This window comes from Argopecten irradians, chromosome 6 (assembly GCF_041381155.1).
Source record: "Argopecten irradians isolate NY chromosome 6, Ai_NY, whole genome shotgun sequence".
In the NCBI taxonomy this organism is placed as follows: domain Eukaryota; kingdom Metazoa; phylum Mollusca; class Bivalvia; order Pectinida; family Pectinidae; genus Argopecten; species Argopecten irradians.
In genome coordinates this window covers 41,232,310-41,511,070 of record NC_091139.1, presented here as the reverse complement: position 1 = coordinate 41,511,070, position 278,761 = coordinate 41,232,310, and the positions used below count along the sequence as shown (strand labels likewise).

At 35.2% G+C, this 278,761-nt stretch overlaps 11 protein-coding genes across 13 annotated transcripts; 5 read left to right on the top strand and 6 right to left on the bottom strand.

The window, feature by feature from the left end:
• Positions 1-3,744: 3,744 nt before the first annotated feature.
• Positions 3,745-26,680, bottom strand: LOC138325914 (zinc-regulated GTPase metalloprotein activator 1-like). Its single transcript, XM_069271924.1, has 15 exons — positions 26,603-26,680; positions 25,863-25,949; positions 25,229-25,315; positions 23,258-23,354; positions 22,642-22,733; positions 21,773-21,832; positions 9,621-9,658; positions 9,245-9,291; positions 8,677-8,763; positions 8,262-8,306; positions 7,825-7,881; positions 6,460-6,520; positions 5,260-5,394; positions 4,862-4,988; positions 3,745-4,322 (listed from the first exon to the last, which is right to left on the bottom strand). The coding sequence occupies exons 2-15, from the start codon at positions 25,945-25,947 to the stop codon at positions 4,258-4,260; spliced, it is 1,083 nt and encodes a 360-aa protein (XP_069128025.1). The 5' UTR covers positions 25,948-25,949; positions 26,603-26,680; the 3' UTR covers positions 3,745-4,257.
• On the top strand, positions 15,150-16,400 carry LOC138326122 (acetylcholine receptor subunit alpha-like). Its single transcript, XM_069272254.1, has one exon. It carries the CDS (start codon positions 15,150-15,152, stop codon positions 16,389-16,391), a length of 1,242 nt encoding a protein of 413 aa, XP_069128355.1. The 3' UTR covers positions 16,392-16,400.
• Positions 18,958-20,262, top strand: LOC138326121 (neuronal acetylcholine receptor subunit alpha-9-II-like). Its single transcript, XM_069272253.1, has one exon. It carries the CDS (start codon positions 18,958-18,960, stop codon positions 20,260-20,262), a length of 1,305 nt encoding a protein of 434 aa, XP_069128354.1.
• A 17,093-nt stretch (positions 26,681-43,773) lies between the features above and the next one.
• On the top strand, positions 43,774-62,444 carry LOC138325912 (thimet oligopeptidase-like). The gene is made up of 17 exons (XM_069271923.1): positions 43,774-44,087; positions 45,389-45,528; positions 45,704-45,819; positions 46,726-46,857; positions 47,279-47,316; positions 47,652-47,764; positions 48,253-48,307; positions 48,645-48,809; positions 50,000-50,161; positions 50,268-50,333; positions 51,131-51,235; positions 57,483-57,590; positions 58,097-58,170; positions 58,510-58,741; positions 59,358-59,489; positions 60,323-60,439; positions 60,716-62,444. The coding sequence occupies exons 1-17, from the start codon at positions 43,809-43,811 to the stop codon at positions 60,809-60,811; spliced, it is 2,130 nt and encodes a 709-aa protein (XP_069128024.1). The 5' UTR covers positions 43,774-43,808; the 3' UTR covers positions 60,812-62,444.
• An 8,581-nt stretch (positions 62,445-71,025) lies between these two features.
• On the bottom strand, positions 71,026-71,385 carry LOC138326520 (major centromere autoantigen B-like). The gene has a single exon (XM_069272619.1). The coding sequence runs from the start codon at positions 71,383-71,385 to the stop codon at positions 71,026-71,028; it is 360 nt and encodes a 119-aa protein (XP_069128720.1).
• A 5,421-nt stretch (positions 71,386-76,806) lies between these two features.
• Positions 76,807-146,913, bottom strand: LOC138325911 (protein patched homolog 1-like). Its single transcript, XM_069271922.1, has 29 exons — positions 146,672-146,913; positions 127,573-127,683; positions 126,796-126,988; positions 108,434-108,623; positions 108,136-108,205; positions 107,886-107,986; positions 105,255-105,366; positions 104,990-105,082; positions 102,226-102,347; positions 101,485-101,632; positions 100,269-100,400; positions 99,905-100,063; positions 97,287-97,385; positions 97,007-97,132; positions 94,067-94,185; positions 93,576-93,808; positions 92,616-92,776; positions 92,198-92,371; positions 91,878-92,016; positions 91,305-91,450; positions 90,960-91,128; positions 90,669-90,757; positions 89,680-89,871; positions 88,360-88,497; positions 87,880-88,022; positions 80,978-81,344; positions 80,583-80,688; positions 80,354-80,460; positions 76,807-80,048 (listed from the first exon to the last, which is right to left on the bottom strand). The coding sequence occupies exons 1-28, from the start codon at positions 146,720-146,722 to the stop codon at positions 80,357-80,359; spliced, it is 3,987 nt and encodes a 1,328-aa protein (XP_069128023.1). The 5' UTR covers positions 146,723-146,913; the 3' UTR covers positions 76,807-80,048; positions 80,354-80,356.
• Positions 146,914-158,449: 11,536 nt separating this feature from the next.
• LOC138325910 (transitional endoplasmic reticulum ATPase) lies at positions 158,450-176,084 on the bottom strand. 3 transcript variants are annotated; one of them, XM_069271920.1, is made up of 18 exons: positions 175,954-176,084; positions 174,900-175,002; positions 171,294-171,466; positions 170,424-170,504; positions 166,593-166,785; positions 166,149-166,280; positions 165,756-165,858; positions 165,363-165,496; positions 164,908-165,043; positions 163,753-164,030; positions 163,318-163,440; positions 162,857-163,069; positions 162,414-162,498; positions 162,040-162,133; positions 161,561-161,690; positions 160,906-161,064; positions 159,728-159,885; positions 158,450-159,365 (listed from the first exon to the last, which is right to left on the bottom strand). In XM_069271920.1, the coding sequence occupies exons 1-18, from the start codon at positions 175,968-175,970 to the stop codon at positions 159,269-159,271; spliced, it is 2,409 nt and encodes an 802-aa protein (XP_069128021.1). In that variant the 5' UTR covers positions 175,971-176,084; the 3' UTR covers positions 158,450-159,268. The 3 variants fall into 3 exon arrangements, with proteins under 3 accessions (XP_069128021.1, XP_069128020.1, XP_069128022.1); XM_069271919.1 differs by lacking the exon at positions 175,954-176,084 and adding an exon at positions 175,240-175,375; XM_069271921.1 differs by lacking the exons at positions 174,900-175,002; positions 175,954-176,084 and having other exon boundaries at positions 170,424-170,568; positions 171,294-171,434.
• Positions 176,085-178,032: 1,948 nt separating this feature from the next.
• On the top strand, positions 178,033-185,903 carry LOC138325909 (leptin receptor overlapping transcript-like 1). The gene is made up of 4 exons (XM_069271918.1): positions 178,033-178,109; positions 179,754-179,828; positions 180,115-180,301; positions 181,137-185,903. The coding sequence occupies exons 1-4, from the start codon at positions 178,048-178,050 to the stop codon at positions 181,248-181,250; spliced, it is 438 nt and encodes a 145-aa protein (XP_069128019.1). The 5' UTR covers positions 178,033-178,047; the 3' UTR covers positions 181,251-185,903.
• A 1,598-nt stretch (positions 185,904-187,501) lies between these two features.
• Positions 187,502-198,173, bottom strand: LOC138325908 (BRISC and BRCA1-A complex member 1-like). The gene is made up of 7 exons (XM_069271917.1): positions 197,803-198,173; positions 195,089-195,147; positions 191,384-191,504; positions 189,905-190,011; positions 189,286-189,409; positions 188,703-188,789; positions 187,502-188,254 (listed from the first exon to the last, which is right to left on the bottom strand). Exons 1-7 carry the CDS (start codon positions 198,073-198,075, stop codon positions 188,072-188,074), a joined length of 954 nt encoding a protein of 317 aa, XP_069128018.1. The 5' UTR covers positions 198,076-198,173; the 3' UTR covers positions 187,502-188,071.
• A 159-nt stretch (positions 198,174-198,332) lies between these two features.
• LOC138325907 (membralin-like) lies at positions 198,333-221,592 on the top strand. Its single transcript, XM_069271916.1, has 12 exons — positions 198,333-198,417; positions 204,881-205,113; positions 205,547-206,102; positions 206,391-206,501; positions 208,074-208,196; positions 208,495-208,595; positions 209,040-209,097; positions 209,703-209,786; positions 210,137-210,269; positions 210,843-210,942; positions 217,929-218,856; positions 218,916-221,592. The coding sequence occupies exons 2-11, from the start codon at positions 204,922-204,924 to the stop codon at positions 218,574-218,576; spliced, it is 2,106 nt and encodes a 701-aa protein (XP_069128017.1). The 5' UTR covers positions 198,333-198,417; positions 204,881-204,921; the 3' UTR covers positions 218,577-218,856; positions 218,916-221,592.
• Positions 221,593-224,341: 2,749 nt separating this feature from the next.
• LOC138325906 (hillarin-like) lies at positions 224,342-271,003 on the bottom strand. The gene is made up of 8 exons (XM_069271914.1): positions 269,955-271,003; positions 240,025-240,255; positions 234,278-234,505; positions 232,798-232,965; positions 232,205-232,287; positions 230,364-230,507; positions 229,613-229,768; positions 224,342-229,018 (listed from the first exon to the last, which is right to left on the bottom strand). Exons 1-8 carry the CDS (start codon positions 270,549-270,551, stop codon positions 227,458-227,460), a joined length of 3,168 nt encoding a protein of 1,055 aa, XP_069128015.1. The 5' UTR covers positions 270,552-271,003; the 3' UTR covers positions 224,342-227,457.
• Between the last annotated feature and the right edge of the window lie 7,758 nt (positions 271,004-278,761).

The window sequence follows — 278,761 nt, the reverse complement described above, 5'->3', positions numbered from 1 at the left end:
GACCAACCATCACAAATACACTTCTGAATAAAAAGCCCAGGATATAATGATCTGTGATCTCTGTTGAAAGTTCGAATGGGACATTGTCATACGACTTGTACTAGTTCATTTTAAATGTCTTCTGTTTTAATCAATGTTAGAAAAAACTAAGCAATAATACACAATTTGAAGAAGCGAATGTTCTTTTTAGCACTACATTATTCCAAATGTAAATAGGGTAACAGGTAGAGTAGTAAACATTAGGGTTATTGTTGATCTCCAAGGTTGGGAACGGTATATTTGATGTTTTGAAAAAATATGAACTTCTAAAAAGGCAAAAAAACAGGGTCGTATTTGCATGAAAAATAAATTATCATTTGAGAAGTGTTTAAGCAATTTCCACTGGTGTATTGTAATGTCAATGTATTAATGGCCTATCAAAAGGTTAATAGAAATATGAATATGTGGTTCTATCGCATAACTAAAGGATAAAAGACAAAAATGAATGAAGCTCAAAAATATTGAAGACTATTTCTGTGTTTTGTTGCATTGTTTTAGTTATCTTTTTCTACTATATAGATACTCTAGCTGGCGATGCCATTGCAACAAGGTAAGTTTATCATTATATCCATATTCTTTCAACGTATGTTCAATCATTTGTGTGAATACGTTATATGTTCACTATATTGGCCATGAGAGGGGTAAACTGACAGTGACAGAGTTCAATATTATCCTTTAATGCAGACTTTTTTACTCACTCCGATAGACAGTGTGTATAACAATAAGTCAAAGTGACAAGAAAATAAAGGATAAGACATTTTACTTGTATTACAGACTTTATCGTATTTAAAACATACAACCAAATTGATCAGGGGGGAAGCACAGGGGGCCAACTCAATGAAAATGGATGTTGTCATACATTTTTTTTTGTATTTGGAGGATGGACTGATGAGTATATATGACAGTCATGTGATTTTTTTCAAAAAATACGAGATTTGAAAAATTATTAAAAAAATCGGGATATTTAAGTAAATATTTTTCAAATCTCGTATTTTTTTGAAACAGTCATGTGATTTTTTTCAAAAAATACGAGATTTGAAAAATTATTAAAAAAAATCGGGATATTTAAGTAAATATTTTTCAAATCTCGTATTTTTTTGAAAAAAAATCACATGACTGTCATATATACTCATCAGTCCATCCTCCAAATACCAAAAAATGTATGACAACATCCATTTTCATTGAGTTGGCCCCCTGTGGGGAGAAGGAGAAATGTTCGGACTTCAAATACAACTAAGTAAAGTGTAACCTCATCACATAGCTTATAATCGCATACACAATGCAATGTAATGCTATTATTATTGTGTGTGTTCTTTTTCGGTAAATGGTTCATGGTTTATGCCTATTATTAAAACAATCCTTCATTTACATTTAACCGTGAGTTTAAACTCCAGGTAATAACCAAGTTTGAAATTATTTTAGCTCTTATCCTTAATTAAGCCTTCCTGACGTCAACACAGGCATATGTTAGATTTTACGCGTGCAAAAAGTACAAAGGTATCAACAAATGCAAAATTAATAATTATATACTGTAACATTGTGTTTTATCAATGACAAAATTCGTTAAATGCCGTGTTCAACTTTCTGGTATATAACCCCCCTTACGTTTCATCTTATTACGCCAGTAATTTAATATTGTACATTTATGCAATAATATATATATTCTTAAATTATAAAATAAAATAATGAAAATATCTTTACAAATTGATTTTGCTTTGCCTTTCTGAAATGCTATTTAATATATCATTAATGTCGGTTTAGTTTACGACACTAAGTTACCCGTGTATTTACATACACGTAGACTAATAACGCTGATACACAACACACCTGTCAGTCACGTGGTTAACCTTGTTCCGGTTAGCCTTAAGTACAATAATTCGATCGGAGTGCTGGTAAGCTGGCTCAGTCATGTGGTTCCTTCGATACACTGTACACGACCTTTTGGTTATATCTATCCTGGTGTCGAGGGTTCGACCCTCAGCACTGACCCACAGACGCTATCCAGCATTTGTTTTTATTCTTAATTTATCAAAATAGGGTCGAATCATTACGAATTATTGCAAACAAAACTCTTTATGATTAATTATATATGATATATGCGTGATTAGTAAATAAATAATGTATATGGATGCACTGATCACTCATCATAGATATTGCAGTTACTTCGTTTTCGTATTTCATATTTTCTGCTTAAATAACTACGATATTTTGTAATTATACTTTTACATCGTATCCGTAATGACGATGCAGGCCACGTTTTATAGATTCTATTATCTCTTGTAATAGGTGTATTTATATGATAAAGCCTCATAAAAATACATGACGTTATACAGAATATTAGCGTTATCAGCAATTTTTCATATAAACGTACCACCGTTAAAATGATCCCGATCAAACTGAATTGTTTCGTAAAAGTATAATAACATATCTCATCAACTCGCTTTATAAATCTGTTATCAATAATTCATTCATTCATGAAATTCATTCATGAAACCTCCTTTATTGAATCGCATTAAATTTCCGAGCGAAGAATTATATCACCTTTATAGGATCCTTCTTTTATTGAATTTCTGGATTCGATGGAAGACCCACTATATAACACTCTAGTTTAATGTTTCAGCTACCGAGTGGCATTTTTCTTAATTGTCCAATTTTTAAGATTTTATATAACATATTTTTGCCAATTTATCTCATTACTCAGTTGTGGATTTTCACACTTCATTGAATACAAATGGGGCGTTATACTCGCTTTTAAGGTTTTAGACCCTGTTTTAACTAGTGATATGTGGTATGCCTATATATCACTTTTTAGGTGTATTGAACATAACTTAAATGATAAAAGGTCTGTATGCATCAGGCCTAACCTTAGGTATGACAGTTGAGTCGTATAATTTTGGGCAGAATATGCAAACAATTGTATATTTTAGTTTAGTATGTCCACAGGGTTCGGTCATATTCCTGTCACCAAAATAGCCATGCCACTATGTTTACTAGGGCCTATAGTAAACAACTATGTGCAAGGATCAGCTGTTTTACCTTATTCGATCCATTATACTCGCTTTTAAGTCAAAGACAACTGCATGACTAGCCCCACAAATATAGTATATAATTTCAAAGAACATTATTGTCTTAACAACTTCGTATTGACTAAAAGTGTCATGATAATCGTGATTAATTTCAGATAAATAATGAAACAAGAAAAAAAACCAAGATAAAAATCATATTCTATATCAATAAGGTTTTTGATAGAATGAGAAAGACAAAGGAACAGTCCAAAACAGTCTCTCAAACACCTATATCTTGACATAATAGTTTTACTTTTTAGAGATTTTTATTTGCTATTCCTTAATGGATACGCTGAACACTCATCATAGATATTGTAGTTACATAATTCATTTCCGTATTTCAGATTTTCTACTGAAATAACTGTACGATATTTTGTCATTGTATTTTTACATCGTATCCGAAATGACGATGTAGCCCACGTTTTATAGGTTCTAATATCCATTGTGATAGGTGTTAAAGTTTCATATTTTGTCCATGCCACTATGTTTACTACAGCAGTATACTCGCTTTTAAGTCAAAGACGACTGCATAATTTCGAAGAACATTTTTGTCTTAACTTCATATTGACTAAAAGTTCCATGATAATCGTGATTAAATCCAGATAAATAATGATACAATAGAAAAATAAGATAAAAAACATTTTCTATATCAAGAAGTTTATTGATACAAGGAGAAAGACACAGGAGCAGTACAAAACAGTCTCTCAAACACCTATACCATTACCTCATGGTTATAATCACTTTAATATATGCTTACCGTATAATAACAGTAATTCTAGTTGTTAATAGTGTATGGTTGCAACTACTTTGTATTGATAATCATTATTTCTATTATTTTCATCCACATGGTGGAATATTAACTATAAATTTAAATGTCATCCTTTTATGGGGTGGTGATCTAATTTCATTTAGTTGAGTTGTTCTTGATATGTGTGGAGGAGCATTAAGTTAGCTTTGCTTTGCATTGTACTATATAATGCATTGCTGGCCAATGGATTTTCAGAAAATTAAAATTATTTTATTCTTTAGACTCACTTATGTTACAGGTGAATTTTTAGTGTCAGTGTTTATTGCATATTTCCAGTAAATCGGCAAGTTGTTTGATACAGGGTACAGATTAAAAAATAAATATATACATATAACCCGGATAACGTCATCTGTTTTCTAGTCGACATGTGGAAAATAAATCTTCTAATACCTGTCTATCCAAATGTTTACCTGAAAAATAAAACAGTCATACTTTAAGAATACTGTTTTGGTATATTTCGATGACATAATGTTTCGTCTATCTGTGATAATGGTTTCAAAATACAGTACGCTCTTTGTGAAATATCGTAATGGACACAGGGAAAATTCTTTTTGAGAGATCGATGTTTTTTAACACCGGACAATTATCACAAATGTCTTTAATTTTGCTACAAATAAATGACACTTACTACAAATACAGTCTGATAACAAAATACATAAATTGAATGATACCTGTTTCAATTAAAACCCTTTTGCGACAAAGGGGCATAACTCTGAAAGTAAATACTTCGATATATATTACCACATCTACAATGTATCAATGTTGCCATAACCTTTTTATTAAATTGATCAAATCTATAATGATGAGTAGTCAGTCGATCGTTGTGTATACATACGAATAGACAGACACACAGAGGGACAGGAAGACCGCCGCACAACCTGAATCAGGTATATCCTCTAACTGCGTTGTGGAGGTGTATGTACAACGAATCAGACTAACGTTGACTTACCTATAAAAACTATGCGGTTTAGTCTGGTCTCGTCTTGTCGCCATGGTGACGCCCGGAAGGTGTCATACAGTTCTCTCACAGCCTGGACCACAAGTTTGTTAGGATCCCCCTCTATTGACATAAGTCCCTAAAACACAATAGACAGGTATGAAAAGAATCACTTGTCATTTCATAGATGCATTTTCTTTCATTCAGCATTCACCGGTTTTTGCTGTTAACGTGTTTTTTTGTGGGTTTTTTTTATTTCTTGTAAACTAAACATTTCTTGTAAACTAAACATATATTCATTTCTTTATTATAATAATAATCAGTAATGTTTATTCCTTAACATTTTAACACCGTGTACTGTTAAATCCCCATTAATGACCATACAGAGTTAACGAATAAATCGTCTCTACCTTCAGACGAAGGATTTCGATGACGTCACCATCGGAATCTTTTACGATTTTCTCCCAAAGCAGATCCTGCAAGGCCTTTTCCAGAAGTTTGAGGTCGACTTCACCTTTAAACTCGTAGGTTATTGTTGTTACAGTCTAGTATAGAACAGGAAAGTAACATTTATATGAGAGATCATGAACAATATTACACCAGGTCATATCCTGGTATTCATTACATTCATTAAATAGTAATTTTTTCTCAATGAAAAACAGGAGCAGACGAATGGAATTAGTATTTTTCTTCAGTTATAAAAGTTACTTACTTTAAACCATTACCACAATTGAAAAGTTTGAGCTTTTAATTTTATTTCAAGTTAAAAATATTAAAAACAAGCTTACAGTAAGTGTTGCAAGCAACACACGTCCCCTACCTGCGTCAATTACATTTTTTTTTTATATATGGCAAGTTATTATCATTGCTTAGTCATGCTATAATTGTATTAAGTTTGAACAAATTATGTTGAAGTGTTCTCAAGTTATTGTCCGAAAACTAATTTTTTTGTGTAGTAGACCTTTTTACCCCAAATTCAATCCCAAACTCTATTTTCTCATATGCTAACATAGTGTGAAGTTTGAACAAATTCTGTTGATGTTATCTTCTGGAAACAAAAAAAAATATGAAATAATCAATTTAAGTTATATTGACCTTTGTAGTTGACTTTTTAACCCCAAACTTAATCTCAAGCTGTAGTTTCCCATATGCTACCATTGTGTGAAGTTTGATGAAAATCCATCAATTCGTTCTCAAGTTATCATATGGAAACCAAATCCGGACAGACAGACAGACGACGGGAACAAACACTATAGTCCCCTGCGGTTTCATCGGCAGGGGACTAATAATTAATTGTGTCACGAAAAATTTCCCTTGCACTATGTCCTTTAATGGAATGAAGTACTCATTGCGCGTGCACCAAAGCAACATAAATGATCTGATATCATTTTTTGTGTTAATTAGACATATGAATATACATGATTGAACAACAATTATTGTTCAAATGATGAGTATCGTTTATACGCTGTCGGAGGTCGAGCATCTTTACATGAAATTTTAGGATACTTCCGGAAAAAAACTTCCATTTACATGCATATCAACTGAATTCCTCTTTCTAGTGTTTAAAGGATAGCGATTTGAATTCCTGTTAGAGACCTCTATGTCATTACCTGATCAATCACATGTTTGTCTTGCTGAGAAAAGCCTCGTTGTGAGAAAACCTCCTCCATGCTGAATAACAGATATATATACATGTATAAAGTGGTCGTAAATATTTGTTAATGAGATACAACGTACAAAGTCGAGATAGTGTTTCATTTTATCTTACTTTCCTCATCAAATTCCTCGTTCATCATCAACATTCAAATATGATAAACACAATCCCAACGTTAATATTGAATTCGGAACAATACAAAGAGGACTTTAATAGGAATAAACCAATGCTAGATCCATTGGTCATATTTATGTCATTGAATCATAAAAAATCTTCTCAATAGTGTAATATGAGATAGCTTAAGCAACCTTACGTGTACGTGTAAGGTACGTGTAGACTACACGTAGACGCACACGTTGACGTTATCTGTTTACGTCATGAAAACGATGTTTTATGACGTGTACTTGTATGGAGTTATGTTAGCTAGCTCTGTTCATCTATCGATTTCTCAATGGATTGTGTCTTATTCAAACGCAATTACACACTGTAATACAGCATAAATCCTTAAAAAGAGAAATTACTGTAAAATTCCTTTGTAGATCCGGCCTTCGGCTGCCACTTGCCGAAGGGTAAATTGCGCTCCATTGTGCTATATAGTTTAATATTTGTCTACTTTGTCCCGCATTACTGTTCGTATCCTATTATGTAATCGTGTTCGTTTTGTATGTCTTGATAAAGGGGCTGATCGCCTCGAAAATTTGACAATTTTGTTTTGTTCACATGGTTGGAATTACTTCCTTGTCCCATGTTTACCATTTGAAGTAATTTGTATCCAACAGACTTACGTTTGATTGGATCCCGTGTCATCTGGAAAATCCTGTTGATATTACTTCTTTGACCCTTATAAAATTCATTGAAATACAAAGGCATTCAAACAGAATGAGAGAGCTTAAGCAACCTTACGTGTACGTGTGCGGGTACGCGAAGACTTCACGTAGACGTACACGCTGGCGTTATCTGTTTACGTCATAAAAAGGACGTTTTTATGACGTGTATGGAGTTATGTAAGCCAGCTATACTCATCTAGCGATTTATCAATGTTCTGTGTCTCATTCAAACGCAATCAGTCATTGTAATATAACATAAATATAAAACAAAACAGAAATTATTGTAAAAGTCATTGAACAAAATAGTTATTCAAACAGAATTGTTTACACGTTTGTACTTACGTGTAATCGCCACGCTACAATTCATAGCTACGTGTAGCAGATGCAAGGTAACATAAAATGATGACCACATACACGCTTAATTCCGAGGATTCCCCGTCTACACGTACACATACACGTAAGGTTGCTTAACAAAAGTTCAACTAAATACATACCTGTTTTTACTTTTTCCATCATAAGAATTCAAATCCAGAATCTCATCTAGGTTGACTCTATAACAAAATTATATATACTTTCACTATAATAGTTCAATAATTGTAAATTGTTAACAATGGACAGAAATTATTATGTCAAAGATGATATTAAATCAAAACAAATGATACAAAAATATTAACTACACACTATGCGACCATCAGACAACCACTTCGTAAAATAGGATTTAACTACTTTACTACACTGAATTACGGTTAACAAAGCATATATAATCGGGTATAATTATTTTTTAAATGATCGACTGTAGGTATGTTACACCATTCTATTCGATTTTTTTTGTCTTTTACAGCTGCTATTTTACAAAAAAAACAATTATTGTCTTTGATGGATTGATGTCCAGAAGCTGAAGATGTGAGTAGAAATCCAAACCGTTACATACCTCGACATGGTGGTTTCTATTAATTTTGCAAAACCATTAATGTTCCTGAAAGTTAAAAACGGTGATTGTATAAATAAATTATTCAGTTAAATGTGTATTCATTGAAAAAATTCTTTTTCAAATAGTATATAAAGTTTAAACAATACTAAATTCAGCACATCTTGTGATGATATTATGATATCGTATCTACATTTACAATGCATGATAAAATATATTTATAATATTGTCATTACTTTAAAGTTTTGACCGGATAAAATATAAGCTAATAAAAAATATTATCAAGAATGTCTCCTTTTTTTGCAAATGTTCGAGCTATTGGCTATCCACATGGAATCAATATTGATTTATTTCTAAGAAAATACAACTGTAGAACCAATACAATTTAACCCAATGTAATACTGCACTATAGACTGACCTGATTTGTTGTTTCAGTGAGGTCAGCTCCGCCTCAGAAATGAGATCAGTTTTATTGAGAACTATTATATCAGCCAAAGCTACCTGTCTGCAACACAATGGTAAATATAAACAATGAATACCTATCATAAAGGATACTATCAGCTACAACAAATCGGTATCGACTATGTTGTTATATTTAAATATTAAAGATCACTTTAATTGTCTTGACAATGTATATGTTTATATTACATGGAAAAATCGTTTTACACTTGTGGCATTATTAAATAAAATATCTTTATCAGACACATTTTGTGTATTACTAGTGTAAATATGCCATTCATCTTAAAATGCCTTGCTAACAAAATCTCCAAATATTGTTGGTGTGGCATTAAAGATTCGGTTGCATTGACGTACATAATTGTAACCACATTGTAACATGGACATGAACCTGGTTTTACTGCTATACTTCTGTAGATGTCACTTGAAAGTATCAATGAAATATTGTGATTGGATGATTCGTCACTGATCCACGACGCCACATCACTAATTATGTTTGCCACAACATTTAATACAAAGCGATGGTTTACCTTATGGCTTCATTTACAGATCCGTCCTCCTTCTTCTCTTTCAGATGCTGAGTATTGGAATAGAATACAAAATCATCCAATATATGCATAAAATTTATCATACTAAATCTTAAAAAATATGAAGTATATATATATATATCACAGTTGAAAGCCATCCTTATATGTTCGTCTATAGTTATATTACGTTATAATTTACCTCCGTTAGGGATGATATTAAAACATATCACATTTCCAAAAACAATATTCTATAACGTCACAAGACCTTCATCTCTACACAATGTCAATTTCGAGCAAATTTAAGACAGAAACAGTCTTACGGTCATGAAATTTCATAAATCATATCAAAAGTTAGTGATAGGGATAGTAAACAACCTACCTGACTACAGTATTTACCATCCACCATTGTGATTATACCTGTAAACACAAACAATCATATTAACAACATCAAGCCTTAAGTTTGTCTGACTACCCAGTTTAACGTTAACAGATACCCAACGTATAAAATACGTTACTAGGTGGAGAACAAACTTCTCGTCTGTCAACCCGTAAACACACAATAAACGCATATAAAAGCACATGAACATGACAACAAAGTATCATTATCGGATGTATACAAAGTTAAATGCAAGCACAACGCAAATTATTATGAAGACGACTAAAAGAACACGGCGGAGACCCTCAAAATCATCAACAAGACAGTGTAAATAGTGAGAGTAATGTGTGAACATGGTGGAGACCCTCAAAATCATCAACAAGACAGTGTAAATAGTGAGAGTAATGTGTGAACATGGTGGAGACCCTCAAAATCATCAACAAGACAGTGTAAATAGTGAGAGTAATGTGTGAACATGGTGGAGACCCTCAAAATCATCAACAAGACAGTGTAAATAGTGAGAGTAATGTGTGAACATGGTGGAGATCATCAACAAGATAGTGTAAATAGTGATAGTAAAGTGTAACTGCTATGAGAAATTCCGAGAAGGAGGTCTTCAATAAAAAAAACTTCGTCTAAACATTTCAAAGAATGTATTGGGCAAAAGAATAATAGACATGGAAGGGACTTCCCGAGTATGTGGTCATAGCTTAAAAAAACATTGTTGACAAAAGATTAAATACTCTCTAGAAAAACCACGATTGGAAAATTCTACCATACAACTAGGGCAACCAAATATTTCCTCTAGTGTAGTAGTTATTTTGTATACAATCATATGTTTACACACTTAAACCATTATTGTAAGTAGTGCCACAATACATGTAAACAAACCATCAAGACTTATTTATGATGTTGTACTGGTGAGATAACCATCATACTGTTAACATACTTAATTAAATGTGTGATTAAATCCCGCGTAACCATGGGACACTTATACAACTGGACCAGTGTCAACCAAAAGTATATTCAGTAAAACCATGTGACTAAATCGCCATGTAAGCGCGATACCAAGTCGCCACAAATTAATACATGTTTGTTTAAAGAATATAAGTGAGATTAAACATATACATACATCTCTATAATGGTAGTGATTAATGTCCTAATATTACCACCACCATGGTATAACTACATATTCTGTACACAAAAGTGTAAAAACTGCCTCTATATGTAACTCTAAACACCAATTCCTTCATCAACAATATGTATGCATCACATTATTGTCCTTATTGTAAACGGGGAAATTCACGCTACTTACGCAAAGGTCGCTTGATCGCGAAAATTTCCCCCGCGCGTAATATTTTGTAAACTTTACGATAAATTTAATCATAAAGGCGAATTAGCAACACCTTCCTATTTTATTTTGTGTTTAATCAAACACTTAATTAGTGACAGATACGAACAAATCTTAATTTTGAAAGAACGATATGTCTATTTGGCGTGTACTGTTTCGATTTATAAAACAATTGTTTTCGTAATCTAGACTTCATCTCAGTCGATATACGATGATTTTCATTGGTAAACAAACAGATATATACGGATATATACTTTGAACATTTATTAACAAAAGACTGATAATTACATCTTTCCCGTCAAACGTCAATCTTACACGATTAGAAAACAAAAGAGTGAAAGCCTGTCCTGCGTCCAATTCCCGAGTCGATGCACGACAGGTATGCATAAAAACACTGGTCACATTGGCCAGGCTAAAGGAACAATTGACATTAATTAAAGGTAGCCTGAACTGTAGGATATGTATTCAGATTTTACATCCATACTGTACACCGCTCGTAAGAACCTAAGGTCAAACAGGAATCAAAGGAGGAAACTAACGATTTTTTATAATTTACTTGATATTTCATTTCAACAAATTTTATTGCAAATAATATGCAAATGGATTTGGCAACAGTCAAAGCCTATATTAGTCATCTCCAAACAAATCCGGTATAGTACAAATTATCGACAAAGTATTTTAACATGTAACATTACATTATGAATGAATATTATCATTAGTGTATCTCCCCAACCTATCATAGAAGAAAAATCTAAAAAAAAATCTTTTAGTTTCAGATGTATATTCTGATATGCATTGCAATAAATATGTATTTTGTTCTTCATCACAATTGTCACAACCATGCAGTAGATTTTTTGTGTTAAAATGTGAGTGGGGAATATTAGAGTTATGTATTTTGCAGTATTGCCAACCTCTGATGAAGTCAAATCGGGTGATCACCCTTGAAAAAACGGGTGAAAGGGTCAAAACAAGTGTCATGTGCGAAACAACATTTTAGTGTATTTTTAACACTTTTTAAAAGCCTTAGATATGCATATATTTATTATTTTCATATTGTAATTCAATAACATTTATGATATATTTATGTAATAATATAATTTAAATCTGATAAAAAATAAAAATATTGTATTAAAAAATCTTTAAAATAATATTTAATAAAATCCGGATTTTTTGTTGTCCGGTTTCATTATCATCTTTGACTAAACAAAATGACGGCCATTATGATTGGTTTGCCTGCCTACTGAAACAGGATACTGTTCAACTTCACGTTTACTGTTTAATTCATGTGAGTAAATCTTTGTCTGAGATCACAAGTGTTTGTACTTTTGAAGAATTTTGAAGAGATAATTTCTGATTTTGAACAGTATTAATTGGCCATGTCTGATTTTGCTATCTGGCTTTGGCTAAAAACGATCATGGACATCATGAAGCATGACTGAATAGAGTAATTGCTACAATTTAACACCTTTATTAAAGTTTGTGTAAACACAAACATAGCTACCTGCTTTATACAAGGACCTCATATGAGTCTTAAAGGTAGGTTTCGCCCAACCAAATAAATATTTTTTTTGTGAAATGCGATAAGCGGAAGAAAAGATGAAAAAACATATTAAAATATCTCAATTTAATTTCTTTATGTGTTTGAGATTGAACAAATGTGTCTTGAATACAAAATTGAAGGAAATCCTTGATTTATTACGGTGTCCGTCAGACAAAATAATATGCAAATGAAGCTGCGATGGATTGCGTTGTCGAAGTTTGGCGCATGCGCATTATCACGCACTAAAAGTAAACAAAATGGCTGAACGAAAGTGCGTGAGATGAAAAAAATATATCTGAATCGGCATCAAAGTGGAGGAAATTATAATGGATTCGGTAGCACCCTATGATATCTATAGGGAATTAAATTCAGAGGTGGCATGTAGCAATAGAAGAAACAGAAGCCACATCTCAAGCGGAACTTGCCGGGATCTGTTGGGACTCGTGTAACGGCATTGCACGTGGTGAGTTAAAATTTCAACACATATGCCAGCGCACGAACAGCCGCAGACTAACTACATGTATATTTGGTGTACAAAGTTAGCGAGCGTATGTAAGTAACATGAAGTGTTTTAGATTATATGATATGTATAAACAGCCCCTCGCACTTCGATTTTTTGTTGTTGTTTTTTAAGTAAACATGCCGTGGCAAGACTGTCACTTTTATCTGACATTTTGTTGCACGCTTCCGTTTGTTGCTGCGGCCTCGTTTTGGAAAAAATACGTCATGTTCTATGTAAAGCTTGACTTCGCTCTATTTTTAGAGGAGTATTTTCCTGGTCAAGCTAGGCAACTGACCACCCATATTGTTCGCTGTATGCATTGAAAATGATCTGAAGATTATATCTATGTATAGGATAAATTTCAATTTCGTAGTCTTTATATTTCATTGGGCGAAACCTACCTTTAAGCCCTGAGATGTAATCAAAATTGCGCTAATGGCTTATCTGACGATTTTTTGTGAGCTTTTTAACACTTTGGTCCAAGTGCTGAAAATCGCGTTATTTGATGACCCGCCGGGTCCATCGGGTTATACATTCTAAAATATCTAAAAAACGGGTCAACCCGGGGAAATCGGGTGAGTAGGCAATACTGATTTTGGTTCTGAGTGATGATTTTTGTTCATTAAATAAAGGACATATGAAAAGATAGTGTTCGGCTGTTTCATCACCATTACGTGAATATCATTAGATCGCAAAAATTACCCCCACGCGTATAGTTCACTAAAGGAAATCGCGAAATTAATCACCCACGAAAATTTCCACGTATATAGTGTTTGTAATTACTATATATTCACATTTAATTCTAAATATTCCTTGCCATTTGAAGGGGCCGAGATGGTCGAGTGGTTAAGACGCCCTAACATATAATCGCAAGCCATCTACCCCTGGGTCGCGAGTCCGAAACCCATGTGAGGTACTGGCTGCTGGTCGATGGTTTTTTTCACCGTGTTCTGGTTTCCCTCGATCATCTTAACCTACCACATCCTTAAACGACACTGGCTGTTAATAGGACGTTATATCAATCATACTAAATAGTAGCTGCAATATTGTAGCTCAAAAGACTTTTAGACAGAAAATGATGTCGTCTTTAGAGCTACAATTGGTGCCTATTACTGCTAATGGAACAAAGTAATGATTATGCAAACCATTATAAAACGTCTGTTTGCATTATATCGTACCTGTTTGATGTCGCTGACCTACTCGGCAATAAAACTGAACCACGTAAATTATCAAGTTCTCATCGAGGCATTATTTTTTTACATAATACATATGAAGGTCTCTCTGAAGGGAATTTATACGGCAAGTCCACAAATTGTGAATTTGACGTCGTGTAAGCGGTACGGTAGATATAAAGAATGGTGGTTGTGTTTGTTTTTGGACAAAAATAATATGTAAATGCATGTATACGCATAAAATAATCGGAAACCTACAAAAAAGTATAGAAAACTGTGCCCGAGTGATTTTCGGAGGCAGTGCTCCATTACGACACATAGGGACCAATTCGTACCCGGCCAAAAGGTATAGTAGGCCGGGAACGTATCTTCGTACTAACTAAATAGTTGATAAAACATTGAGTAAGACACAATTTACTCCTATTGTCTAAAAAGTGATTTCTAATGTGCCTAAATCATTTCCGTTACAAATGGCAAATATAACTTTATACAATAAAGGCGATACCGATTTATATCTCGAGGAAATTAAATGTAAACAAATAGATAATAAAACAATTAATATAAAACACCCATACCCATTGACATCGGTCGTCCAATAATTGTTTAATGTACCATAGCAATCAAAATCAGTCTAAATCAAACAAGACCTAAACGCAAACTATTCGTGATGGCTGATCACGGATAGAAAATTAAACACTGAACATTTACCGTCCAATGAAAACCGCACTATTGACCCAGGAGGTGTTAACGTAATCAATGGGCTGGCACATCAAATCACCTGATTTACATCAGTGCTTTTGGTCCAGAGCGAGGAAGTTTTTTTATCACACAGCAAGTCAGCAACAAACACAAAAGTAAGTTGGATGGTTAACATACGATTGGATAGTTGTACAGATTCAGAGTAATGACCTGGCTAACTTACTTGATAATCATATCTGTTTGTGTGTCATTCACAAGTGCTAATACTATGGACGACGTGAAAACTCTGATGGCAGACCTAATGGTGAATTACTCCAATGAGATTCGTCCTGTGAAGGACCAGACCAGACCAGTAACTGTTAATGTTTCGATGGCTCTGGTATCCATCAACGACTTCAATGAAGTTACCGGAATTATTTCAGTTGTTGCTATTCTGTTCCTGTCTTGGACAGACGAAAGTCTGGTTTGGGAATCGGGTAGTTATAACAATACCACATCCGTTACATTTTCACAGAAAAAAATTTGGCTTCCAAAGATGTATCTCGTTAATCCAGCGACGCAGTTTGAACCAATCAGCAACAAACACTTCAAAGTCGAGGTGAAAAACAATGGCAGTATCACATGGTCACCCGGACGTATCATTGAAGCAACTTGTACACCCGATGTTTCCGACTATCCATTTGATCAACAAACATGCACAATTGATGTCACCGCATATGATTATTCAAGTTGGCATGTTTCACTCAATGTATCACAACCACAAATAGGTTTGGATTTCTTCACCACGAACAGTGCCTGGGACGTTACATCAACATCCGTCTCGGTACGTACTTATGTCAGCGACATTGTTTCATTTAGGATCACTATGACCAGGCGACCTTTAAATTTCATGGTAAGCGTTGTTATACCAATCATCCTGCTGGCGATCGTCAATCCGTTCGTCTTCATCCTCCCATATAATTCGGGAGAACGGGTCTCCTACAGCATCACCGTTCTATTGGCATTCACCGTGTATATGACCGTGGTTAGTGACAGGATGCCAGCCTCATCAGATCCAGTATCTCAGTTATCATATTATATACTCTCAATGCTTTCCCTCAGTGTCTTCATCGTAGTCATAAATATAATTCAGATCAGAACCTACAACAAACACGACAATGATGAACCCATGAATCCATGGATTCGTAGTTTGGCGTTGTTTTTTCACAAGTTCTGTCGAAAAGGTAAAGTGGAATCGAACCTAAAGGATGAAAAAGTGATAAAACAGACTTCAGAGGCCACAGATGGGATGAACACATACAATGTCATGCGGATAGATTCTGTTGATGAAACGGATACCATCCGGACACATCCAAACGAAAAGAACGGAGTTCAGAAGACCGGTCCAGTACCGCCGGAACACATTACGTGGCAAACTATTGCAAGACTTGCTGATAAATTTTATTTCATACTCTTTCTAGTTTTCACTGGTATTTCGTCTCTTATTTATTACCTTTCCGTTACCATATGAAGAATAGAGTATTTTGTTTTAGAATATGAAATGATTTGAAAAGATCTGAAAATTCGGAAGGAGACAATGTCAGTCTATAGAAAAGATAATAGATAATGTGTAGCTGTCATTCAGTTCTAATGCAAACAGTGTATAGATTATGGCTCTCAAAGGACGTGGCAATCATCTTGTATGGATTTATGTGATGGTAAATTTAATGAATTTGTACGGATGTATGTAACCACTACCTGTATGAACTGATGGTCTACCCAGAAGTCATTTGGGTAGTGCTTGATGCAGGATGTTTTATCTGATCCAATCAATAATCATTGTTTGATATCACCAATAAGATTCTGTGCTTCCTATTTAAACAACTCTGATTTACAATTGGTATATAACGTATAATATATTAACAAAGAAACGTGATACACCAGTAAGCTCAATGTCATCTGTTGACAGAGTGGGTACCATAGTTCCAGTTCGCCGCACTGATGGAGAAACTCATTATGGACATATATTGTGGACAGATTTTATCAATAGTGTTTGCCCATCCTTATAAATTAAGTTGCACTGCATCGTAACCTCTCCATATATACTGTAATCCCTACAGGTATTCTAGTGCATTCCATATTCCCTTGAGAAAACTTCACAATTAACGACGATTCTCCGTTACAAAATTAAAATGTTTCCACATAACCATAGTATATAAAATGTGAATAAAATGTTAAAACTTGTATTTGTGTTTCTTTCCATGGATATTTGGGACCACGATTATTCCCCATATATTCAAATGTATCATCCTGAAACCATCGATGTCATGTTCATTTAATCGTTAAAAGCAAGCAATGAAGACATATCAACGGAATCAAAAATAACCAATAATAAGTTATCATTATTTGTGACGCCAGCTTATCATCGGCAATACATTTGATATTGAAAGAGTCTCCATCGCCGACAGAGCATAAATGATACCCATCATTAGAACAATAATTGGGTGTTTAATCGTGTATATATATGCCTAATTAACACATATAATAATTTAAAATAATCATTTTGCTTTTGGTGCTTGCGCAATCGTTACTGCATTCCAATTAGGACATAGTAACACAGAATTTCGGGATGCAATTAATTATTTTTAATATTTTTATCTTGAAGTAAAATTAGAAGCTCAAACTTTTTTATGGTGGTAATATTGGCAAGTAAGTGACTATTGTAACTGAAGAAAACCACTAAATCGTCCGCTATTGTTTTTGAGAGAAAAATTACTATTTGTCAGCGGTGGAGCATCTTTAACATACAACATTCGATTAAAAATCTAAATTTCCCCAGCTATACTTCAACGAAAATTAATCATCATGCATAAAAACAATGTTTACTTTGCCCAAGCCCAAAATTGCGAGGTTTTACCGTCATGAAGATAAACAAAACCCGAAAATACAGTATGCAAACAAGCAATGCTTTGCACTAAGCATGTCGCTTTGCACTAAGCATGTCACAATACGACATTGTATCTTATGTTGATGTAGCTTTGGTAGTTTGTACATTTATCGAAAACTTTTCTAATTGTAACATTAATATTGAAGTAAAAATATGACATTTATCACCAAAATATTAGTTATAAAAATCAAGTTTCTGTATCCAAATGTGGATAGTCTATCAATATTTTACCGCAAACGGAGCTAAACTTAAAATTGGAACATATGCATCATTGGCAACGTCAATGGCGTTACAACAACAGTGTTTATGTGCCTTCTGCACGACTCCGTTTCAGGCGAGGCGAACATTTGTTTACATCAACGTTATTTACTAAACCATTCAAAAAAATAACTGTGTGTACATTGGTGTGTCTATAGGCATTTGAAACACAAAAACGTAATTACCTTTAGCACTGTCTATGGACGCATAATGGACCAAACTTTTAACACATGAATTAATAGGCTTTAACACAATATAAGTATCCACAGCCACTTATAGCTGTTGTAGATGGAGATAAAACACCGGTCAATGATGCAGACAAAGAACTGTTTATTTGTCAAAGATGCAAAGTATTTCAAAAATAAGAGTCCTGGCACAGGCGCAACAATACGACATTATATAGTCGTCAAATAGATGGCATCATTAATTCATGTTCATCAAGTGGAATCATCGATTTATAAAGTGACCTGGGATGCAGCACAGATAATTAAACATGGTTAGTGTAGGATAAACAGTGCATTAGAATTAGATTTATATATATGATAGCGACACATACATAGGGGCTGGGTAGGATGGTTTAACCTGAAAGATCGATATGCACTCTGCATTAATATGTTATACCAGGTACGTATGTATATAAGAATACAATTACCACATTAAACGATTCATTGTCACCTAAAGGTTGAAGTACAATGTAGAAGTGTGAACTCATTGGTAAATACTAAGACGTTACTCTCAGATACTATTTTTTTCATTATTCCATTACTATATGCATTTCTTGGATGTCTTTTATCAAATGCATTTAATTTCTTGGGACAATAGATAGGAAACACGGTATCATATATTCATTGAAGTGCAAGAGGTTTTGGTGCATTCAACTTCCCCCCGAACCATGTCCCCTGCCGTCTGTATTATGATTACTACAGCCTGTATACAAGCCACAACTGCTCATACTATGGACGATGTGAAAACTCTGATGGCGGACCAAATGGTGAATTACTCCAATGAGATTCGTCCTGTGAAGGACCAGACCAAACCAGTATCTGTTAATATCGAAATGGTTCTGGTGTCCATCAACGACTTCAATGAAGTTACCGGAATTATTTCGGTAGTTTCTGTTTTGCACCTGACTTGGACAGACGAAAGTCTGGTATGGGAATCGGGTAGCTACAACAATACAGCATCTATTACATTTTCACAGAACAAGATTTGGCTTCCAAAGATGTATTTGGTTAATCCAGCAAAGGATTTTGATCCCATCAGTGACAAAAATTTTAGAGTCACTGCACTAGCCAACGGAACTGTCCACTGGTCCCCGGGGCGTATTCTGGAGGCCAGCTGTTCTCCTGACGTTTCTGACTTCCCGTTCGACCAACAAACATGTACCATTGATATGACTACACATGGATATTATAGACAACAGGTTTTGTTTACTGAAGTAGAACCAAGGATTAACCTCAAATACTTTTCCGCCAACAGTGAATGGAAAGTAACAACAACAAGCGCCACTGTAAAAGAGGATGACGTCATGGATATTGTTTCCTTTACTATCATCATGATCAGACGGCCAGTAAACTTTATGATCAGTGTCATAGTACCAATCATCCTACTGGCGGCCGTCAATCCGTTTGTCTTCATCCTCCCGTTTAATTCGGGAGAACGGGTATCCTACAGCATCACGATATTACTGGCGTTCACAGTGTATATGACGGTGGTTAGTGACAGGATGCCGGACTCATCCGATCCAATGTCGACCTTATCGTATTATATACTCTCGCTTGTAGCCATCAGTGTGTTTATTGTAACCATAAACATGTGTCAAATCAGAACATACAACAAACATGAAAGAGGCGAACCAGTTCCACAATGGATTCAAAACTTCATCTTTTCCCTACGCAAACATTTTCGAAAACGTCAAGTGGCATCCAGCGTAAATGAACGAAACAAAGACACCCCAGGGAGGAAATATTCCATCAAAAGCCATGCTATCATGCGTCTGGATTCTGTTGATGAGATAGACATTACAAAACTCCAGACCCGTGAAACAGAAAATAGCCAGCAACAGACTGTTGCACCGCAAACGGAGCTAATAACATGGCGTACGGTTGCTAAACATGCAGACAAGATTTATCTTATTGCTTTCTTTATCTTGACTGGGTTTATCACTTTTGGTTACTTCCTCTCAATTATCAAGTAACTTAACATACTGTGAACAAACATGCGTTCATGGTGTTCATAGCAATTTAATTTTTACATTCACAGTTAAAATTTTTTATTGTACATGATTAAGATGTAGATTTATTTTTTAACAAAATTGTTTAATTCTTCTTTGAAACACCAGATTGACATGTCCTGTCCTCTTGTGACGGATATTTCAAAACATTATAAAACTAATTTGTTGTAAGCGTTTCTTTGTAAACGTGTTTTACTATATGCACTCTTTGCTGTGATATTTTTAAAGAGATATGAAATTTGAATGTTATTTTTTTTACTATTGCCAGTAATATATGAAATCTTCATTTAAGCATTGGGTTGCTTTCAGTTGGAATTTATAGGAAATTTCTCGTTGTCCAGTTGTCATTCAATTTCCCAAATATTGCAAACTGAATGCATTTAATGCTTATTCTGTATATTTTATCCAAATTTATAACAACATCTCAAGATATTTTTTCTTCTATAATATGTAAACATGTAACTATCATCAAGGGCGGAACTGTCATTTAAAAAGTTATATACCGTGATCACCAATCTAATTAAAATCAGATCTTTTGTGTTGCTTCCTGTAGACCATCCGAGTGGAATGTTCTACGTGGAACGACATATAGAAGATCTAATTTTAATCAGATTGCCGTGATGACTGGCACAACGATTGTAAAAATGCCACGATGATAATAACATTAAAATCATTCTGATCTATTTAAGTTACTTCCTTTGTTAAACGAATGGAGGATAACTCTGGTAGATCAGAATCAGTGAGCAATGCCAACTGTGTTTGGAAAGGTTAGCAGGGATGTGGTGGAAATATTATTTCTGTTTATAAACTTTCTTTTGCTAGTGATGTATGAATTCTATATTGGACTTTTTACTATTGTCAGTGATTATATACTGATATATGAATAATTTGTTGTTCAATGAAATATTGAGGGTTTTTTTGGCAGTTATATATGAAATATTCATTGTTCTGTTGAACATTTTGCCATTGATGCATGAATTCTTTTTATAAAAAAAAATTTGACACATGTTGGTTTTATTTTGTAATACTGAACTTGCCTTTTTACTTTTGCCAGTCAGTTTTTGTTAGGCACTGACTTGTTTGTTTCATAATGTCAAATAATCATTGGATAAACACGTGGTGAGGAAACTGACAGAAAAACAAAGGGCAATAAATCTAGGGGAAAAAGACAGAGGTTATAAGGGGATACAACATCCCAGCCCAATCTTCATCAAAGAAGGTAACATTACCTGTCCTAACAAAGGACATTTAATTTCTCTAAACATCAAGTACTGCACTTTTTTGTTGGCCTTTATGATGATATGAATTATGCTTTGATATTGATACAATTTATGTATATTTGTGAAAATAATGTTCAATTACATTAATGACGTTCTTTACTTTTCGTTTTTATGTACTATCTTACTATCTTCATTGAATAAATTTCATGCAAAAGAAAACTCTTGATATAAAGTGTAGATTAAAACGTAATTACCATCAAGAAATATGTCACTGCAGAGCTCTTCATCCAACCAGAATATGGAAGCAATGGGTCCTGGCAAACAGAAAGGTTTTCTTTTATAAATCTAGATGTTATCAATTGTTATTTTCTAAATCCAAGTCATCCTTTATCTAAATTATTAGCATATTTATTACTGTAGTTATAAGATATTTTATGTTTGTTTTCTTTCAGATATTAAAAACTGCTAAAACATGCACACCATTCCTTCCTTATTATATTCCATATTTACAATCATTTGATCCTTCAATGTGCTAACATTTTAGGATTCCAAGTCGATATTACGTACATAATTCCACCAAAATAGATATACACTGTATTAGTAAAAAACTTTGAAAACAAAACATTAATGCTTCCATCCTGCTCATACTCATTCAAAAAGTACACAGTGTCCCAGATAATTTTTGAAGGGGTGGGTAATTGAACTTGCGCTTTTGAGGAAATCAATGACAAGTTAGCAAATATTTATCTGAAACAAGAACACTAACATGCATTTGATACAGACTCTTGAGCAGGACTTGAATGCCACTGCTTTTATTAAATTTCTTCTGATTTTAGTTCTGGATGTATGCGCTCATAATTACTGCATTGCATAATACAAATATTATGTAGGGGTAATTAGTACCTACAGATACTATTTTAGGGGCAATTTGTAAATTTTAATGAGAATTTTACCTGTGTACGCATCTTAACTGGAGCACTGGTACATGTTCATAAATTTATGCTGTTGAGTGATGAATGAAATATATTTTTCATGCTAATTTTATTTCAATTGATAGATATTTATATTTGAGCCTTTTTAACCAGTCAGAATTGAAGTTTTTGAGTTCTGTCCGTGTACCTACCTGGATCAGCCAATCCTGTGGTCTCCAACAACACATAGTCAAACTTGCCTTTCTTTGTCATCAAGTTTTCTATGGCTTTTACACCATTATCTCTATTGAGGAAATGAACACAACATTTAACATTCAACTATTCATATTATTGGGCACAAGTCTTTAAATGACAATTAATGTCAATGCTTGAAATTGAGACGTTTCTCAAAAAAGGTTACTAGTAATACACTGTAGTTTATACTTCTATCTATCAATAGCATTTTTGTTCATATTTTTAGATCATCCAACATTAATTTTATTTTCTCACATGAAATATCATACACTTTTTTAGTACTGCTAATCGCTTTTTTATTCTGTGAACACTTCATTTTTACAATTCTTTAAATCATTCTTTTATAGATCATTTTGCAAAATTTTGTAAATGGAATTAATAGGGATATTATCTTGAATGTTCTTCAAAGACAGAAACAAATTGGAATTTATACCAGCACCAAAAAAGTGACTACTAAGAATTCAATTCTAAATGCTAAATTGTATGTAGTAGACCTCAATAGATAGAATTTAATGTTTTCAATTTCAATTTAGAATTCATTGTTACAGCTATATGAAGAGAGCTAGTACATACTTAACAGAACAACAGAGACAGCCATTTCTGAGTTCTAGCCACTCCTCGTACAGTTCACCCTCCTGTCCAATCGACATCGACTTCTCCACAGACTCGCCTGTTAGGCATATATCATACAGGTGTAACAATATAACCTACAGGTGTAACAATATATCATACAGGTGTAACATTATATCATACGGGTGTAAAAATATATCACACAAGTGTAACAATATATCATACAGGTGGTAAAATATATCTTACAAGTGTAACAATATATCATCAAGGTGTAATAATATTTCAAACAGGTGTAACAATATATCATACAAATGTTACAATATACCATACAGGTGTAACAATATATCATACAGATGTAACAATATATCATACAGGTGTAGCAATATATAGTGAACAGACAATTTGTTATACATGTAGTAAATAGGTCCATCAATTGTAATTTACTTTTCAACCACTAGAGTATTATCAAATGTACATCAACTATCGGTTGTTCTTAACAGTTAATCTTAACATATGATGTCATTATATTTATTTAATTTTTATTTCAATTCTTGTCAATGTCATTATATTTGTATTATAAGACTTTGAATAAAGAGTATTTTCACATACCTCTGCATACAGTCAAATCTTTTATCTTCATTTAAAATTCTAGTACATTATTGTACATTGTATAACACCTTTATGAGCACAAGAGATGTCCAATCAATAGAATAACATTCTACAGATGTGACCTTATAATTTTCTACATGCAATGAAAGGACTAAAATACAGTCAAACCTCGATGATTCGAACTCCGATGAATCTAATTTCTCGCTGTATCGAACTTTTTGTCTGGTCCCGAATTTCTTCACTAAATAACATATACTAACTAACCCATGTATGAATCGAAGTTTTGTGAATCAAAGTTCTCGATGTATCGAACTTTTTTCATGGACCATTTGTTATAGAATCATAGGTAACTGACACTCGATGATTCGAATAAAAATTTACCTGTACAGATCAGGTGTTCGCCGATACCCCACGGCATGCTGTCACACCTAGCTGTCTCGCGACAGCCCTTCGCCGGACAATAGGGATTATGCCATTGGTAGCGGTTTGTAGAATTTACGGAACGGTAAATAGCGAGCCACATTATTAGCAACTCATACTCAAAACTGTTACATTGCAAAATTTTGGCATAAATACCAAGTAGCACTTTCGGATCCTCCTTTTTAGTTTCGTTGTTACAACGTGTTTTCGTTTTTATATTCATTCCGTAATATTAACCATCGCTTAACTAGTCACCAAACGAACACATGTACATGGGTTAGGCCTAGTACATGTAAGTCTTGTTTATAATATACATATTGATTAACTGTATACTTCGTTTTTATTTTGTTTTGCTTGTGGAAAATACAATGATTATAAAGTTTACGGAACGGAGACGACATGTACACAACTACCACAGTTGGTCATGGTAAAAAAAAGTTGGTCTAATTTCAACCACGAATAATTCTAAGTCTCGATGTTTCAAAGTTTTTCTGACGGTCCTTTGAACTTTGATACATCGAGGTTTGACTGTATATTAAATTACAATTATGATTTAGTGTTTCCCACAACCCCGATTAGCATGGCGCCCTGCTGTGCTTTTTTTACCTGACCCAATGCCCTATTTGTTTTGTAGTACACATTTACTAAACTACCGGTACTAAATACCAGTCAGTTTGGCACTGGCTTGATGATTAAGTAAACAAAAGAGTTTTTTAGAGCGGACCTAACTAGCAGCCTTGGAATTGTGCAATATGTCTATTATTGCAGTAGTAAAATTTATCACATTTATATATGTATAGTCAGTCCTAATATATAAATTCTTACTTAACTATTTACATCTTCAAATACATAAATATATTGTCAATCTTTTATCAATCTTTAATTTGCATAACACAAATATGACTTTCCAGTTCATTTTTTCAGTAAACTAAAGAACAAAATTACCTTCACCAAATTCATTCATAATGACTGCAATCTTTTTTCCATGTTGTTCAGATAACACATAATTCAATAGAGTTGTTTTTCCAGCACCTGAAAGTAGAGTAGTGTGTATTTTGAAAAACTGTCAAACATTTCGATGATTTATTTTGATGAAACAGTAGAGCAACCCTTCAAACCAAGAGCATTACAGACATGGCAGAAAACAATGGACAATATCATTCAACACGTTGTATGTTATATGTAATACATCCTTGTTAGTAATCCAGGGGTTACCATCACAGTTGTTATATCAATCCCTGGAAGAGCAAAATTGAAGGCTCTGTGTTTGAGACTGACTGAGCAGGTAGTTTTGGTCCTTTGATTTACCACAAAATAATTGAAGTACAAACTCGAGAAATCTGTTATGACTGTTATAAATCCATTTATTCTACATTGTTCCTTAAAATTCTGTAATTGGTACTCTTGCAAGTTAGACCCACCTAAAAATTCTGTGATGACTGTAATTGGTACTCTTGTAATTTAGACCTACCTAAAAATCCTGTGATGAATGTTATTGGTACTCTTGTAATTTAGACCTACCTAAAAATCCTGTGATGACTGTAATTGGTACTCTTGTAATTTATATAATTAGACCTACCTAAAAATCCTGTGATGACTGTAATTGGCACCCTTGTAACCTCTGCCGGTACCAGGTCTGGCATCTCATCATCATCGTCAGACATTTCTGAACGAAAACAAAAACATCCCATGTTACTACATGTAATAGTTATACATTGAATTTGTGATACACTGTCTATGCACAAGCCATTTTCTAACAGTGTTTAATTGGTGTCCACGATGTAGTATGATTTTGACATGTGATTAAAAGTTTGGTCTAGTGGACTGTGTTAATGATGCACTTACCACTATTTAAGCCTTCCTATTTCTTGGCTGTTTTAAGAACCATACAGTATACATGTACATATAACATTCATTACTTGTACATGTTACTTGCATGTACACCTATAATTATCAGTTTATTGACTACGAAATCCTCCGGAATTTTTATTAACCAAATATAAAATATTGACTACGAAATCCTACAGTATATAAGTATATTGTATATAGTACATTGTACTTCCCTGCATAAATACAGATCTATATATATAACGTTATATATAACAGTTAAATACTGATCTACAATATCTGATCTACAATGTACATGTACTAACACTAATACTAGTAATAGGCTACGGTATAATATTCATAAAACTGTCGATGGACGAGGCTTTGTGTAATAAAAAACGGTAAGCCGGTTGATACATTGATAACTACGAAATAAAACCAACACGATCCTACATCTCATGACGTAATAGTGTGAGAGTTTACTACGCTTACCTGTTAGTTTTGTTTCACGTGGGTTTGTTTGTTGATTTCGGCTACAAAAACAGTGGAGAGTCAACGAAGGGGGATAACTGTTTGTAAATATAGCAATACAACGAACTTGTGAGAGTTGTCGTTCCTAGTATAAAAAGCATGTCAGTTACACTTTAAATTAATAAACATATTGATTTAATATAAAGATAAACAATTTCTGGTATGTATAGATATATTGCCTAAAACTACATCTGCATTGTAAAACTCTTGTTATTTATACCACCAGACTTGATTTTATTTGATATCGAGATAAGGCAAGATGACAACACCATTTTATCATCAAAACAAAGTAAGGAAATTAAATAACTACAATAAGACGTCAACTAGTTCAATGTTTACTTCTGAAGTTCAAAAGTAGTCAGTCAAGTTATCTTGTACATCATGGACTATATATCGTAACGAACAAAGTTTTAGTGTAATCAAAATGTATAACATTAATTTAGATAAAAGTAATACATGTACAAGGGAATAGGAATAAATAACGTTTAATAAGTCTCTTATAATAGGAGATTTCAGAAAAGATGGCGTGACGTCACAAAAAGTTTACATCCGGGTCCTCAAAGGTACAAACACAGTATGGCGACTGATAAAAACAATAACAGATACGTACATCCCTGCTTCATAATCGATACTTTGACAAAAGTTTACACTTTCATACTTGCAAATTCTGATTTTGAAATGGTTTCTTATTGTTTCACAGGTTATGGCTGTTAACATTTTTACATTTTCATTTGTTTATTGCTAAATATAACAAGTGTAGATTTAGTGTCGAAGCCACCTATCGAAGCGCTGCCGGGCCATCACACGTACCCGATTTTGTTCATACGTATAAATTGAGGTTGTGAAAAAGTGTTTATGAATAAATGATTTATTTCAATGTATCATGTTTCTGTTAAAAATGAAAATGCTGTTCACAACACGATATGATATATAAACAAAACGTGAACCACCTGGCCGCTCGTGTATGGCTTCATCGCTGGTAGATCACCGCAGGCCCAAGCATTGTTTGGGAAATAAATCATATGAATGATTACCAACACTTTTATCTCAAAAGGTTCGTGTTTAAGATATATATATATATTTCGTTATTTAATATGTACATGTTGTTTTAATGGAATGCCCTTGTATCAACTACTGTGTTACACGTACACGTATGGCTGCCGATCTCGAAAAATAATATATGGTGAAATCGTTCAGTTTTCATATTCATGCTGCATATTTCATTTTGATTTTTCATTTTCAGCCGCTTTTATGCCATGGACTGCTGTGTTAAGTCTCCAATTGAAATGGTATTAATTTTATATAATTTGAATACATATTAGGTAGACTTCATTTAAATTGATATAAATTACAGATCGTAGTACTGTACGTAAATGCCGACCAGGATACATTCATTGCGCACGGCTTCGAGAATCCTAAATACTCAAAGTTTTGTTTAAAAATATGATATAATGAACCTACAAACTGACTCATATGTATGTTATAAACTAAATCCCAAAATTGATGACAAAAATATTAACCAGAATACGTAATTTTATGACACTGAAAACGGGCGAAATTCGGGTTCTCGGTTGTACTGTAATGGCTGCCGTGGGCTTGGGGGTAATCTACGAAAGCAAATGTTTAATTTTGTACTAATCACACATCGTAAGGTGTTTTATCAAGAAACCCTTCGAAAACAGTAATTGCTTATAATTCTATTTCGGGGGACTTTGAATTTAATTTGTAATTTCAAGTTGATATTTGCAATATACATGTATCTGACAATGTTTATACGTAATGGCGACCGTGTTTTCTCGTGGCGGTCGAAAATGGAGTATAAACAGAGTAAAATATATGAATACCATATGTTTAAAATTGTAAATTATTATAAAATAATTTTATTTACACTTTTTGAAATGTAAATAACGCAATAGTTCTCGGATTGGCGTACTATTTATTACAATAAAATGTAAACAAACATCGCAAGCGGCGGTATTCCCTCAATGTTTATGTGTACAGATATAGGAGTTGTACCTTTGAGCGCCCGGATGTACCTTTGTGTGACGTCATCGCCATCTTTTCTGAAATCTCCTATACAAGGGAGTAGATAGAAGACCGACCAAAGAGTCTTATATTGTACAATATGGTGATCTAGATTGCTAGATAAATTATAACATTTAGATAAAAAGTATACCACAGTTTATGTTTTACACATCAAAATAATTATGCGTAAGTAATTACAATTGAACAAGTTACACTGATAATTGTTTAGTGAACTACATATTTTGTATTCTAAAGTAAAGTGCATGAGCTTTACCGCGCAAAAAAAATCGAACCATCCATTTCAATGTACCTAACGAATCCATCAATGAGTCAGAATTTATTTTCCTAGTCTCGAAGTTCACAGCCACTTGTTCTTTTTCTGTTCCTAATGCATCTTTGTTTTTCTTTTTTCCCAAATTGCTATTTTATCTCTATCTCTTTTTTCTCCCCAACGCAACTAATTATTCGGAAGGTGCAATACTCTTATCAATATGTAGCTACATGTACCTCTGGTCACTTTCACATGTATTTTTCAACTTTACTGGCAAGTCTGATGGTTTTTTTTTCATTTTGTCTTTTGTGATACATAACAACATCATTTTTCTTCTATTGTTTAAATTTGTGCTACCGTGTGATGACTACTATAGCCGTGGTTGTAACTGTACATCATCGTGTTCACGTAGATATCAAAGTCAAAAGGTTAATGGTAGGTTTCGCCCAACCAAATAAATATTTTTGTGTGAAATGCGATAAGCGGAAGAAAAGATGAAAAAACATATCAAAATATCTCAATTTAATTTCTTTATGTGTTTGAGATTGAACAAATGTGTCTTGAATACAAAATTGATGGAAATCCTTGATTTATTACGGTGTCCGTCAGACAAAATAATATGCAAATGAAGCTGCGATGGATTGTGTTGTCGAAGTTTGGCGCACGCGCATTGTCACGCACTAAAAGTAAACAAAATGGCTGAACGAAAGTGTGTGCGATGAAAAAAAAATATATCTGAATCGGCAACAAAGTGGAGGAAATTATAATGGATTCGGTAGCACCCTAGGATATCTATAGGTAATTAAATTCAGAAATGGCATGTAGCAATAAAAGAAACAGAAGCCACATCTCAAGCGAAACTTGCCGGGATCTGTTGGGACTCGTGTAACGGCATTGCACGTGGTGAGTTAAATTTCAACACATATGCCAGCGCACAAACAGCCACAGACTAACTACATGTATATTTGGTGTACAAAGTTAGCGAGCGTATGTAAGTAACATGAAGTGTTTTAGATTATATGATATGTATAAACAGTCCCTCGCACTTCGATTTGTTGTTGTTGTTTTTTTAACTAAACATGCCGTGGCAAGACTGTCACTTCTATCTGACATTTTGTTGCACGCTTCCGTTTGTTGCTGCGGCCTCGTTTTGGAAAAAATACGTCATGTTCTATGTAAAGCTTGACTTCGCTCTATTTTTAGAGGAGTATTTTCCTGGTCAAGCTAGGCAACTGACCACCCATATTGTTCGCTGTATGCATTGAAAATGATCTGAAGATTATATCTATGTACAGGATAAATTTCAATTTCGTAGTCTTTATATTTCATTGGGCGAAACCTACCTTTAACATTTACCATTTTAAAAATTGTATTAATTCACTTATTCCAAGGACGTATATGAGTATATATGATAAATCCTTGCTTATTCAAAGTATTATTTTTATGTTTTCGGAATACTCAATTCTCTATAACTCTCTTGATTCCTTTATTATTATGTATTGATGTTGAATCATACTTATCCTCGCCCTGGTTTTGACGAACTTCCAGTATTTCAGCTTAATGTAAGAAGTATCAGAAATAAGTTAGATTACGTAGAAAATGGAACCCTGTAGTAAATTGACCACGAGTAATTTTTCAACGTTGAACAATGACCCCGAATTCCGTAGGCAACTGAACACTAAGCTCACTTTTCACATCGACCCGTAGAACGAATATACGTACCCGGCCTACTATACCTTTCGGTCGGTTACGAATTGGTCCCTATGTGTCGTAGTGGAGCACTGCCTCCGAAAATCACTCGGGCATAGTTTTCTATACTTTTTTGTAGGTTTCCAATTATTTTATACGTATACATGCAGTTACATAATATTTTTGTCCAAAACAAACACAACCACCATTCTTAATATCTACTGTACCGCTCACAAGACGCCAAATTCACAATTTGTGGACTTGCCGTATAAATTCCCTTCATAAAGACCTTTATATGTATTATGTAAAAAAAATAATGCCTCAATGAGAATTTGATATTTTATCTGGTGCAGTTTTATTGCCTAGTAGGTAGGCGATATCAAACAAGTACGATAAAAATGCAAACAGACGTTTTATAATGGTTCGCATACTCATTTATTTGCTCCATTAGCAGTAATAGACACCAATTGTAGCTCTAAAGACGGCACCATTTTCTGTCAAATAGTCTTTTGAGCTACAATATTACAGCTAACCGACCCGTTCAAAGTGACCCCATAAAAACCAATTCTGTCTTCGTAAATGATCTATAAAAGTAAACCGCTTTGTAGGACTAGTAATATGGATACAAGTCAAACTTAAACATACTATTTTTTTGTGCAGTAATCGGCCTGAAAATGTTTTCTTACCTTTCTGGGATAACTTGCAAGCATCTATATATGACGCTTTCGATATTTCAATTAAAGGGACAATTCAGTCTAAGAGTACATTACAATTTGCATAAATATTGGAAATAAACTAGTTCTAATAGAAATTAGATTAGTTGGTTTAACTGTGATATTCCAGAAAAGCCCACTGTAGTGAAATGTATGTGAAATGTTCAAACTCGCTTGCTGTCCGCCATTTCACATTGTGGTCGGACGTCTTGTATGTCGAACCCTGGCCCTTGCCAGTGTAGTACTTAAAGAAACGTTTGTCTAGAACTACTCAGATCGCTCTTACAGTAGTGTGTTTACGTTATTAGGTGCATGATCTTGTCTAAATGTTATTTCACCAACTCCTCAGTGACTATGTATTGCATTTGATTAATGTACGTGAATTTGGCTCGGGTATGGGTACAGCATACATGCTATACCTGCTTAATCGTATTGATCAACGATTTGGAATATCAACGCTATCAATCAAAATACTTATTAATGTCGTGAAATTTGTTAATATTTCTTGTTATATGTTTCATAAGGAATAATGAACAATACATTTATGTCATATTTTGCTTCATGGTTATGTAACAGAATTAGGCTCATTGAATTGTCCCTTTAATTTTATCATCACTAGTGACTTCAACGTTCACTTGCTAACTGTTGCACAGAATCATGTTTTCATTGACATTATCAATTCTTTTAGTCTATCTAATGTTATACAGGAATTTACACGTATAGGTCAGGCTAGGTCGTCCTTACTTGATCCATTACTGTTGAGTGATTCCGTACTCTGATAATGATTCGTCTTAAAGTGTACACGGAATGGTTTGGTATATAAGGCTTGATAAATGCGTCATTGGATGAAATTTAGAGTGGCAAAAGTATGAGTTTCATAGCGAATACGGGATTAGAGATAATACGCCGTTTCTCTAGAACACACCTGGAGCCCCAAGCCATTGACCCCGATTCGGGACCGCTGACCTGTGACGTCACGAGGACAACGGGATCGAATCTACTCGCATAAGTTAGAGTGACAATTTTCGGTGACTGCCGTCTAATATAAACTAATATCATATTTGATACGGGCTTCATTCCAAGCTCATGGAAAATAGGGGTTATAAAACCTATATATAAGCGTAAAGGGGATCCTAACAATTTAGATAATTATAGAGCAATAAGTCTTGTTTCCTGTCTCGGTAAAGTTTTTACATCCATATCAAATTGTAGACTAAACAAAATGGCTGATGAAATAAACTTGATAACTTCTGCCCAGGCAGGATTCAGGAAAAACCATTCTACAACTGATAATATTTTTATTTTACATGTTCTAACTTCTATCTATTTCTCACTTGGTAAAAAACTGTTCTGTTCGTTTGTTGATTTTAGAAAAGCTTTTGATTCAGTTTGGAGACTCGGTTTATGGCAAAAAGTTCAAAGAAGCAATATAACAGGGAAAATGTTTAAAGCAATTATTAATCTATATGAAAATACACAATCCTGTGTTAAAAATGGAAATGATGTATCTGATATGTTTACTTGCAACGTCGGTGTAAAGCAAGGAGAAAATTTGTCACCCTTCTTATTTGCTATTTTTCTTAATGATATTGAAACTTTTTTTGAAGAGCATGGTGTCAACTGTTTGAAGAATGTAAAAGATTTAGGTAATACTATTGGAATGTATATTAAACTGTTTGTAATTCTTTATGCAGATGATACAGTTATAATGGCTGATCAGCTAACGATCTACAGTCAGCCTTAAATAAATTTGAAATTTATTGTGAAAATTGGAAACTTGAAGTAAACACAAATAAGACAAAAATTGTTATTTTTTCAAAGAGGAAGTCTCGAACTCGTCCTCATTTCACATTATTTAACAAAGAGATTGAAATTGTAGATTCGTTTTCTTATCTAGGAATATTGATGAATTACAATGGGAGTTGTCATAAAACGAAACTGAAACTGTTGGAACAGTCAAGAAAAGCTATGTTTGCTGTTTACAAGAAAATAAGAAACATCCCTCTCTATTGATCTCCAATTAAAAGTATATGATTCCCTTGTTTTACCAATATTGATGTACTCAGTAGAAGTATGGGGTCACGAAAATATTACAGCTATAGAAAAGCTCCATTTACAGTTTTGTAAACGTATACTCGGCGTTAGGAAAAGTACGTGTAATTACATGGTATATGGTGAATTAGGGAGATTCCCTCACTATATAGAGGTTTAAAACAGAATTATTATGTTCTGGCATAAATTGATTACTACTGATAATCTTTCAAGTAATATATATAAGTTGATGTTAAACTTGCAAACAAATAATATCATGGAATTCAAATGGATGCAAAATGTTAAAAACATTTTTGAAGAAACTGGTTTGAATTATATATGGGACTTCCAGAATGTATGTACATATAATAGAGAATATTTGAAATCTATCGTAAAACAAAGATTACAAGATCAATTTGTACAAAAATGGTTTAATGATATAGAGAATTCATCAAGAGGTCGTACTTATTCTATTTTTAAAAGCAATTTTGAATTTGAAAAGTATCTTGTGAAACGAAAGCCAATAGATAGACAAATCATCATAAAATTCAGAACCTCGAATATGCACTTACCTATAGAAACTGGAAGATGGACTGGGACCCCTGAAGTAAATAGAACTTGTAATCTATGTTTTACTGATATTGGAAACAAATATCATTATTTGTTTCAATGCAGTAATGAAATGATGAAACGTTTACGAGAAATGTATATACAAAAAGAAATGTACCAAGTTACTATTATAGAAACCATAGTGTTATCAAAATGAAAGGCCTGTTTACTATATGTAACATTACTGTTCTGACAAATATATGTAAGTTTTTGAAAAAAAAAAGAAAAACTATTGATTGAGCATGCACATCACTAATACATATTGTAATGCACTGTTGCGCTATGGGCCCAATATACTTGTATGTTTATATTATGTATAGTGACCTCCTGTTACATACTTGTATGTCTGAGAGTGAAATAAAATATGAAATCTGAAATCTATAAACTACCAGTTTGTAGATATAGATTTTGAAGACTCAAATACCTGTGTACATGTCCGATACATGTTTGATTTTATCCTCAATCAAAGATAGAGATTGGAATACGCTTGGAAATAGAGATTTATGCCATACATATATATTGATGTACCTGTCGAAGATAAATAATTATACACAATAAAATGTACACAATAATCCACGTACCTTGTATATCCACGGTGTTTGGAACCACATATACATGTACACGAATATCATACATGTGTATCAAGGACGTATATATACATGTTCTTGATAATTTCATCCAAAACCCAACTCGGGTCGTCTAATGTCTACTGGTCCAAACCGCTTTACAAATTTCTAAATTTTTCATAGAATCTGCCCATATGAATTAAGGTATGATTCTTAACCAAGGATTTGTATGCCCTTGTTCTAAACAGATTTTGTTTTTGCATATATGCAAATGCATCTACTAACTGCGTTAATTATGTCTGAAAGCGATTGTGTGACTAAATTACTGTACATTTGATACTATTGCTTAATTAACATTATGTATATGTTTGTCATTTAATTCTACTGTGATTTGGCAGATTTAATTTTATATACCAAGTTTTGAGACCGGTCACATCACAAATATTCATTATTTGGCAGACGTGATATTTTTCGATCATTTTTTTTACGAAATACATTCAGCTTTCATATAGAATCTTCTACAGTGCATCCGACGACTTGCTGATATTTCGCTCAAGGTCTTTCATTAGTGTCTTTACTTGCAAAATAAATCATGCACGGGTCAGACGATAAAAAATGAGACTGAAGATGTCTATGTCTACTCCAAATAGCAGATATCAAGTGTCAAAAGCAGAATACTTCCGAATAGCCAATGTCGTGCTGCGTTAATCTCTTTACCTGTATACTGCAGTAACTAAAACGCGTGGTCAACTCTGGCTAATTAGGGAGCTAACGAGTTACGTAAGAAAGGTGTTTAGTGACCTGTCACGCTGTGTTAAAGGATTTGTGCAGCCATAATTTTTTTTTGATAACACGTCAGGATATTGCTTTGGATGAATGAAAAATTAAGTCCCACCCAACGAATCGCCTAGCTTTTAGCGCTATCGGTTGGTTTTGGTCGTGATTTACGGGTAGTGTCGACTACTACGGTTCTGAGATAATGATAGGCGGTTCTGAGATAATAATAGGCGGTCACGTGGTCTTGTGATGTCACAGTAGTCCGCGGCTACACAAGGTAAGCCTAGTACTATACATCTATACAGCACATACACGTATACGTTTAGATCTACAATTTGAGTTTTTCGAATAATGGTTATTCTAGCTTTATGATGAAGATATTTTCAGTTTCAAAACATTCCATTCACACCATTTCAAACATTCAAACAAGAATATATCTAACTTTAGATTAGATAATCAGTCCCATTCGATAGCGATATCAATATGATGTTCGGATCAGTCTGGACTGAGATTTAGATAGCATATTATGTAAATTTCTGTGTAATAAAAAACAGTATAATGTAACGCTATGTTTTTACGAGCAAAATCCCAAAATTTAGCATGAATATAGCTAGAATCCATGTTTTTATTTCAAACTTCTGCCACAACGATGCAAACACGGCACAGTTTTTGAGTAAAAATAAAGTTTGGACGGTTATCAGTTATGTGATATTGGAGTAACAGTACCGAACTTATACCGAAAATAATATGTATATCTATATTGTTGCCTTTGAAACTTAAACGTTTACTAAAAAGCAGTAATACATCAAAGATATTTCTGAAATATGTTTCTAATTACAGTATAAGTGTAGATGTAAATTCATTTTTTCAAAATCATACTAAATTGTTAAAATAGTATATTCATTGTCGATCCTTTTGTATATCATACCGAAATTTAATAGTATGATATATGAGCATTTATCGTATAATCCAAAAAGTAACCACATATAGTGTTCAAATGAAAAATGAAATTACTTGTATACAGACATTATAAATAGATATAATATCTTGTACCTTTTCAAAAATATACTAAGTGATATTAAAATAAGTATATTTATATATAATTAGTGTGGTAATGCTGTAACCCTTCTTGTATGACTATACATGTAGATTCGAAACGGTGAAAATACATGCTTAGAAGTTTTACTAATACCTTAGAAATTATATACGGTAGATTGCTATATAGATATGCCACGATTCCGTAATTACAGTATTAGACTGGAATAATGTTTAAAGTTTAATCTTTAGTTGAAATAGTTCTTAGAACCATTTTTGTTTCTGAATAAGTCAACTTCCATTATTGTTTTACCTGTGTACGACATATATATCCTAGGTATGATCAGGGATATTTTATTTCCATTTGCTTTTACATCTTCATTTTAAAAATGGAGGTGACAATAAAAAAAACCTAGAGCATAGATGAATGGGGTTTCCATAATTCAAATCACAATCCAATTAACGGATGTCCTAACCTGATTGACAGTAAGACAATAGCAAATACCCGATATAGTCCACCGAATAGCAAATTGCCCGCGGCCAGGTAATTACAGGTGAGTTCGATGAATGGCGTTGTGTACAGGTAAACAACATCCTGGTCCAGGTATTACATAACCATCAAACTAAAGGCATGGCTAATTATATATCTATATCGGAGTATCTACTCGTATATCGATCAAAAATTGAAAGCGACCGCACGGTCTGAAAAAATAGTTTGTTTTGTTTAATATCTAATATTTAGATCTTTTATAATATCAAAAATAAATTCTTTTTACCATATGTTGAAACGTTTTACGGTATTGTAATAAATGTATCTCAATTTCTTCGGTTAACAACACACAACACAATGTTTGTAATGATCAATCATCGGTGTGTACGTACGTCAATACTTAAATCAAGGATTTCTTAAATTGCTACATGTACGTAAAATTTCATTTTACAGTCACAATCTTTGTAATTCACAATGTATCAAAGATACAGACTATAGGAAAATATTATCTAATTAAAGCTTATTCGTTGCTGAACTCCTCGACAAAAAATCCGAAACTTTTATTTCTGTGTGGATTTTCTTTCATAATTACATGAAGATACCTGCTATTAGAGCATAAATTAGAGTATTTGAAACATCGAATTTCACTCTTTTAGTTATTTACATAGTTATTGTACGATTAACTTCACTCAAAAGTAATCATAAAAATATCGTTGATCGGCTTTTCCTGTGACCGTCGATGTAAGTGATAGCACACCAGTTATAGTACAGCTATAAACCACGGACTATTGTGACGTCACACGGTTTAGAGCTAGAAAATATGCATAATCGGGCGGCCAGAATTTTGGACCTCGATATTGACTTCTTACGGGTTATTCCGGTCGCGCGCGGCACGGAGAGGTTTCTACACGTGCCAATAAAGCCATTTCCAGCATAAACTGAAATTATCATTTTTAACTGCACAAATCCTTTAACTAGCACACGTCACGTGTAAAAATATTTGTCCACAGGTAAGTTAGACGGACCATCAATAATATCATATTTACAGTAAAATATACCGTTCGTACATAATATATAACGTTTGGTTTGTTTAGTTTTACGTCCTATTAACAGCCAGGGTCATGTCAGGTTTGTTGGTGGAGGAAAGCCGGAGTACCCGGAGAAAAACCACCGGCTAGCGGTCAGTACCTGGCAACTGCCCCACATGGGATTCGAACCCGCATCCCAGAGGTGGAGGGCTTGTGGTAATATGTCGGGACATCTTAACCACCGCGGCCCCTGGAAATATATAACAAGTGTATCACACTACATGCATGGTTAATATTTCTGATAGTTGCTCCAGTTCTTTGTTAATTTTGGTCAATTTCGATCATTATATGATATCAATAATGATAATCTATATGACCAATAAATGTACTGTTGAAGATTGTTTAAATAACACATGTCTACATAGTAAGTAAGTTTTTACCCCCCCCCCACCCCCGAAAAAAAAATTGAATAAATACATAGATAAAATAAAATAAAAAATGTATGTGATATCTACGTGTTTTGAACTATGAAATACATTATATAACAAACTTTCTTTTTGTTATGTTTGTTCTTTATTTATACAGAAACATATTCCAATGGATAATTATATATGACCAAGGATTTTATGGCCATCATTTCCCGAAATCGTCTTCTTTAAGATTACATAGTGAAAATTAAATATTCCCGAACTTTGATAATTTAATAATTTATTAAAACAGAGATTATATTTCTAGTAAAAAGGTACCGAGCCGTGCATGTATAAAAGTTTACACAAGGCAGAGATATAGATAATTTAATTATTGAAATCTCTGCACAATTATATTACACAGGGGCGTAGGAAGCGGGGGGGCAGGGGGGGGGCAACTGCCCCCCCGTTCCCCAGGACGGGGGGCAAACATGTCTTTTTGCCCCCTCCCCCCCGCCCCCATTTTCGCCGACTGAAATTTTCTAAAAATGTTTATTTGAAAGAAAAAAGGATTCTCCTGCACATTTTTCGTACTTCATTCTAGAAAATTTTCCGCTGCGCGGCGTATTTCCTAAAACGTTCAAGCACATAATGTCAAACCTTAAATAGGCCTAGTCAAAATTCAATACACAGAACTAGACTAAAAATGTCCATCAAAGGATTTTATGTACTACCTAAAAAAATTCTCTTAAAAGATCAATTTGTTTATGTCTTAGCGAGACAATACAGGGGCGTAGGAAGCGGGGGAGGGGGGGGGGGCAGGGGGGGGCAACTCCCCCCCCCCCCCCCCCCCCGTTTCCCAGGACGGGGGGGCAAACATGTCTTTTTGCCCCCCCATTTTCGCCGACTGAAATTTTCTAAAAATGCTTATTTGAAAGAAAAAAGGGTCCTCCGGCACATTTTTCGTACTTCATTCTAGAAAATTTTCCGCTGCGCGGCGCATTTCCTAAAACGTTCAAGCACATAATGTCAAACCTTAAATAGTAAAAATTCAATACACACAATCTAGACTAAAAATCTCCATCAAGGAATTCTATGTACTATTTTAAAAAATGTCTCTTAAAAGATCAATTTGTTTATATGTCTTAGCGAGACAATTAATTCATTTTTTTATGTTACAAAACAATGTGCCGATGGTGTGAAGCCGGTATATTCAGAGCGAGTAGGGTTGCATAATGTTATTACGACACAATTATCATTTCTAAATGCAGGTAGCTTTAAATCGAAAAATTACCATGTTAAGAACGCTTTATAATCATTAAACTTTATCGTAAAACTCATCTCAGCCATTCTAAATCGTAATTTTTTTCCCGGGGGAGACCCCCGGACCCCCCTAACACCAAATTCTCGCGCCTTTGGGCGCTCGCAAATTCATCAAAATGCATTGTAAAACTCATCTAAGCCATTCTAAATCGTAATTTTTTCCTGGGGGAGACCCCCGGACCCCCCAAACACCAAAATCTCGCGCTTTCGGGCGATCGCAAAATCATCAAAATACATAAAACTGATCCCGGGGATCACCCTCAGACCCCTAATAAAACACCAAAATCTCGCGCCTTCGACGCTCACACGCTAATTTGGCCAATTTGCGTGTTCGTTAATTTCCTTTTAGCGACCCCACTGTCTATAAATGTGTACAAGGATTAAATTTAGTGATATATGAAAAATGTACATAAAGCATATATTATATGGTTGGGAGTTGAATAAATCTCCTCCTGTAGGTGTGGCGGGGGGGGGGGGGGTTACAAAATATTGAGGACCTTTGCCCCCCATGACGTTTCATCTTCCTACGCCACTGTTACATGTAGCCTTGTTTCACTTGCAATATTTCCTTAATACATATACAGAAACATATGTATATATGTTTCTGATATATACTTGTAAAATGCTCGTAAGCCCATTTCAGGAATTCATATATGTCCACCTTTGTGCAATAACCACACTACCAAATAACTCACTGCCGTTGTCCTCGTGACGTCACATCCGGCTATTCCCCAAATCAGCGTGAGTGGCCGATTCCCTGATTAGCAGTCGATATACAGGTAAAAATCGGGCACTTCGGAGGGCGGTATCTCGGTACTGAAGCGGCCGATTTTGATGCGGTTTTCAACATTCTTGTCAGGAGATCAAACAGAATAACATATCAAAATATAATTTTCCGTTCCGTGTACACTTTAATGCTGAATCCGTTCATATCGAATGTGAGATTTTTACCAAACTATTTATTGATTTTGTAACTCAGTATATACCTACTATAGAGGTTAAAATCATGAAAAATACAAACCATGGATGACGTCAGAATTAAGAAAGCAAATCAGAGTTCGGAATCGACTGCATAAAATAGTAATAAAAAATCAAATCATCCTCGAGATAAACAAAAATTCAAAAGACAGCGAAATAAGGTTAACAATGTGAAAAAAAATAAATAGTCGTCAAAATGTTTATGATAATGTCCATGGCATCATCGATAATTTCTTTCTTCTGACCCCATGGCTTATTGGAGATTGATTAAAAGACTTATGAAATCTAGTGGTACTGCACAGACTATCCCTATGCTTCTTAATCCAACAAGTGACAATTTAGTTAAAGATGTTCCACAGCTGACAAATAGTATAAATACTGATTGCGCATGCACCAAACGCAAAATAAATTATTTTATATATTTTTTTGTGTTAATTAGACATACACATATACGATTAAACACCAATTATTGTTCAAATGATAAATGTCATTTATGCTCTAAATTTAGTTAAAGATGCTCCACAGCTGACAAATAGTATAAATACTGATCGCGCATGCACCAAAAGCAAAATAAATTATTTTATATATTTTTTTGTGTTAATTAGACATACACAAATACGATTAAACACCAATTATTGTTCAAATGATGAATGTCATTTATGCTCTGTCGGCGGTGGAGCATCTTTAATAGTGATGAAGATAAATCTAACTTGCTGAATGCTATTTTTTGTAGTATAACCGGTATTGATGATAGTAACACCCATCTCCCCGAAGTAACACCCAAAAACCAATAAAACTCTAAATTCTGTTAGATTAAATCATAATGAAATTAAAGATGCGTTAGACTTAAAGGATTGTCATAAACATTTGGGGGTAATTTTGAACTCTAGAGGTTGGGAAAAGACATGAAAAATAAAAAGTTGCGTGTGAATTCAATACTATAATTGTGTGCTCTTACGCAATTAAGTTATCTCCCACTAGTTAAGCGTTCGCACGCAATAAGCACTGCGTTCAAACGCAATACTTTTTGCATGTGACCGCAAAATTATTGCGTGTGTACGCAATAGTATTGCGTGCTTTGCATGCGAACGCATTGCGTACGCGTGTGAACGCAATAACATTGTGTGTTGTTTGTCACACGCTATACTATTGTTTGCGCGCAATAAGTTCACACCCATTAGTATTGCGTGCGAACGCAATAGTATTGCGTGTGAATGCAGTTTAATTATTGCGTGCGAACGTGACCCATGGCTTTTGCGTGTGAACGCAATAATTATTTCGTGCGAACATTGAGTAATTGACAATTAATTGCCATGTTTACTATTGCGTTCACATTCATTTATAATATAATGATTGATTTAAAACTTTACCAAAATATATAAATTTTCAATTTAGTTAAAGATGTTCCACAGCTGACAAATAGTATAAATACTGATTGCGCATGCACCAAACGCAAAATAAATTATTTTATATATTTTTTTGTGTTAATTAGACATACACATATACGATTAAACACCAATTATTGTTCAAATGATAAATGTCATTTATGCTCTAAATTTAGTTAAAGATGCTCCACAGCTGACAAATAGTATAAATACTGATCGCGCATGCACCAAAAGCAAAATAAATTATTTTATATATTTTTTTGTGTTAATTAGACATACACAAATACGATTAAACACCAATTATTGTTCAAATGATGAATGTCATTTATGCTCTGTCGGCGGTGGAGCATCTTTAATAGTGATGAAGATAAATCTAACTTGCTGAATGCTATTTTTTGTAGTATAACCGGTATTGATGATAGTAACACCCATCTCCCCGAAGTAACACCCAAAAACCAATAAAACTCTAAATTCTGTTAGATTAAATCATAATGAAATTAAAGATGCGTTAGACTTAAAGGATTGTCATAAACATTTGGGGGTAATTTTGAACTCTAGAGGTTGGGAAAAGACATGAAAAATAAAAAGTTGCGTGTGAATTCAATACTATAATTGTGTGCTCTTACGCAATTAAGTTATCTCCCACTAGTTAAGCGTTCGCACGCAATAAGCACTGCGTTCAAACGCAATACTTTTTGCATGTGACCGCAAAATTATTGCGTGTGTACGCAATAGTATTGCGTGCTTTGCATGCGAACGCATTGCGTACGCGTGTGAACGCAATAACATTGTGTGTTGTTTGTCACACGCTATACTATTGTTTGCGCGCAATAAGTTCACACCCATTAGTATTGCGTGCGAACGCAATAGTATTGCGTGTGAATGCAGTTTAATTATTGCGTGCGAACGCAATACTTTTGCGTGTGAACGCAATAATTATTTCGTGCGAACATTGAGTAATTGACAATTAATTGCCATGTTTACTATTGCGTTCACATTCATTTATAATATAATGATTGATTTAAAACTTTACCAAAATATATAAATTTTCAATATGTATTCAACATAAACAAAATTATTTATAAGCTGTTTGGAACTATTTGCTTTTCAATTTCTTAAAATATTTGTACAATAAAATTTTATGTAGCCTACCATTAATTTGTTTATCGATAACGATAGCTCGAAATTAAATTGATATGATCAGCTATTTAAATATTGGCTTTCTTTGTAGGCCTATCATGTGTATGTATCATCTGAAAGCTAATGCTTGAAGAATCTAATCACATGATATTTTTGCTTAGTATCAAATATTGGTGTCACTGTTTTCTACTTCTGAAGAGGGCTTTTAAAAAAAGTAAATGTTCAAGTTGTAATATTCCAAAAAATGATTCCGCCATTTTATTTTTTATTCAAATACATGTAATTATATAATTTCTCCGCTTAACTGCTTGTAGATGTATATACTGAAGTTTGACTCCACATGACTTCCTCGGTCCCAGGTGTTCGTCGCACTATATCGCTTTATCGACGAACACCTGGGAACGAGGATCCCAGTTGGATTTTCCAATAATTTTCCATGTAAAGCAGAACATGTAATTATATATAAGTTCTAATACTGAAATGACATGATAATAGAAACAGTTACAAACCTATCTTCCATTGTGATTATTTCTAATTGGGGCCTTTATTTCACTAAATTGCCTATACAAGTCAATACCTCCGCTACAATTAGAATCCTAAAATTATCATTACGCGTCCATCTGGATCGGTCGCGCGCTTTCATCAAACATATTGTTATTGGTGTTTGCGCGAAGCTACTATTCGACACAGACGCATCCCCATGACTGTCTTTTGCTTGTCACGGTGCGTGCTTAACAATACTTTACCGGCCGCAAGATATATTTTGTATCGAACACAGTGTTTGAAGACATTGTCTCTCATTCAGAAGAGAGATTTTTCCTTCACTATGGCAACATATGCAGGACACAAATTGAGATGGGACCTTACCACGCAAAGCATAGAAAAAGAAACCACAAGTCTTATCGAGAAATCGAAATCAGTGTACGATGCTGTCGGTTCGTTGTCTAAGGACAGCGTTACGTACGATAATGTTGTGAAGGTAAAAAATGAGTTATAAAGAAACTTACAGAGATCTATGATTATTTTGAGTCGATTCATAGCAGCAGAATTTTCGGTAGGCACAGTTATAACGAACGGTACTATGAAAGGGGTTTCCAACGCCGAAAGAGTTATCTTCCCTGACCCGTCTTTATCATGCATTGTATGTACATTGAATTACTACTGAAAACATTTTTACATTCAGTGTAAAATCCTAGTTTTGTTGAAAAACTGGTATTGGAAATAGGATCTATTAACAGAAATAATGTTTTGTAAAACATTTCTACTTTCACTTTAACAGGTTGCATTGGGGAAATCCCCACATGGTAACAGTCCTGCATTTGAGTAATAGGTCCGCATTCGAGCAATCATTTAGTTACTAAAATACAAAAAGCATAAAGTTGTTTTAAACATTTTTATATAAAAGGTATTTGTACATGGCACCACCACTGATATAATTTGTGAACATTACAGAATTACTTGCCTCCATTGCTTACTATGGAGCTAAAAATAGAGCACAGGTAAAACTCAATCAACCATGACAGTTGCTTTGACAATGACATTGGTTTTATTCTCATAAGTGTAAAGTGTACATGTAGCACACTGAATGTCCCTCAATGCATAGACAGTACGAGTCATGTAAATTGTCATCTGGCGGCAAAACTAGACAAAAGAAATCAATAATTCTCGCACAAAGACACAGAGTCTTCAAAAATTAGTTATGTTGCAATCCGAAAATTATATTGTCCTTTTTTGATAAAACTTTATAAAAAATACTTTTTTAGGTCTAAAAGCCTCATGATGGCCAGCCAAAATCTTACATGGGGTTGAGATTTTCCAGTCCATTTGACAGACGCATTTAGACTATTAGTGACTTCCAGTTTCTGGTTTACTGAGAAAGTTTTCCAATTCTACACACATGGATGATTTACATTGATTCATTTTTATTAGACATCTCTATCTAAGTTTGCTTCATAGAGACTTTTGGCCTGTTCAAGCTGCGCTCTCTATAAATGTGCACAATGTGCAAGTATAGATCTTAATGACATCGAAAGTACTATATTACACTTTTTTGGTCTTCACACATTGTCAAAACCAAGGTTCAGATATCAATTTCAGTACGACTATTCACCTCACTTTTCAGACTTGAAGTAGGAACAAAAATTCTGGGTCAGGTTATATGGCAAACAATTAAAATAAAATTATAGGTCAGTCGGTCTGATGCATTTATGAAATGGAAAGAAATATAACAAAAATAATAAAATCAGTTGTTGTAATGAAATGAAACTTAATCATTTAAAGGTGTTAGCAGACAATGACTGTGATTATGCTGTCCTGAGAAATAACCTTGACTTCATGCAACATGTGTCTCCAAACAAGGAACTTAGAGATGCTAGCGTGGCTGCTGATAAAAAGCTTTCAGATTTTGATGTTGAGATGAGGTAATTATCGGTATAAACATCTTTTAATAGAGCACATTGTGAAATAGAAATCAAACTTGCGCTGAATATTTTGCTATCTTCCCAGAGAGCAATGATAGAGCATTAAGTGAGAGCTATATATGTACTACCTTAAACGTTGGAGTACATATTTCACTAGGTTTATTTTCTAATTCAGCATGAGAAAAGATGTCTTTGATTCTGTTGTTGACTTCCAAGAAAAGATGACCGATGGAATGTGTCCGGAAGCTAAAAGATTTGTTGAGAAAATGATAAAGCACGGCAGGAGAAATGGTATGTTTTATCCAATTAACAATCTATTAAAAAAGCTTACAAATCAAAATATTTATTGAATTAAAAATTTGATAAGGATTCGATAGCATTCATCGGCTATGTAAGCCCTCTCCCAGTGTAGTGTAACACTTCAGCTATGTTCTAATACTACTTGTCTTTATCTTTTTCAAACTGTTACATTAACAAGTCCTCCTAGTAGTCTTGTATTGCATAAAGCAATAAGCAATGTTTCACCACTCACTGTCACCTTGACCTCAAGGTCAAAGTTTGATAATTTGAATATTTAAACATTTTTTGTCCAGATACCGGTAATATATTTCTAAACTAATGATACTCGTGGTATACTTTATCACCCTAAGAAAATGACCGAGTAGAGTGCAGGCAGTTGGAGGAAAACTAAGAATGATATGCACCAAGATGATGGTATTTTAGGGATGTTCATGGGTTTTCACTTAAAAATATCTATTTTAAGATAATTAAATTAAGAATATGAGTAAATTATTTCTTTTGATAAAAACAGCATGTGAACTCACTGTTAAGGCAAACAAAAAATGGAGGCAATATAACATGGATTATATTTCTTACAAAAAAAATTTGCTTTATTTAATAAATCAAACAGTTACATGAATCCTGTAGTTAACATTATATCAAAAATAAAAAAAGGTGAAAATTTGATTGGAAACTGAACTGAAATACAGTTACACCTGGAGTTATCCATAATAGTGAGTTTCAATTTAATTAAGTTAACTAGAATATGTTTAAAGTTTTGTTAGGTATTCAGATTATATGAGTTCTCATTGATAAGGATAGACTGTACATGTTTATATAAAGAATCACCTTGTTTGGTATTACATTTAATGTGTATATAAGTACATTGTTGTTGTATGAGATCTGTTCTATTTGAAGGACTCCATCTACCAAAGGAGGTCCAGGACAAAATCAAAGGCATCAAGAAGAGAATGAGTGAACTCTCCATTGACTTCAGTAAAAACTGTAATGAAGAAAACACTGTTCTGGAATTCTCAGAAGAAGAATTAGGTAAATGTCTTTATGTTTGTATAGATTTTTAAAAATAAATACATTATATTTTACTCATGCTATCTCAATATAAGTCAGAGACTACATCAGAACTTTGAGTTTTCATTAAAGTCGAGGTGAGCTGGAATGTTTTAATAGTGTTAAGTTTTACCAAGTTTTACCAATTAATTATTCAGAATTAAGCAGGACTTTGGTATTAAAATTGTACAAATTCTATACCAAGAAATGCAAAATTAATGTGCAAAATAGATGTACTTTTATACTGTTACAGTGTGATTATAATATATTTCTTTTTGACTTTTTGAAAAGGTTGTTCATCTTTGTGGATCATATGACTTTCCTGATGGTAAACTTCACCAATTTTTGTTAGACATGTAAAAGCTTTGATTTATTATAAAAAATTATATTTTTAATATTTTAGCTGGTTTAACAGAAGATTTTTTGAAGAGTTTAGATAAGGTGAGTGTTGTTTGACATTTTAAATTTAAAACTGAAAATCTAAGTTTTGCAGTTTCTATAATATTACTCATAGGGGCACATACTTTGACTCCAAATAGACAGTTGAGCATACTTAGAATAATGCAATAGAATCATGTTTGATGACATTGAGTAAAACACCAATGTTATGATGATACACAATTTATTATGGCACACACTTGTACCAGCAACCACCTGTTTGAGTGTCTTCTTTTCCCATATCAGCTATGCTACTACCAATATCGTAAATTAAATTCTTGCAACATGCAAAAAGTATTTCTTGTCTATTAATTGATGTACTGTAATTGTCAATTCAGACAGATGACGGAAAGCTGAAGGTAACATTAAAATACCCCCATTACTTTCCCTGCATGAAAAAAGCAAGAAACCCTGCTACCAGAGAAAAGATGGAGACAGCTTTTAACTCCAGGTACATGTCTTCAAAATCCAAGTAAAATTTAGCCTTAAATAAAAATATAAATAAGGGAAAAACTAACCTTTTATCAATTCTAGCTATTACTTACCTTTTATCAAATTTGAATACAGGGTTTTGAGATACCAAAACGACAAGGGTTAATTACAATTTACTGTCAATAACTAGTCCTACCTTCCGGTGATTGTGACATCACAAAAATCATGTTGGAATATGAAGTTACAATCACTAATGAGAATAATCAATGGTAAATCATACTTTACCGATGTTATTTTGATACCTCAATGTCAACATGTTGGAATTTATCTATTATAAAGTTTAAAGAAATTAAGATAAAACTTTTTGAAGCAAGAAACTTCTGATATTTTACTGGATTGAACATAAAGCTACCAAAAAAACCTTACTGATGAAAGCTAAATATCTGATGTACTTGACATGTTTATAGTACTGTACATATTGAGTAAAAATGTTGGCTATTTTTTCAGATGTAAAAAGGAAAACACACCAATTTTGGAAGAACTTGTACGTCTAAGACATGAGGTAAGTCTTCCAACATTTGATCATTTGGAACAAATTTGCCTGATAGATAATTTATTACCTTTCTCTGAATTCACAGTGGTCAAGTGGTTAGGTGTTCTGACACAATACCACTGGCCTTCCACCTCTGGGCAGCATATTCAAAACCTACATGCCAGATACTGACTCCTGGTCCATGGTTTGTCCATAGATACCTCAGATTTCCTCCATCTCCTATACCTGACACGTTATGAAATAGCTATGTTTGTTAATAAGATGTTAAACTTAACAGATACACTTCTTAGAATGAATCTTTTAAATGAAATGCATATTCTTTACACTTTACTCTCAACTGTTACAGAAAGCTCAGTTGCTAGGCTACCCCACCCACGCAGCCTTTGTACTGGATATGAGGATGGCCAAGAAGGCGGAGAGTGTGGCAGCCTTCCTAAAGGATCTAGCTTCCAAGTTGCAACAGCTAAAGGCAGAGGAAATGAAACTCTTCCTTGAATACAAAAAGGAGGAAGTAAGTGTTAATATAGACCTCGGTTTTGTCCATTTTTCCCAAAGTGACAATACTGAGTTTCCATTGATCAATTGGGAATCCTTATCAGATAATGTGTTATTATGAATTATGTCTTTTGGTTAATGTAAACCAACTTTTATTGGTGTGTACTAAATTTTGGTAATTCCTTTTCAAAACAAGATCATGGAGATTAACTTTCGCAGACCAGATTTCATAGAGTTCTACTTAAATTTGATACTATCATACTAAGTCATATCGATAATAATTTACGGAGATTAACTTTTGCAATTTTAGTCGATCGCAAACTTCACAAAAGTAAATCGCACAAGAATAAAAGTTGGTTTACAGTACATTTGAAATGAACAAGTTAATAATCTATTATTATTTATTTCCCTTAGTACAGTGTGAAAAGTACAAGTTGGTTAACACTATCATGAGTTATTTCCCTTTGTACAGTGTCAGGGATCAATCTAGCTCTGATTTGTTACCGTTTATGGGTAAATTTCCCCTCAAGGAATGAATTCCCCTCTGGCCTAAAATTCCCCTAAAGATTTAAAAATTCCCCATGTGAAGCTAAAAAGTGACCGTTTTGTAACACAATTTTCCCTGTGACTTATTTTTCATTATTTTTTTTAGACTTTTGTTTGCAAATTTCTTCATATTTATCATACAGCTACTGCATATTTGATGATAAACTCAAATTTTTCATTATTGAGCTTAAAATCTTGCTTTACTAAATCTAACAATAAAATCAGTTGCTTTACAGTACTTTTTTGTCAAAATGAATATAATTTTGGACCAAAATAAGAAGATTCAAATTCCCATATATTTCGCCAAACTTTTAACCTATTTTGGAAAAGGATAGTTTCCCCCAAAACCTAGATTGATCCCTGAGTGTGATTAGCACAAGTTCCAGTTTGATAATACCATTATGAGTTATTTCCCTTTGTACAGTGTGATAAGCACGAGTTCCTGTTTGATAATACCAATATGAGTTATTTCCCATTGTACAGTGTGATAAGCACAAGTTCCTGTTTGATAATACCAATATGAGTTATTTCCCATTGTACAGTGTGATAAGCACAAGTTCCTGTTTGATAATACCATTATGAGTTATTTCCCATTGTAAAGTGTGATAAGCACGAGTTCCTGTTTGATAATACCATCACAAGTTATTTCCCTTTTTACAGTGTGATAAGCACGGGTTCCAGTTTGATAATACCATCCGATACTGGGACCTGAAATACTATATGACGATGGCAGAGGAGAAAAAGTATGCTGTCGACCAAAACAAACTAAAGGAATACTTCCCTATGCAAGTGGTCACAACGGGATTACTGGATATCTACCAGGTAGGTAGAATCTTATCTATATTGATTATTATGTATTCACAGACATATTTTCATTGAGACAGATTTTAAGAATGTTCTGATGTTTATTATTTTCTTTAATTTTTAGGAACTTTTGAGTCTAAAGTTTGAGAAGATGGAAGGGGCCCCAGCCTGGCATGAAGATGTAACCATGGTAAATACTAGTATTTCATAAAGTTATTGCATGACTTGTCATAGAATACGGTGTATAATATGAGAGCTATCACTTAAAAAATCTCAGTATGACATTCCTGTTATAATTCTGTCTCTGTATGGCATACCTATTATAATTCTGTCTGTATGACATACCTATTATAATTCTGTCTCTATATGACATACCTATTATAATTCTGTCTCTATATGACATACCTATTATAATTCTGTCTCTGTATGCCATACCTATTATAATTCTGTCTCTGTATGACATACTTATTATAATTCTGTCTCTATATGACATACCTATCATAATACTGTCTCTGTATGACATACCTATTATAATTCTGTCTCTGTATGACATACCTATTATAATTCTGTCTCTGTATGACATACTTATTATAATTCTGTCTCTATATGACATACCTATTATAATTCTGTCTGTATGACATACCTATTATAATTCTGTCTCTGTATGACATACTTATTATAATTCTGTCTCTGTATGACATACCTATTATAATTCTGTCTGTGTGACTTACCTATTATAATTCTGTCTCTGTATGACATACCTATTATAATTCTGTCTCTGTATGACATACCTATCATAATACTGTCTCTGTATGACATAGCTATTATAATTCTGTCTGTATGACATACCTATTGTAATTCTGTCTTTGCTAGTTACAGAGTTGTTTTTGCTGCAAACACATGACAGGACATTTAATGCCTACATCAGAGAACTTTGAAATATGCAGACAAAATAATTCACAATATATAATTCACCATTACTTTCAGTACAAAGTGACATGTAATGACTCCGGAAATCTGTTAGGGTACTTCTACCTTGACCTTTTCCCCAGGGAGGGCAAATATGGCCATGCAGCCTGTTTTGGGCTCCAGGTATGTACTGTTTTTATGCTTTTGAAAACCATTTCATTCTGATTTTTTCCATAGTTTTAAATTTCTGAGTTTTTTTTACTAGCTTCTCTTATTAAATATATACGCAATTGAAATATATTATTATGGTTATATACCATTATGCAATTGTGTGCCTGTATAATTATAAGCAACAAATTTGACAACAGTGCAAAATCAGATTCAGGAATGACAGGTACAAATGGTAGGCTGGAGGTATTTCTTTGGATACTCTGGCTTCCTTAACCTCCTAAACCTTGCAAATCCTTAAATAAGTGATTGTTAATCAGGCTTAAAACAAAAACGGACAAATAAGTAGGAATGTATGAATTGTTATTGTTTGTATGAAATGATGATTGTAGATTTATTACTACATAATGATATATATTATTTGGACTAGTAAAGAGATCCATATATTTACTATTACTTTCTTATACCCTGATGAAGAGATCTATATAGTATTTTCCTAAAGCGCGATGAAGAGATCTAAATATTATTTTCCTATAGGCCGATGATGACATCTATACATTATTTTCCTATAGCCTGGTGAAGAGATCTATATATTATTTTCCTATAGCCCGATAAAGAGATCTATATATTATTTTCCTAAAGCCTGATGAAAAGATCTCTATATTATTTTCCTAAAGCCCGATGAAGAGATCTATATATAATTTTCCAATTGCCTGGTGAAGAGATATTATTTTCCTATAGCCCGATGAAGAGATCTATATATTATTTTCCTGTAGTCTGGTGAAGAGATCTATATATTATATTCCAATAGCCTGGTGAAGAGATCTATATATTATTTCCCTATAGCCTGGTGAAGAGATCTATATGATATATATATTATTTCCCTATAGCCCGATGAAGAGATCTATATATTATTTTCTAATAGTCTGGTGAAGAGATCTATATATTATATTCCAATAGCCTGGTGAAGAGATCTATATATTATTTCCCTATAGCCTGGTGAAGAGATCTATATGATATATATATTATTTCCCTATAGCCCGATGAAGAGATCTATATATTATTTTCTAACAGCCTGGTGAAGAGATCTACATGTATATATTACTTCCCTATAGCCCGATGAAGAGATCTAAATATTATTTCCCTTTAGCCCAATGAAGTGTTTTATATATTATTTCCCTATAGCCCTGTGAAGAGATCTATATATTACTTCCCTATAGCCCGATGAAGAGATCTTTATATTATTTTCCAATAGCCTGGTGAAGAGATCTATATATTACTTCCCTATAGCCCGATGAAGAGATCTAAATATTATTTCCCTTTAGCCTGTTGTAGTGTTTTATATATTATTTCCCTATAGCCCGGTGAAGAGATCTATATATTACTTCCCTATAGCCCGATGAAGAGATCTATATATTATTTCCGTATAGCCAGATGAAGAGATCTTTGTATTATTTTCTAATAGCCTGGTGAAGAGTATAAGACTCTTTCATATGTGGATATGAAGGATAGGGATATTCTACCCGAGGGTCACAAAATGTAGTAAAACCCGAGGCTTACCGAGGGTTTTGCAACATTTTGTGATCCCGAGGGTAGAATATCCCTATCCTTCATATCCACTTATGAAAGAGTATTTTTCTTTCATACCACGACGTTTTACTGCAATTTTACAACTATAATATCCCGCCATTTTGAAATAAATTCAAAGAAATCCACGACTGGAAGTCAATTTCCATACATGAAAAATTACGTGATATTTTCAACACAAATTCCGTTGCTTGCATCTTTTATAGTAAAACCAGTCAATTTTGTGAAAAAAATGTTAAAATTTTACCGAGGAAATAGAGATTTTGTTGACGCCGTGACGTCACGAGGCTTTATTGCATGGGTAGCCATGCAATACAGCCTCAGGCGACATGAGTGTATTGCCCTAGACCAGCCAGTATTACACGTGTAGGTATGAAAGAAATCTATATATTACTTCCCTATAGCCCGATGAAGAGATCTATATATTATTTTCTAATAGCCTGGTGAAGAGATCTACATGTATATTATTTCCCTATAGCCCGATGAAGAGCTCTATATATTATTTCCCTATAGCCTGGTGAAGAGATATATATTTTACTTCCCTATAGCCCGATGAAGAGATCTATATATTATTTTCTAATAGCCTGGTGAAGAGATCTACATGTATATATTACTTCCCTATAGCCGGATGAAGAGATCTATATATTATTTTCCAATAGCCTGGTGAAGAGATCTATATATTACTTCCCTAAAGCCCGATGAAGAGATCTAAATATTATTTCCCTTTAGCTCGTTGAAGTGTTTTATATATTATTTCCCTATAGCCCGGTGAAGAGATCTATATATTACTTCCCTATAGCCCGATGAAGAGATCTTTATATTATTTTCTAATAGCCTGGTAAAGAGATCTATATATTTACTATTATTTCCCTATAGCCTGGTGAAGAGATCTATAGATTTACTATTATTTCCCTATAGCCCGGTGAAGAGATCTATATATTATTTTCCTATAGTGCGATGAAGAGATCTATATATTTACTATTATTTCCCTATAGCCTGGTGAAGAGATCTATAGATTTACTATTATTTCCCTATAGCCTGGTGAAGAGATCTATAGATTTACTATTATTTCCCTATAGCCTGGTGAAGAGATCTATATATTATATTATTTCCTATAGTGCGATGAAGAGATCTATATCTTTATATTATTTCCCTATAGCCTGGTGAAGAGATCTATAGATTTACTATTATTTCCCTATAGCCTGGTGAAGAGATCTATAGATTTACTATTATTTCCCTATAGCCCGGTGAAGAGATCTATATATTATTTTCCTATAGTGCGATGAGAGATCTTATATTTTTTCTAATAGCCTGGTAAAGAGATCTATATATTACTATTATTTCCCTATAGCCTGGTGAAGAGATCTATATATTTACTATTATTTCCCTATAGCCTGGTGAAGAGATCTATAGATTTACTATTATTTTCCCTATAGCCTGGTGAAGAGATCTATATATTTACTATTATTTCCCTATAGCCTGGTGAAGAGATCTATATATATTTTCTATAGTGCGTAGAGATTATTTATTTCTATAGCCTGGTAAGAGATCTATATATTTACTATTATTTCCCTATAGCCTGGTGAAGAGATCTATATATTTACTATTATTTCCTATATAGCCTGGTGAAGAGATCTATAGATTTACTATTATTTCCCTATAGCCTGGTGAAGAGATCTATAGATTTACTATTATTTCCCTATAGCCTGGTGAAGAGATCTATAGATTTACTATTATTTCCCTATAGCCTGGTGAAGAGATCTATAGATTTACTATTATTTCCCTATAGCCTGGTGAAGAGATCTATATATTTACTATTATTTCCCTATAGCCTGGTGAAGAGATCTATAGATTTACTATTATTTCCCTATAGCCTGGTGAAGAGATCTATAGATTTACTATTATTTCCCTATAGCCTGGTGAAGAGATCTATAGATTTACTATTATTTCCCTATAGCCTGGTAAAGAGATCTATAGATTTACTATTATTTCCCTATAGCCTGTGTTTTGAAGAGATATATAGATTTACTATTATTTCCCTATAGCCTGGTGAAGAGATCTATAGATTTACTATTATTTCCCTATAGCCTGGTGAAGAGATCTATAGATTTACTATTATTTCCCTATAGCCTGGTGAAGAGATCTATAGATTTACTATTATTTCCCTATAGCCTGGTGAAGAGATCTATAGATTTACTATTATTTCCCTATAGCCTGGTGAAGAGATCTATAGATTTACTATTATTTCCCTATAGCCTGGTGAAGAGATCTATAGATTTACTATTATTTCCCTATAGCCTGGTGAAGAGATCTATAGATTTTACTATTATTTCCCTATAGCCTGGTGAAGAGATCTATAGATTTACTATTATTTCCCTATAGCCTGGTGAAGAGATCTATAGATTTACTATTATTTCCCTATAGCCTGGTGAAGAGATCTATAGATTTACTATTATTTCCCTATAGCCTGGTGAAGAGATCTATAGATTTACTATTATTTCCCTATAGCCTGGTGAAGAGATCTATAGATTTACTATTATTTCCCTATAGCCTGGTGAAGAGATCTATAGATTTACTATTATTTCCCTATAGCCTGGTGAAGAGATCTATATTTATATTTATTTCCCTATAGCCTGGTGAAGAGATCTATAGATTTACTATTATTTCCCTATAGCCTGTGAAGAGATCTATAGATTTACTATTATTTCCCTATAGCCTGGTGAAGAGATCTATAGATTTACTATTATTTCCCTATAGCCTGGTGAAGAGATCTATAGATTTACTATTATTTCCCTATAGCCTGGTGAAGAGATCTATAGATTTACTATTATTTCCCTATAGCCTGGTGAAGAGATCTATAGATTTACTATTATTTCCCTATATGGTGAAGAGATCTATAGATTTACTATTATTTCCCTATAGCAGCTGGTGAAGAGATCTATAGATTTACTATTATTTCCCTATAGCCTGGTGAAGAGATCTATAGATTTGACTATTATTTCCCTATAGCCTGGTGAAGAGATCTATAGATTTACATTATTTCCCTAGCTGAGAGATCTATAGATTTAATATTATTTCCTATACTGGTGAAGAAGATCTATAGATTTACTATTATTTCCTATAGCCTGGTGAAGAGATCTATAGATTTACTATTATTTCCCTATAGCCTGGTGAAGAGATCTATAGATTTACTATTATTTCCCTATAGCCTGGTGAAGAGATCTATAGATTTACTATTATTTCCCTATAGCCTGGTGAAGAGATCTATAGATTTACTATTATTTCCTATAGCCTGGTGAAGAGATCTATAGATTTACTATTATTTCCCTATAGCCTGGTGAAGAGATCTATAGATTTACTATTATTTCCCTATAGCCTGGTGAAGAGATCTATAGATTTACTATTATTTTCCCTATAGCCTGGTGAAGAGATCTATAGATTTACTATTATTTCCCTATAGCCTGGTGAAGAGATCTATAGATTTACTATTATTTCCCTATAGCCTGGTGAAGAGATCTATAGATTTACTATTATTTCCCTATAGCCTGGTGAAGAGATCTATAGATTTACTATTATTTCCCTATAGCCTGGTGAAGAGATCTATAGATTTACTATTATTTCCCTATAGCCTGGTGAAGAGATCTATAGATTTACTATTATATTCCCTATAGCCTGGTGAAGAGATCTATAGATTTACTATTATTTCCCTATAGCCTGGTGAAGAGATCTATAGATTTACTATTATTTCCCTATAGCCTGGTGAAGAGATCTATAGATTTACTATTATTTCCCTATAGCCTGGTGAAGAGATCTATAGATTTACTATTATTTCCCTATAGCCTGGTGAAGAGATCTATAGATTTACTATTATTTCCCTATAGCCTGGTGAAGAGATCTATAGATTTACTATTATTTCCCTATAGCCTGGTGAAGAGATCTATAGATTTACTATTATTTCCCTATAGCCCGGTGAAGAGATCTATAGATTTACTATTATTTCCCTATAGCCCGGTGAAGAGATCTATAGATTTACTATTTATTTCCCTATAGCCTGGTGAAGAGATCTATAGATTTACTATTATTTCCCTATAGCCTGGTGAAGAGATCTATAGATTTACTATTATTTCCCTATAGCCTGGTGAAGAGATCTATAGATTTACTATTATTTCCCTATAGCCTGGTGAAGAGATCTATAGATTTACTATTATTTCCCTATAGCCTGGTGAAGAGATCTATAGATTTACTATTATTTCCCTATAGCCTGGTGAAGAGATCTATAGATTTACTATTATTTCCCTATAGCCTGGTGAAGAGATCTATAGATTTACTATTATTTCCCTATAGCCTGGTGAAGAGATCTATAGATTTACTATTATTTCCCTATAGCCTGGTGAAGAGATCTATAGATTTACTATTATTTCCCTATAGCCTGGTGAAGAGATCTATAGATTTACTATTATTTCCCTATAGCCTGGTGAAGAGATCTATAGATTGTACTATTATTTCCCTATAGCCTGGTGAAGAGATCTATAGATTTACTATTATTTCCCTATAGCCTGGTGAAGAGATCTATAGATTTACTATTATTTCCCTATAGCCTGGTGAAGAGATCTATAGATTTACTATTTCCTATAGCCTGGTGAAGAGATCTATAATTTACTATTATTTCCTATAGCCTGGCTGTTTACAATCTGATGGCAGTAGACAGGTGGCTGTTGCAGCAATGGTGGCCAACTTCACCAAGCCGACCGACGACAAGCCGTCTCTTCTCACCCACGACGAGGTAAGACTACATGAACCACAGAAGTTTGAATACTAGAAGGATGAATTCCATGGACTATTGTTTGTAAGGTTGTTCTAAAACAATAACAGAATCAGGTTGTCCATCCATTTATCTATCTGTACGCACAATATCTTTAGGCAATAACTCAATGACCTCAATTAACGTTCAATTAAGTTATTACAGCTTTTAAAAGCCATATGTTGATGTGTATGACAACTTTACCAATATAGGTTTGGGTTTCCATGTCGTTAGGTTTTCTCTGACAGTTGATATGAAGTAAAATTTTAAAAAAAACGAACATAACGATTAAAAAAACTATTTGAGCATGCAGTTTCTGTCAATAGATATATTAGAAATGCTCTCTCCAAGTCTACAGTTCTCTATTCCACTATAATCAGAATGACTTGTTATCTAAAGGTGTTTTATTTTACACCCTTTTGACACGTAAAACCTAGGTCTGCTATCTTCTTTACTGTTAATAATCATCCACTTGTGTTTTGTTCCAGGTTGAGACCTATTTCCACGAGTTTGGTCACGTTATGCACCAGATCTGTGCCCAAGCTGACTTTGCAATGTTCAGGTATGTCATGTAAATGAAATGAAGATTCTGGATGACATTAAATACATATTTTGTGATGATTTTTAATTAGATATTGGTGCCATGTCTGTTTGACACTGATGAACTTGAATGGTACTGCTCTATGTTTACCTGTTTATTGTACAGGTGTTTATTGTAAATAGACGCTGGCAAGCTTTACATTTGATCATGGCTTTCACTTGAGTATAACTACAGTGATACTATATATTTGACAGTGGTTTTCCTTGTATTTGACAGTGGACACTATGTACTTCTCATATTTGACAATGGTAGTCCTTGTACTTGACATTGTAAAACTATGGTACTTCTGATATTTGACAGCGGTACCCATGTGGAGCGTGACTTCGTTGAAGCTCCGTCCCAGATGTTGGAGAACTGGTGTTGGGAGAAGGAGCCATTGTCTCGGATGTCGTCACACTATGAGAACGGCAGTGCCATTCCTGAAGAGCTACTCAGTAAACTCCTACAGAGCCGTATAGCCAATGCCGGGGTCTTCAACCTCCGTCAGATCCTACTGGGCACCTTTGACCAGACCATCCACACACAATCAGAGGTCAGTTAGTCCTATATGCTATACAATTCTTAGGATCTTTTTTCATCTATAAGATGAGACATTATAATGTTTTCTTTTAGATTAAAGCGGATCCTGCAATAACATTTCAGAATGTGACTTTTGCTTTTGTCGATATGTGTTATATTTTGTGTTCTATCATTCCTTTCCCCTACCCTCACCAAAGAGGATCTTTTCATGAAAATTTTGAGTTTGTCACTCAGTCTGTCCATCTATCTGTCATACTTCATTCCCGTACAATAACTGCGACAAATGTTTGGCAATTTTTAGTTAACTTGGTAAACACAGTTTACTGACTTAAGGTCCTGGACAAGATGCTATAAATGTACTTTGTTGTTTCAAATTTAAAAAAAAATATTGGTAGAATGTCATAGGAGCTCTAGCTAATATAATCAATAGCCAGTAATTGTAGACCAAATTTGATAGAGTTATAGCCCCTTTCTTTGACAAAAAATGTTGATTCTGCCTATTCTTTATACATGTATCTATTTATTCATATATCTATAACAAATGAATAGTGATATACTTGAAAGTTGGTGTAAGGTCATGACTCTATCCAAGGTTTGATGGACAGGCTATATTGTATTTGGTTTTACAGGCAGACACAGCTGCATTGTTTGCTAAACTGTCTGGGGAAATCCTCGGGATAGCATCCACACCTGGAACTAATATGCCTGCCTCATTTGGTCATCTGGCTGGAGGATACGACGCTCAGTACTACGGTTACTTGGTAAGTCATAGGTTTAATATTATTATACTATGGTTCTCTGAAACCATTAAAAACCATATTGTTGAAGATAGCAAAGATACTGGGTTTTTCTATGCAGAAAAAATAATTCTACATACCCTATTGATATTCTATTCTTCAGAGCATGCATCTTAAAATTTTCAATGTTCAAATTACTTAAAAAATTCAATTTTCTGTTTTACATAATCAATATTGTCTTAATCATGCCTGAAGTGTAGTGTGTGTTTTACCTTTGTTATTTAGTTTTATAAACAGCATGCCATAAATATGTGAACAATATACTACTGTGGAGTGCTGTTTACATATTGATGTTCCAAAACAAAGATTTCTTAATGATTTTGGTGAAAATTGTATATAAAGGTTCTAATTCAGTGATTCTGAACAAAATGACTGGGGAGATGTTTGTGATACATCTATAATGTGTCAGTTAACAATCGGAGCTTGTGTATAAATTTAAAGATGCTCCACCACCGACAAATGGTATTTTTTCACTATCAAAAATAGAGGTGGACGATTGAGGTTTTTTTCAGTTACAAAAGTTACTTACACTATCACCACCATTGAAAAGTTTGAGCTTCTAATATTACTTCAAGTTAGAAATATGAAAAAATAATTAATTGCATCCTGAAAAAATTCTGTGGCATTATATCCTATATGGAATGAATTACTGATTGTGCACGCATCAAAGGCGAAAGAAATTATTTTATATTATTTTTTGTGTTAATTAAGCATATATATTTTTAGGATGCTAATTGATAATTACACTAATTTAGATCTCTCAGTGTGCTTAATTAAGTATTGTCCTTGTGTTACAGTGGAGCGAGGTGTTTTGTATGGACATGTTCTACTCGCGGTTTAGAAAGGAAGGGATTATGAGCCCCAAAGTCGGCGGAGACTACAAGAAATTTATCCTACGCCCTGGTGGCTCAATTGTAAGCTGATCAAATATAAACTAATGACTTGACAGGTTTTATCTAGTATTCATATACAATTCTATTTATAGAGTAGTTATAAATCAGATATGAAATGATTTCAGGAATTGTATTGTTTAATGTTTCTATAAAATTTATATTCAAAAGTATGAAGGTGATTTAATGATTTGTTAATTTACAGAATATAATGGTTAAGTATGAACAATTTTATCTGATAATTATGCTCGAAATAAAAGATATATTTGGATTTATCTAGATATTTTTTGTGTTTTACAGGATGCTGCTGACATGCTGAGGAACTTCCTCGGACGTGATCCTACACAGGAAGCATTCCTCATCAGTAAAGGTCTACAGACCTCCTCCAACCTGTAACCGGCTCAAACATCATCTTCTGTCAGTATCAGGGATCTTTGTCATTATAGAATGAATTAACAGAGAACAGAAAACTTTCTTTATTCTAAAGCTGTGATGTAATAACAAGGAAAAATCAGAATCTTGAGAGTATTCAGTGTTGTGGGAGACTATAATAAAATCTTAAGATTCTGACATGACTGTCTGCTAAAACGCAATGTGAATGCATTAAAAGGCAAACTTGTACATTAATAATGTAAATCGAGCATTTGTATAGTAAAACATAAATCTAGCAGATTTGTACAGTACATCTAATGGTACATATTTGTAGTGTAATCAGTGCAGTGTGAATTGGGTTCCAGACTTTTTATTAAAGTCTACAAGTGTTTTCTGAACCAGATCACTGAGAATACAGTGTGATATTTATATTGACAGCTTGATGTGAATGCATAATGATAAAATCCAGTTGGAATAAACATTCAAGTGCAGCATTGTGATATATTTATAATATGCATGTACCTAGTGGTACTTTAGTATATTTTTTTTTCAATTTACAGGTAAAACGCTTAGCTTATAGTTGAATCTTTTATGCAGCGATTTATTTTTGCGAAACCTAGTCGCAGGGGAATTACGCGAAAAATAAATTGCTCCCAAAAAAGATGAGTAGAGTAATGTGTGAAGTTTTTTTTATATAATCACCTTCATCACAATCACTTCCAACAAAGAAGTTAATTAATTTCTTCTTAAGGATGTATTCTTCTGAGGTTTCAGTCCCATTGAAGTCTCGTTTCAACATAGATCAAAGAAGTTATGAGATTTTCAAATATAATTTATCAGTATCTGTAGCAAGTTGCCAGATGCAAATTTTGTCAAAAAATTACATTTCTATTTTTTGTAGATTTTTTTAAACAGGGATTTTAAGAAATGACCCATTTGGCGGCCATTTTGAAATTGTGTCTTTTTTCGCTTCAAGTAGAGCCACAGTTTTAACATTTTTTACTTAAATCATAGAACTTTTTCTATAAAGGGTTAAATTTGGCAAAAATGGCTGAAAATGGTGCATTTTGTTGCACAAAATTAAGGGGTAGGGGTAGCATATGTTGTTATTCTGAGAAAAAATATTAGTCTAATTGATCAAAACTGGTATATTTTTAAAGAAGACTACTAGAAAATGAATTCTACAAACATTCATACATATCAAACACCTCATTAAGAAATTATGGCTTTAATCTCTAACTTATATGGCCAAAACGGCAAAATTCCCATAAAATCCAATATTTTGTCAACTGGGTGTCTTTGAGTGACAAAAGCTCAAAAACGAGCACACGGACATATGTTTTTTCTTCAATTTTCTTTTATGGTAAGAACTCCTTTTTCCAAAAATCCATATGAGAAAAAAAGTTTAATACAAGAAAATTTTGACTTCTCAGAGGTGTACATCCTTAAATGGAATTCATCAAAAAGAAAACCTGACAATTAACATGTAGTGTTATTCAGATAAGCAGCATCATTAACACTTTTCAGTCATCATTTTACAAACATGTGGTTATCAGTGATAATAGTAGGTTTTTCACTACATTAAATTGGCAAAACAATAAAGTGCTTTAAGAGACATTTTCTTATTTAATGTGTAATAAACGTGACTTTTTTTCTAGTTCTGTGTTACTTTATTCCTTTTAAGGTCCAGATGACTTATTGCCATCGTCTGCTGTCGTATACCATCCACCATGCACTGCCCATAAACTTTCACCATTTAAACTTCTCAAGTTCCACCAGTGGGATTGAGCTGAAATGTGTCTGGAGTGATTCTGAGATGGTCCTTTTGGTAAGGACAAAATCAAAGATGATTGCCACAGCTGTCATATTGAAAAACACATTTAAAACTTCTTTTTCTGTATAGTTTCAGTGATTAATTTTAGATGATAAAACATTGTCATGTATAGCAAATGATACTTTGCAAAATAGTCACAAACCCTATGTTTTAATCTAAGTAATGATACTTAGTTAATGCTAATCTTGAAAATACTAGTTAGAATGCACTGTTCAGCTGGAGAGATCATCTCTAAGAGGTTTGTTTTAAGTTTATTCCTCAGTGAAGGCAGTGATTATATATAATGACACTATACTCTTTTACAGTTAATTGAGTATATTCTCAAAACACCAGGCCATTTGACACGTTATGATATGATGACAGCAGTGTATACGTCTCTCGACTAACGGTACATACTGGTTTATCACTACTCTGATTTAGATCCTTTAAAAATAATATTCATCTACATCTGGTCATTTTGAAGATGTTGTAACACAGAAATGTTTTTATTTGCTTATATTTTGAGGTCACATGAGACAATTACTTGGCCCATTTTTAGCTCACCTGGTCCAAAGGACCGAGGTGAGCTTATGGGATACCGCAGCGTCCGGCGTCCGTCAACAATCGACTTCTTCTCCATAATCGCTGGTCGGATTTCAACAAAATTTGACTGGTAGCATCCTTATGGGCTACTAACTGAAAATTGTACAAATGATGGGGCTGACCCCCTGGGGGCCTGAAGGGCGGGGCCAAAAGGGGTCAATTTGGCTATTTCCATATAAACGACTTCTTCTCTGCAACTAAGCTTGGTATAGCACCCATAATGCAATGGTAGCATCCTTATAGGGTGGGGATTCCAAATTGTGCAAATGATGGGGCTGACCCCCAGGGGCCTGAGGGGCGGGGTCAAAAGGGGCCAATTTGGCTATTTCCATATAAACGACTTCTTCTCTGAAACTAAACATGGTATAGCACCTATAATGCAATGGTAGCATCCTTATAGGGTGGGGATTCCAAATTGTGCAAATGATAGGGCTGACCCCCCCGGGGGCCTGAGGGGCGGGGTCAAAGGGGGTCAATTTGGCTATTTCCATATAAATGACTTCTTCTCTGCAACTAAGCATGGTATAGCACCCATAATGCAATGGTTACATCCTTATAGGGTTTGGATTCAAAATTTTGCAAATGATGGGGCTGACCCCCCGGGGGCCTGAAGGGTGGGGTCAAAAGGGGTCAATTTAGCTATTTCTATATAAACGACTTCTTCTCTGCAACTAAGAATGGAAATGCACTATATCATGCAATGGTAGCATCCTTAAAGGGTTGGGATTTGAAATTGTACAAATGATAGGGCTGACCCCCGGGGCCTTAGACGGCAATAGATGCGAGGTCAAAAAGGTCAATTAGGCTTTTAGACTTTGTCTCTGAACCTATGTATTGGATAGCATATTTGTATGGTATCAATAGCATCATTGTATGGTTGTGATTCAAAATTAAACTTTGGGAGTCAATTTTGCTTATTTTTCTAATTGTCAGAGTCTTGTGATAATTGCTAACAAAAACCAGGTGAGCGATACAGGCCCTCTGGGCCTCTTGTTTTTATTATTTTTATTTTTTTCGCTTCTCCTAGTGTGTCCTTTTAAAAACTATTTTCAGCTTCAACTTCTCAAATAAACATTAAGGTCCAGAAATTTGATATTGGGTCTGCACCAAGCGAGGAGGAATAAAATAATCCCAAGTGATCATGACAAGCCCAAGACTAGGGACCTGGTATTTGACCTGTAGCAAGATGACCTAACATCACATACTAGACATATACTAGTATGCTGGGATGAAGGGCTACCAACTGTGTACGAAGGAATGCCCTTGACCTTCATTCAAAGTCACAAATACAGTATCAAATATCCCTAAATCTTCTTATGTCTTTTTGATAATGAAAAGGCACCCACCCGCAACTGAAATTTGATCTGTAGTATTCTGGTACGAGGGCAATACAGTTTAATGTTTAATATTCAAAGATTGATTGTAATCATTTCCATGTTTGGTCCTTATGACCAGATACACCAGATATAAGAGGAAATGAAGAATGGATGGATGCTCATTTTATAGATTATAAATGACAAAATATGGATACATGTATGTATTTTAAGATGTATTAATATGCCCATTGTCCAGCTTTGTATTTTCTGGTGTGATCGAAATGTCAGAACCAATGGCCTAACTTGGAAATTAAGATAAGCAGAACCATTATGAGCTTGGATAGTCTCCCTTTATTTGTAAGTATGGTTACTATAAACTAGTACTGCTACCATACATGCTTTTGGCTCTATAAATATACGGACACTTCTATATACACTGTACACAGTACTACTAGTATTACACATGTATACGTATATCTATAGAGCCAGAGACATTGATAATTTAATTCTATCTAAATCCCTGCCAAAAGCCCGAGACTGCAACAAATATCGACACCAATAGGTGCATCATGCAGATCTCAGGTTAGATATAAAATATCAGTATACTGAGACTGATGTAGGAATTCATCTGTCAGAGCATATAAACGACAAGTCAACGGTACCGGTCCTTCTGATGACAAATACTTACAATGAGCTCTAGCTAAACGGTCATCTGCTTTACGGGACCAGTGACCACTAAGTCTACCACTGAAGTAACTAGTATCACAGGTAAAAATATAATAACCTACCCCTACTATATAGTAGGATATTTTATTTTTCCAAAACCAGATGCAGACGCCTGCGCTAGTATATGTCAGGGACTTGATTAAGACTCATACATGCGTAACCATCCAAACCCTTGGATTGAGGGAAATTCAGGCACTAGTTGTCAAATTACAAATGGGTATTTTGGAACCGCCACAGGCATACCATAGGGAACTCTATTTTAGCTAGCTGGCATGGAAAAGAATTCTGAATGTCCGTACAGTATGTGTTCTTTCGTGGCTAACGAGAGCACCTCCTCGCGGGATCTATATGGGATATTGTCGTTCTACATGAAAGTATGATTTAAAGATTCTACAGTGAGAAAAGTGAGCTGGAAACATTTCATTGCCTATGTATTTAATAACTTTCAAAACTCAGCAGCGATTAAGGTTTTGCGTTCGCATTCAAAAATAATGTGTTCGCAATGTTGCATAGTATGGCACAAACACGAAATTTTGTCTGTTTATTTCCCAGCTACCTATTATGGACACTGAAATTCCTTTTAATTTGTGTACGGGTACAAGTGAACTTAATACATGCATGTACATACGTATTTTTTTATTGACTCGCTTCCAGTTATTAATAACATTAACATTTAAGTCCACCTCCGTCCTTTCGTCGCCTTTTAAAACTTAATAAGAATTATTTTAAATGGCTAAATTTGAGCTGAAATATAATTGGGTAAAATATGAGCCAACATTGTATGTATCGATACTACATGTACATGCATACTGAACAGATTTTAATTTTTATTTAATATTTTTTAGCAAAACGAGGCGGCGATGCTGTTATTTTTTTTATATTTTTAAGGGCCTTGGTAGCCTCCAGACTTAATGCCTGTCTCTTTTCTTGAATATTAATAAATTGAATTAAACGTATATTAATGTTTAACCAAGACCCGCCACCCAAAACGAAGTACCAGCACTTGAGTTGTTTCCCTTTGTACGTTAACGAAATACCATCTGCTCCAGAACGCACCCAGTGTATTTTATTTTTTGCACCAAATGATCAATGTAAACTATATAGCATCATATTACATCCTGTTAGTATACAGAGTTCAATCAAGGAGGCAAAATGGTGCATAACTGCACCCAGCCTCTTAAAACCCCCACACATAATTAGTTAATTACATCACTTTACTCGCAGTAGTCAGCGGATCGTGTCACATATTAATATTCTCACTGGGGTTAAGAACGCCACGTGAAGTAGGTTTTACATGTACTTAGATCAAGTATAAGGTTCATTTGAACATATCTACAAAATTCTTTTAATTCGACCACCAGTGCAGTACTTAAATCAGAAGAAAGTTAACGAAATTAAAATTAAAACACCGTTTAAATATCATCAATTAAGAATGCACTACCTTATTTCAATCGACTATATCTGTATTTTTGCAAAAAAAAAATATTTATATATATATATATATATATATTTGTGGTTTTAATAGAGATTATGTTGATTTTTGAAGCATATTTCTGCGTACTCGTGAGTTGCGGGTATCTTCAATATGGTCTAAGGGAAGTAACTCTTGTAAATTGGGCAATGCGTTTCTACACAGAGTTATCGTCCCTTATACTCAATCACTGGTCCAATCCCTGAGATTGACAAAAATTATCTTGAATATTTTAATGTTGTTCGATGGCATTGTTGGCATTTTAACGCTTTCTTTCCAATTTTTATTTAATAACTAAATGTGCAGTTTTTCTTAATGAAAATGTCACTTGTTTTAATACATATCTAAACGTCATACTTCTTTTTGCATTTATATAGGGATTTGATTTCGTTTTTATGTTAACCATGCTTGTATGGAGCAATTCCTCTAAGAATATATTCTATTAACAACAATATACACGTAATGTTGCGTCAAAATGTCAGCAAAGCCATGTGTTTCTTTTTTTAAAAAAAGTAGTCATTTTACGTTGCACAGAACATTTTCATACGCAAGTTCAAAGTTCAATGTTACCATGCAGTTATGGTAAACAAAATCGGCTAGTATTAGCGTTTAGTGACCAAGTCTAGCAAATGTAAATATAGTGTAATATTGGTCGTTACGTCATTAGCTAATATGTGAAAATTGCCGTATAGTCTGTTTCTTTCACGGGCCAAAATTTTTGCAACTAAAAACGGGAATTGAAATTTTAGCACTTTTAAATTTTCGCTAACTGGTTTTAAGATTATATATGAGTCAATCATTTCTTAATATTTCGCAGATCAAACTCCCGCGATTATAGGGATGTCCCGCAAAATCGCGAAAATATCCGCGCAACAAAAGCGGTATTTATACGGTACGTCGTTTTCTCTAAAAAGGTGATGACGTTACGCTCGTAATCATATGACGTCAAAATTAATACCTTCACACATTGGGAGGATCATGTTATATGAAAAAGAACGGCACAAAATCAATCCGAAACAACTTAATACTTTATTTGAATAATTGGGAGAAATAACACTCTTACAAAACAGTTTTATTACAAGAATTTTCCCCACTGTGAATTCAACGTGAAACATGTTTACTCGGGCCTGTCGTAAGTCTACTCACAAACACATGTCGACGATAATTGAAGCTCCGAAAACTTAATTTTAAAATCAAATTATATGATTTGTGAAGTGAATATGTGTATAAGCATTTTGTTATTTATACATTCGCGCTGGGAAGTCCTGATGAACACCGTTTTATGTGTAACCACGGCTTAAACACACCACACAAAGGCTTTCAAAAAACCGTCCCAACAAAATAATCGTGAACTTGATAAATGATCACTACAACCGCATTCGTCTGTACCATGTTATTTTCTCTTTATTTAAACTTGCGACCTTTTCAACGAATCCGATGTGGTATGAAATTGTAAAGTTTCTGTCTACAAAAATCTTGGCTTTTTAACATTTGAATTTAATTCCAGGAGAGTTTAAGCTGACTAGTCTGCCGAGTTAGCAACCCTCCGGTAAATCTACGACTACGTCTCTATACCCTTCTAACGAGATCGACCCGGGCCTGATGTACGTTCGACTTTAATTTCACCTATCTTCAGAGTTTGTATATATACGTGGCTCCTCATCGAATTGGAAGCTCACAACCGTAGTACGTACAGGTCTCTCTGCCTAGAGCTGGCAAAGCAAGACCACCCAACGCGACATGAATAGGAATGCTATATAAACGAAAGAAAAAATGTCGGATACTCTTGATAAGTTCACAAGCGTGGGATAATAGGGGTATATTACTCTTTTATTAATAAAGCCATTGGAAATTTTGCTTATAATGACGGGGTCTTTTGTTACCCTAACAAGGAATTTCACTAATGAGAAGGTATAGGAGTTCTACTGTATTTGTGGCCAAGTTATGTATTGTTGGTATACACGTATATAAAATAACTCATTACAACATCGTGTACCTATCAGGCCATATTACAAGCGTCTGAAGAATTTAGTGGTAAAACACCGAGGTGAATTTTGCCAAATGTTCCTTTACGTAAAGCTCTTTAGCAGATCCTAATGTCTGTCTAGTTTGCTACACACAGTTATAAACTACAATCATTTTCATTTAAATATACACAAATGATGCATCGTTTTATTACAAACAGTTAAATAGATTCTCCTTCTCACGGTGACAATGATAAATAATCATTTTTTGATAATAAAATGGTTGAAGTGCAAAAATTATCTTGAATATTTTAATGTTGTTCGATGGCATTGTTGGCATTTTAACGCTTTCTTTCCAATTTTTATTTAATAACTAAATGTGCAGTTTTTCTTAATGAAAATGTCACTTGTTTTAATACATATCTAAACGTCATACTTCTTTTTGCATTTATATAGGGATTTGATTTCCGTTTTTATGTTAACCATGCTTGTATGGAGCAATTCCTCTAAGAATATATTCTATTAACAACAATATACACGTAATGTTGCGTCAAAATGTCAGCAAAGCCATGTGTTTCTTTTTTTAAAAAAAGTAGTCATTTTACGTTGCACAGAACATTTTCATACGCAAGTTCAAAGTTCAATGTTACCATGCAGTTATGGTAAACAAAATCGGCTAGTATTAGCGTTTAGTGACCAAGTCTAGCAAATGTAAATATAGTGTAATATTGGTCGTTACGTCATTAGCTAATATGTGAAAATTGCCGTATAGTCTGTTTCTTTCACGGGCCAAAATTTTTGCAACTAAAAACGGGAATTGAAATTTTAGCACTTTTAAATTTTCGCTAACTGGTTTTAAGATTATATATGAGTCAATCATTTCTTAATATTTCGCAGATCAAACTCCCGCGATTATAGGGATGTCCCGCAAAATCGCGAAAATATCCGCGCAACAAAAGCGGTATTTATACGGTACGTCGTTTTCTCTAAAAAGGTGATGACGTTACGCTCGTAATCATATGACGTCAAAATTAATACCTTCACACATTGGGAGGATCATGTTATATGAAAAAGAACGGCACAAAATCAATCCGAAACAACTTAATACTTTATTTGAATAATTGGGAGAAATAACACTCTTACAAAACAGTTTTATTACAAGAATTTTCCCCACTGTGAATTCAACGTGAAACATGTTTACTCGGGCCTGTCGTAAGTCTACTCACAAACACATGTCGACGATAATTGAAGCTCCGAAAACTTAATTTTAAAATCAAATTATATGATTTGTGAAGTGAATATGTGTATAAGCATTTTGTTATTTATACATTCGCGCTGGGAAGTCCTGATGAACACCGTTTTATGTGTAACCACGGCTTAAACACACACCACACAAAGGCTTTCAAAAAACCGTCCCAACAAAATAATCGTGAACTTGATAAATGATCACTACAACCGCATTCGTCTGTACCATGTTATTTTCTCTTTATTTAAACTTGCGACCTTTTCAACGAATCCGATGTGGTATGAAATTGTAAAGTTTCTGTCTACAAAAATCTTGGCTTTTTAACATTTGAATTTAATTCCAGGAGAGTTTAAGCTGACTAGTCTGCCGAGTTAGCAACCCTCCGGTAAATCTACGACTACGTCTCTATACCCTTCTAACGAGATCGACCCGGGCCTGATGTACGTTCGACTTTAATTTCACCTATCTTCAGAGTTTGTATATATACGTGGCTCCTCATCGAATTGGAAGCTCACAACCGTAGAACGTACAGGTCTCTCTGCCTAGAGCTGGCAAAGCAAGACCACCCAACGCGACATGAATAGGAATGCTATATAAACGAAAGAAAAAATGTCGGATACTCTTGATAAGTTCACAAGCGTGGGATAATAGGGGTATATTACTCTTTTATTAATAAAGCCATTGGAAATTTTGCTTATAATGACGGGGTCTTTTGTTACCCTAACAAGGAATTTCACTAATGAGAAGGTATAGGAGTTCTACTGTATTTGTGGCCAAGTTATGTATTGTTGGTATACACGTATATAAAATAACTCATTACAACATCGTGTACCTATCAGGCCATATTACAAGCGTCTGAAGAATTTAGTGGTAAAACACCGAGGTGAATTTTGCCAAATGTTCCTTTACGTAAAGCTCTTTAGCAGATCCTAATGTCTGTCTAGTTTGCTACACACAGTTATAAACTACAATCATTTTCTTATATAAATATACACAAATGATGCATCGTTTTATTACAAACAGTTAAATAGATTCTCCTTCTCACGGTGACAATGATAAATAATCATTTTTTGATAATAAAATGGTTGAGTTCTTTATTTCAATTTTCAGTGATAGTATTAGAGAGTGTACCGCGGTGTTGCCCTGTTAAGAATAATTTATAGTCGATGTGCTGTCGGCCACACACAGCGAATGAGTTCATACCACATCGCCCTTCCCTAAATTCGTGTGATAATATCATTAATGTGCTATAGTCTTCCCCCTCCTCGTCCTCCTCCCCCTCTCTATCTCTCACCCCCTCCTCCACCTCCTCGTCCTCCTCCCCCTCTCTATCTCTCACCCCCTCCCCCTCCTCGTCCTCCTCCCCCTCTCTATCTTTCACCCCCCTCCCCCTCCTCGTCCTCCTCCTCTTCTCCCTCCCCCTCTCTATCTCCCCCTCCACATCCCCTCTCCCATCCATCTCCCTTTTCATTTACCACATCGTCTTTTCATCGTCATCCTTCTCCTTCTTTTGTTTTCTTCCTCCTCCTCTTGTTCCTCCTCCTCCTCCTCCTGCATTATCTCCCCTCCTTTTTTCCCCTCCTTACTCATCCTCCGTATCCTCTTTCTCTTCTCTCATTCAGTCCTCCTCCTCATCTTCCTCTATATCCAAATCCATTGCGCTCCTCGTCATGAAATACATTGAGGGGTTTTTAGTATTTTACTAACATTTCAAAAAAAATGTTCCTAAAAAGAAATTAATTTCCACTCTGCAGTCACCGCCAAGTGGATCGTGATATTGGATGCATTTTAGCCCCCAGATGGGATATTCAAATAGTCTTCAGTTCGAAGTCTGTGTGTCCGTTCGTCCGTATTATCCGCCACCCATTTGTAAGCTAATTCTTGTTACCCTAGTCTCCCCTATTGTACTAACTTGAAGGGAGCTTACTCAAATATGTAGTTCCTCGCCTGTTCTCTAATTATGTACCATTTTGGGAGCAATTTGAAAAATAACATGGCTGGCAGGTGGCCATCTTGGATTTTTGACATTTGAAGTTACACAGAAAAAATGAAGGAATATCTCTTGATTTTCGTATTTATGCTTCTCTTGATCAGGAAACAACACGGTCAACTGCAGACAGTCATCTAGAAATTTGGCCATGGAAGTTTTTAGGTGATAAAAGTACACGGGTACTTACCGGATCGTGTACAAACTTTTCATGTCACTGTTGTAAGCGGGAGGAGTTAAGACGAAATGGAAAACATTAGCATGCATTTACTCCAATTATAGCGAATACAAGTAAAAGTAGTGCGGAAAGTACACCGCTGTGTGTATCTGTTTCTGAAGAATTACCTTCATTAGCGTCCTTCGTCAGAATTAGCGTTAAAATACGAACCCAAATTAATCTTTCATGTTAAAACGCCATTAACTTTGGTATAATTAACTCTGTCAATTATTTCCCGTAAATGACAAAACTTACTCTTCATCAGCCAGAAAAAAACCAGGTTGGCAGATTTTGACATCATTTAATAACTCTAGCATTATCTCGTAGACTTTATCTATTAAATATTAGATATGACAAATGAATAATTTAAAATGATAAATGAAAAAGTTACCAGTCGATGTAACAGCAATTATTTTCTTCAGCGGAGTGAATTAGGGGTAACACCATAAAACGTGTCCTTTAGGTCTGACTGTTCACAGACATTATTTAAGTACATGGTATGTTTCCTACTGTATCAGTGATTCATCTAATTCCTTGCTTTAGATTCTATAAAGTTTGTGCATGAAATGATAGAAATCAATAATGCGATAATAAAGTACACTTTTACATGTAACATTGAGTATATCGTTGAGTTTAAACTATTTTTTTGCAAAAAAACATTTTACAATACGATTGGGCACGTTTATCAAACGTAGATATATACATTAATTACTGTCACTACATGAAAATTCATTGCAACATATATTTCAATGTTCTTCCGAAACGGCTTTTAATCTTTAAAGGCCCACTACCTTTCCGGAGCAAAATTTAAAGGTTTCTTAAAAACATTAATAACAAAAGAAAATACATGTGTATATATCGATGGCTTAAGATGAGGTTACAACACCAAACATGTGCAAGATTTCCTGTCCAATGTACGATAAAAGTGGAGATTCATTTCGCTGTTTTGCCGTCTGGCGCAGTGATAGTCAACTACCGCGCGGCATTTAGGACGACGGCGGGAAACATAAAACGACCCGCGTTATGAAAATTAACATTTTATTTATTCTAATTAAACAGTTCTGAAGGTGATGATAAGTGTGCTAGTAAACGTAAAGTTAATAACTTCTGCAACTCTAAAGAATTATTGATCTCGTTTTACATTCCTATTTTAAAAATTAAAAGCCGTTTCGGAAAGGTAGTGGCCCTTTAAAATGGAATTATAAAACGAAATTGATAATGTTATAGAGTGACAAAAGTTATTAACTTACCGTTAATACTACACTTACAATTACCTTCTTAACAATTTAATTAAGATAAATAAAATGCATATTTTCATAACGCGGGTCGTTTCATGTTTCCCGCCGTCGTCCTAATTACCGCGCGTCGGTTGATTATCACTGCGCCAGACGGCAAAACATCGACAAGAATCTTCACTGTTTACATAGTTTACGCAGGGAATCTTGCGTTTGATTGGTGTTATAACATCATCTTAGGTCATTATTATACATTTTCGTATATTATTACTGTTTTTAAGAAACTTTTAATTTCCGTTTCGCAAAGGTAGTGGGCCTTTAACCAACCAGCCTTTAATTCCTTGATATGATTTTTTCAATGAACGTTGCACTGAAGTTAATTGTACATGTCTTAGACAGTTAGATTGTTATATTTTTGTTGTATGTACATTTTGAAGCTAATTACCATTGGATTCTGGATTTTTTTACTGCAAATGAATGCGTTTTAGCGGGATTCTTATTTTAGCGGTTTCCGTCTGAAATCATTCCGCTATCTATCATAGCGCTAATTTCACCAATTCTATTTATATATTTTTGGAATAGTCATCACTATTTAGAAAGACAATATCATCAACCGGTGCGCTAAAACGTGCGTTTGTCGCGATTGCGATAACTAGGCTAACAGCATACACAAAAACATACATATTGATGTATATATTCAATGCATTTGATAATGTTCAAGATTTATTCCAATACACTATTTTTATTATGACGTAAACGTATTGTTATATGTCTATCCCAATTTCAATGACTATCCTCTTGTAAATTCTGAGAAGTCTTATCATTTAATTATTGGATAAAGGAATATAAGCCGATCCTAAACCGTGTTACATGGGGCGTACACGGGCCGAGACATCGTGGTGTGTGGTATATATGTAATAATCCGGTCGTATTGTTCTCCTTCCGGAACGATTTTGTTGATCTCGAACAAAGTCCCTCCGACAACTTTATACATACAAATCAGCAGTTCCTATCAAACGGACGGATCGTTACCTTAATTAGTACTGGCCGCCAGGTAAACACAATGTCGACCTAACATCACCTCTCGAGGTTACGTGCGGTGGCGATCATACCAGATAAACTTGAATGAAAAAAACAGCGATCAATCGCCGAACAAGGCTTTAAGAAATGTCAATCTTACAAGGTTTGATGGTTTGACAATTTCTGTGTGTCTATTCTAAGGAGGGAGACATCAATGAAAATAATGGGGAAGGCAGTTACGCAGTCGAGTGACGAATATTCTAATTTCTCTATATTTGTCACCTATTTGTATTTGTTGGTACATGTAACAATGATCATTAACCTATATATATACTTATAAATGTAGTTTCGACGTCGATGGGATCACTTGAAAGTTTTGAGTTAGCTGACTAAAATCGTATAAAGTTTGGTGGAAACAAACAATTCACTTTGGCGTACAAACATTTTCAAAATGAAATATAGGTCTTGGACTGCTGATACAAGTAAACGTTTACAGTGACGATTTGTATGTCTGTGTGGAGGTTCAGATATATAGATAACTTTGATGTTCGGTCTGTAAAACAATGGTGTGTGTATCGTGTAGTAGACTGCTTAGGTCAGTGCCGGTCCTACGTGCTGGTTCTGTGTTGTCTGGCTATAAAACTATCTTGGTAGTACTTTCTCATTACCATCACTCTAGACTAAATCTACCCGAGCAAACTATTCGGAATATTTACAATCGAACAATGTCAGACTCCTTCATATAGCCATACTCCGCACTGTGTCTAAGCTGTTAGTGGAAAGACTCAATATTCTCTTACTATTTTGATTTCTTGCACTATGGATATTTTTAGTATAAGCAAACAAAAACAGATGGATTCGTAGGTAAACTGATAAAATATATATTACTCAAATCCGATTTAAAATGATTCACGGATGGAATTAGATCTCAACATATTTCAAAGTACAATTTGTTCGCGGCCATCTTAAATTGACCTGTTCCATATGCCTTTCTAGTTAGTATGACTTTCTGTTATTGAATTGTTAAATGGTTCTTTAAAATGCTCCACCGCTGAAAGAACAATAATTAGTGTTTAATCATGTATATATATATGTCTTATTAACAACAAAAAATTAATAATATAAAATTAAATGTATCTATTTTGCTTCTGGTGCATGCGCAATCAGTATATCATTCAATATAGGACATAGCCTCCTCGATACTCCAGGGGTTCCGATCACTTACGTAGAGATCGTAAGTGATCGGAACGCCTGGAATATCGAGGATGAGGACATAGTGACGCAATCAATTATTTTTAACATGGTGAAGTAAGTAACTTTTATAACTGAAGAAAAATACTATTCCGTCTGTTTCTATTGTCAGCGGTGGGGCATCTTTAAAGGAAAATGAAAATAAAACATTTTTTTTGCATATGCTTTCCATTTTAACTTCTGTCTACAGATGGATTCGAAAATAACGGATCCTACTCACACATGGTTGACATGCAATGTCCATTATACCTATGAGTTTTGAGATCTATAATGCTCTTTCCTTTTTGCTATTCACTGGGGAATATTCCATATCGGTTGGAAAACTAGGGGAGCTTGTTCTACCTCTATATGATGGCACATCTACGATGTATAACATAAAAATATTGTGTGTATATATGTTTTGGGAGACTGTGGTATGTTGTGTTTCCTTGCGATAGCTCAACTCTTGCTATTTTACAAGTTAAGTATTATCTCACTAAAGCATATTGCCGTAGATACTGAACAGTGCAGTACAAGCCACAGGTGCTCTCACTGGTCTGGGGGTTTTGGCCTAGAAAGTTTTATTGTTTAAAACAGAAGCCTTAATATGTTCTTTACAGTCCAAAATTTGGTCTTGTCGTAATCTGGTGCGCCTTATTCATACCTTGCTGTATTATTGTCTTTAGTTTTAACGGCTTTCATTCAATCAGATCATTTTTAAATGTCTCTTGATCAAAAGTCCAATGGCTATGGTGGAGATGTTGATTGACCAGTACCTTTACATACATTACATTTGGCTCTAGTTGTTGAGTGGTGAACAACACATTACCACTATAGCCCTTTACCCCTGGGTTTCATCTTTGGATAGTTGCCAAGCACTGAATGGTGGTTTTTCTCCAGGTACTCCAACTTTTCTCCACCTCGTTAATTTGGTTCGTCCTTTAATCACTCTGATTCTTAATAAGGCTTTGTTAAACAGAAGTTAATCCAAATCTGTATTGGTCAAATTTGTCAGTTATTCTTTCTCTGACAAGACAGGGGCCGTAACTGCGTTTCTTCCCCATAATAAGCAGCAGTACCAGTCAGTAATGACCTTCTGATAACATATACCATGTATATCCCATGTAGTAACCAATAAAGGGCCACATGGTCCCAGGTCATCATCACAACACAGAAAACTCAGAGGCCAGCCTAATTTCATTTCTTTCATTTTATTCATTATTTGTGTATGTGGTAGCTTACACATACATGACCCCTTCCCTGTGGGGCCTGAACACAGTAAGAAGGGCAATAATTATCTACCATTTACATCTTATTTGAGTATTATACACCTTTCAAAGGCCTATCACAGGCGAATCGCCCCTGTATTGGGCCCCACGCCTGCCACATGGTGTGCCCTATATACTGAGGTAATGAAAGTCACTGATGTGTATATTATTTGGTAAAGCAGGGACATTCTGCCATCCTATGGCAGGCTGGGGCTCAATGAAGGGCACATGTTATAGAATCAATGTAAATATATATAACAGGACAAAAAAAACTGACAAAAGTTTGACAGGAAGGCAGTGGAAGACTGGCTGTGCGACTATCACAGTAACTTGTCATCGTTATTCTGCCATTTTGTTCACAATCACATCAGACTGGCCTTACCTTATAGCACTCAATCAAAAACATATTGTACTGAGCTTTAAATACACCAGTCAATACAACAGTCTCTGTTGCTTTTTAATATCAGAAAATGTTTAACATTCAAGTCAAATAAGTACTTTATCAAAATGGTTTTTTTTATCAAACTGAATTGACTTGCTAGAATGCTGTATTTTATTACAAAAGTTATAAAAGTGAAAATCTTGAGATAAGTGTTTTGAAGTTTTTTTTATCAAAATGAAACAGAACAACAAAAACACTATGAGAAATGACAGTTTGTAGTTTATCAAAACTGGCTTTGGGATATTATACAAGGTAATACCCCCTCGCCATAGAAGGATTTCTTAAAGCTTATACCCTGATACACAGAAACAAATCTTTATATTTTCTTAGAATGAATTTTAAAGAACGAAAGAGAAACGGAACATGAGCTATAGAGGATATCATTTGTTCAAATTTTTACAAATTTTTACTGAATTTTAAAGAAGGGAAAAATAAAAAGGCTTTGCCATTCTAAACCATTCGGTAATTAAAATAAAATCAAAATGTTTTAACTAAAAAGGAAGAGCTGTGAGCACTATGAGAGTTTTGTTAATGGTGGGGGACTAACAATGCACTTAAAAAGACATAATCAACATGCCTGAGGTCTAAAAACAATACTATAATGAAACATCTTTGGTTTGAAATCAGTCAATAATTAAAAGAATGTTACAATAGATGTACAAAAGTTATCTTAATGAATGCTCGGACAGCACATGCACTGATACAAGGAAATAAATAAGGGCAATTATTTTTACAAAACAATAAAATTGGAACTAGGCTTACACAGTAGACAAGTTCGTGATGGAAATGGTCAATAGAGCATGTACTGTCCTGAGAAAGCATTAAGGTCACTTGTACTGAGGAATGCTATACACATACAACATTGAGTAGTGGATCAGCACAGACCTGGGAGTTTCTCCTTCCTACCATCCCTCCTTCCATACCACACTTATACAATCTTAACCACTTCCCGTTTCTCTCTCTCTATCTCTACGCTCAGTATTCACTCTCTCTCTATCTAATACATCTGTATCTCTCTTTTTCTGTCTCTCCCTACTTTCTTCTTTCACTCTCCCAAGTTACTCTCTCGCATCCCAAGACAAAATAATGACACTGAAATGAGGAATTCCCTTTTTACAAATAATAGCATGAAAGCTATGTTCAATTTTACAAATATTAGCATTGTAGCAATTTTCATTTTTTTTAGAACAGGAAAATTCTAGAAATAAATAAGCTTCAAATTTGATATTATATAGTTCCTATTTACAACCAAATACATCGAAAATTTTGGTGAAACAGTTTGGTTTCATTTCATTAAAGAATTATGACATCAGACATTGTCTTGATACGGTTGATTAAAATGATGAGTGCCAGGTCTGTGCCGAGCCGACATCAGTGTGGTTTGTACCTGGGCATCCCTTACATGGTAAAACTATACACATCCAATAAAGTTTACATCTTTTACACAACTTTGTACATCTTTGATAATAATTAACTCCTACAATATCTTACACAGAAACAAAAATATTTTTACACCTCTTATATTGTGAGCAATAATCTGCAGAGGAGCACAGCATCGTTTATTATTATTAATACTTTTAAGATTATAGAAGGTGCCATGCTTCTCTGCTGAAACAGTAGTTTTTCAGTTCATAAATAAATAAAATACATCAATTATTTAGTAATGAAAAAGTTGTCATTTCTAATCTCCTGCTAGATTGATTAAAGATTGATGTTCAACTTCACCAGTTACATATCCCTAATAGTACTATACCAATCTTTGAGTTTTACACAAAAAAAGATATTTGAAAGAAAATTTCAGAATTAGAAAGGTTTTCATGCATAATTAAGTATTTCAGAAAAAAGAAAGAAACTGAAAAATTGAAAAAATAAAATAAAATGAAATGGTAGTCTGTTTGATCAATCTTGGACCAATCTGGCGTTGTCGTGTTATAGCCCTGACAGGATTTACAATATTAAAAGACATTATTTATAATTATACCCGTAGTAAGTAGAAACAAGATGTGCACACACATCTGAATAAAAACACTCGAGTCCTACTCCACACATAGTCTCGGTTGTATGTAACGTAAAAGTTACGATCCTTTGCATTTTCTGTGATCACATTCCTACCCGTGTCCTATACATACAGCCCATTCCAGGGCGTTAGTTCGGCGTTCGGCAATACAAACTCCAGGAATAACCAAATGAATCCAAGTTGTAAATGTCTTGACCTCAGTCAAACTTGTATAGTTATCCACATAATGTCGTTTTTGAACACGTAACAATAAGTTGATGAGTTGAGCTTGATTGCTGCACACCTGCTAACGAAGTTTTTGTTTCACACACCTGAGATTTAATAAGCTTTGTCTGATAACACTGGCCATAAACGCATTACACAGCTGTCCTCTAGCAACGAACATCAGCTGCCTTATTAATAAGTAAGAAATATGAGTGTCCCTTCACTCTGGTTGCCCTGACGGATGGACGCGCCTTGCTGGAGACGCAGCTATATATCGGGTTCCTGACGCCACGTCCACCCGCAGGTAACCTAGATCATCACAGCACTTAGTGGTACAGTCTTCCAAGTCCAGGAAAACACACAACCATATTAAAGAGAATACTGAGAAATGTGGCACAGCATTAACAAGGGACGGTAATGTCCCCGTATGATGCCTGGTATCTGTCTTTATGTACACATGGCAGTAGTAGCACCTTCCAATCGGCCTCACACACATTCACTGCTGCAACCAAGAACAACAATACATAAATACAATGGAAATGAACATTTCTCGGGGATGACAATTTTCAGCAAATAATTAATATTTCTTTAATACTAATTAAATCAAAGATATTATATAGTCTGAATCCTTTAATTCTGTCTTTTTATATTACAGAGTTATCTGCTCTTGGTGAAAAGAAATATTCAACATAAACTTTAATTTCATATCACTGCCCTTAATCACTGCCACAAGGGCAGATCACCCTAGAACAGAGATACAGAATGATAATATTTATCATAATGCTACATAATAATGCTTGTACATACCTGCTAGGACTTTGTACTGGAATCTGAATCTGAATTTTCTAATTCTTTTAATTTCCGTCTTTTGCTTTTGCGGTTTTGATTTGCCACCGACATTTCCACTGTGCCACCTGAAAACAACAATAAAAACATTAGTTACAAATCAACACACATGATGTGATAAAATGTTCATCGAAGGACAAAGTAGCTATATTGTAATGTAGGAGTTATTTCCCTTGGATAGCAAACTCACCTGGTATGATGGGTGTATGGACCTCCACCTTAACTGTGGCCGTGGCCTTGACCCGAGTCACATGGGACGCCAGCGGTGTGGAGGCTGTCGACCCTGGGGGTGTACTCTGTAACAGAAACAATAATAATCATTATTTCTAAGTAGATATAAGTCTCTATCAATATATATTATAGTTAATATAAATCAATCAATAGCATCAAATCTTTTTTTTAAGTGAATTTGATAGGCAACCTAGAATTATTATGATTTTGTCAATAATGTGTACCTTAAGTTTACATCTTTGCTTATCACTTGATAATTAAGTAACAAAATCAATAACATAATTCATTATTCTGTGAAACAAAGGATTGTATCTTTTAAGTTGGTTTGTTTTTTTATAAGACATGATGACTTACATTTCTACTACTACTGTTGCTGTCACAATTGACACCCATAGGAACCTGGGTGGTTTCCACGACAACCTCAGGCTCCACAATGATTTCATGGGAGGAATACTGGGATGGTTCCTCAGTGATTGTCGTTAAGGAATTATCGGAAGCGACTCGAGGGTATAACCTCCGACTACTCCTTGTTGTCCGCACTGGTACTTTTTTCTTTGGTTTGGGTGACGGTTCTGGTGACGGTGTTTCTAATCTGTCTGGGTGCTCTCCCTTTGGTCTGACCTCTCCTTTAGGTCCAAAGAGGGACAGAAGTACGGGGAGTAACACCAAACCATTGAACAGGCCAATCAGAACTAATGCTGCCAGCACATTGAAGAAATATCTGAAACACATAAATCAAAACAAAATATAAATTTCATGATGATTTTTATTTCTTCTTATTCCATTATCTTTTCCCTAAAAAGTACACCTCTACTTTCAGCATAACACCAGTCTCAACACACAGACAAATAGTCTGCATGAAGATTTCTAAAGAGAATTTTTTTCATAAAAGAAGATTAAGCCCAGAACACATGCAGAACACCTGAGAAGCACACATCTCACACAAGCAAACACAGGCAGAACAGGGAATGCCTAAAGCAACAAACCTGACAGATATACACACCATACCCTAAAACCATCATAAACAAAACCCATTTTATTTATTTTTAAGACTGGTCTGACTCCATCTACACCCATGGTGCCTGCCTCTGGGACCACACAGACCAATGTTGAATTGACCAGTACCCCGGATGTGCAGTACCATCATGGCCTATAAATATCTCTATGGAGATTGGCATCTTGCCCTTCTATTCATTTCCTAACCAAAACCACCACAATCATCCAAACTACAGTTCAAACGAAGCATTTTTAAAATTTGATGCCCGTTTCATACATAGGTCTATCAAAAATAGAAATTTTCCATTGATAAGACAGAAAGAAAGAACCAAAAACTCTCTATCTTTTGTAGTGGAGGTAATTGATATGAAAAAATCAGTTCAGTAAATTATGACATGTTTAACCCTGTGACCTCCTGACCTCTACATGTGGTTGTGTCAAGTTGGGGTTGGAGGTCAACCACTTCCTCCCTGGGTTTGATGGAAAGTAATTTGATTTTTATAGCCGACTTTCCATCCAGTTTCCATCCAGTAAAAACGTGATTGAGGAACCAGTGGCATCTAAAGTGTATAAACAAAATCACTACACCCTGAGTCTGAAAATTATATTGATTTTTAAACAAGTTTAAAAAAAAAACTTGCTCAAACTCGCTAATTTATTTTCTTATGACATTTAAAAAGTACATTTGAACTTGTGATATGGCGAGGGTGTTATCGTGTCTAGTGACTGGTAGGATGTGTGCTCAAGCATACTACCATTCACATTATACACAGTACAACTGATGCAAGCTTACTCTAATTTATAGTCCGGACCACCCACCAAGAATTTCAAATTCTATAAATTTTTACAATTCACCAAACAATGTAATCCTGAGAAGATGTGAAATATTAAATCAAATGAGAAGATTATGCATGAAAAGCCAGTTATATTTTTAACAACTGTTGGGCAAGATCATATCTAATGATATTATAGCCATTTTAATTATGTAACTTTTATAAAAGCATTTTGTGGTAGACATTGGGGATCAAAGGTACACAATGCCGAGTAAATCAGACTCGCTGTAAACATGACATCCTGGGTTGTATATAAACACATACATCAAATAAATGAGATGGAGGTACCAAATCAGATTCTACAGCGGGCCCACACACAGTTGGTATTAACTACTATAGGAGCAAAAACCTGCTTCCACTAGCCAGATGAACTGTGTCAGGCCTCAGTCAGATTGCAGCCTTCCACTAACTGCTAGTGTACACAAGCCTTACTCTGCCTCACCTAAATATTTACAAGGAACCGATTACTGCCTTTCCTCTATCTGTGTTTTTTCTAGGCTCTATTTATTCTCTAGCAAGAACACATTTCCTCCCAGAGCTTTTTTTAGCCTCTACAGAATTTGTTCTTTTCAAAACTCTCCTTACCATGCCATCCTGGTATTTTGCAATCTCGAAAAAAAATTTCGAAAGATATTTATAAGTTTTTTTAACTTGCTGCTTTCCTTTACCTAAAATTTCAAAAATGTACTTTGTATACCCGTGTATAAAGTCAATAACTGTGATTGGGTACTTTATACTTTAATCTAGGTTTTATCCAAGGCAGTCAATAACCTTCGCAATGGAATTTAATAGAATCCTAAATTTAAATACAAAATTGTGCAAATCCTATACCCAAAACAAGGAGAGAAAAACACAAAGCAGCTTAGTATTGCATTATTTAACAATGCTTTGTTAGGAAAAATTAATTTCATCATTTGTGGTATTTTATCAGATACAGTTTTTATGCAGTGTTCAAACAAGAAATTCAGTGTTTCAAGGTATAAGCACACTTTGTATCAGTAAGATCAGAACTGAATCTCGCCACCCACAAATAGCCATGTATGTGTACTGTGTGGTGCACTTCAAACAGCGCCAGACCACCAGAGCACTGTTTATATGAAGTCATATTACTGCAAACAAGAGCACAGATAGGTTTTGCAGTATTGTAGAATGTTTATCTGAGATCAGTGACTTTATCCTGACCACCATCTCTTTGCTGGATACTGTCCTACATACCAGAGACTCGGGACCACACCTGAACCGCAGGCCGCTGCTGTAAACTCCATTGTTCACTTAATCAACAGCATACACTTACATTCACAATTCTTCTCCAGCCACATGCTGTGCTGGAATTATCATAGCTAAGAATCTAGTTTATTATCTTTTTTTGGCGATATTTTTTGGTAAATTTTACTTGATAAAACTAATGAGCTAGGTTCCTAAGCATTTATTCCCAACCATTTACAGGAGTAGTTAATCCTTTAAATTTGTGAAATACTGGCTTATCCCTAAGAATTGACTTAAAGAGATGTACAAATTGAACTTTATTTCCTGAAATACAAAAGTAACCTGCTTGGCCATTATCAAAATATTTCTGTAATAACAGGGGGTGAACTGGTGACAGAAGTTATCCCCCCCCCCCCCCCCCCCCCATCCCACAGATTCCACTCCTTCCCTTTTAGCTCTTGAATAATGAAACAAAATCTGAAAAAAGAACTACTATCCATAAATTTTGTAAATATACTTTTCTGGTAGTCATACTTTAAAAACACAAGAATAAAACACATTTATCTCATCTTATCAGTAAACTAGTTAATCAGAACTGGAAGACTGGGCCGAATATGTGAGGGATGTGTGATGTAGTAGTCTGGATCTCCGACCTTTATAACAATAGACTGACTTACTGATGGCTTTATTCACCTCCATTAATTGTTTCCCTGTTACAATCTGTAGTCTCCTTACTAAGACAACACTCATCCATCTCAAATCTATCTCACATTCTCCCCATACAAAAAAATCTTCCCAGTAGCTTTACAGTGACAGTAACAATGTATGAATTAATGTGCGTGTTTTTGTTTTTTTGTTATCGCATACAGCTTAATATTAAAATCAACCTGCCATATGTTGAATGTTTTTTTCTTCAATTGGTCTCAAAAATCAATTATTGGTTCCAGAAGTCTTTGCCTGGAAGGCATTTTCATGAATGATTTTTTTGATAAATTTTAGAGCATCATAAAACCTGGAGTTACGAAGTGAATTAATTCGTACTTCTTTTGATGATCTTACTGTATATATGGTAACTATCCTGTGATTTCTTCTTCATATGAAAAATTCAAATATACTCAAATCTCAAGTAAAACGTACAGATAAACATAAACATTCTTTTGAGTGGTGAACATCTGGAATCTTTAACAAACAGAGAAATAAAAGTGCACCATAGTCCCAATGGTAATTTCTCAGACTTGATTCTGATGTTACATCCAAGGAGAAAATAATGATTGTCAAAACACTAGATCAAATTTGATTTAGATGTAGTTAAACAAATAATTGGTATATCACTCTGGAGCATTGTTCATCAGACGCTTTATCAGAAAACACAAACGAAGCAAACCGTGATAAAAATACAAATCTGTAAATCAGATTAAAGTTTAGATATAACGAATATTTAAAGGTAGTGTAATGTCTATTTCCTGTAAATCCCAAAGTATGATGGAGAAGGTTGGCCATGCTGGGTGGTCCTCAATCTCCGCATATCATTACCATCAGTCAAACACAAAGCCCGCTACAGAACCTAGTCAGTCTGTATTGTTTATACTAAAGCCCATCACCGATGGTGGTCCAAAATCAATGTATATAAAGTTAGATCCCCTCAGGCTTTCACACCCAAACATTTATATCAAACACACTGTCAAACCATATAAGTAATACAATATTTTCACAATCAGGTGAAAAATTAAATAGAAAATTCTCAAATGTGTGTTAGGGGACATCTAAATAGGAAGGCCAATATTTTTTAGAGATCTGACCTAAATAACACAATTTTACTTTAATGTTGGAAATTTCCTCAGCCCGACTTTTTAGCTGTATTATGTATGTAAGCCGATCCTGTTAATGGTGATTACATGGGTATTACATATCATACACATACCTGGTTTTACTATAGATTGGAACCTCTACTCAAGTTATTATCTACAGTGTCAACGTCATGGTTTCAATGTTACACAACTAAAATCTTGACTGATCTCACTGATGAGCTGTTAGTTCCTTTGAACATATCTTTTTAATTAAAATAGGATTCTATTAATCAAAGAATTCATAAGAAAAAATAATCAATTAAAACAGCATTTGAAAACTTGGTTAGAAGATTAAATTTATTTAAAGAAGTAGTGTACACTATTTAAAACTTAAACTGATATAAACTATCTAATTTTTATGAATGCCGCTTAAATACACTATATACAAAAAGTGATTATTCTCTGATAAAAAGCCTATCCCCCTCTTTTCCTCTGGTTGTACAGCAGACCCCCTCTCCTGCCCCATTCAAGCCTGGGCACCGGTATAGAAATTTCATACCCACAAGCTGGGTGGTCCATCCCTCTCCCAACCCTATATGTAGTGGTATGGCTTTTATGAAATTAGCCCACTGATTCATACAGTGAAAAAGCCCCTGAAGGACAGAGCCCTACAGAACACAGCCAAGCCAGTATCGACTTCCATTGTACCGACACGACTCCCAAAGTCTGATCAGCTTTCAAAAACCTTTTAAAATAATTTGTTCTGATTTTTTTTTTTTGATTTTTTTTTTGTGAAAATAAAACTTTCGGATTTCTGATGTAGTATGTTGTATCAGTAGAATTGTATATCTCTGTGTCGGTAATGAATTGTGCATATAAAATATTTCATTGATAGTACAGAGTATACAAAACTAAAATTGAATTCTTCTTCGAACAAGCTAACCAGGCCATTCCACATAGGGTTTAAACTTTTGAATAAAAGGGACACAGAAAACTTCTCCCTCACAAACGACTGACTGTGGACTAGATAAATACACTACAACCCTATTCAAATAGATTTCATTAATCACCAATGCTCCTACCACTATAACCTTACACCAACTCATAAAGGCACCTCATAGAGCCCGATTATTTGATAACTACAGAAAATCTTACAAAACAACAAAACTTGGCTTATAAAACGATTCAGGAGGAATTTGCACTGATGGTAACTTAGAATTTGTTGACTATTCTGTAAACTTGAGGCCAAAGAAAGCGTCTCCGTTTGCTAAGTTTCAGTGAACATTACATATATACAAAACACGGCTTGGCATTTGTCTTGTTTAAATAATCATTCTCCAACTGTATAGCTAAATACCTAAAGCTCAACCTCATTAGGACAAGTTTCAGCATTCCAACTTCTATCAATAACTCCGGACATTTTCAATGTCTATTATCCTAACTTAGTAAAGGGGGAAAAAATTCTTTTGGCATAAATCTTTATCATAAAATGAAAACTATTACATTATGGTGTATGTTCATCCCAAATAGTTCAACTACAATATTCTGATGCATGCATGTGACAGATATCAATGTTATCATTAGCAAAGAATTTGGGGAAATCGGCCAAACCAACACTTTTTTGGTCTATTGTTTAAAAGGCACCACATATTTTCCATATAGTAAATATACCAACAAATAACAGTGTCTTTTTCATACTCTAAAAATGTAGAAAATATCTTAAAAATGAAACAAATCGTATTTTGAAATTTTGAGTCCCTGTAGGTCACAGATACTTTAGAATTCTTGTGCTGATATCTTATAAGGGCGGGTCCTACCGAGTTCATATTGTCAGTAGCTATCAGATGAAATCAACATCATCTATACATTTTTTTCTATAAGCTGCGTGGCAGGAGAGGCAAAAACCCAAATGCGACCCCAAAATATACCTCCTGTTTTAGGAACTCCCCCTTCCTTCCCCCTCCCAATCTGATTGCCTGGGCCTGGTTTTTAGGCCATGTGTATATCAGTGTTTCATAATGAGACTGCCTACAACTTCTCTCCACTAGCTCAACACTTTATTTTTTATATCAATGAAACATACCTGTTGTTATACAAAAACAAAAGGTCCTAAGGGCTTTCAAATTTACCTAGATATTTTAGTAATGTTTGTAAAACATCTTTACTCAGGTTTTTTATATAAAATATTTTCCAACTGATTATCATATAAAAAAGATCTATGGGTAATTTACTCCCTTCAATCCAACCGACCCTCATCAAATATCTAAACCTATTCTCTCAACCCCTCACTGAATCTCATAAATCTCACACTTAACCAAACCTTTAAAGCCATATTGCCTCCAATTCCTCATCCTTTCATTTAACAAATCAAAATTTCTTGTTATGTCCACAGCAGATCACTACAGTTTAATATCATAACGAAATGAGAACTTACTTGACAATGAATTCAAACTCTGCACTTAAGAGCATGACGATTCCCAGGAGTGTAGAAATGGCGCCATGGACAACTGGAGCAAAGGTATGCTGTAATGATATGACAGTTCTTCTGTTCCGTGATCCAATAGCTGTGAGGAAACCCTGCAACAAAAGACAACATATTCTTACTGTCTGCTGTAAACAAAAGACAACATATTCTTACAGTCGGTGGTAAACAAAAGACAACATATACCTACTGTCAGCGTTAAAAAGACATTTACTTACTGTTAGACTAACAAAATTAATACTAGTTTTTTTTCTTTCAGACATTCAAAAAATTATCTTCACAAAAGTTCTCTTGACAATTTCACAGGGATTGAAATTGAAGGGAATTGACATGAGGTTTCTAACAATTTGTAAGAAGATATAAATGTTAAAGGAAATATTTGTGATAAAGGAATAGAACAATATCAGTAATATTTGAGATAACTGTACTCACCACTGCCACATGTACTGTAAACTCGACGCCAATGCCAACACTGACAATAATGATGACCGCTGGGACAGCGCTCAGTTTGATACCGGTCAGTCCCATCATCCCAAACAGTTCGACTACAATCATGGTCAAAACAACAACCTGCAAACATAAAATCAGGAAATTCAAGTTTTTAGTTTCAAAAATTTTAAATTTTCTTTACTTGAAACATTAAATACACTCACTCACCCTCCATTAAACATTGGTCTGTTCAGCATTCAACGAAAGCCATTTCCTATACTTGTATTTAATTGTACCTTTGCGCAATAATCACTTACTGCGATAAAAAACCTATCTACACAACTCTCTTCACAACTTTTAAATGAGTTACAGCATTTACTGTATCAAAGATTCTAAACTCTGCTAAATAAGCCTTTCTCAAATCTTCTATCCTTGTTGTCAAGTTATAAAATTCTTGTTTCCAAGGCAAAGTTGATAACTCTTCAACTGCAATCAAATAAAAACAGAAGCCCCGATGGAGGCTGTTTGGTAGCGCGGTCGTAATAAACCTGTAGAAATCATAGCCTTTACACTCACTAAAAATAGCCAGCTTTACACCAATGGAAAATTTTAATGCATCTTTTCAGCAATAAGTTAATGACAGTATTCTAACAAGTGTAGAACTCTACCCTGTATCATACCGTGACCCAGGATGATGAGGGACACTCACACATGGTTTCTATAAAAACGGTAAAAAACATAAATCTGTTTTTTTCCCCCTGGAGATGTTGATTGGTGTATAGCACCACACTGATGGTCACAATCACGTTTTATGACAATTTGTACACAAGTTATCCTAGCTGATGATGCCTGGGTTTTTACCTCTTTCAATTAAACCTGGTAAAAACGCATTGACAGAGAATTTCATCACTCAGCTTTACTTGTGATTCGCCTGATTTCATGGGTATTTTATTGGTGCTGTATTATGGCGATGTAAATAGGCTTTCCTCCATCACCCAACAGTAGATATCACAGGGACATCTGCACACATTACACATGACCCACTATGTAAATACACTGACACGCTAAAATGCTGATGATTCCATGTTTATAGAAAATATACGACAGATATTGTTTTTATCTTCCATACTCAAACTGTTCCCGTGGTGACAGCTGGGCAACACAGATTGACAACGTTCCATTCTGTGTCACCTTTTTTGTCATTTTTTACTTTCTTATACTTCAATTTTTTTTATTTCATTTTGCGTAGAGTACTTTCAGTGATCATAAATTAATATCAGTTCTTCTGGTATGAGAGAGTGATTTTTTGTAGGTGATACTCACCACAATACTGGCCAGCCATGGGTTCATCAGGACGATGGTGAGCACGATGAAGGTGACCACTAGTATACACAGGATGGACAACATCAGGTAGAACCGAAGGTGGATGTACTGCTCCCAAAACGTGAATGGTACACCACTCGGAAAGTTTGGTAAGCCACGCTCCGAGAATGAGTCGCAGATCGCACGAATCATCTTCAACAGAGACATGTTTCATTTAAGAATTTGATTATCACATTGGCGATGAAGGAATACACACATCAAATTGAAAATGAAGGAATAAAGTACTAACATCAAATTGAAATCGAAGGAATTTATTTCATTAGTGTTGAAGTCGTTAATTTTACTGCACAGTTCTGGGGGAAAAAAAATAAAACTTTAAATCTAGCCACCTATAGATAAAAGAGGGAAGGAACACACACCTAACAGAAATAGTTTTTTGAGTAAATTGTAAGTAGCCTGTGGCTAAGGGGAGTGAAAAGTGAATGTCTGAGTGTTTCTGTTCGTCACTATCAGTCGCGTATCTAGGTTTTATCTGTACAGGTTCTGTGAAGTTGATGTTAGACACTGGTTACCAGGTACACAGATGTCGGGCCAGACTCTGTACCACACACACATCTACAGGTGCCCGAGGTACAACCTCATTTAATGGCCGCTAGTAGATCGGTCTGAACCACCATATAAATTTTACAACTGTGTACAGCTATGTAACTCTGATATAACATAGTTAATATCCATAACTGTTTTTCTTGTCATACAAAAGTTGTGCTTGTACATCAGAATGACCATTGAAACAGAATCACAAATGCCTATACTTTTAAACAAGTGTTTAAACCTCCATTGTTCTGTTAACTGTACACTATAACAGAAACCAGTACTACAATGCCTAGAATCAAGTGTTCTACATTTCTGTGGTAACACGAAGGAGCAGGCAGCTGGATGTAATGGCCAAGCACCTGCTCAAGTGCACCAATTAGCTTGTCGTTAATTACCTTAATTGTATGCAGGATGTCCTCGGTGTCAGACAAGTTGGTGAGATAAAACGGGATCTGGGCATAAATCAAAGGTTGTGCCTTGGATACTGAAAAGTAAAACGTCATTGTTACAATCAAATTTTACCAATATCATGATTATTAAAAACAACGAAACTTAAATTATATGCTGTGCATTATGAAATCCTGTTTCATTTTCATTTCCCATAATTTTTTAACATACAAAATTGCAAAGAAACATTTAACAAATCCTTGTCAACAATGCAGACTGGACAAAAATTGATGTCTTACTTTTGAGTTCGTAGTCGTAGGAGTCGTGAGGTTCGTCCTTCGTCGGGGGATGAAAGTCGGCCATGGATGCGGTGTAGGCCATGGGGTCATTAGATGTCCAGGCCGTGAGATAGCTATAGAATGCGTTCGGGGCAATGATCCCATCCTCCACCATACGGTTGTTAGGGAACTGTAACGATAAGGTTTATAAATTTATTTATTGGCAAACAACAAACATCAAAACATTTAGTTTTCTGTCAAATTAAGTCTTGCCTTTTAAGTACAAAAGTTATCAAATTATTTAACCAAGAAAATCTTCTTCTTTGATAATTCTTTATTTTTATGAGGAGAATCTTGTTTCCTCACCAGATTCTTGTCGTAAGGCGTGTCCACATCACCGGTCTGTATTAAAAGTTTGTAGGCCAGAATTCCACTGTCGGAAGCATTGCTGTGCCATCCGTCACGGTACAGTCGCCCTTCCAAATACTCACGGTCAAACACAGACTGCAGTTCTGTTTATAGATGGCATAATAAGAATTAATAACTCATTTTTTCATAAATGTTATTTATCAAACTGAATGTTATAGAAGATATATCAAGTTTGTCTTAAGAATGATTGACAACAGGTTTCAATACAAAATTGGTAAAATCTATTGACACCTTAAAGAACGCAATCAAAACTTGATGTCACAGAACCATAATTTTAGTTTTGAATACACAGTGAACATAATGGTTTGAGAAAATATGTTAAATTAAACAGGATATTTGGGTAAGAGAAGTTTGAGTTAAGGAGGTTTAACACCATTAGGAACTGGAGGTGTAATTGAGGAAGACAATGGTTGTAAACTTTCAAGGTCAGATACTAACAGGCCTATCCTATTACATACTGTGGAAGTCACACATTACATAAAGAGGCTGGGGCCAGGCAGCCTCACTCACCTTCTAGCCACTGCCGGAACATGATCAGCCAAAAGTTTGGCAGAGAGCCATCCTCACGCTTGATGATTTTGCCTACGCTTTGAAACGACTTGTGGTATTCCAGTAGTAAGGGCTGGTTATTAGGGTAATCAAAATCTCCCTGAAATGTACACAACAGGCAAAATCATTTTTGCAGTCAAATTTAGTCACTTAATATTACCTTAACTTTAAAATATTCCATTTATTCAATTACTTTTGAAAAATATGGCTATTAAACCATCTTTTCAGGGGTTTTTCATCTTCAAAACTAAATACAATATTCATACGCAAGAATAACTTACCTTTGTTACCAGGTAAATGTTGTAGAAGCCAAAGTAATCGGACTGTGCATCAAGAAACTTGTATTCGTTGGTTCCCTTGGGGACAATATCAGTAAGGTCAAGGCCGTCCTTCACCTTGGTTATACCATAGATACTAACCAACAGGACAATAACGAAGGACAGCACTGTGAACACCTGTAAAATAAAACACTTTCATGATTCTGAATGGAGCTATGACATACTACACACAATCATAGATGAATCAGAACGAGGTTCATGTAAATCCCCTATATAGCAGTGACATGAATTTTATGTCAATGTCTGTAAGTGTTTTACTTTTACCTATGACTTCATGGTCAAAAGATCACGAGCTGTTACAGAGAACCACTCTTATAGAATTCATAGAGATTTTTGGCAATCTTTATTTAACAATACAAACCTTAACTGGAGGTTTTTTCAGGAAAGGTCCAACGCGACGTGTAGCGAAGCTGGTGAGACTCAAACTGAGGCATTCTCTCTGGGCCTGAGCAAATCGTTCTCTACAACTGACGCGGTCGTCGGGCGTCAAACATTGGCGTGATGAGGTCGTCGACTGGCACACTAACAAAGATACAGACAGTCTTGTAAAGACACAGTCAAAAAGGGAATGGGAGCATGGCATATAATATTGTGTACAGGAAATGTTAAACTTTCCCTGATATCAGTTATCCTCCAATAGTTTTCCTGACAACGGTTTACTCTTACAACAAATTAAAGACATGAGGATCTCTAATAATTTACTTTAGCCAATATCTGAATCTTAACGTCAAGGGGGTATTTCTTCAATTTTATTTGGTTCCCCAATTACGAAGCAGTTTTTGGTAACTCTATAGTATATAACTTGGTTGAAATTCACTGTTATATTTATATAATGCATGAAAATAATTCTTCGTATATCAAACCAAATTGAAATCCAATCTTTCAGCTATGATAGAGAGTTGTTGGCGTGGATCTTGTTTTTTTCTTCTCTGTTTTATTGAATATCTTAATAAAAAGGGGAGGTTGTTTTCCTCACAAAACTGAGTTTCATCGTCATGGACAGCTATTAATGTTCCCAGGTATTGCGTTTACACTTTTGATCTAGACTATAAACTTTTCATAGGGAAATAACATTGAAAGTCACGGCAGTATACAAAGAGATGAGAGAATGATATAAACATGTCACAGTCTGAGGTTTGTGGTTGTGTACAATAATGGAGGATAAAAGTACATATGTAACAATCCAAAACAACCATTGCAACATTGACCTGATTTTTTAAGTTCTACTTCTTTCAGACTTGCTCAAGTTCATTTACAATCTTTTAAAAAATCTGAAGATGCAAATAATTTTCTAATAAGAAATCATGTACAATGTACTCACATGAAGGGAGTGGAGAAGGTCTTGCTACAAACAGTCCCTCAGGGGCTAGGGAAGTGACGACATGGTCGCCGTCCGGCCCGGCATTGACTACTGCGTTGTAACTAGGTGGGGGGCTGGGTGTGTAACTAGGGGGTGGGGGACTATAACGGGGTGGGGGACTCTGGTCTCGCATCTCAAACTCATTACGACTCGGCGCCAGATCTATCACAGTGTTGTTGTTGTTCTCAGCATAACTGTTGGGAAAAGAAAGAAAATATATTGACCTGATAGCCATAGTATGACAGCTCTCTGAACAATTTTGTAAAACTTTATGAAACTTTAACAAATCCCTGTTTTAAGGTTTTCATTCATCAAATAAATGTTAACTCCTGAAAACTTCATATTGAAGTGTAACAGGAGAATTCATAGTTAAAATGTGGCTTCAGGGTTGAATGAGTTTTAGTCTTTCTTGAACTTTCCTGTCTATAATCTCTGACCTATGCAATACTGACCTCTGGATACAACAGAAGATGTCCACTCTCTTGTCCTCCTTCCTCTTCAGATCCCAGCTACAGATGGCCGGGAACACCAACAGAACTGACCCCAGGTTAAACAGGATCAGAATACCAGCCTGTCAAATACATGTTTAGTACATCAGAACCGGAGACTCATCTGTGTCATGGCTATTCTATATATATATAAACATACATAAACTGGTAGTTAGCAAAAAAATCGCCATGGTTCACTGACTAAACAAGCAAATTTGGCACATCAACCTTACTCGACAGTTTTCTAAATAGCAAGAAAGTGCCAAAGCTAAGATGATGATGTCTCTGTTATTTTTCTGATGTATTTTGTTTTTGCTAGAGTCATTCAGGTACAGGTTACTTTGCTTCACGATATTGAATCGCACATGTCAAAAAGAACATGGAGGCAGAAAACAATTTAAAAGCAATAAAATGTGAACATGGAGTGAGACAGACCACAGTGAGTGATACACACCAATCTATTATCCCCGCGGCTTTGATCCTTTTTATTCACTCCACCTGCCTCGTGTACAATTGTATATTACTTGCAAAGTGTTTCACTGTGATACAGTGATTTTATCACTGGGCTTATACACAAAATAATGGAGATAGTTGTGTATCACCGCTTCTTCACAACATTAGGTGAATACGCTTGGCAAGGTTGGTGAATTTTATAGTTTATAGATGCAATGGTATGATAATACAATTCTCTGTCACCATTGGCAAAATCACAAAAGCAGGATGGCCTTTCCCTGACAGGCATTATCTGGAAACTTTAATATTCATAAGAAACACAAATCATTCAATCACTGATTGCCAGTAAAAAAATTAAAATGAATTTTAGTGAATTTTTGATCTGCTGGTGGTCTAATGATTGTAACCATATGGTCTTTGTCACCACAGTTACACTTCCCTGATGACAGTCCAACAGCTGTCCCTTTTCCTGATTCTCTGACGACTGTCACTTACAGGGATGTATCAAGGGCTATGTATTACCTATTAGTACAGGTAAACTGGCACAAGGAAATCACGCTTAAAATATAATACCAGGTACTGACAACTTGAGACAGGACTCAGGATTTTTCTTTTTCTTTCCTGCAGAAAGTCAGTCTTAAGTATCGGGGGAAACGCACTGACCTGTGGTCAATACTCGACAAACTGCCCCACAAGAGTTTCCAACTCATAACCCAGAGGTAGTAGATATTAACCACTAGACAGGGGAGTAATAATTAAGATGAGAAGATACGATCCACCTTGGGTCGTGATGAGGAATTAACATATCTAATGTTACACAGTACACCTTCATAACTGTACTTTATAAACTGTAGGCCTAAAACTTATCTATCATCCACAGTAAATTAAAGTGAAGTTGATGTAACTTAAGTCAGTTCTAATCTCCACCATAGAATCACTAACTTCAATGGTAAGATTTTTTTTCTCTAAAAAATCTCAGTTTTGAAACTTTTTATTAGCGATCTTAGTTTTTGAAGCCCAAAATTCAGCAACCTATTTTATTCAATAATGAAAGAATGAAAGGATAAATATACATGTGAATATTTTGTAACTCACTTTTTATATTGCACCTGAAGAGGTAATGACATTGCATGATACATATACATTTGTACACTCCCACAGGACACCTCTGAGAAGCTGTTAACCCTCTCAGAGTACTAATGTTGCCAGTTGTCCCAGACCTGAGGGAATCCTACCATGTTCCTGTCATTGTTAAAAAGCTTAACACTGAATGTGTGGGTGAGAGCCCCCTCCCCTACAAATGGGAGCAATGACCCATTACACTAAATACTACACATTTCACATCTACAAGCATTACCATTCATTTCTCCGCAGTCTGTCATTTACATTTTATGCATGTGCATGCATGTACCATGGCTCAATGTATGCACTATCATGGGGAAATAATCCCTACTGCATATGAACTTCTCTCCTGAATTTACATTAAACCTGTTCACCACTATGTAGGTAAATGTTGATCACTGATATTGTCATCACAGGTATAATGTAGGTTAACCTTGAGAATCTCCCTATCTGTCCCCCCTTATTCCCGACCTGCTTGTGTACATCAGGCAGGTTTATGCCAGTGTTGTGTTGATCTGCTCAGCAGAATCATGCCTCATAAACCATATAGGCTCCATCGTGTGTGGTAACATGTATACAATACGACTCATAACATTCACCGTTAGCTTCTTTTTTATACAGGGTCACTGTTTATTGTTACAGTTATGCGATATTATTTCTTGCTAAACCAGTCACACCAGGCTGCCAGCACTAGAACAAAGACTACCTGTACGACCAACGACTGGTGATTGTCCTGTTACTCAACCTACGAACCACTCAATATGTCCGAACCACTCAATATGTCCGAACCACTCAATATGTCCGAACCACTCAATATGTCCGAACCACTCAATATGTCCGAACCACTCAATATGTCCGAACCACTCAATATGTCCGAACCACTCAATATGTCCGAACCACTCAATATGTCCGAACCACTCAATATGTCCGAACCACTCAATATGTCCGAACCACTCAATATGTCCGAACCACTCAATATGTCCGACAGTCAACCTGGTCAAAGCTTTTCCTACCACTTAGGAAACACTCAATACATCTGACAGCTAAAGTGGTCAAACATTTTACTGCCAATTAAGCCTGCCTGCTAGAAGATCTAGCTAAAACACTCAGACATTTCTCCAACATCTAGCTATTCCACAAAATTGACATCATTGATTTTACGTATTGTTAACATAGTAAATGTTTTGACAGTAGTAATTTACTTGTTCTAACATTTTTTATGATTAATTTGTGAAGAAAATCCCATTAGACAGGCTATATGAAATAGGATTATCTCTCATAATGCCAACATGGTTACTTCCTAGATAATAAAGGTAAAATGTTTGTTACCTGTAACGAGAACGCCCTGAGAGCAGGTATGGGTATGATGGCCGCAGAGAAGAAGGCGAGCATATTGTTGAGGGAAGTCAAAAGGACAGACACACCAGTCCTCTTCAGACACTCAGCGGTTTGGTCCTGAAATAATAATTAATAAATCTAATTTAACAAAAGCTCTGCTCAATTTATTATTCGAAAGTTCGTTATTTTAAAATAAAACTTTTTTTTCATAATAGACAGATTATACTTAAACTTCTGAATGCTAACAATAAAGACACGCTGAAACACTTACTGTATAGGCTATGGTTTTCTTGTTGCCGTTCTCATAATATGTGTGGGCAATCAGAAACATATCATCAACACCAAGACCAAGTGCCAAGAATGGAATAATCTGAAATTAAAAGAAAAAAAAGTCAACTTTTTTTAAATTTAAATATACACACTGATTACTTCAGCGATTATCACTAAAAATTTGTGGGCTTTTACTTCAACAGCCCACAAATGATATTTCCAATGCTGCAGTGCTGTATGTCAAAAACATGTGTGTATTTTTTGCCTTTTTTGCCACAGTTAATGTAGAAAACAGGTTTGGACTACATCTCAGGGCTTGGGTTGTGTCCATGCCTCTCTTGATCTTCTCGGTAGGTCAAATACGTTGAACATCTGCCGCAGCACAGATGAAAAACGTGCTTGTCTTGGTTTTCTACATCTAATACAGAGTCTCTCGGTAATATTTACCATCAAACGTGTATTCTTCACTGGACTGTTTCGAGGGAGGTCCAGTGCCTGGCCTTCTAATTGTGGAGGTAACATTACTTTCTTCATCAACCTCACTCTCATTTAAGTCCGTAATTCTCTCACAGAGACATGAAGTACAAGTACACACTACGCCGGAGACTTTCAAAGTGGTGTAAATCTCCACACGGTTAGGTCGTTTTGGGATCAATTGATATGACGGCTTAAAGCTTTTGATTCTACTAAATTCTAAGCAGGATATAGACATGGGTACCACTCTACTGTCTTAGCTCACCTGCTCGTTAGGGGGCTAATTAGTGTGTATATATGTGTGCAACATTCATTACATATTGGCTCTGTAATCCAGTGTTTGGGACTTAACAGTTTCTTTCGCAACAGTAAATATAATATGCCACACAAATGGATTAAACAGCATCCTTAGTGATCCGATTAGTTAATTCCACAGAATACGTTCTAGACTTGATAGAAAATATTTAAAGAAGAACCTTTAATTATTAAAAAACATAGGAACTAATAAATAGGGAACTTCTATTATTTTCATAAAAAACAGATGAACAAATGAAGATGTTCAATGGAATAACATTGGGGAGAATATGGTTGTTTATCTAGGTCTCCTAGAGGAATTTCAATTAGGACATTCCTCATTATACATCAATCATTTAACTCATTGTAATTAACAGTGTCAGGTAATTATCTCAGCACTTCTCAAACACCTTATATACATAACACCCCCTCATCCCCACTCCCTAATACACATCTGTAGGGTAGGATAAATCCCCTCACCCCAGGCAACTATATCTATACATAATCTTTGAATACGCTCACCGAGATATGGTATAACCACTAGCCCTCCACCTCCGAGTCCCGAGTTTGAATCCAACAATATGTTATATGATATTTTCACATGTTAAAGTAACAAACTGGTGACCAAAAATTCTATGATTGCTGAATCAGCATTAACGCTTTTTTAAAACCTCTGATATGTGTTGTTACGTACAGGAATCTGTGGGTCGTATACAGGTACAGGTTTCACACCTAGTCACCCTACCCACACCCAACAACCTCGACCCCACAATCCAGACAAATGGTCGACTGTACACCTTTGCATGACAAGAAACTGGAGCCTGGATACAGTAAGATTGCACTACTTGGTAGGTGAAACACTAAGTACACACAAGTCTTACGTTACAGTTTGTTTACTTTGATTCCACCTCATCGGGATTAATTAAATCACAAATAACCTTACAACATTGTCTGTGTATGTATATATATATATATGTATATAAATTTTCTCCATTCATATTGAAAGAAAAAATGGCAAAACATCAAAGTATATAGCCAAAATTAATTTCTTTCGTCAAGTTAAAGACATTCTTGAGATTGCATTACAGTTATGTTACTCCATTTTTTAGCTTATGAAAACAACATGTAAATAAAATTTGATAACGAGTTTTAAACAATAGGTTATATTCCTACAAAGTATGGCCTATTGTTATAGATTATAAGCCACCCTGCTCGGCCTCCTACCAGAATTACTAGAATTCAGTTTATTAAACATAGTGATAATTATAATGATGATAACGATAGAGAAGTCAAAGCTAGTTAGCTTATGATAATGTTCTCCTCTCCCTATCTAGCTAATTATCCTAAATCATGGCACATCAGGGTGACTACAGCATCAACACACTACCAATAACAAGTGCCAACACTCCCCCCCCCACTACCTCTACTACACACAACAGTGTAGGTGGCATATCTCCCCAGAGTGGAGCCCTTGGAATTCCTATAATGGTTTAAAAGTTTGTGTGTATGAAGTCTGTGATGTTGATACACTGTCTAATTTTATCTGCTTTGTAGTCTGTGTACAGGGGATGTGCTAGTGAGAAGCTGCATACTCTTCCACCTCCCCATAATATATTATACAAATCCTCACAGGGCATATAATAGGTATACAGAACAGGTCAGTCTGAGAATCGGCAGTTCAGTTGTCACCAAAAAGGTCTACTCATATGACAGTCAAACAGGAAATATGATATAAAGTTTTCTATCAAACCAAAGTTAGTTCAGATTTCTGTTGACAATGAAAACATATCTTGAGACACTAGTCATAAATTACCTGTTAATTACAGGTAAAACTACAGGTGTACTAATTACCTGTGTAGTAGAAGCGTTGAAAGGTATCCCTAATACGGAACAGATCCCTAGACCAGCGGCCACTGACAAAGCTACGAGGAGAACGCCAGCGACACCAATACCGCTCTGTGACTGCACTCCATTATTCCACCGTAGTAACGAAATACACGAATAAAAGAGCTAGAAAAAGGAAGAATATGGCAGTGTTAAAATATGCCGATAAATTTTTAGACGAAATTTAAAATTTGATCTTTGGCCTTAAAACTTTTACCTTCATCAAGAATCGTTAGCTCGGAAAAGCTGTTTATAAGTCTTTCAATAATTCTTAATAAGAGCCTTTTTTTCAACTCAATTAAATAATTCAAATTAATCAGATATTACGTACCATAAGAACGTATCCAAACACGACCCTGACGATGCTAACGTTGGAGAATTCTTTCATTATATCCATGAGAGAAGTCGTAGAGAAACCCAACATCTGATCTGGTGACGTGGAATTACCCATTCCATTGACAACCTGGTAGAAAAACAAGAAAAACAAAGTTGTATTGACATTATCATTTTGAAAGTTACTTATTTTACGGTGCAGTCATCAAATAGTAATATCATATACAAAATGTAGACCATTTTTCATATTCCAGATTTTTTTTTTATACTGTAAGCAGTATTCTGTTAACCATCTATAGTATAATGAAAAGTAATTCATTATAAGATGACGCCCTCGTGTCGCTGCACCCATGAAGTGTATTCATTATGTAATTTTTATGTCAACATTGTCGTTCTCAACACGGGTCCTTAAACACTAAATAGGTCAGGTCTTTTAAAGTGTGCTTGAGCTGGAACAAGACAACTTCTTCTCATAAAGGTTGTATCAGCAACTCCGATCTAATTATTTCTTTCAAATTGAAATTTTATTCAATGAATAATAAATGACACAGAACCGGACACAATACGAGAGAAGATTGAAAGAGAGGCTTACGAAGGGCACAACGACTCAACCCAATCAGATGTGATGGTGTGTGTATATTCCGTGTACTTTGTGACTTAAATATTACACTACACACCATTCTACCAATTCATCCTTATTATTCGATCACCAATTTGTGGACTTTTAAATTGTAACCAGTAATTTTTTTAGTGCTCTCATTTCGACAGAATTTTTTTTGGGTGTTGACATTCAATCTTAGATCTATTTTTGAGAATGAATTTAATTTAGCCTCAATATTTTTCCTTCCAAACCTTGCCTTTGTCGTCTATCACACGACTTACGATACAGATCAACAGTGTCGAGGTGGGAGGCCTACTCCATACAAATCACAGCATACCAGTGAAGCAGGCTACTCGACAAAAATTATACAGGCAGAGGTTTTTATAGTATTGAATTTCTTTGATAAACTCTACAACACTGAAAGACTTAGCAAGAAATTTGTTAAGCGAGTTATGAATATTTTAACAATTTAAAGTATTTGTAGATTTGAGACCATTTTATTTGATGAAAGGAAATGGGAATTTTGTCATTGAAACTTGCCATTACTCTGTATCTCATGAGTAATTTTACAAAATGATATAATTGCACAGAAAATCAGAAAAGTTTTAAGCACCTGAGCAAACTTTCTCTGCCAAGCTTCCAAGATGGCCTTTGCCTTGTCCGGTGTCCAGTCAATGCTGATCGTTTTACTTGTGACCTTGAAGAAGTCATAGAGCTGCTGATCATCCATAAGCTGAACAATAGACTGTAAGGCCTGGGCTCTGAGAACAAATATAAAAGGCAGTCGTCAGTACTGTTAGCCTGGGCGGTTCACACACAATCACCCTCACAGTGGTCCTACAACGTCTTACACAGACACACCACCCAACAAGTTTAATCAAAACTTTTATTAATATTTCCTTATTTGAAAAAAAAAGTTGTAAGTGGGAATTAAATGGAAAAAGAGCTTTTCAGAATAAACATTTCTTTCTTCTTTTTATAAATGGAATTTGTACAGCCGACGGAATAGGTTTACAATTTATATCTCATTCAGGGATAAACTACCAGCCGTTGGGTTTAATGCTAAATGAAATAAACAAAGAATGCATTATCGTCAAACTTAACATACAACATGTAAAACATTTATATCTAATAAGAAAATATCAAAAACTTTATCTTATATTCAACAAACACTTTTAGATTGGTGCCAGACTCAAAATATCCTCTGTAATTTAAAAACCATAACTCGAATGTATACTGAATTACCAAATCATTTCTAAAACCATGCATATGCTGCTCCTGTGCCTCACTGCCTGCAGTTTTTATCAGGAACTTAAATGGCTGAGTGACAGCAGCAGACTTTGGTTATATTTACCTGACAATATGGCCAGTTTTGTTTCTGGTTATTCCTCCTACAATTAGATCTTCATGCCAATGCATGTATTTGGTGGCGAAACCATAGCAACCACCCGTTAATGCACCTCCAATATCAGGTAACTGAAAAGTTGAAAGTCAAGTCGTTGTAATATTGCCATTCATTGAGAATGATTTTGTCCATTTTTTTCAATGAATTTTATTTTCCAGTTTTCTTACACGTTATATTATCGTACAGGTAGGGTTTAATGATCAAGAACACAATTTAATCCTTTACCAAATCAAGACCAACATGAACGAGTGTATATCCTCTATTGCAAACATGGCTTCAGATAATTTTACCTTAAAGGCATATCTAGGAGAAACATAATACAGTTATACAAACAGGAGTAAAAGATCTCCCCACATCAAAACTTCCCATTTTATACATACAACAGTATCATACAGAGTATCCCTTTTTAGAAGTAAATTGTCTTTTTTTTTTCAAACGACGCAAAAGCTAAAGTTTCATCAGCAAAAAATATGAAACACACTACCATCTATTGAAATCTTTAAATTTTGTGTATCTTAGGAGCACGATCCAATTTCAAACAAGAACAAGATCAGAGACAGACTACAGGTATATTGGAGCGTGAATCTAGCATGTTAAATACCGCCTGCCTTCACTGTTAAAGAAACAACAATATAATTGGCCAGAGATCATCTTAATCTCTCTATCTACCAAAGGAAAAATCTACCGTTTTAAAGTCTACAATTAGACTATCCAACCTGGCGAGTTTCTTCAAGCATAAGTGGACAATTTGGTAAGGGGATATGAACTAAAGCGCTGAGCCACCAAGGGCTTCTTCACATACAACGGATTAACTTGCTGATAAAACATGACAGAGCTTTAAACAGAAGAGAATGTCTGAAGATTATAATCATGTTGAAATTATGATTATCATTTTAAACGTCTAGCTTCTTGGGTGGTATATTTAAAGCCACACATAGACAAAGCCGTTCTTGTTGTTCTACACGGCGTCCATACCTTCTGAACGTTTTTTTATTTTGTACTATGATCATGATGATGTTAATCTTATGCATATAAATCAAACCATTAACTACATAGAAGGGTCTGAACTACTCATGTCACAGAAATGTACCTAAAAGTACTCCAAGTCCAAACACTTACTATATATTCTATATGTATATAGTATAGTCTAAATGGACCACCCTATCTCCACCTATCCACACATATATCCTTGTATGTAATTCCTATTCTGTTTACATCCTAGCAGCCCTAACCCTGTCCCTAGTCAGTATATATCTGGGTATGTAGCCCCTAGACTACAGAAAATCATTTCCCTTTATTCCTAGCCTGAAACCCAGGCTGTCCTTGTGTCCTAGCCTAGAGTATTATCACCCTTTAACCCTAATCTAGAGTATTATCCCCCTTTACCCCTAGCCTGGAGTATTATATCCCTTTATCCCTAGTCTGGAGTATTATACCCCTTTACCCCTAGCTTTTAGTATTATCCCCCTTTACCCCTAGCCTAGAGTATTATCCCCCTTTACCCCTAGCCTAGAGTATTATCCCCCTTTACCCCTAGCCTTGAATATTATACCCCTAGCTTTTAGTATTATCCCCCTTTACCCCTAGCCTAGAGTATTTTCCCCCTTTACCCCTAGCCTTGAGTATTATACCCCTAGCTTTTAGTATTATCCCCCTTTACCCCTAGCCTTGAGTATTATCCCCCTTTACCCCTAGCCTAGAGTATTATCCCCCTTTACCCCTAGCCTTGAGTATTATCCCCCTTTACCCCTAGCCTTGAGTATTATCCCCCTTTACCCCTAGCCTAGAGTATTATCCCCCTTTACCCCTAGCCTTGAGTATTATCCCCCTTTACCCCTAGCCTTGAGTATTATCCCCCTTTACCCCTAGCCTAGAGTATTATACCCCTAGTCTGGAGTATTATCCCCCTTTACCCCTAGCCTAGAGTATTATACCCCTAGTCTGGAGTATTATCCCCCTTTACCCCTAGCCTTGAGTATTATCCCCCTTTAGTCCGTGTCGGCTTTATCTCAGTAACAGTAGACTGTGGAGCATCAGTACGGACCAATTAACATTGGCCACCATTGCCTGTCCTATTTACATCTAAGATTTATGTCTGTTGGCTTGAAGGTTTTTTTTTTCCTTACACATTTTATGGCCCTCGGATTCCCCATGCATTCCTCTGCTACTCTGCCATTGCTGTGTAGAGTGTGTGGTGCCCCCTCCCCGCTCACTCACAATCTGACCTAGATAGGCCCTAATATATAGTTACCCATTCAACCTACCTATCAAACCCCGCATACTAAAAAAATAAACTCCCCTTGAAATACTGTTTGCAACTCTATGGGAAAAAACATAACCTTTACGATAACATTGTGAAAACGCAGAAAAATCAGGTTGATTCCAGGATTATTAAAATGTCATTTTGGGCTTTAAAATCTTAAAAAAGAAATGCTGCTGAAAGATAAATTTTCTGCCATAAGAAAAGACATTAGGCCTAGCATATTCTGAAGATGTTTTGTGTGTTTTTATACATGAACCAGATTCCAATCCAACTGACTTTACAAAACACAAGTTTATTCTATACAGAACCCTACCAATACTACATAGAATACTTCCGAAACTTCCAAGCTCTTGGTAGGTGGTTTAGCAATACAAACCAAAGACATTCCTCCAGAACTGAGAAGGGTTTTTTTTTTAAAAAAGAAAGGAATAAAAAAATTGCAGAACTTACCTCCCTTGATTGTTTATTTGGTGCCAAAGATGGACAATTCGGATCCGTGGGATCTAAACATGGCTTTTCTTGATATGCTGTAGTGACACCCGCCTGTAAAATACAGGAGTTTATATTCATAAATAACTCTTCAATTATATATTATCTCTAATTTTAATTGAAAACAATTTTGTATTTTTTTTTCTCTCTCTAAATCTATAATTTTTAATTTAATTATGACATGCATTCAAATGAATTACGTTTGTACTCGATTTGAGCTACTTACCCTACTCATAACATCTCGAACGGCTTCCAGATACACAGAAGGAATTTGATCTTCGAACATTGCGATCAACTGTTCTGGATTTAAATTTGTCCATTTCATCAACTGAATACCCCTGAAAAGCAAAAAATTGAAACCTTATAATCTGACAAATAACATTTATGAATATTACCAGTAACTAAAATTGTGTCACTGATTTCAAAGTTGAATCTTCAATTAATGTATCATTAATCAATTAATTTGTTCATTTTAAATTAAAAGCAAAAGATCTTCAACAGATGGCGTTGTAACTAATATATTAATGAACCCAGGGTTTCAGTTCATCTATCTTTTCAAAGTCTATTAATGTAGCGCTTATTGCATAAAATTCATAATAAAATGAACAACTGCATTTGAGGTATTTTTTATTAATTGAAAGGATTTGATGCCTGCAAACATTTTCATAGGGCTAATTTTACAAGAGAGCTGACTAAGGCTGATAAAGATTGTGTAATTATTCAAAAGCTACATATCAACTCTTATTCTAATATAAAGAAAGCCTGTTTTTGATTTACTTTGGAGTAAAATCATCATGGATATCATGAGATGTTTTATGTAAGGCAGTTATTGAGTAAAGGAAAGCTATTTGGAAAAACTTCCTCTATTTTATCCCAATCTAAATGATAATATATTGAAATCGAATGGCTCTTGAACAAATTTAGCAAATTTCCACAAAATTTCCACTTCAAACAGTCCTAAAGTGAAGAACATTTTATGTGGATACCTATAAAGTATAGAAGTAAACAGGAAACTACGAGTTTATAAACAGAGTAGGAGAAATGCTTAGCTTCAGAGTCGCTGGAGATAAGTCAGGGGCATGTCTTACTGTCTGTATATATATATATAAAGATACCATACCAAGGATAAAAAAATTCACCTATAAATTCTGAGATTAATAGATGATTTGTCAACTGGTATCAGATAGGTGGAAGAGTTGGTATCTAACCCGTTACAACTGTTTTGAATCTGGTAGATCAGGGCCGACCAATGAAAGGGGAGTCTTCCTTCACTGATACCGATCTCTACCACTAACAGAGAACAAACTGCCACAGCTCAAAGAAGGAAAGACACACAAAAAAAACCCGCTTCCATTAGCATACATAAGAAGATCTGACCTGGAGCAGACCACCCACAACCCCACCATCTCTCCTTATCCTGGAGCCCCCATTCTTCACATTTTCAGTAGAAACCTCCAGCTATGTAAACATTATGCCTAAGTCTCCCTGTGTTATGGTTATGTCACGTGAAGAACTAAATTTCCTTTATCAAGTGAAATTAAACATTACGCAGTATGCCTAGCTTTATTTTTCTAGCATTTGCTTTTTGTAGTTTGAAGAGGTAACCGTTTTTTACTTTATAGTCCAAAGTTTCCTGCAGGTGCTTCATTCTAATTGTTTAGTCAGTGTTTCATTTCAACTTACATAAACTCAGTCTGCTTTACGGGAATAGAATTGTATTTTTCTTACTAATGTATGACTATTGGAATCCACATGCGTTAAATACATTAAAAATGTTCTTGTATAAAATACAGATGTATATTCAAACTATCAGGATATGTATATGAATCATCGTTTTTCAATTATAACTTAAATCAGGTAGTAAGTTTTACCCTAAATATATTTCAACAACTTAATATAAGTGCCATTGTTCCTTGCTTTGAAAAGAAACATTTCCTGATCATTTCATTAACAGTACTACTAAGGGAACTTTTTTTTAAAAGAATCTCTCTTAAATCTACGTCCAAAACAGTTTTATTAAGTGAGACCCAACAAGGAGTCCCACTAATTGAGAGGAGCTAGTGTTTCAACACGATTTTTCTCCAACATTATTGAAATGGTAAAACTGCGCTGGCTGGCTCGGGAAGTATAGACTCTGTACTAAACACGGTGAACCTGCTTTGTATTGCAGTCAGTGATTCCTTTACACCCTCTTTGTCAAGGACTTGTGGCTGCCTATAAATTCTTACTGTAACACTCTCTAACTATAATGGCTCTGTGATATTAGATGGATCAAAACTTCTTATCCTTCAAGTCTCGCCAAAGGGAACAAATCTTGAATGGTGGTCCCCGAGACTAGTTGGCTCACAGGCAGACAGGCTTGGGTCGGTTTTATCTATTTTGCATGGAGCACTTGGTAGGAAGGCAAGCATTAAATGAACTAAACACCAGTATGTGCTGAGGTTTATATATTCAATCTGGGAGAAATCTGTCAACTGTTCAATACTGACCACCCACAGATCGGCCATAGAACAGGTGACCGGAGGGTACTGGACCACCAGTCTGGAATTCTCTCCATGCTTAGGCCCGGGTTAATGCAATTTTTTGTTGTTTTTATAATGCTGATAAGTTTCCAATTCCTTTAGGTAGTTTTTGTCAGTCAAATAACCTCAACTTTAGATGCCAGGATTAAATTGTTTCTACATCTCTCATTATTCTAGACAAATCTCAGTTTGTTCATCTTTTTTCAATTAGAAAATAATGCCTGAAACTTTTTTGCATTCTTTGTAAACTATTTTCAAGCATAGAAATTCAAATTTAATTTCATCCAAGGAAACCTAACCCAAGAGATCATATAAACAATCTAAAGGATACTTACAATTCTGGATGAAAATCTCGTTCTGGTCCCAGAAGTTTTGAGCCATCCCAAAAACAATCCAATGGCGTCATAATAATGCATGGTTTTATATGGCTTAAAATCTGAAACAAAATAAGAAAAGTCTTCAATATTTTAGCAGCTCTGATTTTTTAGTTCTCTAAATCATTTTTTATCTTCATTATATTTCATTGATTCATGAAAGGCAGTAAAATATAATTTTAGTGTAAAAGAAAGTACATAATATACTTACAGCATTTAAATAAATGTCTTCAAATTCAGGAAAATCAGCTACAAAACACAAATCTTTAAAATTCCATGATCTGAAAAAATAAAGAAAATGGTATTATAAATCAGAATGCTGAGTACATGCGATATAATACAGTTGTAGCTTTATTTCCACTATAATGTCCTTTATTTGTTCAAGCTTATACAGATGTACCAACTAAACTCTATTCTACATTTTTTTGGTATTGACAAATATTTTCCAAAGAAATATAGAATGGTATATGAAAGAAAACGATGTTACAAGAATTGTTATATGTACTTACTGTTCAAACATATCCACTTGGATTTGAGTGACTTTTCGTAATGTCTCTAAATGAAGTTGCAGTGATTGCACATCTAATAAATTACTGCCCTTAACTTTGGGCGTTTGTATGATAAGTTCACTGGTAATTCCACTCCCTGTATTGACTGTGTTACGCGTATAATCCAACTCCTCCTCCAATCGTCCCCCCTCTGTAAAACACAACAAATTATCTATTACACATCTTTAATTCAACAATATATGATACATATTTGAAATTTTAAAATTTAGGAAAACACGAAGTCAACATCTTAAGATTATAAACATTACTGGCAGTACATTGACTTCTAGTGGGGCAATAAAATGTAGAGAGCAATAATGCAATGAAATTCATTTAAACTGAAGATATCACATTGCATTATCTCGAGTGAGAAATTACATTCCTCAAATCATGGCAAATTGTACAAAATTCCAACAAAAAGGAACAATTGAAAATTTAGATATAGGATAATGATTTTATGTGATGTAAAACCATTCGCATTGATGAATTTTGATTTAGTGTACAGTTTTCTTAGTCTCACTTCTATAGAACCTCTGAGAAAGCACCCTGTCATTGCGATGCTTGGTCATGACTGACGGCAGACATTCTAGGTGGCCTCAGTGTCCTTTATACACCTTTATACTAAATAACCGTGAACCAGTGATTCACCCCGTAAAGCTTGCCCTTATCCTTACAAACTTTCAATTAAAATGCCTACACCTCCTTGGTTTAATACAAACTGAAGCTGTTTAGATTTCTCGTTCTTTAATGCCCCACTTTTCAAATAAAATTGGTTTTTATATTTTTCAAATCTTCTAGTTTACATTGTATCTGTATATGTTTAGCAGTTTCAACAAATGTGCTCAAGAAGCTTATCGCATCAAACTCAAAAATGTAAATGATTTTTTTATTCAGTTAAATCATCTTGAAAACTCCCATCATTTGTTGATATCAGTTTCCCTATCGCAGATGTTATCAGGGACGTAAATTTTAAATTGTCGGGAATGGAAATGTTAGTATAGGAAAGTTAATGAAGCTTCGGAGCAGAGAAGGCCTGTTTGGAGGTTTTTAACACTAGCCTAATGTAGATCGGGTAGCCTTACTGTACTGTGAACTACTGTATTCCTTCTAATACATTTAAGCTAATAAAACATCTGGAGCTTGAATGAATCAATTCTGGTCCGTCACACATTAACCTGCGAAGGTTTTTTGTCAGGTTTTTTGTCGAAAACTTAAGACAGACAACCACAAGATCATGGAGGCAAGACAAGACCTCCAAATAAAATTGTTAATTTTTGCCCTAGTTTGATTTTTTTAAGACTCTCTATACCAGAGAAGTAAAGTGAATCTAAGATTTTCTACTGGAGTTTTGTGGGTAGTGTATATACACTGTCGCTAGCGTCACAGGTGGGGGAGTCCTTTCTCATTGGTCCACATGATCAGAATAGCAAATAAACCACATCTCTGTGTGTGGCCCGCTCTAGCTTCCAGGCACATATGAGCCAGCCCGGCTGTTTTTCTAGCTCTGTATGTATATATACAATATTGGGGCTCACTGGTCATGGTAGAAATGCCAGGCATAACAGCTCCTATACTTGTCCATCAAACCTGATACCACTCAACATATCTACCTGAGCTGGCTGTCTTGTTTTTTGTCTCCGAGTTAATTGTCCTATTGAGATATCCACTTAGTGGATTCGGGGTTAAATAGAACTACATCTTGTCTGTCAATTATTTAATCGTTACAAGTACAGATATTGGATTTACTTCGACGACTTTTGATAATTCTTTCATTTAATCTTTCATAGCGTACTTTGTTTTGCTCTAATGTTGTTATCTATCGGAAAATCCCCAAACAACAATAATAAGGTATAAAGTGTACAAAATTCAGGCCAAATCATACAAACTCTGGCACCAACTTGTACTATTGATAGACACACCCATTTCCCTGTGTCAGAGACTGGCACCGGACACTGAGTGAGATAAGGAACCGTAATGGTTTATGGTGATTACAAGTATCAGAGGTGAAAGTCATTATGTGATATTACCACCTACAACTTCCCTCCAAAGCAGCCCGCTCTGTGCCATTCACATTTATCCTTTAAACATTTAAAAAAACAAGTTCAATACAAAGACAAGTTTATTCCTCTTTTACATGAAACCTCTGCCACTACAGGAACCACTCTCCGCGAAGTGTCAAAAACAAATCGGTCAATCAATTCAGATGTTTCTTAAGCTTCATAAGATATTTCTCAAATACCCGCGGTAAATGTTTTTTAGTCATGCAATTTTTTCAGAGTAGAGTGAGTAACTGTTAAATATTTCATTCATGAATTGATTCATTCTCCGAAAAATTCCGAGCACACAAACACTAAGATAGGAATCAAACCACAAATCAACTACTGCCAAACGTGATCAAAAGCTCGAACTTTTACCACTCGAAAACCCTGTGGATCTCGACTGAAATGAGTAAATTTAACTTCAATACTCTTGACAAATTGAAGATTTAACGACCATGGTGTCATCAACTTGGTATTGACATTTAGGTGTATCATGACTTAGATGATTGTAAATCAGGAGCAACATGACAGACATTTTTTGGTATGTGTTTAATTATGGAGAATGAGAACTATAAGTACATTATACTTGTTTCTGGATCCAACATTTACGGCCACAAAACGTTGATCACAATTAGCGCCTTAAATGTAAATTCAGAATGAACAAAATTATATGTTCATTGTAATGTTGTTGCATCTTTGTCCAATAAATACCGTTTTAGACAAATCAAGAGAAAGAATGTTAAGGATAAGTAGAGAAAAGAGGTATTTTTTGCCTTTACTCTACAGGGAAGGCTGAGATCAGGCATTTAGCTCCAAAGCTATTGTTAGTCCAATGGTGACTTAGAGGCCAATTCTATGTCACCTGTCAGAGGAGTCGTGAAAGGTGGCATATTCATCAATGGAACTAGCTTAATCACACTAGGCACACCAACTTAAGGTTGAGGACAATCTCTCCACCACCGCCAGCACACACCCAGTAATGGTTCCTCACTAGCCAGCTGACCAACCTCACAACACATTCTCTCACACCAAGCCCAGTTTGAATAGATTCACAGACAGCCATTGACCACAAAAAGGACAAAATGGGCCTGTTCACATTGGGACAATTTGAGGGAAAAAGGCAAATGATTCAAGTGCCATTTTTAAGTCATTAACAAAGCTCACATAATAGAGAGGAAATTCTTGCTACAGTACTTTGTCAAACACTCAGAATTAAATCTACTTTTACATCGTTCAATAAAAACATAATTTTTAAAGGAACTGTAGGATTGGTCTTCATTCAAGTAATGGATATTTAGATTTTTCAATTAAAACTTATTTCTTCTTTGTTTTTGTAAATCTAATCCTGTGTAAGTAGCCTGGAGGTGTGAGCTGAGCAGAGTTGCTGGGTTTGAAGTAGAACCAGAAGGGGCTATACTACAGCAGTATCCTTATCTTCTACATGCTGACTTCATGCCTATAAACCACTCACAACGAGGAAAAGGAGATTCCATTTACAAAACTCATTACCTGATAGCATTTTATGATACATGTAGAATATGTATGCCAACCAAACAACAAATCTATACCAAGCCATTTCGCACCCTTCCCAGTTAGCTTCTTTCTACAAAATCATGACTGTACCAGATTTGTCTTTTGAGTTGACTTTGTTTTGTTTTCTGTCAAACTAAATTACTTTAAATCTTATGTTTCTAAGAAAAAAACATAGATAGACTTGATCAGCTTTTACATGTATCTAGAAAATTTGTTTAACATGTCACTTATGTAATCAGTAATATAAGTCACCACCCCTTCTGTCAATTTGAGAACATTACATTTTCCTATGTTTTTGAAGTAGAAGTTAGGATCATATTTGTTGAATTCTATACTAGGATATGACATCAGTTAATGGCAAAACCTGTCTATAAAGAACACCCAAGGGACAAGTAAAATGGTCTATAAAGCCAAATGACCTTGAGGTAATTGGTACCCTAATAAATTGAATGAATTGTTTTTATACAGAGGTGGTCGCTATGACAGGTTTTACGGTATATAATATACTTTTTGTGCCACGGAATGTTGTCTGTAGTGTTGTATAGGATATTTACACAGTTATGTTAATAGGTGGTCATTCCTCACCAACAGCCTCTTACTGAGATCCTAAAGCTTGCCAAAATCTTGATCAGCATATCCTCGGAGCCAGAAAAACATAAGAGCTAACAATGTGATTTTGTAGCAAAATATCAGGGTAGAAAAACAAAACTGTTGATATGGAGTACAGCTGTACGATGAACTGTGGCACATTCACCTTCACCATGATCTGTATAATCACTTTGACGGCCTATTAAGTCACCTTCACCTTGCTCAGTGCAAACTTAAATATTTTTCTAGATACTTGTATATGCTCCACAAACCAAAATTTACCGAATCGGGTGAACAACTGTGTAAACGTCCTTCTGGTACTGGTATGTCATCAACTAGACACTCAGAAAACATGGGTACATCAATCCGGTGGCAAGGTAGGTGGCACCTTGCGGCACTCACTTGATCCCGGTGACATGCTTATGTGACAGGTGGCACCTTGTGGCATTCGGCCAAAAGCCACATCATTTCCCTGCACACCCACATTGGTAGTGTATAAACCCAATAAGATACCATCACAGGCAGACTTCCATCATTAAATCCTGGTTTCTCCCCAGTTAAGTCAGCTGTATTACTCACAAGAGATAACCGAATGCTTTAATTTATAGCCTGCCTGTGACAAGTTGGTATAATGGAAAGATTTTTTCATTTCCAATCTCTACAAATTCAGTGTGCCCATTCATCAGTTTACATTTAATTCATTTCCTGATTCAAGATCCAGTGTTTAACGAACAGTTCTCCATGCAGTAGTTTTTATAGTTAAAATTCCTACTGTAATGAGCTATGTTATCAACAGATCAGAGAATTTTACACAAAATTATACTTGTTTGACCTTTCACCTTTCTACTGATGACTTTGAATATCTACCAAGTAGTTCATTCTGAGAGACCTTATTTTATAAGATGAACCAATAGAATATGTACTCAATTTAGTCCTATCACCAGTAAATGTTGGCTAAAAAATGTAGTGTGAATTTTACAGACAAATCAATGGTCATTAATATCAAAATCTGGTTCAATTGCTATCCATTCAAAGTTGATTAATTATATATATATATTAAAGTCTAAACTTTGGGAAGTGAGAAGTATAAGACCATGCAAAAATGAACTCTTTTTCTGTACAGAAAATACTATAATGTGTGTTCACAAGGATTTTCTCAAGAATTCAAAAGTTACAGCTGAAAATATTTTTCTATTAGGAAGACAAATTGAATTCAGTGAACACAGGTGGTTTTGAATTGTTACTTCTGTGCCTAGTATAGAGATAAATCACAAACGGCTTACACAAGTTGGGGCATTACCTGTGCATCTCCGATCATTGTTTGTAAACAAAATCTGTTTTTTTACCCTACTTCCGATGTAAAACACTTAACTGCAAATAGCACAGTCATCCTATTTTAACCTTGTATGAAAGTTATTAAATAATGAGTTTAAAACGTCCCATCTATTTCCTTCTGTTTGGCGAGGCCCTATAAAACATTCAACAACAAATGAAATAAATATACGCTTACACGGTCTTCACTGAAACCATGACAGTGAGCAAGTACAGTCATACATCAACTAAAGCCAATTTCTGACATTCGAGTCATAATCTTTCTCATCAAAAACCCTATAACATGGTACAAAGCATTTTACCTAAGCCAGACCTAATGTTAAGGGCTGCTAGCCTGGTGGTCCTGAGGTGTGTAGATGTCAACTTCATACAGATAGATATCAACTTTACACCTTCTCTCCCCATATTACACAATGGTACGGTCCAAAACATTAAGACATGGCAGAGGCACACTTCCTCAGGAGGGAGAGCAGAATGTAAATGATCTAATAATCCTGGCGCTATGTATATGTCTTGTTACAAAAATCAAAAGAAGCGTTTGGTGTTGATATTCAGCACAATATTATAATTAGTAACATTTTATTAATAAGTGTATCGTCCCCGTAAATACTTATTTGTTTTAGTTAATCCAGAGTTAACATTATAACAAGTGTATCTTCCCCGTAAATACTTGTTTGATTTAGTTAATCCAGAGTTAACATTATAACAAGTGTATCTTCCCCGTAAATACTTGTTTGATTTAGTTAATCCAGAGTTAACATTATAACAAGTGTATCTTCCCCGTAAATACTTGTTTGATTTAGTTAATCCAGAGTTAACATTATAACAAGTGTATATCTTCCCCGTAAATACTTGTTTGATTTAGTTAATCCAGAGTTAACATTATAACAAGTGTATCTTCCCCGTAAATACTTGTTTGATTTAGTTAATCCAGAGTTAACATTATAACAAGTGTATCTTCCCCGTAAATACTTGTTTGATTTAGTTAATCCAGAGTTAACATTATAACAAGTGTATCTTCCCCGTAAATACTTGTTTGATTTAGTTAATCCAGAGTTAACATTATAACAAGTGTATCTTCCCCGTAAATACTTGTTTGATTTAGTTAATCCAGAGTTAACATTATAACAAGTGTATCTTCCCCGTAAATACTTGTTTGATTTAGTTAATCCAGAGTTAACATTATAACAAGTGTATCTTCCCCGTAAATACTTGTTTGATTTAGTTAATCCAGAGTTAACATTATAACAAGTGTATCTTCCCCGTAAATACTTGTTTGATTTAGTTAATCCAGAGTTAACATTATAACAAGTGTATCTTCCCCGTAAATACTTGTTTGATTTAGTTAATCCAGAGTTAACATTATAACAAGTGTATCTTCCCCGTAAATACTTGTTTGATTTAGTTAATCCAGAGTTAACATTATAACAAGTGTATCTTCCCCGTAAATACTTGTTTGATTTAGTTAATCCAGAGTTAACATTATAACAAGTGTATCTTCCCCGTAAATACTTGTTTGATTTAGTTAATCCAGAGTTAACATTATAACAAGTGTATCTTCCCCGTAAATACTTGTTTGATTTAGTTAATCCAGAGTTAACATTATAACAAGTGTATCTTCCCCGTAAATACTTGTTTGATTTAGTTAATCCAGAGTTAACATTATAACAAGTGTATCTTCCCCGTAAATACTTGTTTGATTTAGTTAATCCAGAGTTAACATTATAACAAGTGTATCTTCCCCGTAAATACTTGTTTGATTTAGTTAATCCAGAGTTAACATTATAACAAGTGTATCTTCCCCGTAAATACTTGTTTGATTTAGTTAATCCAGAGTTAACATTATAACAAGTGTATCTTCCCCGTAAATACTTGTTTGATTTAGTTAATCCAGAGTTAACATTATAACAAGTGTATCTTCCCCGTAAATACTTGTTTGATCTAGTTAATCCAGAGTTAACATTATAACAAGTGTATCTTCCCCGTAAATACTTGTTTGATTTAGTTAATCCAGAGTTAACATTATAATTATAACAAGTGTATCTTCCCCCGTAAATACTTGTTTGATTTAGTTAATCCAGAGTTAACATTATAACAAGTGTATCTTCCCCGTAAATACTTGTTTGATTTAGTTAATCCAGAGTTAACATTATAACAAGTGTATCTTCCCCGTAAATACTTGTTTGATTTAGTTAATCCAGAGTTAACATTATAACAAGTGTATCTTCCCCGTAAATACTTGTTTGATCTAGTTAATCCAGAATCTTCCCCGTAAATACTTGTTTGATTTAGTTAATCCAGAGTTAACATTATAACAAGTGTATCTTCCCCGTAAATACTTGTTTGTTTTAGTTAATCCAGAGTTAACATTATAACAAGTGTATCTTCCCCGTAAATACTTGTTTGATCTAGTTAACATTATAACCTCCACTATTTGTAGAGACAGGCAAACTGAAGACAGATTGTCGAGACATTATCATTAGCCAAAATTACACATGGAGATTATATCGACTCAGAGATAAGCACTCGGAGAGATTATGTGTAACAAAATTATTATACCAGAGAGATTAGCACTGGGTCATTATAATAGATAGTATATGTAACTAGGTCATTATACCAGATTGTTTATATAACTAGGTCATTGTATATGTACCAGATAGTTAATTTAACTAGGTCATTATACCAGATAGTTTATGTAACTAGGTCATTGTACCAAATAGTATAAGTAACTAGGTCATTATACCAGATAGTTTATATAACTAGGTCATTGTATATGTACCAGATAGTTAATTTAACTAGGTCATTATACCAGATAGTTTATGTAACTAGGTCATTGTACCAAATAGTATAAGTAACTAGGTCATTATAGCAGATAGTATATGTAAATAGATTTTTATACCAGATAATATATGTAAGTAGGTCATTATACCAGATAATATATGTAAGTAGGTCATTATACCAGATAATATATGTAAGTAGGTCATTATACCAGATAATATATGTAAGCAGGTCATTATACCAGAAAGTATTGTAACTAGGTCATTATACCAGATATCATAGTAAATGTATCTAGGTCATTGTATTAGATAATGATACTTCACGATACCTGCGAAGGAATCAAGAAATCGTTGTAACCCCTGGAAACTTAAGGACGAGTTGATTCCTGGAGGGGGAGTATGTAACCCTGGTCAATACTAGCCGCAATATATCGCTTGGCTAGAGAGAACTTCTCTTTAGCTCGATCGGTTGAGCGCCAGACTAGTAATCCAGAGGTCCCAAGTTCGATCCATGGCAGAAGCAAGTAATAAATTTATTGTAAATCCTGCACTCTGTTACATATATGTAACTCGGTCATTATACCATATGGTTATATGTAACTACTAAACTAGTATATGTAACTAGGTCATTATACCATATGGTTATATGTAACTACTAAACTAGTATATGTAACTAGGTCATTATACCATATGGTTATATGTAACTACTAAACTAGTATATGTAACTAGGTCATTATACCATATGGTTATATGTAACTACTAAACTAGTATATGTAACTAGGTCATTATACCATATGGTTATATGTAACTACTAAACTAGTATATGTAACTAGGTCATTATACCATATGGTTATATGTAACTACTAAACTAGTATATGTAACTAGGTCATTATACCATATGGTTATATGTAACTACTAAACTAGTATATGTAACTAGGTCATTATACCATATGGTTATATGTAACTACTAAACTAGTATATGTAACTAGGTCATTATACCATATGGTTATATGTAACTACTAAACTAGTATATGTAACTAGGTCATTATACCATATGGTTATATGTAACTACTAAACTAGTATATGTAACTAGGTCATTATACCATATGGTTATATGTAATACTTATGGTTATATGTAACTGAAAAACTAGAATATGTAACTAGGTCATTATACCATATGGTTATATGTAACTACTAAACTAGTATATGTAACTAGGTCATTATTTATGGTTATATGTAACTGAAAAACTAGAATATGTAACTAGGTCAATGTACCAGATAGTATATGTAACTGCTCATTCGGAGACATTTAGAAGTTGCAGGAATATTTGTCTCAAATTTTCATAATTGTTTTAAATTGTCAAACAATAACTCTTGGATGAATAATTCATAATGATATCAACAAATCTACCCAGGCATGCCTGTGGTAAAGCGAGAACACTCTACCACTGACAAGTGCTAACTCTGGAGAACACTCTACCACTGACAAGTGCTAACTCTGGAGAACACTCTACCACTGACAAGTGCTAACTCTGGAGAAGACACTCTACCACTGACAAGTGCTAACTCTGGAGAACACTCTACCACTGACAAGTGCTAACTCTGAGAGAACACTCTACCACTGACAAGTGCTAACTCTGGAGAACACTCTACCACTGGACAAGTGCTAACTCTGGAGAACAACTCTACCACTGACAAGTGCTAACTGTTACTGGAGAACACTCTACCACTGACAAGTGCTAACTCTGGAGAACACTCTACCACTGACAAGTGCTAACTCTGGAGAACACTCTACCACTGACAACGTGTAGACTTACGAGGCATGTTTACTGTTACTCTGGAGAACATCATATATTGAGGCGTGTTTATTGATATGACCACGGTAATGTTAATAAGTTAGTAATATTCGGGCGTGTTTACTGTTCTGATCACGGTGTTACGTTACTAATACTGAGGCGTGTTTACTGTTATGATCATATTAACATTACTAATATTGAGGCGTGTTTATTGATATGACCACGGTAATGTAAATAAGTTAGTAATATTCGGGCGTGTTTACTGTTCTGATCACGGTGTTACGTTACTAATACTGAGGCATGTTTACTGTTATGATCATATTAACATTACTAATATTGAGGCGTGTTTATTGATATGACCACAGTAATGTTAATAAGTTAGTTATATTCGGGCGTGTTTACTGTTCTGATCACGGTGTTACGTTACTAATACTGAGGCGTGTTTACTGTTATGATCATATTAACATTACTAATATTGAGGCGTGTTTATTGATATGACCACAGGTAATGTTAATAATTTTAAGGCCTGTTTACTGGTATGATCATATTAACATTACTAATATTGAGGCGTGTTTATTGATATGATCATATTAACATTACTAATATTGAGGCGTGTTTATTGATATGACCACGGTAATGTTAATAAGTTAGTTATATTCGGGCGTGTTTACTGTTCTGATCACGGTGTTACGTTACTAATACTGAGGCGTGTTTACTGTTATGATCATATTAACATTACTAATATTGAGGCGTGTTTATTGATATGACCACGGTAATGTTAATAAGTTAGTTATATTCGGGCGTGTTTACTGTTCTGATCACGGTGTTACGTTACTAATACTGAGGCGTGTTTACTGTTATGATCATATTAACATTACTAATATTGAGGCGTGTTTATTGATATGACCACGGTAATGTTAATAAGTTAGTTATATTCGGGCGTGTTTACTGTTCTGATCACGGTGTTACGTTACTAATACTGAGGCGTGTTTACTGTTATGATCATATTAACATTACTAATATTGAGGCGTGTTTATTGATATGACCACGGTAATGTTAATAATTTTAAGGCCTGTTTACTGTTCTGATCATTTAACATTACTAATATTGAGGCGTGTTTATTGATATGATCATATTAACATTACTAATATTGAGGCGTGTTTATTGATATGACCAAGGTAATGTTAATAAGTTAGTTATATTCGGGCGTGTTTACTGTTCTGATCACGGTGTTACGTTACTAATACTGAGGCGTGTTTACTGTTATGATCATATTAACATTACTAATATTGAGGCGTGTTTATTGATATGACCACGGTAATGTTAATAAGTTAGTTATATTCGGGCGTGTTTACTGTTCTGATCACGGTGTTACGTTACTAATACTAAGGCATGTTTACTGTTATGATCATATTAACATTACTAATATTGAGGCGTGTTTATTGATATGACCACGGTAATGTTAATAATTTTAAGGCCTGTTTACTGGTATGATCATATTAACATTACTAATATTGAGGCGTGTTTATTGATATGATCATATTAACATTACTAATATTGAGGCGTGTTTATTGATATGACCACGGTAATGTTAATAAGTTAGTTATATTCGGGCGTGTTTACTGTTCTGATCACGGTGTTACGTTACTAATACTGAGGCATGTTTACTATTATGATCACGTTAATGTTACTAATATTGACTGTATAGGACTACATATATTACGTTACTTATATTGAGGCGTGTTTACTGGTATGATCATGGTAACGTTACTTATATTGAGGCGTGTTTACTGTTATGATCACGGTAACGTTACTAATATTGAAGCGTGTTTACTAGTATGATCATAGTAACGTTAATTATATTGAGGCGTGTTTACTGGTATGATCATGGTAACGTTACTAATATTGAGGCGTGTTTACTGGTATGATCATGGTAACGTTACTTATATTAAGGCGTGTTTACTGTTATGATCATGGTAACGTTACTAATATTGAGGCGTGTTCACTGGTATGATCACTGTAACGTTACTTATATTGAGGCGTGTTTACTGTATGATCATGGTAACGTTACTTATATTGAGGCGTGTTTACTGGTATGATCATGGTAACGTTACTTATATTGAGGCGTGTTTACTGTTATGATCATGGTAACGTTACTAATATTGAGGCGTTTACTGTTTATGGTAACGTTACTAATATGGCCTGTTTACTGGTATGATCATGGTAACGTTACTTATATTAAGGCGTGTTTACTGTTATGATCATATTAACATTACTAATATTGAGGCGTGTTTATTGATATGACCACGGTAATGTTAATAAGTTAGTTATATTCGGGCGTGTTTACTGTTCTGATCACGGTGTTACGTTACTAATACTGAGGCATGTTTACTATTATGATCACGTTAATGTTACTAATATTGACTGTATAGGACCTACATATATATAACGTTACTTATATTGAGGCGTGTTTACTGGTATGATCATGGTAACGTTACTTATATTGAGGCGTGTTTACTGTTATGATCACGGTAACGTTACTAATATTGAAGCGTGTTTACTACTGTATGATCATAGTAACGTTAATTATATTGAGGCGTGTTTACTGGTATGATCATGGTAACGTTACTAATATTGAGGCGTGTTTACTGGTATGATCATGGTAACGTTACTTATATTAGGCGTGTTTACTGTTAGATCATGGTAACGTTACTAATATTGAGGCGTGTTCACTGGTATGATCACTGTAACGTTACTTATATTGAGGCGTGTTTACTGGTATGATCATGGTAACGTTACTTATATTGACTGTATAGGACCTACATATATATAACGTTACTTATATTGAGGCGTGTTTACTGGTATGATCATGGTAACGTTACTAATATTGAGGCGTGTTTACTGGTATGATCATGGTAACGTTACTAATATTGAGGCGTGTTTACTGGTATGATCATGGTAACGTTACTAATATTGAGGCGTGTTTACTGGTATGATCATGGTAACATTACTAATATTGAGGCGTGTTTACTGGTATGATCATGGTAACGTTACTAATATTGAGGCGTGTTTACTGGTATGATCATGGTAACGTTACTTATATTGAGGCGTGTTTACTGGTATGATCATGGTAACGTTATCCATGACTTGTGCTCTTGAGACCTGAGCCATATGTGTCTGTTTGTGTGTGGCTTCACATCCAAGTTTTAACTCAAGGTACATGATGTTATGCATTTGAATTCATTAGCAAGAGAAACAGGCCCCACGTCCAAACACACTCCAAGTAAAAACTCATTTCCTCACCATAGAAACACACAAGTACAGTAGTGCTAGATCTTGATGGTTTATGCAAAAACAGATCTGTTAAAAACTGGCTACATAGCTTCGAGCTTTAAATCCAGGGTATTTATTAAAATGGGAATAAAAGCAAGAAGGGGGGTGCATATATTTACAGAGCATAGTCACACCAGGACAGAATCTCACCAAGTGGTGGGCATTAAATTATCACTAAATGCAATTAGGACATCTCTCTCTGTACACGATATCAATAATAAAGTAAAAATCAATTTTTTTTTAATCATCTTTGGGAAATTGCACTAACAAAAAAAAAGCGAAGATAGTCTTTTTATAATTTTCTGTTCATTATATTTTGGAGCTAGCAGTATCAGAAGTGAAATATCTAAGGGGATATTACGGGATAAAATGTGAGAGACAACATTTTCGCCTACATTGTAGGTATCTCTATCTAATTACAGATACAAAACAACTCGGGATTAATGACTTAGGGGAATAAAGTTGGGACATTAAACCTTCCAACATGTAATATTTCCTAATTAACATTACAGTCTAATTATATATTTCCTAATTAATATTACAGTAGTTTTAAAGGATCTCCATAAAAACTGCTTGTATTACATGCAAATGTGGCAGAAATCTTTAACAAAAAGCCTGAATGAAAATTGAAAAACAACTACAAAATAAAAAATATTAATTTTCAACATGCTGATCTCAATAGTCTATTTGTTGAATATCTATCTTACCAATTTCGTTACAGAATAAAGCTTTATGTATGAAGGAAGATTAAAACTATAATAGGCCAGAAGAAACAATTTTCAAAATCACGCTGAATTAAATATTGAATACAATGTATTTAACTGATGTAAACGGAATATTTTCACATTTTCAATTTTGAATCAAACCATTCATATTTTTGTTTTGACCTCATGAGGAGTGTAGTCAGATCTTGATTTGAAGACTTCTATTCACAGTCAGAGTAATCAAAAGTTTAAATCTTAGATGGTGGCATAACCCTAAACAGCGAGGACCTAGAAGTAATTAGTGTCAGGTGACTTGTTTAGACCTAACCCTACAATAAGAAAAAATTCCTTGCGAGGAAAAACATGATCATAAAAACTATACATTATCAGCACGAGTAGGGTGAAGATATAGGAGGATGGCAATGGTAGTTGAAACATTGTGTATAACACATACTCGCGGGAGATTCACATTTAACTTTTCTCTCTCTTATTCACAATTTTTTAACACAAAACCTCCATCTGGATCAATTTGATCATGGTCAGCTGCTGACCGCCAAATAAAATGACCGAACCCCCTACATGTATACCTGGTCAGTGAACCAGAAAGATCCCAGCCTGGGTATAGCTACATATAAACTTATACAAAAACCCTAGGACACCTCATATCGAAGGACCGAATCCATTCATTCTCCACATTCCAACATAAGAAGGCTTGACATAAAAAAGGCCCGAGCCACCACTTCTTCTGTACAGTGCCCTGTATGTACATTATAGTCTCCATTATATCTACACTAAAACCCAGACCCTCTATCTCACTTACACACACACACAGTTTATACACTGTCAAAATCACTTACTTTTTACTGGCTTAACAAAATTAACTCGGTAAAAGACGGTTTTCAAAAATATTTTTTTTCAAATTATACCATGATTGAAGAAACAAAATATAAGCGCTATTTTATAACAGCTCTGATGGTTATAGCTGTTTAGACAGATTCAAACATAGCAATATTGTTATTTTTAATATCAGTTGGAATAAATGATAAATACAAATGGGATTCCAATACTGCCATACTTAAAATTTTTCAGGTGAAACAAAAATTCTTAACATTGGGTTGTATCTAGATGGGTTTTAAAACTTTAAAAAAAAAAAAAAAAAAAGGCAAGAGAACTGTAAAAATCTATATCTGAGAAAAATGTAGCAAGACCAAACTGATTCGAAAAGAAAAACACCTAACTTGTATTGAGATTTTAAACATGATCATTCGTTGTGAATCTGATTAAGTTTCCTTCATTCATTAGCCATTCTACTGAGATATGTAAACCTCCATGCCCATGTAGAAGTTCACCACATGTGTGGTCTACCAACAAAACCTGTCATTGTCGAATGCCATGACCTGTAGCAATTGCTTTATCAATATCATGGTATATAGTTGGAGCCAGTTGAGCGGTACACTCCCACCACAGTCTGTGATCGACAACTGTCACAGTCTACTGTGAGTCCAATTATACATAATAACCTATTAAACAAACCCAGGTACACACACTCATTGTACAACCTGTTCATGACAAAATCCTATTAACTATTCATTGTGAAAATCAGCATAACTAGACCACCCTGGCTGTCCACTTCCTCACCGTTCTGTATCATATCTCACTGTTCTAATGCCAGGCTTTGTTCTTAACTTAATTATAATGATTATAATTATTGCGTCTACTTAAATCTCTGGACAGATGATCCAAATCCACTAATGATATCATGTATCTTTATCACTTATCAACTAAGAGAAATAGTCCTGACTTATCAAATGACATATTATAGACACTTCCAACCATTTACTACAGAATTACATTACATTAACACTTGCGGAATCTGAAACTTTACATATTTTTATTTAACTGACATGCAATAGTCTGTCCTCCTTTTATAATAAGCCTTGCTTTTCTTTAAACCCATTTTCACATATATCCTACGGGATTTTTTTGTGATATATACTTATATAGTGGTAAACAGAATAAGATATTTTAAGATTTTTTTTTTATTCAAGATTAATAAGATTTTTTTTTTTTTTTATTCAAGATTACAATCAATAAAATTTAAATTCAATTTATGAATTTAAATAATTTTATATGAACGTGATACACAGGCCTTTCAGTAAAAAGACGTGTTTTTACTACCAGGGGAACAATATGGGTCCTCTATACTGAGCTCACATTTTATTGGGTTATTGCATCTTTCAGGTCTTTGGGCATAATAAAAACAAAATAAATATTTTAACAAAAAGACCAGATGGTGTAGATGTTATAGACTTTACATTCAACAAACTGAGAGCATATGGATATTTTATCTTGGATAACCTATCTCCAACTTACCCACAAAACATTTGCCCAGCGTTTTTCGTTTTTTACGACCCTGCTATGGAGTCCTACACGGCAGTTCTGCATATAAAGGTGTTTGAGTGAGCCGAGTTCACTATCCACTAGTAAAACTCTGCCTCTGCTCTACACCTTTTAGTACCTGATTTTTCTTAAATAGAGGCAAAGCTTTCACACAAAGGGGTTCACACAATTCAACCTTTCATGAAGGTAGAGTGAGGAAAAAAAATTCAGCGCCAGCCAGCATTACACCAGAAGCCTAAAATGATATGTCAAATGCTGGTACATTCAGTGCACCCGCCTGCACTAGATCTGATTTCAAATTTTATTGCACTGTTGTAATTATTTCTTCATTTAAAAAAAAAAAGTTTTTTGAAAATTACACCGGAACTATTTTTTTTAAATTTTAGAATTTTTAAGTGTCTGAGAAAAGTTGCCTTTGATTTAAAATTCAATATGCCAATTATTTTTTTTATTTGTAATTTTAAACAAATCAATATAAAATCTGATGAAAACCACTGTAATTATGGTAATTAAATAATCAATGTTTGCCATGCAATTCACTCAATAATTAAAATATTTATTAACAAACCATATGCACCTCAAGATTTGAATGAGATATTGTCTTTTCAAAAAAAAATAAATCAATAATTCAACATAAAAAGGGATATTTTTATAACTCAAATCAAATTATATCAATTTTTTTAATATAATTTTCTGAAAATAACTAAAAGTCAATACCATATTTTTTATCATTTTATAATTCAAATGAAATTTTAAAAAAAAATGTTTGTATGCAAAGCCAGCATAATGGAACAATATTATTACTTTGTTCCTAATGCCAACAATATTGTACAATGTTCCATGTAATAATTTAATGTATACAATGTAAACAAAATTGTACAATATTGGAACAATATTATTACTTTGTCCATATTACCAACAATGTTGTACAATGTTCAATTTAATAATTAATTGTATACAATGTAAACAAAATTGTACCATTATTATTACCAACAATGTATTACCAAATAAATATAATGTATGCCTGATTGTCATTGAACAAATTAATATATTTTTGAAATGAAGTAGCAGTATACATGGAGCTACAGTTTGGTAGAATAAATTAGTATAGTCAGAGATTTAAATAGTATAGTAGAATAAAATAGAATAACATATTAATCATGTTTGATAACAAATTATCTTTACACAGCTTACTACAGTATACCTTCACAAATAACGTTTGTAATATCTTATTATCATAAAAAATACCCCACACAATCCCAAACATTGCCTTTCTCCGATTGACCTAAAATTGCCTATCAGACTCTCAATCTCGTTACGTTAGCCATGAACACTAAATTACATATCGTTTATGCAGTTAAACTTGAAAGTTCCCCGTAACATACTTTGAATATTACATAACATGGATGCAATTGCCGTTATTTTCCATTCCAAACCCGAACCCTGAAGTTTGTTAGATCGGCAGTTCGTGGATAGGCTGCCGGGTCTACAGACAATATAAATATTTAGACTATCGATCGGATTAAGGCTGAGCCTGCTTTGTGAGTATCGGTGGCGCTAAATTCAACTTTCATTTATCGCCATGCTTTTCTTTAAGCAGTGTTTCGATGAAACATACCACGGGGGAAGCGGTATTCGGTGAAATAATGAGGTACTGAACATTGCCTTCCAAAAATAAACCCAGGACCACACACCGCCAACGTTTCGTTTCTAGGTCACAAGATGGCGGACGCCCGATGATCAAATAGCACTTCAAAACATGGGAAGAGTTTTCTTACCCTGTATTGAAGTGAATTCAGATAGGTAGACGTAAATGCTTACCTTCAACCCATAATTCCTCGATGTTAGTTTCTATTTTAGCTGTTTTCAAGCCAACACAACACAATGATAGAAGCAATAATCCAACGAAAAGAACCTTTCCACAATGTAAGTCAATGAAACTGCCTATGGCAAACAAGTAGTTTTGTAGATGACAGCGTAACCACAAAGCACTTTTGTTACCGTCTGCTTTCCCCTGTTAAACAAAACAAAAACAGCATTATTTCACCGTTTAATACGAGATCTGCATACACAATGTATACAGACGAAATTTTAATGGATAATATGGACTGTACATGTAAGTGATGAACCGGATCAAGGCTGTGTATAAATTGACAAGTCTTCCCGAGGCGACAGAAGAAGAATGTGTATGTATTTCTTATGAATAAAGTTGGGCAAGTTTTATCAATGAAATGTCTTTGCAAACGTGCACTTGTTGATATTCAGTAAAAAATCATCAATCATTCTCCGCCTGAATGACTCGACACAATGCTTAGAATCGGCTTGTCAGTCGACACACGGGGCCAGGCGAAATATTCAATGTTTTGTTGGTTGGTCTTCTCGGGAAATTGGGGGGTTTCTTTCAAAAATATCTTAACATTCTGTAAACATTTTCGACTGGATTTGACTCCGTTGGAGTTACAGCAGCAACATTAGTTCCATAGAAGGGTCACCCCTGAATATTTACCATGTAGCCGATGTATATAGAGAGAGGCACCACGATTCAATGGGGAGTGCGAGGCCGATCCGTGTTTACAACAATTATACAATGAAACATACCTTTTTCACTTGTCTGTAAGCCTCTTCAGCATTTACCCAGCTTGTCCTTGTAAACAATTCATCCTCCAGTTCTTTGTTATTTCCCTTTCTCCGAACCGTCATCGTGGCTCCCTGCAAGGATGGGGGGAAAATAGATCACATTGGCGTATATTTAGTCGGCGACTAACGTCTTATCCCACGTGGTTAGTCGTACAAATATAACTATTTCCAAAGGGATCACAAACACCATTATACATGTTTAACATCTCACATTCAATAAACTCGATTAGTCCAGGTTTCCATTCTGAATTCGACATAGATTCACGTATAAACTATATCCAAACACATGAACCACTCATCCGATCTCTCGTCTTTTCTCAATGTTCTGCCTGTAACAGTCCTGTATTTGCATTGCAGCTCCGCCCACAGGTCATGATTGACACGATAAGATCACCCATACGTTCACGCCGATTGGCTGAATTTAAATGGGACTGCTCAAATAACAGCAGCCCGACATTTGTTGCTTAGCAACTGGTTTGCCACAGAGAGCGGACCACCCAAGAAGTTGGAACCTCCACCACGGCAAATAAACAACATTCTTTGTATATGTCGTCGTGTACATAATTGTGGCCCGGTCTAGCTGTTCGAGATGTCACGAGCTGATGCCATTGTCCCACCAAGAAAGTCTTACAGTTTTATGAAGTAAAAAGTTTTGATTCACTATCACCATGATCTTTAACCAGAAAAATATATTAATTGCCTGCCTATTCCGTTCTTTCCCCTACAGCTGATAACAAACATTTATATTAATTTGATGTTGAATTTTATCTAAGTGCTACATGTATTGCCACAGAATAAGAAAAATATAGCTTTCAATGTGTATTAATTTGATAATGCACTGTAGACAATATGCAGTCCGCGTGTGCGGTCTTGCCGTACTGTAGTATATATAGCATTCGGTAGAGGCTAGTCAGCTTAAAAACCAGATTGCAATTGGAACTGCGGGGAATCGCGAGGTCGTATAAAATCTGAGAATGGCTCGATTTCTTCATTATACATGGGTTGGTATAAAAGGATGGACGTTTTAGTTTATTGTTTTGTGAAGTTAAAATTGGAAAAGGTACATCAGTTTCATTACGTTTGTTACAACGCAAAGCTTATCATACATGATCTCTCAGATCTAGTATATTTGTGATGTATCTATATTTTACTGATATGCACCAGGTTTTGCCTGTCAAACCGCTGAATTAATAACAAGGCAGGTTATATACGATTGACAAAGGCCTCTTTAGGAGATATGACAGAATTACACCACATTTAGTCAAAGGCACGTGCTTACCAATCTCGGTCTTTTTATCGAGACACGGGTTTATTATAATTGAATTGAAGCTCAGAATTAATTATGAAATTATTTATTTTCCTAAAGTTTAACATGACTGGTGCTATCGCCGTGTTCCAATCTGCGAGCATTTAGTCTAACCCACACAGGCCCACCCGGTAGCTGAGAACACCTACTTGACAGGGGCGAGAGGGACTGGTTGAACGGTTTCTCTAGATCAGATTAAAGCCGCGTTCCTCACCAGTCCCACTCTGGCGGCCTGATCTCATTATACCTGATTGAATAAAAACCCACGAGATAAAAGTGAGGACCCGGCCTTGGTGTAGATTATTATGGTTTTGACAGGCGATTGGATCACGGTAAAAAGTCCGGGGGAACAAGTCCGGGGGATTAAATTAAAAAAAAAGTATGTACATAAAAGTATTAGTCTTCTCATCCGCGGAAATCAGTCTTGGTATAGCGGTCCTGAATCTATTTAAGATCAAATTTAGTAATCTCATCTATTTAATAAAGTTCCTGAATAATACAGAAATCGAAATTTTGTCAGTCCTCGCTTGACCTTTTCAATATTGAACATTGCATGATTCAAGATTTCGAAATCAATTTCAGGTTAAAGAAACGTGGTAAAATACTTCCATTTATTCAGTATATTTATATATATTTCTATATTTCATAGAATCATTTAAGATACGAACATGTGATATGTTCAACAGTAGGATGGACTGTGAACACTTGAAAGTCCCTATTGGATTTTGGTGTTAACATATCCTCTTCGATCACGTCCAAGTCCAGAAAGAAAGAAAAAACCCACATATTTAGCTATCACAGTGAGTAAACATAGTTTTTTTTTTTTAAATATTTCTTAGTGCAAGCTACTGTAGTTTTGTTTTCTGACATTTTGCCTTTTGTAACATAATTAAGCGTACAGAAAAAAAAATCCCGTTGACATAGGCCCAAATTCCATGAACGAAAAACATATCGAAGGGAGTTTGAAAGGGTCGTCGATCTAAGATTCCAATAAAATGTAAATATTTCCTTGGACAACCATTCTCAGGAAAAATATACATAAGTATCCGTCGTTTAAAGTTTGAGTTAAAATAAAGATTAATTACAATTTGGCAGACTTTCTCTACGTTTCCAGACCGTAGATCTACAATAATAACAATGTCAGTCTTCAAACGAAAAAAAGACAAATTCATCTCATAAGTGTTCCTAAAGTTTTGTAAAGAAACAAATCAGTTGATGAGTGTAAAACATAGACTTGTAAATTGTGACCAGAGAATTTTCAGTCTGCAAACAAATGTCATAATATACCGCATTTCTTTTTCCACAATTCAAAAGGTTATCTTGTACCAAATCGATTAACATTTTACTTCAATACATATGGAGAATGGATGTACTTTTTGGTGACATTTTACATTCACTGTTTAGAGATTCCCTCATTATCTTTATTTTCCCAAATGTTTTATATTTCCATACAATATTTGATATTTAGGAGTGAAAACGTGCTTGTTTTCACTCATTTGAAAAGGTCTTTTTTTTCGTTGAATGTGTATGGAAAAGTCACAATATTGGAAGGTTTTGTAACGTACAATACAAACCGTCTTACCCTTTTAGACAATTTAGCTAAATTATATATTAATCTTTTATAATGTGTTTATTTGAAATCAAAAGATGTCACCATTGGAGATCAGATAATTAATTCCAATCGATAATAAATTTATGTAACATATTGAAAAAATAGAAATTATGCAAAAACCATTTATAGAACGATACCTAAATAATCTTAGATTTTCACCGTTTACAATGAGATGAGTTGATTTGTTTTGCTAACTAGTTTAGATTTATATATTTTCCTCTATCAAGCCTTGATTTTTCCGTTTATTAACTGTTTTTCCCGGTTAACTTATTTTTTTAGTTTTACTTACAGTTATTAACCCCTCTTTCACTTACTAGTTCAGGTAGTCCCGTTTTGTTAAATAGCTTAGATTTTTTCCACTTTTCTCAACCAGTATAGAATTTTCCTTCCACTAACTAGTTTGTATAGAATTTTCCTTCCACTAACTAGTTTGTATAGAATTTTCCTTCCACTAACTAGTTTGTATAGAATTTTCCTTCCACTAACTAGTTTGTATAGGATTTTCCTTCCACTAACTAGTTTGTATAGAATTTTCCTTCCACTAACTAGTTTGTATAGAAATTTTCCTTCCACTAACTAGTTTGTATAGAATTTTCCTTCCACTAACTAGTTTGTATAGAATTTTCCTTCCACTAACTAGTTTGTATAGAATTTTCCTTCCACTAACTAGTTTGTATAGAATTTTCCTTCCACTAACTAGTTTGTATAGAATTTTCCTTCCACTAACTAGTTTGTATAGAATTTTCCTTCCACTAACTAGTTTGTATAGAATTTTCCTTCCACTAACTAGTTTGTATAGAATTTTCCTTCCACTAACTAGTTTGTATAGAATTTTCCTTCCACTAACTAGTTTATATAGAATTTTCCTTCCACTAACTAGTTTGTATAGAATTTTCCTTCCACTAACTAGTTTGTATAGAATTTTCCTTCCATTAACTAGTTTGTATAGAATTTTCCTTCCACTAACTAGTTTGTATAGAATTTTCCTTCCACTAACTAGTTTGTATAGAATTTTCCTTCCACTAACTAGTTTGTATAGAATTTTCCTTCCACTAACTAGTTTGTATAGAATTTTCCTTCCACTAACTAGTTTGTATAGAATTTTCCTTCCACTAACTAGTTTGTATAGAATTTTCCTTCCACTAACTAGTTTGTATAGAATTTTCCTTCCACTAACTAGTTTGTATAGAATTTTCCTTCCACTAACTAGTTTGTATAGAATTTTCCTTCCACTAACTAGTTTGTATAGAATTTTCCTTCCACTAACTAGTTTGTATAGAATTTTCCTTCCACTAACTAATTTGAATTTATCTATTTTGCTAACTACATTAAATCCGTTTTGCTACCTAGTTTAGTATTTTCCGTTTTGCTAACTAGTTTAGTATTTTCCGTTTTGCTACCTAGTTTAGTTTTTCCGTTTTGCTAACTAGTTTAGTATTCTCCGTTTTGCTAACTAGTTTAGTATTTTCCGTTTTGCTACCTAGTTTAGTATTTTCCGTTTTGCTACCTTGTTTAGTTTTTCCGTTTTGCTAACTAGTTTAGTATTTTCCGTTTTGCTACCTAGTTTAGTATTTTCCGTTTTGCTACCTAGTTTAGTATTTTCCGTTTTGCTAACTAGTTTAGGTTTTTCCGTTTTGCTAACTAGTTTAGTATTTTCCGTTTTGCTAACTAGTTTAGTATTTTCCGTTTTGCTAACTAGTTTAAGGTTTTTCCGTTTTGCTAACTAGTTAAGTTGTTTCTGTTTTGCTAACTAGTTTAGTTTATTCTTTAGAAATATTTATGGTTTCACAGTAATTATTTATTGATTACATTATATTCTGCTCATTTTCAACTAAAGCCAAGAAAAACGTTTGAAAGTGTAAGAGGATACAGCGAGACCAATGGCCTCCTACGTTACTGGATGGTGTGTCCGTTCATCAACATGGACAAGAAGTGTAAAAGAATTGCCCGTCAAAAGATTATATCACAGCACCTTAAGAAACAAGATAAGTCTGAGACTGTGAAAACATATTTGACACCAAAACGCATGACCCCATTTCGGGTCACAAGAGTTTCGAAAAAGGTGTTCGTTAGGCAATAATTATCAGGATGGAATTCGATTTAAGGGAAAGACACCTACATATTCTCGAAAACTAACATGAGGGCGAGGGAGATCTTTTGGTGTTTAAAACACGCTCTTTTCAATTCGATCTCCATAAGAAATATAAAGAACACAAAAACTGGATTGATATTCAATGCTAAATGGTTACTTAAAAAAACCCACACACTTGATGTTGCCTCCAAATCGGCAAACTAATATAGAAATCATAATCAACAACGTTTTAAAAGGACAACAGAATGTGAGGAATGTGAGGAATGCGTTCCTTCCACTTCGCCATTGAAATTCGAGAGCACTGTGTTTGCATTGATTTTATCGAAGCCGTATACCTATTGCATACAAGGAAAATATGCATTTGATGTTCATACTTATTAACCTATACTTATTTCCATATTTGAGAATATTTATTTTTGGTAAAATAAGCAAACGGAATAAGAATGATAAGGTTAATTGAACAGCATCCTTTCTTTAGGATGCTGGTGGTAGGAAGTGCAATCTATTGCATCTTTGTTATAATGAATGTCACACATTCTTTGCAGACTCAACGTGCATATACATGTATCCATTACCCCTTTGTTTATTTTCAGTAAATAATTTCATATAATTGTATTTATGTAACTATGAATGATGTCTTAATATTGCAATATAAACGTATAAACGTTCTATTAATGCGGAACCGATTCCATTACATTATATGACAACAAAATATTTGAATTAAAAAAGGCTTTGTCATTGCATAAAGAGTAAGTTATAGAATTAAAATTAACAAATCATGCAATATTATCAAGATTCAAACAAGATTCGAGATTTAAATGCGATACAATATATCAGCATTTCCAGTTCCTATGGGATAAGTCTTACCTTCAGAATACCTCCCAAGTCGGTAATCAAACCCTTGTTTCCATCTCTTGTTTATTTTCCTAAAGCCTATGTATATTTACATTATCAGCCTTACGGTATCGGTGCCCAGTTGTCATATATACTGTGGTAGGTAGTCGTCAGCGGTCATGGTAGAGGTAATAGAATATTTAGATTAAGTCAACAAAGATCGAACTGATTACGTATTGACTCTATTCTTAAATAAAAGAAGGAAAAAATCCGCATTGTTAATGTTGTTTGGTATGATGCTTGATGGAAACCGATATTGTGTGTCAGATTTAAACTGGACCGATAAGTTGATTTTAATTGATATTGTAATAAGCCACACACTGTTAATGAGGTAAAATCAAACAAGTATACTTAGTAAGTAGATGGGGGGGACAATGATACACATTCCCGGGGAGAAATAGATACCATGTCCTCCCTAAACAGCACCAGGTATGTAACTGGCGTGTTACACACAAATCAATCAGCTGTGTGACACATTTGACACGTGGCAGTGACTTTTGCGCCCTTTTTCGGCCAGGCCTCGTGCTTGCCAGGCAAGCATACTGACCGTTGATGAGAAGCGGTAAACCAAACTCGTTGTGTGGCATGACAAACACTCCATCGAGGCGGCTGCTCTAGGCCACATGTGTTTTAATCTACATCTGACACTTGAACTTTGTCAAGCATGTCCAAGTAAACTCACGATAAACTAGAGAAACAAAAGGTTATGACGTTTTTATTGAACAAAAAGTTATCTCCTGACAAATACAAGTTGAACACGGAACCAATCTCGAAGTTGTATAAAGGGGGGTTACTCGTGAAACACGATTGGAGAAAAAACTTCAACGAAAGCAAGGCATGCATTAAGAACGTTGATTTATTCAACCATTGAGATGTCCTTGTCGCGTCATAAATTTACCACTTTATCTCTATACATATGTATTTCTCTTTCATAAAAACAAAGCCCAACGTTTTTTCCCCAAGAACATTGTCAAATTACCCCTTACCCAGTCTGTGATATATAACGTTATACGCACTGAATGGAAATATAAATTGTACAAATTCATAAACTCTTAAGCAAAATAATAAATATCCAACCAAAAACAGTAAAAATGACAATGCAATAAAAACCTCTGAAATTGACCATCCAATCAAAACAATGAAAGTGACCATCCAATCAAAACAAAGAAAGTAATCATCCAATCAAAACAATGAAAGTAACCATCCAATCAAAACAATGAAAGTAACCATCCAATCAAAACAAAGAAAGTAATCATCCAATCAAAACAAAGAAATTGACCATCCAATCAAAACAATGAAAGTGACCATCCAATTAAAACGATGAAAGTGACCATCCAATCAAAACAATGAAAGTGACCATCCAATCAAAACAAAGAAAGTAGCCATCAAATCAAAACAAAGAAAGCCGCCATTCAACCAAAGGCCCTGAAATGACCATCCAATCAAAGTACAGAAAAAACGACAATCCAATTAAAATCTCCGAAACTGACTTTGAATCTAGATGTAGGATATTATTTACAGTCAATAAAAAAGTTCGTGTACATGTGGAGTAGAAAAATAAACCTCACCTACCTTCCTATAATACTTTCGCCAGGTCTCGATGGCTCTTCGGGAATGTAATTTATAGTTTTGAATACTCCTAAAGACATTGCGAAAGTACAAAAGGAAGATCGTTGAGTAATATTGACATTTATGCATGTACTTGAAAAAGATTACAAAGTGTGGTTGCACATAAAAATTAATATAAGTAAAATTAAAATCAAGTTATAAAAAGTGGCAATCGCTGTCGAATAAGTTTTAATCAATGTTTTTTTCTCTTTCTCTGCTTTATGCTAAGGTCTTAGTGGGATAATAACTTAATCCATGAACAATCTTTACAATTAAATTTTAAAAACTTTAACAGTGAATGTAGCATGCCGGAAATAATGATTAAATAATAATTAGTGTAAAATTTACTAGATTTTTAAGTTTTCTGACAAAAACTGGCGACATCATATAAGTCAGTTTCAAACGATTACTTAAAATTACATGAAAGGAACAAACGACAACTAAGTTTTCTTGAGGTCTGGTTGTTTGTATACGACATCATTAAATGCATGTTTTTTTCGGCGACTAGATAAAAAACAATGAATAATTTGACCAGCATAAATATCCGTGAAAACCAAAATTATAAACTTTAATAATAATTATCCAAGAGATTGGTGTGGTATCTACTGAAAAGATGGCGAAAGGATTTCGCGCAAGATGGAAGATCCGGGTTTAATTGCTACAAAAAAGGATAAAAACTAAATTACATGTTCGGAATAATAGTTTTCATTCAACATTGCACGACCCTTATAAATGACAACAACATGTCACAAAAACCCGTACGATATTTTCAAAGTTTATGGCCATTAACGTTCCTCTGTCTGTTTCGAAAACGACATGACCTGATTTAACCTTGATGTATGCACACCCAATTAGAACCGACAATCGACTTACCATAGACCGAAGAAATAAATTGGTAATCTGTTACAAGGCGACTTATAACAGATAAAAACAAATTCTTCGTTTCTTAACTTAAAATTTGATCAATCGTTGGTCCTTATACAGCGAGTTAAGCAGTACATTACACGAAGCATTTTTTTGTATTTATGTGCCCTGACCTATAAATCAGTAATTAGTAGATTAACCAGAGTGAAGAGGTGAGTGAAAAACTTACCCGTTCCCCAAGGTCAATTATACCTTTAGATTGAAAAATGTAAAAAGAAGGAGCAGTCAAGAAGATTACCTTATTATGTTATGTCATAAATTGTTTCGAAAGCATGAGTATAAAACAGAATGCAAAAAATGTTTATAACAGTGTTGGATTGAAATAATTAGAAAAAAATAAGATGCTAAGAAAGATGATTTTCTGTCGAAAACAACATTTACATAAACCTAATATCTATGATTGAACGTCGTGAAGTAAAAATAACATTAACAAATTGAAATGCATGTTTCAATGTTTAAACGTCAACTGGGATTTGAGTGAAGATGAAATACAGGGATATGTCTGACAGTACAACAGTCGGTGACACACGTGCCGCCTAACGATGTGACATTAAAGACGATAGGAAGGTAAAAACGCACCTTTATAATCGTGTAGGTAGTTCATCTTTTTGGCTGATTAATCAACAGTGTTATGGAAGGCATTGTCATGTCTGTATTAGGCATGCTTTGGCTTTAATGCATTGGTTATTTGTTTTACCGTACATCATTTTAAATATATAATAGTGGCTTTAACAACAAAGTCACAAAATGGTAAATAATACATCCAAACATCTTTAAAAAGTTCAGAACTAAAAACTAAATCAAGAAGTGATATGCTGCTGTTTTGTGTAACACCATGTCGTGAAAATGTTATACATAGAATAAAACGGAAATGAAAAGATGGAATATACAACGATTTACTAAAGATATTTTAAGCATTAATCGCAATATAATTTTTTGTTTATGAAGTCATAGACACTATAGCGGAAGGAAAAGAATGTCCTTTTGTTTGCTTGTTTTTCCCCATTGACTCCATAAACAAATAGATATTAAGAATAATGTTTATAATTTAATTTTATAGCTCGGTGAAATATAGATTAAGCATTGGTTTTACGTATTTTCACAACATAAACAAATTCAGTTGTGGGGAATTGATATCTAGCAAAGAAGTTTAGTTTGGCCAATAACTGAGCCGTTTTTAAAGATCCCCACAAAGACCTTCTCCGCGTATGATATCAAAATGCTCGACGTACAATTCTTTCAGAATATACAAAATAACCCCAAAACTAAAACCAATGAAAATGTGTGTAACAAATAGAATTCAAGGATTTCAGCAAACGTGTAGTGATGTATGGAAGTGAAAAAATCTAATTAGAAATATTTTAATGAGTTTGTTTGCAAGACACAACATAAGTATTTCCTATCTTATTTACAGTAGAAGAAATTTATGCCTTTTGTCTTTTGTTAAGAAAATACCAACTGATGTTTTAAATGTGCTTACTGATCATTAATGCCAGGGCTGACGTAAATGACACCTACCCTGAAGGCAGTACAACATTATTACAACTCCGACAAAAACATATCAAGAGACGAATACGAAACTCATAAACTCCAATGCAGAGATTAACAATGGCCCACCTGGCAAGAAAATCCCAGGTAAAATACTCATTTAATGCGAAACTGCGTTTCATAGGTGAACTTTTGTAAAATGAATGAATATTGATATACTAATCAAACTGTAATAAAATCAAAGATATTCATAAATACATACAACTACACTATAACGGACCAGGGGCTACAGGGAAGTAAGAGATCTTTTTATCGACAATATACCCGTTCGAAGTCTAGATCACGTCGTTATTTATCAGGACGAAAACGAAACAATGAAATGTTAATGAGAATTCTATAAAACTGTTGCCTTGTCGACCTGTGTGTAAAAGTACAAGGAAAAGTACTTTTCAAATAGTTATTACCTAGCAATGTCGCCGTTGCTACATCATACCGCGTCTGTTTCATATCAAGTCACAGAGACAAAGCCAAATTTTATTTCTAGTTAGTATCAAGTTGAAAATATTCGACAAAGAAACCCTATTACCACTAACAAAACAATTAACATATATTATAAAATAATGCACTGAATAAAGTGTTGATTTCACAATCTATAGATGTAAGCAGATCTGCTAATATCGTATTTGGGGTCTAACGGGTGTCTTAAGAGCTCTTATGGGTGGCTTCTACGCAAAGTACAATTAATAATGTTGTGTGGTTTGTACAAAATGCATCAGTCTTCAGACAAAGGTATAGGAATTTTCTTAAGGATGGAAGAACCTTTAATTTGGCATCACTTAATACAAACCACACAATTTAGCAAATTGCATGTCTTTTATGTAATTATATAGTCTTAAAATGTTTTAGGAATAAAACAATCCAATTTAGCAATACACGAAGCACAAAAAATGTTTACTTATGCCAATATCTTGATACCGAATACTGTATTTGGAAAAATAAGCTTTACTCTGAGTATTTGCTTGAAAAGTAATTTGGAACCTGTTCAACTTTCAGGTTACTACTCCCACACATTTCACTTAATATCTCAGTGTGTTACGTAACAAAACAATGCAACTTAACGATATCCATAAAACAACAAATACATCAACCATTTATTTATCAATTATTCTTTATATTATATAAACGTTTTGGTAAATAAATATTTGATACGATTCTGAAAATAGAAAATTCCACAAGCTATTACAGGTACTTAAAAAGAAGTTCATTCACATTTCACTTCTAAGTAAACATCTTGAAGTGTTTGGGAAATAAAACAATTTAATGAAGCAACATATGTATAGAACAAAATAAAAAAATAATAATGTTTTATATCGGCCACTTAATATGTAGCTTATACGCCTTTGGATAACATTTCATTATGTACAAATGTATATTAGCAGATAAGTTAGAAGCACAATTTTACAAATCTTTCATAAAATAATCTATTGAATGAAGTCTGTTTGTGAATTTCAGTCAATATTCCATAACATTTGTTTATTTCGAGAGATATTACAGGATCAGTATAATCTATATTGACTCCATTGTATAAATAACTTATTAGTGGTAATGTCTTACTGGAGTACCTTCTGGGAAAAACACCAGTTATTCAAACTCTCCAAGACCGTATTTATCACGATGTTATGTCCCGATCAACTTTTCCTTGGAGTATTAGAAGATTTGTCGCGGTCTGTCGACTTTGAGTTGACGTGGTATGAATGTAATCATTATATTTGATCGTTATTCAGGCGAATAAGAATGGTCCATCGTGAATGATAAGATAGGGTAAAAACAAAATGTTAATATATCTTCAAGCAGTTGGTCCTGATGAAATGCACGCTGATGTAAGGTTAAGAACTAACATGAACTACATGTGCTTTTCACGCTTTTCACGCCACACACAGAATCTAACTGGATTCGCATTAGCTGCACCTGATGATTACATGCAGCCAGTCAATTATCCACTTCCGTAAAGTACAAACACGTATTCAAATCAAGCCCTAATCAAGTTAGACGAGAGGACAGGGCATCTAAGCCGGTAAATACTGCACTTACTGTTTATTTAAACGGCATAATTCAATTTTCAAATTATCACAAATCTTCATATTCGAGTTTTTCATTTAAGCCTTCATTTTTAAAGTTGTTAACGTATTGCAAATCAGACATGACATCTAACCTTCCTTCCTTTTTTATTTTTGTTTGGGAGAATCTTCAATTGAATATCGCTATGCCTATATCTCGGACAGTTACACCAGGCATGGCGCCACTGAGTGGTAGCGGAGAAACGTTAGGAAGCTCCAAGTCTTGCCATATCACAGTTGGGATCTTTGTTTGGAGCATTTAAGATATTTATTTCATTCTTGATAAAACGATGCATTGTAATGTGTCATGCATTGAATAAGTATCAAATGAAGTGTGCCCCTCTGTAGCAGTTAATGTCCTGCTCGGGGTGATAGGTAAGGACTTCTTCACTACATCAAAGAGTACCACCTCAGTAATCCGTGTGGTGAGGGGGTATGTAATTCAGGACTCGGGAAAACAATGGTGTGTTACATGTACACTAATTAATCACTACCATAGTAGGTGTAGTAATTGTTAGTCAGCTTCTTAATTGTTAAACGTTTGAGTTGTCTGTTTGCATTGTGTGAATAAATGTTGTAAGATGAAGGCTTTAGACTTTATGTAACTTTTGCCCAATCACCTTCTGCACGTTGGTTTAATACGATAGGTTTAAAGTCATAATAGTTTACTTTACAATGTGATTGATCGTTACTAGAAGGAGCTTAGATGCCATAGAATATTAATGAACATATTAGAGACGAATACGTTTATATATTAATCAATTTATCCTTCTATGGATCAAGTTTAAGAAATAAAGGGAAAGAAAAGCAATTAATCAATATGTTCTTCCTCCTGTTTTAGGAGAAATATCAAATACAGAACACAACATATTCGTGAAATCCGTATAATCAATTTACATGGTTTATCAAAAGCGCGGAATTGGAATGAGAAAAAAAATTAATGAACATATTAGAGACGAATACGTTTATATATTAATCAATTTATCCTTCTATGGATCATGTTTAAGAAATAAAGGGAAAGAAAAGCAATGCATCAATATGTTCTTCCTCCTGTTTTAGGAGAAATATCAAATACAGAACACAACATATTCGTGAAATCCGTATAATCAATTTACATGGTTTATCAAAAGCGCGGAATTGGAATGAGAAAAAAAATTAAGAAAATGAATAAAACAGTTTTCAAGTGATACACAAGAGCAATGTAATGCCATTAACAAAATGAGTGATATATTATGCCGTTTATAAAGAGTTTTTCATTATCACAATAAATTTTAATGGGCCTTATTGAAGTTCCTTATGAAAATAAAAACGTGTTTGAATACATGGGTAATGATGATTTTTGTCCTTTATATCATATATCATGAATTACTTCAGCATCGCGGTACCGGCAAAGTGAAAACTTTCAAATTGGACGCAACTACGACAGTAACAGATTGGCAATATCAAACCGATGTCATAAGGTATTCCCACTTTCAAGATATGAGGGAATGTTGTACATTTTAATCTGCCATTTTTTCATCAATTGTTTAGAAGTGTGTTTGCTATATACATGCTATTACATGCATGACACACAATTAAACGCAGATTCAATATAAAGAGAATAGCAATAGAAGGTAAAATTGATAGATTTACAAGACAAATATTCTACCATAATATGTTAATCAGCTTGTATATCTTATAATTATGTGCCAATAAAACAAACTTTGACATGATAAACCAATGTTATATTTGTTTGGCCTAGGTTTAAATGGGCGAGCGTTTGTGAAGAGTCGGCCTGTTCTGACAGATCCTCTGTATTAAGATTAGTATTAAGATAATTCCGCCTATCTTACGACGGTAGGCAGCAGTAGTAGGACCACCCACAAAGCCGGCCCAACATCAACCAATTATAATTAAAATTTATGTAAGATTTATGGCCGCTTTAAATACTCTTTCCGGATAGAAGCAATTCCACACATCCCATTAAACCAACTTCTTACAAGTTTGATTATTGTGCTATTCTGCACATTATTTAATTTCATAACAAGTTAAAAGAGACGAGAAATATGAAAGAAAATTGTGCAATTTGTCAATTGTGAAAGAACATGAGCTGTATGTGATATACGTGAGCGATATGTTACCAGATCCTTCCACACGTCCAGGTATAAAGTAACATTCACTTACAATACTGTAGAACGAGATCGTTTACAAAAGAAAAATGAATTTACTCCTATAATGTACAGAGTATGCTATTCGTGGGTGGTATGCCTGAGTTTTTTGCTTTTTAGTAAACATATTAATTTCATTACAGGTATACCTGAACATTTGCCTCGGCCAGTAACACACGGCGAGCTGTCAATCACCTGCCGTAGAACATGGTTTTCAATGGGTGAGTTTTATTGGGTTTTGAAAGGTATTATAAAGACAATTTAGAGCCAGGTACATCTGTGGTAGCTGTCAATATAAGGCGATGGAGATAAGCCCTTGTAATAATTCCCGTATCCAGAGGCCGATTTTTACTAACTAAATTGTCTTGTCAATTTGTATGCTAGGGCCACCGTCGTAGAATTGCCCCCTAATTTATTGTCTCTATCGGAAAGCACATAATTTTACCCTCAAGTGATAGGTACATAAAACGAATCTATTTCCCATACAGTCTCATATAATTTAGTTATTATCACTTCAGGTCTGTCCAGGCCTAGGATGACATTCAACATTCAGTTTTTTATAGTTAAATCGGACAATATTACCAGCTTGACCACTCTGGCATGAAGATCATTATAACTTGCCGATGTACTGCCCAACGCCACACACAATGTGCATGATTTTACAAACTGAAGATGAGTTATATTTAACGACATGCCATTCATTACAAAAACACTGTAGACATAATTATAGCTGCCGAAACACTTGGATCTTTATCTCTTATGTAATTTGTCTACATACAAGACAATCCAGACTCTAGTCACCAATACCGTGTAATGTCCCTAATCCAGTCACAAATACCGTGTAGTGTCTCTAATCCAGTCACCAATACCGTGTAATGTCCCTAATCCAGTCACCAAGACCGTGTAGTGTCCCTAATCCAGTCACCAAGACCATGTAGTGTCCCTAATCCAGTCACCAATACCGTGTAGTGTCCCTAATCCAGTCACCAATACCGTGTAGTGTCCCTAATCCAGTCACCAATACCGTGTAGTGTCCCTAATCCAGTCACCAAGACCATGTAGTGTCCCTAATCCAGTCACCAATACCGTGTAGTGTCCCTAATCCAGTCACCAATACCGTGTAGTGTCCCTAATCCAGTCACCAATACCGTGTAGTGTCCCTAATCCAGTCACCAATACCGTGTAGTGTCCCTAATCCAGTTACCAATACCGTGTAGTGTCCCTAATCCAGTCACCAATACCGTGTAGTGTCCCTAATCCAGTCACCAATACCGTGTAGTGTCCCTAATCCAGTCACCAAGACCATGTAGTGTCCCTAATCCAGTCACCAAGACCATGTAGTGTCCCTAATCCAGTCACCAATACCGTGTAGTGTCCCTAATCCAGTCACCAATACCGTGTAGTGTCCCTAATCCAGTCACCAATACCGTGTAGTGTCCCTAATCCAGTCACCAATACCGTGTAGTGTCCCTAATCCAGTCACCAATACCATGTAGTGTCCCTAATCCAGTCACCAATACCGTGTAGTGTCCCTAATCCAGTCACCAATACCGTGTAGTGTCCCTAATCCAGTCACCAATACCGTGTAGTGTCCCTAATCCAGTCACCAAACCTGTAGTGTCCCTAATCCAGTCACCAATACCGTGTAGTGTCCCTAATCCAGTCACCAATACCGTGTAGTGTCCCTAATCCAGTCACCAATACCGTGTAGTGTCCCTAATCCAGTCACCAATACCGTGTAGTGTCCCTAATCCAGTCACCAATACCGTGTAGTGTCCTAATCCAGTCACCAATACCGTGTAGTGTCCCTAATCCAGTCACCAATACCGTGTAGTGTCCCTAATCCAGTCACCAATACCGTGTCAGTGTCCCTAATCCAGTCACCTATACCGTGTAGTGTCCCTAATCCAGTCACCAATACCGTGTAGTGTCCCTAATCCAGTCACCAATACCGTGTAGTGTCCCTAATCCAGTCACCAATACCGTGTAGTGTCCCTAATCCAGTCACCAATACCGTGTAGTGTCCCTAATCCAGTCACCTATCCATGTCAGTGTCCCTAATCCAGTCACCAATACCGTGTAGTGTCCCTAATCCAGTCACCAATACCGTGTAGTGTCCCTAATCCAGTCACCAATACCGTGTAGTGTCCCTAATCCAGTCACCAATACCGTGTAGTGTCCCTAATCCAGTCACCAATACCGTGTAGTGTCCCTAATCCAGTCACCAATACCGTGTAGTGTCCCTAATCCAGTCACCTATACCGTGTAGTGTCCCTAATCCAGTCACCAATACCGTGTAGTGTCCCTAATCCAGTCACCTATACCGTGTAGTGCCCCTAATCCAGTCACCAGGACAGTATAATAGTGTTTTTCTAATACTATAATGTTTAATACTAGTACGTATATCTATAACTATTGTTAAGTTTTCTTACAGAAAATTACAACATCGCAAGTATTACAAATATTTAGATCTAGATTATCATGAAATGCATTTGTAAATTATTGATGCAACATAGTATGTAATGGTGTGCATTAATAGATATATATCAATATATATGCATATATAATGGTTAAAATATTCAAATATCATTTCGGGTGCATACAGAATGCAAGACATTATGTTTTTTCCTGTGTTCAGCCTTGTAGAAAGTCTTGTTGTTATTTTTGTTTATATTTATAGATGTAAATTTTTAGTTGATACAAGTCATGCCAATTCCTGTTAATAGATCCTTACATCGATAAAAAGTATTTATACAGAATTATACATTATCCCGATTGTGCAAACAGTAACTTCATTGCGCGATATATATCTACATGTGCATTTAATACATAGGTTGTAAAATAAGATTGTTTGAACATATTGACTTCGTGAATCATTGCCTATGTTTGAGTCTTCATTTGCATCAAGGTTTAATCATCCCTTTCAATGTCATGTAGGTTCATCACTATGACAGTATTTTGATCGAACTTCTAAAACTTTTTTTTAATAGGCAAAAACTATGAATACTGCGATTATACTTTAAGGACATGTAAAAACAATATATTTTATATTCAATACTGTGTAAGCGCTCTACATAATCGACTATCCTAAATGTGGTGCTAAATAAATTTGAAATAGTTTATATCCCTCTACGATAAAAACAACTTGTTTAATTTTTTACATTTTTGATGAATAGGTAAAATAAGTGATCAGTAAGCATTTTACATTTGTAATTCCGTAGAATTGTCAAATTTCTTGAATTTCGTAAAGAAAAGATCATTAGATAATGTTTAATGCAGATGAATTATTTGACTAACCCTACTTTGATAAGTTATGCAGAAAAAAATATATATAAAAACCCAGGTATTTATGAAAAAATTGCTCCACCGCAGACAGAACATAAATTATACTCATCATTTGAACAATAATTGGTGTTTAATCATGGAAATATATGTCTAATTAAAACAAAAACTAATAAAAAATAATTCAGTTTGCTTTTGGTGCATGATCAATCAGTACTTCATTCCATATAGGACATATTGCCACGGATTTTTTTCGGCATGCAATTAGTTATTTTTTAAAAAATATTTTTACCTTGAAGTAAAATTAGAAGCTCGAACTTTTCAATGGCGGTAAATGTGTAAAGTAAGTAACTTTTGTAACTGAAGAAAAATACTAATTCGTCTGCTCCTGTATTTCATCAAGAAAAAAATACCATTCGTCGGCGGTGGAGCATCTTTAAAGTAAATTAAGAATAAGAGACACGTGTATTCGACCAAAAATCTAAAGCTCAATTTTCAATGATTTTAATATTCTGTACAATGTTGGATGGAGAGGCGCATGATATCACACATCTAGAGTAATGAAATACATTATTTTTTTGTTTCTATACATGTCAGAAAAAAATGTAAAACAATATCCATACATATGTATGCATCTTTTTATGTGTGAATAGTTTAATTTGAATAGTTTTGTTATCATTTTATACAAGTTGTTAAAATTAACAATCTGGTTTAGTGGCTGCTACTAACTAATCGGCATGTTAAGACAATACATTTTATAAAAAGGCCTAACGAAACACTAATGTTTTTGAACCAATTAGTTTACCATCAAATGGTGTTTAGCCTTTACAAATTTGCTACTATCTACAGTTATATAGACATAAATCATTAAAGGATTTACATCGAGGAGTTCGTACTCGCTACACTGCAGAATACATTTCAATAGAGGTGAATCCTTTAATGTAAACAATATATTATTTCAATCGTACCAAAGCAGTTCATTAAGTAGCTTCCTACACACACTGTCTAAATAACCTGTCAGTCCATTATATACCTGTGTACAGCGTTATTAATATACTTGTTACTGGCCCTAACATTGTAGTGGGGACCACACACCGCGCATCTAACTGAATCATCCATTTCCCTCAGACCACGGTATAACTGGATCACTTACATATAATTTCAATACATTTAACGATCACTTTATAGTGATTCAAATGCTTTCAACATTATAATATTAATGTATAATTTGTCCAAAAACTGGTGTAAATATTTAAATTGCATCAATATGTTAAAGGCTTTTGCAATTTAAATTCCATATTGAAATTATTTTTTTATAATTGGATATGCCAATTGAATACCAAATGATTTCATGTCAAAATTCTAACAGAAATAGACAAATTGGACTTCATATATCAACTACAATAATAATTCACACTAACTCTTAAATGTTTCGATGAATTCAGTCTATTTGAATGACAATGCAAATCTAAAATTTGAACCTGAAAAAAAAAAGAATAAAAAAAAATAATGAAAAAAATATTACAAATGTAAAAAAGTAGACTTATATATATATTCATACAATTGTAAATGAATAAATATTGTACTTACCGAGTCCAGGGCGACTATCTTCATCTTTAAATACGGCTGTAAGTCATACATGCTACTGGCGTAGATTCAACATGTCGTCTGCTTACACTTCAAAAACAACTTCGACATTTGTAAAAGGTTTTTCTCAACAAGAAATTCAGATATGGCGCCTGCTGATCAAGGAAAGGCACAATACATTATATAAATATTTAGACAAGGTTAGTACGACTAAAGCGAAGCCAGCGCCACCAATGTAAGGATTGAAATTCGTCCTGGGTGGCCTGACGCCACCGCGCAGCAATTTGTCAGAACCGATAGTAAATGTTCACGATAATCAGTCAGAAAAAACTCCGATAGCGGGCCCTTAACGTCAACGCTAAAACTAGGATTGTTGCAGGTGGTAGGTACATCTGAATTAAAAGCCCAACAATTTGGTCCCAGCCTGTGTTCTTGAATTCGATTTTAAGTTCAAATCTTTTAAATTTCAGTTGACTATCATTTAGGGCAGCGTTCCGTGTAATAGACGTCATCGATAGTCCAAGGTCTGCTCACTAGTGTACAGAAAACACACACTCTGACGGAAAGGTTGATCTTGTTAAACAGATAGGATTTCTTATAATGTTAACATTCAACCTGACAAACGTTAGAAAAAGTCCCACCTAGCAAGTTGTCATTGTTTGAGTATACCATGGATGAGATTATACAGCGAGCACGACTTAGGTTTTCTCACTACATTGAAAATTGTCGCCTTCCGAAGAATTTTTGTCAACTTTTCAGACAGGTCCAGAAACATTTATTCATGAACTTGAATTTCATATGAAGAGGATTTGATCCAAATATTAAAACTGATAAACAGACGACCTTGATTAGATTTTTATGTTATGGAGAATTCATAAAATAAGCTATGTGTACTCCAACTAAAAATCAAAGAAGAGATAAACACATATTTTTTGTGTTATAACCCCACAATATAAAGCATATTTCCAAGCTAATCCTTACAATGATTTATCCCATGAAATTACAAATTTTGCAGAGGTCTTTTTTTTCTTTTACAAACTAGTTATGTGGTCACTCAGATCTTTTTTTATTAATTATGAGACGAAACAAATTTGTAACTCAATGAAAATGCGTGCTTCAAAGAATATATTCCCATTATTCCATAGCATCTGGTTGCATAATATATCTCCCCATCGTATGGTCGTAAAAGGCGACATAATTTTGAATACTATTGTTTTATTCTTCCTAATTGACTTTTTCCCCTTTAACGTCTCCCTTTACTCTGCCTCATGTTTAGCCATGAGTGGAGCGCTCGCAACTGTGGGGAAGACTTCTGGGTGGTTCTGTCTCCGGGCTAAGATACACCATAGTCTATAAATGTGGAAGTTTCTTTCTGTTCCTGCTTTATGCTAAAGGAAAAGAAACGACTGGTTCACTTGTTGTCAGTATACTGTGGGGTGTGCTTCAGTATGATAGCACTACATTTAAATGGTATGAGTTTCACCAGCACAACGAGGCACAACACGAACATACTGCGGTCTCCAAATACACGCAATACACGGGAGGCGCACACTCTTCAACCACACTACACACGCAATAAACGGGAGGCGCAAACTCTTCAACCACACTACACATGCAATAAACGGGAGGCGCACACTCTTCAACCACACTACACACGAAATTCACGGGAGGCGCACACTCTTCAACCACACTACACACCGTATACACGGGAGGCGCACACTCTTCAACCACACAACACACCGTATACACGGGAGGCGCACACTCTTCAACCACACTACACACCGTATACACAGGAGGCGCACACTCTTCAACCACACAACACACCGTATACATGGGAGGCGCACACTCTTCAACCACACTACACACCGTATACACGGGAGGCGCACACTCTTCTACCACACTACACACCCTCTTCAACCACACTACATACCGTATACACGGGAGGCGCACACTCTTCAACCACACTACACACCGTATACATGGGAAGCCGTCCTTAAATGATTCTGGTTGTCATTAAGACGAGAATCTAATTAACCAACTATTGTTTTACCGAGACACAGTAGAATATATAAGTAAAAACATATCTCTCCGTCACAACTCATTCTGTCCTTTATGAGGTATTAATGAACCTGATTTAGGAGGGACACATTACAACTAAGAGGGACAAAGAAAAATGTTGTAGTCGCCAATATTTATCACGTCCGATAGCAAAAGTGCCTTGGTAACACTGAAGTTTTGTTCTATGTCCAAATCGAGAAAGTTTTGACCTGCAAAAACAAGCGACTATACAGTATCTGTTCAGATAAATGCCATAGATTCAATGTTGTGATTGTAATGTTTCGTGGTCCCGGAAATCCTGACGTATGACACTTCAAACATGTAAACAACAGCATTCATCATATAAGTAGGTTTTTTAGACGACTTTTTCACATGCGTTTGTATTTTGACACAAGGGTTATTTGCTTAACATTTCGTATGTATATATACTTGGGTACATGTTATTGGAGAAATGGAGAATTCCTTCGAAAAAGGAACGTTATACAACAACTAGAATATCAAAATTATACTACACTATAATGCATTGCGATTCAACACTCAACAGAAAATGAAGAAATAACAGGAAAAATAAGGATACTTATGTTGGAAAGAATTAATCAAATTATGATATTGATTTAAAGTAGATGGTACACTGTCCTATTTTTGTATTTTTCTTTTTAAGTCTTAAGTAATGTTTAAGTAGATTTTCTTTACTTTGTATAAAGTTATTCATAAAGAATATTACTGTATCTATTTGCCATCTTCCTAAAACGCTTATGTCAATTATTACACTTGTACATTTGTACATAAATTATACAAAATGTACATAATTACATCTAATATGAACTCAAATATGATAATTAACAAAATTATATATGTACATTATAAATATACTTCGGAAAATAAAGTAAACAAATGTCATACAGATTTTAATCTAAAGTGTCCACATATGAAGCAACGAATCACTGATTTACAATACTAAAATAAAAAGTAATTCCATCGAACACTAAATCGATTAATAATAAAATTGTGTCAGTGCTTAAAAATACCATCTGGTGCAGTGACGTCACACACATTGTCACGGGATGGATACTGGTTATACGCCGAATTAATCATAAAACGGCATTAAAAATCCAGATGAAATAAGAACAAAGTAATAAAAAAAGGAGGAATTCTCTTAATGTTTCATAGTGTTTATCACAAAAACTAACCAGGCGGTGCCACCAGCTTAGCGCAGCTGCTAGTGAAACGCTATAGAAAGTACACGAGACCTTTTAGATTTTTCGTATTTTCTTTGATTGATGGTGAGATAACTCATTTTAAAGGCGATGCAAATACATATTCATATTAATCTTTATGTGGAATTTCACCTGTACGGTTTTGTGCATCTGGTGCAGGAGAAAGTTAACCTTGTCAATGTTTCGACACACGTGTAATAAATCAACACAGTTAGTTCAGAACGCACGTACAGCGTGCATCAGAAAGTACATAAAACTCACAAATAACGAACAATAATTTACAGTTGAACTGTTTCAACATTCGTTTACGTAAGGACTTAATGACAAAACCCTAACAATATGACGTTAATGATGAGAGTTGATTGATTAAGATAAAAACCATATGGTTCTTTGTCAGCACTGACATGCCTAGCCTCTAATAGAACCAGGTCATTACGGTCCTCTTTTAGATATTTACATATATTTTAAGGCCAGAAAGGCATAAAAAGGTCAAAAACACATCAATTTGTATAAAACGATGGCATCACAGTACATCCCTTACCTTCCACATTTATTAGCCGATCATTTTCCTATGTCAACAAGTGTTCCTTTCGTCAGGGTTCCTTAGTCACACACCAAAAAAATGACAATGCCTAATAGTTCGTCTAATTTGGTGCGTGATGTCTTCCAATTCCCTTGCTAATATGGAATTCAGTTCTGATATATTTGAAACAAAATAGTTATATTCTACTCAGTTCCTAGCCTGTATGACTTCAACTCAAACTTCAACTATTATCGTGTTGATTGGTGATGCATTCAAACTATTTGTTAAGATACATATTAAAAGAGTGAGTCGATATGGTGCTATAATCTTGTCTTTCATACATTTGTAATTCTATCTCTATAACTGTAAGGCTATTATGAGATATGTGTGTGTTAATGGTCAGAATATTCACACTTTGAATGGTTTCATATGGATTTTCAGGACTTGTATGACAATCGCGTGCATCTGCGTTCTGCCATTTATGAGGTCCCGACTCCAAATTTACTCTTTAAATCCTAAAACCGACTTCCGTTGTCACCAACTGTCAATATCAACGTCAACTTAAAACATTACAAAACCGTTTTTAAAAACTCCAATCCGTCTGATATTAATAATGAATGTCAAATAAAAATTGTTAATTTCAAAAATTATGAACGTCAAGGAAAATGGAATAAAAAGTATAAAATGTTCTTACCTTTGCTCCATTAGAATATGCGTGAAAAATACATGACAATGATAAGCAACTTGCTCATAACAGTAATGTTCTCTTATATGAGTGGGTAAAAAGTGAAGAAGAAAAAAAGAATATGCGTGTAGGCCGATTAAATGACATGTTGAGAAATTAAATGTATTGCTGATCAATAACACGTAATGCTTTACAGGGCCCACGTTCATTAATATTTCATAACTTAACGGAATCCACATAGAATTGCCTTGCAGAAGTTAATCAAGTAACTAAACTTTCATTTACCTGTTACATTTTGTAAGTTAAGGAATATTGATAAAATTGGGGTAAGAAAGTGTGAAATACGTAACTTAATACAATGTGTTTGTTTTTATTTTCAGTAACCATACTTCATATGGTCAGTACATTTATACATGTTAAACACGTTTGTTTCAATATTGGTCGTCATCAGTTATATCACGTAAACTACTTTAAAAAATGAAAAACTTTTTTTAATAGCAACGCCTTTTGAATAAAGTCACTTAAAGGCCCACTACCTTTCCGAAACGGCTTTTAATTTCTAAAATGGGAATGTAAAACAAGATCGATAATTTTGTAGAGTCTTAAAACTTATTAACTTACCGTTAATACTACATTTATCATCACCTTCTGAACGATTTGATTAAAATATATAAAATGTTTATTTTCATAACGCGGGTCGTCTTATGTTTCCCGCCGTCGTCGTAAATACCGCGCGGTAGTTGCTTGTCACTGCGCCAGACGGCAAAACAGCGAATGATTCTCCACTGTTTTCATATATTACGCAGGAAATCTTGCATATGTTTGGTGTCGTAACCTTATTTTAGGTCATCGGTATGCATTTTCTGATGTTATTAATGTTTTTTAAGAAACCTTTATATTTTGCTCCGGAAAGGTAATGGGCCTTTAAATGCAGAAATTTCAAAACAAAAACATATATAGAAATATATAATATTTCGATGTGGAATAATGTAGCGGGGAGAACATATGAAGGTTTGTGTTCATTTGATAAAATAAACCTTAAAAACCAGTAAGACAAAATATCTCTTCACTTCATAATATCTTATCGAAAAGACAGTTTATACAGATCTTTTTGTGGGTCTAACTTTTCGAGATTTTTTAAAAATTTTGATGATGTGGTTAAAATACCGCTATTTGATTTAAAGAATATACCTAATTTATAAATTATATAGCAAACTGAATTTCCGTGACCAGAAAATATATATGCACAATCGCGAAAGTATCTTTCCCGCAAAAATCAACTGTTATACAATAATGTATTCCCTCATTAGTCTCTAACGTTATGTGAGAAAGGATAGACAATGACCATAATGATATCCTTAATCAAAGAAGGCTACTTCGTGACAGTGATTCGTGCAAAAAATATAAAGAAACAACAACAAAAGTAACATTTTTCGCTATTTAAACAATAATTTAGGAAATGTAAACGGTATGGATCAATCTGTACTAAGTCCTCGCGGGCCAAGCTTCAATCACCTTTAAGACCTTTACATTTTATTCAACCAAAACCAATTTGAATGAAGCATTTGATGAAGAAATAAGTTCCTCAACAGAAAGATTAAAAAAAAATGCTTATAGTGTATATCACGAAAGATGTGTTGTTTTCGTAGTATAATAAAAACATCGACCATTGTTTAATGTAATACTGAAGGCATTATGTCATCAGGTAACGACCAATACTTCTACTAAATAAACCGATAGTATAAACCACGAAGGACCTGGCCCACGATTGTATGCAGTACCAGGTATTGTGTTACTCTTTGGCTTTGAAAAGGCTTTTGATTTAGAATCCTGATAAATGTAGTGTTTTACAATTTTCAAATTGGTCCAGATTTTAGGAAAATGGAAACTATTTGGATAAAGCGTAACCAAAATGATAATAATAAGAAAAATAACTAAAACAAAAACTCATTTTCTTAATGTATTAGTATATTGGTTCCACACTTGGCGCAGCCAGCTGTGCTGTTCTGTTTTGGGTCCTAGTTTTGAAAAGTTAAATACTATTTTGTTGTTTTATTTTTAAAACATTGTACTAAAAAATTCTATGAAAAATTATTTTACAATGAGTTTTGGGGTAAAACCATAACCTGACAGGATCTATACAAGCTGACATAATTACTATGTCTCCACTGTTATATCTTGATAGTTGTTAATACAAACTTCACAACAATGACATACATTGTAGGTAAAAAGTATATAAAGATCGAGATAAGAATTTGAAATGCACTTGAAAGATAAATTTTAAATATCTACTAGGTTATTAATCTTCTTATGCCATCCCAGTTGTCTGTAATGTGACATTAATTGCAAAAACCATGTAGATATCTGACATACGATTTATCACTGACCTGTCATCCACAAGTCTGCTGGCTTGGATAAAGTCACAGAGGCCTCAAATATCTATAACACTCTTCATTTTACCTACATTTGTCGCAAGTACCTTAGCATAACTTTCATTTCAAAGCGAATTGGGGACTTAGTAGTCAAAATATCAATTCCTTTATTTAATACGCATAATTTTAAATACTATGTCTTTTTACCTGAAATAACACCTAATATGGAATGCATATAATAAAATACACGAATAACTTTAAATGAACTTAAATGTATTTAACTTTCTAAAATACACATGTTATCAACAAACAACATATACAATACAATTTTTTTCATGCCCATCAAACAGTCTACCCTTACCTGAAATTGACCAGAAATTGACCAGAATTTCACATGATATTTGACCTAAATTTCAGGTTTAGAAATCTTAACTTGAAATTGACCAGAAATTCTTTTCAAATTTGACCTGAAATTCAGGTCAAGAAATATTGCTTGTTTCACATCTATTTAGAAATTCCAAATGAAATTACGTCTTCTGCGCATAATACTTGATTTATTTAGTTCTATAAATACTAATATCTAAATGAGCAGGCATTTTTTACTGTCCTGGAATTCATAAATTCTGCCTGTCAAGATGTCTATCATCTAGACTACCTACGCAAAGGATAAACTATCACCTCTTTTTATTAATTTCAACGTTCAAGTGAAACATCGCAATAAACGTTCAAATCCTTTTACGAAAATAAAGGTTCCAATGTCGTCGCCATAGTGACACTCCCATTTCGCGAAGGTCAAAACATTAAACGGTTTGCTGGATCACCTTTTATCTAATATATCGGAAAATATTATATGTATTATTATTATGTAATTTTGTATTTATTGTGCTTCCTTACTACAAAAGCGGGCGGTTGGTACGTTTTCGTTCCTTTGTTATATTGACAAACAAACAAGTTTATCCATGTCTGACATGTAATAAAACGTCAATGGTCTGCGACAATGGAACTCGAATACCTCTGAATATTTCAACATGATTTTCTTTCCGTTACTTTTTCCATATGCATTTCCGTAAATATTAAGTTTATTTAAACAAAATCAGCTATATTTTGTTTTTATACGTTCACTGTAAACCATGGAGTATCTAGGTATGTGTGGCTTGGTTTGTTCTATAGAGATGGCATTTCTGACACGTGAGCTGTTTAATGCGGAACATTTATGTACTTCTATAGTGAAAATTCCTCCTTAAGTGTAGTTATCTTATTTACATTATATAATCATATTCATGGCCATATAAGACTGTTTCTGGCAAAAAGGTTTCACTGACATTGATTAATATTCTTAGAACTAAGAATATTTTCGGCTATTTTTCAGACGAAGCTTGTTTCTAATGTCCTTACAAAAATATTATTAAGTGGCCTTTCAAAACATCCGCTAATCATGGCAGATCTCGAAATCCCTCGTTCACTTCCGTTCTCATTTTTTAATTATACATTTCTTATGAGATGGCTTCCATCCAAGTCCAGCTGACAAAGATCTAACGTTAAACAGTCGGCATCACCAGAACCGCCAAGTCGCACTTGCTGTTTAGGTTAGCAACATATTAAAATAAAGAGGCCTACTAATTTTGACTTGCGCGTTCAATTATAGAATGAACCAATTCATCAACGGTTAATATGAAATCGTTATTGCTGTCACTCTGATTGGTGGAAATGACTGTATAAGCCATATTGGGGAGATCGCCCATGGATATGAATGTTCTATCTACTTTCATTACCTCACTGAAGTTCCTAAAATTGCGCCTGTTACTTACCCTCTCTCAGAAAATGATCTGTCCTTCCTAAATAGAATTCTTTTTCCTCATCCTTCTCCTCATCCATACAGACTATTGTCCCTGGCATACCATAGCCTGTAACAGCAGATTGTGGTGTTCTAATTCCCTCGTTGAATGATCTCATTTCTCTGTCTGTTTTCCTTCTTTCTTAAACAGTTTAACATGATAAATGAATGATAAAAAAGGTTTTACTTCAATTTTCACTACTCAAGTCGTAGTGGTATATTCACAATTTTCAATTATCTATAATATGATAATGCACAACTAGAAGCAATGAAAACGCAAAAAGATCGCAAACAGTCAAAAATGTTTTCCGATTGGTACCAGATTGGATTATTGTAAACATCTGCGATTAAATTTTGCGTATTTCATGGTAGGTAAAAATAAAATTAAATCCCTGCGCAAGAGAAGGCATGGAAAAGCGACATTGAATCGCCGCATGAAATAAGTTTAGAGTAAAAACAAGGGACTGGGAGGAACTTATATATAAACGTAGACATTTTCTTTTCTTTTTTCTGAAAATTAGCGGAAAGACTAGGGCATTATAGTTTTGGGTTGGATATTATCTGTAGATTTCATTTTCATACGGTCGGATGTCTTTCTTCAGAACGAAAACGAAACAAATGTGTATTGCTTGCGGACATGCAAAGTAACCAGAGATGCCACTATAATCACTTTATTTTCCTTAGTCCACCAAACATACACAAGCCCCCATATTTCAGACAACAGATGACACAGATTCATTCATTTTTCTCGCCCATAAAGCGATGAAAACAATGAATACTTATCTTAGATCGGATGTATCTTATATTCGTACAAGTACTAATTATTAACTTCCTTGTTATCATGTCCCTGGTAGATCATAGGCCAACAATAGTCTTCATTTCATTTTGTCTTTAGGTCACGTCTCGGAAAACTGGTGGTACTGAGCTCGTTTTGTGGTCTCTTCAATTAGGTTTGGTGGGATTGTTCCATTGGTCTTGCAGGTACAACTAGAGCTGTTGTTTGTTGGAAAGCCCCTTCCTCCCCATCGCTTTCTGACCATCTTGTGCACAGGTCGATGTATAGCATTCCGTACATCTGTTTGATATTGGTGATAGACTGATAATAACATATGGTTAGGGCTCGGATATTTAGGAAGAGGAACTGGTAATTTCTTTTGTGTGAGCCACAGTCACATTGACATTAAAATCTAAATAAAGGCCCGCCACAAGACCTGTGTTTTCTTTTCATCCCCGAAGACACATTTGTACACTCTTCTAAAACAAATGCTAGACCTGTACATTATAAAATTTCAGGGGTGGGTGAATTCATGATGTGCCAGCTGCACTACTCAACTTCTTGACGGTCTGCGGTCATCGTGCTTTCTCGATCCCGATGTCTGGGTCGGCTATCTTGCTTACTTTGTTGGCACGATTTCCACTATATCTATATATACATCTACCGCTCATTCCACGTGTAGGGTCATCGTTTGTTTGTTCTGATACTAATTCATCTGTAACATCTCAATTTATATTTTCATCAAATTTGGTCTTTGGCGTTGTCCCATTACCTTGCGACGTTTCGCAAGTTCATCATTAACATGTCCGAGTGAAAATCACATCGCATGGAGTTCCGTCAATATCACTCTTTCTTTAAAGGTATTTCTAAGGCACTATGTTAGGATCCATCTACTGGCGTATACATAGCCGATGTCCTAGCTTTGACCGTTATTGCTAGGTAGTGTCCATGTTGCATAGGTTATTTCCTCTTCCTTCTAGATTCCATAAAGATCTAGTGGTATGTCTTATAATTAGCTCATACCAAAAACTTATTTCCAGTGTAATGTTGCTTTCGTCCTTCTAGTGTATTTCACGATGTTTTCCCGAGTATATCTCGAGCACAGGAATCTAACCTAATAAGTACATGTATTTCACATGTACATGCTTGTCTTGAGATGTCGCACATACCTCATGATCTACCAAACCTTTTTCATCTTGACTCTACTTTTAACTAAGCCGTACAACTTAAGGTTGTGTGCCATGATTTTATGCTGTGTCACTTGCTGTTGCCATGTACCCATCTCTCCCATGAGGTCTATCGAATCCGAAAAACATTTCTATAACTACACCGAGTCAAAACTTAGAGCGGCACGATGGACATCAGTCGGGTGCGTTAGGAGTGTAACCAATGGCACCATCACAAAATTACCGTTGACAAATGGTGCCAATGGCTGTCAACAATTTATAAACATTTTTTTTGGTCTGCAAATGGCATAAAATTTGCTGTTGGTACCCATGGAAAGTACAAATTAACATTAGAGAAAATTTTCCATTTGGGATAATATATCACTTAATTTGAATTATGATCAGTATTAATTTAGTTGTGAGTTACACAAGGTTTTCATTATTCACAACTAAACTTGTGTTGCAAGATAATTTTTGAAATCAATCTATTCAGAACACATTTCAATTAATAAACTTTGAGAAAAAGTACCTTAAATACATTTTTGCATTATTATACTTTACTAGACACTGGTTCTTTTAGTAGAATCATACGTCATCACTGACATTACCATGGCCTTTTTCATTTTTACGGTTTGTCTGGTTGGACCTAGATGTTCATTTGTGAATTAATGACATATCTGTTGATATTATATTGTTTTCAGACGATTCTTGACAAAATCCTTGTAGCCTAGTTGTATGCCTGTATTAAAATCTACAGGTCCCTCAGGAAATTACTTTTTCATATGATCCAACCAGTCCAACTTTATAACCAAAAACGGCACATCGCTAACACACCTTTTTGTCTGCCAATCAGATTTCCATGGTACCATGGGCTTCCCATTGGTAGACTTTTTCACCAATGCTATCCATTGACTGACAAAGGCAGTAGTCTGAACGCAACTATTATTGTTCACAGCAGGGCTATATCAGTGATGCAATATCAGGCTCATTAGTTTCAAAATCTTTTTGCTTTTAGGCTATGCTTTATTAAATGTTTATCTCTGGAAATCAATACCGAGCTTTATTTTAATCCACATAAAGTAGTCTTTGCAAATTTGTTTTGAAATAGAAGAAAATTTCTTAGCAGTACACTTGGACAAACAAATAACCTCTTTCCTTTTTTCAGGAACTTTATTATTATTTTTTTTATCACATTTCAGACAAATCTGTGATCAATGACAGTGCTTGTCATTTAAACTATCATTATATAGCACTACTGACATCACAAAACGCATCAACGACCCCAGCCACTGGGCTCGCTGTATAAATGTGTATATTCACCACCAAAAAAGCATAAATAATAAGTATTTATTTAACTTATCATTCTCGTGCATCATACATATTCATTTCAAAATTCAGCCTATAGTATGTGGTCGGTTTGGGGAAATGACTGAAGGCTATATACACTGGATATATAAAATATCATTAATAGTACAACATAAATTATGCCAGAGAGGCTGCTAACAGAACATTAATGTTCAAGGGGAGGTAATCCTTACAATATCACCACAAGCCCTTCAAAGCACAAATCACATCATTTGTTCCTGGTTGAATTATGAATTCAATTTTGTGTTCATCTTAGCCAAGTTCATTGAGGCGGTTAATCCATTCCCTCCATATATCAACCACACACAGCATGCTGCAGTCACGGGTAACTACTACCACCTCTGTCATACCAGGCAAACATTATAGAGAACACAATTATAAATCTACAAAACAAATGACGCATGTTAACCCAATAGTTATTCTTTAACTGAAGAACATGAAATGATTTGTCAAGGTGAATAAATAACATCAAAGACATGATGAAGGAACAAATCCCAAGTCTGTATGAAATGATGACACCAACACACATCACGGCCGTGATCGTACTGATGTAGTATGTTATTAAGATGAGTTGGGATAGCTCCTGGTTATGGAACAGTCTATGTTTAACTGTAGAGGTCATCATCATCTTGTTCATTGAAGTTTCCTCCTGGGGTACCACCTTGTCTTGGCTCATTACGGCCTTCAGTCTGTCCAGGGAATCTGAAAACAAAAAGTCAAAAGTTTGTACCTACATTAATAGCACAATATTGGACTGAATTTGACTGATCATATCGCACAGGGGATCTGTTGTTCACCAATAAAAGATCTATGTCAGTCAAATAAAAGAGGCATTTTTTCTAAGATTTTTCCAGATACTCTACTTTCCCTCTTTTGTTGAAACATTTCATAATGTGGAAAAATCAATAAAACAGTCAATGGTCTTAACTTAGAAGGATGTGAATAACTATCATGTATCAATCAATCTATTGAACATCATACACTGATTAAAGCAACTTAAAGAAATATTCAATACTTTAAGAAATCACAGATGCCAATATTGCTATTGAGAACATAACACCTACCTGAAGTTTCCTCCGAATCCTCTGCTCTGTTGTAGGGTCTGTGCAAACATCTCATACTTCCTAATGTCGTTATCATTGACTGATCGTCTCGCGAATTTCATCGACTCCTCAAAATGAACTCTGGATATCTCTGGTACGGGGTCGTAGTCCTCAGTTTCCTGTAAAACACAATCATATGAAAAAAACTAGTCAGCATTGTTGGTATACATCTTTAAAGATGCTCCACCGCCGACAGAGCATAAATGTCATTCATCATTAGAACAATACTTGGTGTTTAATCTTGTATATATATGTCTAATTAACACAAAAAATAATATAAGATAATTTAGTTTGCCTCTGGTGAATGCACAATCAGTACTTCATTCCAAATAGGATATACCGGTAGTGCCACAGATTTTTTTCGGGATGCAATAAAATATATTTTATATTTTCAACTTGAAGTAAAATTAGAAGCTCAAACTTTCCAATGGTGGTAATGGTGTAAAGTAAGTAACTTTTGTAACTGAAGAAAAATACTAAATCGTCTGCTCCTGTTTTTGATAGTCAAAAAATACCAATTGACAGTGGTGGAGCATCTTCAAATGCTTTTTCCTTCTTGCAATTTATCTAATTAATTCTATGTACCAGAGTTAAGTGTAGATAGAATTTTACTGGAATAGCTGTTATATGAATTCCATGATCATCTTCAAAAAAAACAAATTAAATTTTCAAAGCAGCATTGAAAAAAATATGTTTCATATTGAACATCGAAAAATCTGAAGGATTTATTTTGAGATATCATGATAGATTTCATATTTTTCAAGCAGAAACAGTAAACATCATTTGATAGAGAATTTATTGTTTACTTGTTATTAAGCATTTCTATTAACCCGTGTGCCTAGTCCTTGGAATACATTTGACCAAAATAGTATCATGTATTTGCATATTACAGAGTCATCTGCTCTTGTGTTTGTGAGCCTAAAATTATATATTTTTCAGAGAAAAATTCTTGCTTTTCGATTCCTTAGTAATGCCATCACAATTGATATCTAACCCTAAGAACAGAATCTATGTAATATGCAAAGTGAAAACACCATGCCCAGGTATAAACAACATCTATTCAATATAGAACGCAATCTCTGCTCCCTCTTACTATAAATCTCTACAGCTAGTTATCACAGGATTGCGGTATCACTTACCATATCTGCGTCTGGGTTGTTAGCGCGTTCTCTCTCCATCCTGATCTCGGCCTCTATAGACTGTCGGATGGCCAGTTTACAGGCCCTCTGGCAGATCTCAGTCAGATCAGCACCACTGAAGCCCTGAGTTACCTTGGCCAGGTAATCTACATCAACGTCCTGTAAAAATCATTTAAATACTCACTTTAATTTCCAGTATTAACAAATCAGAATGGTTAAGATAAACTGAAACAATGACTACTAAAGAATCTACGGTGTTATTTGAAGGGTTTAAATAAATCAAACAATGATTTGATACATAGGTTTAGGTTTTATTAGTTTAACATCCTATGAACAGCCAGTGTCATGTAAGGACATGCTAGTGGTCAGTACATGGCAACTGCAAACATGGAATTTGAACTCCCAGAGTCCCATTCCACTATTTCCAGAGGTAAAGGGCTTGTGGTAATATGTCATGACATCTTAACCACTCGGCCATTGGCCCCAAATTTTATATAAATCCAGCAATTCAATTAATTATTTTTCATATCTTTAACTTGAAGTAAAATTAGAAGCTCAAACTTTTCAATGGTGGTTATGGTATAAAGTATGTAACTTTTGTAGCTGAAGAAAAATACTAAATCGTCTGCGGTGGAGCATCTTTAATATTACTCACCTTAGAGACAGGCGATTTCCTTAGGTTGGCCTTGAGAATAGAAATTCTGGACTTAGCATCAGGAAGAGGAATGTAGATGAGTTGGTCAAGACGACCAGGTCTCAGGATGGCAGGATCAATGATGTCAGGCCTGAAATCAAACATATACATCAACTTTACTGGGAATACTAACAAATTTCTTTAAGAATTTCTTGTAGGTTCGTTTAATATCAATAATCAAGATACTTTAAGTACGAGTTATAAGACCTTACAGTCAGTAATTTTTTATCTGATATGTATGTGATTTCAGTGTTTAATATTAAAGTCACAAAAAAGATACACAAAACAAAAGTAATACCTAATTACTGTTACAAATTGTACTCATACTGCAATAGTGGGAAATTTGTTTTCGTTAAAATTTCATTTTCTAGAATTAAATCAAAACTGAAAGATCTTTACCCATGAAATTAACTGGCTCTACTGTATATAATGAGACATACCTGTTTGTGGCTCCAATGATGAAGACATTTTTCTTTGCGCTCATACCGTCCATTTCTGTGAGCAGCTGGTTAATAACTCTGTCGGCAGCACCACCTATTTACACAAATAATTCAAATATGTTATCATAACTGTAAAAGTTTTATGAAATTATGCAATCAAGTTTCTGAAACAGTTATAAATTAAAAGAGTTTAAGAATGGTATAAATCTAATATTTTTAAACAAGTCATTGTTAAAGTTAGGAAATGACATGAATCCGGACTTGTAAAACTTTATTATTGAGGAACAGTGTTGAATCTTTTCATGCGTCTTTGACTTCTCCTTGAGGGACACATCAATGCTTTGATTTATGTCGCTGGTGATAGCACTACCTACCTCCATCTCCAGCATTTCCACCTCTGGCTTTTGCTATGGAGTCCAACTCATCAAAGAACAAGACACATGGAGCAGCAGATCGTGCCTGAAGTAATAATAACCAATAAATAAGAAAGTTTTCCATGTCTTAACAAGGTCTGTTCAAGACCAATTGTTTGGTTTGAAAAATGGTGTTTACTTAACAATCTCCGAATGATTCCAGCATACAAATAGAGATTCAGAATAATCTCCCCTGATATACTGGTAACCCATTCACCTCAGAAAAACATTCAGTGATGTTCTAGCCTCAGAACTTGAAAGAGTTCAAATTTTTCTCTGGGGGAGACTGAGTTACTCTATGTATTATTCAGAATAAAATCAATGTTTTTTCAAAAAACTTTCACATCAAAATATTTGTAATTGTAGGATCCCAGCATTCACAATCATTTAGGAATATGTCTTACCTTATCAAAGATATCTCTAACATTAGCCTCTGACTCTCCAAACCACATAGTTAACAGCTCTGGACCTTTGATTGAAATGAAGTTGGCCTGGCACTCGTTAGCAATAGCCTTAGCCAACAGAGTTTTACCACATCCTGGTGGGCCGTAGAACAGTACTCCTTTGGATGGTGTCATACCAAACTTCATGAACTTCTCTGGATGTTCTACAGGATACTGGAATAGGAGGATTCAGCAAATTAAAAACCAGGCAGGAAAAGTAGAAGTATAGTGTAAGCACACATATTCTGTAGCACTCAAATAAAGTGCATCACTGCACATACCATTTCAAATTTGATTGCGACTTTTCTATGATTGTTTTATAATAAACACCTTCTTAATTACTTAATACGCTACAACGTTCAAAGCAATAAAGTAAATTAACTCAATTTAGAGTATGATCATTCTAACATTAATTGACATACCTGAACTAATTCCTGGAGTTCCTTTTTCACGTTTTCCAGACCTCCGACATCTTCCCAGGTAACACTTGGTACCTCTACAGCCGTCTCTCTCAGAGCACTTGGGTTGCTCTTTCCTAAAGCCCACTGTAAGACATTTTTGAAAATTTGAAGTTTAAAAAATACAATTGGACCTCATGCAGTCAAACAATCATACCTTAAAAACCTCTTTACATACAAAAGATTTTGTTTGATCTCATCAAAATTGTCACTATATATTCAATTATATTTGACACAAACATACCCATGAATTAAAGTCAAAGTAGAATCAGTATGAAATATACTTTTCAAATATCTTAATGTAACTTGCCCTTCTTTATAAATCGCTTCATAAAAATAATTTTTTGTTAATTCTTAATGAACTTAAAAAGATTTAATTGTAGTGAGTACTGTACTGACCCTAAAGTCTTCCATGGTAACAGCTAAAGAGTCCAGTACTTCTGCGTCGATTGTGTCATCTTCTAAGTCAATGAGATCCATCTTTTCTCGGATTTGCTGCAGAGCAGCTTCTGAGCAGAGAGCAGCCAAATCAGCACCAACGTGTCCATGAGTCTCGGAGGCGACCTGTTCCAGATCTACGTCATCGCCCAGCTTCATGTTCTTGGTGTGGATGCGTAGGATTTCTAATCGGCCAGTGGCATCTGGGATACCAATGTCTACTTCTCTGTCGAATCGTCCTACAAACAATAACATCAGCCATTAAACATATGTAAAAGTAATACCACTTTTTTTTTTTTATCAATGCAAAGTTATATAATCTGTATTTGCATATTACAGAGTTATCTACCCTTGCAGACAGGTATTAATTGTGACTTTATGAGTTTGCTAACATCACACTTTACAAGGGAAAATGATGTCAATTTTGCTCACAAAATAATGATGTTACAATAGATACCTACCAGCAAGGGAGATAATTCTGCAATATACTAAGACGGAATATATTATAAAGGAAGAAGAACTAAACCAAATATATCAGGACCCATCAGCCATGTAGAGTATAATATCTCATGACTGCTTTCAAGATTGAATTATAAACTTTTTACATGTTATTCAGGATCAGTGAATAGAAACAAAAATGAATCCTTCACTATCATGTGCTTTGACCAAAAGTAATCTTGCCAAAATGAAACAGTTAAAGCTAATTTATCATATTTAAAGATACTCCACCGCTGACAGAGCATAAATGATACTCATCATTTGAACAATAATTGGTGTTTACTCGTGTATATGTATCTAATTAACACACAAAAAAAATGAAAAATACAAAATTTAGTTTGCCTCTGGTGCATATTCAATCAGTACTTTATTCCATATAGGACATAGTGCCATGGAATTTTTTTCGGGATGCAATTACTTATTTACAATATTTTTATCTTAAACGTCAAATAAGAAGCCCAAACTTTTCAATGGTGGTAATGGTGTAAAGTAAGTATCTTTTGAAACTGAAGAAAAATACTTATTTATCTGCTCCTGTTTTCAATAGAGAAAAAATGCCATTAGACAGAGGTAGAGTCTTTAGATTATTTAGTATTAAAACAAAGATAACAAACATACCAAATCTTCTTAAAGCTGTATCAATGCTGTTTGGTCTGTTGGTGGCAGCCATAACAATGACGTGGGACCTCTGTTTTAATCCGTCCATAAGTGTCAGCAGCTGTGATACGATTCTCCTCTCTACCTCACCATGTGTCTATAATCAATTTAACATCATTAGAAATGTTGAACACATTAAGTTAATCCAATGAAATCTATTAGCATCAATTTTCTCCTTCATTTCCAATCATAGGAAATACTGCACAACATAAATGCCCTCACATTGGAGATGGGATGGACATGGGTAACACTTTGTACTTTGTAGCTGGTGCATAATGTACGAGGGAGGGCAGTCAGTTATAAAATGTTCATATCAATTTTCATAACACCTCATGCATATTTAATATCTCTGACAGACGTAAATGAAATAAATATTTACTTGGCATTCTAGCAACAGAGTACACAATTATCTTTACCTTTTCTCTCTTGGGTGCAATAGCATCCAACTCGTCAATGAAGATGATAGCAGGAGCATTTTTCTCTGCCTCTTCAAATGCTTTTCTCAGATTGCTTTCTGATTCTCCAGCCAGCTTACTCATAATTTCAGGGCCTGTATGTGTTAAATCACATCAAAATGATAAAAGCAATCATATAAACCATTACATATCATATCAAAAGGATAATTATAATAATTTAAACAATCAAACACAAAACATTAAATTTAATTAAAAAAACATCAAGTATTTTAACAATGTATAAATCAAATATTATCATACCATGTATAGTCTTGTTTGATACATATATTTTCTATAGATGTGTATTTGTTTTCTTTCTATGGAATGGATATGATCAAATTAATGTTTACTCACCGTTAATGAGAAAGAAGAAGGCACCAGTTTCATTAGCTACAGCCCTGGCGATGAGAGTTTTACCCGTTCCTGGGGGTCCATACAGCAGAATACCTCGTGGGGGCTAAATGCACAAATCCAAATTTTACTGAATATTTAATGGGGCTAAAAACAAAGATCCATCTTTCCTTGTCAATTTTTGTAAATAAAATTTAGCTTTGACGCTTATTTACAAAACTTATCAAAACTGAGATTTTTGTTTCATCTTTTTAACAAAGAACCTGAATCAGTAAATACAATATGGTTTAAAGTTATTTTAGCAATATACTAATAAGGATCTCTGATAATATGTGTAAATGTGAAATTACATGGGAAGCATTTTCAAGAAATGTTATAATGGTTCACAATACATACCTTTACACCAATAGCTTTGAATAGTTGTGGATGACGAAGGGGAAGCTCAACCATTTCCTTGATCTGGGCAAGCTGTTTTCTGCAGCCTCCGATATCATCATATCCAACCTCATTAAGAGCCTCTTCTTCTTCCTGTTAAAACAAACAGACATGCATAAAGATATTGGCATTATGGTTTATATACGGTAATTCTGAAAACTATATTACTCAACACATCATTATAAGTCTGTGGTTGATATGAGACAAATACATTATATATATGTATAACCACCAAATAAATGTGTATGCCGTAGCTGAATTAACTCTGACAGCAATACTAAATTCTCTCTTGTTGTATAAATCATCTATTGTTGCTTACAATTTTATTTTTTAATCATCGGATTTGCAGATTACATCTATATAGGTCTATTGTAAAAACTGTTTATAAATTTGGATGTTCCGTACCTCGCGTTTAACAGGTTCACCTTCACAGTGGATGACTGTTTCTGGAGCCACGATACAGTACGGGTCAGGGTCTGTGGCGATCACTTTGAATTCTACCCCTCTCATACCTCCACGGATCAGGAATATATCTCCCTTCTTAATGGGTCTGTAGGCTTCCATAAAGTACGGCTTCAGGTATACCTCAAAAATGTTTCTGTATTTAAAAGTAACCATCGGATTAGGGAATAAGTAACATCCCTAAACAACTACTGTAAATATTTCCTCATTGAATCTTTATAGCTTGGCATTTTGCTAAAGATAACAAACAAGCAATTTTATTTAATTGCTTTGATTCAAATGGAAAGGAAATACGAATTCGGATTAAAGAAGTAATTTAATACGAAGTCTTTCAGTTTGGTAAATATTTAAGGATGTATTCTTCTGAGGTTTGATCAGTCCCGTTGAAGTCTCGTTTCGACAAAGATCAAAGAAGTTATGAGATTTTCAAATATATTTTATCAATATCTGTAGCAAGTTGCCAGATGCAAATTTTGTCAAAAAATTACATTTCTATTTTCAGTAGATTTTTTCATACAGGGATTTTGGCGGCCATTTTGAAATTGTGTCTTTTTCCTCTTTGAGTAGAGCCATAGTTTAACGATTTTTAACTGAAATTGTTTTTACTTAAATCATCACTGCACCAGTATTTTTAGCTGTATCGAGCTAATTTTTGCTGTTAATCTTTACTAGGTTCGTGGTTATTAAAATATTGAGCATTATTGCATGAAGTGATACGCTTTTGTCACTTTATTTTTACATTTAATGGTAATTTGAGCACTTTTATTTTTCACTCTAAAATACTGAAAAATAACACATATTCTCAAATGGGGCAAAAAAGTAAGCACACTGACCCCCCTTTTTCTGCCTAATTTAGAAAGAACAACCCATTCCCTATTGATATGCAAAATATTAACAAAAGTTTAATACCACAACTGTTTCTATAAAGGGTTAAATTTGGTAAAAATGGCTGAAAATGGTGTATTTTGCAGCTCAAATTTAAGAGGTAGGGGTAGCATATGTAGTTATTCTGAGAAAAAATATGAGTCTTATTAATCAAAACTTGTATATTTTTAAAGAAGACAACAGGAAAATAAATTCTGCAAACTTCCATACATATCAAACGTCTCATTAGGAAATTATGGCTTTAAACTCTTGTGTGTATGGTCAAAACGGCAAAAATCCCAAAAAATCTAAGATTTTGTCAACTTGGTATCTTTGAGTGACAATAGCTCAAAAACAAGCACACCGACATATGTTTTTTCTTCCATTTTCTTGTATGGTATGATCTCCTATTTCCAAAAATCTATATGAGAAACAAGAGGTCCCAGAGGGATCTTGGCGCCCACCAAAGAATGATCTATATCTGACAAAGGAAAGATGGATCTTTTCTCTACTTTTTAAACTTTTTCAAACATACTACATATAAAATTTGAGACAGATCGCTTCAGTACCTTTTTGAGAAATAGCGGTAACAAACTTCAACTATCAAAATCCAAGATGACTCCTTGGCGGCCATCTTGTTGATCAATCGGTCCCAAATCACAATATGCAAAACAAGGGCCCAAGGGGAACCTACGAGTGAAATTTGAGAAAGATCCATTCAATACTTTCTGAGAAATAGCGAAAACAAACTTTGAATATAAAAAACCAAGATGGCTGCCTGGCAGCAATTTTGTTGACCGATCGGTCCCAAATCAAAATATGCACAACTAGGGCCCTAGGGGAACCTACATATAAATTTTGAGACAGATCCCTTCAGTACTTTCTGAGAAATAGCGATAACAAACTTTGAATAACAAAATCCAAGATGGCTGCCTGGCAGCCATCTTGTTAACCGATCGGTCCCAAAATGCAATATGCACAACTAGATCCCCAGGGGAACCTACACATGAAATTTGAGACAGATCCCTTCAGTACTATCTGAGAAATAGCGATAACAAACTTTAACTAATGAAATCCAAGATGGCGGCCTGCTTGTTCACCGATTGGTCCAAAAATGCAATATGCACAACAAGGGCCCTAGGGGAACCTATATATTAAATTTGAGAAAGATCCCTCCAGCACTTTTTGAGAAATGGGGATATCAAACCTTAACTATCAAATCCAAGATGGCCGCCTGGCGGACATCTTGTTTTTTCCGATCAGCCTCAATTAGGGACCAAGGGTAACCTCCATGTGAAGTTTGAACAAAATCCCTTCCGTAGTTCTCAAAAGATATTGATAACAAACTTCAACTGCCAAAATCAAAGATGGCTGCCTGGCGGCCATCTTGTTTTCCGATCAGCCTCAAAATCTGTATGGCACAACTAGGGACCAAGGGTAACCTCCATGTGAAGTTTGAACAAAATCCCTTCAGTAGTTCTCAAGAAATATCGATAACAAACTTCAACTGCCAAAATCAAAGATGGCTGCCTGGCGGCCATCTTGTTTTTCCGATCAGCCTCAAAATCTGTATGGCACAACTAGGGACCAAGGGTACCCTCCATGTGAAGTTTGAACAAAATCCCTTCAATAGTTCTCAAGAAATATCGATAACAAACTTCAACTGCCAAAATCAAAGATGGCTGCCTGGCGGCCATCTTGTTTTTCCGATCAGCCTCAAAATCTGTATGGCACAACTAGGGACCAAGGGTACCCTCCATGTGAGTTTTGAACAAAATCCCTTCAGTAGTTCTCAAGAAATATTGATAACAAACTTCAACTGCCAAAATCAAAGATGGCTGCCTGGTGGCCATCTTGTTTTTCCGATCAGCCTCAAAATCTGTATGGCACAACTAGGGACCAAGGGTAACCTCCATGTGAAGTTTGAACAAAATCCCTTCAGTAGTTCTCAAGAAATATCGATAACAAACTTCAACTGCCAAAATCAAAGATGGCTGCCTGGCGGCCATCTTGTTTTCCGATCAGCCTCAAAATCTGTATGGCACAACTAGGGACCAAGGGTAACCTCCATGTGAAGTTTGAACAAAATCCCTTCAGTAGTTCTCAAGAAATATCGATAACAAACTTCAACTGCCAAAATCAAAGATGGCTGCCTGGCGGCCATCTTGTTTTTCCGATCAGCCTCAAAATCTGTATGGCACAACTAGGGACCAAGGGTACCCTCCATGTGAAGTTTGAACAAAATCCCTTCAGTAGTTCTCAAGAAATATCGATAACAAACTTCAACTGCCAAAATCAAAGATGGCTGCCTGGCGGCCATCTTGTTTTTCCGATCAGCCTCAAAATCTGTAAGGCACAACTAGGGACCAAGGGTAACCTCCATGTGAAGTTTGAACAAAATCCCTTCAGTAGTTCTCAAGAAATATCGATAACAAACTTCAACTGCCAAAATCAAAGATGGCTGCCTGGCGGCCATCTTGTTTTTCCGATCAGCCTCAAAATTTGTATGGCACAAATATGGACCAACGGGACCCTCCATGTGAAGTTTGAACAAAATCCCTTCAGTAGTTCTCAAGAAATATCTATAACAAACTTCAACTGCCAAAATCAAAGATGGCTGCCTGGCGGCCATCTTGTTTTTCCGATCAGCCTCAATATTTATATGGCACAAATATGGACCAACGGGACCCTCCATGTGAAGTTTGAACAAAATCCCTGCCGCAGTTTTTAAGAAATAGTGATAACAAGCATTGTTTACGGACGGACGGCGGACCACGGACCACGGACGCAGGGCGATTTGAATAGAAAAGCTAAAAAAGTTTAATACAAGAAAATTTTGACTTCTCAGTGGTGTTTTGGAAAATTTGGAAACCTCTGATTTCTGATCAAGTCATTTTATAATTAACGTACCCTGTGAGTCCTTCCACTGTGTCATCGATGGGAAGAACATGGATCCTCTTTCCATATTTAACATCTGGGCAGGCTTGGATGCTATAAAACAATTAGGTTCAGATTAATACCTCTGTATGGCTGATAAAGGTTACAGGCTTGGATGCTGTAAAATAATTAGGTTCAGATTAATACCTCTGTATGGCTGATTAAGGTTTAGTTAAAAAACAGATTGTACTATGGTGATAGAATTGATTCGCATTCATTAGCATAATGAAAATGACCATTGGTATTTTAGTTTTTAGACAAGATGCGGTAACATCAGTATATATACACCTATGATGTGTAATTAAAAATTTCTGTTAATATAAGACTAGGTTCAGTTACATCAATACTCAGTATCTAATATTTAATCAACACATTACTTTTCCGAAGTTTGAACTTTACAAATGGAAATTGGTATATCATTAAAGTACATGAATGTATATGGATTTTATAAATATATTCAGGGCCTACTCTGTAATATATTTTGGGGTCTATATAAAGTCCTGTTCCCAACTTAGTTACGAGACTTCCCAGTTGTTACTTCAGGTCAATAGTTCATTGTATAGAAATGAATTCATAAAGGCTATTAAAGCATATATAAAGAAACATACACAAATCATGAAATGCTTTCATTTAGAATTATTGAATGTTACTTTAGATTCCCATACTTATCAACCATATGCAAAATTCAAAATGTTCTGACTCTGCTTTCAAACTTAGTACAGGCCCTGAAATTTTGTTCATCATCATAAATCTAAGGCTTAGAGAGCAGTCTTACCAAGTCTTTATCAACAAATTTGAAATCAAAAAGTGAACTACAGCAGTCTAGCTAGTTTCCATTTATACCTGACAACATCTCCCAGTCGTACTCTCAGGTTGTTTCTCACACATCTGTTGATTCTGATCTTGTCGTCTGTAACTGTATCATCTGACAATACAATACACACAGTTTCCTTTCTCCTTTTGCCCTTCAGAAGGACTGTGTCTCCACGGAAGAGCTGAAGCTCATCCATTTTTGTCTGCAATCAACCAAATCATTATTATTTTCATCTTCACTTACCCAAAATTCATTATTCTCTAACCAAATCCCATTCAGAAGCTGTGCCTAAAAGTCTTTACATTATTAAAACTTACGAAAAAAAGAAACTTATGAAACTTTTTGAAAATAGAAATTGCGGAATCAGAAAGATGGAAAAACCTTGGTATTTTAAATCAGCTGCAATTGTACATCTTCGAATCATGAAAGAATCAGCGAGAAAAGCTAAGATGTATGTTGAAAAGTGATTTTTTAAATTTAAGGCCCACTACCTTTTTACATTTTATGAAAATTAATGTGTATTCCATTTTAATTCAATTGTTTAGATTGTGTTGACAAGTGTAGTATTAATGTTAAGCTTATGAAATTTGCAACTTGACAAAATTATTTTAAAACTAGTTTTACGTTCCATTTCAAAAATTATAAGGTGTATCGGAAAGGTAGTGTCCTTTAATTTTAACAATAATATCTAATTGTGATTTCAAAATCATTAAAATATTCATAACCATAACAGTATTAGGGGAAAAGATGAGCGAATTAGTGAGATTAATATATTCTTTCATTGGGACTAAAAGGATTTATCACGATACACATTGAATACATATTTTTTTAACTTTTTTTTTATAATTTAACTTATTGATGTCTTTGTTGTCATCAAACATAAAACATTCACTTTTTTTAATTTGTCTCTTTTACTTATTGTTTATTAAAGGATTTGTGCAGCCAAAATATTTTTTTGATAATACGTCAGGATATTTTTATTGTTTATTAAAGGATTTGAGCAGCCAAAATATTTTTTTGATAATACGTCAGGATATTGCTTTGGATGAATGAAAAATTAAGTCCCACGCAACGAATCGTCTAGCTTTTAGCGCTATCAGTTGGTTTTGGTCGTGATTTACAGGTAGTGTCGACTACGGTTCAGAGATAATGAGCTAGGCGGTCACATGGTCTTGTGATGTCACAGTAGTCCGCGGCTACACAAGGTAAGCCTAGTACTATACATCTATACAGCACATACACGTATACGTTAGATCTACAATTTGAGTTTTTTCGAGTAAATGGTTATTCTAGCTTTATGCTGTAAATATTTTCAGTTTCAAAACATTCCATTTACACCATTTTAAACATTAAAACAAGCAAACATGTATATCTAACTTTAGATAAATAATCAGTCCAATTTGATAGCGATATCAAAATGATGTTCGGATCAGTCTGGACTGAGATGAGATTGAGATAGCATATCATGTAAATTTCTGTGTAATAAAAAACAGTATAATGTAACACTATCTTTTTACGAGTAAAATCCCAAAATTAAGCAAGAATATATCTAGAATCCGTGTTTTTATTTCAAACTTCTGCCATAACGATGCAAACACGGCACAGTTTTTTATTAAAAAATAAAATGTGGACGGTTATCACTTATGTGATATTGGAGTAACAGTACCGAACTTATACCGAAAATATTATGTATATCTATATTGTTCATTTGAAACTTTAGCCATTACGTTTACTAAAAAGCAGCAATACATCAATGATATTTCTGATATATGTTTCTAAATTACAGTATAAGTGTAGATTTAAATTCATTATTTCAAAATTATACTAAATCCATAAAATAGTATATTCATTGTCGATCCTTTTGTATATCATACCGAGATTTAATAGTATGATTTATGAAAATTTATCGTATAATCCAAAAAGTAACCACATATAGTGTTCAAATGAAAAATGAAATTACTTGTATACAGGCATTATAAACAGATATATCTTGTACCTTTTCAAAAATATACTTAGTGATATTTAGATAAGTATATTTAGTGTGGTAATGCTGTAACCATTCTTGTATGACTATACATGTAGATTCGAAACGGTGAAAGTACATGCTTAGAATTTTTACCAGTACCTTAGAAATTACGGGAGATTGCTATATGCCATGATTCCGTAATTACAGTACTAGACTGGAATAATTTTTAAGGTTAAACCTTTAGTTGAAATAGTTCTTAGAACAATTTTTTTTTCTGAAAAAGTCACCTTCCATTTTTTATTTTACCTGTGTACGACATATATATATGTGTGTGTATGTAATATATATTCCTAGGTATGATCAGGTATATTTTATTTCCATTTGCTTTTACATCTTCATTTTAAAAATGGAGGTGACAATAAAAAACCTAGAGCATAGATGTACGGGGGTTCCATAATTCAAATCACAATCCAATTAACGGATGTCCTAACCTGATTGACAGTAAGACAATAGCAAATACCCGATATAGTCCACCGAATAGCAAATTGCCCGCGGCCAGGTAGTTACAGGTGAGTTCGATGAATGGCGTTGTGTACAGGTAAACAACATCCTGGTCAAGGTATTACATAACCATCAAACCAAAGGCATGGCTAATTATATATCTATAATATCGGTGTATCTACTCGCATATTGATTAAAAATTGAAAGCGACCGCACAGTCTGAAAAATAGTTTGTTTTGCTTAATATCTCAATATTAAGATCTTTTATAATATCAAAATTAAATTCTTTCTACCACATGTTGAAACGTTTTGCGGTATTGTAATAAATGTATCTTGACTTATTCGGTTAGCAACACACAACACAATGTTTGTAATGATCAATCATCGGTGTGTACGTATGTCAAGCATCATATCCTTGATGCTTTAATCAAGGATTTCTTAAATTGTTACGTAAAATTTCATTTTACAGTCACAAACTTTGCAATTCACAATGTATCAAAGATACAGACTACAGTAAAATATTATCTAATTAAAGCGTATTCGTTGCTGAACTCCTCGACAAAAAATCTGAAACTTTTATTTCTGTGTGGATTTTCTTTCATAATTACACGAAGATACCTGATATTAGATCATAAATTAGAGTTTTTGAAACATCGAATTTCACTCTTTTAGTTATTTATATTCGAGACAAAGTTATTGTACGATTAACTTCACTCAAAAGTAATCATAAAAAAAATCTTTGATCCGCTTTTCCTGTGACCGTCGATGTAAGTGATAGCACATCAGTTATAGTACAGCTATAAGTCACAGACTATTATGACATCACACGGTTTAGGGCTAAAAAATATGCATAATCGGGTGGTCAGAAAATTTGACCTCGATATCGGTGGTTTACAGTTTATTCCGGTCGCGCGGCACGGGGATGTTTCTACATGGTCTAATAAAGCCATTTCCAACATAAACTGAAATTATCATTTTTGACTGCACAAATCCTTTAATGCATTAGTTGTACATTTTAAAATCCAGACATAAAAAAAAAAACCTGTTGGAAATGCAAGATGACAGAAAACAAATGTACCGTATTGAAAATAATCGAATCAAGAGGCATGTATCGTGATACTTATCCTATCGGAGTACTGGTGTACCGTTGCAGCCTTATCATTCATACCTGTGAAAGTGACACAACTGAGTTGTCTTCATTGATAGCTTCTTCAACCAGCAGCCTGTTTGGCTTCTCCTTTGGCTTAAGGATAGCCGTCGCCAAATCATCACTGGTAAATGAATGAAGAAATAGTAATCAACATGTTGTTTTTAAAGATGTCATTTATTTTTATGTAAATAAATCCTCATATATATCATTGTTACAAATTGTGCCTAATCCTCATAGATATAGTCATCAAATTAAACGTTATAAATATGTTTAGATTATTGAACAGAACATAAGCTCTATCTATCAGTATCAATACAAAACTCTTGTGTAACTTTAGAACTTTCTATGTGTTATTTACCTGGCATCATCACCACAATGTCTGTTTTCAAGTCTTGGTGGCATTTTCTAGATCTTATTCTGCACTGACTGATAATGCTGATGTACTCGGCTATTTATATTACACAGGTGTATAACAAAGCGGAATTGAACAAAATCTCGCATATAGTCGTGACGACACGTTTACTTTAGCAGTCAAAATTGTATATGACGTCATCGTGTATAAAATAAACAAAGAAATGCTATGCATGTGTCAATATTTATTTTAAGAACAAGTAATTCCAAATTCATAGCTAAATAAGGACATTTCATTCATAAAAAATGGAAATCATATTCCATACAATGATAACGTTTAACGGCTGATGGAGAAAACAGCTGATTTTGGTCGTCTGCAAATCGATACTGCGGAGTTTCATATGAAACTTGCCTGGACAGAACAAAGCCGAAAATCGCGTTGAAATGTTTTTTTCAAAAAGTCTTGACTCCTAATATCCTGTATATTAACTTAACATATATAAAGCGTATATGTGATCTCCGCGTTAAATAGAAGAAACAATAATTGTTTAATTTTCATTTTAAAATGATTTCCCGTCCTCGTTGCGAAACCGGTCATGACGCAGGAAAATTGAACTATCTAGAACGATGTAAGTTTAAAAGTATAGTAAACATAAACTTCATTTTCCCTTAAATTAAAGAAACGGTGACCATAAGTGTATTTTTAAATCAATATACTCACTTTGTACCGTCTGCCATCTCTATATTTTAAATAAAATTTTCACGCGAGATCCACGTCCTCTTTAGACTCAAAATGGCTGTATTGTTATAGTAAATAACGAACCGACGATCGGACTTTGAATCCGGAAAAAACGGACGGCAGGTTACGGCGTTTTGTGTTTCATCGGATACGTAATTTATTTTGCTTATTTTTTTTAACATTTATAATATTTCTAAGAACTAATGAATATTAATCAGAGAAGTTAGGGGCTAGACCCTGGGTGTAAAAGTTTTATTTTCCCACGTAATTTCTAGATGCGTGCAGAAACATATATATATATATTTCTGGTACGTGTAAACAGTGTTTCATTTACAGGTAAGGTTAGTTAATCAATATACTAACGTTATGTATTTATTAATCAATAAACATCAAAATGTATAAGATGTTTTGCTATCTCAGACTTGTGAAACAACTACGTTGTCTGGCAAAATTAGAAAATATTTTAATTGTCAGACCGCCTGAGTACTTCATTCCCAAATTAATTTTTCATGGAAAAAGGGATGACAACTTGAAGAAGTGTCTTGCTAATAATTGCTATCAATTAATTGTCCTGAAATGTAATTATTCTAGACAGAAAAACACACTGTGTATTGGCAATGCATGTTCACAAACTGATCTGCAACTTCAGTTCGAAGAAGCAGACATTGAAATTCGGATATAAAACAGATTCGCCCCCCCCCCAATACATCCAATGTTTAAATTCTATTGAGCGGGAACATAAGATGAAATTATTTGTTGTAAAAAATATTGAAAATAGCTCATATTTCACGCCGTATTGTGAGCAAAAATGACGTAGAGCGACCATTTTCTTACGAAATTATGTTGTCCTCATTTCTATAGACTTGGCTTGGTGCTATTTATTAAATTGGTATCATGAATTATCGATGGTATTAGATTGGTATAAGGAAAAAGGAAGTTTCGATTTGCATGCTTAATTGTTATGTGGTCCTTTGACCGTGATTATATATTTATCATATATATATCTGATAGCATAACATTTTTATTTACCCCCCCCCCCCCCCCCGCCTTTATCCTATATATTAAAAGTTCTTAAATTCTTAGTTACATCAGGATAAACACATATTGTATATACTAGTATGTATATATTTTTGTCTGACATCATTACACTATTTAAATCACTGACATCAGTAAATTACTCAACAGAATAGATATGTTAAAATAGAATGTCACTTTCGCCAAAGAAAAATAGTTGAAATAAATTCGGACAATATTATACTACTTCTAAATTTTCAAAACATATTTATTTCGGGACTTTTTCGAGATTCAACAAGGGTGCGAATAATTTTTCAGTGGTCAGGATATCTGACGTTACCGTTATTTGGTTCTTACTTTACAAGTAACTGATATTTAGTTTCGAACAATGCATTTAACATATTATATATATATGACTGAGTCTCTCTTTTAAAAACGGGTTATAAAATTCATAATATATTTACAAATAAAATATATCAGCTATTTTCATGTTTTCAATAAGAAGTTTAAGTCACTATCCGAAACTGTTGTGACGTCACATATTCAACATGGCCGGCATTAGAGGTAAACAGCAAGTGCTCAGACTTAATAATCTTTTTCTGCATTTATCGGTTTAGATTTTTTACAATTTTGTAGCTCATGTACCTTTATTGACGATCACATATTTTATAAATAAATAGTGGTGTCTATTATGACTATTGTTTCGACAGTATTGAACGCTTCCTGTATAATTAAAGTCGATGACAGATGTATAACGATGTAAAGTTTTACCTGCCTGTTAGTCACATGAGCCTGATGAGCGGCTTAGTCATAAAACACGTATTTCTGTATATATCTTAACAGTTAAATGTCATTTATATATGTATCCATCTTGACATTCAATTTACAGCTTGAAACAATTTTTACTGCCTGACAAATGAGCAGCCAGGTTATGTTTACATGGATTCTCAACTTCCGACAGTACTGTATAGCCAACGTTATACTGTACATGTATCTATACATTAAGAACCATTTCAAATTAACCTATTGTACATAAGTTATTGTTTTGTTAAAGTAAACTACATGTGTGCATTTGCTTTTTTTTTCACGCACATTGATTCCCCCCTGACCACATCATATACAGCGTGAGTATTCAATACAAATATTTGATATTTAAAGTTTGGTTTACATGCCCACTTTAAATCTTACCAAAAATAGTATGGTGTTGTATGCTTATCTATTTATGTTGGAGCTACAAAGGGTAAAGATTATAGCACACTTCTTACTATTGAGCTAATTGCAAACATATCACTTTCTAAATATAAGTTTATATTAATCAGAATTGTGTTTGCCACTGATTTTCCTAACTGGATGGATAAAATTAAAATAATTGATAAAGAGACATAAAGATAAAATGCATATATTTCTACCAAATTCCAAAGAATCAGGGCTAAGCATAAGATTCTGTCATCTAATACTTGAATGATAGAATCTTAATTATTAAATATGCCCATTACCATAAGGACAAACTGTCAATTATTTGACCCTGGGGGCTCAAGTTTCCAATTGGGAGTATGTGTTATACACTGTATAGGAAGGATAAACAAGGAATGATACAAACTTAGACATTAAAATCACCTGCATAGTATGACTGTTTAGATGTTTGCACATACATATTGATTTAAAGGGAGAATTCAATGAGCTTAATTTTGTTACATAACCACAAAGCAAATGTAATGTTCTATATTCCTTATGAAACATATACAAGAAACATTGACAAATTCCACAACATTGTTATGTATTTTGATTGATACTATTGAAATTCTAAATTGTGATTAAGCAGGTATAACATGTATGCTGTACCCATACCCGAGCCAAAGTCACGTACGTTAATCAAATGCATAACATAACCACTGAGGATTTGGTGAATTTTTTTTTGATAGAACATGCACATCGCTGTAAGAGTGGTTTGAGTAGTTCTAGACTTCACTACACTGGCAAGGGCTAGGGTTTGGCATACAAGATGTCCGACCACAATATGTAATGGCGGACAGCAAGCGAGTTTGAACATTTCACTTACATTTCCCTACAGTCATGATCAGTACAATGGGCTTTTCCGGCATATCACAGTAAAACCAACAAATCTCATTTCTACTAGAACTGGTTTGTTTCCGATATACCATGTATATGCAAATTGAATGTACTCTTAGACTGAATTGTCCCTTTAAAAGGGTCAAATACTAGAGAGGAAAAAGTGCTCTAAAGATCTTCATCAGGTAAATTAGCATACATACCTTATACAGTAATAGCAAACACCCTTGTATAAAGACCATCAGCTTCATGTATAATTATAATAATACCTTTCTCTCGGGGTCTCAAATATATACATGTGCATGTATATATGAACTGTCCATGAGACCATTATTTTTCTTTGTCCATTTGGTGGTTTTTATAGACAGTTAAAATATTATATTCATAAAGAGCTTGATCCTGAATCAAAATTTTGATAGGTGGGTTGAAAAACTGTGAGTTAAACTGAAATATTACTCAACTCAGATGACTTTTTAAGACCTAATTTGCTAAATGCACTAGATAAGGTCCTTATTAGTAATTATGAGAATTTTTTACAAAATATGACTATGTATATATATATATATATGAAGCCATTGAAGTATCTGAAAACAAAATCATTTGATATTTTACAAAGACATAACTATTACACTTGATGTGATATTTAGAAATTTAAAGATTCAGAGAAAGTTGATTATGTTGTATTACTTGTTTTCCAGTTTGATAAGCCTTGCATTTGCTGCAGCTATTGGTATCACATTTTTGGTGTTAGGATGTGCACTTCCACAGTTCAAGTAAGTATACTTATATTTTCACCGGTTGACAGCATCCACATATTATCAAAACCAATGGAAAAGAAGCAAATGTTATTTTTAGTAAGTGGAAATGTGCCTTATTTGTAAAATGTTCAAATACATAGACAATTAAAACCCTTTAACCCCATGTTTTTAAGGTAAAACACATGCAATTGTCCGTGTTCGTTATACTGGTAGGTTTTTTGAAATTATTTATTTGGAAAACATTGATGTTGAATAGCGTTATTGCAATATCCATGTAAATAATTCTTCTGTTTTCTTACAGCAACTGGTGGCCTCTGTTTGTGCTGTTTTTCTATATCCTGGCACCCCTACCCATCACACTGTCCAAGAGATGTATGGCCTCGTTTGACTCCACTAGCAGTGCCTGTTTAGAAATGGCAATCTTTCTAACAACAGGGATAGTAGTTTCCTCCATGGGCTTACCCATAGTATTTGCACACACAAGCGTGGTAAGTGGTCTAGGGCTGGGGGAAATATTACATTGGGCTTACCCATAGTATTTGCACACACAAGCGTGGTAAGTGGTCTAGGACTGGGGGAAATATTACATTGGGCTTACCCATAGTATTTGCACACACAAGCGTGGTAAGTGGTCTAGGACTGGGGGAAATATTACATTGGGCTTACCCATAGTATTTGCACAAAAGCGTGGTAAGTGGTCTAGGACTGGGGCAAATATTACATTGGGCTTACCCATAGTATTTGCACACACAAGCGTGGTAAGTGGTCTAGGACTGGGGGAAATATTACATTGGGCTTACCCATAGTATTTGCACAAAAGCGTGGTAAGTGGTCTAGGACTGGGGCAAATATTACATTGGGCTTACCCATAGTATTTGCACACACAAGCGTGGTAAGTGGTCTAGGACTGGGGGAAATATTACATTGGGCTTACCCATAGTATTTGCACAAAAGCGTGGTAAGTGGTCTAGGACTGGGGCAAATATTACATTGGGCTTACCCATAGTATTTGCACACACAAGTGTGGTAAGTGGTCTAGGGCTGGGGCAAATATTACATTGTAAGTTCTTAATTGATAAGTGTTTTGAAAATAATAGTCATTTTTAGTATTTGAGGTAAAAAGATGATGAAGGTCCAAAAAGAATTGACGAAGTCCTTTAATTAAACAGTGTCTTAGAGTTACCTAACAGTTCATGACCATTTCAACTGTATAGATCAATAACTAGCTTTGTGGTTGTGTGGTGTCAACATATTGCGAATTGAGAAAAATGAAAATTCAACTTCGATAAATTTGCTCAACTAACAAAGTCTTTAATATTTTAGATTCAGTGGGGAGCATGTGCACTTGTGTTGGCAGCAAACACAGTTGTGTTTTTGACAATTCTCGGCTACTTCTATGTATTCGACAATGATGACCTAGATTATTCTATGTGGTAAAAGCCTGGAAGCCAAACACTCAGCACATCACTGGACATCATTAAACCTACAGAAACCATGTACTCCAGAGACCACGATCAGCAATTCAGCATGTAGTAGCTGTGTTGTCTGGTCAAATGGGGTTACCGTGGAAACAATCGAGTCAAATGAGAATCTCCTGGAAACCAGCAATATTAATTAAGTAATCATCATCTCTGTTAGATTACCGTTAATCAACACATGTATATGACAAGAAAAAGGTAATATAGCCAAAGCAATTTCATTATTAATATAATATTTAAAAATCTTTTCAATTTCTTTAACCTGATTTTTTGTAGTATTAATCAATGTGGTATTTATTATAAATCCTGATTTTTAAATGTCAGAGTAATTAAATTCAAATCAATCTAATAGAATTTTTTAATTGGATATATAAAACTTAGAGGGATTACAGTCAAGCCTATTATAAAGGACACCTGTCTACAAAGGACAGTTTTGCTTTGTCTTTTTGGCATCCTTTATAGTCAGGTTGACTATACATGTATATATATATACTGGGTATTATTGTCTTTATATATCTACTGTACTTAATTTGATAATTATGAAGAACATGATAAAACTTTACACTACAAGCTAAAGTGACAGTCAATTTACTTTAAACAGCTGTAGTCAAAAACCTCAATGTGTCAAAGTTCAAGGGACTAATAGAGAAAAATCTGACACAATGAGATTTCAAATCACTGTCACTGTTACCATGTTAACACTTTGTATCTCTTAAGTCTTTTGGAGAAAATGGTCTTAATTATTAAATTTTACATTGATAGTACTGGTACATGAACATATATTAGTATACTTTTTTGTAAATTTCTAGTACATATTTGGTGTGGATGTACAGACTTATACTCTAGACACACTGGAGATCAATCAATCCTGAAATGAAAAATGATCTTATTTGTGAAAAGAATAGGATTCGTACATGTAGAGCATTTTACCGATCACATATCTTTAATAAAAAGTGTTCAGATTTGGGTCAAAGCATCATGTTTTAATAATTTATCTTTGAAGCATAAAATATTTCTATATGAAGTAAAGTTTATATATAAACAAATTGACTGATAATACAATGTATATACTTTTGTACTATGTACAACTGAAAAGTAAATATTGACTGACATCTTAGAATTAAGTGCTCAATTAATGATTTTTTTTAGTAATTTAAAGTGCTATACATTGTCCACCATTTCTGTACATATATTTATTTTGTCTAGAGAAATGGACTTTTAAATATTTAATTGTGCAATCAGTTATGGAATGTGATTTTAATTTGCTTGTAGGCATTAAGTCACATTTGGAATTGGGTAAAATTGTATAATTAATTTAAGTGAGTTGTAAAATATAAGAAAACATATTTTAGCCTAATCGTGCTAATAGATTTCATCACTTCTTATGAATTCAGTGTACCGTAGTTATTTCCATATTAGTGTACCGTAGTTATTTCCATATTTGCATATTACAATTATCTGTTTTGTGGATAGGTATCGTTTGTGATATCATTAGTTTTTTAACAAAACTGACATTGTTTTCTCTGCAAAATTTAACATTGCTAATTAATACACTATTACTACCGTATTATCACAATAACATGACGTACCTACCAACAAGGGCAGACAACTCTGATATGCAAATACAGAATACCTCTTTGTAGTTGAATTTCAGCACCGAGAAAAGACCCTATTACTTTAGACTGTTTATAACTGCTTCAAGTAACTTTGACCTTTTGTTTTCGTTTGAGGTTTTTAATGAAAACATGAACAATCTATAGCTAAGGTAAAAAAAGAAACTTTCAACAGTTCACTGTAAGCCAAAGGAAAGCGATGTATTGATATTGAAAACTAATTTTTTGTTCTATATCAATTTCCAAATATTTTATTGATAACAAGATGTAAAAATGTCAATAGGATTAGACATCAGGCATAGCCTATGTTTTTGTTCTATTATGAGTTCGGGTCATTTAAGGATATGCCAGGTTTAAGAGGTGGAGGAAAGCTCCACCATCAGTCATTACCTGGCAGCTGCCTCATGTGAGATTGGAACTTGCTAGTGTTAATGTGTTGGGACATTAACCACTTGGCCACCTTATTTTTAAGATCAAAATGTTTGTACATATTTATGGTATATAAACGTTTGTCTGTGTACATCTTGTGAAAATGTCTTTAGTGTCAGAGAACAGAGTTTTTTTTAATAAATCTATATTTGTACCAACATAAGTCAGAATATACCTGTACATAGTGTCAATTTGCCATATACATGAGACACAAATGAATATCAACAGCAACACATGCTATTATATAGTGAACTCGTTTTTGTACTCAACAAAATCCTATCAATGTTTGCAGATAAAAAAGGCTTTGCATCCTAAATTAAGTTCTTTTGAATGTGTCTATCAATATTTTATGTCATGACTTTATTTCAGTATTGAGAAATACTTTGTCTTTCAATTGAAATTAGAACTAACATGTATTTCCTCAGATGCTTTTGAGGACAATTCTATAGAATTTACAAAAGTCTGGCTACCCCATCACAGGGCAAACCTTGGGTTAAGCAAGCTACTAGGGCACTTCGGTTGGGATGTTCATTCTCCTATACTTCAAAGGTCAATTTCTGCTTTTGGTAGGGTAAATGATCATGCGTGTTAATCAATTTTCAATTATCATAATTGATGTCTGATGTCATCAATTTTAACCCATACTGGCTTGTGATGATGGTGCAGAAAGCATTTATGAACAACTAAAATTTCATCCATTCCTTTAAATATGGGAGAAAAAGGTGATGCCCCATGCTTACCAGCCAAAATCTTTCACTCTGATTGAAAAGTCTACTTAAGTAAACTACTGTAAGATTCTAATAGTACATACAACAGATTTTTAGATTGTATGAGATTCTGGCAACTACTGTAAGGGTTTGGTTTGCCAGTACATGTACTCCTGTTAACCAGCCAAACACACAATGGAGGTTGAGAACTTGAGATATCCATGTGGAAATCTCATTCAGTTACTTAGTGATATATCAGTACAGCTTTCATTATTGGCATATAAAAAAGTCATTTGAATTTTATCTTTATCTTTGTGTTTATCTATTATTATCTATTGCTAAAAAGAAATGGTTTTTTTTTATGATTTTGAAACTGATTCTCTATTGATTTATTACATTTACAGTTTGAACATTTGACATTTCGATGGTAAGTTTTGTGAATTAGGTTAGAATAATAAATAAGAAAATAGGGGGGGGGGGGGGCGTTTATAAAGAGATAGGCTTCTAATGGAATAAATACGGTATATGTATTTGTATGTTACCTTAAATACACTCTTCAACATCTGCAATATTCACATTACCAATATACTTTTATTTTGAAGAATGTCAACAAAATTTACATACCACCGTTACTGTAAGTTACCATAAATTGTACATTTAACCATTTCAACATTGAACTTGATTAGACGATATATTTGCTACTGGTTAAGTTATGGTATAAGTATTGATTTAATAACAATACAGTTATGGAATTAATGCAAATGTTAACATTGACCCCTGCATTGGTAAAATTTATAAAGAATTATCTGTATTTATCAGAACAAGAGAACTTCAGCATGTAGATTCCATTCATAATCTGTTTGCAATAATCATACATAATTTCATATAACCACCAAACCCATGATTGTTTACCCTCGATAATATTTCTTTTTTATGTCCAATCCTAATAATTTGTACAGTAAAATGATAAAATTAATCTGGTTCTGGTCATTTGTAACTATGTCAGTTAATGTCACAGGCACCTGTCTTGTCTGTCGCTACAACTAATATGTAGTAAGCTATATTATATATATTACAGTTAGTGCATGGTGAGACAAAGTGAGTGCCAGTGAAAATCTAAAATAATTGGAAAATGATCAATGATTATAGTATTGAACAACAGAAATGCAAACAGTGTATAATATAGAATATTCATTTGAATACCAGTTATATGTGGGTTTTAATTTGTTAGATTTAGTTTGTATACCACTCATTAGACATCTTTTTAACTTCCTGTACATAGTACTGACGCGGGTACCAACTACGGTACTCAATGTACCAGGTAGGTTAACCTTGTAAACAATTAAACATGGTGTCTGTCTGACAGTGTGTGATGATGAATTTAAAACAAACTTTTTCCAATACACGTATTGTCATTCATGATAATTATGATGCTTCTTTTACCTATAAATCCCTAAAGTATCAGAGTATTGGGTAGAGGATGTTGACTAAATTTCAACTCAACCTTTGATGATGTTTTCATTTATTATATAAAATTAGGTTAACTTTTTTTCCCGTTCAAGTATCATTTTTCCTTTTAATCTATACATGGAACATAATTTGAAATTATTGTCATAATTAAAGAAAAGTACATGTACCAAATTCAGATTCGCTGTTAATTCATTACCTGGTATTAGTTTACCTCCCTCCATACGATATACAGTGTATAGTGACCAGAAAATGTCAAATGAAGTCTAGATATTATTTGTGATCGTCATATTTTATATTTGCCATTGTTATTTTGCTTTTGTTTTGTTATAAGCAAGACCTATGATGTACTTATTTATTTATTTGTACATAATAAATGTCTTTTCATAAAACCTCTCCAGTCTTGTATTCTTTGCTTTAGTACTGTGGTAATCCTATACTATGTAGCAGTAGTTTTTGCGAGTTGACATTTTCACGATTTTGGTGGGACATCATTGTGGTTGAGAAATTTAATACAAGTACATAATAAGTATTTGGAAAATATACACTTTTTAGCCCACCATCATCAGATGGTGGGCAATTCAAATCGCTTTTCGTCAGTCGTCCATCCTTCCATCCGTTAACATTTCTTGTTACCGCTATTTCTCAGAAAGTACTGAAGGGATCTTTCTCGAATTTCATATGTAGGTTCCCCTAGGGCCCTTGTGCATATTGCATTTTGGGACTGATCGGTCAATAAGATGGCCGCCAGGCAGTCATCTTGGATTTTGATAGTTAAAGTTTGTTACCGCTATTTCTCAGAAAGTACTAAAGGAATCTCTCAAATTTAACATGTAGGTTCCCCTAGGGCCCTAGTTGTGCATATTGCATTTTGGGATTAATTGGTCGACAAGATGCCCGCCAGCAGCCATCTTGGATTTTGATAGTTAAAGTTTGTTACTGCTATTTCACAGAAAGTACTGAAGGAATCTCTCTCAAATTTCACATGTAGGTTCCCCTAGGGCCTTTGTTGTACATATTGCATTTTGGGACCGATCAGTGAACAAGATAGCCGCCAGCTGGCAGCCATCTTGGATTTTGACAGTTGAAGTTTTTGTCACTGCTATTTTTCAAAAAGTATTGAAGTGATCTGTCTCAAATTTCATGTGCAGGTTTCCCTTGGGGTCTAGTTGTGCATATTGCATTTTCAGACCCATCAGTGAACAAGATGGCCAACAGGTAGCGAGCTTGGATTTTGATAATTGAAGTTTGTTACTGTTATATATCTCAAAAAGTACTGAAAAGATCTTTCTCAAATTTCTTATGTAGTAATATGTAGTAAAAGTTTGAAAAGCAGAGAAAAGATCCCTCTTTCTATCGTCAGACTTAGATCAATCTTTGGTGGGCACCAAGATCCCTCTGGGACCTCTTGTTTTTTATACCAGATTGCAAAATTTTGAATAAAAAATGCCAAATTTTGTTCCCACAAAAATATTTGGCTATATACAGTGTGTGTTCTTAAGGAATATTTCTACTGTCTTAATATTATTTCTGGGATACCCTGGTCTTTGGAAGTTTGAATGCTAATAACTTACATTAAATTTGACATTGGGTAGGTGGCAATCTTTTGGCGTCAATTTTTCATTGGAAACAAAATTTTACAATTTCTATGGGATTTAATCGACTCATCCAGTGTTTTCGATTCAACCGCGTTCGACACAAATGGGATTTTACTGTACCTAGCACTTTCACTCTAAAACATCTTGGATATAAGCTTTAAAGGCATTTTTTTATTTGGAGACTAGTCACTATCAGCTCATAAACTACCAAATCTGACCCAGATTTCTCGAAACAACCTCAGTCAAACATTTTTTTCACTTAAGTTACATATGGAGAAAAACTTTAAAAAGATTGACTTTTACTATAAATATTTGTTTTGAAAAATCTGGGCCTGTACTAGGAATACTTAAATTGATGAACATATACTTTTTATATTCCTCAAATGAAATATGACAAATGATATACATATCTATTTATTTTAAAAAATTTAAGTTCATGACACATGTATCAACAATAGAATGAATTGCGAGTTATTTCTGAAGTATGTCTGCATCATCTACAAACAAAAGCACCTACGTATAAGCTTCAATATCAAACACATAAATAGCAGTAAGGACTGTGATTATCAAAATAAATATAAATCCTGATGAAATCTTGGTAACATAGTCTTGTTTATCATATTTTTCGATAAACTGTCTTCCAATAACCATACCAGTTAAGATTCCTCCATACCAGAACATGTGTAGATCATCATTCACTCCTGCATGGTTAAGCACCCTTCCAATATTGAGACTGGAACATTATATTATGAGCATACAGTCCTGGAACAATAAATAAATTGCTTTCGAAAATAAAAGTCAATTTTAAAATAGTTAAATTTTTTCTAAACAAAGAAAAAACAAAACACATGCAATTTGTATGCTCATAAATAGAGTACATAGCTTACAAGAGTCTTGACTCTAAACTTTATCAAATTCCTTCATAAGAAATTGAGCTATTCTTTAGTAGAATCACAGTCTTATTTATCAGGAAACCTCGATATCAGCCATGTTTAGAAGTCGATAAGAAATCTCGCGCTGTAAAGGTCTCTGTAAGGGGTGAGCCAACAGCTGTGCCATTTGATCATACAACTTTGTCGGGTTTCTTGCTGCTTCAAAGATGTAACTCATCCCTTTCTCATCCAAGTCACAAATACTGTCAAAATTTACCTGAAAAGAACCAAACATCTGACATAAATCTCTAAATCCTTATCACATAGAATAATAGCCAAATACATTATTGCTTCCATTTCATGAAATAATGTACGAATTGAAAAGTAAACAATATTTTTTATTCTGCACTATAGACAAAATAAGAGGTTGCCATCTATTGGCGCATGAGTTTGTGATGTTTTGCATTATAACATATGACCAACCAAAGTCAAATTGATTCTATTTCTATATCCTAATATCTCGGACAAAAAATTGGAAATGAGAGAGGGTTGTCAAAAGATGGAACTTTATTCAAAATTTGAAAGTGCTTTCAACCCAATACCAGATATGTTATGCTGGTTCAGTAAAGTTCTTATCTAAATATTAATGTCTCATTGACACCCTGATAAAGATAGACCACCCTATGATACATTGATCTTACAATCCTACCAGTCAATTGCCTTACCTCACATTTGTTATCTTCAGAAGGAGCTTCATGTACATACAGGGCATCAACAAAGAAGTATGGGGAAGAATCCAGTAAATGAAATGTCTGAAAAATCAAATGTGTACATGTCTGATTAGTTTTTCAAGCATTGGTGATGATAATGAGACTATAGCAATATCTGAGAAGTTCAGAACTTTAAAATCCATAGCTCATTCTAACACTTGTTAAAAATTTTGATTTTTTTTCTTTCATTGTCTCAAAAACATTTGTGATTGTTTTGGCAAATATTACGATCTGGGTTTTTGTATCTGCAACTTAATATGTATCATCTATCCTGTATGGGGTCACATCTCTGTATTTCAGTAGAAATAAACTGATCTGTCAAAGGCCTACAGAGACTTTCCCTAAAGATTACAGAGAGCAACACACAACTTAAAAGCCATACAACTGGATATTGAATTTTTTTTATTTGATTCAAAGGACCAAACTTCCTGTCATATACATAGCCTTCAGTACAGCTATGACAGAGTCCAAGAGAAGATATAAAGACAGTGATATTAACTCATGGAATAATGAGCATTGACAGTGCTTAAGTGCTCACCTCTTTGTTATCCACATTGATGGTCCCCTGTGATCGTCCCAGTAATAGTATAGTCCTCACAATATATGGTGGTGGTGATATGGCAGGGTCACCCGTCACATGTGGTAATTCTACTCGAGAATTTCTGAAAGTGAAGAGCAAAGATTGCACGGTTGAAACTAACTCAATTAATAGTTCTTAACTTACTCAATTAATATTTCTTTTAAAACATTTTAAAGCTGGCCAAAACGTATGCTTTTATGTTACCTTGGTAAATACTAATGGCAATCAACATGTTGGCTAGAGACAGTTTGATCCCTAGCCTCTTTCTTTTTATTATCATTACTTCAATGAAAATAATTTAGAACTGAAGCTGATATCGAGGGGCACTTGAAATATTGTTTCAAACTGAATTTTGGTGCATCTCTTTTTTATACTTTGATCCACATAAAAAAAAATAATAAAACATGTACCTTACGATAAAAGCATATTAGAAACAAAAGCAAAATATTAATGTTTTCATATTAAATATTTAGTAGAAGTGAAATAATAGTCAACTATATAACATAAGAAACAAAGATGGAGCATTTTATTATATATACCGGTATATAATAATGCCCTATATATACCAATGACTCACATGACATCAAATATGGACCCCATATCTAGTGTTTCACATTCGCTGCAGTTTTCAAGGTCATCCAACAATTGAATTATCTCCCTTGGATTATTGCTAAAGTCTTGCACCTGTCCAACAAAACAGGAAATATATAACACTGAAAATGTACAGATCTCAACTAGAACATTGACACGTCGGAAAGGGCCCCGCTCAGTGTGCCTTACCATTAGAAAATGACTAATGACAGTCTAGTACTTTTGTCTGCTTTCAAAACTTTAAATATCGAAATCCAATAGCTGCCTATTGGCCATCTTGTTGACGGATCACCCCCAAAAGGCCATATGCACAGCTAGGGTCCTAGGGGAAACATACCTATATGAAAATTTGAGACAAATCCCTTCAGTACTTTCTGAGAAATAGCGATAACAATCAGTACTTTCTGAGAAATAGCGATAACAATTTCAACTATCAAAATTCAATTTGGATGCCCTTCGGCCATTTTGTTGACTGATCACATACAAAATGCAATATGCCTAACTAAGGTCGTAAGGGAATTAATTCGAACCTTCCTATGAAATTTCTGACAGATACCTTCAGTACTTTCTGAGAAATAGCGGTACTAATTTTTAAGTATCAAAATCCAAGATGGCGGCTTGTCGGCCATCTTGTTGACCAATCGGTCTACAAATGGAAAATGCACAACTAGGGCCCCAGGGGAATTTCTGAGAAATAGCAAAAATGATCTATCAAAATCTTGTACACCAATCTGTTCCAAAATGCAATATACCAAACAAGGGCGCTAGGAGAACCCAAAATACAATATGTAGAACCGGGGTCCTAGGGGAACCTTCATATGAAATTTGAGACAGGTCCTTTCAGTACTTTTTGAGAAATAGTGATTTAACAATTTAATAAAACAATTTAATAAAAACGGACAGGTCAACAGACAGACAGACAACCTGATTACTATATAGGGCACCTGCCTCTCAATGCAGGCCCAAATTACAATTGTACAGCATAAATCACATTTATTGTCAACGATGTATGCCTTGATTCTACTCCAACAATGTTTGAAGTAGAGCACAACAAAAACCTTTTGAAACAATATGTTATGCAGTCAGCAAAATATTGTCCAATAAAGTTATGGGATATCCGGAGTGGCCTTGATTCCAGATTGACTAATAGGGAATTATTTGTCAAACTTTATTAATTGAGTCTTAACGGTTATAAGTTTATGCTTTTGCAAGACTTAATGAGCAAATATTAAAATACGGAAACAACTTTCATAAAATCTCAGATAAATCTATTTCCTACACATATCCACAACAACCTGCATTTCAAAGAATTTCAACAGCAATGATCAATTATTTCTACCTGAAATCATTGACTAATCTATCAATAAATGGGCCTGTGTACCAAATATGAAGTTTTATGGATAACAAGTTTACAGACACATGTTTTTTTTCTTTTATGTTAATTGAAGACCAAATCTACCCTTACCCAAACAGCATTTTCCTGTAAGATGACTAAAGCATATTGATGTTTTTTGTTGATTCTGCTCTTACTTTGTAGGAATAGCCTCAGTGCACGCTTTATGAGCTTTAGAGGGGTCCATTTGTCCCTAAAACACAAACATAAATGAGTTATAATATTATATACCTAAACATAACAAGAGATCCCAGAGGAATCTTGGCGCCCACCAAAGAATAATCTATATCTGACAAAGGAAAGATGGATCTTTTCTCTACTTTTTAAACTTTTTCAAACATACTACATATAAAATTAGGGACAGATCGCTTCGGTACCTTTTGAGAAATAGCGGTAACAAACTTCAACTATCAAAATCCAAGATGACTCCTTGGCAGCCATCTTGTTGATCAATCCGTCCCAAATAACAATATGCACAACTAGGGCCCTAGGGGATCGGAACCTACATGTGAAATTTGAGAAAGATCCATTCAATACTTTCTGAGAAATAGCGATAACAAACTTTGAATATAACAAGAGATCCCAGAGGGATCTTGGCGCCCACCAAAGATTGATCTATGTCTGACAAATGAAAGAGGGACCTTTTCTCTGCTTTTCAAACTTACACTTCTTTTTTCTGCTTTTCAAACTTTAAACTATCAAAATCCAAGAAGGTGGTCGCAAAATGCAATAGGCAGAACTAGGGTCCTAGGGGAACCTACATATGAAATTTGAGAACAATCCCTTCAATACTTTCTGAGAAATAGCGGTAACAAACTTTAACTATCAAAATCCAAGATGGCTGCTGGTCGGCCATCTTGTTGACCGATCAGTCCCAAAATGTAATATGCAGAACTAGAGTCATAGAGGAACCTACATATGAAATTTGAGAACAATCCCTTCAATACTTTCTGAGAAATAGCGGAAACAAACTTTATCTATCAAAATCCAAGATGGCCACCGGTCGGCCATCTTGTTGACCGATCAGTCCCAAAATGCAATATGCACAACTGGGGTCCTAGGGGAACCTACATATGAAATTTGAGAAAAATCCCTTCAGTGCTTTCTGAGAAATAGCGGTAACAAACTTTAACTATCAAAATCCAAGATGGCTACCTGGCGGCCATCTTGTTGACCGATCAGTCCCAAAATGCAATATGCACAACTGGGGTCCTAGGGGAACCTACATATAAAATTTGAGAAAGATCCCTTCAGTGCTTTCTGAGAAAATGCCGTAACAAACTTTAACTATCAAAATCCAAGATGGCGGCTGGTCGGCCATCTTGTTGACCGATCAGTCCCAAAATGCAATATGCACTACTAGGGTCCTAGGGGAACCTACATATGAAATTTGAGAACAATCCCTTCAGTACTTTCTGAGAATTAGCCGTAACAAACTTTAACTATCAAAATCCAAGATGGCGGCTGGTCGGCCATCTTGTTGACCGATTAGTCCCAAAATGCAATATGCACAACTAGGGTCCTAGGGGAACCTACATATGAAATTTGAGAAAGATCCCTTCAGTGTTTTCTGAGAAATAGCGGTAACAAACTTTATCTATCAAAATCCAAGATGGCCACCGGTCAGCCATCTTGTTGACCGATCAGTCCCAAAATGCAATATGCACAACTGGGGTCCTAGGGGAACCTACATATGAAATTTGAGAAAGATCCCTTCAGTGCTTTCTGAGAAATAGCGGTAACAAACTTTAACTATCAAAATCCAAGATGGCTACCTGGCGGCCATCTTGTTGACCGATCAGTCCCAAAATGCAATATGCACTACTAGGGTCCTAAGGGAACCTACATATGAAATTTGAGAACAATCCCTTCAGTACTTTCTGAGAATTAGCCGTAACAAACTTTAACTATCAAAATCCAAGATGGCGGCTGGTCGGCCATCTTGTTGACCGATCAGTCCCAAAATGCAATATGCACAACTAGGGTCCTAGGGGAACCTACATATGAAATTTGAGAAAGATCCCTTCAGCACTTTCTGAGAAATAGCGGTAACAAACTTTAACTATCAAAATCCAAGATGGCTGCCTGGCGGCCATCTTGTTGACCGATCAGTCCCAAAATACAATATGCACAACTAGGGTCCTAGGGGAACCTACATATGAAATTTGAGAAAGATCCCTTCAGTACTTTCTGAGAAATAGCGGTAACAAACTTTAACTATCAAAATCCAAGATGGCTGCCTGGCGGCCATCTTGTTGACCGATCAGTCCCAAAATACATTATGCACAACTAGGGTCCTAGGGGAACCTACATATGAAATTTGAGAAAGATCCCTTCAGCACTTTTAGAGAAATAGCGGTAACAAGAATTGTTAACGGACGGACGGAAGGACAGACGGACGGAAGGACGGACGGACGGACCACGGACGAAAGGTGATTTGAATAGCCCACCATCTGATGATGGTGGGCTAAAAATCCAAGATGGCTGCCTGGCAGCAATTTTTGTTGACCGATGGTCCCAAATCACAATATGCACAACTAGGGCCCTAGGGGAACCTACATATGAATTTTGAGACAGATCCCTTCAGTACTTTCTGAGAAATAGCGATAACAAACTTTGAATAACAAAATCCAAGATGCCTGCCTGGCGGCCATCTTAATTTTCCGATCAGCGTCAAAATCTGTATGGCACAAATAGGGACCAAGGGTACCCTCCATGTGAAGTTTGAACAAAATCCCTGCAGTAGTTCTCAAGACATATCAATAACAAACTTCAACTGCCAAAATCAAAGATGGCTGCCTGGCGGCCATCTTGTTTTTACGATCAGCTTAAAAATCTGTATGGCACAACTAGGGACCAAGGGTAACCTCCATGTGAAGTTTGAACAAAATCCCTTCAGTAGTTCTCAAGAAATATCGATAACAAACTTCAACTGCCAAAATCAAAGATGGCTGCCTGGCGGCCATCTTGTTTTTCCAATCAGCCTCAAAATCTGTATGGCACAACTAGGGACCAAGGGTAACCTTCATGTGAAGTTTGAACAAAATCCCTTCAGTAGTTCTCAAGAAATATCTATAACAAACTTCAACTGCCAAAATCAAAGATGGCTGCCTGGCGGCCATCCTGTTTTTCCGATCAGCCTCAAAATCTGTATGGCACAAATATGGACCAAGGGGACCCTCCACGTGAAGTTTGAACAAAATCCCTGCAGCAGTTTTTAAGAAATAGTGATAACAAGCATTGTTTACGGACGGATGACGGACGACGGACCATGGACGCAGGGCGATTTGATTAGCCCACCATCTGATGATGGTGGGCTAAAAAGTGCCAAAAACCATGAGTTCCGACACAATTTCACACAAATATTCACTATAATCAATTACCATGAAACAAAGAGTTTTTAAACACAGTGATGAAGTGGTTGACACTTTCGTTAACATTTGCTAGTCATATATATTTGCTATTGATTATCATAAGTCTTCAGTTATTGTAGATTTGGATATTATAAGTTAACTTTTTCCTGCATTCATCATTTACTTATTTTAGACTTATGTAGACGAACACGTTGTGTTAGTGTTATTTCGGACTGAAGAAGGCCCTATAGTGGCTGAATATATATTCCATAGAAATGATTTTGATTTTACTTTGAATTTATTTATTTTGGCCTTTTATTTCGGATTATTAATATACTAGCTTTATACCGTTTTTCCTCATTATGATACTTATTTTCTAACATATGATATACTGGTACTTGTTGCATTCTTGTGATACACTTACCCTGATCTCGACCTAAAGGTCACCTTATCCATCTCAGCACTCAGATCCAGACATATGATCTAGGCAAAAGTAATGACAAATTTAGTAGCTTTATTAATCATGATTTATATAATGAACATCTAGGGCCGTCATGGCCGGTCATAACACTTGCAAAACCATACATAATGATTACGCTTAGTTGATAATAAAAAATAATGTCCAATCCGGATTGCCAGTTCCTCGTTATTTATTATTTGGTTCTGTTCCACAGTGCTCCATAATCATCACAAATCACACATACATCACACTTTAAGTATACTACTTTCCAATAACTCACTCTTCACCTAATTCTTAATAACCTTTAGTAACTCTTAGTTGCCAGATTTTGGGCTCTAAGACCCTACTATACAAGTTTCTGTAACACCTGGTAGAAGATACCCTAATCAGACTCCCTAAAGATCTCTAGGTTTTGCCTGACAGGCCTAGTCTGTGTTTGTTACACAACTTTAATCTACAGGCATTCTACCATTGAAACAATATATCATACAACCAATATAAAGGTTGCTAATTTAAGATCACATTATCTACTTTCTTCTGATATAGAAAATATATATATAGAACTGTTAATTATAAATGTTACATTAGAAATACTGACTTTCACATATACTAAACATTACTGTATTGTAAAAGATATACAGTTTCCAAACTATACTGTAGCGATGCTCAACCAAAGGGCAGGTAACTCGTCTTGGTATCTCCGAAACGCTTGAAAACACGTACCCTAAATAATGGGTTTACTATCCGGAAGATTAATGTGTCCTAACTGTTCTTTACAAACGCAAAAGTGACACCAATCTGTTCATTCGGAATCCTTGTGGTTTAACCTCACTTTATATGTTAGAAATGGCAGAGGGGTAAGATACGGCGATTTATTGAAAAATTGAAATACTGTTACTTCCTTGAATTCAGCCGAGTCAAATGCCCTTACTGTTCTAGTTGTAATATTTAACCATTTCTGTATTTTTTAGTATATAATAATACATTTGACAATCCCGGGAAACATACGAAAATGTATATTTTTTCGAGATGGGGTCAATGACAGTAGGCGCGCTTAATTCCAAAATGGCGGCCTTTCGAAGTGTCAAGAGCTCGTTCAAACCCCAGGCACACATAATTTCTATTTTCTCGACAGTTTTATATGGAAACCGTCCGTTTGAGTTTACAAATACATAAATCTAAGTTATTTTAACACTATTTTAACAAATTTAACGTTTACCATAGCATTTTTTTAACCAGAGAAACCCCTTTTGGAAGCAGTGCCAGAGCCAGAGCAGGGGTTAATGAAGTACATGTAAATGAAAAAGTGCTGGACGTAAACAAATAGTTATAAAGTAATTTCTTTTCAGAAAATTTGCAACAACAACAACCCTTTTGAAAGAGTGTATATGGGGGGAATGTAAAACAAGGGAAGGGGTTATAGTTGTCCATTTAGATTGTTGTTTTGTATATTTTTAGGCCTAATAAAAAAAAACTGTGTTTCCATTAACTTGCAAAAAAAGAGGGTCGGTAGGAACGTAAAACAACACGAAGGTAAATGATTTTAGAAAGCAGGTGATTAGTTTTCCTGGTTATTTTATCTGTATGGATGTCCCTAAAACCACTATGTTTTATATACATGTACTTTGTGCAATTTATGCTTTTAATACCAACATTGCTTTCCTTTTGATTGATATGAAAGACAGCCAAGTATTACATACATTGTTGTTATAGCATTCAGCAATGAAATATCTTATAAAAAATCTCCAAATGTATGATTCATGTATACAGAAATGATTATGGATTATGGTTATGTTATGCCTGGTAGGAATCCATTTTCACAAGACCTATTTGAGAGCGACAGTGATGTCACACTCCCACCAAGCCCTTGCCCTGCACTGTTACTGGACTTATTAAATAATATAAGCTGTAATATCTTGCAGAAAAAAATGAAAGAATGATCTGCTTTTTAGTAGAACATTACAGTTGGCATATATATATGCAAAAAGTAATAGCAAAATTCTATTTAACTTCCGAGAATGAGCGAGGTACATGTTTTTTTCAAATTTAACAAAAAAGCAGTTTTGGGAGGTTGGATTTTCGTTTTTTCAAAAATGTATAAAAAATTCGTTTTTCATCCAATTTTCAATCTGTTTGCTGTGTTGTGATCAGAAAGACAAGGCAAACAATATTAGATACAGTTTGACTGCATAAAGTCATAAAAAAAATATGGTTGAGCATTGCTACTATACTGCCTATTGAATTGTAACTCAGTATATCAATTCTACACAGCTCACTGTATCCAATGATTAACATATTATATTATTCACCATTACAAGTCTTTAGTTGTTATTTTCTTAAATAGAAAACAAACACCTTTTACTTTAGCTCTTACTGAGACCTGCTATCCAATAATATTAGACATCGATATTGAGAAAACATACATGTACATGACGTAATGATCAAAAGTGTCTCGTTGTGCTTTACCTCCAAGATTGTTGGAGTATTATATATGGCGACCACGGAGGCCAAATACTTCCCTCAGCCAGGGGACGGGTACTGACTCAGCATGGTCCCTCATATATTTTCCTGTTTTTCTACACAGAGTTGGACTGGCCATGGGTCCATCATTGATGGATCATTTTTATAAAATTAAAATATTTCATCATTATAAATTTGGGAATTATTCAAACTCTTACAATTTTTTCCGGACAGTTGACTCGGGGACATGTAAGTTCAAGTAAATCATCTTGACACGGATCGGATTCCTTGTTTTCTAGATTTGTCTGCAATAAAGGCTGTTCCTGTGGTGATTCGGAGTTACTTCCCCTGTCTTGTGTATTGGTTGTGTTTGTGAAACTGGCACCAGTTTGGATGTCGTCGGCTAAAAGAGGATTTTCCGTGATGTCATATTCTTGAAATGACATTCGTGACGAGGAATCTGAATTTTCGGGAGGGCTCACTCTCTCCATTTCATACACACGCGTGCAGTACAGACAAAAATCTCCGACAGTGAAGTGTGGTTCCCCTTACTCCTCGTAGGTTTCCTCCATCTTTTTTGTTATACTCTCTGAACAACCTTCTTCATCTAAATAAATACTTATGCGTTAAATATATCCAATGTTTAGACATATAATAATTTACAAAACGTAAAAGTATGGAGATATGTCTTTTCATAACATTTATATCACCCACACGGATAATTAGTTTAAAATTAATTTTGTTAGAGACTAAGACTTGAGACGATAGACGAGTGTCATGGCTGAACCTCACTGAGCAAGTGGAAGCTGAAAAAGTTGGGATACAAAATAGAGGTTATTAGATAGTGCTAGAACTTTTAATTGGCATTTTCTATGATAAATTCGATCGATGTTTGAAACAAAAACTTAATATATCTTAAAATATAATTGATAAAAGGATGTACATTATGGATTAGGCACTTTTTTACTCTGAACCAAATTCAGGTTATCATCAAACGTTATGATCAAATGACGGTATTGTTCGTATTTGATTATATATGATTGATGAAAAACTGCTTCACAGTCAAACGAGCACACTAAAATCTGGTGTTATAAGGTCAAAACCCATTAATGCAACCGTTTTCTTGGAAAATCTAGCACTTAAAATTGTAGACCTCACCTGGTGACTGCAGCTGTTGTACACAAACTCATTAATTTACCTTGTGAAATGCCTAAGTACAGGTCATGTCACTGTGCTAAGTCAATGTTGTGTGATACAGTACTAGTGGTGACTAGTTTTAAGTTTCATATTATACGTGAAGTCAGTGATTGTACATTACAAGTGTTTCCATTAATATGTCCTGTTTATTGGTTATCATGTTTCCATGTGCAATGTTATTTAGGTTTGTGCTACACCCATAACATGAGAGTCGACTGGTCAGCCGGTTTTTTTATCAGACATTGTTTAGGTGACTGTCGACTCATTTCCGAAGGCCTATTTCTTTGATGCTTGTTCTACTCCAACAATGCTAGAGGTATAGCACGACCAGGGGTGTACAATTCCAAAAATTTTGCACTAGCCCAAGGGCTAGTAGCAACAATTTTTCACTAGCCCTGATCAGAATTCTACTAGCCCTATTTTTCGTTCATTTTCATATGCACATTTTACTCTATCTGGATTTTGTACAAACCTGTACAGAACAAATACATGTCTAAACAGTGTGTTAAATACCATATCTGCTAATAAAGATATCACACAGATTGTTTCACAGGAACCAGGTATTCATATAATAGTGAAAACATTATTGAGTCGATATTGATAATGCAACAATGCCATCGCATGCAAAATATTTCAGATTTGAAATTATAGTTCTTATATCACTCAAATATTTGCTTTAAAACTATCATTAGATGTAAAGAAAGAAAACATAATCAGTATATCTATTAAAGTTTAACTTTGATATTAAAGCTTAGCAAGGAAACATAACATGAATACAATCAGTATTAAATATCTGCTGTTTTCATTTTATATGTAAGATGAACTTATTAGAATTTAGTAAATAGTACAGTTCATGAAATTTTTGTAACAAAATCTTGAAGTAAAATTACTTTTTACTGATCTTACTTATTTTCCATGATTTTTATGAATATTAAAAAAAAACCTCCATTTTATCTAGTAACATTTGCATGAGATTTGAATAAAATGTTGCCAATTCCATAATTTCATATAAATTATTTCCAAGAACTGTACACAAATTCAGTTTGACAATTTACAATAAAATATTTTGTAAATGATTATTAAATTGCACTGCTAATTTTCATTTACAAGATTTCAATTCTATTTAAGTTATTTTGAAAAACATTTAGTGAATTTATTTGTGTCAATTAACTAAGCATACCTATATATGTATAGATCTGCAAGTGCACGGGACTAAAAATTACCATTATTTCATACTTCAAAACGATCCTCTATCCATCTCACAGCAGTAGTACTTTCTGAATCCAACCCTCATATACTCAAATTTATAACACTAAAATGATAGTGATGCTAAATAATATAACAGTCACTTCATAATTAATTTTTATCTAGAGTCTAGAAATCTAGATTTTCCCGTTCCCTGTCTGTCAACAACATCGGCAAACACATGGCCATCTGGGTCACTCAAGCGCTTAACTTTCACCAATTACATAACAAAGCGTTTGATGCACCTAGATGAAAAATGTTATTTACGTTTGGGAACCATCTGAGGTTGTAAAACTACACCACACATTTACTGCTAGTAGAATTCTGAACAGCAATAAAAGGCTAAACTGCTGATTTACAACTAAATTTCAATGTAAAGATAGATTTTTATCAGGAAATTTCCACTAGCCCACGGGCTAGTAATGATCGTGAAGCCACTAGCCCTGACCTGAAATTCACTAGCCCCGGACGTCGGGCTAGTGGAATTGTACACCCCTGACGACGAGACACTTTTGGAACATTACGTCGTGTCTAACCTCTAACTTCCGATAGGCCATTTACCCGATGCTGAGGGTAACATTTTCAAAGTTTGGATTGTGACAATAAAAAACGTTTAGATCATATTTAAAGTGAATAGTCAGGCAAAGAAAACCAGTCTAAATGCGTTCATTGGCCTTCCAAAAGTTCTCACATATTAATACCACGGCCAAGTTCTGCTTAGTTTCCCAGTTCTGACCATTAAAGTAAAGGAAAGTTGAAAGTATTGAAAGCGAGGTTGCGTGTAAATGTAACCACGGACATAGTCAGCCGGGAGGACGTATTAGGATTCCTATACTTTAAATTAATTTCTTCGTACGCAGCAGCCGGGAGGACGTATTAGGATTCCTATACTTTAAATTAATTTCTTCGTACGCAGACAGATTTTGGCGAGAGATTTTATTTTTCCATTTCATAAGAAATTATACTGGATACATTCACACCATTTTTACCGACTTTAGCCATCCTTGCCCGACTGTTCACTTTAAATAGTTATCAATGTCAAATATCTACCTCTTTTTCATAAATCAACAAGGTTTTTGACAAAATCAGCCGTAAAATCCATCAAAAACAAATATTTACATCTCCTAACGTAAACTTTCATGACCCAGGCAAAACTTCATGATGAAAGCGATCCGGTCGGTATATAGAAAAAATGAATTGCAAAGTCCCGAAAACGCTTGATTTGCCTTTACTTTTACTTGCATTCTGCCCGCTTGAATACATGTTCCGTTTTTTGTAGTAACCAGCCGCCATATTTAAAACTAGGTCAAAATGTTACGGAAGGGATTCATCAATTCTAATCTGCTATAATACTATTTTATGAGGCCTCAAGTTATGGGTTTCCTAGATAAATGGGATAATTAATACCTAAAATGTAAGTACACATCAATGTTATCACTGTTAGAGCTATAGATATTGATATTATTGCACTTTTCATTCCGTCTTCATCTGACGTCGGAAGCTGCATCAAAGAAATGACCCTTCGGAAATGAGAGTCGACAGTCAGCAAAATAAACGTCCGATAAAAAAATGGCTGACCAGTCGACTCTCATGTTATGGGAGTAATGCTCGTTCCTATGTGACATAATGTCAGATGAAGTCAGAAAGAAAAATGCAATGATATAAATATTTATAGCTCAAACTTTTTACAAGGATATCATCAATGTGTACTTACAGTTTAGGTATTGTTTATACCATAACTTGAAGCCTCATAAAATAGTATTCTAGCAGATTAAAAATGATGAATCTTTTAAGTAACATTTTGACCTAGTTTTAAATATGGTGGCTTGATTTGGTTACTACAAAAAACGGAATGTGAATTAAAGTGGGCAGAATGCAAGTAAAAGTGAATGCAGATCAAGCATTTTGGTGACTTTGCAATGTTTTTAGCTCACCTGGTCCGAAGGACCAAGGTGAGCTTATGCCATACCGTGGCGTCCGTCGTCCGTCCGTCCGTCCGTCAACAATCGACTTCTTCCATAACCGCTGGTCGGATTTCAACAAAATTTGGCTGGTAGCATCCTTATGGGCTACTAACTGAAAATTGTACAAATGATGGGGCTGACCCCCCAGGGGCCTGAGGGGCGGGGCCAAAAGGGGTCAATTTGGCTATTTCCATATAAACGACTTCTTCTCTGAAACCAAGCATGGGATAGCACCCATAATGCAATGGTAGCATCCTTATAGGATGGGGATTCAAAATTGTACAAATGATGGGGCTGACCCCCCGGGGGCCTGAGGGGCGGGGTCAAATGGGGTCCATTTGGCTATTTCCATATAAACGACTTCTTCTCTGAAACCAAGCATGGGATAGCACCCATAATGCAATGGTAGCATCCTTATAGGGTGGGGATTCAAAATTGTACAAATGATGGGGCTGACCCCCCAGGGGCCTGAGGGGCCGGGTCAAATGGGGTCCATTTGGCTATTTCCTTATAAACGACTTCTTCTCTGAAACCAAGCATGGGATAGCACCCATAATGCAATGGTAGCATCCTTATAGGGTGGGGATTCAAAATTGTACAAATGATGGGGCTGACCCCCCGGGGGCCTGAGGGGCGGGGTCAAATGGGGTCAATTTGGCTATTTCCATATAAACGACTTCTTCTCTGAAACTAAGCATGAGATAGCACTCATAATGCAATGGTAGTATCGTTATAGGGTAGGGATTAAAAATTGTACAAATGATGTGGCTGACCCCCCGGGGGCCTGAGGGGCGGGGTCAAAAGGGTTCAATTTGGCTATTTCCATATAAACGACTTCTTCTCTGAAACCAAGCATGGGATAGCACCCATAATGCAATGGTAGCATCCTTATAGGGTGGGGATTCAAAATTGTACAAATGATGGGGCTGACCCCCAGGGGGCCTGAGGGGCGGGGTCAAATGGGGTCAATTTGGCTATTTCCATATAAACGACTTCTTCTCTGAAACTAAGCATGAGATAGCACTCATAATGCAATGGTAGTATCTTTATAGGTTGGGGATTCAAAATTGTACAAATGATGTGGCTGACCCCCGGGGGGCCTGAGGGGCGGGGTCAAAAGGGTTCAATTTGGCTATTTCCATATAAACGACTTCTTCTCTGAAACCAAGCATGGGATAGCACCCATAATGCAATGGTAGCATCCTTATAGGATGGGGATTCAAAATTGTACAAATGATGGGGCTGACCCCCAGGGGGCCTGAGGGGCGGGGTCAAAAGGGGCCAATTTGGCTATTTCCATATAAACGACTTCTTCTCTGAAACTAAGCACGTTATAGCACCCATAATACAATGGTAGTATCCTTATAGTGTGGGAATTCAAAATTGTGCAAATGATAGGGCTGACCCCCCGGGGGCCTGAGGGGCGGGGTCAAAAGTGGTCAATTTCCATATAAATAACTTTTTCTCTGCAACTTAACATGGGATTATGCTCATAATGCAATGGTTACATCCTTATAGGGTTTGAATTCAAAATTTTGCAAATGATGGGGCTGACCCCCCGGGGGCCTGAAGGGTGGGGTCAAAAGGGGTCAATTTAGCTATTTCCATATAAACGACTTCTTCTCTGCAACTAAGAATGGAAGAGCACTTATAATGCAATGGTAGCATCCTTATAGGTTTGGGATTTGAAATTGTACAAATGATAGGGCTGACCCCCGGGGCCTTAGACGGCAATAGATGCGAGGTCAAAAGGTCAATTAGGCTACTATTTTCATATAAATTACTTTGTCTCTGAACCTATGTATTGGATAGCATATTTGTATGGTATCAATAGCATCATTGTATGGTTGTGATTCAAAATTAAACTTTGGGAGTCAATTTTGCTTATTTTTCTAATTGTCTGAGTCTTGTGATAATTACTAACAAAAAACCAGGTGAGCGATACAGGCCCTCTGGGCCTCTTGTTTATATTTACCGGCCGAATCATTATCATCTTGAAGTTTTGTCTGGGTCATGAAAGATTACATTAGGAGATGGAAATATTTGTTTTATTAAGCATTGATGTCACTATGAAAAAAAATTGTTTGCAAACTGTGAGAATCCGCTCTATCTATTTGATAAAATGAAGTATGTTTAAATGTAACATTATAGTGGTTTTTCAAGAGATTCTTTTTTCCGAATCAATACGCAACGTCAATGTCTCTATTGTGACGTTACGATAACGTCTGGGGTTTCGCGCCATTTTCGATTTTTTTCTCATAGTGGTATGCAAAAAAAAATATTGGCCAATCAGAAAGCCAGATTTGGTATGAAAACAAAGAAAAATTAATTATGATGGATTGTACAGCTGATTTTGTCAAAATATTGTTAAACTATGAAAAAGAGGAAGGCATTTGACATTGATGACTATTTAAATGTGATTTAAATTTCGTATTGTCACAATCCCAACCTTCAATATGTAACCCTCAGTATCGGGTAAATCACTTTTTGACCTAACATTTTCAAGGTGTCTCATTGTGCTATACCTCTAACATTGTTTGTGCGTAACAGGTTTAAAGACAATCTATTGGAAATAGAAATAGAAAATAAGAAAGAAATGCTGGCCTGTGAAATTATTGTGTGGATCCCTATGTATAGCCATGTATGCATAAATTTCGGAAGTACATGTACCCAAATAATATCTGGGAATGGGCCAACTTTGTGATTTGGGATCCATTATTTTGGTGATATAGATGAAAAAATAGCTGTAAATATATACTCTCATACCAAGAATGAGCACTTTAGATAGCCCTTGCAACTATTATCACCTGTCCATGTACTAATGTACATTTCAGATTCCACTACATTTTCCTGAGCTTGTTCATGTTAACTCAGTAAATATTTTTTATAGTTACAGGAAATTAGCTCCTGTACTGGGACGGACAAGGGGCTATGAATAACCCAGACCTGGAGAACAACAACAATAACGATGGTCGGCGTAACCAGGGAAGAGGACCACAGAACCCATTGGTTAATGTACGCGATAGACTGTTCCATGCCCTATTCTATAGAATAGCTCTGACTTATGCCAGAACATTCCCTAAACCTGTCAGGAGAATTCTGGAATTTGCTGTACTCCTTAAGGTAACACACTTTATTATAATGATAAAAAAATCTTTTACAATTGATCACTTGAAAGAATTGGTTGGTAGTTATATATATAAATGATCAATCATTCATTTTTAATTAGTCAATAATCTTTTACAAAAGATGTAACATGCATATTTTGCCAGGTTATATACTATGAAGCTCTGAATATAATCTTTTTAAGATTTTCAGTTGATGTTCTGAAAATGAATGAGTTTTGAGGGGATAAAAAATACAGATCTTGTCTACTATTTGTTTTCAAAATGTAATGATATTTATGAAATGTTTTTTTCAGTGAATAGATTATGAGAAATTAGAATTGGTTATTTATAGCTCAGGATTTCATTATAGATTGAGGATTTTAAACAATAATTGCACTAAATATTTCTAATATTTGTTCGTGACTAATCAATATGTTTTCATTTTACAGGCTTTGTGTGTTTTGGCCATCTTGGCATACATCCACATAGTGTTTGCGCGGACACCTATCAACTGTCTGTCAAGCATCCAGAAGACCTGGCCCAGACACGGAATCCTAAGGGTTGAGATAGTACAGAATGCTTCGGAGAACTACAGCCTCGTTAACTCATATGAGAAAGAGTACTCTGACTTCAGTTTACATTTGTTCAATGATCATGCAGAGGAAGAGCAGGAAACAGAGGATGATGAAACAACGACACCAAAAACAGACGATATATTCCCTAGTAATGGACAATATACAAATTTGTCAGGAGTGAATGAGACCATAGTAGAAATCCTTGATGTAACAGAGGAGAATAAAGAGTCTATCGGAGAAAGCAAAGAGGCCATTTCTCTAGACGACCCAGGAGGAGAGGCGGAAACAGAACATCCAGAAGTTGAAGAAAAGAGTGAGGATGGGAACGTCACCAAGCCGATTCAAAACACCAACACTGTCAGTGACACAGGTTACGAAACCTTCACTGATTCTTATCCTCTGTCAGAAATAGAAATGCTGGCCAAAGTAGGTTAGTAACATGTTTTATGTGAACAATTCAAGTCATTATTTCATTATATGAAATGATTTTGATTTTCTTATTCCAATGTCTTTTGAGAATTTAGTTGTATTTGTATTTCCAATTTGTACAGTAAATCTATGAGGAATTTTTTCGAATTTCCTGCTCAAGTTTCCTCATTGAACAGGAGTATTATCAGTATCAATTTGACACATTAATCTTTGATTACTTGTTTATTTTCATACCTGATTATTCAGTATTTGAATTTGTGTTAGTTCACATTTTATGGTGTATTTTCAGTATGGCCAGAAGAGAAGTACATTGTGGAATATGCACTGGAGTATGGTTTTTTGAGGCTTTCTCCGAAGACAAGACAGAGACTTAATATAACAGTCATGCTCGTGACATTAGGTTGGTACAAATTGTCAGAAACTAGATGTGATGGGACTGCTTATCGCAATGATCTATTAAGAAAGAATATGTTAGGTAATGGTAAGAAATGAAGATAAGTGCTTGATGGCTCTTTTAATTTGAAGTGCAATTTACTTACTGCTATTGTTTAGTGTTCATTTAAAACAGAAGGATTATCAATATACAGTGGACCCTCGATAATCCGAACAACTTCGTTCCCAGCCTAAACCGTCCGGATTACGAGTTTTCCGGACTGCTGAATTCTGTGGTCTTAGTCAATTAAATTGTCACGTACGAGTTACTCCCTTTGACCTTGTAATCGATGATACGCTTTTATGTAATCTACGTGTATCAAAATTAATACTTTGTTTGTTATGTTTTATAGGCATTTTTTATATCATTACATTAAGAATATTGAATAAACGTATTTCTTTTTCAAAATACGAAACCTAATTGTTAATTGTGTACTATGTATGCATATAACTACGTATCCCACTCTTGATCTGTCGTACGGCAAATTGCCTAATATCATTTATGTTCTTGGCATAAAAAACAAATAGTTGTGAACATTTTATGAACTCATATAATTGTTATTTTGTATAATGTGTGTTTTTAATGACAATTTCTACAAGTCTTTGCTTTCTGACATACAGACGTGTGTAACAACCACGCACCCGTTCAAGTCTAACTTCGTCCACAATGTCACACACGTGTAAATGGCATGTGCCGTAGCCTTTATATCTTATACCACAGACGATGAATTCGAATAGATTCACATACATTTAAAATTCTTATTGATTTTGTGAGTATTATCTCACTTTATTGCATGAGATACTCATAGCGATATATTCTGCATGCGAAACAGTATACGTACCCGTACCCAAGCTCAAACTGTTAAAAGCGTGTTGCTATACATATATTGCATATCTCAATAATAACACTTGAGGTTTGATCTCCTATAGAAAACCAATGAACCGTTACATGACTGCATGTACCCGTGTGAAAGGTGTTCAGGTAAACGCCCGTGGCTATGACCTGGCAGCCGTCGTTATGACAACACACTCAGTCAAGTGATTGAGTGTATTGTACACATGGCTGTAGCTGGCCTTGGATTTTCTCGGCACGTGGCGACAACAAATTGTCCGGATTATTGCGGAAATTTATTAACGAAAATGACATTCCGTTCCCAAAATGGAGTTCCGGATTCGGAATACGAATTTTCGGACTAGTGAGTATTAATAACGTTACGGAAATCCGTTCCCTGACATATCTGTTCGGATTGTGAGTTTTCCGGACTACCGACGTCCGGATTATCGCGGATCCACTGTAAGACATTAAGAATCCTGCAGCGATTGCCATAGGTAACGCACCATATCATTTCAATAAAACAAATATTTAATCCTTTTATTGTAACAATTTTATCAAGTTTTTTCAGTAGAAATTTCATTTCTCCTACATAAATTCTGTGCCCTTGAAATCCCTGGTTTTAAAGGTTTTCAGTACATAAACCTGTACCATTAAAATGTCCCCATGAAATAAGTTATTCAGGATGAAAACTTGTGCCACTTTCAGATCCCACAAAGGATGAATGTTTTGGTGACACTATCAGTAGGTTTTTGCTGGATGAGTTCCTAGGCTACGATGATATCCTGATGTCCAGTATAAAACAGTTGGCTGAGCATGAGGACAACAAAGGTAAATAATGTCAGTGACAGAGTTATCATTTAGGACCGAGATTAGCTGGCAATGACTTTTACCTTTATTCCTTATCTTAATATGATTTAAAGAGGATTAATTATAATTTAATTTATTCTAGTAAACAGTATTATGTACATTAATTGATTGATTGACGTATGGTTAAATAAGTCTTTCAAAATCAAATTAATCTTTGAACAAACAATAATAACACGCACAAAATATTCTTAGGCGAAGTATTAAAAGGACTTGTCAAATTTTGACTGTTTGATACATTGTTATAGGTGTATACTTGTAGGTTACCTGAGAAATGTTGTGACGGGGGAACACTATCGATTTGTCAGTATGTGGATGGCGAGAAGCTCTTATCTAGCCGCAGCGTTCATTATGTTGGTCTTTGTAAGTACATTATACCAGGAATTTATTTTGTATAACATTGGAGAACTTTAATATTTCTGCTCAATATACAGAATTTATTATTAAACGTTATTTTGCTTACAATTTACTTTCACAATCAACGTAAAGTGTTCTCCGCCAATCAATATCTACCTCAATATGTTGTACGTTATTGCCATTGATTTTTAAAATCTACGAAAGTGAATCTTTGTGAATGTGTTTTGAAATGGATATAATGAAATTTTAAAGTTTTGTTGTCCTATATTGTATTATATTTTGACATCAGTGATTATATACCAGATAGTCAGGAAATATTAAAAAAAATGATATTGGTGTAACTGGGATATGCTTACAGATGAATTAATGTGTATATTGTTTTTCAGTACAGTTTGCAAGATTTTAAACTATATATTTCATGTAAATGTATGTATATTTTATTGGTTTCAGACATTATCAGTGTCAACATTACTAAGATATTCTCATCATCAAATTTTCATCTTCATTGGTAAGAACTAATTAAATATTCTGGATGTGTATTAATCTTTAGTAATCGTTTCTGTGAGTAAAGGACTAATTTGTCCACATAGATTAGGATTTGTGTTTGTAGCACATTTCTGTGTAAGGATAAATTGTTCAGCTGACGTTCTACCATGAGCCCTCTATCTTTGGACTGTTAGTTTTATTCCAGTTGTGTAGCAGTTGTCGGGTACAAGCTGCAGGTGGCTGTTGTCGATTTTAAATCTAGAATTGGTGTCTTTGCTTATTACTAAACATGTCAAATACTTTAACAAAATATTCAAAAACAAATCTATCCTTAAAAATACATATTATCAATAGCCACTGAAAGTTGTTCATGACATGGTACATTTCATAGCTTCTTTGTTTTAGTGTAATTGGTTTTCTATTATCAACAGAAAAATCAAATCAATTTGTTCTGATAAATGCCTTTTATCTTATGTTTTAATCAGATGTTTCATGTACATCAATATAAATAAAATAATGCCAGTCAAAGTCGTCATTATAGTAGCTCTTAAAGTCTGAAGATTCATTAACATTTGAATATGCTGAGATAGTGTGTGTTTGAACTGAATGTTGTTTTGTAATTTTCAGTTGATTTACTACAAATGTTGGAGATGAATGTGACTGTTGCTTTCCCAGCTGCTCCTCTGCTTACTGTTATACTGGCACTTGTTGGTAAGTACACACCTTATCTACAGACACAATGGTCAAATGGCGACTGTACGAGCTATGAAACCAAATATTAAAAAATAAGGTTTTCAGGCACTGATAATGATATTTGAGGGCACTTAATAAAGGTATTGGTATTACCTGATGTTGTAATTTTAGATTGTCTTCAATACATTGGTCTCCTAACACCTCACTCACACCTATGGATTATACTGACTGTGTTTTTCACAATTCCCTCTATAATTTTGACTCTACTGTCATTTTGAATGTTTCTTTGACTTTCTTATACAAAGATAAAACTAAGCCGATAATCTATTGCATGCTACAGAATTTTTTTTTCTGTTGTATTTTCACAGGCATGGAGGCTATAATGTCTGAGTTCTTTAACGATACAACCACAGCATTCTACATCATCTTGATAGTGTGGATAGCGGATCAGTACGACGCTATCTGTTGTCATACTGACATCAGTAAAAGACATTGGTTAAGGTAAGGAATGACTGCTTTTCTGGTCAAAATGGCAAATTTCAAGCAATCTGATAAAAATACAGATCCTTATAACCACTCCATTTAATAAAGGATCTGACAACATCCCATAAGAGGTCATGTTCAGATGATCTGTATACAACCTGTACTTCAGATCAAATACATTTTCTGCACCTTACTATATCAGTTGAAAACATCAGTTCATCCCAGTATACATATACATTTAGCATTGTTGTGCTATTTGGGCGAGATGACTACATACACAAAAACAATTCTGACAGCAGAAATTTGATTGGCCATTTCCAAAGGTCACCAGAATGTGACCTCTAATGGGATGTTGTCAGATCCTCATTTCTCTGTTATTATTCAAAGCCCTTTTCAGCCAGTTAATCGCAAACTATGTAATGGTGTTCTTAATCTAAAATGCTTGCATTGGATTACACATGCCGCGGTAAGTTACACGGAAACATCACTGAAACAAAAAAATGTTTCTTTGCAGTAATAAAATTTGTAGCCATCACATTAGTATTTTTGGTTGTTTAAATTGATACATTGGTATCCTTTTTTATGTTGCAGATTTTTCTACCTGTACCATTTTGCATTCTATGCCTACCACTACCGTTTTAATGGGCAATACAGTGGCCTAGCCCTGTTTACATCCTGGCTGTTCATACAGGTACTTATACAAACAGTTTACCTTAGTCTCACATTTCACAACAGTTGAGGAACTTTAGTTGTTGCTTTTCTGACAGGATTTAAGTCCACTTCTGGTAGTAAATCACATTCAATCAACTTGAAACTTGGTTATTTTTTGTACTGTGGACAAAGAGCCAACTTTGGTTAGGGGAAGAGGTTTTCACCTAGCTCTGGTATTTTTGGGGTCCATAATACTGAGAATTAGTATTGGATATTGGTAAAGATGCTCTTTGCATCAGTCAGAAGACAAGGACAAGAAATTTAGGAAATTTTTGTCATTTTATTTAACTTTTAGACTCACATTATTAATATCTACATCTTTTTGGCCACATTATCATATCTACCCCTGATTGGCCACATTATCAATATCTACCCCTTATTGGCCACATTAACAATATCTACACCTTATTGACCACATTATCAATATCTACCCCTTATTGACCACATTATCATATCTACAACTTATTGGCCACATTATCAATATCTACACCTTATTGGCCACATTATCAATATCTACACCTTATTGGCCACGTTAACAATATCTACACCTTATTGGCAACATTATCATATCTACACATTATTGGCCACATTATCAATATTTACACCTTATTGGCCATGTTATCAATATCTACACCTTATTGGCCACATTATCAATATCTACACCTTATTGGCCACATTATCAACATCTACACATTATTGGCCACATTATCAATATTTACACCTTATTTGCCACATTATCATATCTACACATTATTGGCCACATTATCAATATTTACACCTTATTGGCCACATTATCAATATTTACACCTTATTGGCCACATTATCAATATCTACACCTTATTGGCCGCATTATCAACATCTACAACTTATTGGCCACATTATCAATATCTACACCTTATTGGCCACATTATCAACATCTACAACTTATTGGCCATATTATCAACATCTACAACTTATTGGCCGCATTATCAATATCTACACCTTATTGGCCACATTATCAACATCTACAACTTATTGGCCGCATTATCAACATCTACAACTTATTGGCCACATTATCAATATCTACACCTTATTGGCCACATTATCAATATCTACACCTTATTGGCCACATTATCAACATCTACAACTTATTGGCCACATTATCAATATCTACACCTTATTGGCCACATTATCAATATCTACACCTTATTGGCCGCATTATCAACAACTACAACTTATTGGCCGCATTATCAACATCTACAACTTATTGGCCACATTATCAATATCTACACCTTATTGGCCATATTATCAATATATACACCTTATTGGCCACATTATCAATATCTACACCTTATTGGCCACATTATCAACATCTACAACTTATTGGTCGCATTATCAATATTTACAACTTATTGGCCGCATTATCAATATCTACAACTTATTGGCCACATTATCAATATCTACACCTTATTGGCCACATTATCAATAGTTACACCTTATTGGCCACATTATCAATATCTACACCTTATTGGCCACATTATCAACATCTACACCTTATTGGCCACATTATCAATATCTACAACTTATTGGCCACATTATCAATATCTACAACTTATTGGCCACATTATCAACATCTACAACTTATTGGCCACATTATCAATATTTACACCTTATTGGCCACATTATCAATATCTACTTATCAACACCTTATTGGCCACATTATCAATATTTACACCTTATTGGCCACATTATCAATATTTACACCTTATTGGCCACATTATCAATATTTACACCTTATTGGCCACATTATCAATATCTACAACTTATTGGCCACATTATCAATATCTACAACTTATTGGCCACATTATCAACATCTACAACTTATTGGCCGCATTATCAATATCTACACCTTATTGGCCACATTATCAACATCTACAACTTATTGGCTGCATTATCAATATTTACAACTTATTGGCCACATTATCAATATCTACACCTTATCGGCCACATTATCAACATCTACAACTTATTGGCTGCATTATCAATATTTACAACTAATTGGTCACATTATCAATGTTTACACCTTATTGGCCACATTATCAATATTTACACCTTATTGGCCACATTATCAATATCTACACCTTATTGGCCACATTATCAATATTTACACCTTATTGGCCACATTATCAATATTTACCCCTTATTGGCCACATTATCAACATCTACAACTTATTGGCTGCATTATCAATATTTACACCTTATTGGCCACATTATCAATATTTACACCTTATTGGCCACATTATCAATATCTACACCTTATTGGCCACATTATCAATATCTACACCTTATTGGCCACATTATCAACATCTACAACTTATTGGCCGCATTATCAACATCTACAACTTATTGGCCGCATTATCAATATCTACCCCTTATTGGCCGCATTAACAATATCTACACCTTATTGGCAACATTATCAATATATACACATTATTAGCCACATTATCAATATCTATACCTTATTGGCCACATTATCATATCTACAACTTATTGGTCACATTATCAATGTCTACATCTTATTGACCACATTATCAATATCTACATCTTATTGGCCACATTATCAATGTCTACACCTTATTGGCAACATTATCAATATATACACATTATTAGCCACATTATCAATATCTATACCTTATTGGCCACATTATCATATCTACAACTTATTGGTCACATTATCAATGTCTACATCTTATTGACCACATTATCAATATCTACAACTTATTGGCCACAATATCGATATTTACACATTATTGGCCACATTATCAACATCTATATCTTATTGGCCACATTATCAATATCTACACCTTATTATAAATGTAATGAATATCTACACCTTATTGGCCACATTATCAAAATCTACATCTTATTGGCCACAATATCGATATCTACACCTTATTGGCCACATTATCAACATCTACAACTTATTGGCCGCATTATCAATATCTACAACTTATTGGCCGCATTATCAATATCTACCCCTTATTGGCCGCATTAACAATATCTACACCTTATTGGCAATATTATCAATATATACACATTATTGGCCACATTATCAATATATATACCTTATTGGCCACATTATCATATCTACAACTTATTGGTCACATTATCAATATCTACATCTTATTGGCCACATTATCAATATCTACACCTTATTGGCCACATTATCAATATCTACACCTTATAAACCATGTTATCAATATCTACACCTTATAAACCATGTTATCAATATCTACACCTTATTATAAATGTAATGAATATCTACACCTTATTGACCACATTATCAATATCTACACCTTATTGGCCACAATATCGATATCTACACATTATTGGCCACATTATCAATGTCTACATCTTATTGACCACATTATCAATATCTACAACTTATTGGCCACATTATCATATCTACATCTTATTGGCCACATTATCATATCTACCCCTTATTGGCCACATTATCAATATCTACATCTTATTGGCCACATTATCATATCTACCCCTTATTGGCCACATTATCAATATCTACATCTTATTGGCCACATTATCATATCTACCCCTTATTGGCCACATTATCAATATCTACATCTTATTGGCCACATTATCATATCTACCCCTTATTGGCCACATTATCAATATCTACACCTTATTGGCCACATTATCAATATTTACACATTATTGGCCACAATATCAATATCTACACATTATTGGCCACATTATCAATATCTACAACTTATTGGCCGCATTATCAACATCTACAAACTTATTGGCCGCATTATCAATATCTACCCCTTATTGACCGCATTAACAATATCTACACCTTATTGACCACATTATCACCATCTACACCTTATTGACCACATTATCAATATCTATACCTTATTGGCCACAATATCGATATCTACACATTATTGGCCACATTATCAATGTCTACATCTTATTGACCACATTATCAATATCTACATCTTATTGGCCACATTATCAATATCTACACCTTATTGGCAACATTATCAATATATACACATTATTAGCCACATTATCAATATCTATACCTTATTGGCCACATTATCATATCTACCAACTTATTGGTCACATTATCAATGTCTACATCTTATTGACCACATTATCAATATCTACCCCTTATTGGCCACATTATCATATCTACCCCTTATTGGCCACATTATCAACATCTATATCTTATTGGCCACATTATCAATATCTACACCTTATTATAAATGTAATGAATATCTACACCTTATTGGCCACATTATCAAAATCTACATCTTATTGGCCACAATATCGATATCTACACCTTATTGGCCACATTATCAACATCTACAACTTATTGGCCGCATTATCAATATCTACAACTTATTGGCCGCATTATCAATATCTACCCCTTATTGGCCGCATTAACAATATCTACACCTTATTGGCAATATTATCAATATATACACATTATTAGCCACATTATCAATATATATACCTTATTGGCCACATTATCATATCTACACCTTATTGGCCACAATATCGATATTTACACATTATTGGCCACATTATCAATGTCTACATCTTATTGACCACATTATCAATATCTACCCCTTATTGGCCACATTATCATATCTACCCCTTATAAACCATGTTATCAATATCTACACCTTATTATAAATGTAATGAATATCTACACCTTATTGACCACATTATCAATATCTACACCTTATTGGCCACATTATCAATATCTACACCTTATTGGCCACATTATCAATATCTACATCTTATTGACCACATTATCAATATCTACACCTTATTGACCACATTATCAATATCTACACCTTATTGGCCACATTATCAATATCTACACCTTATTGGCCACATTATCAATATCTACACCTTATTGGCCACATTATCAATATCTACACCTTATTGACCACATTATCAATATCTACACCTTATTGGCCACATTATCAATATCTACACCTTATTGGCCACATTATCAATATCTACCCCTTATTGGCCACATTAACAATATCTACACCTTATTGACCACATTATCAATATCTACCCCTTATTGACCACATTATCATATCTACAACTTATTGGCCACAATATCGATATTTACACATTATTGGCCACATTATCAACATCTACATCTTATTGACCACATTATCAATATCTACACCTTATTGGCCACATTATCAATATCTACACCTTATTGGCCACATTATCAATATCTACAACTTATTGGCCACAATATCGATATTTACACATTATTGGCCACATTATCAACATCTATATCTTATTGGCCACATTATCAATATCTACACATTATTGGCCACATTATCAATATCTACACCTTATTGGCCACATTATCAATATCTATACCTTATTGGCCACATTATCAATATCTACACCTTATTGGCCACATTATCAATATCTACACCTTATTGGCCACATTATCAACATCTATATCTTATTTGCCACATTATCAATATCTACACATTATTGGCCACATTATCAATATCTACACCTTATTGGCCACATTATCAATATCTACACCTTATAAACCATGTTATCAATATCTACACCTTATTGGCCACATTATCAATATCTACACCTTATTGGCCACATTATCAATATCTACACCTTATTGGCCACATTATCAATATTTACACCTTATTGGCCACATTATCAATATCTACACCTTATTGGCCACATTATCAATATCTATACCTTATTGGCCACATTATCAATATCTACACCTTATTGGCCACATTATCAATATCTACACCTTATTGGCCACATTATCAATATCTACACCTTATTGGCCACATTATCAATATCTACACCTTATTGGCCACATTATCAATATCTACACCTTATTGGCCACATTATCAATATCTACACCTTATTGGCCACATTATCAATATCTTCAACTTATTGGCCACATTATCAATATCTACACCTTATTGGCCACTTTATCAATATCTACACCTTATTGGCCACATTATCAATATTTACACCTTATTGGCCACTTTATCAATATCTACACCTTATTGGCCACATTATCAATATCTACACCTTATTGGCCACATTATCAATATCTATACCTTATTGACCACATTATCAATATCTACACCTTATTGGCCACATTATCAATATCTACACCTTATTGGCCACATTATCAATATCTACACCTTATTGGCCACATTATCAATATCTACACCTTATTGGCCACATTATCAATATCTATACCTTATTGGCCACATTATCAATATCTACACCTTATTGGCCACATTATCAATATCTACACATTATTGGCCACATTATCAATATCTACACCTTATTGGCCACATTATCAATATCTACACCTTATTGACCACATTATCAATATCTACACCTTATTGACCACATTATCAACATCTACACCTTATTGACCACATTATCAATATCTATACCTTATTGACCACATTATCAATATCTACACCTTATTGACCACATTATCAATATCTATACCTTATTGACCACATTATCAATATCTACACCTTATTGACCACATTATCAATATCTACACCTTATTGGCCACATTATCAATATTTACACCTTATTGGCCACATTATCATATCTACAACTTATTGGTCACATTATCAATATCTACACCTTATTGGTCACTTTATCAATATCTACACCGTATTGGCCACGTTATCAATATCTACACATTATTGGCCACATTATTAATATCAACACCTTATTGACCACATTATCAATATCTACACCTTATTGGCCACATTATCAATACTACACCTTATTGGCCACTGGGCTGTGGGATGTAGTGCTGATATACTTTGATTGTTTTATCATAGATCATAAACATTTTTAAGTGTCTGACTTCCTTGGTTTAGAAATAGACTCCTGATGTTGTTTCCTTTGTTGCAGCATTCCATGATATACTTCTTCCACCACTATGAACTGCCGGCAATCCTTCAGCAAGCTCGGATACAGCAGATAGTTAACCAGAACCAGCAACATACTACTCCAGACCCTGCTCCCAGCCAGACTGGCCAAACAGTCACTCCAAATGGACAGGTGCCAACGACCAACGTGGACGCTGGTCAAGCTCCGTCATCTCCCTCTAACAACAGTGCTATGTATCAGCCTGCTACTCCTACAGCGGGAGAGGAGGCCAGCAACAATCTATCTGATATGTCACCTATACCGCCATCATCTGAAGCTAGCCATACACAAGCAGAGAGCAATTCAAATAATTCAAATGAAAGCGATCAAGTATATGCAAGTAATAATTTAGAAAATGATAATTTGATAAATAATGATATAAATCGGAGAACTTTGGACGAAAAAAATCTGTCTTCTTCCTCTGGTGAAACAAATGGTGCTTCTAACGGTGTTCATATACCTGACACAGGTGGGCTGGAAACAGGGCAGACAACTGCAACAGTAGAGGGAGATAACTCACCTACTCTTCATCAACATTGTGATAAAACTGTAGTTCCTACATCAGAACATTCTAATGTTGATTCACAGAAAACAAACAGTGATTCGTCAGAGGCCGGTGCCACAGGTTAATCAATGTATTGTATTGCTGATTCTTCACCTAATTCATTCATGCCTTTTACTTTTATTCATCCAAGATGCCTGTTTCTATAGAAACCAAATCTTGGGAGATCAGTCTTTCGATGGATTCTATTATTAACAGCAGGGCTGTTGTTGTATATTTTGTTAGATTCATGTTTTGAAATGTCTGTATTTATCTGCCAAAGATTGGACAGGATGGGTTTGTAAGTGTGAATGTTGATGAATGGTTGTTAGAGGATGTAAATAGTATAGTGCAATGGGTGTTAGGAAGGTGTGGAATCTGTCCTTGTTAGAGGATGTAAATAGTATAGTGCAATGGATGTTAGGAAGGTGTGGAATCTGTCCTTTTACTAATGAAGAAAAAGTGTTTTTATGATAGAATATAAATTATTGAAAATGTTAATGTACGTATTTGTTTACATGTATATACTTCAGCTTTCATCAGATACAATTCTGATTCGATTCAAAACTAAAATTTAAAATATTATTGTTAGCTGATTTCGAAGAAAAGTTTCTCTGAAAATTGAAAAAAATAGCCTTCAATAATTGTCCACTAATTTATGATTTGTTTAATGGATTTTGTTTTCATATTTAATGATATACTTAAACATTTCCTAATTTATTTATATGTTCAACCACAAGTCAAATGGCAAATAATAAATTATTAAAAACATTTACATATGTCACTGAGTTTGTGGTATAAGTCATGAGATCATAAATTGTTCAGATATTGAACATAGCAGAATTTTATACCAATTTATTTTCAAGTTTTTACTAGGTTTAAGCGTCAAATTGTTCAAAGACTGTTCAAGAGGATATCTTCTGTGTTTGATAGAATTGAAAATATGTAATAATTTGCCACAAACAGAATTGAAAAGTAATCCATGATTATTTATTTACCATTATCAACATTCCTTATGAATCTAAAGTCACGAGCCATATTTGAATTGCGGCTTTTACTGCCGTTCTATTATAAGGTAGCATGATTGTACTACAGTACAAGTGTATTGACTCAATGTAGTAGATTACAATATAGATTATAACAGAACGGCAGTAGTAACACCTTCAGATAAATTTTTTGGCTTATTTCTGTCTTCAGAAAACTTTGTTTATTGAATACTATGATGTAAATAGAAAAAATGCCATTTATTTTCATTTTGAATATGAATATTTAAACCAACGTTCGTTCTTGGCTTCTATTTTGCAATTTCCAATTAAAGGTATATTCATGTACATTTAGTTTTGTGGAATTCAAATTAAATTGAATGATTTTGGGCAGATATCTGTGTGCGGAGATAAACTTTTTCGAAGCTACTTCGATTACAAAATTCACACAAAAAATGATTACACAGGAGAGAAAGTTGGTTAACAGTAATTTAAGTGATATGTTTCCCATATATTGTTATACAATAGGATTAAAAATAGGTGTGAATGTGTGTTGTAAGTTCTGATCTAAATATAGATAGGATTGGAATGAATGTTGTCAATTCTGAAAGTGTCTCAGTGGAAATGTTTGTATATCAAAAAGTCCAAATGTAAATACATGTGAGTTTTTGTATCTGCATACACAAGTTAAATATGATGAATATTAACCATTAACTTAAACAGAAATATTAGTGACAGCTTCCACTGTGATGATTAGTTTACTATAGTTTTACTGGAACAGGATAGGGTTCAATTTCATACCAAACAATACATGTACATATGTATAATATTTTACCAAATTATAAACACCCTTGGTGCTTGCATTAATTGAAAAATCAAGGGAATTTGAAGATAGATTACTTGATATAGTGATAATACACTTTTCCGGAGATACGTTTTCAAATACATGTTATTTGTACATGTAACTTTACCAGAAGCAAGGATACTTTGTACCTTTGGCAGTGACACACAGTATTTCTTAGCATTACAAGACATCAGAAATCTTGATGTCCTAATGTGTTGAAGAGGGGGAATGGACCACTCTATTAGACATATATATCCAGTAAAGGTCATTAACATTTAAGATTTGATTTTCATTGTTATACTGACCACTCTCTAGTGCCATACAAAATGTGCTCAGATTTTGGTGCAAAACTTAGGATAATTAGAATGCAAAAAAAAAAGTCTGGAACATTGTAAAAATTACAAGTAGTACAATTATAATTAAGTAAAAGCTCCAAGTGCTTGATTTGTAAAATATATTGATTTATATTTCCTGTTTTGACCTACAAGAGTCGCCATACATATATATATACACTATACAGTACAAGTGCTTGTCTCCGACGCTGTCCTTGGTTACTGGGAATACATGTGTTTGATTGGATGATCAAGCCAGATTGTGTCTGATGCAGTCAGAAATATTGAACAGAATTTTCTAAACTGCAAAGTGGAACAAAATAATATTAGGTGCAAACAAACTATGAAATCTTTGTTTTCATTTTAAACTGTGGTTGGTACTTAGATTGATAATCCCATCATGTTTTAATTGATATGAAACTTTGCCTACTTTACATGTTTAAATCTCATCCAACTCACAATTGAACTAACATTGTTTAGTATTTTGTTATTTAAAACGTACCTGATGTGTTGGATCCTTCTTAGGGAAAATTCTATCAATTTTGCTTAGAAAACAGCAAGAAGTAATGTTCAGAGGTCTTTTAAAACTACAGTAATTTTCACATTTCCCTGATATACAGTATCTGATTAATTTACACATGATTTGTTTCCACTTCTCATTATGAAGATTTGGAACTTTAAACCCTTGGAAAGTCCTTCAGTTACAATCAAATACAGTGGATACTGCATAGCTGGTGACTTCTGCAGGAATTACCATATATTAGCAATTTTGCAAAAATATTTTGCTGTAGAATTGTTTATTGGGGTCAGAACGGTACATAAATGCTTGAACAATAAACCCAATGTGCTTGTTGAAATAGTCTTGCTTTTCAGACCAACCTTTCATCACAGTAATGAAAACTTTCATATATTTATAAAATTTCAGGATTAAATTTTGGAAATCGTATTTGTTTCATGTTATGTTTTGAAAAACAAAATGATGTGGTTTGAAATACATGTAGTCCCCAGAAAAAGTCCTGATTGTGATTCTGTAAAGATAGAGATTCTCATGAATTCCAAAGATGTAATGAAAATGAAATAATTTCACTTCTGAGCTCGCCTCTCAAAGAGAGGGAGCTTATGTGATCACTTGGCATCGATGTTGGAAATCCCAGGTTAAGGTTTTGGTGCAAGTTTTGTAATACTGTTATCTGCTACAACTGACATTGATTTCTGCAATCATTTGGGATTATTAGCCCACTATCGTCAGATGGTGGGCTATTCAAATCGATTTTCGTCCATGGTCCATCCATTAACAATTCTTGTTATCGCTATTTCTCCGAAAGTACTGAAAGGATAATTCTTAAATTTCATATGTAGGTTCCCCTAGGGCCTTTCTTGTGCATATGACGTTTTGGGACAGATTGGTCAACAAGATGGCCGCCAGGCAGTAAAAGTTTCTGTCACTATTTCTCAGAATTTGAAAGTACTGAAGGGATCATTCTCAAAATTCATATCTAGGCTTTTCTAGAGCCTTAGTTGTGCATATTGCGTTTTGGGACTGATCAGTCAACAAGATGACTGCCAGGCAGCCATCTTTGATTTTGATAGTTAAAGTTTGTTATTGCTATTTTTCAGAAAGTACTGAAGGGATCATTCTCAAATTTTATATGTAGGTTCCACTGGGGCCTTAGTTGTGCATATTGCGTTTTGAGACTGATCGGTCAACAAGATGGCTGCCAGACAGCCATCTTAGATTTTGATTGTTAGGTCACCTGAGACGAAGTCTCAAGTGACCTATTGTAATCGCCTTTTGACCGTCATCGTCCGTCTTGCGTTGTCCGTCGTTTGTCCATAAACAATTTACATTTTCGACTTCTTCTCCAAAACTGTTGAAGCAATTTCAATGAAATTTTGCACAAACCTTCTAAGGCATAAGGCCAATCAAAATTGTGAATTATATGGTCCCCACCCCCCAGGGGGCTGTGGGAGGGGCCAAAAGGGGTAGAATTGAGTAAAATTTCAAAAATCTTCTTCTCTAGTCGCAGATGTGGTAGGATCAAATACTCTTCATAGGTAGAAAGGTCTTTTACAAAAATTGTGAATTATATGACCCTGGGGTCTCTAGTTTCCCCCTGGGGAGGAGGTTAAGCTTACTATAGTTTATATAGGGAAAACACATTTATGAGCATTTTTTGCTCAATTTTCATTGGAAACGAGTCAAACTTTGTTAGAATTATTAGCCTGAGATAGCATTTTAACATTATATCCATATTGGTCCAGGCCGACCCCCTGGGGGCAAAGGGGCCGGGCCAAAAAAGGTCAAATAGGCTAAAACTTCAAAAATCTTTTAAAATTCTGGAAATAGTAGAATCAAATAATTATAGATTGAAAGGTCTTAAGGTGTTTTATAAAAATTGTAAATTATATGACCCTGGGGTCTCATGTTTCCCCTTGGGGAGGGGGTCAAGTTTGCTATAATTTATATAGGAAAAACAAATTCATGAGCATTTTTTGCTCAATTTTCATAGGAAATGAGTCAAACTTGGTTAAAATTATTAGCCTGAGATAGCATTTTAATATCATATCCACATTGGTCCTGGCAGACCCCCTGGGGGCAGAGGGGTGGGGCAAAAAAAAGGTCAAATATCGGCTAAAACTTAAAAAATCTTCTAAAATTCTGGAAATAGTAGAATCAAATAATTATAGATGGAAAGGTCTTGAGGTGTTTTATAAAAAATGTGAATTATATGACCCTGGGGTCTTACGTTACCCCCTGGGGAGGGGTCAAGTTTACTTTATTTTAACATATTTGTGAACATTATTTGCCCAATTTTCATAGGAAATTAGTCAAACTTGATTAGAATTATTAGCCTAAGATATAGCATTTTAACATCCATATCCATCCTCGATGACCCCCTGGGGGACTAGAGGGGCAGGACCAAATAGGGTCAAAATGATTAAAATTTCAAAAAATACCTCTAAGTTCACAGGTTTGATGGAAGCAAATACTCTTCATAGTCTAAAAAGTCAAATTTATAAATCACTGACCAACTTCAAGGCCCAGCATATAGTGTTTATATGTCTTTAATTTGTTCCATTATATATTCTAACTCGGGTGACCGTTAAAGCCCATGGGCCTCTTGTTGAAGTTTGTTGTTGCTGTTTCTCGGAAAGTATTGAAGGGATCATTCTCAAATTTCATATGAAGTTTCCCTGGGGCCTTAGTTGTGCATATTTTGATTTGGGAATGATGCGTTAACAAGATGGCCACCATCTTGGATTTTGGTAGTTGGAGTTTGAAAAGTAAAGAAAAGATCAATCTGTCAATTGTCAGACATAGATCGGTGCAAAGATCCCTCGTGGATTTCTTGTAATTGTTGTGATGGGTGTTGACAATCATTTAAAGGATTGAAAGCAGGATTTTCAGAAATTCAAGAGGCCCAATGGTCTGAAGAATTAAGTTATGTAATGATATTTCTATATTTTATTATACTGGAAAATTACAAGGAACCTGAATTAAATCAACAACCCTTCAGAGGCGAGCTTTGCTAAAGCTTCAGAGGCGAGCTTTGCTTTCACAAACAGCTCTTCTTTTCAATAATTTATTGCAGTAATATGTAAAGGGAAGTAACTCTGTGATAATGCTAAATAAACTGCTCAAAGGAACTCCTTTATATCAACTGATCAATGGAAAAATAACAAAAAACATGACATTGGTATAGATATCATTTTAATTAGCAAATAAGATAAACATGTGAAGTACACTTGTACTCCAAAAGAAAGAAAACATGACAAAGAGATAAATAACAATAGGTGGTTTTTTTATATCCTAAAGCCAGATTATCCATTAAATATAATTTGGTTAATTCTATACAGTACATTCTTTAATATATCTTGAATCACAATTTTTTAGAATATGTACAATATTAAGCATTCATTGGAGACAAAAGTGTTTATATCTTGTCACCAAATTCTTCTCATAATTTTGTAAAGCCTCCCACAGAATTCTTGGTGAGAATTTAATATGTGAATCTACATGTAAATCTGTGTATATGTTTCATCTAGTACTATTTCTTTGAACTCTAATGATATTTGGTTTGTAACCAAACCACTTTACATTACACAGCAGGAAGCAGAAACTGGGTTAAACACCAAAACATATCTGTTTGCCGGTAGACAAAACAAATATGACATATTCATAAAGAAAATTGAATAAGTTTCAGTGTAACATACTGTGAACCCATGGATGTACTAGACAAACAAATTTTGCAAAAATTACTTTACATAACAATTTCTGTTGACCTGAGACAAAGATGTAATATTATAAACCACCTGTAAGTTGTGTGCTAACTCAGTTTATCTTTGGAGTGAGAATCAACCACAATTACAGTGAAATTCCTATTCAATTGTAAATCCACTATAGTAAATTCTCTGATATGATTTGAAACTAAAATTATGAAATTTATTAAAGCTAAAGAAATTTAATTTGGGCTTACAGTATTAGGATATTGTTATGGCTTATCAAGACATTAAATCACAGTAAAGGAAAATATTAAAGTTAATCACCACAAACATTAGTTATTGTAGAAAAAGTATGGACTTTACACATGATACACTAATTAGGCTCCACGAGAAGGGCAGTTAAAGCTCAATGTGGGACAGAAACAGGGGATGGAAAATGATTGTCGGGAAAGCTAATAGGATAGAATATCCCAGTAAAAAGTGTGCTAATTCTGCAATGATACCGAGGAAATCGATGGAGGTAAATAATAGCTATTGTAACAATTAACAACAAATTCTTCTTGCCTGCCACAGACTGGTGTGTGTAAACGACGTACAAAATCTAATATCAGTATATGGTTGTAATATTCAAGGTAATGTCCAGAATAAAATTCAAAACAGTAAAGGTTGAACGCGTCTACTGTATGTTGCAGACACTTGCTAGGGTTTTCAGCCATCTTAATCACATGGAAGATGGGAAAGTTTTCTTTACACCAGATGTTTAAACATAACAGACCCGACAGTGTATCAGATATTTAACAAAATTAACTGGGTTTGGTACTACATTAAAATTGACATCTGGTCCAGTGTGAAGCTGATTATAGCAAAATACAATTTAGGGACATGATCAATGCTTATTTCATCATAATATCAACACTTAATATCGGGCTAGTGTTCTGGTATGATATGCATTTCGTAAATGTTTGCGTCAAAAAACCTGCTTTACATATATATATTCATTTATGCATATAAATTCATTTATGCATATAAATTGAAAACTTGACAATGAATATGAGGATTATATAGGTGATAAAACAATAACAAATCTGTTAAGGTGTAACAGCTTAATATCATCTACCTTCATCATCATTTACACTAGCTTGTAATATATTACATTGTACCCCCACTAAACCAGACTTATGTTGATTACAAAGTATGCTACATTATTTTTAAATATAGTAACATTGCTTTAATATATTCGTAATAATTACAATTGTACTTGGCACTCAAGCATAAATAGTTTAAGGACATTAACATTAGACATTTTTCACATCTACATACCGGGTATATGTCTTATTAGTTATGAACCGATAGCTACCACATACATACTTTGCTATACTTTAACATTTTGATAAAACTTTGATTCAAATGAAATTATTTACAAGATTGTTAACTATGTTTTCCTGTTTGTTTCCTTCTATTCAATAATGGTTAAATATCACAAATAGTAATGGAAGCCAATTTCCTCGCTATTAGGTTGTGAACTATATACCTACATGTACAAAACATTCGAGCAGAACCAGAAGTTTTGTCATTTAAATTGAGCTTACAAAAGTACAAAAACCGGAATTCCACACTCCCAAGTTAAACACATTACAGAAAGTATGATTTCTTACACATGAAAAATTTCAGGATAACATAGAGTCTGCTTTGGTGCACTGTACTACACTAACTATAGACAGAAACAATTGGCCATGTAGTCTTCTTGTCATCTCCAGAAACGTAGAGTCAGAAATCATTTACTGATATTAATATGTATATCACACCTGGTTTACTGAGGATGTCTACGAGTTTGTTTCCTGTTCCATTTAACAGTCATAATATCAAAGCATGTGCCAGGTTTATTAGGTGGAAAAAACGACTGACCTATGGTCAGTACCTGACAACTACCCAATGTGAGTTTTGAACTTGCACCCAGATGTTGAATTGTGTCGGACATCTTAACCTCTCTGCCACCAGTACCCTCACCTTCTGGCACAAAATGAAGTCAGAGGTAAATACGGTAGTTCTTCTGTATGGCTGAATTACTCCCCATAGGGTCTCAAAGTAAAGATAATTATGTTCACATGTACTTTATAAGAATGTAACATATGGCACTTTTATAGAAAAAGAAACTTGTAAAAAATATTTCTATTTTATCAGAAAATTTATATTCCAAGCACTATGGTTGACGTAAATAAGTGTAAATTCTAAATTGGAAGAAAATTTGACTTAACAGAAGCGAGTGTCAAAAACAGCATTTACAATTAATATACAAACAATATTTTGATTATAATATAATGGGAAAATTATGACAAATGTTAGTGTATATGTTTAACTTTGTACTATGAGAGAAAGTTCATTAGATAATATATATGAATGATTTGGTTTCTAATATCATTTCCATTATAATAAGTTTAGGCCACAGACACACATCACTAACACACATCCAGATATACCAGATCAATACCCTGTAGTCTCTACACTCAAATGTTTGTTGTGTCAAACATACAACATTCAATCGAAAATTCAAAACAACGGTCAAAGCTACCTATAGAATGACTTCTATTTATTTCTTCTCTTTGTCCGACTTCTTGAAAAGACCTTTTCTGAATATGGATGACGGTCTCCTCTCCTCTGGCTTAGCTGTGCCGTTGGATTCTTTTGAACTCTTTTTATAGACGACTAAGAAGTTGTACACGTTAGGACATGACTGATCATTAATATCCTTCTTTGTGGCAAACAGTGACAACATGTAGTTGCCAGGAACCGGGACATTCACAAAAAACCTAACTTTGTTTTGATCTTCTGTCACCATGGATACAAGTTCATTCTTCTCCTCATCTGGCTCCTTAAGGAAATTATGCGACAGCTTGACCTTATTTGGCACCGTCAGGTCGATTGTGCATTGGTTCGATTCAGAGCAGGTAATCTTTGGTTCCTTTGGTGACAAAAGTTTCAGGCCATATTCCTCGAAATGGGATGTGGGTCCCCATTTCTCCTTCCTGGCGACTTGCTTTGATTGTACTCTAGGGAGATCGACCGGATTAGACACTTTAACACAATTTAACAGGAACTTAAACGCGTGCGACAGCGTGGTGCTGTCCCCAGCATCTTTAGGTCGCGCGTACACATCCAGACCAAATTGACCAGTCTGCGGAGGATTCACTCGCACCATCAATGTATCGCCGTCTACTGAAGAATGCACAAACGGATCTAAAACCTTGCTCTCAAAAACATTTGCTTTTAGTTTAGCAACAAAGTGAAGTGGTCGAGGAATCTTGGCATACAGTTCAATTCCTTCCTCAACGTTGATAATCCCTGCCTTGGGGTTATCGGGTGCGTCACCAAGCCCACTTTCTGAACTCCCACTGTCTGATAGCTTGTCTGATGTATCATTAACTGAGGAATGATCTGTAGTGGTTCTACCAAGGTGTTTCAGTTGTTTCATTTGTATCCCAAAATGTCTCTTCCCCTTCAGGGGGCCCCATTCTCCAGAGGCACAATCGGGGAGAGGGTGCATCTTACCCGACAATTCAGGGCAAGTCACTTTAAACTTGCAGGCACATTTCAAACGGAATGGTGATATACCGGAACCAGAATCGTCAGTATTCCCAAATTTATTACTTTCTTCAATTTTGTTTGCAAAGATTTCAAAGAAAAAGTCTCCGGTTGTGGGTAGGTGTATACTAAACATGACAGTGTTGTGGATCATGGTCTGAAAGACAAAGCGTTCCAGGCTGGACCCCCGATAGGTTGCCTCCATTCTTTTCTCCTTGTCTGCAAATCTTAACTGATAATAGAACACCAAGTCGTTCTCCAAGCTCTCGGGAATCTTGAGTTTGATGTCACATCCTCCTTTAGCAGACGCATCCAACACAGCGGTCATCCCGTGGTCAAAGTGCATTCCGAAATGAAAGAAGACGGAACGGACGAATGGAAGTGCTTCAAATTCCTCCTTAGTGATGGGGTTCTCCAGGAGCTGCCATTCGGGTTCCTTGGACCAGAATTCCTGGATAAACTCATCTGGATCAGTGAGGAAGTAATGTTCGTCATACTGGTAGCGAATCTGGTCCTTGGAGGAAGACTTGACTTTGTCCTTCTTCTTGTCTTTGTTCAGCACCAAGTGTCTGTAACACAGATACAAGTTAACATCAAGACAATTGGCAAATTGAAGTCCCTACCATTTGAAACTATATACCATGATGTTTTGTTACCAGAAGAATGTGTCAATATACCAGTTATGAAGTTCTGATGCTTTATATCATAAGACAGAGTCCAGGCAAGGTTTTTCTTTAATGTATGTCAAAGGTCAAAGTATAGGTAATTACACCTGGGTGGTCTCAAGTATAAAGTGCAACACCTATTGACTTGGGAAAGAACCCAAGTTTAAAGGTTGAAATATAGACCACAGTGACCTGATTTTGGTAAACAAAACCACATCACAAAGGTAAACATCATTACCCCCTACCCTACCTCCAAAATCTCGGGACAGACTAATAAAATATTGAGGGACCACATCTGATGTTTTATCATGCAAAGTACTTCTATAAGTTGTCATTGAACAAATTGATCACAGGATATATTAATGTTTTATCAAATACTACAATTACCAGTAGTTAAACACATACACAATTAAGTGAAAAACTTTGACTAATGCTAAAACAGGTGCCTGTATATCCTAAAGCTGACATTGAGTTGTCCAATATGTACAGTTTATTTACCTGGCGCCCCAGTTACACTGTATCAGTCTCCAGTCTCCGTCTATAAGGACAGCGTTCCAGGTATTCTGGAAAGTCTCCGGCTGGATCTTCATTCCTGGTTCATATCCTACACTCTTCGAGTGACCTTTGATCTCAACACAGTGCAGACCGGCATAACTGTAACACAAACATATACATACACCGCCCTGTATACATAACTGTAACACAAACAAATACATACACCGCCGTGTATACATAACTGTATAACACAAACATATACATACACCGCCCTGCTTACAAATTATCATATTTCTGGGTTTATGTACTATATATATCCCGTTATTTGTAGGGAAAACCTGCCTTAGCAACCATCTCTGTATAAAGACCACCTGCTTAATAAGACCACTTTTCTAGGTCTCTGTCCCTTGGGTGTACTTTATAGACAGGTTTTATTGTATACAGGGTATTGTATTGTCAAAAAGATTTCCATACCAACATTCATATAATAAGTGTCATAAGGAAAGATTTTTATCTCTAAAAGTTAATAATACCAAAGATAGAATTTGCCAGAGGTGATTGAAGTACACACTGATATTTGTTGTGTTCTGTGATAACATTTTATGTACGCTTTGTCACCTTTCACTTTATTGTATCACCAATCAATTTCACCCGAGTAATCAATATAAATAAATAAAATATCTACCCAATTTTTCAATTTAATAGGCAAGAAAATTACTCTAGAAAATGCTGAAATCTGTCATGCGTGACCCACCTGCACAGCCTCATAAATAGAACGTGATAAGTTTCTGTGCCGAACTTGATGCCACGTAAAAGGCCCATAGGGTTGTCAGTGCCCAACGTCTCTTCAAAGTCTATCACATTGAGATCTTTGACAGTCACCCATCGATATAAAGCCCTGTAAACAAAAAAAATATCATAACATTTTATTAATCCCATTAGCAAATTTTAATGTCAAATAACTCTATTGATGGAGCAGATGTTATACCAAAGGTACAAGTTTGCTAGTACAGGAGGACATTTATACTGACCAAACTATGCCAAAAGCCACCAGTATACAATACCAGTATATTGGATTTTTAAAACATAATCTTGATTACCATTCAATCCAGAAATTGGTCATGTGTGGTTTAAAGATCAAAGTTATTTACATTTGTTGCAGCTCCCACCCCTAACATCCCCACCAGACACATCTCTACCCCCTACCCCCAACTAATTACATAAATCTCCCACCCCTAACATCTCCACCCGACACATCTCTACCCCCTACCCCCAACTAATTACCTAAATCTCCCACCCCTAACATCTCCACCCGACACATCTCTACCCCCTACCCCCAACTAATTACCTAAATCTCCCACCCCTAACATCTCCACCCGACACATCTCTACCCCCTACCTCCAACTAATTACCTAAATCTCCCACCCCTAACATCTCCACCCAACACATCTCTACCCCCTACCCCCAACTTATTACCTAAATCTCCCACCCCTAACATCTCCACCCGACACATCTCTACCCCCCTACCCCCAACTAATTACCTAAATCTCCCACCCCTAACATCTCCACCCGACACATCTCTACCCCCTACTCCCAACTAATTACCTAAATCTCCCACCCCTAACATCTCCACCCGACACATCTCTACCCCCTACCCCCAACTAATTACCTAAATCTCCCACCCCTAACATCCTCACCCCTTTCCACCTAATTAGGTATGTATTTGACGTCCCTGACTTCACTGCCCCACTCCCTTCCCACCTCATTAGGTATGTATGTGACATCCCTGACTTTCTCCCACCACTAACTTCCCCCATCCGCTTCGCACCTAATTAGGTATGTTTGTGACGTACCTGACTTTCTCCCACCCCTAACTTCCCCACCCCTTCCCACCTAACTAGGTATGTTTGTGACGTACCTGACTTTCTCCCACCCCTAACTTCCCCACCCCTTCCCACCTAACTAGGTATGTATGTGACGTACCTGAATTTCTCCCACCCCTAACTTCCCCACCCCCTTCCCACCTAATTAGATATGTATTTGACGTCCCTGACTTCACTGCCCCACCCCCTTCCCACCTTATTAGGTATGTATGTGACGTCCCTGACTTTCTCCCATCCCTAACTTCCCCACCCCCTTCCCACCTCATTAGGTATGTTTGGGACATCCCTGACTTTCTCCCACCCCTAACTTCCCCACCCCCTTCCCACCTAATTAGATATGTATTTGACGTCCCTGACTTCACTGCCCCACCCCCTTCCCACCTCATTAGGTATGTATGTGACATCCCTGACTTTCTCCCACCACTAACTTCCCCCATCCGCTTCGCACCTAATTAGGTATGTTTGTGACGTACCTGACTTTCTCCCACCCCTAACTTCCCCACCCCTTCCCACCTAACTAGGTATGTATGTGACGTACCTGAATTTCTCCCACCCCTAACTTCCCCACCCCCTTCCCACCTAATTAGGTATGTATGTGATGTCCCTGAAATCACTGCCCCACCCCCTTCCCACCTTATTAGGTATGTATGTGACGTTCCTGACTTCACTGCCCCACCTCCTTCCCACCTAATTAGATATACATGTGACATACCTGACTTTCTCCAGGTCTGTCTTTAGATTCTCTGTCAGCTGTTGTACCAATTCTGTGTATGTGTACTGCTCATTTTCAGCAACCTAGAAAACAAATGATATATTCTTGTAGAAGACTAGGAAGAATCTATGATAATCTTTTTTTAGTTTTGTATTTCCAAAATTGAAAAGGAAAACATGTTAAACTTCAATAAATTGGTATACATGTATTGTATACTTCATAAACATGCATGAAGTGACATAAATGCTCCCGCCATAATATGTAATATGACCAGATCTTGACCCAACTTGACAGGACGGGAGAGACATGCAAGACTTTATGACAGGTAATTCAGATATCTACCAAATGCCGAATGAACCTGTTTTACTCATAATATTTAATGCTGTTAATATATTTACTTAATCTAATTGATCCTCAGTATTTTTGAAGTGGTTCAAATTTCTTCTGGAGATTTGTATAGTAAGGTAACAATGTTATGATTCCGTTTACCAGGTACCTTTATATCATTTTAAGAGGTCCTTCAAATCCTTACACTATAGATATGATGAACATTTCTGTTATTAATCATCTTATAGAACACCTAACCTCCTCACCTTAATAACATCCTCGTCCAGTTCGTTGAAGATGGACACATCTTCGTAGAGTTCGTTCTTGCGACATGACGGAGGTTTAGGTGAGGGGAGGTCCGAGGACGGAAGTCCGAGAGCTTCAATTACTTCCTCAACCAACTCCTCCTGTTCCTCGTGTCCGTTAATCCCGTTCTGTAACACAAACACGGGTCTTAGTTCCGCTTCGAGAATGACCAATATAGATAACTCAAAGAGGCCTATAGAGGGCCTGTAATACTCATGTAACAAGGTCATCCAAGCTTCATGGATTATTAATGTGTGAAGGTCTAAAATGCTATGAGAGATGGTGGATCCATGTATATACATACCAATTTATTATGGAAAAAAACAAAGGAAATAAGTATCAAAACATTGTGATTCTGCGACATTATGCAAACCATTAGTTTTATTCAGTGTTTCCTAGTGTTTCAGCATATGGTTTGGTATGATACTGTAAGGTATTTAAGGACAGTGCCATGAGATATGTGTGTGTTTTGGAAGACTGCTGCACATTTATTGTACTCTCTGTGTGATAGTTTTTGAAGACTGTTGTACATTTGTTGTACTCTCTGTGTGATAGTTTTGGAAAACTGCTGTACATTACATTTGTTGTGATCTCTGTGTGATAGTTTTGGAAAACTGCTGTACATTACATTTGTTGTGCTCCCTGTGTGATAGTTTTGGAAGACTGCTGTACATTTGTTGTACTCTCTGTGTGATAGTTTTGAAAGACTGCTGTACATTACATTTGTTGTGCTCTCTATGTGATAGTTTTGGAAGACTGCTGTACATTTGTTGTACTCTCTGTGTGATAGTTTTGAAAGACTGCTGTACATTTGTTGTACTCTCTGTGTGATAGTTTTGGAAGACTGCTGTACATTTGTTGTACTCTCTGTGTGATAGTTTTGGAAGACTGCTGTACATTTGTTGTACTCTCTGTGTGATAGTTTTGGAAGACTGCTGTACATTTGTTGTATTCTCCATATGATAGTTTTGAAAGACTGCTGTACATTTGTTGTACTCTCTATGTGATAGTTTTGAAAGACTGCTGTACATTACATTTGTTGTTCTCTCTGTGTGATAGTTTTGGAAGACTGCTGTACATTTGTTGTACTCTCTGTGTGATAGTTTTGGAAGACTGCTGTACATTTGTTGTACTCCCTGTGTGATAGTTTTGGAAGACTGCTGTACATTTGTTGTACTCTCTGTGTGATAGTTTTGGAAGACTGCTGTACATTTGTTGTACTCCCTGTGTGATAGTTTTGGAAGACTGCTGTACATTTGTTGTACTCTCTGTGTGATAGTTTTGGAAGACTGCTGTACATTTGTTGTACTCTCTATAACCAGAAGTTTTGTCTACATTATAGTGCCATCTCACTGAATCATACATAGGGACAGAATGAAGAGATGGTAACAGTAACTTTGTGTACAACTACCGAGCCAATATAAATACAATATCTTGTACTGTTTCTTTTTCCTGTGCGATTTCCTCCACGATTTCCTGTTTGATCTCCTCCTTTTTAGCGGCCAGTAATTCTAACATCTGTTTACTCTGTCGGGCCACCATGGTGGATGTCACTTTCTGCTCCTTCTCCCTAATCCTCATCGTCATCGACTCACGCTTCTTGTTCCTCTTCTCATTGATGCTGAACTCCAAGTCCTTCTTCTGGTTCTCAAAGTGCAGTGTCATTTGCTACCAAAGAAAAGTATACATTTATTATCACCAGTTTAATGAAATAATTACAGAAATCTGATCAACATATTTTCTTCTGAAAAGTAAAACATTGTGTACAGTAACTAACCCAAATTGTTAATTTGACCTATGGCTCTTAATTTTCAGTGTCATGACCCCCAAATTCCATTCAGATGTACATTTAAGGTCACTTACACTTGTGTGGACAAAATCTACAAATGCATTTTTTGAAGGACAGATCAATTGCTGAGCTTTTTTTATTTTGCACAAACTTTTAATGAAAAGATATACCACATATAAAATGTTCTCAGATATGTATTGTAGATTTATTTTGACAGTATCTTGTGCCACATTTTGGAGAAGCTCTTTAAAACTAAGAGAAGAAAGTTCACTGTCACATTTCATTTCATTTGTTTGAGGGCAAATTTTACATGTTCTTTTACTATTTTGTGCATGCCATAGCATAGGCTCATTTTAGAAAGTAATATTAGAAAATGACATTTAAACATGTGTTTCAAGACCACCCAAGGGATAAATAAAAAGTGCTCTCTATTCCAAAGTGGTCTTTATACACAGGTCAAATCGTGCTATAAATGGCCATTTGGGACCACAAGGAAATGGTCTTATTACCCTGGTGGTCTTTAGAGAGGTGGACACTAATACAGGTTAGACTGTACATGTATACTAGATGTAAGATATAGGTGTATTCCTACATTACTGATCTATTTTAGAACAGGAGCCAGACACTGTGATGATTAACATTTTTACACCTTTTTGTGATTTGATCGTAATTCCCATTATGTGTAGTTACACAAGAGGGAAAGATGACATAGCTAAACACAGACACTCGATGCTTTATTGTATAGAATACACAAACAATCTCACGTTATAACCTGTTCTCTGGACTTATACTGTAATCCGTGTAAATACACTTCTATCGTAAACACAATCTCTCCAAATTAACTCAGACCTATTCAACATCTTTTCAAAGGTATTTACGTCTAGCCCAAACACTTCTCACAAAGGCTTCGTAATTTGCCCACTGACTATGAGTAAACATCAGCCTGTTGCTGCAGTTTAGATTTGATGGACTGATTTATAAAGATTGGAACACTTCCTAGGAACTTCCATCTGTATAGAATTCACTTCGATTCTGGTAACAAAACACCTATATATTGAACCTTTATTTTGAATAGCCTATGAATCAAAACAAATATCCTGACCAGCCATTCAGTGGTGGCCAAATGGTTAAGATGTCCCGACATATTAATTACCACAAGCCCTTCACCAACTATTGGTATCCATTTGTTTCAAATTGAAGTCAACTGCACATTCTAACATAACAATGATCATGTTGTTCAGCTACAAGTCTACATCTTTAGTATACGTTGCCTCTGCTTGCAGAATTTAAAGATGGTTTGTTCCAGGCTAGATCCTGATCTCTAATTAGTCATGGCCATAAATAGTAATTAATTTATTGTGTATTTTTCAGACTGTAGGTAGTTAAGTTACTTCCAGAGAGTTAAATATAGATTGTACCTGTATAATAGATGAAGCCCCACCCATTTATATACGTCTGTACCAGTGTAATGCATGACTAGATATGCAAGCCACCTCCAAGGGAAAAAATAGCCATCTACATTTGTATATATATACAGTCATACCTGTCTATAACGACCACCCAAGGCACCTCCAGGGGAACAACAATAGCCATCTACATTTGTATATATATATACAGTCATACCTGTCTATAACGACCACCCAAGGCACCTCCAGGGGAATAAAAATAGCCATCTACATTTGTATATATAAACAGTTATACCTGTCTATAACGACCACCCAAGGCACCTCCAGGGGGATAAAAATAGCCATCCACATTTGTATATATATACAGTCATACCTGTCTATAACGACCACCCAAGGCACCTCCAGGGGAATAAAAATAGCCATCCACATTTGTATATATATATACAGTCATACCTGTCTATAACGACTACCCAAGGCACCTCCAGGGGAATAAAAATAGCCATCTACATTTGTATATATTTACAGTCATACCTGTCTATAACGACCACCCAAGGCACCTCCAGGGGAATAAAAATAGCCATCTACATTTGTATATATATATACAGTCATACCTGTCTATAACGACCACCCAAGGCACCTCCAGGGGAATAAAAATATCCATCTACATTTGTATATATATAGTCATACCTGTCTATAACGACCACCTAAGGCACCTCCAGGGGAATAAAAATAGCCATCTACATTTGTATATATATACAGTCATACCTGTCTATAACGACCACCCAAGGCACCTCCAGGGGAATAAAAATATCCATCTACATTTGTATATATATACAGTCATACCTGTCTATAACGACCACCTAAGGCACCTCCAGGGGAATAAAAATAGCCATCTACATTTGTATATATATACAGTCATACCTGTCTATAACGACTACCCAAGGCACCTCCAGGGGAATAAAAATAGCCATCTACATTTGTATATATATACAGTCATACCTGTCTATAACGACCACCCAAGGCACCTCCAGGGGAATAAAAATAGCCATCTACATTTGTATATATATACAGTCATACCTGTCTATAACGACCAACCAAGGCACCTCCAGGGGAATAAAAATAGCCATCTACATTTGTATATATATACAGTCATACCTGTCTATAACGACCACCCAAGGCACCTCCAGGGGAATAAAAATATCCATCTACATTTGTATATATATACAGTCATACCTGTCTATAACGACCACCTAAGGCACCTCCAGGGGAAAAAAATAACCATCTATATTTGTATATATATACAGTCATACCTGTCTATAACGACCACCCAAGGCACCTCCAGGGGAATAAAAATAGCCATCTATACCTGTACATGTATATAAATACATATAGTCAAACCTGTCTATAAAGGCCACTCAAGAAAAAATGTTTTTAAGTTAAGTTCAAAATGATAATTTGGAACCCTCAAAAAGTGGTCAAATTAAAGAGGTGTTCTTTATACAGAGGTTGTGACTTAGGCAGGTTTGACTACATTGAATCATCATGTTTGTAAGACCATAAATAAAGGATATTCTAAATGTTTAGTTATTTTGGGGTCAGAGTAACTTGATTCATGGTTCTAGTGGAATAGCAAAAACATAATCTTTGAGTAAATCAGCAGCTATACATCATTGAAATGTTAACATCAATATATGTAGTATAGTACATGTGTAGGTAATGGTGGATAATCTGAAAATGGATTACTGTACTGTATTCGACCCAAAAAGCGCCCCCATCCCTATGAGCACCCCTCCCCCTTATTGAGGCCTCCGTCATTGGGTCAAATATTGTATACGATACAGTCATTTGATATGTAAACTATGTATAATAAGACATAGAAATATATCAGCATTGACCTGTGTTAAATTTCTATGTGTAAGTAAATAGCTCCAAGTCTTTGTATCCTTGGTCTATATATATAATGTACACAAGTTAGGTAGAATTTCAATATCATATCAATTACATCTTTGACTTTGTGATGTGGAACAGGTGCCCCAGATTCTAATTTTGTATGATACACTTTTATCTCATTAAAGATATCTCTGATGTATGAACACATCATTTACCATTATGTAATGATCATCATAAAGTGAATTTTCATTTCTTTTATTGATTACTGCGTGATTGACAGATCTAACTCCACAGGTATCCAGCCAGTCAGATTGTACATCAATACTGAATGAGTAGAGCTCAATTTGCTGTATAGTATAGCCACAGTTATCTCTAGGGATTACAATTCAGTTACAGGGTGGAGCAACATTTACAGAGGAAGTGGAAGGGAGGTGGTCTATTGAGGTAGTGGAGGGGAAGGAGATCCATATCTATGGGTAGAAGACTCATTTATGTGGGAAATAAGACTCATTCAGAGGGGAGAAGACTCATTCAGAGGGGAGAAGACTCATTCAGAGGGGAGAAGACTCATTCAGAGTGGAGAAGACTAATTCAGAGTGGAGAAGACTAATTCAGAGGGGAGAAGACTCATTCAGAGGGGAAAAGACTAATTCAGAGTGGAGAAGACTAATTCAGAGTGGAGAAGACTAATTCAGAGGGGAGAAGACTCATTCAGAGGGGAAAAGACTAATTCAGAGTGGAGAAGACTAATTCAGAGTGGAGAAGACTAATTCAGAGTGGAGAAGACTAATTCAGAGTGGAGAAGACTAATTCAGAGTGGAGAAGACTAATTCAGACGGGAGAAGACTAATTCAGAGGGGAGGAGTGCAAGAGGCTCCATTAGAAGGCCTTCATTGAAATAATAAAAGTAATACCTAAGTTTTGTAATCAAATACATCAATATTCCTAACACAAGATTGATTTATAAAGAACTGGAAGATGTTAAGAGCGTTGACCTACTGAAGTCGAACCTCCCTCAGCACCAATAAAAATCCTCAAAGTACGACTAACACACAATCATTGATTATTTACTACCTAGGGAATGGCAGGAGCCAACAAGCTGATTATTTACATCTAAAAGAAATAAGGTCCAAGTTCACTTATAATTTCCTGCTTCTTTTTCTACCATAAAGAATGACTTGGAATAGGTAACACAGTCAGTTATGGTTTAGGTGACTCATATTTAACTGACTCATTTTACTATGCTCAATGTAAACAATTCAAACTACCCTGCTCAAATATGTGAGTCACTCCTATTATTTCACATGAGTTTGCTCAATCTGAGAGGTTCATATTGCCCTACCAAATCTGGAAGGCTCATATAACCCTATTAAATTTAGGAGGCTCATATTGCCCTACTAAATCTGGGAGGCTCATATCACCCTACTAAATCTGGGAGGTTCATATTGCCCTACCCAATCTGGAAGGCTCATATAACCCTACTAAATCTGGGAGGCTCATATTGCCCTACTAAATCTGGGACGATCATATTGCCCTACTAAATCTGAAAGGCTCATATTGCCCTACTAAATCTGAGAGGTTCATATTGCCCTACTAAATCTGGAAAGCTCATATTGCCCTACTAAATCTGAGAGGCTCATATTGCCCTACTAAATCTGGGAGGCTCATATTGCCCTACTAAATCTGGGAGGCTCATATTGCCCTACTAAATCTGAGATGCTCATATTGCCTTACTAAATCTGAGAGGCCCATATTGCCCTACTAAATCTGAGAGGCTCATAATATCTGATAACATGCTTTGTTTCCTAATAAAGCACTTGTTGTGAGGCTTAAAGTCTTGAACCCACTACAATGACATGATTCCAGGATTAGTTTGTTCTAGGGCTAGGACAAATGCACCTGTTAAATAGAGTTTTTCCAGGAGTCCAGGTTTCAGGATTGAATTTTACATCAAATAAATGGAGTACTGTCACAAAAGTGAGAGTAATGTGTAACCAGCCAGGATTGAACCACTGACTCTCAAATCTTACTGGTCTGCCACTCGAGCTAAAGGCACCATGTCACTATGTACAGTATTTACAATCTAAACCTACTACACATACCTTCTTTTCGCTATCCTTGATTTTCTTTTTCTTTTTGTCCATCTCTCGTTCAAATTTCTCTGTGAGATCCTTGAGTTTAACTTGCCACTCCATGTTGAGTTCATCAGATATTTTGCGGATTTCTTGGCGTCTGTTCTGAGTGATCTGTTCAAGTAGCCTGTCTTCCTCCCGGCGGTGTTCCTCTTCAAGTCGTTTCTGAGCATCCAGCAACACATCCTTACGCTTCTTATACTGAAACATCAACAACAAGAGGAATGAGTTAAACTCTCACAACACATCCCTACGCTTCTTATACTGAAACATCAACAACAAGAGGAATGAGTTAAACTCTAACACATCCTTACACTTCTTATACTGAAACATCAACAACAAGAGGAATGAGTTAAACTCTAACAACACATCCTTACACTTCTTATACTGAAACATCAACAACAAGAGGAATGAGTTAAACTCTAACAACACATCCTTACACTTCTTATACTGAAACATCAACAACAAGAGGAATGAGTTAAACTCTAACAACACATCCTTACACTTCTTATACTGAAACAACAACAAGAGAAATGAGTTAAACTCTAACAACACATCCTCACACTTCTTATACTGAAACATCAACAACAAGAGGAATGAGTTAAACTCTAACAACACATCCTTACACTTCTTATACTGAAACATCAACAACAAGAGGAATGAGTTAAACTCTAACAACACATCCTTACACTTCTTATACTGAAACATCAACAACAAGAGGAATGAGTTAAACTCTAACAACACATCCTTACACTTCTTATACTGAAACAACAACAAGAGGAATGAGTTAAACTCTAACAACACATCCTTACACTTCTTATACTGAAACAACAACAACAAGAGGAATGAGTTAAACTCTAACAACACATCCTTACACTTCTTATACTGAAACAACAACAACAAGAGGAATGAGCTAAACTCTAACAACACATCCTTACACTTCTTATACTGAAACATCAACAACAAGAGGAATGAGTTAAACTCTAACAACACATCCTTACACTTCTTATACTGAAACATCAACAACAAGAGGAATGAGTTAAACTCTAACAACACATCCTTACACTTCTTATACTGAAACATCAACAACAAGAGGAATGAGTTAAACTCTAACAACACATCCTTACACTTCTTATACTGAAACAACAACAAGAGGAATGAGTTAAACTCTAACAACACATCCTTACACTTCTTATACTGAAACATCAACAACAAGAGGAATGAGTTAAACTCTAACAACATCTTACACTTTTATACTGAAACAACAAAAAGAATGATTAAACTCTAACAACACATCTACTTCTTATACTGAAACAACACAAGAGGAATGAGTTAAACTCTAACAACACATCCTTACACTTCTTATACTGAAACAACAACAACAAGAGGAATGAGTTAAACTCTAACAACACATCCTTACACTTCTTATACTGAAACAACAACAACAAGAGGAATGAGTTAAACTCTAACAACACATCCTTACACTTCTTATACTGAAACAACAACAACAAGAGGAATGAGTTAAACTCTAACAACACATCCTTACACTTCTTATACTGAAACAACAACAACAAGAGAATGAGTTAAACTCTAAAAACACATCTACACTTCTTATACTGAAACAACAACAAGAGGAATGAGTTAAACTCTAACAACACATCCTTACACTTCTTATACTGAAACAACAACAAGAGGAATGAGTTAAACTCTAACAACACATCTACACTTCTTATACTGAAACAACAACAAGAGGAATGAGTTAAACTCTAACAACACATCCTTACACTTCTTATACTGAAACATCAACAACAAGAGGAATGAGTTAAACTCTAACAACACATCCTTACACTTCTTATACTGAAACAACAACAAGAGGAATGAGTTAAACTCTAACAACACATCCTTACACTTCTTATACTGAAACAACAACAATAGGAATGAGTTAAACTCTAACAACACATCCTTACACTTCTTATACTGAAACAACAACAACAAGAGGAATGAGTTCTTATACTGAAACAACAACAAGAGGAATGAGTTAAACTCTAACAACACATCCTTACACTTCTTATACTGAAACATCAACAACAAGAGGAATGAGTTAAACTCTAACAACACATCCTTACACTTCTTATACTGAAACATCAACAACAAGAGGAATGAGTTAAACTCTAACAACACATCCTTACACTTCTTATACTGAAACAACAACAAGAGGAATGAGTTAAACTCTAACAACACATCCTTACACTTCTTATACTGAAACAACAACAAGAGGAATGAGTTAAACTCTAACAACACATCCTTACACTTCTTATACTGAAACAACAACAAGAGGAATGAGTTAAACTCTAACAACACATCCTTACACTTCTTATACTGAAACAACAACAACAAGAGGAATGAGTTTAACTCTAACAACACATTCTTACACTTCTTATACTGAAACAACAACAAGAGGAATGAGTTAAACTCTAACAACACATCCTTACACTTCTTATACTGAAACAACAACAACAAGAGGAATGAGTTAAACTCTAACAACACATCCTTACACTTCTTATACTGAAACAACAACAACAAGAGGAATGAGTTAAACTCTAACAACACATCCTTACACTTCTTATACTGAAACAACAACAAGAGGAATGAGTTAAACTCTAACAACACATCCTTACACTTCTTATACTGAAACACAACAACAAGAGGAATGATTAAACTCTAACAAACAACAACAAAGAATGAGTTAAACTCTAACAACACATCCTTACACTTCTTATACTGAAACAACAACAAGAGGAATGAGTTAAACTCTAACAACACATCCTTACACTTCTTATACTGAAACATCAACAACAAGAGGAATGAGTTAAACTCTAACAACACATCCTTACACTTCTTATACTGAAACAACAACAAGAGGAATGAGTTAAACTCTAACAACACATCCTTACACTTCTTATACTGAAACAACAACAACAAGAGGAATGAGTTAAACTCTAACAACACATCCTTACACTTCTTATACTGAAACATCAACAACAAGAGGAATGAGTTAAACTCTAACAACACATCCTTACACTTCTTATACTGAAACAACAACAAGAGGAATGAGTTAAACTCTAACAACACATCCTTACACTTCTTATACTGAAACAACAACAACAAGAGGAATGAGTTAAACTCTAACAACACATCCTTACACTTCTTATACTGAAACAACAACAAGAGGAATGAGTTAAACTCTAACAACACATCCTTACACTTCTTATACTGAAACAACAACAAGAGGAATGAGTTAAACTCTAACAACACATCCTTACACTTCTTATACTGAAACAACAACAACAAGAGGAATGAGTTAAACTCTAACAACACATCCTTACACTTCTTATACTGAAACAACAACAACAAGAGGAATGAGTTAAACTCTAACAACACATCCTTACACTTCTTATACTGAAACAACAACAAGAGGAATGAGTTAAACTCTAACAACACATCCTTACACTTCTTATACTGAAACAACAACAAGGAATGAGTTAAACTCTAACAACACATCCTTACACTTCTTATACTGAAACAACAAAAGAGGAATGAGTTAAACTCTAACAACACATCCTTACACTTCTTATACTGAAACAACAACAACAAGAGGAATGAGTTAAACTCTAACAACACATCCTTACACTTCTTATACTGAAACAACAACAAGAGGAATGAGTTAAACTCTAACAACACATCCTTACACTTCTTATACTGAAACAACAACAAGAGGAATGAGTTAAACTCTAACAACACATCCTTACACTTCTTATACTGAAACAACAACAAGAGGAATGAGTTAAACTCTAACAACACATCCTTACACTTCTTATACTGAAACAACAACAATAGGAATGAGTTAAACTCTAACAACACATCCTTACACTTCTTATACTGAAACAACAACAACAAGAGGAATGAGTTAAACTCTAACAACACATCCTTACACTTCTTATACTGAAACAACAACAAGAGGAATGAGTTAAACTCTAACAACACATCCTTACACTTCTTATACTGAAACAACAACAAGAGGAATGAGTTAAACTCTAACAACACATCCTTACACTTCTTATACTGAAACAACAACAAGAGGAATGAGTTAAACTCTAACAACACATCCTTACACTTCTTATACTGAAACAACAACAACAAGAGGAATGAGTTAAACTCTAACAACACATCCTTACACTTCTTATACTGAAACAACAACAAAGAGGAATGAGTTAAACTCTAACAACACATCCTTACACTTCTTATACTGAAACACAACAACAAGAGGAATGAGTTAAACTCTAACAACACATCCTTACACTTCTTATACTGAAACAACAACAACAAGAGGAATGAGTTAAACTCTAACAACACATCCTTACACTTCTTATACTGAAACAACAACAAGAGGAATGAGTTAAACTCTAACAACACATCCTTACACTTCTTATACTGAAACATCAACAACAAGAGGAATGAGTTAAACTCTAACAACACATCCTTACACTTCTTATACTGAAACAACAACAAGAGGAATGAGTTAAACTCTAACAACACATCCTTACACTTCTTATACTGAAACACAACAACAAGAGGAATGAGTTAAACTCTAACAACATCATCCCTTACACTTCTTATACTGAAACAACAACAAGAGGAATGAGTTAAACTCTAACAACACATCCTTACACTTCTTATACTGAAACAACAACAACAAGAGGAATGAGTTAAACTCTAACAACACATCCTTACACTTCTTATACTGAAACATCAACAACAAGAGGAATGAGTTAAACTCTAACAACACATCCTTACACTTCTTATACTGAAACATCAACAACAAGAGGAATGAGTTAAACTCTAACAACACATCCTTACACTTCTTATACTGAAACAACAACAACAAGAGGAATGAGTTAAACTCTAACAACACATCCTTACACTTCTTATACTGAAACATCAACAACAAGAGGAATGAGTTAAACTCTAACAACACATCCTTACACTTCTTATACTGAAACAACAACAAGAGGAATGATTAAACTCTAACAACACATCCTTACACTTCTTATACTGAAACACAACAAAAGAATGAGTTAAACTCTAACAACACATCCTTACACTTCTTATACTGAAACAACAACAATAAGAGGAATGAGTTAAACTCTAACAACACATCCTTACACTTCTTATACTGAAACAACAACAATAGGAATGAGTTAAACTCTAACAACACATCCTTACACTTCTTATACTGAAACAACAACAAGAGGAATGAGTTAAACTCTAACAACACATCCTTACACTTCTTATACTGAAACAACAACAAGAGGAATGAGTTAAACTCTAACAACACATCCTTACACTTCTTATACTGAAACATCAACAACAAGAGGAATGAGTTAAACTCTAACAACACATCCTTACACTTCTTATACTGAAACAACAACAAGAGGAATGAGTTAAACTCTAACAACACATCCTTACACTTCTTATACTGAAACAACAACAACAAGAGGAATGAGTTAAACTCTAACAACACATCCTTACACTTCTTATACTGAAACAACAACAAGAGGAATGAGTTAAACTCTAACAACACATCCTTACACTTCTTATACTGAACAACAACAACAACAAGAGGAATGAGTTAAACTCTAACAACACATCCTTACACTTCTTATACTGAAACAACAACAACAAGAGGAATGAGTTAAACTCTAACAACACATCCTTACACTTCTTATACTGAAACAACAACAACAAGAGGAATGAGTTAAACTCTAACAACACATCCTTACACTTCTTATACTGAAACAACAACAAGAGGAATGAGTTAAACTCTAACAACACATCCTTACACTTCTTATACTGAAACAACAACAACAAGAGGAATGAGTTAAACTCTAACAACACATCCTTACACTTCTTATACTGAAACAACAACAAGAGGAATGAGTTAAACTCTAACAACACATCCTTACACTTCTTATACTGAAACAACAACAACAAGAGGAATGAGTTAAACTCTAACAACACATCCTTACACTTCTTATACTGAAACAACAACAACAAGAGGAATGAGTTAAACTCTAACAACACATCCTTACACTTCTTATACTGAAACAACAACAACAAGAGGAATGAGTTAAACTCTAACAACACATCCTTACACTTCTTATACTGAAACAACAACAAGAGGAATGAGTTAAACTCTAACAACACATCCTTACACTTCTTATACTGAAACAACAACAACAAGAGGAATGAGTTAAACTCTAACAACACATCCTTACACTTCTTATACTGAAACAACAACAACAAGAGGAATGAGTTAAACTCTAACAACACATCCTTACACTTCTTATACTGAAACAACAACAAGAGGAATGAGTTAAACTCTAACAACACATCCTTACACTTCTTATACTGAAACAACAACAAGAGGAATGAGTTAAACTCTAACAACACATCCTTACACTTCTTATACTGAAACAACAACAACAGAGGAATGAGTTAAACTCTAACAACACATCCTTACACTTCTTATACTGAAAACAACAACAAGAGGAATGAGTTAAACTCTAACAACACATCCTTACACTTCTTATACTGAAACAACAACAACAAGGAATGAGTTAAACTCTAACAACACATCCTTACACTTCTTATACTGAAACAACAACAACAAGAGGAATGAGTTAAACTCTAACAACACATCCTTACACTTCTTATACTGAAACAACAACAACAAGAGGAATGAGTTAAACTCTAACAACACATCCTTACACTTCTTATACTGAAACAACAACAACAAGAGGAATGAGTTAAACTCTAACAACACATCCTTACACTTCTTATACTGAAACAACAACAACAAGAGGAATGAGTTAAACTCTAACAACACATCCTTACACTTCTTATACTGAAACAACAACAACAAGAGGAATGAGTTAAACTCTAACAACACATCCTTACACTTCTTATACTGAAACAACAACAACAAGAGGAATGAGTTAAACTCTAACAACACATCCTTACACTTCTTATACTGAAACAACAACAACAAGAGGAATGAGTTAAACTCTAACAACACATCCTTACACTTCTTATACTGAAACAACAACAACAAGAGGAATGAGTTAAACTCTAACAACACATCCTTACACTTCTTATACTGAAACAACAACAACAAGAGGAATGAGTTAAACTCTAACAACACATCCTTACACTTCTTATACTGAAACAACAACAACAAGAGGAATGAGTTAAACTCTAACAACACATCCTTACACTTCTTATACTGAAACAACAACAACAAGAGGAATGAGTTAAACTCTAACAACACATCCTTACACTTCTTATACTGAAACAACAACAAGAGGAATGAGTTAAACTCTAACAACACATCCTTACACTTCTTATACTGAAACAACAACAACAAGAGGAATGAGTTAAACTCTAACAACACATCCTTACACTTCTTATACTGAAACAACAACAAGAGGAATGAGTTAAACTCTAACAACACATCCTACACTTCTTATACTGAAACACAACAAGAGGAATGAGTTAAACTCTAACAACACATCCTAAACAAAAAATTTAACACTTCTTATACTGAAACAACAACAACAAGAGGAATGAGTTAAACTCTAACAACACATCCTTACACTTCTTATACTGAAACAACAACAACAAGAGGAATGAGTTAAACTCTAACAACACATCCTTACACTTCTTATACTGAAACAACAACAACAAGAGGAATGAGTTAAACTCTAACAACACATCCTTACACTTCTTATACTGAAACAACAACAACAAGAGGAATGAGTTAAACTCTAACAACACATCCTTACACTTCTTATACTGAAACAACAACAACAAGAGGAATGAGTTAAACTCTAACAACACATCCTTACACTTCTTATACTGAAACAACAACAACAAGAGGAATGAGTTAAACTCTAACAACACATCCTTACACTTCTTATACTGAAACAACAACAACAAGAGGAATGAGTTTAAACTCTAACAACACATCCTTACACTTCTTATACTGAAACAACAACAACAAGAGGAATGAGTTAAACTCTAACAACACATCCTTACACTTCTTATACTGAAACAACAACAACAAGAGGAATGAGTTAAACTCTAACAACACATCCTTACACTTCTTATACTGAAACAACAACAACAAGAGGAATGAGTTAAACTCTAACAACACATCCTTACACTTCTTATACTGAAACAACAACAACAAGAGGAATGAGTTAAACTCTAACAACACATCCTTACACTTCTTATACTGAAACAACAACAACAAGAGGAATGAGTTAAAACTCTAACAACACATCCTTACACTTCTTATACTGAAACAACAACAAGAGGAATGAGTTAAACTCTAACAAACACATCCTTACACTTCTTATACTGAAACAACAACAACAAGAGGAATGAGTTAAACTCTAACAACACATCCTTACACTTCTTATACTGAAACAACAACAACAAGAGGAATGAGTTAAACTCTAACAACACATCCTTACACTTCTTATACTGAAACAACAACAACAAGAGGAATGAGTTAAACTCTAACAACACATCCTTACACTTCTTATACTGAAACAACAACAACAAGAGGAATGAGTTAAACTCTAACAACACATCCTTACACTTCTTATACTGAAACAACAACAACAAGAGGAATGAGTTAAACTCTAACAACACATCCTTAACTTTTATACTGAAACAACAACAACAAGAGGAATGAGTTAAACTCTAACAACACATCCTTACACTTCTTATACTGAAACAACAACAACAAGAGGAATGAGTTAAACTCTAACAACACATCCTTACACTTCTTATACTGAAACAACAACAACAAAGGAATGAGTTAAACTCTAACAACACATCCTTACACTTCTTATACTGAAACAACAACAACAAGAGGAATGAGTTAAACTCTAACAACACATCCTTACACTTCTTATACTGAAACAACAACAACAAGAGGAATGAGTTAAACTCTAACAACACATCCTTACACTTCTTATACTGAAACAACAACAACAAGAGGAATGAGTTAAACTCTAACAACACATCCTTACACTTCTTATACTGAAACAACAACAACAAAAGGAATGAGTTAAACTCTAACAACACATCCTTACACTTCTTATACTGAAACAACAACAACAAGAGGAATGAGTTAAACTCTAACAACACATCCTTACACTTCTTATACTGAAACAACAACAACAAGAGGAATGAGTTAAACTCTAACAACACATCCTTACACTTCTTATACTGAAACAACAACAACAAGAGGAATGAGTTAAACTCTAACAACACATCCTTACACTTCTTATACTGAAACAACAACAAGAGGAATGAGTTAAACTCTAACAACACATCCTTACACTTCTTATACTGAAACAACAACAACAAGAGGAATGAGTTAAACTCTAACAACACATCCTTACACTTCTTATACTGAAACAACAACAACAAGAGGAATGAGTTAAACTCTAACAACACATCCTTACACTTCTTATACTGAAACAACAACAAGAGGAATGAGTTAAACTCTAACAACACATCCTTATGCTTTTACCCAATTTTATGACGTTCTTTTTCTTTTTTGCGAAAATATTTGCAGCTGTGAAAATGTTTTGGATGTGATTGAAAATTATTTGATTTATGACTTTCAGCTATCAAAACCAAATGCTATAAATATCAATACATCACAAGAACAGATAACTCTACGGGAAATCAGAAAATAGTCCACCTTAACAAACCTCCCTCACATATAAAGTATGCTGATGATATAATGTAAGATTTATTATACTGTGGTGATGCAAACTGAATAAAATAACCCATAATAGCAAAAAACACAGGAGCATATACACAAAACAGGCAAATCTGTAAAGGTATGCACACAGGTATCATCTCTATAAATAGAAATGTTCTGAGAAAACTAATTAAACAAAGGAGTAGAGTGTAATTAGATCTGGGAGGGGTATCAAAAGGCACACTAAATGTCTGGCAATAATTACATTGATATTTGTGTGCTAAAAGATACAAAAGAAACTGTTAACGCAACATTCCTTTATTCATTAGAAAAAGAAAAAGAAAACCTATAAAGGAATTCTTCAACCATGTGACATTTACAAAGATAAAATTCACAGTGTTAAGAAGAGGCGATCTTTTGTTGATGACTTAAGCTGCCCTGTAAACACTAAGACCAGGTACAATGGCTAATGTCACAGATCTGTATGACTGCCAAAACGATACACAGCTGACATACCAGGAAGGAATTATACTACATATCACATACAGATTGATATCAAAATAAATCAAACAAAATGGTTTAACATTAGATAGAGAGACCATTGAAGTAATACTTACAGTGTATATACCATACTCCTTTAACACCTGCAACAATACCCCCGATCCTCCCACCCTCTAACTTTTACCCCTATCTCACCTCTAAAACCATTTCACCTTTTACTTTGCCAACTAACACTCCACCCTAATCTTCAATTCCTACGCATAGCTCCAAATTCCCCCTTCCCAAAACCTCCATAAATTCTATCCTCCATTCATATCACCCTTCATCTCATTCCTAACCTCTTTAACCCTTCCTTTCTACCCTTACCATAGCCATTTACATGACCCAACTACAGACCCCAGATCCCCTGGACTTGGTACCAATATATAGAAGTCACCAGTAATATAAACAGGTCACCAATTCATTTCTGTGTAAATATTTGAATTTGTTTGGACCAAAGTTATAATAGTGCTATTAATATTGATCAATATTTGTGTCTGCTCAAAAACATATTTAGTGGTTGGACGGACAAGGTAGAGTTTGTGGTTGTCAAGTTGGGTTTTCAGGATTACAGTAGAAAGCTCAATCTTAACCATCAAAGTAGCCTTGGAGACAGAATGTCAAACATGCTTTAGGAGACAATCTGACCAAGTCTTAAGTCCACACTAGTCCAGTCCAGAGTAGAGCTGATCAACTCCATCATTTCTGAGTAGAGTTGATCATGATCGACCAACATCTCCACAAGTGTGTAATAGTTTAACTTTAACTCTACTAAGGACTCTGGATGTTCAACTCCACCAGTCCAGAGTAGAGTTGATCAATAGTACAGTCGATTGACAACTCAAGTCTCTAACAGAGTTTAACTTCAACTTAACTATGTCTCTGGATGCTGAACCCCACCACCAGTCCAGAGTGGACTTGACCACCAGACACGTTATAGTGACTATCTAAGACAGTCCAGAGTGGACTTGGCCACCAGACACGTTATAGTGACTATCTAAGACAGTCCAGAGTGGACCTGGCCACCAGACACGTTATAGTGACTATCTAAGACAGTCCAGAGTGGACCTGGCCACCAGACACGTTATTGTGACTATCTAAGACAGTCCAGAGTGGACCTAGCCACCAGACACGTTATTGTGACTATCTAAGACAGTCCAGAGTGGACCTAGCCACCAGACACGTTATAGTGACTATCTAAGACAGTCCAGAGTGGACCTAGCCACCAGACACGTTATAGTGACTATCTAAGACAGTCCAGAGTGGACCTGGCCACCAGACACGTTATAGTGACTATCTAAGACAGTCCAGAGTGGACCTGGCCACCAGACACGTTATAGTGACTATCTAAGACAGTCCAGAGTGGACCTGGCCACCAGACACGTTATAGTGACTATCTAAGACAGTCCAGAGTGGACTTGGCCACCAGACACGTTATAGTGACTATCTAAGACAGTCCAGAGTGGACCTGGCCACAAGACACGTTATTGTGACTATCTAAGACAGTCCAGAGTAGACCTAGCCACCAGACACGTTATAGTGACTATCTAAGACAGTCCAGAGTGGACCTGGCCACCAGACACGTTATAGTGACTATCTAAGACAGTCCAGAGTGGACTTGGCCACCAGACACGTTATAGTGACTAAGAAACCAAGAACTTTGGCACAGTGTCAGATATGGCCAGGCTCATCAAAGATGTTTACAATGTATACAACTCTGGCCTATCAGGGGAAATGTTTCCTTTGAGACTGGTCACTGACTCTATAACTACCTTTATTTACCATAAACAAAATCTGTTGACAACCACTACAGGGCCGATAATGTTAAAGTGTATCATCCTGTCGTGTATACTGAAACAATTGTCTAAATTCAGTACAACTTATTGTCCGGCATTTCAGGTTGTCTGGTCAGTGACATGTGTCTAAATGGAATGTCAAAGTCTGGTGTTAAGGCAAGAGGAAACTTGGGTAAACCGTGACCGACACTTTGTGACCAATAAACGAGGTGCATAGTATACCATGTCTAGTCACTATTTACCTTAGTGAGTTACTACAATTACACGTAATTATTGTACATACAGGTATACTGTTCTTGGCATCAGTTCTTCCTATCAATTTGGTAGTCACCAAATGGACGAGTGATAAGGTGGTCTCACAGACATAAATAGACTAAACATCTAACTCTCTGACAGTCAACTGAATCCCAAGTGTGTTGTGGTGCTAACGATATGTCCTATATTGTATGCTTGTTTAAGATCATTCTCATAGTCTTTAAGAAACGAGTCAAAACGCAAAACTTATTCAAGTGTATGGTTCAGCGTTCCGAAGTTATACCAAGGGTTTATACCAGAGTCGAATCCTAACTGGTATGGCGTGCTGGGATGCTGATGATGTCATCTAAATGTAGGTTTGGGATAGTGGACGTATCGTGACTTACAAAAATGTACGTCGCGGACAAAAAAAACTATATTTGATATAACTTTTAGCTAGATAAAGGAGTGAGATATTGAGACAGATGTAGTGTCATAGTATGACGACTCTAATTATAGTCAGTCCCCTTCCGTATCTCCACTGACGAGGCAAACATGTCCAAAGTGTGTAAGAAGCGTGGAAGAACAGCTCACGGCCAGATTACGTCCTTTTGAAGTTTTACAGAGAATGACAAGATTGATTTGTGTATTGTAGCCCCTTTTACCTGTGTGACGAGAGAAAGTCTCGAGGCAGCCTCACAAAGGTGCATCGGTACAAGTAGGTGAACTGTCCTACTAATTACTGACCTACGACTGAATTTCAACAAGTTGAAGTTTCCAATATCTATTTAATCCAATATCTCGGCAATCTTTGATCGACATGAAACCTTGCCATGCTTTACCAATGTCGGATTGTGAAATATCCTAACTAGGACATATGTCAATATGCATGTACAATGCCAGTTGGATTCCGGTGAAGATGTGCAGTATGCTTTAATGAATACTCTAAAAATACTGGCGTTTCTAGGTGTGGGAGAGCAGCCGGGATTTAAGGGATTAGATTAATGAAAGATTAAACCTCAATTTCACTCCATTGGTATGGAGAAAAACACGGAATTAGTTCAGAAAAAAGAATTGATATAAATAGAAGCGAAAGGCTAATCTTTGTCGGCAAAACAAACATCGTTACCCTGCCGTACAACATTGTTACGACGCAAATAAACATCGTTTCTCTAGTAGCATAAACATCCGGCACAAGGAACTTCAAAATGATGAACTTAAAACTACGTTTGAATGGAGCAATAAGTCTACGTATGAGAAAATGACATACCCTTTAGTCATAAGATGATTACCGAATTTGAAATGAACGCATACCAATGAAATTCAAATTGCTTTACGGCATTCCTTTCAACTATCTACATGTATGTAATGTTGAATGTTGCATATGACTAAAAGTCATTAATTAAGATGTTTTAATGTTAATTTATGTGTATCATTACATAACGACAGCCGTGTGAAACTTATTATGCCTTTTATACATTGACCATCATCGCTATACAGACATTATGAAGTGATGTCTCAATGTGCCCTTCGCCGTCCGATAGAGTCAAACTTTGCAATAAAGACACAAACTAAGATTTGATATTGTTTTACTTTTTTTTAAGTATAAATTGAGGTTCCGTTTGACGTGACATTGTAAAGAGCGTCTAGAACGACGAGTCGATTATTTCCTCATGGCCATAGTTACATTGTTCGAAGTCGTGTTTATGAATCAACCGAAATGAAGCATCGAACTGAATATGATATAAAATTAGTGTTTTCAGCAGTAATGTTTCTCGTCACAAGTTCCATCTTTTGTGTTTAGTTCTTTGTCGAATTCCTCTAATCAGCTATAATCTCACCTTAGCCAGCGTCTAACTTGCAGTAAAGACAATTGCAATCAAACGTATGGTGAGATGCATTGCTCATGTAAATGTAGTTAGTCAGATGGTCAAAGTGACTATTATTAGTCAGATTTTCCAAATACCTATTTTGTTAGTCAAAATGTTCAATTAATTATCGTTAGGCAAATTGTCCAGTTAATTATCCCAATTAACTATCGTTAAACACATTGTTCGTCTGACAATCGTTAATGCAGGTCTGTTATGCCAACAGTATATCGACAATTTCTGGACATTTCCATTGTACCGTCATTTTATATAGTCATCTGTCCTTGTTCGTTAATTATCATGAGACAACTTGCCCAGCTGTAGCTAGCTATCGTTAGACACATGTGTAATTATCGTTGAACACATTGCCGGGCTACCGTTAGTCACATTGTCCATCTAACTATTGGTAATGACAATGTCACATACTATAGACATCATTGTGGACCGATTCTATAGGCATTTACATTCATTTATTGATCAATGGAAACTGTATTCCGTATAAGTACTGTAACGTCAATCAATCGTGCCTTACAAGAGGTACCAGTATATTGGCAAACAACAGCCACGGCAATGTGATACAAGTACACATGTAAACATGTACTAGAACATTGGTATTCTAGAATCGTAGCTTTTTTAACAAAGAACTTTTCTAAAATAGTCAAGTACAAAAATGTATTGACATAGAGCGACAAAGTTACGACAGACAAGGTCAGTGGGCAGTAGTTAATGGGGTGGTGAGTTTGACGTGCACTGTGATCGTACTAATCACCGAACCGTACATAGCCACAGGGTCCCTACTTAGGAATGCTGATTGACAGTTGTGTCGTTACCTCAGATAGATGTTCAGGTCGGATCATAGGTCATAAAAAATATCTCAACGGATCTTTTTATCTGTCCTTAAACGGCTTTCACTCGTGAAGCGTTTGATTTAAATCTATCTGTGCTATATCAACATTTTCCGGAGACCAACGAGATGTTAAGTATGCTGCATACTTGATCGAGTCTGTCGTAAGCTTGAGTGAGATCAAAGACAAAATGTTTGTATATCTTTGTACCATAATTTTACGAATTTAAATTAGTTTTGTGTTTGACAAACCTCGTGCAGTATTTCGATACGCCCATGTTCCAGGGTCAAATCAATTTTGAAAGATCGGAGACTGACAGAAAATTAATTAGATATCTGGATTAGCTAAAATGAGCCCAACATCCGAACCACACAGACGTAGCTGATGAATCGCGACGGTCCGAAACCTAGGGCTTCATTTGTAACATTGCTGGTAACTGGAAGTTTGGGTTGTAACATTGCTGGCAACAGGAAGTGTGGGTTGTAACATTGGTGGTAACAGGAAGTTTGGGTTGTAACATTACTGGTAACAGGAAGTTTGGGTTGTAACATTACTGGTAACAGGAAGGTTGGGTTGTAACATTGCTGGTAACAGGAAGTTTGAGTTGTAACATTACTGGTAACAGGAAGTTTGGGTTGTAACATTACTGGTAACAGGAAGTTTGGGTTGTAACAATGCTGGTAACAGGAAGTTTGGGTTGTAACATTGCTGGTAACAGGAAGTTTGGGTTGTAACATTGCTGGTAACAGGAAGTTTGGGTTGTAACATTGCTGGTAACAGGAAGTTTGGGTTGTAACATTGCTGGTAACAGGAAGTTTGGGCTGTAACATTGCTGGTAACAGGAAGTTTGGGTTGTAACATTGCTGGTAACAGAAAGTTTGGTTGTAACATCGCTGGTAACAGGAAGTTTGGGTTGTAACATTGCTGGTAACAGGAAGTTTGGGTTGTAACATTGCTTGTAACAGGAAGTTTGGGGTGTAACATTGCTGGTAACAGGAAGTTTGGGGTGTAACATTGCTGGTAACAGGAAGTTTGGGTTGTAACAATGCTGGTAACAGGAAGTTTGGGTTGTAACATTGCTGGTAACAGGAAGTTTGGGTTGTAACATTGCTGGTAACAGGAAGTTTGGGTTGTAACATTGCTGGTAACAGGGAGTTTGGGCTGTAACATTGCTGGTAACAGGAAGTTTGGGTTGTAACATTGCTGGTAACAGAAAGTTTGGTTGTAACATCGCTGGTAACAGGAAGTTTGGGTTGTAACATTGCTGGTAACAGGAAGTTTGGGTTGTAACATTGCTTGTAACAGGAAGTTTGGGTTGTAACATTGCCTGTAACATTACTGGTAACAGGAAGTTTGGGTTGTAACATTGCCTGTAACATTACTGGTAACAGGAAGTTTGGGTTGTAACATTGCTTGTAACAGGAAGTTTGGGTTGTAACATTGCTGGTAACAGGAAGTTTGGGTTGTAACATTGCTGGTAACAGGAGGTTTGGGTTGTAAAATTGCTGGTAACAGAAAGTTTGGGTTGTAACATTGCTGGTAACAGGAAGTTTGGGTTGTAACATTGCTTGTAACAGGAAGTTTGGGTTGTAACATTACTGGTAACAGGAAGTTTAAGTTGTAACAATGCTGGTAACAGGAAGTTTGGGTTGTAACATTACTGGTAACAGGAAGTTTAGGTTGCTCGCGATCGAGAGCTGTTTTGGCATCACGACATTTTTGTTAAATTATTCATGCTTAACCCCTATATGGTTTACAGCAAGAGTGAAAGTAGAATATCTTGTCTAATATGTAAGTCTTAAAGTTATATGTGCCGTATTTTTCATGGTCACGAATCAACAAGAGCTTTTAATATGTTATTCAACTCCAAAAGTTACCAACATTTTGAGAATTACAATACTTTCAATGTATAGGTTTTAGTTTTACAAGTACAAAAGAGAGCTGAAAATGATTTTTGGCAGTACTGCCAAAAATCATTATATCAACATCTTCAGTGTAGTGAAATGAGTTTTTACGGTCAGACCATGAAGCCATATTGTTGTCCACAATTTCATTGCACATTTTTACAGTATTATTAGTAATTGTAAAGTGATTTCTGAAGGTATGTCTCCATTTTAACGTGTATAAGGCGTAAAAAACAAGAATTTCACAGTGCATAACTTATGTGTTCCAACTAACGTTTATAAGGCATTATATATGTTTGTCTGTCCATTTGAATGATTTTCACAGCTTTATTCATTAAAACTTGTGGTTTTAAATAGATAATTGAAGAAAAAATAACATGTCCAAATTTTCGGCCAGTTACGGCACATATAACTTTAAGTGCAATTCCGGAAAAAGTATTTAGCAAACAAACGAATACAAAATAAATACATCAAGTATATATAATGAGATTTAGATTTACCTCAGTTACGATTGTGTTCACATTAACTTGAATTGTACCATTTCTATAGTCTACATTTAAACCCCGTTAACGTACCTTATATCGTGAAGTCTCATGTTTGTAATTCACTACCAGAAGAAACTTGTAGAACAAGTTTGTAACGTCGATCAGAAAGAACGATTGTCAAGGTCAAATAAACTCGACCTCTGGATGTCTGCGTGAATATATATAATGTTATAATAATACTTCCCACCCATAACATAATCGGAATTCCCCAAATAAAATCTCGGTATTATGTTCTGTACACTCGACATGCATACGTGCCAGTTATCAAATCCAATCCATTAAGGCAATATCTGCATCAGAGTAACATTTTTATTGCTTTCCTTGTTGTTCTTAAACCTGGATCGTGACCAAGAGCTTGCAATTTTAATCACATTCGCAAACGAACCTATTTTTCACCTCTATCTTCGGTCAGTTTGAATTAACAGCCGAAAGTTGTATTGAAAAAGGTAAGAATAGAAAATGCAGTACAGCAATGCATAACCGGAAGTGTAAGGTCTCTACTTATATTACAACAGGAAATGTTCATTTTATTCTTTTACAACAAGAAGTTGTTGTACAGAAACATTAAGTAAATAGAAGACAATACATTTCTTTTCTAATATCAATATGCTACTGCAAAATCGAGCTGTATTCCTTTGATAAGTGCACGGCTCCTAACTCTGAATTATTCAGATGACTGTCAGCCCTGCTGTGAAGGACACCAACGACAGTAGAATGGTCCGTTACGGAATGGTGTATACAGTACACCACGTGTAATCAATCATGTGTTATAGTTTATGTGTTTGTAATGGTAAGGAATGAAAGTTCTACGTTTAATACTGAATGTATAGAGACGTTACCGTCCCAGAATGCATGGTGATCGTGGGTTTGAGTTTTACGTACTGCTGGCACGAAAGGTAACAAAGCCAGAGTACCGAAGAAAAACCACCAGCTTGGGTTAGTAACTGCCCATTGTTTTCGTGTGCCATTGGTGAAATTGTGGGACATTCAAACAATCTGAGCATCGCAATCTACAGGTGAAAACTTTTTTTACTAGAATATCGGACATCTTAATCATCACAAAACGCGATTATACTTAATTGGTAGTAACATTAACATACATATAGTTAACTTCAGCTCTATGTCATAAATCAGCTATATATTGGGATAGATATTACTATACACAAAGATCATCAGACGTTTCATAAATTACCATTCTCTTTCACCCAAAGGCGAGTACTTTGTATCCACTATACGTATCTATGCCTTCCCGACATCAAGTTCCGTACCAGATCTGATAGTGAGGACGGCTATTTTAGGCCCATAAAGATTTGATATCACGACATGGTCATTAACGATGGTAATAGTCACGATGTGTTTGGTAGCGATGGTAATAGTCACGATGTCTTTGGTAGCGATGGTAATAGTCACGATGTCTTTGGTAGCGATGGTAACAGTCACGGTGTATTTGGTAGCGATGGTTATAGTCACGATGTGTTTGGTAACGATGGTTATAGTCACGATGTGTTTGGTAGTGATGGTAATAGTCACGATGTGTTTGGTAGCGATGGTAACAGTCACGATGTCTTTGGTAGCGATGGTAATAGTCACGATGTCTTTGGTAGCGATGGTAATAGTCACGATGTGTTTGGTAGCGATGGTAATAGTCACGACGTGTTTGGTAGCGATGGTAATAGTCACGATGTGTTTGGTAGTGATGGTAACAGTCACGATGTCTTTGGTAGTGATGGTAATAGTCACGATGTGTTTGGTAGCGATGGTAATAGTCACGATGTCTTTGGTAGCGATGGTAATAGTCACGATGTCTTTGGTAACGATGGTAATAGTCACGATGTCTTTGGTAGTGATGGTAATAGTCACGATGTCTTTGGTAGGTGGTAATAGTCACGATGTTTTGTAGCGATGGTAATAGTCACGATGTGTTTGGTAGCGATGATAATAGTCACGATGTCTTTGGTAACGATGGTAATAGTCACGATGTGTTTGGTAGCGATGGTAATAGTCACGATGTCTTTGGTAGCGATGGTAATAGTCACGATGTCTTTGGTAGCGATGGTAATAGTCACGATGTGTTTGGTAGCGATGGTAATAGTCACGATGTGTTTGGTAGTGATGGTAACAGTCACGATGTCTTTGGTAGCGATGGTAATAGTCACGATGTCTTTGGTAGCGATGGTAATAGTCACGATGTCTTTGGTAGCGATGGTAATAGTCACGATGTTTTTGGTAGCGATGGTAATAGTCACGATGTCTTTGGTAACGATGGTAATAGTCACGATGTCTTTGGTAGTGATGGTAACAGTCACGATGTCTTTGGTAGGGATGGTAATAGTCACGATGTCTTTGGTAGCGATGGTAATAGTCACGATGTCTTTGGTAGCGATGATAATAGTCACGATGTCTTTGGTAACGATGGTAATAGTCACGATGTCTTTGGTAGTGATGGTAACAGTCACGATGTCTTTGGTAGCGATGGTAATAGTCACGATGTCTTTGGTAGCGATGGTAATAGTCACGATGTCTTTGGTAGCGATGGTAATAGTCACGATGTCTTTGGTAGTGATGGTAATAGTCACGATGTCTTTGGTAGCGATGGTAATAGTCACGATGTCTTTGGTAGCGATGGTAATAGTCACGATGTCTTTGGTAGCGATGGTAACAGTCACGATGTCTTTGGTAACGATGGTAATAGTCACGATGTCTTTGGTAGCGATGGTAACAGTCACGATGTATTTGGTAACGATGGTAATAGTCACGATGTCTTTGGTAGCGATGGTAATAGTCACGATGTATTTGGTAACGATGGTAACAGTCACGATGTATTTGGTAACGATGGTAATAGTCACGATGTATTTGGTAGCGATGGTAATAGTCACGATGTCTTTGGTAGCGATGGTAATAGTCACGATGTCTTTGGTAGTGATGGTAATAGTCACGATGTCTTTGGTAGCGATGGTAATAGTCACGATGTCTTTGGTAGCGATGGTAATAGTCACGATGTCTTTGGTAGCGATGGTAATAGTCACGATGTCTTTGGTAGCGATGGTAATAGTCACGATGTCTTTGGTAGCGATGGTAATAGTCACGATGTCTTTGGTAGCGATGGTAACAGTCACGATGTATTTGGTAACGATGGTAATAGTCACGATGTCTTTGGTAGCGATGGTAATAGTCACGATGTCTTTGGTAGCGATGGTAATAGTCACGATGTCTTTGGTAGTGATGGTAATAGTCACGATGTCTTTGGTAGCGATGGTAACAGTCACGATGTATTTGGTAACGATGGTAATAGTCACGATGTATTTGATAGCGATGGTAATAGTCACGATGTCTTTGGTAGCGATGGTAATAGTCACGATGTCTTTGGTAGTGATGGTAATAGTCACGATGTCTTTGGTAGCGATGGTAACAGTCACGATGTATTTGGTAACGATGGTAATAGTCACGATGTCTTTGGTAGTGATGGTAACAGTCACGATGTCTTTGGTAACGATGGTAATAGTCACGATGTCTTTGGTAGCGATGGTAACAGTCACGATGTATTTGGTAGCGATGGTTACAGTCATGATGTATTTGGTAACGATGGTAATAGTCTCACGATGTCTTTGGTAACGATGGTAATAGTCTTTGGTAGCGATGGTAATAGTCACGATGTCTTTGGTAGCGATGGTAATAGTCACGATGTCTTTGGTAACGATGGTAATAGTCACGATGTCTTTGGTAGCGATGGTAATAGTCACACGATGTTGGTTTGGTAACGATGGTAATAGTCACGATGTCTTTGGTAGATGGTAATAGTCACGATGTCTTTGGTAGCGATGGTAATAGTCACGATGTCTTTGGTAGCGATGGTAATAGTCACGATGTCTTTGGTAGCGATGGTAATAGTCACGATGTCTTTGGTAACGATGGTAATAGTCACGATGTGTTTGGTAGCGATGGTAATAGTCACGATGTCTTTGGTAGCGATGGTAATAGTCACGATGTCTTTGGTAACGATGGTAATAGTCACGATGTCTTTGGTAACGATGGTAATAGTCACGATGTCTTTGGTAACGATGGTAATAGTCACGATGTCTTTGGTAACGATGGTAATAGTCACGATGTCTTTGGTAACGATGGTAATAGTCACGATGTCTTTGGTAACGATGGTAATAGTCACGATGTTTTGGTAGCGATGGTAATAGTCACGATGTCTTTGGTAACGATGGTAATAGTCACGATGTCTTTGGTAACGATGGTAATAGTCACGATGTCTTTGGTAACGATGGTAATAGTCACGATGTCTTTGGTAACGATGGTAATAGTCACGATGTGTTTGGTAGCGATGGTAATAGTCACGATGTCTTTGGTAGCGATGGTAATAGTCACGATGTCTTTGGTAACGATGGTAATAGTCACGATGTCTTTGGTAACGATGGTAATAGTCACGATGTCTTTGGTAACGATGGTAATAGTCACGATGTTTTGGTACGATGGTAATAGTCACGATGTCTTTGGTAGCGATGGTAATAGTCACGATGTCTTTGGTAACGATGGTAATAGTCACGATGTCTTTGGTAACGATGGTAATAGTCACGATGTCTTTGGTAACGATGGTAATAGTCACGATGTCTTTGGTAGCGATGGTAATAGTCACGATGTCTTTGGTAACGATGGTAATAGTCACGATGTCTTTGGTAGCGATGGTAATAGTCACGATGTCTTTGGTAACGATGGTAATAGTCACGATGTCTTTGGTAGCGATGGTAATAGTCACGATGTCTTTGGTAACGATGGTAATAGTCACGATGTCTTTGGTAGCGATGGTAATAGTCACGATGTCTTTGGTAACGATGGTAATAGTCACGATGTCTTTGGTAGTGATGGTAATAGTCACGATGTCTTTGGTAACGATGGTAACAGTCACGATGTCTTTGGTAGCGATGGTAATAGTCACGATGTCTTTGGTATGGTAAGTCACGATTTGGTAGCGATGGTAATAGTCACGATGTCTTTGGTAGCGATGGTAATAGTCACGATGTCTTTGGTAGCGATGGTAATAGTCACGATGTCTTTGGTAGCGATGGTAATAGTCACGATGTCTTTGGTAGCGATGGTAATAGTCACGATGTCTTTGGTAGCGATGGTAATAGTCACGATGTCTTTGGTAGCGATGGTAATAGTCACGATGTCTTTGGTAGCGATGGTAACAGTCACGATGTCTTTGGTAACGATGGTAATAGTCACGATGTCTTTGGTAGCGATGGTAACAGTCACGATGTATTTGGTAGCGATGGTTACAGTCATGATGTATTTGGTAACGATGGTAATAGTCTCACGATGTCTTTGGTAACGATGGTAATAGTCTTTGGTAGCGATGGTAATAGTCACGATGTCTTTGGTAGCGATGGTAATAGTCACGATGTCTTTGGTAGCGATGGTAATAGTCACGATGTCTTTGGTAACGATGGTAATAGTCACGATGTCTTTGGTAGCGATGGTAATAGTCACGATGTCTTTGGTAGCGATGGTAATAGTCACGATGTCTTTGGTAATGATGGTAATAGTCACGATGTCTTTGGTAGCGATGGTAATAGTCACGATGTCTTTGGTAGCGATGGTAATAGTCACGATGTGTTTGGTAGCGATGGTAATAGTCACGATGTCTTTGGTAGCGATGGTAATAGTCACGATGTCTTTGGTAACGATGGTAATAGTCACGATGTCTTTGGTAACGATGGTAATAGTCACGATGTGTTTGGTAGCGATGGTAATAGTCACGATGTCTTTGGTAACGATGGTAATAGTCACGATGTGTTTGGTAGCGATGGTAATAGTCACGATGTCTTTGGTAACGATGGTAATAGTCACGATGTCTTTGGTAGCGATGGTAATAGTCACGATGTCTTTGGTAGTGATGGTAATAGTCACGATGTGTTTGGTAGCGATGGTAATAGTCACGATGTCTTTGGTAACGATGGTAATAGTCACGATGTCTTTGGTAGCGATGGTAATAGTCACGATGTCTTTGGTAGCGATGGTAATAGTCACGATGTCTTTGGTAACGATGGTAATAGTCACGATGTCTTTGGTAACGATGGTAATAGTCACGATGTCTTTGGTAACGATGGTAATAGTCACGATGTCTTTGGTAACGATGGTAATAGTCACGATGTGTTTGGTAGCGATGGTAATAGTCACGATGTCTTTGGTAGCGATGGTAATAGTCACGATGTCTTTGGTAACGATGGTAATAGTCACGATGTCTTTGGTAACGATGGTAATAGTCACGATGTCTTTGGTAACGATGGTAATAGTCACGATGTCTTTGGTAGCGATGGTAATAGTCACGATGTCTTTGGTAGCGATGGTAATAGTCACGATGTCTTTGGTAACGATGGTAATAGTCACGATGTCTTTGGTAACGATGGTAATAGTCACGATGTCTTTGGTAACGATGGTAATAGTCACGATGTCTTTGGTACGATGGTAATAGTCACGATGTCTTTGGTACGATGGTAATAGTCACGATGTTTTGGTAGCGATGGTAATAGTCACGATGTATTTGGTAGCGATGGTAAAGTAGTCACGATGTCTTTGGTAACGATGGTTATAGTCACGAAGTGTATGGTAGCGATGGTAACAGTCACGATGTCTTTGGTAGCGATGGTAACAGTCACGATGTATTTGGTAGCGATGGTAACAGTTACGATGTGTTTGGTAGCGATGGTAACAGTCACGATGTCTTTGGTAACGATGGTTATAGTCACGATGTGTTTGGTAGTGATGGTAACAGTCACGATGTCTTTGGTAGCGATGGTAACAGTCACGATGTCTTTGGTAGCGATGGTAACAGTCACGATGTCTTTGGTAACGATGGTAATAGTCACGATGTCTTTGGTAGCGATGGTAATAGTCACGATGTCTTTGGTAACGATGGTAATAGTCACGATGTATTTGGTAGCGATGGTAACAGTCACGATGTCTTTGGTAACGATGGTTATAGTCACGATGTCTTTGGTAGCGATGGTAATAGTCACGATGTCTTTGGTAGCGATGGTAATAGTCACGATGTCTTTGGCAGCGATGGTAATAGTCACGATGTCTTTGGTAGCGATGGTAACAGTCACGATGTATTTGGTAACGATGGTAATAGTCACGATGTCTTTGGTAGCGATGGTAACAGTCACGATGTCTTTGGTAACGATGGTAATAGTCACGATGTCTTTGGTAGCGATGGTAATAGTCACGATGTCTTTGGTAGCGATGGTAATAGTCACGATGTCTTTGGTAGCGATGGTAATAGTCACGATGTCTTTGGTAGCTAGTTATCTTGGTTTTACATTTCAATGTGAACAGAGGTGCACTATTTACTTTTAAAACGCATGACATCTGCTGTCAGAATCAACAAGGATATCGCTCGATAATGGGAATTCCTCAAACATGCTAATTTATCTATCACCAGTTTAGTCACCTATTGTTGGTTCTGTCATCATGTTCTACCTTGTATATGTGCATAACATTTTTTCACAATTTAGACATACCGGACAAAACCACAGCCACAAAACGAATGCAACCAAAGTTGCATTGTCATCGAAGCAAAAGCTTACATTTATCTATTGACAAAATAATATAATCAGATAAGTCTAAAAGGAAGTATTATTACTTATTCAAGTTTTTCTTCAAATTTTCCACTTTGACGACGATAGTTTTCGGATTCGGAGCATGAGTATCCTGATTTTACGTTTATAAATTACGTTGATATCGGCGGAAATTTTGAGGGGCATAATCGGAAATGGCGACGGTCAAACAGCATTATAATCATGCCAGTGTAATCTTGTCCTCTTGAAAATACATCTATGGATGGAACAACTCATATTTCCTTTATTATTCATTTATAGCTGAGCGTATATTAAATTTTACAATAAAACACATTCTGAACTGCAGACGAGTTTAATTGTATCGCCGTCGTATAGATTACGCAGTAAATGGGTGTTGATAGACAAACGGCAAGGTAACAAAATGACAGGTGTTACCCAATACTAGACATAGCTCACAAGCTGTTCAGTTAGCGCAGGCATTGAGACACATTTACACTCAAAACTTACTTATCGGATTATAACGTGTCATTAATTTCACGTTAACACACAGACAGGCGACTGCACGTAACGTGGTCTTTCTTAAACAGGTATTCCCTTGGCTGATCGAGTTTCATCAGCAACTGTAATTTACAACATCCGGTTGTACGGAAGTCTCACTTTTTTGGCTGCATACAAGGCACAGAAGTTACTTAGCTGTTGTGCACAATTTCAATTTTCACTAGATATATAATAATCGATTTAAAAAGAAAAGTATAGAAGATTTTGGTAAAGGCTGTCTGTTTCCCTGGCCATTCCGACACACTCCTACATCGATACGTGGGCCAGCCTAGATACGGGGCTGGTCGGTGAAATGTGGAGAGGAAATAATGAACCAAGAGGACAACATAGGTAGATAAGGGCCGAACACATTACACTTCAAAGGTCCGTGTTAGGTCACAGGTAATTTGACGCAAGTAAACAGCATTGATCGTAATGAGAGCAAGAAGTTGTATGGCAAACTAGTAAAATACGTCGGGGTCTCAAAACATTCAGCTGGAATGGTACCTACTAGAACGAATAATCATACCCTGCCTCCACTCCGGTTCCCGGCAGGGTATGAATTCCACCCCGTTGCCGCTAGTGTTGCAAGCCCCGATGTGATCCACATCGGGCACTTTGAGACTGATAAAAATATATTTTTCGGGTATTATCCTTATGTAACTGTATTGTTCTGACAACTATGATCAATATTCAATTCACAAACCTTTCGATTATAATCTTTCATCAACTATTAGTGGTAAAATCCAAGGCAAACACAACACATGTATAATTCTGTTCAAATACGCCGCCATGTTTGATTTACCGCAAACCGTGACGAAATGAAACACTCAACAGGTAAAATATGTTTAAAAGTTTTAAAAAGCCAACAAACTAAGAATAAATATGGTGAAAATGAACAAATGTAAGTATTATTAAGAATTAAGCAAAAAAGAATTTTTAAAGTTCATGTTAAAAACTTTGTAACATTTATTTCTTTCGTAGTGAAAATTTGTAGGTCATTCCATATAAGGTACTAGGTGCCATATTTGGAGCGCGAGACTTTCTAACGAGAAGCATCATGGCGGCCAAGTGAGCCGTGTCGGAGATGTGAGCCATTCAAAAGTGCTTCAAAACATAATTTAGACATGGAGGTGGGTAAATAAATAATCATTTTATGTTAAAAATGTTTGATATTGTTGAATTTAATTAAAAAATTACATGACACACATGAAATGCAACATTTTCACCGCTGGATGTTTTGCAACACTACGGGCAATGGGACGGAATCGTAGCTCTGACGACGACCATCTGTCAGAAATCTTCCGTCCGTCGTTCAGAGCTACGTCATCGCAGCTAGGTACCTACTGCCTCACAAACGAAGAAATATTTCGACCTTAATGGTCTACCGACTGTCAATACACGAATGTAAATTCACAAGTTGGCGATAGCTATCAACACAGGCGTCTGATTCTGGTTTGAAAGATTATAACCCCTGCTATGAGTAGACTTTATTTTTTTTCAAACCAAAAGCAGACGCCTGTGTTATTGTATTGCAATCATAATCTTGTGTTTCATCCGAAATACATAGTTATAAATTACTTGGATAGAGAAAGAAAGTATTCCGATATAAGAAAGTATTTCAAAAAGTTCCGTCGATAAATTCTCTAACAGCTATACACATTCAATACAAGATAGTTGCTGCGTGTGGTTTAGATGATACCGGAGAAGCGAACAAGGGTTCTAAAATCAGTTCGTGGGTATGGTGTGGAAATGTGGGGAAGACGATATTTTGAAGCGGGACACGAGATCATTAAACATGACCAAATTTCTATTTCCACATAACCGTGTATATTGACGGTATTTGGACTCCTCATTAGAAATGTCCCCTACATTAATCTACATTATATGTTGTTTGTGTCGCCTGTGTTACAATTGTTTACATCACCTTTCACTTATTACAATATTTTACCTATTCAGAGTAACAGAACTACCATATACCAAGGTCATATCTAACATTTGTACATATCCTTTAATCTTTGTACCTCAGGTGTCAATTTCACATCAATAGAAGCCATAATTTGCCTTTTACGCCTTGTGTTATGTAGGTAAGAACAGGTTTAATTCTTTATATCCTTTGCTAATTGTTAAACTTATACAGAACTATACCCGCGCATTGTGAACGTGTGTGTGCATGGAATACGATCAATACCCGCCATGGATGAATAAAACATGACAACATAGGAAACACAAAAGATGCGTTCTACGTCATAACTTCAATCTTAACAGTCACCTTCGATAATATCTTCTCGCACCGTTATAGCGAAACCATTCCGGACTGCCTATATCACGATGACCATGGCTAGTTAGAGCATGCTTAGTGGAAATATTTGATCTCGGTGTCGAGGTCGGCCATTACCTTTAAATGCCGGTGATTTGGTATAATCTTTAGTATTTACTGGCATTGTCAGCATGAACTCCAATCTACGGTCATTATTTCCTACACATAGCCACAGGTTCACTAAATACACGGTCAACAGAGGTAGGCACACATTATCAGAAGTTTTCTGTTATAAGGTTCGCGGTCATTGGTATCTAGCTAGGTTTACTAGCATTGCTCAAACCAGTATTGGTACCAAGGGCAACGTTTTATATGTCAACGGTACTATAAAGTCCATGGTCATTCGTGTATCAAACAATATCAAAAGGGTCGAGGTCGTTTGTATATACCATACGACATATATTGGGTCAAGGATGTTTGTCTATAATACACCATTCAACAAAAGGGCCATTAGAACAACAACTTGTCAGTATCATATGTTAAAGGGGGAATGTCATTTGTCTTAACCATTCAAAAAAGATCAAGGTTATTTGTCAGACTATGGCAAACGAGTATGAAACCATAAAGGTAAAAGACATTAGGTCTTAAAACCATTAGGAAAATATTCAATGTCACTGTTCACACTATACTACAAAGGGTCAAGGACATTGGTATATTCATCGGCACTTCGCTAAATAGAACTGTATACGGTAAGAACGTTTCGCCGTCACTGGTTCACACAGTATACCCGTCAGTCGGGCTGAGCGGTGGATACCGGGGGTGTATTGGCCATTGTTAACGAGTATTAATATGTCAGTAATGCTAATTCTCCCACACACTTAAACTCCCATTTACACAGCCTTCGGTCAAGTCGTTCGTTATCAAATATTTGACGGTGTCGGCGTACACATATAGTTACTTGATTTACATCCCTTGCAGAATTTGCTAGAAGGCGCGTTTGATACAAACGTCTGGTTATTTAGTGTATCCTGTATATTTATTATTCTCAGTGTACCTATAACAGCGTAGATGTAATGAAGTCACACCTGTCAAACTAGATTTCTTAAGTATACCAATGATAAACGATCATTTCGTTTCCAGCCACCCGTGTCTACGGAGCCACGCTCCAGCTGTTCCGTAGATACGTGTTGAGAATTACCCACGGTACACAATATAATTGATTTTGTGGTGTATATGTAATTTTGGGCTGATATCTCATTTTATGACTATAAAAAAAAGAATAGCTCATGTGACTGGTGTTTCTATATATAGAACATTACGTATTAATATGCATGTACCATACTCACAATAAGTATTTGTGTATCGAGTGCCATATGCCTTAGGAACTACAAACGGAGTATTCCTGTACGATAAAATTGGTACAATTCCTCGGATAACAGAGGTACCCCCATTTTACCACCTTTCCCGTAACGCGGTATCCAGTATCCGCCCCTTACAGAACATATTTGACCTCTTCCCCGTATGATTGTACCTGACATTCTCACCACTTTTGTGTACCTTGGTACCTTATTTATCTCTTTACCAAGACATTTTACCACTTTCTCGTACATTTGCTTGAAAAGTTCATCTCTTAACCACTACTTTCTTACCACTTTTCCGCACTTTGGTACATGCACAACATTTTAACCACCTTCCTGGTACTTTGATACACTGTTTCCCTCTTTACCACGATATGGTTATCATTTTCCTAAAATAATAGTACCCAGTTTCCCTATTTACCACTTACCCGGTACTGTGGTACACTGTTTCCCTCTTTACCGCGATATTGTTACCACTTTCCCATCATTATACTACCCAGTTTCCCTATTTACCACATATCCCGTTTTATCTGTTTACCACGATATGTTTACCAATTCCGGGTACTGTGGTACCTGGTCTGATACTTACTATGTTTGGAGGATAGTGATGCTTGTCATGAAGATGTTGATTTCCCTTCATCAACAGCTGGGCGTCGATAGGCCCTTTAATGTGGAGGGCATCTTTACCAAACTGTGGCCCTGCCTGGTCCGGTGACGTCACATTGTGTGTCTTGGGGACAGAAACTGCCCTTTGTAACTCCACAGCCTGCATCCCGTAACTAGGGATACGTAAAGTCCCTGCCTCGCGAACCTCTGGCTTCAACTTTTTCGACATTTTCTGGTAGCCCTTTTGGGCGTCTACGGCACTCTTTATACCTATAGCCCCCGGTCCTAACTTTGGTGCCCCTATTCGGGGAGCATGGCTGTTACAATACACTTCTTTATCATTCGGATCGGTGGCATTGGACCAATAGCTCCTGATATTCAGGAACTGACCACACACAAAACACCGGAAACAATTTTTATGGAACACCACATCGTGTACGGGGCCGACTTTCTCTTGCATGTAGACCTTTTTGCCACATCTGTAACAATCGTTAGAATTGTCCGGGAGGGGCCGGAATAGAGAGGACAGGCTTTGGTACCCTCTCTCGGCAGCACGCCTGTCATCGGAGGCCGTCGCCATTATTTCTGGTATACACAAAAAACCTATATAAATTTCTCACAGACACAAACACACAACGGGATAAATCCTAATGTGGTTTCACATATATTCACTTTTACGTCGTTAAAAGCACGGAAATCAACACTGTACCACGATTCGAACGACTCTCCTCTTTTCAAGCTCGACTACAAACAGAATAGCGCTATTTTATATACACACGGGTTCTACCTGAACGACAGTGTCCAATATCTCCATTCACACAGGTATGTCAATAAACACAGGTATGGTGGAGGGTCCCGGGATGGCGGACTAATCAAAAGCTTGCTGTAACCAGCATATACAGGGCCTATCACACCCTCAAAAAGAACCTACATGTCCAATATCCTCCATTTCAGACTGTTCGGTTTTTTCACCTGGGCGAGAAACCTATGCACCGGTTCATTGGGCGATTCCATTTATAGACAGTACACAGGTAAAGCAATAGTCAGCCAAGCGTGACAGTACAATGGCTATACACACGTTGTGCAGCTAATGTGGATGTCAAGTATGGGATCGAGTAGGAATATAACCCACAAATCGCCCACTATCATATCAAAACCGATTCATTCAATTATGACTGGATATTATTATCCGCCACCTAGATGTTAGAGTATAGGACTGGACATACATATGATTGATTTATATCTATATCCGGACTGTTTCGGTCGATAATAAACAAGGGTATCGATTTCGTGTTTTATTTCCTATCTGACCTCATACCGACCTACCAATTGTTATGACATATATTTAGCTAAGTATTTAATTGTAACGGTAAGATAAACAATACAATTGATTACGATATAGATAAAACGCTGGTCTCGACCGACTTTCATCTGACCCTAGCACCTTCCACAATAGTATCATCACCATATAATTGCAAAATCCTCATTAATGCGTTTATAGACATAAAGTACACTATAATTAGTCAATCTAGATTAAATTCACTTTTTGATTTATGATACCAGCAAAATAACGATAGAGGTATTTTTCGTTCGCGCTCACTACGAATTCACGAAAGTTCATATAGCAGCTGAAGAAAAATTAGTAAAATGATAGTAATAATAATGTAAAAACACTTTTGATATTAGGTGATATCACGTATGTTTTCACAGGAAAGAAAATAATCTTTGAACAAGGCCTCGATGAACGATTTTAGTTGTCAGTTATACCGCTTTCTATTTACAAAAGGTAACAAAATTACCACATATTACATTATTGTGGTAATAATAACCATCCCATTCGTGTCACAAGTAAACGCGAGAACGTCTATTATCTTATTAAAATGGAAAATGTCTTTTAACAAAATGTGATGTCGGGTCGACTATATGTTGTTTTTTATTTATTTATTTTGGACGTTTATTCGGATGTACACACGCACGAGTGCAGTCCGGACACATGTCCGACTGTGACGGCCCGGACACATGTCCGAATGTGACTCGGGAATGAGATGGCCCGGACACATGTCCGACTGTGACTCGGGAATGTGATGTCGTCAGTTAAACCATCATAAAACCACCATGTTACATTAGGTCAGCTAAAACACATCAATCGGCAATTATGTGACACATCTGCTGACCGCTCCTGCATTCCGGACATAAAGCCGTGACTGACCAACGTAATCCTCGGTCAGTCTGCCCTTTCGGGAGACAACACTGGTCAAAAACTAGCTGTCTCGGTGGTCAACAGTTGCACCTTGACACTGACCACCTCCTGGCATACTAGAAACAGGAACCGGAAACAGAGTCTTACCGATATCCAAACGCCAGATCACCAATTAAAGGGACAATTCATTCTACGAGAACATTATAATTTGTATATATATCGGAAAACCCCCAGTTCTAATGGAAATTAGATCAGTCGGTTTTACTGTGATATATCAGAAAATCCCATGGTGGTGAAATGCGTGTGAAATGTTCAAACTCACTCGCTGTCCGCCATTACACATTGTGGTCGAATATCTTGTATGCCGAACCCAGTCCCTTGCTCGTAGAGTAATGCTACTTTTGTCTAGAACTGCTCAAATCGCTCTGACAGAAGTGTGTTCACCTTATTAGGTGAATTGTTTTGCCTAAAAAATCATTATATCACCTCCACAGTGGTTATGTAGTTCATTTGTTTAACGTGCGTGACTTTGGCTCGGGTATGGGTACAGCGTACGTATTGTACCTGCTTAATCGTATTGATCAACGATTTGTAATTACAACGGTATCAATTAAAATACTAAATAATGACGTGGAATTTGTCAATATCTTATGTTATATGTTTCATAAGAAATGTAGAACAATACATTTATGCCATATTTTGCTTCTTGGTTATGTAAAAGAATTAGCCTGAGTGAATTGTCCCTTTAATAGGATAGTGATTAGGTATTTCAAGAATTATCAATAAGTTGTATATATACATGTGTATAAATTTTCGTAACAGAGTCGGATTTTTGTCATTAGATGTCCCCCTTTGTCTTATACGCTATTTTATTAAACTTTGATAAAGTTGCCAACAAAAACTTATAAAACCTGTTATAAAGACAAAAATTATCCATTTGTACACGAACTTTACTGCCGCCGCACTCATGTGATCGTCACAGGGAACGCGGTACTAGAATCAGTCAGTTTCTATCTAACCAGATATGACTATAAATAACCTAATACATTAAAGGGACAATTCACTCAGGCTAATTCTTTTACATAACCAAGAAGTGAAATATGGTATAAATATATTGTTCTATATTTCTTATGAAACAAATAACGTTAAACATTGACAAATTCCAGCAGTTATAGACAAAAGTTGCATTACTCTACGAGCAAGGGACAGGGTTCGGCATACAAGAAGTTCGACCACAATGTGTTATGGCGGACAGCGAGTGAGTTTGAAAATTTCACACACATGTCACCACCATGGGCTTTTCAGGCACATCACAGTAAAACCGACTGATCTAAATTCCATTAGAACTGAGTTTTTCCGATATATGTACAAATTTTAATGTTTTCATAGAATGAATTGTCCCTTTAAAGTTGCTCCACCGCCGACAGAGCATAAATGATATTCTTCATTTGAACTATAATTAGTGTTTCTAATTATTTTTCATATTTTTAACTTGAATCAAAATTAGAAGCTCAAACTTTTTAACGGTGGTAATGGTGTCAAGTAAGTAAGTTTTATAACTGAAGAAAAATTCTAAATCGTCTCCTCCTGTTTTTGATAGTGAAAAAATACTATTTGTCAGCGGTTGAGCATCTTTAAAATTCTATATTCATTTTAATTCTATATGTGACATGTAAATGAATCATTCGTGAAGTTGATTGAAATTATATGTACCATATTATCCTCCACTTCTACCATTTAGTGAAATTTATGTTGTCATATGTAATTTACAAGGTATGTATATGTACAAAAGATAAAACATAATTATCATGTTATGTGTTAATGCCACTCCCCATATTAGGTATGCCTACTGTTACTTATCTATTATGGCCTGGTTGAGAGGGCACTATTATTCTATTATGGCCCTTTCCCCCGGGAACTGTCTGGCGAGGTATAGTTCCCGAATCGAAGACGAGGGGACTATACCTCGCCAGACAACACTATAGGAGAACTGTTCCCGAGGGAAAGGGCCATAATAGATTTAGTACGTCACATGATATTCATTATGACGTCACATATTTGGTCGCGTGCTCATTCCCGTGGGACTACACTTTGGTATAGTTCCTGTAGTCAGGTATAGTCTCCCGTAGTCAAGAAGGACAGGGAATTGTCGCAAAATAGACCATGGATGTTATCCAATCGCAATCCTAGTAAATATCATGTGATGTACTAAAATATATACATGTATATACATATAAATACTGTTGGTCAAAAATTTGTGCCAGGTCCCTGTGAGGTAAATATAGAACTCTACATGTCTATGATTTGGAGAAAATGTATTGATATATAATCCACTTGGTAATTAATTAGTTTGTGATTATTATATTACCATAACAGGATCTGGCAGAAGTTAATTCAAACTTACAAAAACCCCTCTCCATTACAACTTACAATACCTATAATATATACATCATGTATACATTATAAGATAGCTTTATATCTTATATATGGTACCATAATTATTATTCTTACATGGGAACAGATAAGAGAGAAGAAAGAGATAGGTAGATAAAGAGAGGGGAAGGAGAGTGGATATAACATCAATAGTTTTACCTATTATCCAACAATTTACATTGTGTACGTGTATAGCGATCCTTCTCTCTACATCACTGAAAGGAGTGTTAGGAGGATAAATTCATTGTCTGTGTCGTTGGGACGGCGTGCAAGTACGATCGTCGTATTGGGGATGACATTGGAAGTTCAATGTAACTGGGTATGTACCAGTCCTTACCCAGGAGTGGATGTTTTGGTGACCTGTCCATCATTCTAGTTTTTATCTACAGACACAGCCTTTCTGTTGTGTGTACACCCAACTCAGAAAGCATGTGTCTCTAGTAAGGCACCCTCAGCGGTATGTATGTCCTTACTTATCAGTGGTGTTTGGCCCATACCCTCACCAAGATGCATAAAAATTCCACCCAAACTCCACACAAAACTCCGTGTTCGAGATTGTATATATGTATACAGCAAACTACATCAACAGTTAGACATGATGTCAGGATCAAGATAAAAGGTTGAAACTGACAAAGGTACTAGCCTAAGCCTGGATAATTGTGCATTTCACTATTTAGTAAAGTTTTTTCACATTAAAAAACTGTTAACAGCGTAGATCCTATTTTAATCCCTCTTTATCGCAAAATCAAGTAACCAGAGTGATCCACAAATTCATAAAATCATCCTTCTACACCGAAAAATAATGCCATTAACTTCTTTATATTGACGTATTCGTAACGTTACCGCACACGTACGTCACTTGTTTATAAAGGCGAGAAACTTTGGCTGGTACGAGTGTCACGTATGTATTAGCAGAGACATAGCTAATTTATACACATTGACTGGTCAGATTAACGTTAATTGTTTAAATAATATTTCAGATTCAATGATTTATATTATTGAATCTGAAATAGTATTTAAACAATTAACGTTCAATATTAAAAGATGTGTTTTTCATGATTTTTATATGTTATACAAAGTGGTGTCTCCGATTTGGCTTCATCTTCAATGTTAAGAAGATCATCTATAAATTGATAAACTGTTTATGTTTCCAAGTTCCCTACTCCGGCCATATTTGTTCTTTGGTTATGTTCACGTTGTTTGGGCGAGAATTTATGAGAACATATTCTCGGTCTACCCTCGGATAGGAAAAAAGTTGCCGCCCAAAGACAACCCTGGGGTTCCGATCACTTACGATCTTTACACCCTTGGGCTATCTCATAGTAAAGTTGAGGGCAGTTCAGCAGAAAAAAAATCTTAACCAAAAAAAGACCTGCAGTGCACGCGGGACCTCCTAGCCAATGCTATGCTGGTTATATCCAAGCGAAGAGCGGCAGTGCACCATGCGAAATATGACAATGCATCATACGAGGCGACAATTTTGTTTGTCGTATGGTGCATTGTCGCTTTTTTTTTGCATTGTCGCTAGATTCGCATTGTCGCACTGTCGTATGGTCGTTGTTTTTTTTGCTTGGGACATCATAGCTCTTTGCATAGCGCACTGTCGCTCTTCACATGGCGGAGTCAATGCGACAGTGCGACATGGTCGCAATCAGACACCATAAACGCCATTTCAATGTCCATATCCGCGTACATAAAGCACAGGCTTTTAGTTCGATAGAAATACGTGAACCTCCACACATGTGTGATACTGTTACACAGTACAGATCTCCTACCCACCAGCCTTGGTTCAGTGTCCGTGTACATAAATTACATGTCCGATGTCTGTTGACATTGTGTTACACAGGTGTGTTGACTTGGTCAGCAGATACACACGTCACTTTAATCCCCAATGGCTGACATGTTGTGTCCAATCTCTCTTTTTATTCAAAGCTGGCAGTTCTCTTTGTACTGAAGTAAATACTAGTTTCAATCAGTGGCTTAACTCGGCTTTGGTCAAATAGAAGTTCCGGAGTCTCGGAAGATAACATTTATTACTTCCACTTTCCGGTAAACTAGTTTGAAAGTATTTAGAAGATTTCACCTTCAGCGTTCACCTTTCACATTTTCGTGACGGTTTAAACTGAATAATGTTGCTTCAAAACATTTATGCTATACCCGAGGAAAAAAATGAAAAATATTTGTTGATACATTACTACAATGTGCAAGAATGGAAGCTGCCTATGTTATACTCATGTTTTATTCCATTTTATCTTTTCAAAGACCATAAAAACCAACTTCATGCCCTTGCAGTGATCATCTATTTTAAACATTCGGAGCAAATAACTTACATACATCATCTAGACAAGCCTATACTTACTACATCATCTAGACAAGCCTATACTTACTACATCATCTAGACAAGCCTATACTTACTACATCATCTAGACAAGCCTATACTTACTACATCATCTAGACAAGCCTACACTTACTACATCATCTAGACAAGCCTACACTTACTACATCATCTAGACAAGCCTACACTACTACTATCATCTAGACAAGCCTATACTTACTACATCATCTAGACAAGCCTACACTTACTACATCATCTAGACAAGCCTACACTTACTACATCATCTAGACAAGCCTACACTTACTACATCATCTAGACAAGCCTACACTTACTACACATCATCTAGACAAGCCTATACTTACTACATCATCTAGACAAGCCTATACTTACTACATCATCTAGACAAACCTATACTTACTACATCATCTAGACAAGCCTACACTACACTTACACTTACTACATCATCTAGACAAGCTTACACTTACTACATCATCTAGACAAGCCTATACTTACTACATCATCTAGACAAGCCTTTACTTACTACATCATCTAGACAAGCCTATACTTACTACATCATCTAGACAAGCCTATACTTACTACATCATCTAGACAAGCCTACACTTACTACATCATCTAGACAAGCCTATACTTACTACATCATCTAGACAAGCCTATACTTACTACATCATCTAGACAAGCCTACACTTACTACATCATCTAGACAAGCCTACACTTACTACATCATCTAGACAAGCCTATACTTACTACATCATCTAGACAAGCCTATACTTACTACATCATCTAGACAAGCCTATACTTACTACATCATCTAGACAAGCCTACACTTACTACATCATCTAGACAAGCCTACACTTACTACATCATCTAGACAAGCCTACACTTACTACATCATCTAGACAAGCCTACACTTACTACATCATCTAGACAAGCCTATACTTACTACATCATCTAGACAAGCCTACACTTACTACATCATCTAGACAAGCCTACACTTACTACATCATCTAGACAAGCCTACACTTACTACATCATCTAGACAAGCCTACACTTACTACATCATCTAGACAAGCCTACACTTACTACATCATCTAGACAAGCCTATACTTACTACATCATCTAGACAAGCCTATACTTACTACATCATCTAGACAAGCCTATACTTACTACATCATCTAGACAAGCCTATACTTACTACATCATCTAGACAAGCCTACTTACTTACTACATCATCTAGACAAGCCTACACTTACTACATCATCTAGACAAGCCTATACTTACTACATCATCTAGACAAGCCTACACTTACTACATCATCTAGACAAGCCTATACTTACTACATCATCTAGACAAGCCTACACTTACTACATCATCTAGACAAGCCTACACTTACTACATCATCTAGACAAGCCTACACTTACTACATCATCTAGACAAGCCTACACTTACTACATCATCTAGACAAGCCTATACTTACTACATCATCTAGACAAGCCTATTACTTACTACATCATCTAGACAAGCCTATACTTACTACATCATCTAGACAAGCCTATACTTACTACATCATCTAGACAAGCCTACACTTACTACATCATCTAGACAAGCCTACACTTACTACATCATCTAGACAAGCCTACACTTACTACATCATCTAGACAAGCCTACACTTACTACATCATCTAGACAAGCCTATACTTACTACATCATCTAGACAAGCCTTTACTTACTACATCATCTAGACAAGCCTATACTTACTACATCATCTAGACAAGCCTACACTTACTACATCATCTAGACAAGC

Bases quoted from the DNA above. Each gene is read 5' to 3' on its own strand.
- LOC138326520 (XM_069272619.1), bottom strand. From the start codon at position 71,385: ATGGATGGGAGAGGGGATGTGGAGGGGGAGATAGAGAGGGGGAGGGAG.
- LOC138325906 (XM_069271914.1), bottom strand. From the start codon at position 270,551: ATGGCGACGGCCTCCGATGACAGGCGTGCTGCCGAGAGAGGGTACCAA. The intron at 230,508-232,204 runs GTATGTCACATG...TTTTGTTTACAG, and splicing joins ACAGACCTGGAGAAAGTCAG to GGCTTTATATCGATGGGTGA. The intron at 229,769-230,363 runs GTGGGTCACGCA...TTTGTGTTACAG, and splicing joins CTATTTATGAGGCTGTGCAG to TTATGCCGGTCTGCACTGTG.
- LOC138325912 (XM_069271923.1), top strand. From the start codon at position 43,809: ATGACTGTCTTTTGCTTGTCACGGTGCGTGCTTAACAATACTTTACCG. The intron at 48,810-49,999 runs GTAAGTGTTAAT...CCCTTTTTACAG, and splicing joins TTGAATACAAAAAGGAGGAA to TGTGATAAGCACGGGTTCCA. The intron at 60,440-60,715 runs GTAAGCTGATCA...TGTGTTTTACAG, and splicing joins TACGCCCTGGTGGCTCAATT to GATGCTGCTGACATGCTGAG.
- LOC138326122 (XM_069272254.1), top strand. From the start codon at position 15,150: ATGGACGACGTGAAAACTCTGATGGCAGACCTAATGGTGAATTACTCC.
- LOC138325907 (XM_069271916.1), top strand. From the start codon at position 204,922: ATGAATAACCCAGACCTGGAGAACAACAACAATAACGATGGTCGGCGT. The intron at 206,502-208,073 runs GTTGGTACAAAT...TGCCACTTTCAG, and splicing joins AGTCATGCTCGTGACATTAG to ATCCCACAAAGGATGAATGT. The intron at 208,197-208,494 runs GTAAATAATGTC...GTATACTTGTAG, and splicing joins TGAGCATGAGGACAACAAAG to GTTACCTGAGAAATGTTGTG.
- LOC138325910 (XM_069271919.1), bottom strand. From the start codon at position 175,283: ATGCCACCAAGACTTGAAAACAGACATTGTGGTGATGATGCCAG. The intron at 162,134-162,413 runs GTAGGTAGTGCT...TTGTGTAAATAG, and splicing joins TGGAAATGCTGGAGATGGAG to GTGGTGCTGCCGACAGAGTT. The intron at 159,886-160,905 runs GTAAGTGATACC...TGTGTTTTACAG, and splicing joins ACAACCCAGACGCAGATATG to GAAACTGAGGACTACGACCC.
- LOC138326121 (XM_069272253.1), top strand. From the start codon at position 18,958: ATGTCCCCTGCCGTCTGTATTATGATTACTACAGCCTGTATACAAGCC.
- LOC138325911 (XM_069271922.1), bottom strand. From the start codon at position 146,722: ATGTATGACTTACAGCCGTATTTAAAGATGAAGATAGTCGCCCTGGAC. The intron at 107,987-108,135 runs GTAAGTATATTA...ATTTTGTTTCAG, and splicing joins AAGACATTTATTTAAATGCT to ATTTTAAGCCATATAAAACC. The intron at 91,451-91,877 runs GTGAGTGAGGCT...ATCTATAAACAG, and splicing joins GTTCCGGCAGTGGCTAGAAG to AACTGCAGTCTGTGTTTGAC.
- LOC138325908 (XM_069271917.1), bottom strand. From the start codon at position 198,075: ATGGAGAGAGTGAGCCCTCCCGAAAATTCAGATTCCTCGTCACGAATG. The intron at 189,410-189,904 runs GTGAGTCATTGG...CTTCACTTTCAG, and splicing joins GGGTCCATATTTGATGTCAT to AAATTCTCGAGTAGAATTAC. The intron at 188,255-188,702 runs GTAAGGCAATTG...GGTTCTTTTCAG, and splicing joins CTGAAGATAACAAATGTGAG to GTAAATTTTGACAGTATTTG.
- LOC138325914 (XM_069271924.1), bottom strand. From the start codon at position 25,947: ATGTCTGACGATGATGATGAGATGCCAGACCTGGTACCGGCAGAGGTT. The intron at 9,292-9,620 runs GTAGGTTGTTTA...TCCAATACTCAG, and splicing joins ATGGTAAATACTGTAGTCAG to CATCTGAAAGAGAAGAAGGA. The intron at 4,989-5,259 runs GTAGAGACGATT...ATTGTGTTTTAG, and splicing joins TCGAAATCCTTCGTCTGAAG to GGACTTATGTCAATAGAGGG.
- LOC138325909 (XM_069271918.1), top strand. From the start codon at position 178,048: ATGTGTGCATTTGCTTTTTTTTTCACGCACATTGATTCCCCCCTGACC. The intron at 179,829-180,114 runs GTAAGTATACTT...GTTTTCTTACAG, and splicing joins TGTGCACTTCCACAGTTCAA to CAACTGGTGGCCTCTGTTTG. The intron at 180,302-181,136 runs GTAAGTGGTCTA...TTAATATTTTAG, and splicing joins TATTTGCACACACAAGCGTG to ATTCAGTGGGGAGCATGTGC.